Source organism: Tachysurus fulvidraco, chromosome 12 (assembly GCF_022655615.1).
Source record: "Tachysurus fulvidraco isolate hzauxx_2018 chromosome 12, HZAU_PFXX_2.0, whole genome shotgun sequence".
NCBI lineage: Eukaryota > Metazoa > Chordata > Actinopteri > Siluriformes > Bagridae > Tachysurus > Tachysurus fulvidraco.
Genome location: NC_062529.1, coordinates 11,319,861 through 11,563,258, shown reverse-complemented (window position 1 = coordinate 11,563,258; position 243,398 = coordinate 11,319,861). Strand labels below are relative to the sequence as shown.

General features: G+C 38.0%; 16 protein-coding genes and 3 long non-coding RNA genes across 44 annotated transcripts; 7 read left to right on the top strand and 12 right to left on the bottom strand.

Moving 5' to 3' along the window:
* Nucleotides 1–13,863: 13,863 nt before the first annotated feature.
* On the bottom strand, nt 13,864–33,653 carry peli2 (pellino E3 ubiquitin protein ligase family member 2). 2 transcript variants are annotated; one of them, XM_027172461.2, is made up of 7 exons: nt 33,269–33,653; nt 27,947–28,076; nt 22,494–22,595; nt 21,398–21,595; nt 20,945–21,133; nt 16,380–19,678; nt 13,864–14,723 (listed from the first exon to the last, which is right to left on the bottom strand). In XM_027172461.2, the coding sequence occupies exons 1-6, from the start codon at nt 33,385–33,387 to the stop codon at nt 19,088–19,090; spliced, it is 1,329 nt and encodes a 442-aa protein (XP_027028262.1). In that variant the 5' UTR covers nt 33,388–33,653; the 3' UTR covers nt 13,864–14,723; nt 16,380–19,087. The 2 variants fall into 2 exon arrangements, with proteins under 2 accessions (XP_027028262.1, XP_027028263.1); XM_027172462.2 differs by lacking the exons at nt 13,864–14,723; nt 33,269–33,653 and adding an exon at nt 25,515–25,689 and having other exon boundaries at nt 17,877–19,678; nt 27,947–28,077.
* A 6,329-nt stretch (nt 33,654–39,982) lies between these two features.
* ktn1 (kinectin 1) lies at nt 39,983–68,139 on the bottom strand. Of its 6 annotated transcripts, none has more exons than XM_047821315.1 (37): nt 67,830–68,137; nt 62,823–63,469; nt 59,760–59,945; nt 59,384–59,542; nt 59,035–59,165; nt 58,823–58,936; nt 58,575–58,715; nt 56,778–56,884; nt 56,508–56,652; nt 56,322–56,418; nt 56,061–56,248; nt 55,909–55,977; nt 55,791–55,828; nt 55,607–55,697; nt 55,084–55,152; nt 54,954–54,991; nt 54,562–54,652; nt 53,342–53,410; nt 53,191–53,228; nt 52,891–52,981; nt 52,273–52,382; nt 52,051–52,164; nt 51,858–51,951; nt 51,303–51,340; nt 51,115–51,205; nt 49,531–49,617; nt 47,144–47,233; nt 46,944–47,060; nt 46,336–46,425; nt 46,074–46,166; nt 44,306–44,374; nt 43,894–43,977; nt 43,027–43,110; nt 42,294–42,377; nt 42,118–42,210; nt 41,624–41,734; nt 39,983–40,840 (listed from the first exon to the last, which is right to left on the bottom strand). In XM_047821315.1, exons 2-37 carry the CDS (start codon nt 63,466–63,468, stop codon nt 40,823–40,825), a joined length of 3,975 nt encoding a protein of 1,324 aa, XP_047677271.1. In that variant the 5' UTR covers nt 63,469; nt 67,830–68,137; the 3' UTR covers nt 39,983–40,822. The 6 variants fall into 6 exon arrangements, with proteins under 6 accessions (XP_047677271.1, XP_047677272.1, XP_047677270.1 ...); XM_047821316.1 differs by having other exon boundaries at nt 51,303–51,343; nt 53,191–53,225; XM_047821314.1 differs by having other exon boundaries at nt 51,303–51,343; nt 67,830–68,135.
* Nucleotides 68,140–70,417: 2,278 nt separating this feature from the next.
* msh4 (mutS homolog 4) lies at nt 70,418–83,035 on the bottom strand. 4 transcript variants are annotated; one of them, XM_027172132.2, is made up of 21 exons: nt 82,496–83,035; nt 80,371–80,514; nt 79,456–79,619; nt 78,188–78,298; nt 77,859–77,974; nt 76,387–76,560; nt 76,095–76,224; nt 75,971–76,013; nt 75,791–75,858; nt 75,209–75,283; nt 74,983–75,047; nt 74,591–74,760; nt 74,361–74,497; nt 74,071–74,174; nt 73,670–73,794; nt 73,353–73,553; nt 72,325–72,443; nt 72,118–72,246; nt 71,786–71,960; nt 71,526–71,614; nt 70,418–70,831 (listed from the first exon to the last, which is right to left on the bottom strand). In XM_027172132.2, the coding sequence occupies exons 1-21, from the start codon at nt 82,731–82,733 to the stop codon at nt 70,643–70,645; spliced, it is 2,766 nt and encodes a 921-aa protein (XP_027027933.2). In that variant the 5' UTR covers nt 82,734–83,035; the 3' UTR covers nt 70,418–70,642. The 4 variants fall into 4 exon arrangements, with proteins under 4 accessions (XP_027027933.2, XP_047677689.1, XP_047677687.1 ...); XM_047821733.1 differs by lacking the exon at nt 82,496–83,035 and adding an exon at nt 82,381–82,480; XM_047821731.1 differs by lacking the exon at nt 82,496–83,035 and adding an exon at nt 81,472–81,525.
* On the top strand, nt 70,706–73,354 carry LOC125146053. The gene is made up of 3 exons (XR_007144559.1): nt 70,706–70,844; nt 71,297–71,622; nt 72,705–73,354. It is a non-coding gene; the product is annotated as an uncharacterized LOC125146053 (long non-coding RNA).
* A 332-nt stretch (nt 83,036–83,367) lies between the features above and the next one.
* Nucleotides 83,368–101,804, bottom strand: atg2b (autophagy related 2B). 8 transcript variants are annotated; one of them, XM_047821721.1, is made up of 43 exons: nt 101,650–101,804; nt 100,024–100,404; nt 99,684–99,846; nt 99,436–99,588; nt 98,994–99,096; nt 98,056–98,218; nt 97,710–97,889; nt 97,529–97,625; nt 97,240–97,413; nt 96,963–97,117; nt 96,747–96,858; nt 96,258–96,501; nt 95,766–95,928; nt 95,569–95,661; nt 95,093–95,281; nt 94,713–94,983; nt 94,403–94,511; nt 94,079–94,286; nt 93,829–93,971; nt 93,567–93,724; nt 93,211–93,383; nt 92,839–92,989; nt 92,475–92,674; nt 92,318–92,398; nt 92,087–92,193; nt 91,846–91,938; nt 91,681–91,751; nt 91,499–91,584; nt 90,439–90,609; nt 90,072–90,204; nt 89,658–89,860; nt 89,103–89,332; nt 88,828–88,945; nt 88,206–88,397; nt 87,526–87,627; nt 87,252–87,330; nt 86,929–87,109; nt 86,776–86,845; nt 86,085–86,167; nt 85,854–85,975; nt 85,504–85,658; nt 85,244–85,393; nt 83,368–85,134 (listed from the first exon to the last, which is right to left on the bottom strand). In XM_047821721.1, the coding sequence occupies exons 2-43, from the start codon at nt 100,183–100,185 to the stop codon at nt 84,904–84,906; spliced, it is 6,222 nt and encodes a 2,073-aa protein (XP_047677677.1). In that variant the 5' UTR covers nt 100,186–100,404; nt 101,650–101,804; the 3' UTR covers nt 83,368–84,903. The 8 variants fall into 8 exon arrangements, with proteins under 8 accessions (XP_047677677.1, XP_047677682.1, XP_047677681.1 ...); XM_047821726.1 differs by having other exon boundaries at nt 91,508–91,584; XM_047821725.1 differs by having other exon boundaries at nt 93,211–93,380.
* A 735-nt stretch (nt 101,805–102,539) lies between these two features.
* Nucleotides 102,540–104,801, top strand: LOC113659398 (gsk3b interacting protein). Its single transcript, XM_027172138.2, has 3 exons — nt 102,540–102,694; nt 103,125–103,367; nt 103,444–104,801. Exons 1-3 carry the CDS (start codon nt 102,656–102,658, stop codon nt 103,600–103,602), a joined length of 441 nt encoding a protein of 146 aa, XP_027027939.1. The 5' UTR covers nt 102,540–102,655; the 3' UTR covers nt 103,603–104,801.
* A 138-nt stretch (nt 104,802–104,939) lies between these two features.
* LOC113659397 (NPC intracellular cholesterol transporter 2) lies at nt 104,940–107,251 on the bottom strand. 2 transcript variants are annotated; one of them, XM_027172135.2, is made up of 5 exons: nt 107,152–107,251; nt 106,731–106,840; nt 105,855–105,962; nt 105,510–105,682; nt 104,940–105,372 (listed from the first exon to the last, which is right to left on the bottom strand). In XM_027172135.2, exons 2-5 carry the CDS (start codon nt 106,816–106,818, stop codon nt 105,286–105,288), a joined length of 456 nt encoding a protein of 151 aa, XP_027027936.1. In that variant the 5' UTR covers nt 106,819–106,840; nt 107,152–107,251; the 3' UTR covers nt 104,940–105,285. The 2 variants fall into 2 exon arrangements, with proteins under 2 accessions (XP_027027936.1, XP_027027938.1); XM_027172137.2 differs by having other exon boundaries at nt 107,050–107,197.
* A 144-nt stretch (nt 107,252–107,395) lies between these two features.
* On the top strand, nt 107,396–111,652 carry isca2 (iron-sulfur cluster assembly 2). The gene is made up of 4 exons (XM_027172134.2): nt 107,396–107,652; nt 107,965–108,127; nt 110,224–110,339; nt 111,083–111,652. The coding sequence occupies exons 1-4, from the start codon at nt 107,579–107,581 to the stop codon at nt 111,255–111,257; spliced, it is 528 nt and encodes a 175-aa protein (XP_027027935.1). The 5' UTR covers nt 107,396–107,578; the 3' UTR covers nt 111,258–111,652.
* Nucleotides 111,653–112,286: 634 nt separating this feature from the next.
* eml5 (EMAP like 5) lies at nt 112,287–154,711 on the bottom strand. Of its 5 annotated transcripts, none has more exons than XM_027172128.2 (45): nt 154,154–154,705; nt 141,822–141,981; nt 139,741–139,839; nt 139,248–139,316; nt 135,157–135,342; nt 134,627–134,762; nt 134,393–134,416; nt 133,941–134,142; nt 133,692–133,829; nt 133,169–133,425; nt 132,766–132,978; nt 132,497–132,664; nt 132,040–132,146; nt 131,762–131,880; nt 131,405–131,591; nt 131,124–131,229; nt 130,427–130,520; nt 129,066–129,166; nt 128,778–128,971; nt 128,535–128,646; nt 128,309–128,436; nt 125,360–125,501; nt 124,763–124,915; nt 124,261–124,392; nt 123,945–124,033; nt 123,539–123,715; nt 123,171–123,372; nt 122,754–122,880; nt 121,227–121,241; nt 120,623–120,631; nt 120,335–120,413; nt 119,763–119,892; nt 119,566–119,664; nt 119,190–119,210; nt 118,178–118,351; nt 117,894–118,102; nt 117,349–117,506; nt 116,968–117,082; nt 116,330–116,518; nt 116,008–116,180; nt 115,315–115,477; nt 115,017–115,120; nt 114,596–114,749; nt 113,971–114,071; nt 112,287–113,585 (listed from the first exon to the last, which is right to left on the bottom strand). In XM_027172128.2, exons 1-45 carry the CDS (start codon nt 154,348–154,350, stop codon nt 113,549–113,551), a joined length of 5,949 nt encoding a protein of 1,982 aa, XP_027027929.1. In that variant the 5' UTR covers nt 154,351–154,705; the 3' UTR covers nt 112,287–113,548. The 5 variants fall into 5 exon arrangements, 4 of the variants coding, with proteins under 4 accessions (XP_027027929.1, XP_027027930.1, XP_027027931.1 ...); XM_027172129.2 differs by having other exon boundaries at nt 132,040–132,134; XM_027172130.2 differs by lacking the exon at nt 134,393–134,416.
* Nucleotides 114,764–116,475, top strand: LOC125146054. Its single transcript, XR_007144560.1, has 3 exons — nt 114,764–115,148; nt 115,994–116,139; nt 116,338–116,475. It is a non-coding gene; the product is annotated as an uncharacterized LOC125146054 (long non-coding RNA).
* Nucleotides 154,712–155,696: 985 nt separating the features above from the next.
* On the bottom strand, nt 155,697–183,379 carry itpk1b (inositol-tetrakisphosphate 1-kinase b). Its single transcript, XM_027172261.2, has 10 exons — nt 183,247–183,379; nt 177,157–177,181; nt 171,927–172,052; nt 168,734–168,851; nt 160,528–160,626; nt 160,337–160,377; nt 159,878–160,043; nt 159,241–159,308; nt 158,946–159,108; nt 155,697–158,315 (listed from the first exon to the last, which is right to left on the bottom strand). Exons 1-10 carry the CDS (start codon nt 183,339–183,341, stop codon nt 157,975–157,977), a joined length of 1,242 nt encoding a protein of 413 aa, XP_027028062.2. The 5' UTR covers nt 183,342–183,379; the 3' UTR covers nt 155,697–157,974.
* Nucleotides 183,380–185,266: 1,887 nt separating this feature from the next.
* Nucleotides 185,267–193,521, bottom strand: plk4 (polo-like kinase 4 (Drosophila)). Of its 2 annotated transcripts, none has more exons than XM_047821340.1 (16): nt 193,273–193,521; nt 192,391–192,486; nt 192,195–192,290; nt 191,770–191,884; nt 190,702–191,644; nt 190,409–190,494; nt 189,947–190,302; nt 189,688–189,792; nt 189,470–189,572; nt 188,598–188,747; nt 186,786–186,922; nt 186,563–186,657; nt 186,329–186,413; nt 186,047–186,190; nt 185,796–185,902; nt 185,267–185,690 (listed from the first exon to the last, which is right to left on the bottom strand). In XM_047821340.1, exons 1-16 carry the CDS (start codon nt 193,300–193,302, stop codon nt 185,591–185,593), a joined length of 2,748 nt encoding a protein of 915 aa, XP_047677296.1. In that variant the 5' UTR covers nt 193,303–193,521; the 3' UTR covers nt 185,267–185,590. The 2 variants fall into 2 exon arrangements, with proteins under 2 accessions (XP_047677296.1, XP_027028060.1); XM_027172259.2 differs by having other exon boundaries at nt 186,287–186,413; nt 193,273–193,519.
* A 1,195-nt stretch (nt 193,522–194,716) lies between these two features.
* Nucleotides 194,717–203,565, bottom strand: hspa4l (heat shock protein 4 like). The gene is made up of 19 exons (XM_027171966.2): nt 203,216–203,565; nt 202,520–202,577; nt 202,286–202,426; nt 202,009–202,131; nt 201,813–201,912; nt 201,209–201,342; nt 200,804–201,048; nt 200,527–200,603; nt 200,293–200,444; nt 199,586–199,692; nt 198,471–198,604; nt 197,937–198,133; nt 197,605–197,682; nt 197,375–197,518; nt 196,860–196,985; nt 196,579–196,686; nt 196,298–196,417; nt 195,458–195,619; nt 194,717–195,363 (listed from the first exon to the last, which is right to left on the bottom strand). The coding sequence occupies exons 1-19, from the start codon at nt 203,320–203,322 to the stop codon at nt 195,208–195,210; spliced, it is 2,469 nt and encodes an 822-aa protein (XP_027027767.2). The 5' UTR covers nt 203,323–203,565; the 3' UTR covers nt 194,717–195,207.
* A 1,081-nt stretch (nt 203,566–204,646) lies between these two features.
* On the top strand, nt 204,647–208,842 carry chmp3 (charged multivesicular body protein 3). The gene is made up of 6 exons (XM_027172833.2): nt 204,647–204,807; nt 205,150–205,210; nt 205,366–205,545; nt 205,651–205,772; nt 206,347–206,461; nt 207,317–208,842. The coding sequence occupies exons 1-6, from the start codon at nt 204,763–204,765 to the stop codon at nt 207,451–207,453; spliced, it is 660 nt and encodes a 219-aa protein (XP_027028634.1). The 5' UTR covers nt 204,647–204,762; the 3' UTR covers nt 207,454–208,842.
* A 1,128-nt stretch (nt 208,843–209,970) lies between these two features.
* On the top strand, nt 209,971–220,990 carry reep1 (receptor accessory protein 1). 2 transcript variants are annotated; one of them, XM_027172754.2, is made up of 8 exons: nt 209,971–210,120; nt 213,314–213,386; nt 213,525–213,601; nt 213,736–213,856; nt 214,292–214,405; nt 214,794–214,962; nt 216,893–217,146; nt 217,918–220,990. In XM_027172754.2, exons 1-8 carry the CDS (start codon nt 210,002–210,004, stop codon nt 217,993–217,995), a joined length of 1,005 nt encoding a protein of 334 aa, XP_027028555.2. In that variant the 5' UTR covers nt 209,971–210,001; the 3' UTR covers nt 217,996–220,990. The 2 variants fall into 2 exon arrangements, with proteins under 2 accessions (XP_027028555.2, XP_047677174.1); XM_047821218.1 differs by lacking the exon at nt 216,893–217,146 and having other exon boundaries at nt 209,975–210,120.
* A 680-nt stretch (nt 220,991–221,670) lies between these two features.
* On the bottom strand, nt 221,671–224,115 carry mrpl35 (mitochondrial ribosomal protein L35). Its single transcript, XM_027172736.2, has 4 exons — nt 224,030–224,115; nt 223,623–223,788; nt 223,020–223,164; nt 221,671–222,085 (listed from the first exon to the last, which is right to left on the bottom strand). The coding sequence occupies exons 1-4, from the start codon at nt 224,058–224,060 to the stop codon at nt 221,903–221,905; spliced, it is 525 nt and encodes a 174-aa protein (XP_027028537.1). The 5' UTR covers nt 224,061–224,115; the 3' UTR covers nt 221,671–221,902.
* A 151-nt stretch (nt 224,116–224,266) lies between these two features.
* Nucleotides 224,267–227,891, top strand: LOC113659746. Its single transcript, XR_003444679.2, has 3 exons — nt 224,267–224,819; nt 225,254–225,757; nt 225,845–227,891. It is a non-coding gene; the product is annotated as an uncharacterized LOC113659746 (long non-coding RNA).
* On the bottom strand, nt 227,852–233,895 carry si:dkey-21a6.5 (sushi, von Willebrand factor type A, EGF and pentraxin domain-containing protein 1). Its single transcript, XM_047821219.1, has 10 exons — nt 233,820–233,895; nt 233,578–233,658; nt 232,153–232,347; nt 231,161–231,299; nt 230,983–231,071; nt 230,760–230,823; nt 230,226–230,314; nt 229,732–229,844; nt 229,126–229,282; nt 227,852–228,625 (listed from the first exon to the last, which is right to left on the bottom strand). The coding sequence occupies exons 2-10, from the start codon at nt 233,624–233,626 to the stop codon at nt 228,468–228,470; spliced, it is 1,053 nt and encodes a 350-aa protein (XP_047677175.1). The 5' UTR covers nt 233,627–233,658; nt 233,820–233,895; the 3' UTR covers nt 227,852–228,467.
* A 1,598-nt stretch (nt 233,896–235,493) lies between these two features.
* On the bottom strand, nt 235,494–242,948 carry nt5c1ab (5'-nucleotidase, cytosolic IAb). 3 transcript variants are annotated; one of them, XM_027172081.2, is made up of 8 exons: nt 242,732–242,948; nt 242,468–242,643; nt 237,938–238,105; nt 237,647–237,776; nt 237,232–237,354; nt 236,964–237,148; nt 236,611–236,734; nt 235,494–236,192 (listed from the first exon to the last, which is right to left on the bottom strand). In XM_027172081.2, exons 2-8 carry the CDS (start codon nt 242,564–242,566, stop codon nt 236,167–236,169), a joined length of 855 nt encoding a protein of 284 aa, XP_027027882.1. In that variant the 5' UTR covers nt 242,567–242,643; nt 242,732–242,948; the 3' UTR covers nt 235,494–236,166. The 3 variants fall into 3 exon arrangements, with proteins under 3 accessions (XP_027027882.1, XP_027027880.1, XP_027027879.1); XM_027172078.2 differs by having other exon boundaries at nt 235,496–236,734; XM_027172079.2 differs by lacking the exons at nt 242,468–242,643; nt 242,732–242,948 and adding an exon at nt 238,507–238,647 and having other exon boundaries at nt 235,494–236,734.
* Nucleotides 242,949–243,398: the final 450 nt, after the last annotated feature.

The following is a 243,398-nucleotide window of genomic DNA, read 5'->3' as shown; positions in this document are numbered from 1 at the left end:
AGGTGAGATTGTGGAATATAGTTTCATGTCAGAGATAATACACCACAGGGCTCTCAAGTGACACGCATTGAGAGTGACAGTCACTCATTTGGGTATTTTGTCCCGCTCTCCCACCACACAAAGTATTTCTCACGCAGAAAAACATACTATTTATAATATATTTAATATGCCGCAAAGCCCAAAATGTACTATCTATCTGCACCGCTGTCTCTATGGAACTGGGCAGGAAACAAGAGCATCTCCCCTGGAGATCTTAGTTAAGCCTGCCACTTATCAGCCAATCAAAAAAAGGAGCTACACAATAGCCTATCAGCATCATCCTCTTTCACCCACAGAGAAAACCACTGGAGCTGCGAGCATCACTTTGAGCACAGAGTAAGTCATGATCTCCTGTTTTAATGTGACAACGAGTTCACAACTTGTTTGACACAAACAATGACATTTTGACTGCTGTTAGAGAATGTTTCCCAGATAATCAGCATCAGTTTTTCATGAGTATCTGTAACTTATCAAACATTTTTACAGCCTGTCCACTGACAACAGCTACTCAGAACAAGTAGTCTAGGCCAGTGTTTCTCAAGCTGGGGGCCCTGAGATGGTGCCAGGGGGCTCCGTTCTTCTGACATTTTATATAAAATAATGAATTTATCATAAATTCTGTGTCATTAAATCTCAGAAAAATAAGGCTACTAACCACCAGCACTACCTATTATAATTGAATGTTTTATTTAATTCAAATATTAAGTTTTTGAATGTTTTATGTCATAAATCTTCTTTTTGGGGGTGGGGGGTTGGGGGCAAGTAGGGATGCACTGTATACAAGGGGGGGCCGCACGCCGAAAAAGTTTGAGAACCACTGGTCTAGGCCTAGTCATATTTTTGTTATTACGCAATGACTGACATTTTGTCACATTAAACATCTCTCTCCAAATAGGCTTAATAATTTTATTAGCACTATATAAAAAAAAAGTGTATTGTGTATTGAAAGTGTATTGTATCGTCGATGTTTAAGGTCATTGCATCTGTAAGGTTATTGCATCTGTCTTTCAAAAATGTCAACTAAAAGGCAACTAAGCGTTCTCTCATTTGCCATGAGAGGAAAGCCCCCTAAAAAGGCCAGGTTGCAGGATGCTGGCCCAGAGTTGTGTTTGGGTGGGGGGGTTGGAGATGTCACTCTTGCCTGTCATCACAACTTGAGAGCCCTGTACACCATGACAAGACTGAGCACAGCAACAAGACACAAGGTGGTCATACTGCATCATCAAGGTTTCTCCCAGGCAAATATTACAAAGCAGACTGGGGTTTCAAAATGTGCCATTTAAGTTATTTTGAAGAAACACATAGTAACGGAAAGTCTAGGAAGAATTGTGGCCAAAAATCCACATGGAAACAAAGCTAAGCAACTCAACTATGCAGGAAAATATATGATTGGCCCCAAACGTACTCTGCAGTGGGAGAATGACCCCAAACATACAGCCAATGTCATTAAAAACTTTCTTCAAGTGGAGAAGAACAAGGAGTCCTGGAAGTGATAGTTTTGTGACAACAGAACCCTAATATCGACATCTTCAGCTCTGTCTGGGATTATAGGAAGAGACAGATGAATTTGAGGCAGCCTGCATCCAGAGAAGATCTGTGGTTATTTCTCTAAGATGTTGGAAGCAACCTAGATGCTGAGTTCCTTAAAAACTGTGTGCTAGTGTACCTACAGTATGAGAATTAATGCTGTTTTATGAGAATTAAGGGTGGTCACACCAAATATTGATTTGAATTTTGTTCATTTACTTTAAATTTTGTCAACCAATAAAAATAAGCTATAAACACTTCTTTCTTACAGCATTTTTTCACTCATTTCATAAATGCACAGTACTATAGGTTGGGATAGATCTAAGGCAACTGGACAGAATGAGCTAGAATAACAGGAAGGATTGTCAGCCAGAGAGCCTTGTTCTGAATGCAAGGATACAGTAGAGCAAATAGAGATAGAGAGAGATCTTAGAAGTAAGACTTTGTGTCAGATAGAAGCTTAGTGTAAGAGACAGACAGAAAAACATTTGTCCCTACCAGCACAGCACCATCAGGTATGTACTGTTGATCAGCCCTGTTAGCCAGTGTACATGGTTGTGTGTAGAAAAGTATACCATCCATCATATCACAAATCTTAGAAAGAAAAGTTTCTTCTGGTTGGTCTCTAGTTGCCCTCATAGAAATGGTTATATCAAGAAGTTTTGGTAGAAACAACAGAAAAGCAGTTTTTGTTTAAATTCAAAAGAATTATCATTCGTGTTTGAAAAAATCACAAATCCCTGTTAAATTCCTTAGATCACCTGACTTACAAGATCATATTGTCCAACATGCAAAATGCAGCTAGAGTTCCACATGTTAAAGGGGTGGTCCAATAGCAGGTTGTTCCGGATGTTAGAAGTTTGCTATAGTAAAATTCTGCTGTTAAAACTAACCTTATTCAACATATTAAGTTGTTTAACTTTTTTGGAAGTACTCTTATGTAATCTTATGTTTTATTAATGTTTTATAAGTGTACTGATGTATTACTACAGTGTTATAAGCACTTTTTAATTTATATATGGTTATAAGCATGCCAACTTGTCATTGCTGTTTGCATAAAGCATGGCAATATGTTATTTATGTTGTTGAAAAATATCAATGTGTTATGGCTGTGTTATATGCATATCTTGATATTACTCTCTCTCTCTCACTCATTATCTACCACTTATCCGAACTACCTCGGGTCACGGGGAGCCTGTGTCTATCTCAGACGTCATTGGGCATCAAGGCAGGATACCCCCTGGATGGAGTGCCAACCCATCGCAGGGCACACACACACTCATTCACTCACGCAATCACACACTACGGACAATTTTCCAGAGAAAATCAATCTACCATGCATGTCTTTGGACCAGGGAGGAAACCGGAGTACCCAGAGGAAACCCCCGAGGCATGGGGAGAACATGCACACACAAGGCGGAGGCAGGAATCAAACCCCGACCCTGGAGGTGTGAGGCGAACGTGCTAACCACTAAGCCACCGTGCCCCCTGCTCTTGTTATTACTGTGTTATATTAATCTTACAAGTTATTATTGGCTTGTAAATATTCAGATATTATTGTTAAAAGAATTTATACATATTATACATCTGTATTATAAGTGGGCTGATGTGTTATAAGCATCCTTATATGTTTTTCCTATGTTCTAAGCATGTCAACATTTTATTACTTTGTTATAAAAATATAAAATTTATATTACTGTAATTATTATTAATGTGTTATAAGTACCCTTACTGGGTTAATAGTGCCGTATATGTTATTACTATGGTTTAAGTGTGCCTATATGTAATTACTATGTTTTAACAATATGTTATTACTGTGTTATAAACTGGCTGATATGTTATCACTGTGATATAAGCACCCTTATGTTTTTACTGTTATATGCACCACTACATGTTTTTACTGCGTTATAAGCATGTTTAGATATAATTACTTTGTTACAACAATGCAAAGTTGTTATTACTGTGTTTGAAGCAGGCTGAAGTGGTATTACTGGGTTAATAGCGCCTTTATATCTTATTACTATGGTTTAAGCATGCCAACATGTTATTACTTTGTTATAACAATATAATGTTGTTATTACTGTTATAAACTGGCTGATATGCTATTACTGTGTTATAAGCACCCTTATATGTAATTATTGTATTATAAGCATGATTACATGTAATTACTTTGTTATTAAAATATAATGTTATTACTGTGTTATAAACTGGCTGATATGCTATTACTGTGTTATAAGCACCTTCATATGTAATTACTGTATTATAAGCATGCCTACATGTAATTACTTGGTTATAACAATATAACATTGCTAATACTGTGTTATAAGCATGCCTACATGTAATTACTGTGTAGTAAGCATGCCTACATGTAATTACTGTGTTATAAGCATGTCTACATGTAATTACTTTATAACAATATAACTATTACTGTTATAAACTGGCTGATATGCTATTACTGTGTTATAAGCATCCTTATATGTAATTACTGTGTTATAAGCATGTCTACATGTAATTACTTTGTTATAACAATATAATGTTATTACTGTGTTATAAACTGGCTGATGTGCTATTACTGTGTTATATGCACCCTTATATGTAATTACTGTGTTATAAGCATGTCTACATGTAATTACTTTATAACATAACTATTACTGTTATAAACTGGCTGATATGCTATTACTGTGTTATAAGCATCCTTATATGTAATTACTGTGTTATAAGCATGTCTACATGTAATTACTTTGTTATAACAATATAATGTTATTACTGTGTTATAAACTGGCTGATGTGCTATTACTGTGTTATATGCACCCTTATATGTAATTACTGTGTTATAAGCATGCCTACATGTAATTACTTTGTTATAACAATATAATGTTGTTATTACTGTGTTATAAACTAGCTGGTATGCTTTTACTGTGTTATAAGCACCCTTATATGTAATTACTGTGTTATAAGCATGCATACATGTAATTACTTTGTTATAACAATATAAAGTTGTTATTACTGTTATAATCTGGCTGATATGCTATTACTGTGTTATAAGCACCCTTAGATGTAATTACTGTGTTATAAGCATGTCTACTTTGTAATTACTGTGTTATAAGCATATAATTACTTTGTTATAACAATATAACATTGTTATTACTGTGTTATAAACTGGCTGATATGCTATTACAGTGTTATAAGCACCTTTATATGTAATTACTGTGTTATAAGCATGACTACATGTAATTACTTTGTATTAACAGTATGATGTTGTTATTACTGTGTTATAAACAGTCTGATATGCTATTACTGTGTTAAAAGCACCCTTATATGTTTTTACTGTGTTATATGCACCCTTTCATGTTTTCACTGTGTTATAAGCATTTTTAGATATAATTACTTTGTTACAGGCTGAAGTGGTATTACTGGGTTTATAAGCATCTTTATATGTTATTACTATGTTTGAAGCATGCCATTACTTTGTTATATATTTTGTTATATACTGGCTGGTATGCTTTGTATGCTGTGTTATAAGCAATCTTATATTTAATTACTGTGTTATAAACATGTTTAGATAACACTATTCCTGTGTTATAAATAGACTGATGTGTTATTACTATGTTGTAAGCATGCCGACATGTAACAACATTGTAATACATGTAATATAATGTTGTTTTTACTGTGTTAGAAGCGGCTGACTTATCATTACGGTGTTTTAAGCCACTTTGTATGTTATTACTATGTTATAAGCATGCCTATATGTAATTACTTTGTTTAACAATGCAAAGTTAGAAGCAGGCTGAAGTGCTATTACTGAGTTAATAGCATGTTTGTATGTTATTAAGCATGCCTACATGTAATTACTTTGTTATAATATAGGGTTGTTATTTTTGTGTTATAAGCACCCTTATGTTTTTACTATGTTAAAAGCATATCAACATGTTATTACTTTTTTTATAACAATGCAATGTGGTTATTGCTGTGTTATAAGCATCCTTATGTGCTATTATTAAGTTCTAATGTAATTACTTTTTTATGTCAATTTCAAGTTGTTTTATAATCAGGCTGACATTTCCTTACTGTGTTATAAACATGCATATTATTTCTGTTTTGTTCAATTTGTTATTTCTGTTTCATAAGCAGGCTGATGCTTTATTAATGTGTTATAAACACCCTTCAATGTAATTCCGATTTTATAAGCATTTCTACATTATTAATTTTTTTATTACTGTTATAAACAGGCTGACATGTTATTAATGTGTTACAAGCACCTTAAAATGTTTTTACTATGTTAGAAGCAGGTTAATGTGTTATTACTGTGTTATAAGCAGACTGACATGTTATTACTGTGTTATCTATTAGAAGCTTTACATGCTATTTCTATGTTATAAGTATGGTTACATGTAATTACTTTTTTAAGTTACTGTTACAACCATAAGCATGCCAACATGTTTGTACTGTGTTATAAGCATGCTTTCCATTTTCGATGCATTCTAATGTGTTGTAATTGTGTTAAAAGCTGTTAAAAGTCATTGTGCTGTTCTTATGTTAAAGCACTCGTTTTATTACTCAGTTATAAGTAATGTTACTGTGTCATGAGTATTTGTATTGGTTGTATTTTTTCTATATTTACTGTGTTTTAAGCAGGATGATGTGTTATTACTGTGTTGAGCATGCCAACTTTTTTGACTGTTTTATCTTCTTTTTTTTTTTTACTTTTTTCTGTCTTAGAAGCATTACAATGTTGTATGTAATTTGTAATATGCTGTAATAAACATGCCAATTTTAATTTTTGTTATAAGCACCCTTATATGTTATTACTATGTTATAAGCATGCCTACATGTAATTATTTTGTTATAACATTTCAAAGTTGTTATTACTCTGTTATAAGCGGGCTGACATGTAATACATTTTTTGCGTTACTGTGACAATTATAAGCATGTAAACTTGATTTACCGTTATTTTTTCTATTTTTCTGTATTTGTTTAGCTTATAGCAAGAACACAAAACACGTGTGTTAACAGATGTGTTATTATTGTGTTTTTTAATCTTATTAATGTATTATAAGCACTCCCATGAAGTACAATTATGTTACAAGCACTCATGAGAGGTTTTTTTATAAGTACTGTATTATAAGCATGAATGCCTGCTTTTATAACAGTCTGCATTATAAAGATTACTTGAGTTATTGCTGTTTCAAAAGTACTCAAATGTTCTGTAAAGAACTTATGTCACTAGCATTATTACTGTATTATAAGCATGTTGACATATTGTTATAACATACAAGATAAAAACGTTTTACGTTTTCAAAATTCCTGTTACTAATCTAAATGCATCTAAAGTTAACTGAATTTGGAATATTCTCTTATCTGAAAGAAAATATATAATAAATCTGAGCATTTCTTAGATATAAATAATTCTCCTCACTGAAAACTGAATGGAAAAGCCATGGGCTGGCTTCAGTTACATCCATGAGTGGCAAACAGTTAATGCTAATTCAGCTATGCTAATATTCATTTTGCAGGGGGATGGTGCTTGGGGACTCGTCAGTGCCACACCTATGGGTTTTCTTCATAAAAATGTCACAGTGCATCGATTGTTAATCCAACTCTATTTTAAACAAGTCTGATCCTCACATTTACTGAGACCTGGAAATGGTAGCAATGTGTCAGCACCTCAGAGTTTCTAATCCTCCTCTCTCTTCTTCTTAATACCACACACACTGTCTAATCAGTGTTTAAGCCTCCGTTTATCCTCACATAAGACATACACTCTTCTCTACTTCACTAATTCCTCTTCCTATTACTCTCACACACATTGACTTAAAAAGCATTTATTTGATAAGTTGATTACTTAGATGTAATCAATCAGATTAAACCTGATTAATACAGATTAATAAATCAATTTCTGCAAGCTAATTTATTTGTTAATGTTTTATTGCTGACAGTGGCACAGGAGGTAGCATTGCCATCTAATGCATTTTCAGAGTAAACTGTAAGTGGTTGAGAGTAATATAGATAATATAGTGTCACACAGAATACAGTCTAGAAACTTGTTTTTTAGCTATTTTCGACCTACATTTGTTCACCTTTGATACAAAAGTTCTGAATCTCAACCATAACTGACACGAGCGTGGGAATAAAACGGACCCAAATGCAGGACAGACAATTAAACGGGGTTTAATAACAAAAGACACAAAACATGACACGGACTAAAGACGGGACAAGACAACAGTAGATTCTGTGATAAATAGACAGGGTAATCACAATGGGAAACAGGTGTGGAGGCAGGGAGGAGCAGACGAAGGTGGGGCAGACATATGACGAGGAACGTAAACACATGCACGTGGCCAAAGTCCAGGCTGAGTCCTGACAGTAAACAACAACATACCCCCCAGGGGGCACACGGTGAGGTAGATGGGGGGAGCAAGGACCATGGCGAAGGCACGTGGACGTCGCTCGGCCGATGGCGAAGGCAGGTGGGGGGGAGCAAGGACCATGGCGAAGGCAGGTGGGGCGGAGCAAGGCACACGGCGAGGCAGGTGGGGAGAGCAAGGCACACGGTGAGGCAGGTGGGGGGAGCAAGGCAGACGGCGAGGCAGGTGGGGGGAGCAAGGCACATGGCGAGGTAGGTGGAGGGAGCAAGGACCACAGCGAGGCAGGTGGGGGAGCAAAGCACACGGCGAGGCAGGTAGGGGAAACAAGGCACATGGCGAGGTAGGTGGGGGGAGCAAGGCACAGGTCGGCGCAGCCGGAGAGAGCCGAGCGACGTCTACAGCCGAGCTGAAGGGCCGAGCGGCGTCCACAGCCAAGCTGGGGAGCCGAGCGCTACCCCTGATGCACCGCGGCCAGTCCCACCTCTCAAAACCCAGGAACGGGGGGGGATCCTCCACCAAACAGAACAAATCTAAAGGGGCCAAACAGGGGCCAGCAACACCCCCATGGACAGGAAGTGATGCAGCGTCCTCCACGGAAACCAGATGTGAAGCGACGCCCCCCACCGGACAGGTGCGGGGTGATGTCACAGGACACTGAAAAAACTAAACAAAACTCAGGCTGGTGACATGGCCCGCAACCAGGAAGTGAGGCGGTGCCCCCCGCGGAGAAACCAGAAGCGGAGCGGCTTCCCTCATCGAAAAAATGCGGACCGATGTCACCAAAACCGCAAAGTCCAGGGGAAAAAATCCAATAAGGAAAAAAAAAAGGCTCCCAATCGGCTGGTCCAGGTTACAGCTATTCTGCTGGGTCTTGGTGCAGCGGAATCTTCTGTCACGAGCGCGGGAATAAAACGGACCCAAATGCAGGATAGCCAAATAAACGGGGTTTAATAACAAAAGACACAAAACATGACACGGACTAAAGACGGGACAAGACAACAGTAGATTCCGTGCTGCACAAGGTAACGCGGCACAGATAAATAGACAGGGTAATCACAATGGGAAACAGGTGTGGAGACAGGGAGGAGCACACAAAGGCGGGGCAGACACGTGACGAGGAACGTAAACACATGCACGTGGCCAAAGTCCAGGCTGAGTCCTGACAATAACGATGAACACAGATAAGCTAATTTTATTTAGAAGGTATGACAGATTTCAGTAAGCATTCAGTAGCATAATACCTGCCCCAATGGACCACTATTAGTGCTTTTCTTTTTGACCACTTCAATTACATCTCAATAACATAATTTCAAATCTCTATGCACTTGTGCTAAAGTGAGAAAAAAACATGGACACCTCCATGATTATATTCTGTTAGCAAACATTTTTGTAATTGTGTTATTTGTATTTTTGAAAACAATTGTGATGAATTTGTTATTTGTTTAAATGACAATAAAAGATATTTTCTATCTCATGATCAGTAAACAGTAATCAGTAGGCTAGACACGAAGATAGACACATGCACATGCTCATCATCTGCTTATAAACTGATTACAAACTTCATATTGCAAACATATAATTGTTTGTAGTCCCTAATGTGTGTCTCATTTAGACTATTCTTTTAATTCTTAGTGCCTGAATTATTATTATTAAACCACATTCAAGGTATTGAAAACGGGCTTATGTTGTTTCAAAACAAAGGCGTGTCACTCTTGCAAAATCTAGGCCTTTTTTCAAAAGCATCATCATCATCTGCCCTCCTCTTAAACTCAGATCATCACAGGCTAAGCTCATCATTGATTTGTGAACTATAAAGTCACCCTCATTTTTATCTGTTTGGTGCTAGAACAGAAGAATACAAACTGGGCTGGATGCCTAAATAACCCAGATAAGGAGATACATGTTGGTAAAAAGGCCTGTTTACCTCTTTGTTGTTTTAAAAGCAATCTGCAATTAAAACCATTAAAGATTAGAATGATTGTAATCAATATTTTGCAGCTTTGCTTTGGTGCAAGTGCAGCAATAAAAACAAGGCCCAGCTGGAATTGCCTTGAGCAGAAAACCTAATGGAGACCAATTAAAATAAGAGGATTCAATTTGGCTAACACAACAGGAATCTAACGATAACGTGTTCTCTAGATTGAACTCCATCATATTTGTTATGCCATTTTGAGAAGCAACATGAAACAGAGTAGATTGGCACAGAGTCCTTATTTCCTTTAAGTAATAATAATAATTTCTATTCATTGTACCTTCCTAGGTACTGCCATTAAGAGAACTTGATTGATTAGCAATACTCAGTAGAAATTCAATAATATTATCTGGATCTAAGCAAATATAGTATTTTTTAGGAGTAAATTAATAACAGCTGAGTGAAATGTAAAATCAGAGGCAAAAGGACAAATAACTATATATAAAAATAACTTAATTGTGCTTGTGCTCCCTTTTTTCGTTTCATGCACTGTTCTTTCCTCTCTGTGAACAGGTTTTGAGCCTTTTCATCATTCTAAACCACTGTGTTTTCACCACTGTGAAACAAAATTTGTATACTTGTCTCTATAGAGAACTGAAGCATCCTTTGCACAGGTGAGTGAGTTGTGGAACAGCAGGTTCACTGTGCTGCAGTTATCTGAACCTCAGAACTGAAGCCAGACATAATTAATGGCACATTTTCAGCAGCAAACAGTGACTAATTGTGCCAGACAGATATAGTGAGGAATTAATGACATGCATACAGCACTCTCCACACTCCCCCACTGCTCCAATTTACCGCAAGATTAAAGACGACTGCCAAGTTTACTAAATGAAGAGCACGGGGGGAACGCAAAGACTGTGTGTGTGTGTGTGTGTGTGTGTGTGTGTGTGTGTGTGTGTGTGTGTGTGTGTGTGTGTGTGTGTGTGTGTGTGTGCGCGTGTATTTGGTGTGATGGCAGAAGGGAGTTTCGCTATCTCTCATTCACAGGCGATCATCTGCGTTATCGTGTTTGTGCTCTCGTGCCGGGTGAAGGAGGTAAACAGCGCGAGCTCCATTTGGATCACAGCTTCCCGTCACCTGTAATGAAACAACTTCCGCTGGAGGACACAGAGAGACAAAGGGGCTCAAAGACAAACTTAATGCTCAAACTGCTGTATTAGCAGCATGTAGTAATAACAGGTACACCATTTTGACATTTACTGTTAAGTACGGAAGCATGGACTAGCATACTATTTTGGCATGAATGAGAACCTGCAGTAGCGGCACTTTACCGTAGATTTTAAGTGGCTAGTGATATTAATTACAACATAACTAAAATAAAAAGAAGCTCTCACACATTACTTAGCTTTGTATGGAATTTACAATTTAGTAACTCATATGGAGCAATTTATATGTACCTTTGTGTACTTTTCAGTAAAAGTTCCAACCTACATCTACATCTTTTCCCATATATACAAATACACCTGGAAAACCACACAAAAGAGCCATTTTGGACATTGTAAAATGATATTGCCTTCCGTGCTCTCATTTTTGTAATATATCTTAAAACAGAAATATTTCTTTAGAAAATAAGCTTAGAAACATGGTCTGAACGTATACTTTGCCATTTTGCAGAAAAAAAAATTATTTAATTGACATTAGTGAAAATTCATTCATTCATTCATTTTCTACCGCTTTATCCAAACTTCTCGGGTCACGGGGAGCCTGTGCCTATCTCAGGCGTCATCGGGCATCAAGGCAGGATAGACCCTGGACAGAATGCCAACCCATCGCAGGGCACACACACTCTCTCATTCACTCACGCAATCACACACTACGGACAATTTTTCCAGAGATGCCAATCAACCTACCATGCATGTCTTTGGACCAGGGGAGGAAACCGGAGTACCCGGAGGAAACCCCCGAGGCACGGGGAGAACATGCAAACTCCGCACACACAAGGCGGATGCGGGAAGCCCGACCCTGGCGGTGTGAGGCGAACGTGCTACCCACTAAGCCACTGTGCCCCCACATTAGTGAAAATTAATATTTGATTATTATTCTATAATGTAATGATATTAGCAGTCTCAGTATATTTTAAACTAGCACAACACTGTCACTATCTATCTTGTCCATTCCTCCTTCTCCACTCATATTGTTCACACAGCCTAGCCAAATGGGAAAATGCTACCCCATGTATGTCTAATAGCACTTGTTGATGCCCCTTTATTAACACTACATGCAATAATAAGGCAATGCAGCATCAGTTGAGCAGTCCATATGTTGCCCTGTGACTCCACAACATCTCAAACAAATCAACAAAAATAGGCTCATATTTGTAAAAAAAAAACAAAACAAAACAACAACAACAACAACAAAAAAAAACAGTTTAAATTCTTTGTCTCTCAAAAGGTAATTAACAGGATTCAAAATACATGGAATTATTAACTTGGATTAATGGTGATTTAAATTTTTTAGAAGGCTTCTCCAATAGATGAGTTGCCAATGGGTGTAAAATCATGCTGTTCATCTAAAAAATCTGACGCAAAAATTTTATTTGTTATAGGTCTACCCCTGTAAGTGATAGGTCTACAGCTATAAATTTCCTTTTAACCGTTATCTACTGTTCAGATCAAATATATTTGACAGGATAATAAAATTAGCTAGCTTCATAGGTAGATAGCTAACTGGTTAGTTTGATTGTAGACATAGATAGCAGCTCAAATTATGTATTATTTGATGGGTTTGTGCTTATTGTACTAAACAGTTTCTACTTACTACATTCAACAGTCAAATTCCATTAGCGCTAATAACTGCAAGAAAGAAGTCAAAATTTTAGTCAAGTTATCTACAAGATGTCAAAAACTGCAAGTTAAGTCAAAAAGGTGACACACTGCTGTTGCTGTTAGGATGGACAACATGTTATAAAACCAGCTCTATCCTTGATAAGCATATATGCCTCAACTGAGGCTTCCTTCAGATTCTTGTCTCTTTATAGCTCAGGGAGGTGCAGCTCACTCAACTAAAGAAAAGCTCATGGTCTTACTCATCTTAAACTATCACACGTCAACTTCCGAGTACGATGTGTATAAAGGGAAAGATGTGAGAGAATTGTGTCAGATCATTGACATATATATAGAGGGGATGTAACTCAATAGGATTTGTTTATTTATTTATTTTCAGATTGAAAAAGTTATGCTTCCTAAATAAACAGACACAAACACTGTGTGGAGTATTTGTTTTTCTTTAGAAAGCTTGCCAATAAAGCATCACAATAGATGTGGATCCTGCAGGACAAAACAAAAAGACTTCAGAAGCTAGTGGGGATGGTTGCCAGGTGTCAGCAAAATTCCCATTCCAGTTACAATTCAAAAGCTGCAGAAAAAGATTTGAAACTAGTCCAAAATGTTCAGGCATTTGAAAGGTAGCTGCCTGTTTCTTCTTTTTCCCCATTGTGGTTTCATGGGAAACAAGTAAATAGTGGTGCACTTTTCGAACTACAGATTTGTAGTATATTTGCAATATTTGGCCATTATGAACAGAAATTGTCAACACTGTTCACATATGTTAAAAGAACAAGTTAAATTAATATGATATTAATTGGGGGGCACGGTGGCTTAGTGGTTAGCACGTTTGCCTCACACCTCCAGGGTTGGGGGTTCGATTCCTGCCTCCGCCTTTTGTATGTGGAGTTTGCATGTTCTCCCCATGCCTCGGGGGTTTCCTCTGGGTACTTCGGTTTCCTCCCCGGTCCAAAAACATGCATGGTAGGTTGACTGGCATCTCTGGAAAATTGTCCATAGTGTGTGATTGCGTGAGTGAATGAGTGTGTGTGTCCTGCGATGGGTTGGCAGTCCGTCCAGGGTCTATCCTGCCTTGATACCCAATGACGCCTGAGATAGGCACAGGCTCCCCATGACCCGAGAAGTTCGGATAAGAGGTAGATAATGTATGAATAAATGAATGATATTAATTGGAGACTGTTCCTTTTTTTATTGGTTTCAGTAGCACTGCCGTATCATGATCCAGAATTTCTACATTTTATATTTCTGTACAAATATAGTAAAGAATGTGAATAAATATAGTAATTAAAAGAACAGAAAAGAATGATCCTAAAAATGCAAAGACAATCTCTTTTTTTAGCTATCTAAACTAGATTTCAAACTGAAATTAAATACAAAAAAAAAATTATACCAATTAGGTAATTCTGGTTCTCACCATATCAACTGTGCAATATTGCACAATATGTTTTGACACATATAATCAGCTGTGATTTACGTATGTTGACCACCCTTTAATAAACATACACAAATGTACCCTTTTTTAACACAAAAAAAAAATATATTATAAAAGGAACATCTGTAAAGCTGGGGCTACAGCGAAATTAGACTAAAAAAAAAACCTGCACATTTGACAACTGGAAAAACAGTCTGGTCTGATGAATTAGTCTAGTCTGGTCTCAATTTCTGTTGAGGCTCACAGATGGTAGAGTCAGAATTTGACACTGTGCATGAATCCATGGACCCAACCTGTCTTTTGTCAACCATCAAGGCTGTACACTTTGGGTCTGTTTTAATACTAATCACTGCTTGCCACAGGCTATTTGTGGCTATTGTTGGGGACAATGAGCATCCCTTTATTGCCGCAACTGACACATTTTAATGGCTACTCCTAGCATGATAATGCACCACGCAACAAAGCAAAAGTCATTACAAACTGGTTCTTTAACCATGACAATGAGTTGTGTTCTTCAGCAGCCTTCCCAGTCACCGTATCTGAATCCAACAGAACATCTTTGGGATGTGGTTGAACGGGAGGATGGCAGCATCAAAGCACATCTGAAAAAACATAAGTAATTATGTGATGTGGTCATGTCAATATGGAGCAGAATCTCACAAGAATGTTTGCACCATCTTATGGAATACATTCCATAAAGAACTGAGGCTGCTTTGAGATTAATGGGAGACCTTGCCCAGTAGTAGCACAGTGTTCCTAATAAAGTGAGTGTACATACTAGGTTGCAATTTTCATCCATAATTATCAGTCTGTTCTGAAGTACCATTTTTATGAAAGTAGTGTTTCAACATGCACTGTGTAATAGTTTGTCACTCTTTTTACATGCACTATATAGTATTGTACTGTAGTGTGTTCAAGATTACTAGTTTGACATACAGTATTTAGAAAAAAGTTGTGGGGCATTATATTATTTTGACGTATTGTATACTAGTACTGTACATGCCGGGATACTCTGTCATTAACTAATTAGTATACTACTATACTGTGGCCATCCATCACCACTGGTTTGGAGCAGCAACAAGGCAGGACAGGAAAAGACTGCAACACAGTTAAAACAGCAGAAAAAATAATTGGTGCCCCCCTGCCCTCTCCCCAGGACTTGTAACATACCAGAAACCGGGCAGGAAAAATCACTACTGACCCTTCACACCCTGGACACAACCTCTTTCAGCTCCTCCCTTCTGGCAGGCGCTACAGAACATTGTTTACCAAAACTGCCAGACACAGGAACGGTCCCCCCCCCCCCCCTCACCATAATTATATTCCCTGGTTTATATCTTTATATCTATATTAAGTATTGCATTATCAGAATTGTCAGTCATCACATCATCCGTATGTCACACACTATTGCTGCTGTATATTGTACAAGTTCTAAAGTAAATCTCTTATGGTTATTTGCACCATCCACTTTATGTAAATTACTGATCTGTCATATATTCTGTATTCATATTTAATACTCATACTGTATATATTGTCACACATTGTCTGTTTTTGTCTTGTATAGTCCAAGCTAAATGTATACTGTTATTTATGTCTGTTCTTTTGAGAGTCACCAACAACTGGAACCAAATTCCTTGTGTGTGTCAGCACACATGGCCAATAATCCTGATTCAGCCATATTATTGTGCTTAGTATTTAGTATGGTCCAGTTGTATTTAACACATGCACTATTTAATATGGTGGTACATTCAAAATGGTGATCTATACCCATATATTTGAAACATTACTATTTAGGTGTAGAAGTATAGAAATATCAAATGATATTTGATATCATGATGCAGTGTACCATTGTAATATTTGGACTGTATTTTAGCATGTAACATCCTACTATTTTGTTATATTCCCAGATGTCGCATACATATTACTTTAGACCACAATGGATATTTATTTGTGTATTCACTGAATTGTTTAATTGCTAAAGCCTTTCTAATCAATTCCTTATCAATCCTATTCATCCACAAGGGAAAAATAAGGAGTGAACATTTATACACAGACTGGATTAAGCTAGGACTGTAAATAATAAGACACTGTCTGACTGCCTTTCCTGACGTGTATGCAAAGACGCAGGATCAGACTAAAAAAAAAATTGTCGTGTTAGGATTTGACATCACAACTTGGCATATCAGTATGTCAGGTTTGCTGATGCAAGCTTGCAGATCATTCTCTTCTGCATGCTTTGATCCCTCAGATGTACTCACTTCTTGAGCTGGCAGGCATCATGCAGAGACAGCCAAGAGGGATTGAATACAAGACATTGTCTTCACTTCTGCCTTTCCACAGATGAGATGATGAGAGAGAAACAGTCAGAATGCTATAGAGCTCTTAATATTAAGCCAAATATTAAATAAAAATGTGAGGAAAAATCAGTTTCATCAGCTGTAAATAATGTAAATGCACCTACCCTGGCTTACACAGGGGTTGGACAATGAAAAACACCGACCAATATATTGTTGGAGGTTTCAAGGCTATACATGTATACTGTATACATTCACTGATTACATATTCTAAAACTATGAGCAGTTTGTGAGGTTTTAATTAGCAGAGCAGAAGTAAAGTTGTACAAAAAATATTGCAATCCACATAACATAATGGGAGATATATCAGAATATAAAAGAGGACAAATTGTTGCTGTGCATCTCACGGGTGCATCTGTGACCGGAGCAGCAAGTCTTTGTCATGTAACCAGAGCCACGTTATCCAGAGTAATGTTGCTATGCCACCACATAGGACTAACCACATGTAACAGGGATGTGCCAGTGCTACCCAGAGTACATAAAAAAATAATAATAATAATATAAAAAAAGTGCCCTACTCCCTGCTGAATTAAATGCATATCCCGACTCTCCCGATTCTTCCAAAACTGTGCGTTGAGAAGTTTCAGTGGTGCTAGCAGTGGAAATCTTGGGCTGGGGACAATGTGAAACTTGTTGCTGTTCTCCAAGGAGTCAACCTTCAATGTCTTTCCCACACCTGGAGATTAACAGCATAGAGAAGCCCCAAGCAAACTTACCACCCAGACTGTTCAGTGCTCAGAGTGAAGCACATGGGTGGATCAGTGATGATTTAGACTCAAATATCTGTCATTTACTAAGGCCACTATTTCTGCTAGGTGGACAAGGACTACCAAACCATTCTGGAGGACAACGTGCACCTAATGGTTCAGATATTATACCCTGAACGTGGTTTGATGAACATGAAAGTGAACTTGAACATCTCCCATGGACTGCACAGTCACCAGATCTGATTACCACAGGAAACATTTTTCTCAACCAGCACCATACTAGTACATTATTGTTACTTGTACTTTTATTGTTTGATCTGGCCCACTCACTGATATTTCTCTCCCAAATCATTTAGGAGCCTTTTTTTAAAAATATTATCCGATTGCTGTGGCAGCAGCGCCATACTGTGGCAATAAAATGTATTCATCAAGAAGGACCAGATGAACACTTGGGAAGAAATCTCATTCATAATCACCTGGGCAGTGAGTAGCTTTTTAGCTCTGCTGTCTGTTTTCAATAACACTGTGTAGTCCCTTGCTCACCACTGTCTTAAACTTTAGCCAGATGATGTTTTTATGCCACCAATAGCTTTTTTTCCCCCTACAGTATCAGGTTAACAAGATAAACAATCTTTTCTAGAAGTAAAATGCTATAATAAAATCTGTAGTAAAAAAAGAAAAACAAACACAGGACTGCTTTGAATTAAATCTTTTATGTTGTTTTTAAAATGCAATTACCCCATATCTGATTAAAATTCATTTAAACCACCATCAACCCCCTCCCTCCCCCCAGTTTACCAGAACAAAAATCTTTCTCTGTACAAAGGTTAAGAAAATAGAAGACAAGTTTCTTTCACTTTAAAACAACCTTATAAAACATGTTCACATCCTATTAGTTACTGCATTTTCACTGGTGAGAAAATAGGAATCAATAAGAAATGGGAAACTGGCTCATTAATAGCCAGCAGCCTGTTCGTTTCACAGCTGTCAAATTTCCAAAGTCACCAAGTATGAAGGTTTTGGTTTAAAGCAACTTCTAGAATATGTATGTAACTTACAGGGACGTAGATGTTCCTGATCAACCCTGCCTGCATACTCGTCCTTCAATAGCAACAAAAACGGTTCATGAGTCACAGTACAATAAAATTCCTGGGTTGGAAACACTACATCAGAGACAACCTTACTGGTCAGAGGCAGTAATTGCCCGAAAAAGAAAAAGGAAAAAAAACAAACCATTGACTAGAAACTACAAGTCCCTTAGACCTAATTTAATAATGCAGAACTGTGTTCGTGATCAAGCAGTGACTGGGAGTGTTCTATTTTTGTCCTTGATCTGGCAAGAGCTGATTTCAATAGTCCAGTTTTAGCAGCCATTTTATCTTTGGAAAACTAAATTTTGGTACTTTCAGTCCAAAGCAAATATTGTTGTCAATATTTTAATTCTGTTAATTGTAATACTGTATTAAACTATGGATTAGTGGAAAAACAATCACCAAAAAAGCAGAAGACTTAAATATATTACAACATGGTGTCTTCTACACTCACCTGCAGCTTTGTCCATTATGTAGTTAAAAAACAGTGTTTCAAGGAAATGCTCTAAAGAGCATCTGAAAGTGTTCTCACAGTGCTGATGGGATACAATACCTGTGGACCAACTCATCCGACAGCATATGATAAATAAGACTGCTTCATTGCTATGGCCAACAGTCTTTGCCACTCTCCAAGTTAACTGATATTACAGTGATGGAGAATAAAGATTCCACTGGAAGTAGTACATAAACATGGCTTCATGGTTTGTGGGGTGCAACAGTTCTTTGCAGTGTTTTTCTCTCTCTTTTTTGAGTTCTTATTCCTGTTCCATCGCAGTCCAACCAATCCTTATGTGCCCAATTGTGTCCTACACACTCAGTCTACAGGGCCCTGGAAGATAAGCTTAGCACATCCCTGTGTGACACTGAGCTGTGTGGCACAGAATGGGCATGCAGCATGGAAAGCATGGGTACCATGTGGTAAGGGAATTTCAGACCAGTAGCGGGTTGACTTCTCTGAGCAGACATGACCACAAGGAATAAAGGCATGCGTAGGTGCTCCGGAGTCCACATAAAAGGCTGGTTCACAGCCTAGCCACAGTGGCACATAGGGCCCCACAGTCCTGCACATGGGGCACTCACGTTTGCCGTTAGGTTCACGCTCTGAGCTGTGGCCCCACTCATGGTAACCATGCACATGCCCACATGCCAAGTACACCCACGGCTGCTTATCCTGCTGATGGGCTAGACTGGGTAGTGCCCGGCTGGATCGATGCATGCTGGGAAATGCCAAGGTGTTGAGGCCCACAGGGCACTGGGGCCGCGTCGCATTCAGCTCCTGGCGGAGTGCCTCCAGGTGCTTCTGGGTGGGTGCGTGAAAGAGACCTTCGGCGGTGCGCCACAGTAGAGTGGCACCACACAGGTCCACCAGAGAGCCATCCAGCAGCACGTTACTCTCACTATCCACCTGCACATCAAAATGAACATGCAGTTAAAATATAATCATATATGATGCTTTTACATTCTAAAGTCAAAAAGATCCCATTTCAAATTTCACTTAAAATGGATAAACAAGATTACACTAAGGTTATACAAATAAGGTTATCACATTACATTACTTTATTCATACACAATCACATACTCTTATACATATGATTCATTTGCCTCTGTCCTTACTGACATAAGATATTGTGACATGCAGGCAGTCAGTCAGCAGGCAAACTTCCAGCATTTGAAAATTGTATAAAATCACTTGACCTGCAGAGGGTGATGGAGAGCTTTAAAAAAACATTCTATCAGGAGTTAGTCTAGATGCAATGCAGCTTTTAAAAGGTTGGCCTTTAAATATAAACCAAAGTTTCTGATATTTCCTTTGGCTGGAGATTTGCTGAATGGTTTTTATGTGTCAATTTAGAAACAAAATCATTTTAATTCAGAGAGGGGTTAAGATGCAGTAATGCTGGCAGAGGTCCAGCTATTTTTTACATCAGGAATGTTCCTATATAATTATATTATTAATAAATATTAATAATTATCTTAATTTCATTCTGACTAAACCATGAAAAGAACCAAATCCACAAAGTGCATTTTGACCATTATATATAAAACCCAAAGTAATTACTCAATTTAAAACCATTAAGTTAAATTAACCCCTGAGGCAAACATGTCAGGGACAGGATTTTAAAAAAGCCAGAGTCTGTGCTGTAAACTGAAGCCAACACTGGAAGGTTTTTTCATATTTGTGACACAAGTCTGAAGATAGAAGGAAATTTTTTGCTGTTGATAAAATCCAAGATCAAACAATATATCAAATTTTCTCCCCAAATTGTGCAACTTAGTAATCATTACAAGGATGTCTAAGATTCAGCCTTCTGATGTGATAAGGAGGGAAAAAAGAAGCCTTTATAAAAAGCTGCGAGTTTCTGTCAAAATAGAAGAAGGTTTTTTTTGGTTAATTAAATAATGAAAAACATTTCATGAATAATAATTACTTTATTATTAAATTCTCAATTATTTTATTTATTTTTGGTACATTTGATAAGTCAACCACCAAAATAACCTCAGCCTTAAATGCTTCGCCGATGGTCTATATCTTTTGTGCCTGTGATAATCTGATTGGTTGTCCATATTTGTATACCAAATGGAAGTGCTGAAAATTGTATTAAAACATCTTAATAGTGGACTAAAACTTCTCAACCGTATGTATGGAACATTAAACATTTGTAGCACTGACCAATTTGCCTCGTGTCTGTGCGGAGCGAGTCTCTCTCAGTGTATATACATCTCCACACACAGATATCTCTCGCCACACACCAGGCTTGGACTCTTCTGTGAAACCACCACGCGGATGCATCACCAGCACGCCATTGGTTGTCAGTCCATCCATCTGGCCATCTGGATTCTTCCATTTGGCTGCTTTCTCCTGTGGATAGAGGAAGATGGTAAAGAGCTAGGCATGTGCACAAAAACATCCATGAAAGCCGTGACTAATTCTGTTTACATCTATATTTACCAGGTTATTCTGGAAGGCTCCACTGGGTCAGCAGAAAAAGATACTTCACAAGCCAGAACATTTATATATATAGATAGATGCTTTCTCAAATGCCAGTGATAAAAGTAGCCAGGAGGCTCATTCATGGACAATACATGCATGCAAATATACAGTCATGTGGAAGTTCACACTCACCCCTAGGAAGATGTTCTTGGAAGAGTCGAAGCCTGCAGCATAGATGCGTGCCGTGTACGGAGGGTTGCGTTCACACACCACCCGACAGGCAAAGCGCGAAATGGTGCTCTGTGTGATGGGAGAGTCCTCGCCGTCTACACCCCCTGACACTGTGTCAGTCACCACAAAGTCAATTGGGCTCTCCGTCGATCGACCAATCTAGAACCCAATCACAAAAAAGGCTGTGTTTAAATGTGTGGTAAACTGGAAAAAAAAAAAAAAAAGCAGGACCCAAATTTTTTTAAAAGGTTGTTCTTCCATTCTATTCTAATCAGCAATAGCAAACCTACAAAAATAACTAAATAAAAAGACACTTAAAATTGCACTTTTCATTTAGCACTAAATGGAAACCATCCAAATTATATTACAATGCACAACAGATACCAATATGAGGACATCTGTGTCCCTGTCTGCACTTCCCCATGCCTGAGGATGTGTGTAACAGTAAATGGCTGGTCGTGTAAAAGTTACAGCTGATCTGTGATGTAGATCAAGACCGCTAAAATAGACAGATTAAAAAAGCATCCATGTTTTACAAATAAAAACGTATATTTGTTGACATGGCAAAATTTTCTGTAAATAGTCATTTATTTATGTTGGTTGTTTGTTTGTTTACGTAAAAAGTCTCTGCTGTCAGTTTTGTAACTATAGTTTTTCTGTCACAAACCAATCTTATGGGTGGAGGACTGTGCACTTTCTGCTTTTTCTATAACATGACAAGCATCGACAGAAGATGTAACTGCTGTTTACAAATGTTATAAATGATTGTCTCACAGAAATGACAACATTAGATGGCCAAAAAGAACAAAGTGTTTGTCATTAATAAATTCTGAACTGTAATAATTGCCAACTTGCAGTCTTGCAAGAGGGAAAAAAAATCACTTGGGGTATGATGGTTATAAAAGGTAAACTGTAAGTCTTTCACACCAGGCTACAGAACGCCACCCCTTTGACATATTTCTAGTAGAGTACACCCTGTCATTTTTTATTCTTTACAGAACGCATTATTTATGACCTCTTATACAGCTATATGAATGGCATTTGTGTGTTACTTTACCTGGAACATGTCTGTGTCTTTGTCATGGCTGTACTCTACAACCACAGTCTGGTTTCTGGACAGAGTGTAGGAGATACTGTGCTGGCCCTTACAGTTTACAGCCTACAACAGAACAGCAACAAATGTTTGTTATTCTCTAGCCACAGCCACAAGCTAACAGAGGGAACAAGAGTCACATTATTTACATGTTACAACAGGAAAAATACAATCACTGGGAAGAGCATTGTTTAAGGACTCTGGATCTGAAAACATTGTATTTGCATTGAACAAAAATGTTAGACTTTATGTAAGTGTAATACGTATAGCCATCTTAATTCCCTGTAACTATTTTGAGCACAAACATCTATCCCATTTGCTTGACAGACAAAATAAGGTCACTTGATTATGTAAAAGTATTTAACACTTTCATAATATATTCAGAAGCCATCTGTGTCTGTCCCAAGCAGGAAGTGGACAAAACTATGTAGAGTATAGAAATGCTACAGAAATGCAGTGCATCGATTAGTATTTCATGTTTCGTACAGCCATCAGACGTTTGTGGGTTGTTGTTGTTTTTTGTTTTTCTTTAACCAAACACATCAGTGATTTCTCGGTTATTCATTTAATTAAAATGAGTGGCAAATACATGTTCATCAGCCACAGGAAAGAGACACGTAAGCTACAGCTCAGTGCACAAAAAAGCTTTTTGAATATACTCATCCAGGGAAAGGACATTTCTAAATAAATGTAGCCATTCCACTGTTCATTTTCAACAGGACATGAAGGGATTTTATTATGATGTAGCCACCTTTTCCTTCTCACCCTCTTTCTCTCATTAATCTGTGAGTTCCAAATCTCTACATCACAAGGGGAGTGAAAATGAGGTCATGTGCACTACACCAGAGAAAAGAACAGCTAGAGCGCAATCAAACGAGTTGGTGGGAGTCTGGCCACAGCAGTCTGAGTGAATAGTGAATATGGAGTCAGAATTTGGCAACTGGGAGTACATGTACAAATCACATTCATCTATTATATGTTTGAATACTCATACTTGAAAGAAAGAATGAATTTAAGAGTGATAACTTTGCTTTCACAAGAACATTTAAGCATCCGATATTGAACTGCCGATGGCCACAGGAAGAAAAAAAAACTACTTCACAAAATAGAGTAACAGTATTCTTATGTTAAAATCCGAATCATGTTTGGATATTTCCAGTTGCCTACCTCATAGAGCAAGCTATTACACAATACATAGTAAGCGTCTTAGCCATAATCCCACTCCTGCCCTCTCTTATAAAAGTTCTCACCAATCCTACCCACTCTCTCAGAGTTTCTGAATAATTCCACCTGTTCCCACAGTAATTCCGACCAGTCCCCCTACACTGAAAAAATAAAATCAGCTAATGGTCAGCTAAATTTAACAGAACCTATTCAATACAGATCCTCATAAAATCAGGATTTCATTGCTTATACTAAACTTAATTTAACCAATTATCTAATTGCTGATTTATGAAACAATTATGATCAAAACACATAATTACGTGTAATGTAAACCAATTACGTTATGAAGTCTCATGAGGATGTTGATGCTGACAGGAACTGTAACTACAGTATAACTACTACTGGATTTGATATTTGTCCGGAAGCAAACAGTGTTAAATGTTCAATTATGTTGGACCAGTGTATGCATACAAATTAAATCAATTCAATCGGCAGCATTTTCAGTGTATACTCCTGCAGAAAATCTGACCCATCCCACAAAACCTCTGTCTAATCTGTCCTACAGGAATACTGACCAGCCTCACCCACTTTTGCAGAAGCTCTGACAAATCCCACAGTAGTGACAATCATAGCTGGTGCTATTTCCCAAAATATATGCATTATTATTTTTAAACTGCTACACAACAGCTGCTGTACTGCAGAAATCAGACCATACAGACCACAAATATCAAGTACTCATTTTACGTGCAACTCAAAATGTTTATCACTTTGGCAATATGAAAAACAATAACCCAATGCTATTCAATGCATGGAAATTATTTGTTGCAGTGCTGTTTAAGTTTAGCACACTTGGCAAAATTTGTGGACATTTGTCTATCGATGTTCCAGCCAACAGGCTTCAGTTATTCATGTTGATACTGAAAAGGCTGGAGGAAAACAAATTGTGGTTATCAACTCACATTAAAAGATATTTAATCCTGGTCACTTTGAACCAAGGCTGTGCATGTTTAATTTTACGTAGACAGAGGACCAGGAGAGACTGGCAACAGCAATGCAGCTGGCCAAGATTAAATGTTAAAAATTGACTTGCTAAATAAAAGAATGAGAAGCCATTACAGGGTAGCAATATTGACAAACATCAATTCAAATACTGGCAACCTTGGTCATATACTACGAATTATCATTTCCCCGAAATGAAAGGTTTCAAGATGCCATTCATTTTCAAAACAAATTTTAGTAGTACTGTGGTATTTAAACAGGGTACTTTAGGGTTGTGTTCTGTATAGTTCTTATTCTACACTGCAATTAGACGTTTAAAGAATAGACATGGTACAGGATAAACCAGCAGTTTTATTTTAAGTTGTTTCCAAGGACGGCACAGTGGTGCAGCGTATAACTTTGTATCACAGCTTACAGGTCCCTGGTTCAGTACTGAGCTTGAGTTTCTGTCTGTGTGGAATTTCACATGTTCTGCTCATGTCAGGTTCTACAGTTTTCTTGCACTTCCCAAGATCATGACAGGCGGTGGACTGGATAAAATGCCTTCAAGTGTGAATGAGTGCGTATGCACTGTGCCTACAATGGTGCCATCCCAGGGTGTATTCTCACCTCCAGCACAGTGCTCCCAGAATAGGCTTTGTTTCCAGTGCAAGCCTATAAGGCTAGAGATCTATTCTATGCATGTTGAACTTAAAAGACTTTCATACTGAATATACAGGAAAGCCTTAGTGAACAGCAACTTTAAAGCAGTTTTAAATTACAAACATCATGTTTAAATGTATTTCATTTGGGATAAGATTCCTACCACCCACAAACACCTACAACAAACCAGCAACACGCATCCCTGCATTTCATAGTGGTTGCCAAAATATCCTTGTGAAAGCAGCCTAGCATGCAGCTTTAGTCCATTGTGGCTGGCAGGGAAACAGCACCTCCCTCTATCTCACTTCCAGCTTCACAGGGGGTCCACCATCTCCCATCCCATCCCTAATGTACACTGGGACATAAAAACACAAAAGCGCAGTGACAATAAACCCTGAGGCCCATGGGCAGTGGGGTATACTGTATATTTGAACAATTGTTTTGTGAGGAGAGTGTAAGAAGACGAGGTTGGGTCACAGTAAGCTGTAGTTTTACAGCTGCCTCGATGGCCATCAATTAATGCAGAGCTCACAATGCAACTCTGACAAAGAAACACAACTGAAAGAGCTCCAAATGGTCTCGCGCATTGTTCCGTCAGGAGCTCAGTGACGGTTTGTTCCGTCAAGAGCTCGGTTTGTTGCCTGCTGGCTGAATGCAAGGCCGGTTTAGAGCAACTTTAAACAAAAAGAATAGCTATCCTTTGTAAGACTTTAAAATTAGAATAGTACAGATGAAGATGTGACAGTGCTATAGTGCTGTTATAACTTCTTTATCCATTTAGAAGAAGGCTACTGAGCAAAAAGAGGCAGGATAGACAGTGCAGCAGACCATGATAGCTATAGATTTCACAATACATATAGATATTTTCACCAACCCTCTCTGAGCATCAAACAAGACTGTACAGTCACCAATAGAAAAAATCCATACCAGTAATTTGCTGGGAAAAGCAACAAAACACATACAGATTACAGTAAAATCTTTTTTCAGCTTTTAAGGAAGTTGGGGCCAAAGTGCAAAGTCACTCTGAGGTAAGCATATCTAGTATATTTATTAGCAAGGAACTGTGTAGCAGCCTCCAGTTTCTGAGCGTGATGTGTGATAAGGACTGCACTTTTGCAAAAATACCTCTCAATTTTAGAAAATGGCACTATGCAGCCGAATAACTGTGGCAGTATGCTTATGAGGTAATTCGCTCATTACCTCACAAGGATAGTGCACAATTTAAAAAGTATAAAATATGGCTTGTGCTAGCACATGCCAGCTGTAGGGAGCTTAGTGTCACCTTGTGTAACTCACATGCAATTTGCATATTCAAATATTATTCTAATAATGTGCTGGAATATTCCAAGACTAATTTTGCCTAAAATGCCCAACCTTAGACCAAAGGAAGCATTACAACAACTATGCATACAAGTAAAGGGGAGAGGTGAAAGAGATCCACAGATGCCTGCTAGAAAAAGAATTACTAAGCCTATAACCTCACATGACTGGGCAAAGGTTCTGGTCACGTGCTACACAGACAACAAACAGCCACTTCCAGGTTAATCTCAGACACCGAGACGTTGATGTACGTTTTGTTTTTTTAAGTACACAAAAAAAAAAGTCAGATCACCTAAAAAGTGATGTTGCACTATTGCGGGAAGTGAAAGGGATGTCAGCTACAGAGAACAATACTTTAGTGCCTTATTTTCTCGGGCCTTTAAAAAGGTTTCCATTCACTGTGCAAAGAGTTATTTTTCACTGATGAAGGATGGACACCGATAATCAACAGGTCACCTTTATTATTTTAGGGGGAACACCACACCACAGAAAAAAGAAGGTGCTATAAAAGAGGACCAGCAAAACAAGCCAACCATCACATCAAACAAACAAAGACGACAAAGGAGTCACTATGGTCTGATTCTAATATTTTTGTGGCTAGAGAATATGTCTAAGATTATAATTCTGACATAGTAAGCCAGTGCTATCTTATTAGCATATTGATGCTATTTAAAGCCTCTCCATATAGGCATTTAGCCACAAGCCACACAAGCAGGTTTTTTATTTGCTATCCCCTTTTGCCAAGAAATAGTGAATTTAAATCCCTAACATGTCACAGCAATAAGAGAGCAACATATTTCTCAGAGGAAGCAAGTGTTAGCCATCAGCCTCCACAATTAGTAGCTGATCTGTGATAATCGAGATCTAACTAGTGGGTTAGAATTGGTGAGAACAAAATTAGAGAAATTGGCAGACAACACAAACAAAATATTATGATTGGCTAAAATATGTGTAGATGGTACAGAAATTAAAACTTTCCACTTTATCACTGTATAAAAAGAAGGGGGTTCTTTCTGCATTAGCCAGTGCTACAGCTGGGAAGAAAAACAGGCAGTCTGACCACAAATATCTGCCCCAAAACAGTTCATAGGCCACTACAGTTTACTCCCACCTCCATACAACTGTTGTAAACATGCTTACACACTTCCACTGACTACTTAGAACAGATGCATCAGTCCTTTCATTTCATTTTTTTAGCTAGAGGAACTTTCTGTCAGTCTACTCATTCTGCATTTTTAGACCAAGATGTTAAGCCTATACTATGCTTTAAAGAATTATAAATTGCGAGGTACCTTGCTGTCTTGTGGGTTATTGAGGATGTGTACAGTGCTTGGCTTAACCCCGTTGGCTTTGACTCTCTTGTAGAGGGCAAAACGGCTCCTCCTCCTTCCACGGTCTCCACTGGGGAGGGATCCATTGTACCTGTGTATAAATGACAGGAAACTCATATCTTGGGTTCATGTAATAAGACCTTCCTAGTCAACTTAGCTCGTTTAAACTGAGAATCAAGTCTAATTAAATGCATGTTAAGTTATCTGGCACTACAAGTACTAAACTTTTGTGACTGGTGCATGTATTATGCTTTCCTGAGCATGTGACCATCCAACTGGTCAAAATCTCCCCATAGTGGTAGTAGTACTGTAGTATTAGCTGACTAATCGATGCAACTAGTGGCTTGTTACTAGGAAACAAAATAGTATATGTAACAGTACACTACTATAGAAGACTAAAACAATCTGCTGTAAACTAGCAACTACTTCAGACACTTGTCTCCTTTGTAGTTGACTCCTCAACATAGTTATGGTGCTACGGTTGAAAAAGATCAGCTGAGATTATATTTCTTGAGCACAGCAAAGAATTTAACAATGAAATATGCAAATCGTACCGATATCTGTGAAAAACATTTTACAGATCTGTCTTTTCAGCTCTGCTGATGTGATACAGAGAATCTGATATCTTTTATGCACTTTTATGGTCACACCCTTCAGAATCTTCTGCTGGTTTCCAGCAGAAAAACAGACAAATTTAGGGAATCTCTAAACGTTAGATAATCAACAGGCCATCAGCAGAGAGTAAACGATATAATATCTTAGCACTTTAACTATACAGTACAGACTTTAAAAAAAATGTATGTTTTGGATCACATCCCATCCAAATATATGGAAATTTATACATTTTCTATCTCTTTTCTATATGCTATCGTTAAAAATGATTACAAATGAAACTGTTATTTGGATTTTATATTTAAACAAAAAAAAAAAAAACAAGTTATATTTTTTAAGTCTTGATAATTTATTCCTGTAAAGGTTTTTATGACATGATTTATTGATGGTACTACTTTTGGTTCTATATAAACATACATTTTGGTTTATAACACCTGCATAAATAGATTGGATTCTTAATTTATAGAAAAACAATAAAACTAAAATCACAGTACTGTTAAAACAAAATTTCAGCCCAACCACTCTTTACTTAAAGGTGCATCTCTAGAAATTAGAATGTCGCCTTCTGGAAAGTATGTTCATTTACTGTGTATGTACTCAATACTGGGTAAGGGCTCCTTTTGCTTTAATTACTGCCTCAATTCAGCATGGCATAAAGGTGATCAGTCAGTGGCACTGCTGAGGTGGTATGGAAGCCCAGGTTTCTTTGACAGTGGCCTTTAGCTCATCTGAATATTCTCTTTTGTTTCTCATTTTCCTCTTGACAATACCCTATAGATTCTCTATGGGGTTCAGATATGGTGTGTGTGCTGGCCAGTCAAGCACACCAACACTATGGTCATTTAACCAACTTTTGGTGCTTTTGGCCATGTGGGCAGGTGCCAAACCCTGCTGGAAAATGAAATCAGCATTTTTAAAAACCAGGTCAGCAGAAGGAAGCATGAAGTGCTCTAAAATTTCTTGGTAAATGGGTGCTGTGACTTTCAAAAAAGACAACAGACCAACACCTGCAGACGACAGTGCACCCAAATCATCACAGACTGTGGAAACTTAACACTGGACTTCAATCAACTTGGGCTATGAGCTTCTCCACCCTTCCTCCAGACTCTAGGACCTTGGTTTACAAATAAAATAAAAAACATCCTCTCATCTGAAAAGAGGACCTTAGACCAATGGGCAACAGTACAGTTTTTCTCCTTGGCCCAGCCAAGACTCTGACACTGTCTGTGGTTCAGGAGTGGCTTAACAAGAGGAATACGGCAACTTTTGCCAAATTCTTTGACATGTGTGTGTGTGTGTGGTGGCTCTTGATGCCTTGACTCCAGCCTCAGTCCATTCCTTGTGAAGTTCACCAAAATTATTGTACTGATTTTGCTTGACAAGCCTCTCAAGGCTGCGGTTCTCTCGAATGGTTGTGCATCTTTTTCTTCCACACTTTTTCCTTCCACTCAACTTTCTGTTTACATGCTTGGATACAGCACTCTGAACACCTAGCTTCTTTGGCATTGAATGTCTGTGGCTTACCCTTCTTGTGAAGGGTGTCAATGATTGTCTGCTGGACAACTGTCAGATCAGTTATCCCCATTATTGTGTAGCCTAGTGAACCAAATTGAGAGACCATTTTATTGGCTCAGGAAACCTTTGCAGGTGTTTTGAGTTGATTAGAATATGGTGACATGCCAAACAGCTAATGTTTTGGGATCGTGAATTGGTTGTTTTTTGTTAAATGTGAGCCAAAATCATTGACACCAAAGACTAGAACTACTTCAGTCTGTGTGTACTGAATTTATAAAATACACGAGTTTCAGAATTTGAGTTGAATTACTGAAATAAATTAACGTAGCCATGCTCAACAACACTGCATTCAACTTAAGGAATATTGAGGTCCTTCAGCTAGGATTAGAATCGAGGGAAATAAACCCCTCAACTCACAATTCTTAATTGGGAACAAAATGGCGACCTCAAATGCAGGTTCAGCAAACCCTTACTTTTAAATTAGTTTTCTGTATGTACATAACCCTAGATACATTTCCATGATAAAATTAGCCAGCTCGATAATTTTATATTATTAGACGAACACGAAGCCCCCGCCACTTTAATAAAAAGGACAGAAATTAAATCACTCTGATACCAGACTTTCTACTTCTAAGATAAATGCAGTACAAGTCAAACTAGTATAATAAGCTACTGAACTTCACGATCAGGCATTTTATATGTATAATCTAATAAACTCTTCCTACCCAGTTATGTTTGCCCAGAAACTTAACTGTCTGACAATATATAAATAACTAGATACGGGCATTAATACAGACTACGAGAGATTAAAACAAACAGAATTCTTGACTTGACTTGACAATCACTGCCTTCAAATGTACCTAACCAAATAACAATAATGTCATCCTGGCTAGAATGCTTTTTCTTCTTTCAACATGTTTGACTACAAGGTAATTGTGTGTTGTGGTTCTGCTCAAATCTTTCAGTGTTTCCACATAGCTGCATGTTCCTGGTTCTGAGAAGGTCATCTGTAATGTGTTGCAGCGTATTAATCCACTCGATAAAACTGCTGTGAAATGGTAGAGATTGTGCCTCAGCTGACGTGTGTAGTTCTGCAGGCAGTGGGATTCGAAATGCACATGCTATAGTTACAGCATCAAGATGTGTTGTAACACTGTGGAGTGCAAATGGAGTGCATTTGTTCGACTATTGATTTTTGCACCTCTAACTGACCATTTACAAGCATGGTCATGTGCCAGGCTGGGGAGATCACAACATACATACATAAATACATACATCTGGGGAATCTAATCAACATGCTCTGACATCTCCAGCTAAAACGCTATCTAGAAACAAAAAGATTAAAGAGAACAAGTCAGATGCTAAGAAATGAATATGGTGAAAATCTCCATGGCATTTTCTCTCAGACAGGCACTCAGTCCTGTGTAGCTGATTGTAATCCTTTCCCTTTGCCCTGAGCCAGAATCCTCTGTGGAAGTGATCAGCTGCACCTGTCCTGCAGACTGGGGTCATTCCCACAGAGCCTGTCTCACTTGTCACCACAAATCACAAAGCAACAAACCTCACCAGAGGGGGGGATTCCACAGGTTTGTTAAAATAATCCAGACAGATTACTCTATCTGAACATTACAACAGCAATTTCTGTCTTACATACAGCAGTCTAAACACAACTGGGGTGAATTTTAGACTTTCACATGGACACAACGAAGTCTTTCGAAGTAGTTTTAAATGTTTCTTAAATGTGTCCAGTGAATTGTTTTTTTTTCCATTATGTTGCCAAATTAACATAGTGTGTTTCTATTATGAGTGAAATCCTCAAACTGTCTAAAATCATGTGGCAGAACTCAATCAGCCCTTCTCAGGTGACAGGGATTAAAGCCATTTTAGAAACAAGCATGCCACATGACACTGAATACCACACTGTGAATGAGTCAATGACTCAGAAAGATCCTTTTTCCTCAGTTCCACCCACAAAGATCAGTCAATGAAAATCAAAATGTCCTGCCAGAGGTGTTACTTCGAAGAGGCTTGTAAGGTCACACAAAACCCTATCAATAAGGCCAGTCAGGCCAGTGAGGACAATGAACAGAGACAGCAGGACTGAGGAGACACAGTTCCTGTGCCCAGATCAATAATACACTCTTTCAGCCTCAGTCTCTCTCCCCAAAGTGTGCCAGGGTCTTGTGCCAGGCAGCGCTAGCTAGAAAAAAAACCTGCAGGACAAGAACAAGACTGGTACTGATGGTACAGCCTGGAGCTGGATAATGAAACCTCACTCAGAATACCTGAATAATGAAACCTCACTTCAGTCATATATTATTATCCTTATCATCATCAATATTCTTATAATAATAATAATTATTATTAATATTATCATGTTTCTCATTATTATTATTAGCATTATTATTATCATCTGTATTATTATTAGCATTATTCACTCCTTTTCACATACTTTGAATATGTGGATCATACTTTAGAAAGCAGGAATATGTAAGTAATAGTGATCTCAAATACTATTAATATAATATACACTATTTAATATAATATATACTATATAATATATATATATATATTTTTTTTTTTAAACTTCAAGCAAGAATGTCAACTCAAATTATAGCGGGGCTTAAAAAAAATTCTAAAAATTGTTTTAAAAAAAAGGTCGACCACAGGGGAGGAAATGGGAAAGAAGTCTGTTGGATTAAAACGACTTCCGAATTCCTCCTGAATCTCTGTGGGACTTCCTGAGTGTCGACACTGCTGTGGCCAAATAATACAACACGTTACACAGAAATCCCCAGATTAGGGTCTGACTTGGTTAAAGCGGCGATCCTGTTTATTGTGATCAATCACAATAATAAATATCGGCAGACTAAAAACGCGTGTTATCCTGCTGAAGACTTGGAGAAAAGCACGTGTTCCGATGCGAGAGTAACGTGAGCGATGGGAGGTCGCTTACGCTTCTAAACTACCTCCTGTAGAAAAACAAACACATTCGGTGAACATAGTTAGTAACAACGTGGTTTACACAGCAGACAAAGGCTAAGTGTTGTTACTGTTGTAGTAAACGCTGAAGTCCGCACTGTGTCGGATCACATAATGACTGTTAGACCGTTTAAAGCGGGTTTTAGGGAAACAGATGACGGTTATTAAACTCACCCGAGAACAACCAGCTCCCCGTACTTTACAGGCTCTTTGGTGGGTGCACAGGTCTCCTCCTGACCCGGAGAAAACATCAGGCTGTTCAGCTCAATAAGCGGCCGCTCGTCGCTCTGCATTTAGTGGCTTTAATCCAGAGAAAAAGATCACAGAGGAAATACTTCAAAGGACGCGGCTAACGGCCATTTTCCGCCCTCTTTTCCGCCCCCACTCAAGTTTCTCTCTCTTACTAAATAAACTCAGTAATCTCATACAGTAAGATAAAGGCTGAATACTTAAAATGTCTCACAAAACATTTCTAATGATCGAATAATCGACTAACTTCGTGTTCCGACCGCTTTCTGCCAAGTGGAAAAACATTAGGCTACACGGTAGGGGGTGGACCGTACCATTCACTCTCGCCCACTTTAAACGGGATGAGCAGCGTAGAGAAATGTAAAGAAGTGATACAGTAACTTCCAACTCTTGATCCAGATTACGTCGTAATTATAACCGAGTGTGAACCTATCCTAAATTATATTTTCTGTGTAAAAATGTTTCCGTTCAACGAAGCAAAACCCAGCCATTGTCCACAATTCTCCCTCCGATGGAACAGTCCAAGCGCGCCACGGTCTGAGGCGGCACCTTCAATTATGTAAACAAAGAGTAAAATTTGGATATTTTTAAAGGGATATTCACACCATATGTGGATCTCTGGTGAATCCTTGCTCTTGTTTACTCAGTATGTAGGTTATTACCTAAATATGTTATAGAATTTAAAAATAAAAAAAAAACATTTCAGCGCACTCAGACAAGGTTCATTGTGAACTTCCAGAACCATCAGTTTATAGTCATCTAACATTACAGTGTCATCTTTTTGCTGCTCCAGCAGATGAGCCAGTGTCTCTGTGACTGCTGTTTGTCCAAACACACTTCCAGTCATCCTAACTTAGTAACACTAGGTAACACCAAAGCACAAAGTTGAAATAAGTCAATTTAATTCAAGTAACAATTAAAATAGAGCAATAAATATAACATAAATAAAGATGATTTTGATTAAATAAAAATAATGAGTATCCCGGCTATGCCTGACCTACAGAGAACCGACTGCTGTATAGAACTCTGGAAAACAATGAGAACAACAGCACCTACAAAACAACAGCAACTGTTAATTATTTATCAGTAGCTATAATATCAGAATCGTAATCAGAATCAGGTTTATTGGTCAAGTGTATTGACACACACAAGGAATTTGGTTCCAGCTGTTTGTGACTCTGAAAAATAACACTATACAATACAAAACAAGATAATACAGACTATACAAGACAATGCAGATGTGATACAATAGACGGTATGAGAATTAAATATTAATACAGAATATATGACTGATCAGTTATGTACATAAAGTGTGAGAGGTGCATGGTAGTGTAAATAACAATATTGTGAAATATTATGCTTTTGTACAATATACAGAAGCAGTAGTGTGTGTAACATACACAGATGATGTGATGACTGACAGAAAATCATATTTATAATGTTAATATAATTACCAACAATAATATTGACAACAACAGTGCTAAAAAATAACAATGGTATAAATAACAATTACTTCAGAAATCTTAATAATGACACTACTAACAGCAGTGGTCATAATACAAGAAGAATAGTGAGAATACTTACTGACAAAACAGCAGAGCCAACAATAAGATCAGAAGGGGGTGTTATGATTATTTGGTCAAAATAGTTAAGTAGGAGTTTGCATTGAATGTTGCTTTGCAACCACTTTGGAGTTAGTTTGGTAACTTTTACAAAGTTACTTAAGTTTGGGACTAGTTTATCTGTTGTCCCACTCCTACATGTCTGTTGTCGTCATTGTAGTCGTTCACACATCCCTGATGAATGTGTCACCTCCATCTTGACCTATTGCTGCTTTTTATAGGTTGTTTTTTCACCCTTTCTTCCTGAAGTCAGATGGGAATGTGTATTCATCACAAAAAGCATATTATTAAGAAATTTCATTAAAGCTGTATGGAAGTAAACTGCTTTTTTTATGATTGTAATTTTATAAATACAACTATTTTAGATCAACATATATAAAATATCCCATAGATGCCAGAGTATTTTATTTGCATAATATTTATACTCATAAAACCACTGGCGATCCCTTATGTGGATATTGTCATTCTTAAAGGGAGCACTTGTGAAGGAAATGTTTTATAAAAATTAATTAATTAATTAATTAGATTAGTGAGAATAAATTTGTATACGTATAGTCACTTAGAGGAGACCACTGGACTCAACCCATGCCAGCAAAATGCCCCTGAAAGTATAACAGAGCCAACTGACCTGTTGATCATTTGGACCCATACCGTTCTTATGTTTTATGCCACACAAGTAGTTGCCTACTTGTCTAGAATATAATGACCAGTTCATGTTTTTCCAACTCTTAAATGTGCATTTGTCTTTGTAATGAGAGGTTTATGCAATGCAACCCTACTATAATACCCCTCCCTACGTATCTTGATGACAGTTTGATCATATCTTGTCCTGCAGTAATTCTTAGTCACTTAAAAAACAGCTGCTCATCAGTTTTTCCTACATACTGTATTAATGCCCAAGCATCACAGTGAACAAATGTACTATTTTGAACAGTTTCCAACCCTATTTTTTATATTTATTGATGAGTTTCTCACATATTTAAAATGACTCTTTAAAGAACTGTGGCAGTTAATAAAATTTTATAAACATTAAAGAGCATAATAGTATGCTAACTGCTTAATTTTATCATGACATACACCTGTCTGAAAGCATCTATACTTTAATATTTCTTTCAATTAATTTAATCAGGTTTTCCACTTGTATTTGTTTATAAATAAGTTTACATCAAATCAAGTCTGAACATTTAAGTGCCCTGAGATAGAGTGGCATTCTGTCCAGGGTGTACTCTGCCCTGTTCCATTCAAACCAGTATGATAAAAGAGAATGGGTGGATGGATAGACGGACGGACGGATGACAAAACTACTATGACAAAATGACACTAGAATTTCTCCATTTTAATCTGTTGTTAATAAAACAGACTAGACTGAAAGACTCGTGTTGGAGCACAGCAACATCCAGAGAGTGTACTGGTGATATACATTAATGTATCTACCATTATTGTCTAAAATAGTAACAGGATACTTCCATACTTAAAAGCATACACACAAAATATCAAAGTCTGTTTCACATACCATCTTGATGGGAAACACATGCTTGGAGACATGTGCTTAAAGATATGTGGCTGGATTTAATTAGTGCTGTGTGTGTGCGTGTGTGTGTGTGTGCGTGTGTGTGTGTGTGCGTGTGTGTGTGTGTGCAAAATAGAAGACAACATTCAGGAAGAACGAATACATGAAACATCCGCAGAAAGCGGATTGCACAACAGTGACGCACATCGTATGTGGAGTACCCGATGACGTGTCTGAGGCACACAGTCAACTGCTTATTCTTGCACTTGTTTTCATATTATTATGATTATATGAGTGTGTTGTATGAGTATTATTAAAAGAACATTGGCTTAGTACTAAAATAACATGACAAATCTATGGGAAACAAACTTCCTAAATCTGAAGAGAAACAATTTTACTCAGACATGTAAATGTCTTTTATGCAAATCTATGTATACCACTAATGACTGTATGGTGAGTTTGGCTCTAATTGTGCCAAAAGACAGGAGCGCTTTCTGATCACATCATGCAGTAATTTCTGTGACTTCTACTGTTGTGCACAGTTGCTAATATTTACAGTGCAGAATTTTTTTTTTAGCCTTTCACTGTTCTATGGCATTTGTATCCTGGGAATACTGGGTACAAGGCACCAATACATCCTGGAATATATCACAAGCCACCCCGCACAGACACATTCACATACTTATTCAAATCTAGGGGCAATTTAACATAGCAAATCCTCCTACTGAAATATTTCAAGAGGTGGGAGGAGACCAGGAATCTCAGAGGAAAGTCACATGGATCCAACAGATAGCTTGGAATTGAAACCAAGGACCACTGAGCTGTGATGCTACCTGCTGCACCACCATCTCACAGTAACATATACAGTCCCAAATGACATCCTATAGTTCCCATTGTCCAATAGGCATGTGCTGTATCTACAGCATACACCAGTAGATATGCTTCTATTTATTTATCCTATTTATTGTTTAACTTTTCTCTTACTCTACTACTCATTTTTGTTAGTTAAATGTAACAATGATACAATGTACTTGTATTGTGATTGTACTGTATTTTTCGCATCCAGAAATTCTACAGTATAACCTTATCCCAATAATTATGTCCTTTGTATAATTTGTATAAACCTTTAGTAGTAAAAACTGCCCCCTTTGTGAACTGGATCATACTAAACATTGGGTGTGTCTTCGACTAGTCTTTGGCCTGGCTTATTATTATGCTAGACTGTGTGAGTGTGGTGAGGCCTGAATGTGGTTTCCATGCTGATGAGGTCACGGCCACAGGGCAAGTTTGGGATCAGCTGACTGCAATGTGACAAGCAAGGAGAATAGCTGGAATGTGCTGAAGTGTTACTAGCACACAGTGTGCTCACATAAATGTCACACAAAAGTGGCATTATTAACACAGCATGATAGGAAGCTTAGGTTTAAGAGCTGCTAAAGATAAAACCTTTTCTGAGATTTGGAACCATGTGATATACCCTTCATGTTATAATTAATAGCGTCAACACAAGCAGCTAAGTATTGTTTGGATGCCAGAAGCACGTCCATCTCGCACGATTAAGGATAGGTACAGATTGTTCCAGTTCATGTTTAGATTGTTCTGTTTGCACATCCTGTTTGATGAGTCAATATGGCCTCTAAGAAAAAAATGTTTCCTTATTATTAATCAAAGATCTACAGCTTTTTCACAAGGTTGTGATGGACAAATCCTCTTTTAAACTAACTCAGACGCATTGTCCTGAATGACTCCGATACATCTAACATTTAATTATCTGTTGATTTCAGTATTGATATAGAAATGAAGTAACCCTTCATATATTTTGATTTTATTTTGAATGTTCTAGGATCTTTTTGTAAAGATCTGCATAAGATCTAATTCTGACTTTTTGTATAATTGTTGGTTAGACACTTACCATAGAAAATGGTAGTTCAGAGTTTAAAGTATGGGACTACTGAACGGAAGGATTTGAAATCCTAAGCCCATCAAGCCCTTAAACAAGGCTTTTAACCCCTGGTTGTATTAAGGAGATAAATGTAAATTGCTCTGATTAAGAGGTTGACCAAGTGTGGTAGCTGTACTTACAGTTCTCCTGAATGAAACCGTATTAGTTCCCTTTGAGATAAATACAAACACAGAAAAAAACAAGGAACAGCCACCTTATAAATGACCTTCCAGAGAAAAGTGAACTATAAAGTGAACCATGTGATACATGCCAGTGAAACACTTCCAGTTCTGATAAACAAGTTATTGTAAACAATTTATCTAGATTACAAGTTTGTTAGCATCAATGATCCTAAATCCATAGATCTCTGATCAGATCCTAAGATTGTGTTCCTATAGAATTCTGCTCTAAGTCCCTTATATTTCTTGTCTCTATACACACTTAATAATCTAATTTGCAAATAAAATGTTGACTTTTACAGCTATGCTGAGGATATAATTATGCTTAGCTGTTTAGCCAGAAAGTGTTTTACTCTTGTGTTATCAAAATCAATAGTAAAATAAATAAATAAGGTCTATAAAAGTCAAAATTTTGCATTCTGTATTTTTTTCAGGATAAAATAGCAAAATAAAATATTAATATCAAAATATTAGATCAACTAAAAATTTCATTCAAGTCAATGCATTGTATTGATTTTCTGCTTTCCATGTTTGGGTGCGACGTAATCGAGTTAGTGTGCCTTTTCTGTCAGCTCTAACCAGTCATTCTTGTCTGACCTCATCAACGAGGAGTTTCCACCTGTGATACTGCTGATCACTGGTGTTTTTTTTTTCTTTTTCACACCCTTTGTTGTAAATTCTCACGTACATCGGTTCAGACGTTAAACCAGAAATACTTAAACCAGCCTATATGGCTGCCACAGTCACAGAGATTAGAATTTTCCCCATTCTGATGTGGATAGGAAGTGAAGCTCTTGACCTATATCTGCATGATTATGTGATTAAACTGCATCTCCAACAAGACAACATTATCCTAGGCAAATATGTCAAGACCTGTAAGGGCTGCAATTGCCTAGAGACAAAAAAAAAGAAAGAAAGGAAAATTGTGATTTTGATAACAGTATATTGGTCTGAATAAAAATAATTTTTTTCCAGTGAGGCAAGAGCTAGAGGATGGCTGCCCCAACTGTTCAGATTGACACAGTAATTGGCTAGTAATCCAATTATATTTGTATGTAGTATGCTGTTATACTAGTCTATATTTAGCCCGTCTTAATGCACATACTGTAGACTTCTAAATTGCACAGTTGACGCAATTTATGTAATTACACGTAACTACTTCTATTATTCTTTTATCACATTTTGAAGCCTTACTATAGAAACTACACTGTAACCCAAAATATTAAAAGTCTGGCATTATGGTATAAACATTTTACATAACTATTTACCATGTAACAACTTGTTGCCAGATTTTCAGTACATTTGTTTTTCTTGGGAATAGATCTGATTTTACCTTCACAACACTGTTTTCAGTAATTTCATAATAAAACAATATGAGACTCTATGTATCAAGCATCCCTTTTAATAACGCTCACCTTTTTAACAAAAGAAGGAGTATGACTTGTTAATGAAATACATTTCAGAGTGTACTGAATAGATTAGGTGCCTCTATCCCTCACCATTGTACTTGAGAGCATTACAGTACAAGTATCTGCTGCATGGTGCATCAGACTTTCAAGGCCGGACTGTTGCATTGGCATTAAAAGTGTAGCACAAAACAGACACTTAGCTTCCGTTTCCATTTACAGAGACACTTTTTAAAAATGGGTACCCTGGAAAAAATAGATAACATTCAGAAAACTCAAAATGTGTGTCATATTTTTTCATGTGCATTTTGTACACATTTAAGCAGGTTTTAGACTGCAGAACAAATGTAGTTAAGTGTCAGTACAGTCAACACAGAGTCTTTAAAACACGCATATCCTCAACTTTCATTTTTAGGAAAGGATAAAAACCCTTCTGTCAAAGAGCACTAACAAAGATGTAGTATTCAAAGTGATTCAACCGAGAAGCGATTAAAAATGAATCAAAACAAATAAATGTAACTGTTGTGTCTATTCAGATGGCTTAGCTCTGGCAACTCTACTGACAGTAAGGAATGCCACTGTAGAGAAACTGATAGTCAGAAAAAAGGATCCAGATAGATTGGTTCGTGGAGTATAAGTGGCCATGCATTGGCCAGTCCCTGCTTTTCGTAGATGGGGCTAGGTCAGGGCTGTGGGTTTAGAGAGCACTCATCAGATAAGGTGTGAAGGGAAAGATGAGAACCAGAGTTTAATGGGGTTTAATCTGCTGAGGGTGGAATAGAACCGGCATTCAGAAGACAGACTGCCACTACTTTTCCAGCTACTTGTCTCCTTCTCCCTGAAACAGGAAAGAGAAAAACAAAATTAGATGTCATGTATAGGATGATCAGACTTGTATTGGAATGTGTGAAATGTGTGGGAGTAATGATCCTAGTCTACATATTAGCCTAGGCACAATTTGGCTAATTGTAGAATGACTTTAATAAAAAATAAAAAAAAATAAAAATGATTTTTTCAATAACACGAAAATGCATTTATATGGAAACACTGATTATTATGATATATTATTACTTTATTTCACCTGGTTTCATCAATCACATACAGTAGCTTGCTTAAGAGTTGCAGTCACCTTATTACCTGCAGTTGGATTAATATACATCCACCAAACATTATAACTGAATTTTTAGTCTATAATATATGGCCAAAATGATGTGGACACCTGATAATCACAACCATATGTTGTTCTTTTACAACCAGTTGACACAGAGGTGAAAGCACACAACTGTATAAAATGCCTTTGCATGCTGTACCATTACAATTTCCCCTCATCAGAAGTAAGGTGCCCCAAAATATTCCAGCCTGACAATGACCATGGCTGTATAAGACCTTCAGTGGGTTTGAGGTCACTGTTCTGTGCAGCAAACTTAAGTCCACTGAAGGACTTCTCGTCTAGAGTTTGTGTCTGACCTCACTAATGCTTTTGTGGCTGAATGAGCAAACCCTCATAGTCACGCTCCAAATTATAAAATTATGATTACAGCAAAGGGGGACTAAACGTATGGGACTTTATGAGACCCAGAGCTGGTTAATTATTTGTTAACCCCTGGAATAAAGGCCTCACCCTCTCTTGTCCCTTGGTAAGTTGTCGGTTGACGGTCTGTAGTAATTCCTGTAGTTCCTGCACTGTCTGCTTCAACCCGGAAGCCAACTTCTCCTTGTGCTCTATCTCTTCCTGAGGAAGAAATGACAACAATCTACTAAATATTTTCAGAAACAATTTTGATATAAAATTTTTATTTATATATTCTCACTTTAATGCTTCACTCTCATGTGTAGGTATGTTTACACATCCTTTTTTTTTTTTTGCACAATGGTCCATTCAGTCTCAGATCAGTGCTATTTTATGGATCTGTCCTGTAGTTTATTGTATTGCCTGCCTGCACTGTTCTTTGTCTTGTACTGTTTGCAATAGGTTGTACACAACGTGGTTAAACACGCATAAATACCACTGTTCTTATTCATGTCACAAACAATGTCCAAATGAAACACAGGTTATGAAGTTTATCGTATAAAAGTAAACAGTAAAACAGTATATTTGGGCAGAAGTCTCCTCACCGCATCAGTGGTTAGGCTACTGTTCTGGATTAGGTTGCTTAGCCCTGCTTCCTTTAAAATCTCCTCCTGTATCAGCTCCAGAGACTGTTGTGCCTGTCAGGACATGAATAATTAGTCAGTATATCATGAGGCCAACATATATGACAGAGCAAATCTCACTGAACTCTATATTTTACCTTGTACAGATCTCCAGCCACTTTCAGTCGCTCGTTCTCCTCCATCTTCAGCTTCCCCAAAGTCTCCGTCAGCTGTGTCTTCAGCTAGAACAGAAAATATTCCAAATCAACCATATATTATCTTTTAAACACTTCACTTGTTGATGACAGATTTTTTTTTTGTAATAAATAAAGAATCTGAAGAATTATACACGAGAAGAAATTTAAGAAATCATTTAAAAGTAAGAAAAAAGTTCCAAGCTAGTCACAATAATCAACCTTTGTTTATCAATGGCTGCATTATGTTAAGCTTGAAATTAGAAATAATGTAAAACAAGTATTGGCCTGTGAAGCTGTGCAACACTTTCCATAAATGAATAATAAATTATAAATGTTAACACACTAATGAAGGGTACAATAGCACGTTTAATAAGGATAAAGGATTCACAAAAAAGAATACTTCAGAGGCCAAAGAAATGACAGCAAAGGACAAGCACAAACAACTGACACAAGGCTTAAAGATGTTAATACAACTAGACATAAGACAAATATGTTAATGCTGTGAGTGAGTCAGAAAGAAAAGCAGGACAAGACTTGTGTGTATCTTAAAATGTATTCTTAAGAAAGCAAGCTGTGTAGGTTGTGTTCCCATAGAACAAGAAAGTATTGTAGTAGTTGGTTAGCTCCCCTAACCCTGTGCTAGCTCAGGTAGAGAAGAGCAGAAAGACATTACTGCCTGGAGACAAGAGCTTACCAAATTCAGCTCCTCATTCTGCCTGACAGCCTCTGTATAGGAGCCATCAAGCTTACTTTGTAACTCGGTCAAGAGATCTTTAAGCTGAAATGAAGTTTGACAAGTAACTGGAATGAGTGTGTAAGGGGTTGGGGAGTATTTTTAAGCAGACTTCAAGCAAGGTCGGCTAACTGAATCTTTTTAGAATCTGATGCGCTTAAGTAAAGAGATCTAAATGGCATCTGAGCTGTATATAATGGTCTGCAAGATTCACCAATAATTCTACACACTGTGCAGCACTTTAACTGAAGCAGACACATCATTTAGCTCTATTACAGAGGCAGGATAGCTCTAGTTTTAGCTCAGGAAGTACAACACGATACATCTTTAAAGGTCTTGCTTCGTATGACTATTCTGATATTCATGTAAAGCAGAATAGAGATCTTTAAAGTCTTTTTTTCCTTTTGTGGTTCTTTAGAAAAACACGAGAACCACATTATTAGCATAAAAAAAAAGTTAGGTAAGAGGAATGTGTGCAATTCTTAGCATGGGCAAATTTCTACATTCTGCAGATGATGTCATGTGATTATACTTTCATGAACAGTATAAATAAACTAAGATGCTAGTAATATTGATTGACATTGCACTCACTATTAAGACCTAGTCAAAACAAATGTTGACATTTAAGAAGAAATATTGTGTAATGAACACACAAAGCTACATTACAGCAATATTTGGATTGTGTAAGCAATATGAACACACAACTGAAGACTCCAACTCTGTGAAACAGGTGCATTTAGAATAAATGATAAATGTTATACACAAATGACTGGAGACAGGCAACACAAAATAGATCATGCGTAGAAGTCAGGATTTTACTCTGCGTACCTCTCTGACCTCTGACACATATGTGGCACTCTCACGCTCCGCTCTCTCCAGTTCAGATTCCAGGTGCTGCTTTTCTCTTCTCAGCTACAAGGCAATTAATAAAAAAAAGTAAAGATTTAAATACACCGTTTCTTTCATATACATAGTCTATGCTTATATTCATATACATAGTCTATGCTTATATTCATATACATAGTCTATGCTTATATTCATATATATAGTAAGCTATGAAAATATAAAAACACAGGAAGTGATGAAAGGTGAAACATTTGTTGAGTAGCCTGGGCTCCACTATACACTGATGGCACAATATCAAAATTAAAGTTTAGGAAGGAAACTCTTCAGATGAAATTTTGGCAATACATCTGTAACTTCCCCTAACACTCCCTTTACATTCCCTTTTCAAACTCACACTCTCCAGTTCTCCATCTGAACCCAGTCTGTCCACTTCCTGTTCCAACACGGTCACCTTCAAAGTCATCTAGGGATTAAAACAAGATGAAAGTTCATTTATTGATTAAAACATTTATACATTGTCATTGAGAGTTATAGTTCTCATATTAAAACCTAAAAACACATCAAATAAACATTCTGTAATCAGTTTGCGTGACAAAATTTTTTCTAAAGGACTATTCAGTTGGTGTAAAATGTCCAGATACATGTGTGTGTGTGTAATGTTGCCAGGGGAAGTCTGATTTGTACAGAGATTTTATAGCATATGAATTTATTTAAATATAATTCCTACAGATGTGGGAATGTCTTCAGGACGGTTTTCACATACACAAAAATGTGTATAAATGTACAATTGTACCGCTGCAATGCAAACTAATTGTTTTGACATTAATTACAATCAATTGTGTCTTGTGTGGTTTTAGAAGTTGCACTTAAATCATTAATACAACATGACAACATCATATTCTTATTGTACACCATTTACTGTTCTACTGCTGATGGAATCTATATATGATAAAATCCATGACCTGTGTTTCATTTTGGTGTTGTGTGACATGAATAAGAACAGTGGTATTTGTGTGTGTGTTTGTGTGTAACCACATTGTATACAACCTAGTGCATGTTACCTTTACCTGTGCAAGAATCTTAATAAAACCTTTTACAACCTTGTTGTCTATGAATTACTGAGAGCGCTTCCTGGAGTGTACTGAAGTAACAGGGCAGAACCACTTTTACTACTATACAGGGTGGAATCTTTACAAATGTATAAATTCAGATAAAAATGTATATACTATCTAAGGGAATTTCTTCTAGTCACTTTATGAAGGTAAATTACAACTTGAAAAGAACCGACATGACAGTCCTTTTTTCTGACTGGAATAAAATATAATATACTCTATAAAATATAAAAATAAAATAAAATATATAAAATAAAATATATTCTGATTATATTTACATTACCCCACCTCCCTCTGTGAGTATGGTTTATTAAGTTATCAAGTACATGAGGTTGTGCTTATATGACCATGCATATGCAGGAAGCCTTAGTGGTAAAAAAACAAAATTTGGGGGTGATCAAAACACCTATTGGTAGTCACATCTAAAGATTTATTGCTGAGAGTAACGACTGGCTCATTAGTTGAATTAGATTGCCTAGTGTAGTTTTAGTTGATATCTATTCTAGGGGGTTTTAGCCAGAGACAGATTTCAGAGGCAAGTTTGGCATTTTCCAACAAACTCTGAGCCAAATAGCGAGTAGTCTTTCATCTATTCATTACAGGAAGACAGGGATATTCATGATAATATACAATATACAAAGACAGGGATATTCATATCACATCACAGGATTTTAACCATTTGTAAAAGTGCCAAATATATAATGCATGTAGTCCATACATTTTTTAAGGGAAATTATTTACAGTGCATTTTGTGTTATATTGATAACATATTAGTTGCTTGTCTTGAAGCATACGTGTAAGGCTACGTGCAAGCGAACTAATGTAAAATGTGTGGGATTTATAAACATCCATTGTGTACAACTGTAAATGTGATAAATTCCAATGTCCTGTAGTTTACTGCTGGTTCTTACACACAAATTAAGACACTGTTCTACGCACTTTTTTGATAAATGAGAGAATCCAAGCCTTCAGCATTTAATGTTTTTTATATAATTTCAATAAGTTTAATGCCAGTCATTAAACACATGATTGATTTAGTGTTAAACTCACCTCTCTGAGCTCGGTCTGAGCCAGCTCCAGTTTCTCCCTCCAGTGGCACTCCTCCTGCTCCACACTGCTCTGTAGCCGCTGTAGGATGCCCTCCTAACAACATAGCAATGTCAGAACAAATTTTGAGGCTAGAACACATAATGTATAGAAAAGACAAGCTCAGATGTTTAGATGACTGAATCAATAAAGTAAAGTAAAAAACGGCCACCGAATAATTTTTTATTCGACCATAAAATGCTGGTGTATATTATGAATCTCTCACCGTATCTGCTAAAACCTTCTTGTACGTCTCACAATCCTTCTGTAAAACTTTCTGGGTCTCTTCAGCCTCCTTTAACTTTTCTGTCAAATCCTATTAAAAATATATCAAATCAAATCAAATTTTATTTGTCACATACACGGTACGATATGCAGTGAAATGCTTTATGCAACTATCCGGTATAAGAATAAAAAAGATATATAAAAAGTATAAAAAAAGCAAGAAATAAAATAAGAATAAAATAATAACAAGTATAAACTGTATAAGAAAACTATATAAAATATAGATGAAGAAATAATGTATGAACAGAAATGGAATGAAGACAAAAATTTTAAATGTACATATTGAAAGATTTTGTGTGTAATACTTTCATGTATATTCAAGGTCTGATGTTACATTGTCCCAAATGTAATTACTATAAAAGGTGTTGACCAAATGGTCCATCATGCCTTTTGTTGTATCTCCAGTAGGAGGTCCTAACAGGTCTTAACCCCAACCCTACCTTTTGTTGAGACCAAGTATAAAGTCTTATAAAGAAACATTCTAATACATTGGTGATCCATCCAAAGACTGCTCTGACAAATTCAGCAAACTCTAACAATGTGTATTACCTGCACACAAGTATTGTCTGCACCTGGTGCAGAACCAGCTTGACCGGCTGCAGCCATTTCTCTAGCTGAGGCCTCCGTCATGGAGCTTTCAAAGTTCTGCAGCCACACTTTATGGCTCTGGAGAATCAAAATAAGAGCCATAAGATTAATGATTTTATTTTTTAGACTTTAAACAATGTGCGACTGTTTGTATTATGCACCTGTTCAGTGGGCAGAGGCACATGTGGGAGAAGTCTATGCAGAACTGCTCGACATTCTGCCTCAGCAGCCTCCAGAAATGACTGACTCTCCTGCAGAGAAAAACAGAAGAACACGGACAAAAGTGAGAAAACAATAAAGTTACTTTTCCCACACACGTGCTCACTGTCCCGAAACAACTGTAAAAATAAATGCTTTGTTGTAAATACCGACACACCAAACCTCATATCTCCAATCTTAGTTGTGTTTTGGTAAAATCTAGACACCCGAGACGTGACCCAAAAATGACTATCACAGGACTTCAAAGTGATTGTAAACACTCACCATCTAAGAAGTACATGAACTGTCCTGCCTAAATACATACCAACAGTGTAAAATGAAACCCCCATTTCACGGAGTGGTTGTACAGGCTGCTATAAAACAGTTGGCACAGCAAAACAGACACACAGATTATACTTCACTGTTTGATTAAATATGAGATAAATTTACCAGTCCCAAGTGTTATGGTTTACTTGGCAGTGGAAGCAATAACTGAATACCTTGGTTAAGCTTTACCAGCTTTTCCCGGATACTGATACAGGACCGTTGCCCTTTAGTAGTACTGTAATAACTGCCTGCCAAATTTTCTTTCACTTCATGTGTCATTGTTCTGGCTGCTATAACAATTTTATTAATTCCATTCATTTTCATTAATTTACAGATGCAGTGCAACTGAACATTTTTGACTCTTTTTTTGGCTGTTTTTGGGTGCAACGCCATTAAAAAAATGTTGGGTCTTGTTTAATGTTTCAACCTTTCGGCCCACATTCACAATAGCAACCAGCATGATGCACTGACGCATGAGAAATGCTGCTGTCAGTTACAGGAGAGCATTGGTAAGTGAATTAGCAGATGCTCCAGAGGCACCGATGCTATTTCTGTGCTGCTTTCTTCCCATCTCTAGCTTTCTTTTGATTGGCTCTATACGATTAAATTAGAGGTTGGACATGAAATCAAGGTTGTAGGTTTCCCAATTGTGTGCTTTATTCAGTAACTAGAAACTAAGTGTAGTTAGGAACTAATTTGTGAGTGGGGAACTGAAAAAATGGCAGATCACATGCACCATAAGCTTGGTTCAATGTTCTAGCCAACTGGATCAGCACATCATACCAATTTTACATATGACTGAGAAAATCTACAGGTCACAAATATACAATAAAAATGAACAGCATTGTCACTTCTAGTGTGATGGGAAAAGGGCAAATGCACCAATAAAACACTTTAGCACCGAACAAGCTGCATCTGAATATTTAGCAGTATTACTTATATCCATCACTAATTACTACACTAGTAACGTCTAGAGAAACGCATCCAATTTAAACAATTAACCTCACATGATGAATCCTCATTCAGGATACAGATAGTCCCCAGGTGTAGATTTGTAACTGAGCCATAGCACAGCCTGAAGGAAAAGCCATTTACATACCTAGTCCATGCAACAGGTGCTGTGCCTATCAAAATGAGCACATTCTCTCCCAATGCACTAGAGAGAAGGAGCTGGAGATGCAGCAGAATTAAACATGACATGTAAGCAGAGCTCCAGCATTGTGCCTGATTATAGCCTATGCAAATGCCATCCTGCATTTAGCACCTCTGCATTTCCCCATTACGGGAAGTGCACATTATTAGGGGAAGTTATGGATGCACTGTCAGACCTTACTGTGCAAAAAGGCAATGAGAAACATGTATGCGTATGAGCAAAATAGAGACAGGACCAAACATCAACTGAAATATTGACAAATACTAAGAATCTCTTAGTGTTGTAATGTTGATCATGTCAGATAAATGAAGATGATCAGAATTATTAAGGCTTCATAGTTTCCAAATAAAATGGCAGTAATGGTCTGTGCTGGATTCATCAACATGAAAGCAGGACAGAGGCATGGTGGGCAGAGAGATAAAGAAATGTCAGGATTGTTATATGAAATATGTACATGAAGTGGACTAACATGATAACAAAATGACTCCTAAACTAAATGACCACCTAAACCAGATTTGAGCTGCAGACTCATTTAAAAATCTCACTTAATATAAAATGTAGTAACACATTGTTTGTTTTTATTCTTTGAGCTACAAGGATGCTTGGATATGAGGGGAATAACCTGAATTGCATCGGAAAGCATCACGGCTTAATATGATGCTTCAAATTCCAGAAGAGTTTTTTCTTTTTACATAGTGTTAGTTACATGCATTGCAGCCGTGTAGCTGTTATTACAAATAAAAATGAGTATGCAGCTTTACATGCCAAAATGAATGAAAATGCAAACAATCTGACTGCTCAATTAATAGCAGTAGTCGAGGTGCTCTGATTTGGCTATAAAATGAAGCAGACTGGTATTGCGATGCGAACCTTGACGGTCTTGCTGAGTTTTCCCTGAAGCATGGTCTCGGTGGCGGACAGCGCCTCCATAGCGCACCAGTTTTTCTCCCGAAGCTCCTGGTCAGTTTTAAAGAAACACGTCTTTAAGTTCAGCCTATAAACTTGCTGAAAAACCCCTTATTTTTTAACACCAATAGCTCATGATAAATGTATCACCAGTTTTATATAACCATGACTCAGGTATGATTATACAACCCTAAGTTACCAGAGGAATTTTGCAGTTGGAATTGAAGAATAGAAGAAAAACTATAAGCATAAACGCTAAACTAATGCTAATTAACATATAATTGATGCTCTGAGTGAAATCCCAAATTTGCAAAGACTCCACAGAACATTTTTCACTCATATGCAGCTGTTTATAATAAAAGCACATGCTGCGAGTTCTCTGAATCAATGCTTAACTTTAAATTACAAATCAAATCTCAGAAAATCTCTGCTATGCTGCCTCATTCAATCAGTCAATCAAAATCAATTTCCCATTGTAGCTAGTGAACTACAGCGAGTGAACAAAGATTTAAATATACGATTGAACGCAAGAGTTTTGCATCCCGGGGTTTTTAAGTGGGAAAAAATGAAAATGTTTTGTGTATTTTACAATCTTTCTACTAAAAGAAATAATGCTAAAATATTTTAGAAATGAAAAGTGACTAACAAAACAATAAAATGAATAGAAAAAAGCTTGAAAAAAGAATAGTCATGATTCTCTTAGATTTCTGACCTGAAGGACACACTGTATGAGATCGAGTACAGTTATAACACAGATCAATAAAAGTAAACATTTGCCAAGAATTTAGTTAACTTGGTTAATAATTGTAGTATTCAGTTTTTTTGTTAATATATATTATTTTAGTTTATATATAGTTACTATTTAGGTTAGAACTGAAATACATAAAAAAAAAACATTAAAAAATGATATAAATTGTAAAATAGCATCATACTAACAAACACGAGACAATAAAGTAGCATCTGTGAAACCTAACAGACCAAAGGCCTTGCACCGATTTAAATCGGTTTTACTTGTCCTAAAAGAATGCATCCCACCCAACTGTATGATTATAAAACTGGACTACAGTGATGATGTAAAATGGTGGCGTGTACTGCCAAATTTAGCCATCCAGCATCTTCAGCCCAAAATGTAGCCGATGGAGGCAAAGCATGCAGCAAAAATTTCGGAGATGTTCAGGTTCATCACACTGAACATGCCCGATGTTTACACACATCAAGCCTGGCAAGTGTCAGGATGTTCAGCTTGTGGAATGGCTCATGGCACCCATGTACATACAGTGCTCCTTTACTTTAACTACCAAATATATAATATATCTATAAAATATATACTATATCTATATCTCATAGATATCCATTCTTATTTCTATCCTCAATCCTTTATATATATATATATATATATATATATATATATATATATATATATATATATATATATATATATATATATATATATAAATAACAAAAAATAAATAAAAAATCCTTCTGCCATTTTTTTAAATGGATGGAATGGTGAAGTTGAAGAAATACTGAAACACAGCTCATCCTCACATTATTCTTCCTCCTGTAAAGCTCCACATTCTCCTTTAGCTCATGCAGCTCAGACTGAACTTCAGACAGCTGCCTGTCCTTTTCTGCAATCCTGAAAAGATGGATGCACCATGTGTAAACACAATTAGCCATGTTATTACGATCAAACATTAACTATCGACTGCATGTGAAGAAAAAGATAAACTCACGCTGTCAGTAACTCCTTACTGGGAACTGCTGATGCCATCTGCTGTATTGGGGTGAGAAAAATAACAAGATCACAAAGCAGTAGTTGAAGTAATTTAAAAGAAATAAAAAATAAATATAAAATATCAAGAAAGCATCCATGAATTATACATCAATTTGAAACTTCCTCATTAGGCATCTGAAGCTATATGTAAATTCTGTGAAGCTGCTTTATGACAAAAATCTAGCAAAATTGCTAAAATCACAATAGGAACAAAACTGAATTGATTGTAAAAGTACATTTCAGTAGTTTTTAACTCCACAATAACTGTAGAAGGAAACTGCACGATCATATCATGATCAGATATTATCAAATATAATTTGATGATATATTATCAATTTATATGACAAACACAAAATATAATGTTCAATGAGCTCACTGAGCTGAATCTCACTTAAATTTTTAACCACTGGTGTCCATTTCCAATGCCCTAAATAATAAAACTGATAAAAGCTGAAGTATACTGATGATCTTCAGCACATAATTTGAAATCCTCTGACGGTTTTGGAGATGTTACCTGTTGTTTCTGTTCAATCTTCTCTTCTGCTTGTCTAGAGTTCTCCTCCTTCTCTTTCTGTAGAACCTGAATCTCCTGCTCCTTTGTAGCTAACCTAGAACACAACACATGAAGTGTGAGCGGTAAGCTGACAATGTAATTATTTAATGCTGTTTCAGTGCAATGTGTCTCGGGTACAACGACGGAAACATACAGAGACTGGAGCTCTAGAAGCTGAGTGCTGGCTGCCATCTTCTCTTCTACTTCTCTGGCCTTCTCTTCTAACTGTTTCTCTAGTCCCTGGATCGCTTGGCGTTTAGTAGTTAACCTACATCACAATATACGTAGCAATGGTGAGGATAGGAACAGTGCAAAGGTCAGTTGTGTTAAACAAGAGTTCAGTGTAATGTAAGTTAGTTCAGTGTTGAAAACATACTGAGACTGAAGCTCCAAAAGCTGGGCTCTCATATCAGTGTTCTCCTGAGTTCCTCTGCTCTGCACTTTGTCCAGTTCTGCTGCCACTTTCTCCAACTGTTTCTGCAGATCCTTTAGATTCACAACAAGTGTTATAATCAAATGAAAATAAATGTCAGTAAATGTGATGAACCGAGTGTGTATATTCGGGTTAGTGATGTCTTATCTAACTTGAGAACATGCTTCATTTAAACCGGTCTCTGAGATACTTAAGGTCATAATCATATGCAGAAATTAATATTTAATGAGAAAATCAAACTTCTGGCAGTTTTAATTATACATTAATTTAACATGCTCATTAGGCATCTAAGGCTGTATGTAAATTCTTTAAATCTGCTTGACAATATCTGTTTGCCAAAAATACATCAGAAATATGGCAGTGTTAAAATTTAAGAAAAAAGTATGGCTTATTGCAGAGGTGATCAAAACTATTTGCTGTGTCCTTTCGATGAGGCTGAAGATAGATTTTTGTTGTGGCCTGGAAAAACCCTTATAATGATCAAAATTACAGGTCTGGCATGTCAAAACACACACACACACACACACACACACACACACACACACACACACACACACACACCTCAATAACTTTCACTCTGATTAATTCCTTTTTCAATGATGACTGTAAACTCTCCTCAACTGCTCTGATCTTCTCATCCTTCTCCTGAATCCTAATGAAGGGATAGGGAAAGGAAACAGAACAAAAGAAAGAAAAACAGAGAAAGCCAGCTGTTAATATAAACACTCTTTATCAAACAACTACAAATTATTCAGGAAGAATTAAGACAGTGAATGTAATGGGAGAGATATATCAGTTTTAACTCAAGAATAAGGACTGAGGTGGTTTGGTGTCTCGTGTCTCTATACTGAAGAAACGTACTGTCTCTGCAGCTCCTCTAACAACGTGTTAGACTGCTTCTGGAAAAGTTGAGGAAAAAAACAAAACAAATTAAAAATTGATACCCAACATCTACACCGTGTTTATCATGAGAACAGCACAGCTCCAGTTAAGTGAAAGAGGACCACACTACCTGCTCTGCTGTCTGCTGCTGTAGGGCTTCGACGTGCCGCTTCAATCTGTCATTCTCTTCCCTTATAGCCTGCAAAAAAAGACACCGGTGTTTTCAAATGAATTTAGGACTCTAAACAAACCAATGAGGACGAAGGACACAACCAATTCATTCAGGATAACTTCAGTCATAATAATCATCTCAAAGAATAAAAACTGCTACACATTTTATTACAATAAAAATATTAATCCCCATCTATGAAGTATATTATGAGATTACAACATCAACTGATTAGTATATTCATTTTCTAAGCAGGACTTTTCTGATGCTTTTGTTTTTAATGTTTATACATCACTATTGTTCTGCTATGAAAGGCATCTCTGTTACTGTGTGTGCTTCATTAGTTTTTAACTGAAACTACCAGTGCCTGTTATTGTTTTTTCTACTGCTCTCTTGTTGCCACCATCATTTCGTCTCCATCATCAGCCTGTAATATGTGATTTATTCCATGGTATTGGTGTCCATGTAAGGAAGAAAGCACTGCTCGCCCTCATGTTTTCTGCCAGTCGTTCACAACTCGACAAACTAACATTGTTCCACCTTCGCTCTGACTGCTCCTTTTACCTGTGCAGGAAATCTACAGGGTTTCTCGAGAGTATCCATGCATAAGGGAAATGAATACTTTTGAAAAATCTTGTTTTATGAAATGTTTTCTTACAAATAGCCTGTAAGAATGACTTTGGCAATGTATACTTTAAGTTTAACCAAGCCCTGGAGCAAATATTAATGATTCACTACTTCACTACTCAGTGTATTTTCACTTTTCAACTCAAGCAATCTTAGAATGTAGAAGCTAAAAAAATAAATAAATAACAGATTGTATTCCACAGAACACATTTAAAAACAATGCTGTGGGAGAAAACAGTAATTAGTAAAAAGTGAACAGTAATTTATTACTTGAGTAATGATTATGGCAGGGACAAAACTACTAGATATCCAGTCACATTACACCGTCCATAAGTTCACACTGGGAACAATCTACAAACTAATGTACAATACAAGCAAATCCATGTTTTTCGATGTATTATCTTCGATAAGGAAGAAAAGAAAACAAACAAACAAAAAAAAGATCGTCTAAAACGATGTTGTGCTGCTACAGTGAGTTCATTTATTAACCTGAAAGTGACAACATGTACATTGTTTATCACGTGGACACTACTTTTTTTCCATGCGATTCTCACCTTAAGTTCCTCTTCCTTATTGGCTACCTGAATAAGCCCAGTCTCCATCACCGCCTCCACAGTCTTAATCTTCTCCTCCTTTTCTTGAAGGCTGTCAGGAAGAGTGAACACCCTGGTTATTTGTTTACTTCTACACAAACTAAACAATATCAGAACGAACCATGATGCTAATCAAACATGATCCCTAAGTTTGCTGATAAGACAGAACAAGAATATTTTGGCTAAACCCATTTTCTCCCAATATAGTGATTTGCTGTAGGGTCAGTTACAGAAGAATCGAATAAAAGCTTCCTCTAGGAAAATATTTATGAACTGTTGTGACATATTGTGAGGTGTGTTTTAACCATAGAACAAGAGCTATTCAAACATGCCTTTATACAAATCACACACACCTCTGCTTTAGCTGATCCATCACCAACAGGGAGGAGACCTGAAGAAAAAAATTAATCGAACGATAAGAGAACACAAAGAAACACAGGTACATATTTGTAGAAGAAATGTCACTGTCAGATCATGACTGACCTGCTCAGAAATCTGTGTGTTAACACGAAGGACCTCTGCCTTCAGGAGAACGTTTTCACTGTGAAACGCCTGTAGATGGAGGAAACGGGTCTCTAAGTACCTCATGATAACAAACTCTTGGTTATGCAGTAGCATGCATACACCTGGAGCCGAAAAATACGCTTGCTAACAAGACCGTTTTTCTAGTGCTGTTCATTTAAGGCCAAAGTGATTTTGTAGGAAATGTTACACTCATAATTAAAAGTTAGTTTTCACGAATTTGGGATGAACCATTTGTTCTGTATTGGTACAGTATTCACAGAGACTTAGCTATGGGTAACCACAGAATCTGCTGCTGCTCTACAAAAGATCACCCAGTGTGTCTGAAACTGTTAATTTACAACCCAAATATCCATGTAAAAGTTTAACTTGATGTGAAAGAATTCTGTAAAAGATTCCTCTTCCACTGGTAAGCTAAGAAAATCTAGATTTGGCTGTGAGCTAGAAGTTACACAGTCCTGGTATATAGTTTGGTGTGGCACACCTGCAGGTTAGTCTCCCTGCTGGCTCCACTGCTTCTTTCTGCATTAAGGGAATCCTCCAGACTCTTTCTCTGGAGCTCCTTCTCAGCCAGCCTAACCACAACACAAATACAAGGAGAATATATTTAGCTCAGAGTGCTTAAAAAAATAAAGGGTCTCTATAATTCTTAAATAACTTTAACTCACAGTTTTTGAAGCTCCTCAAAATGGGATACCGCATTGACCTGGGAAAGAGAGAGGCAAAACAATGAGTTTGCATTGATACACAAATTTGCACTAGTTGATACAGTAATTATACCGTTACCTGAGAGGTAACCTGATGCTGAAGACTCTCAATTTGAACCTTTAGGGATTTGTTCTCAGATATAAGGTCCTGCGAAAAGCCAAAAAAATGCTAAAAATCAGCCACCACATTTTTCATGTCATTAATTACTGAACAAAGAGCGTCTACGGTACCTGCACTTGGGCCTGTAGCGAGTTGTCTGGCTGCAAGTTGTGCTGTGAGACCTCCAGGAGCTGCATGACCTTTTGCTCCACCTGCTCCTTGGAGACCATTGTGTCAGTCAGACTGCTGTGGAGGGTCTGGATCTCCTTGTTTTTATTGTTCATCTCGGTCTCTACCGCCAGCAGCTGACTCTGCAGCTCTGAGAGGCAATGATACAGATAAGAATGTGTATGTGTAACTATGTGCAAAGCTTAACAGCGGACACCATCTACCTTGTTTAGCAGCCTGCAGTTTTTCTCTCTCTGTGTTCACACTGTGCAAATAGCTCTGCAGTTCTTCCCAACGCCGCTTAGCATCCTGTAACTGGGCCTGATGGACAACACACATGCAAAGTTTTCAACGCATGACAATTTGCAGTGAGAGCTAAAAACGCAGAATGTGTATACTATAACTAGTACCTCGAGCTGTGACACGTTCTGCTTGTAGTTGACCTCCAGGCTCTTTCTCTGGAGTTCCTCCTGCTGTAGCTTGTTCTTGATCTCAGCCAGATCCTTCATCAGACTTGAACATTCAGAACGCAGATTGTTCAGCTCAGTGTTTTGCCTGAAAATAATACATGCAAGCAAAAAATATGAAAAAGGTAGCAGAAAGCTGAGGTACAGTACTGTCAAACATATTAAACATCACTCCTTGTCTGCAATTAAAAAAATCTGGTTTCTAGGACTTACTTGTTGTCTATCTGGGTAGAGGCTGAGCTAACAGCATCACGAAAGATGGTATTCTCTTTCTGAAGCCTGTTGATCTGCCCCTCCATCTGCTCTCTCAGCGTCTGGAACTAAGGACAGATGCCAAGTGTTACAGGTAAATATTTACCCAATATGGTACACATTCATCGTATGTCAAATTTATTTTAATAAGGGACATTATCGCATCATCTTGCATTATTTCTTTTTTTAAGTTCTTAAATTCAAACTAGACTAGACTGATTTTCTGAGTATGACATTTAAAGTGTACGTTACAACCTACTACACTGTGCATCCACACACCACAGCAGATAAAGGCTTACTGTTGCAAAATTATTTGAATATCACAGAAAAATAACTCACACAGTAACTTTGACTAAAATAACTTATGCACATGGTTTTAAACTGTTACAGTTTGATGTCGGTATTACAAACAACACAGGCATATAAAGCAAATACCCAGTTTATCAGTGCTCCATTAGTAGGGATAAACTCAATATATCCATAACCAGTGTCTCTAGTGCACTAGACACCCTGGTGTATTTATTATTCTCGTCAATTCAGCTGATGAGTAAATATTTAAAAAAAAGAGCCACTTGGACCTGTTTCCCACAGAAAAAAAAAACACAGGGAGCCACAAAACCCTTTTGACATCTAAAATGAAGATAACACTGCAAGTGTAGAAAAAACTGTAGTGTGTCGCATTTATGAAATCAATGCTACAAACTGCTACCGAGTAAACGAAATTTTATTTCTGCAGGCAAACAAAAATATTTTGAACAGTTTGAACTAACCTTAAGAAAAAAGACGCTGGGTTGAAGGTTACTTTCAAATAAAATGTTCAATGTCTAATTGAGTCCTCTTCGTATTCATGGCCAGGGCTCTCAAGTTTTGAAGACAGGCAAGCGTGACATCTCCAAACCCCAAACCCCAATTTTTTTCATTGGTTGTTGCGTTAAATCTGTCCCAGATAGTGCTATTTTCTGATTGGCTATTGTGTAGCCTCTTTTTTTGATTGGCTGATAAGTGTCAGGCTCACTAAGAACTGAGACGTGCTTGATTCCTGCACGGTTCCATAGAGACAGCGGTGTGGACTGATACATTTTGTGCTCTGCAGCTTATTAACTATATGATAATTAGTCAAAAGGAAATACGATGTGTGGCGGGAGAGCGGGAGAAAAGACCAAACTCTCAACGTGTGACACTTGACAGCCCTGCATGACATCAAAATTTTAACTTGCCGGCTGCAGCAAACCAAAAATGTGTCTGCTTCTGTGTGTCAGATTTCGCAAGTCGGCAGTTATGACGCATAATTTGAGCGACAAAAAAAAATTAAACACGGTTTATTTTAATGTTACAAGAGCATCATAATCTTAGAATTTAGAATTAAATTTTTTTAAACTAACAAAATAAAAAATTTAAATTAAATATTTATTTTCCAAATCTAGAGCCGCAGCAGAGGGATGAAAGAGCCACTTGCGGCTCCGGAGCCGCGGGTTCCCGACCCCTGGGTTAGACAGACATTCAGATCATGTTTATACCTTCCACTAAACAAGATTCACTTCAGGCATGGGGATGTAGGTTGTTGTTTACAAGACAGCAGACCATGGCACTGGTAAACCCCCAACCCCCAACCCCAACAACAGCACATTTGTCTACTTGACAAATACTGCAGTCTATTCTATTACCCTCTCCATACCATAGAAACCACCACACAACTAGCAACAACATAGTTATATCATTGTCTACTCCACTGTCCTCTGTTGCATCACTACTTCATACCTTCATTTGCATACTCTGAAGCTCCTGGTAGCTGCCCTGAGCTTTGGCCTGCATGACGCTCATCTCCTTTTCCATGGCAACCCGCTGTTCCCGCAGCATGGCTTCTGCTCGGTTGTTCTTCTGCTTCTCTGCCTGCAACTCCTACACGCAACAAAGTACAACACAGCAAAATACTGTTCAAAAGCAGTAGACTCAAATCAAACTCTGTACCCAGTATAACTTGTTCAGCACATTTTGGTTTGTAGTACCTGGCTAAGCTGTTTGACTTTGTCCTTGGCGATAGATGCTTCCTCCTGTAGGGTTGTGAGAAGACGCTCTTTCTCTGCCAGCTGCTGAGCTGTGGGCTCAAACTTAGTTGCAGACTGAAAGCAGAACAGAACAGCATGAACATGAAACAAGAGGACTAAGCACTTTTCATATATATACAAAATATGCTGGTAGATTTTAACTGTTGTCTTACTTTATACCAACTGTCCAAGGCATTGGGACTCTTGTCACGGAGCAGAGACACCACAGAGACCACATCAGCATCAGACAACACCAGGCCACCCAGACTAGCCAGTAGCTCTTTTAGCTTCACTCTGGAGTTCTCTGTGCACAAGACTTGAGACTTAATCTATTGCAGATAAGTTTGATCCGTTCAGTAATCAGTCACTCTGGGTTCTGAATATACTGAAGTAATTACACATGTGTTCAGGACAATTCTTGTCTGATTGAAGAAACAAAGCACAACTGGAAAACCAATATGTAGAACTGGAGCCAATTCTAAGCGGCTGATACACAACATCATAATTTCAGTGCTCCAGTACCTTTGTCAGTTTCATTTTTCTGTTTCTTGCTTTGTTTAGTGGAAGCACGAGCTGGGGAAGGAGCAGCAACCTCATCATTCTTGGTGCTCTGGTGGTTTGCTGGAGGGGCAGAGTTGTTCTGGCTGGCAGGAGGAGAAGACTGGACCGGAGTCTCATTGCCTACACACAGACACACAATTTTGATTAAACAAGGCAAGTAAATAAAGCTTTAAATCCATGGCAGTATAATTTTTAAAGAAAAGTGAGACTTCTTGAAAATGTTTTGTCTGTCCAAGCCACCTGCCAAACGTTTACACTTAAAACAGGTGTATGTTTTCCCAAAATATAATTTTTTTAGACCAGCCCAAATCTTAAAAGTTGTCAAAAGGAGTCTTACCTGTGACCGCAGCCTCCATCTTCTGTTTCTTGCTCTTTCTCCTGCCACTGCCAGTGGAAGTGGTGGGTGCAGGAGGACCAGCAACAGGAGCAGCTCCATCCTGCAGTTTGTGCTCTGCCATCACAGGTTCCACCTTCTTCACCACAACAGGAGACTGGTCAGGCTTCACCTCAGCTGGAGGCTCTTCTGCAGTACACCATGAATAGAAAACATTATGATGCACTGGACTGTACTAATTAGGCTTTCCACACTGATGACCGTGACTGAGAGCAGCATGAGATGTGAGATACAGCCATCTCCTCATTGTTTCTTCCTTACTGCTGACACATGCACATAAATTATTATTTTATTGTTTCTGAAAAAAATATATATACATGTTCGATTTAAAGAGGTATGTTTCTTTCATGGTTATCATGGTTTCATGGTTTTCATGTTTTAAAGTTAAACTACATCTCAAGAAGCAACATATGTGATGTGATTACAGTGGTAGCTCCTTGAAGTATGTTGCAGCAAGAGTCCTTGACTTTCTGGGCTCTTATGAGGAGGTGTGGTTTGGATGCACATCCTCAAGATCAAAACAGCTCAAGATCAAAAGCTTGGCCCCTTTAGTTACACACACCCGAACACAGACACCCACATGTCTGAACAAGCCAGCCAACAAGGCAAAATCTATGATCTTACTAACAGTATGGCTTTCTAACAGCTGCCACTTGAACACATTACAAATGTAGTTAACCTGACCAGAAAAAGGACATTTTCTAATAAGGATATAAACAACGCAGCCGAATTGTTATGATAAGACAGGACGTTAATCCTTCTCTTCTTAGACATCACCCAGAATCACAGTTCTGTTCAAATCTATGTTTAACCAATAAAAAGGCATTTTAGACATCTGACACTGTCTTGATATAAAGTCAGGACAAGCCATACCTGACAAGGGTTTTGAAACTGATGGCTTTAGTCTTTTGGGTGGCCAAATGCTGTCTATACCCATATGACTGCTTCTCAAATGAAATGTTATGAGCAGTGCTGGGTCAATAGCTGACAATATTTAATATCAATGTACGTTCCTTCAGTATACGGGATGTGGTAGCCTAGTGGTAAAGGCCTTGGAATACTGACCATAAGGTCATGAGTTTGATGAGATTTATTTATTTATTTGACAGATGATTTTATAAAAATGATGATTAAGTGTCTTACCAAAAGACCAAACATTATCCTGATCTGAGGTTGTTCTGTATCCCAAAGCCTTACTACCTGTTCATAATTAGTTAGTCATTAGACATGTGAAATAACGATGCTTAATGGCAAGCGGGTCACGCACGTGTGTGTGTGTGTGAAAATGTCAATTTGTCATCATATATCATCTGAAACCAGACAGAATTAATGTGCTTGTCTTCCTTGAGAGGAAAGCATATGCAGAGAATGGCTGAGAGCTTAGACCTGTAAATAGACTAGTAAACTTGGTCACTGCCATACTTCTAATATTAGACTGTGATAAAAATCACAATCTAAATAAATGAGTGATGAGGCTAGGTCTGGCATCCCATAATATTAGACCAATTAAGTTGCTTTTATAGTATGATTACAGTCATTGAAATGTCAGCTCATCATCAATTAATAAAAGATCCTCTTAATTACGTTATATTAGGAGCTAGTCCAAAATCATAATCATCTACTAATATGAATACTTAGCCATGATACAGTGTTTTGATATAATACCATATTGTTTATAGACTTCAGCTCAGCATACAACACAATAATCCCACAACAGCTCATTCAAAAACTGCAATTGCTGGGCCTTAGCAACTCCCTCTGTAATTGGATCCTGGACTTTCTAACTGGAAGACCACAGTCAGCGCGTGTCAGCCAAAAAACATTGAGTACTACCATACTGAGCACAGGCACACCACAAGGTTGTGTGGTCAGCCCACTGCTCTTCACGCGGCTTGCTGATGACACAACTGTGATCGGTCTCAGCAGCAACAACGACGAAACGTACTACAAGGAGGAAGTGGCTCAGCTGGCTAAATTGTGTGCAACGAATAACCTGTTCCTCAATGTGGAGAAGACAAAGGAGGTTGTGATAGACTTCAGAAGAAACTCTGCTGAGCACCGACCACTGACCATCAACAACTCAATAGTAGAGAGGGTCAGCAGCACAAAATTCCTGGGGGTGCACATCACTGAGAATCTCACCTGGTCCACCAACACACGGTCACTCACCTAAAAAGAACGCACATCAGCGGCTGCACTTTCTCCGCCGCCTGAAGAGAGCATGTCTCCCTCCACCCATCCTCACCACCTTCTACAGAAGAACCATAGAGAGTGTGCTGACATACTGCATCACTGTCTGGCACAGGAACTGCAGTGCAGCAGACCACAAGACCCTTCAGCGGATAGTGAATACAACCGCAAAGATCATCGGCGCCCCTCTCGCCTATATCAACGACATCTTCATGAAGCGATGCCTCAGCAGGGCCAACAGCATGGCCAACATCCCACCCATCCCTCCAACAACATCTTTCAGCTCCTACCATCAGGAAGAAGGTACAAGAGCATCAGAGCACGCTCTGCTAGACTGCGGGACAGTTTCTTCTCCCGTGCTACGAGAGCCCTGAACTTAAAGCACCACTGCCACCCCTAAAAACACACAAGCCTCCTGTGACGTGACCCACCTGACCACCACCAGCCGCACTCACCACAGCATTAGCACCCTGGCACATCAAAAACTAAACGGTGTACAAAAACCTACAGTCAATACACACGTTTAAATGCTCGTGTTGCACACTGTATCTTGCACTAGCCTGCTACCAGCTGCTTGACTTTGAATGCCTCCTGTGGCACATGTACAATATCAAGGGAAGCATTGTATAATCCACATATTTATTTCCTGAAAGTCTTTACATAGAGTGTATTGTTTGTACAGATGACATAGTCCGTACCTGCCCCCCTGCTTCGTTGTTGTTTTATGTTTTATGTCTGTATGTATGTTGCACCGTTGTACATCTTCTCTAAACGTAGGCACATATTGCTACATCTTTTAGAGTAAAACCTGCTTACCAATCTCACTCTTCTGCTTCTTAGCTTTCTTCTTGCCAGTGGTTTCAGCTGCAGCTGGAGGTGGAGGTGGAGCTTGAGCCTGAGGTGGGCTGGGCTGCTTGGTAAGTAGGACAGGCTGCTCCTTACGGACAGCAGGCTTTGAGCCATTGACTTCTGCTTTCTCTGTGGTGACAGGAACAGAAGGAGGAGCAGCTGTTGCTACAGAAGCGGAAGCAGCAGCTTTGGCCTTCTTCTCTTTCTTCTTCCTCTCCCTCATTCCTGTTGGAGGCTCTGATTGGACAGGGACAGAGACAGGGACAGGGACAGGCAGTGGCACAGGCACCACCTCAGGGACCTCGTTATTTAAGGACGAGCTGATGGCATCAACCAGCTCAAACTCTTGTGGGTCTTCCTGTGATTCACCCCCTTTACCCCCACCTCCACCACCACTTCCATTGTTCTCCTTCTTCTTGTTCTTTTTTTTCTCGCTCTTTTTGCGGGCATCAATCTTCAGTGGTGGCAACTTCAGATCTCGTTTTTGACGAGCCAGGACTTCATCATATGAGGTCTCCTTCATGAAGAGCCAGAAGAAAAGGAACATGAGGATGATGACCAGTGATGGGGCCAGGATGAGGAGGTACTGTGAATCAGCCATTTCGATCGCCATTCTGCACAGGCACAGAAAAGAAGACAATAAGTACACAAAAAGGCAGCTGACTAATCAATCCAATCCATCTATCCATATAATAGCAGAGTATGTGTCAGATTCTCATAACATAATGTTACCTGTGGTAGTAGGAAGAGTCACAGTAGAGGTTAGAAAATGCTACACAGAAATCATCTTAAAATGAAACTGAGCATATCTCCCCAACCTAGCAAAGTACCAGTACTATAATCTTTGATAAAATACACAGTGCCAGAATGTAAACAGACAAAATTACAATGCAAGAAAAAACACAGAAGTCAATCTCCAAAAGGGTGTTCTATACTACATGTAAAAACACTACATAGAGTGTTCAAGGTGACCATGTAGGGCACACACATAAGAATGCATTTGGAATTCAACCTCAGCAGATTGTGCTTAGATCACGGACATGACACACCAGGCTAAAAAGCAAAAAAAAAAACAACAAATGAAAATAAAGAACTAGCAATTAAAGTATACAAAACAATGAAAGAAGAAAGGCAGTTCCTGCAAGATTTAGTATAAGTGTACAATCAGAAAGCTGCAGTATTTTCCACTGCTATGCCCTTGCTTGGCATACAGCACAACTACAGTACAGGTGGCCTGGAAATAGTGCCAAATGCAGAATCATGGTTAATTTACCAAGTCAAGCTATGCTGCACTGTCCAGGGGAACAGGGAAATAGTAATAGTGACCTCCATCTATTCTTCATTATTGAGCAATAATGCATAGAGCATAAAAGAAATCTTATCAGGCTTATGAGAAATCACTCAGCTGTGATAAATCATCAGAGGATATTGAAAGGAACTGAATAAATACATGACTTAGAAGGACAAAGTACAAACTAATGAGGATTGTATAGCATCACTACATTTGCAGTATAGAAACAGTGAAAATTTGTGAACGTTGTTTAGTAACAATTCTGATTAAACTTCAGAGAACCAGTTTAAGAATTAAATCCAGGCTAAATACTACCTGCAATTCAAACTGGACAGAGATTGAAAAGCACCGATCATATAATAAAAATAAAAGGAAAAGAAAAAAAGCAGTGTTTTGTTAGAGCAGTATGCTCCTTAAGCATTCTTTGGATGGATAACAATGCTTAGCTTCCTGATGGGTTTTACTTGGAATCCTCTCAGAGTGGAAAACACAATGTTCTGCCTAAAAGCTCCTCCTCCAGATGGACTAACTGATTTAGTCCAAACTTCTTCTTCTTTTTTTTTTTTTTTTTAAGTGTGGCTCTGCAATTTTTTTTAATCAGCTGTAAGCCAATACTTTGGGGAAAATGATAACAGGGCCAGTGAAATGTTTTGCTTTAATAATTGCGTAGTTAAGAGTTAGAATCCCACACGACATACCCTACATAATATATTCAGGGTGGCAAATCTGGATAATGCAATGAACCTAATAATAGGAATAAGACTAACTCAGTCTGGATATTGGTGGCTAAATTACCACATGTATGACTCTACTGCTGTTTTATCCCATTTAAACATCAGTCTCCAACAGTGTGGTGTTAAACCAATAACAATTTTCTTTCATGTAGCTAAATTCCACATGTAGCTGCCACCATTAACAACCAAAATAAATAACTAAACTGATACCAGACTGTGGAATAAAATAGGTTATGCCACAGTACTGCTAGATTTGTGAATCTGAAGGTGTTGATTAATTTTCTATAATAGCAGCTCAGTCTATAGTACTGACTGAAATTCAAATCACAGGTTTATATTAATGCACTCTTTCTAATACGTTATCTTATAAGTTAACAGCTCACACACAGGGACTGGAATTACAGATGAACATCATAATCAAGAATAATAATTAAAGAAAAATGATTGTAAGGAGAAGTTCATTTAACATTTATGGCAGAAGCCTGTCAGTAAGCCTTTCTCTATGAGAGTGTTGTCAGGACAGAGAATATTAGGGTCTGTAACATGACTATTTTTGTCTCGTTAACTTTATGAGAGAGAGAAATGTGAGGCAAGTAAAGGAATGACAGTGTATAACTGCTACAACATAAATGATGAAACGCATTTTTAGCAAAAGTTCCAAAAGTAAATTGGAATAATTAGACAAATATACACACACACACACACATACAAATCCTATATATAATATATATAGTGGCAAACTGCTGTAGGTTAAGAAAAATAAGACGGTTCGGGATTTCATATTCCACCATATATTCCAGCAGGTTGTACTGATCGGAAAATTATAGACCTACTTTTAGTGTATAATAATATTTAGCCTACACTAATATATAACCCTGATTAACCTACTTCACTGACATTTCTGTCTTGCAAGGTACTGTAGGCTAGAAAATAATCGTATACATATCATCAATTCCAAAGTGCAGTGATCACCATTGACATGGGTGTGGCGGTGGAGCACTCGCACACTTTGTTTTGAATCCCTGTCTCGGTAATGGTAGTCTTACAGGAGTGGCTTGAACTTTGTATTGTATGTGCATGGCAGAATCCTTATTTCCATGTGATACTTCAGAGAGTAGGATGCACCTATGCTGCAAGAGTGTCCTGTGGCATGGAAATAAGGTAGAACAACAACGTTCTCGGGTGAGTGGCCACTTGGAATCCCAAAGCTTTGCGTAGCCTGCCTAGACTGGTAAAACATGCAGACATGTTCAACGACATGGAAAAGCCCTATGGAACTGTTCTACTTCACTGTATAAGCAAAAACACAGGCTTCATTTTGCTAGCATATTAAACTGAGATTAAATATAAATAAATAATTTCATCACTAATTTCCACTTCAGTAACAGAAAGCAGTGCCAGACTGGGGATCAGGTTGTCATATTCAGATGTGTTGGTGTTTATGAAACTTTCCTTCTCATGTGAATAAATCATATCTCTTAAGGAATAAAAAACCTCGAGAGTATTGAATGTTTTATTACAAGGGGATTGCAGAGATGGGTGCACTTTTAATACATCTTTCCACTAAACAGAGAAGGAACAAGGATCATATTACAGAGAGGTAACAAAGATCTAAATATTTTAATGAAAATAATCACAAAAGAGGAGATACAGAGCAACTATAAAAAGTCAATAAACATCATTATCAGAAATCAAATCAGATATTCTGCAAATGAACCCCTATAGCTAATTATGTGCCGTCACATTTTAATGTGTTCTTAGCCTTTTTGTGTTTGTCACTTCCTGTTTAAAAATCTCCAAACACCAACTGCTGGCCATTAATATCAGTCTGTGCATAGTCTTGTACATGTTACACAATTAACTCTAAAAAGAACATAGGAAACAGGAACACACACTTGTGGCAGTCCTTAGCTCCACCTACATGCGCACACACACACAATCACACACACAATCACACACACCTCACTAATTTCCTTTATTAGGTCGAGAGTTTACAGGAAGAGTGCATGAAGTAATGCGTTCTTTATATCAAGGCCTGACTTTCAACCCCAAGACTTTTCCAAGAATGTAGACTGTGAGAAGTGCACGACATGCATATGCTATTAAAAGCTACACATCACCCAGTTAGTGAGCTAATCTGTGTTTATTTATAACACAGAAAACCTGACACAGTCTAAGACCATGTTGTGAACTAGGAATCAATGGCAGGGGGTCAGTGGAAAAAAATAAAGGCAAATCAAAACCATTATCAAAGTATATAATATTAGAGTTATATAGCATAACTGCACTGGTTTAACAAAAAAAAACAGTTAAAGGGCTCCCTGGATGTAAAAATTAAAAAACCTCTGGTCTAAGACAAACGTGATGAAAGTAGACTCCATTTCCAGACGAATAGGTTACACGCTTAACCCTGTGAAACGAAAGTAAGTGTCAGATGAAGGCTGATCACGTGACTATGACTTACATTAGAGTAAATCACAGACTCGTGTATAATAATATATATAAATTGAGATATATGAGAGAGAGAGAAAAGAAAGAGAGAGTGATAGAGAGAGGGATAGATAGATAGATAGATAGATAGAGAGAGAGAGAGAGACTGTTGTACTGAGTGAAACTGTTCTCCTGCAGCTAGCTAGAGCTGATTAGCTCCTACTAGCATAGTGAACATCTCTCATGACATGAGCTGTCGGCTAGTTCCAAATCTGACACTATTATTACTCTAAAATAAAATTGTCCTCCATGTAAAGCCTAATGTGAAGCCAGCATGAGTTTCAGTCTTCTGGTTGTGACCGCATGTGACACAGCATATGGACAGTGTGACATCGGCAGGCCCCGTGTGCAGCTCCACTAAAGCCGCTAACTGAGCTGAGCTTCTGCATGGAGAAATCCCCTAATCTCCCCAGCACACCCGCTGTACCTGATTCAACACCGTTACAAACGCACACATACCTGTCGTGATATGCCTGATAAAGTTAATTACGGCTGGAAATGGTGTTTCTTTTGTAGAGCACGATGGACAGCAGCTCCGAGCCGGTAGTTAGCAGCGATTCTGCGGGGGCGGGTCACCACTCCTGCTGCGCACAATGCAAGGAGCAAGATGAACGTTTCCCCACCCGTATTCGGGTCATTACCGCCTACTAAACTGCCATTGGCTATACTTATAACAAGGCCTACTATTGGACAGTATGACGTATAACCAACCAATCGTACCACAGAAAAACCTGTTCCTATTCACCAATCCTGGGACAGAAGGTGCGGTTTGTCGTGGTAGACGTGGGAAAGGAAAAATGATGCTTAGCTTCCTACGTTTTAAAGGGCGCAGCAATTCGTGATTAGGGCAGGGACATGACCCAGTCTCGCGATAAGTCAGTGCACGTCTATGTGTATGTGTCACTGCGTTTTTGGCGGAGTAGTTCTGACTTATCTCAAAACACTGACGTGTCAAAATAAATGTGTTTCTCTCTCTCATTCTCTCTCTCTGTCTCTCGCGCTCTCTGTCATTCTCTCTCTTTCTCTCTCTCCCTCATTCTCTCTCTCTCTTTCTGTCATTCTCTCTCTGTCATTCTCTCTCTCCCTCATTCTCTCTCTCTCTCTCTCTCTCTCTCTCTCTCTCTCTCTCTCTCTGTCATTCTCTCTCTCTCTTTCTGTCATTCTCTCTCTCTCTCCCTCTCTGTCATTCTCTCTCTCTGTCATTCTCTTATGCTCTCTCTCATTCTCTCTGTCATTCTCTCTCTTTCTCATTCTATTTCTCTCTCTGTCATTCTGTCATGCTCACTCTCATTCTCTCTGTCATTGTCATTCTCTTCTCTCATTCTCTGTCATTCTCTCTGTCATTCTCTCTCGCATTCTCTCTCTCTGTCATTCTGTCACTCTCTCATTCTCTGTCATTCTCTCACTAATTCTCTCTCTGTCATTCTCCTCTCTGACATTCTGTCATTCTCTCTCTCATTCTCTCTCTCTCTCTCCACACACATGTACACACACACACACACACACACACACACACACACACACACACACACACACACACACACACACACACAGTATCTCACAGAAGTGAGTACACCCCTCATATTTTTATAAATATTTATAATACTTATATTTTATTATACCTTTTTCATGTGACAACTCTGAAGAAATGACACTTTACTACAATATAAAGTAGTGAGTGCTCAGCTTGTATAACAGTGTACATTTGCTGTCCCAACAGCAATAACTCAACACATTAATGTCTAAACAGCTGGCCACAAAAGTGAGTACACCCCTAAGTGGGGTATAAAGTGTCCTAAAGGTGGCCTAAAGTGTCAACATTTTGTGTGGCCACCATTATTTTTCAGCACTGTTTTAACCCTCTTTGGCATCGAGTTCTACAGAGCGTCACAGGTTGCCATTAAAGTCCTCTTACACTTCTCCATGATGACATCACGGAGCTGGTGGATGTTAGAGACCTTGCGCTTCTCCACCTTACGTTTGAGGACGTCCCACAAATGCTTAGTAGGGTTTAGGTCTGGAGACATGCTTGGCCAGTCCATCATTTACATTTACAGCATTTGGCAGATGCCCTTATCCAGAGCTGTGTACAAAAGTGCTTTTAAGTCTCTTTCATTGAATACATTATCTTTGGTTCACTAGGTTATAGACTTAAGATACGATGAATGTTTCATGAATAAATAGGTCTTCAATTGTCCTTTGAAAATAGCCAGTGACTCAGCTGTCCGGACACCAAGGAGAAATTCATTCCACCACCTTGGTGCCAGAACAGAAAAGAGTCATGTAGTTTACTTACCTCTTACCCTGAGAGATGGTGGGTCCAGTCGAGCAGTGCTGGTAGCTCTGAGGGTGCGAGGTGCAGTGTGAGGAGTGCTGAAGGCTTTGAGATATGAGGGAGCTGGTCCATTTTTGGCTTTATAGGTAAGCATCAGTGTTTTTAATCCAATGCGAATCTAAGCCAGTGGAGGGAGAACAGCAGTGCGGTGGTATGCGAGAAATTAAAAACAAGTAATGCAGCTGCATTTTGGATTATTTGCAGAGGACATATTGCGTTCATAGGTAGACCTGCCAGCAATGGCAGGCTCACTGTATCATAGATGTCATCATATAGAGCTCGTTTCCTTAGCTGGAATATACAAAGAAAGAATTCCACTGTACTGTAGTTTGTGTGTGATAATAGTAAAGGCTTCTTCTGGTCTGATCCCACAGAAGAGCTACTGTAACACAAATTGCTAGAAATATATAGAAATATGTCTTATATGAAAGATCTGTTCTGCACTGTCTCTGCAGAAGTACCTCTGCAGCCCTGCAATTGGACAGTACTGATCAGGCCACCTTAGTTATTGTTATTCTATTGTATATGTATAAGTTTCTTATTGTACTGCTTTTCTCAAAAGATGCATTGTTTTTAATGATTTCTAGCTCACACATTTACAGCTGTTAATTATGCAGTTAGTTATAGCTGTACACTTAATACTGTTAGCAATAACTAAAATAGACAAAACAGTATATATATCATTTAGTAAAGAGTATTTAAAAGCCATATATAGTCTCCAATTATATTTAATATTTACTGCTCAACATGTTTTAAAGTATAAATAAACAGACCATTTTAACTGCACCATAGAACAATATCAGAACAATATCTGGGCAAATTCATTAACACCTCTATAAACACAACTAATTCAGTCACCATTTGCGATACTGAATTTACTCAGCATTTGCTTGCACAGATCTTAGCATCCAGTCCACCTGTCTAGGTGCAGCAGGTCTCACTCTTCTGTCTCAATGGATGCTAATCTATCCTTTATCTCAGCTTCATGCCTTCTTTTTAGGCCCTTTAGGTAAAGACGAAGGCTGTCTGGATCCAACTTGGAATTTCTGGCTGTCTGTATTAATCTGGTGGCAAGACGAAACACTGCCCCTTGTCTCAGGGTAGTTGGGTCACTATGATGCTTAGCCTATGAGAAACAGGTAAAGATGCACAGTTATTTGGTATGGTAAAATTTTCTGATTGCCTAAATAACCAAATTATGGACATCTGAGCCATTAATTCAGTCAATAGGTGTCATTTTTTTTTCAAGTTGGAGACAAATAGAACTTTTCTAAAATCATTTTTAGATTGTTTACACAATAAACTCGGCATTCAAGAAAAACCTGAAAATTTGCAAAATGTAAATATTCTACTCCTGCTTGTGTGTAAATTTACAAGTAAGAAGACTAAATAATAAATCTCAACTTGATTTACTTTAAATCCTATAATTTACATGGATTTTATTGAATATCCTAATGAGTTTAAATTGCTTATTTTTCTTAAGTTTACAGATACTGTTCAATTTCTGCCTTTACTCTTATCCATCAAGTTATATAGAATGTCCACTTCAGTTTTGCAGTCCTTAGCCTGATTGTTCATTTCATGTTCACAGCTGTCTATGCACTTGTCCTTTTATGGAGCTATTTTGGTTTCAATAAACACTGTGTCTGGAACATGATTTGCACTCAACTGGTGATCAACGTGCACACAGTAGAAGAAAATCAGCGTTTCTGAAATTTTTATTTGGTTTGGCTTACACAAACACTAGCATGCACAATAAAAGACTGATAAACGAATTCCAATGTAAGCATACACCCAATGGCATTAAAATATCACCTTACCCATAACTTTAGGCTAACTTTTGATGATATAGACTTGGCCTCCTGGATGATGGACAGTGGAAGTGAGGTGTTCTCTGCTGCTCTTATACCTCAAACAGTAAGTATAAGTAAAATACTCAACAAGAGAATTAACTAACCACTCGGTTCAATCTTATTGCTATTTCATATTTAACATACCTTCTTTTTGATTCTAATTTATCATGTATTCTTCAAATGTTATGACAGGTAAAAAGCCCTACCCTTTGTTTGATTAAGATTACCATAGTTGCTTTCCTCAGAGAAGCCTTGAGTCAGCAGGTAGGTGTAGACTACACTCTCTGAGCCGCTTTCTGTCCCACGCATGTGCTGGACCTGCATGTGCTGATTCTCTACATTGGGGTAAAGAGTCTCCAACTGACACAACTCCAGGAAGTGGGTGGCAAACAGAGTGAATGCCTGCAAAATGCAGAAAGAACACATTCTGGCTGAAGCTGCTTGTTTAGAATGCTTTTTATACTGTTCACAATATGAAAAACAATGATATCACTAGCATATTAAGAATTACTAGTATTTTACCCCTTATAGATTATAGATTATAGCCAGTTCCCTATACCTTCAGACCGATGAGGAACTCACAAACCGAGTGGCAAATTCCAATGCCCTCCTCAGCACTAGTGCCACGTCCCAGCTCATCAATAATAATGAGTGACCTGTTACTTGCATTGTGTATTATGTAGGACACCTGACAGCACAAGGAAAAGATAGTAAAGATATAGTAAAATGTGCTACAATATTGTGCATATGGTCGCTTTATATTGACCTCCTTCATCTCAACCATAAATGTTGAGGAGCTGGTCTCAAAATCGTCGTCTACTCCTATCCGAGTGAATATCTGATCAGCAACACGGAAGGAGGCAAATTCAGCAGGCACAAATGATCCTGAGGCAAAATTTATGAAAACAGAGAGGTCTACCAGTAAAATAAACAAATTTAAACATTAGTTACATAAACTCTGAATAAAGCCTGAACAGCTTATTATTGCTTATAAATGAATCCTGCAGTGTGTTTCATCTGTCCACAGAGAAGAGTGTTCCCTGTCATGACAAACAATTACTGCAAACTTAGCTGTAATTGAAATCAATGGGCAGTTATTAAATTCCAGCAAAGCTTATATTCAGTGCCTGTTTTGTCCTTTTTCAGGACTACGGAGGATCCGGAGCCTATCCCAGGAACACTAGGCATAAGGTGGGAGAATTTATCCTGGATGAGATGCCATCTACAGTATGTGAGCACTGACACATTCACACGCTCATTCCCACCATGTGTGAGCAGCCAATCCATCTACCTGCATGTTTTCGATAGTAGGAGGAAACCAGAGAACCCTGAAGAAATCCATGTGAATGCAAGTGCTGTTAAGTGGGAATGGCTAAATTCCACAACTAGTTTACGTAAAATCCATTACTGCAAATAATATTTCTTCAGTTAATTGCTCTTTCTTTTTTTAATTCATCTTTTCAGAGATATAACTCCTTTTTTTCCAGAGGAAGGAATTTAAGACATTTTCTTTAAGATCCTTTTTGCTGGAATTTGTTTATGTTGCATGTTTTGATCATAAGATTTCAATAACTGCTCTCAGATCCCAAATGTCAACTTCAGGTAAACAAGTTTTCTGTTATGATCTCTGTGGAAGATAACGAGTCAACAATTTATTTACTTTGTTAATCATACATGTGTTACAGATACACTAAACTGTAAAAACAAATGCTTTAACATTGGACACTATGTGAAAGTATAATCTAAATATCTTTATTATGAAATTATACTGACTGATCCAAAAGGTCTGGATACCTATCTGAGCCATGATTTGGCAGAGGGCCACTTGTTTGAGATAAGTAGACTTGCCACTCATGTTTGGGCCTGTGATTATAACAAAGTTGTTTCCTTCAGAGATATGGCTGTTGTTGGGGATGGGCTGCTGGCCAGCAATGCGCTCCAGGATTGGATGGCGGCCTTGTTTTATTGCTAGTGTATCAGTGAATTCAGGCCGCACTGTGGCACAAACACATGAAATATATAATTGTGTTAAACAGATACATGTCAGCAGCCTGAGGACATCAAACAATGGAGCATATTTTGAAATGTCTGTATCCGGAGCCTAATCTCACCGTAGTCTGAAATAGTGCAAACATTTGCAAGGGAGAGTAACATATCCAGCATGGATACAGCATCAGACAGCTTATACAAGCAGTGAATATGTTTATAGACCTCATTGAGTAACCTGCATATTACACTAAGGAGATGTAAAAAAAAAAAAAAAAAAGAAGAAAAAAAAAGAAAAAGAGTGAAACATTATATCTCCATTTCCATAATGCAGCTGAGTATTACAGAAACAAAAACACTGATGTGCGTTAATGCAAAACTATAAATTATACAATGAATCATATATGTATAAAGCAGTTAAAAGTTTTTTTTTAAAGATATCTGAAGTGTACTAATTAAACAGCTGAACTGAAACATGTATTATTAATGAAATGTCAAACACAAAGTATACATGGTGAATGCTCACATATAAGACATGTGAAATATCTCCTTCAAGGCTTCATCACAGCGATCATTCATCTTCATCAGGTCTAATGTAGTGAAGCTGTAGTTGTTTTTTTGTCTAGTTACCTGCAGTGAGTTAAATCCTATCACACACATCATGTCTTCATGTTCATGTTTCATCTAATGGCCATTGCATAAGCTTTAAAATGTTAATAAGTAATACAAAAATCATTGGTGAAATAAAAAGGTGCGTGTAATGTATTAACCATACACCATACAGAGCATTGATGTTTTTAGGTGATTTGGCCTCACTTTGATGAACTCTCCTGGAAGCTGTCCATCAGGCAAGCCAAATCCCTCCAGCCTCATCTGGATGAAGAAACCTCGGGTAGTGTTAAAACTAGTTCGAAGTGGAAGACCGTACTTCTGTCCTAGCTGATCTACTAATCCTGTACCAGTGAAGTACAATACGGATACTGCTAACAAATCTTTTGTCCTTAACATATAACTTTCATTTTTGATACTAAACATGAGCTACTCACCTGCTATATCATCCACTACCTCAGTGTATGCACGGCGTGCAATATCTAGCAATTCATTGACGTTAGGCCGCACAGCATAGCACTTCTGTGTGCGCATATTCAGACTTCCCTTCATATAGCTGGTGTCATTGTTTATCACTGTTTTGATTTGATCCAAGATGCTGTTAAATCTACCAACACAAGTGAAAAGCCACAAAAACTTTCATTTTGCTGCATGTTAAAAACAGAACATTACCCTTGAGTGTTAAACTTGTAGTATCTGTATAGACATGGGGTTTTTCTTCAAGGCAGGTATATTAACATATTACCAAAAGATACAGATAATATAGTTACAGACTCTAGACATGTGTAGCAGTACACAAACACTACAGTTCTTATTAAGTATTTATTACCTGCTATCATCTAGTGAAGTGTAATAAGCTTTCAGTAAGGCTGTCTTTGCATCCTTCAACACAATCTGTGAAAAAGTAAAAAATGCTTTCATTACACACACACACACACACACACACACACACACACACACACACACACACACACACACACACACACACACACACACACACACACACACACAAACATATATATACTGCAAAACCTTTTGATGTGACCTGTTCTAACCTTGATTGGTTCAATCAGCTCTAGTGTATGTTTCAGCTGAATGACATGCATTATCTTTGCTTCAGCCACTTCAACCTAGATCATAACAGGAAAAAGGAAAAGAAGAAATGTTGTCTACTAACTTGCTAGTTTCTTTTGACAAATCCCACATCTATTTTATTAAATAATTCTAAGATTTAAGCCAATATGGCCTAGAAACCATCAGCAATAATTGGGACTATTAATCATGGTCCTCCACCCAAATAACACCATATGGTGATCCTGTTTATTTGATGGGCAGGCAGAGTGGGGCTGTTGTGCATAACAACAGATGGGCTACTTTGAGTAATTGTATACCTGCAACATGAGCATCCTATATGGTATATGGCCAATAGGTGTAGCTAATAAACTGGCAACAGAATGGTAAAGGCAGAAAAAGTTTCTCAATTTCTCAACAGTATAAATGCTAGAAGTGAAAAAAATCAACACTTTGTAGAGTTTTACATTTTTATAAAAACATGAACAGATTCAACCTAAACAAGCAAAATACATACATGTAAATACACTTTTTAAAAAAAAACAAAAAAAAACAAAACACTGTACCGTCTCTTGCTTGGGAAGCTGCACAAGAGCAGAAAGCAGTTGATCTATATCCAAGAATTGTGTAATTGCTGTACATAAAACAGCAACACTCATTAAACGCAGTGAACGAGACATCATCAAAAAATAGACAGAAAAAGATGATCTGCAGTGTAAACTACGTGAAAAATGAAAGCAACATACCACCCTTGAGACCAAAGAAGAGTTCTTCACTCTGCAGCAGTTCCTAAAAACAAAAGAATGGATTGAAATCATTTTTACAAATAACCAATTCTTGTTGTCTAAACACTTGGTGTGGTTATTCTACCTGTATGGTGTCCAGTCTTGTGTTAATGGTGTCAACATCTAACAGAGGCTCCAGAATGTTTGAGCGAAGCCTCCTCTCACCCCCAGGTGTTTTGGTGTAGTTTAAAACCTCAAGCAGAGTGTGTTCACTCCTGATGTTAAAACATATCAACACTAAGGTACTAATACTATAACTAATGTGTTAGGTTTCATAATATTCTGAAATAAGAAATTTGCAATATGAAGAATGCGAGAACAAAGAAAGGGAAAAACTGAGGAGTCTAGGAAGAATGGTTTGAACTCTTATTTCTTACCTGTGGCCCCTGTTGTTAATTACAAGCTCCAAGTTCCTGGCTGAGACTGCATCAATCATGGCAGTCTGCTCACTGCCCGTGAAGCTCACTTTTAGAGATTTGGGAGCATAGACAGAGTTCTGAATGAACTCGTAGTACTTAAGGAGAGCTGCTACAGCCGCCAAACAATAATACCTGCAGAAAGGTAACACAATATCAACTCAAATGTACATCCACACCACTCAAGTGCATTATTGATTACTGACTAAATTCAAAGGTACAGTAAAGTCTACCATGACACTAATTTATCAATCAATATATTGACACAGAAATAAAGTATTTCTGATGTGCAACTTTGTAGAAATGCAAATGCAACACTATATATATATATATAAATAGTATATCTTAGTGCTGATCAGGGGCGGTTCTAGCCCTTTTTTAGGGTGGCTTCAGACCCCCGTCTGTGATCTCAGCCACCCTAAAACTAAAAGTATATATATGTTAAAATGCAGGACATGTCGTAGATGGGAAAGAAATTATTTACCAGTTTGATCCAAGAGCGATTTTTTTTTACTTTGCTTTTACACACGTGTGTTGTAGTCTTTCAAATGTGCGTCTTCAGCTGTCTGCTGTATTTGAGCGGAGAAGCACAGGTACGCGCAGCGTGCACGCGCAGTCAGAGCTGGAGGCGTTTATCTATAACGTTAATCGGCAGAAAGACGCAAAGACGGCAACCAAAAGCAGTGAAATTTCACTATTCTTATTACCAGAGTTGATAGCACAAACAAAATATTAATGCAAACAATCCATTTAATATTAAATAAAAATAACATTTATTGATTTGGTCTTTGTCTTGTGAATATTTTTTTAATAATGACTGCATTCATTAGACACACTGTTCGTAAAGAATGCACACATACATGAACTGATTTGATTCAAAACTGGCATCATTACATCATGCATAAAATATTGTCCACTATTGCCATTTTAAATACCATAACTTTTGGATTACTATGTACTGTAGTCATGTAATATATAATATAAAACCCTTGTTTTAAATTCTCACTGAGGGCTAAGCCCCCCTAAAGATGAAATCCTAGAGCCGCCCCTGGTGCTGATGCTGGCATGCTAACAGCACTCACTTTTCTGGAAACTTATCTGTTTGTGTGCAGATGAGGAGAGAAGAGAGTTGGACAGATAAAAGCTCTGCTGCACCACCTCATTTTAGTTAGAGATGAAGTGCAAGCATATTTCTTCCATTAAGCAAAGTAAAATCAGACTAATATGTTAATGAAAGAAGTTCCATTATTTAATAATTCCTGGTTGCCACTGAAGATGGCATTAATTATAAAGAATAATATGAAAGTTGTTTGTTTGTGGTGGATTTTTCCTGTAACACTTGTAACATTATTGAGTAAAAAACCTTTGAACATAGAACAAACCATCTTGTCTTATATTAAAATCAGCACTGAGTAAATAAAAAAAGTGCATACTTGGTTTGTACATCCATAAGAACAGTGTTGAACTCGGCTGCACAGAGCTGCTGAATGTACTCCAGTCCTTTCCTCTCATTAAAGTACTTCCTTTGAATGGCAGTGAAAGCTACAGACTGTAAGTAAAATAGTAGATTAGAATAAAACTCATGATACTAAAAACTACACAAAATACATCATGTATATCCACATTTGTTTTATTTTATTTAAAATAAACATTAGTTTTTATACTGAATGCTGTTTGTGGACGTTCATTAAAAATTTACAAATGAAATACTGACTCCTAACATAACAGATATCTATGTGACACGTTTATTACAAACGTTTACCGAAAAGTTCTCTGTGATGAGGTTGTAGAGCTTGGTTCCTTGTCCTTTCTCACTTGCAGTGTCTGGCATCAGAATCTCAAGAGGCACTAAGATATGCAGTTTGGTAATTACCTGCAATGAGTTTTGACATAAATCCACAGCTTCACAAAAGCACTAGATCTTCTTACTCAAAGGCTCAGTGTCTATATAAAGCCAAATGATAAACCTGCTTAACCTTGTTAAGTTTAACTGAACTTAAGATCAATCAGATAATTTATTGGCTAATTCATTTAGTAAAGAAATGATCCTTACAGAATTTATTAACTACTAATGATCTCCTAGATCAGGGTTGTTTCACACTTTTTGGGCAAATGACCGTAAAATTACAATTTTCTACAAACCCAAGATGTGTAACAGAAGTGACTAAAAACAAAGGAATATTTAATCTAACGACTAACCAGTCTAACAGGGTGATGTAATACAGCATATAATTGAAGTGTGTGTGTGTGTGTGTGTGTGTGTGTGTGTGTGTGTGTGTGTGTGTGTGTGTGTGTGTGTGTGTGTGTGTGTGTGTGTGTGTGTGCAGAAGTAGCAGTAATGTGATGAGTATTATTATTCACACACCTGCTCCACACCTAGGAAAATTTAAAAGCAGCATATCAGAGTCATAACATCACTGTCTGTCAGGTTTCCAAGTCAAAATGTAAAAAGTTTAGTGTTATTCACAGCAATGTTAAACACAATGACAAGCTCTGTCTCACTTAAAGCATCCCCCCTCCACTTTGACTGAACAAATCAAACTACAATACTATAAACAATAGTATTTGCTAATGTAGAATATCCAAAAAGCTTGTATGCAAAACAGAACTCTCAGTTTTTACAATTCAAACTAAACAGGAAATCTAGTCAGTGTTAGTACTCAATAAAGGTCTAGGGTAGTACAGGTGTATGTCATTTGAAACACAGATTGTTTAGTGGTGGTAGATGGAATGGGGACTATTTTTTGTGACCAAACTACACTATTACAGCAGGTCAGGGAACTGAAAATATACTCCCGGTCCCATTTAACAATTTTAGTGCAGAAAATATGTCTCCAGTTTTCTAATATAAATTTGTGAATTAAATGAATGATGCAGAAGAGGTTATTGTATGTTTATTGCCTGCTGTAAATCAAAGCCAGTTTAAGAAACCCTAAACTTGAATTTCAGCAAAATATATCACCTAATGAAACCTTTAGTTGTCATCTGTGAAAAAATAAGGACAGAAAACAGCATTCATTTAAGATTCACCTTGGCATAAGTCCCAGTATCTGCAAACTGTGAGAGTACCAACTCAGGAGACCTGGTGTTGATGCTGGCCATGCCGATCTCTCCCCTGGCTAAACCCCGGCCCTCCACCACAGCTACGATTACAGATGCAGCATGACACACGGATGCAGATGAGGAAGATGTCACTAGAATTAGAGAATACAGTATGTCAAAAATGATGTACTCTTCTCAAACCTTTTTTGTTTGTGTTTGTTGGGAGCAAGATGATCCTGACCTACGATGGCTGGACAAACCACAGCCAGTCCCACAATCACTCAATTTAGAGAAGTGTTCATAGAAAAGAAAGAGCTGTGCAGTCTTTTTTATACTATGCTGGTGCCACTGGGATTCATTTTACACACTAACCAAAAAACCTTGATTTTTTTTAAGCTTACATAGTAGCATAATAACATGTAGTGGATTTTCATCCACATGCATCTTTCTTCTATACATGAATTTTTTATACTCATTTGTTTAGTTCAATAAGCACTTTATCCTGTTTATGGTTGCCATGTATTTTATTGTGGGAACACTGGGAATACATACTGGATGGAATGACACATTCACATACTCCTTTGTACCAAGTGGCAAGTAATCAATCCCCCTACTGTCATGTTTTGGGAGGAGACCCTCACAGACACAGGAGAACATGCACAACTCTGAACAGACCGTAACTAGAGCTGAAGACAGAGAGACCCTGGAGCTGTGACGATCACCCGCTGTGCCAGTGTTCTGCCTTCAACTGTAGGTGCACCGTAATCATACGGTTCAAACTGTCATATGTAGTATAAAGCCTCCTGAGCTCAGTTCTCACAAAATTTGGAACCTTTTTACAAGACGTACGGCACATTTTCTTTTATAAATTTTGTTTCTTTTTATCAATATTTGTTCACTCACTGTTGAGCTCCCTCTGTGGAGCTGGACCCAGCAGGGTGCGTCTAGCTGAGCCTGGTGTTCTTCTCAGTTGAGGAGTGCATGAGCTTCTGCACAGAGAACTGTAGACCTCTCTACTAGTCCATGAAGAGCTGGACGCATTCACACCTGAACACAAGGTTAAACATGGAAGAAAGTAAAAGCATATGATATGTTAAATATGAATTGTGTATTCTATGGCACATGGGTGGCACCGAGTGGCAGCTCACCCCCTTGAAACGAGTCTCGTCAGTCCAACAATTCTGAACCTTAAACCTAATCTCTGATAGTTAAGTTTTTATCCATAACATGCAGACTTAATCAGGGCTCTCAAGTGTCACGCACTGAGTGACAGTCACACATTTGGGTCTTTTGTCATGCTCTCCAGCCACACATCGTATTTCTCACACAGACAAACTTACTATGTATCATATATTTAATATGCCGCAGTGCCCAATATGTACCTGCACAAAGTCATGATCTACTAATGTAATGTTACAACAAATTCAACTTGTTTGACACAAACAATGACATTTTGACTGCTGTTAGAGATGTTTCCCAGATAATCAGCATCAGTTTTTCATGAGTGTCTGCAACATAGCCAACAGTTTTACAGCCTGTTCACTGACAACACCTGCTCAGTAGTCTAGGCCAGTGGTTCTCAAACTGGGGGCCCTGAGATCAGAGCCGTTCCTGACCTCCCTGGGGCCCAAAGAAAAATTCTGCTAAGGGGCCCTCCTACCTGACCCGTGAGCCATGAGCAATTTGCCACACATTCACACTTGACACCCCACTGCTCCCACTACAAACCTTTTTAAAAAAGTTTGCTCCATCTCTCGGTCAAAGTAAAACAATACAGAATTAAATGAGGTATAAAGAAATCTTTATTGAATGGAATATTTTAGAATATATACTCTGTATTCGACCATTTTGGAATCTGTAATCTTGCTGTGTCTTCGTGTCTGGCAGCAGCTCTGCACAGCTAATTTAGCTAGTCAGATAGAGACTAGAGACAGAATCACATCAACTTAAATTTACTGTTATTTGCGCTTGCTGACATCAAACTTGAAGAGAACACAAGTTTACCTGATTGCTGTTCTCGCATTTCACTCTCATTTTGTTTCTTTTTTCTCTTTTCATGGCCAGGTGGACAGCTCCGCTTCATATTGTCATCTACACAGTAAACATTAACACACATTGTAAAACGAGGCAGGGGGAGGCGGGCCGATCGGCTCTGTTTGAGATGGTGCCAGGGGGCCCCGGTTCACTGACATTTTAATAACAGTGAATTTATCATAAATCTCAGAAAAATAAAGCTACTAACCACCAGCACTACATTGTATAATTTATTATGTTTTGTTTAATTCAAATATTAAGTTTTGAAATGTTTTATGTCATATATGTTTGTGTTGTTGTTGTTTTTTTTTTTTGGGGGGGGGGGGGGTGAATTTAAAATGTCACTCTTGTCTGTCTCCAAAACTTGAGAGCCCTGCTTAATGACTCATATATAACTCATATTGAACCATCTTTGTAGCATTGAACATGTTTTGACCAAATCACTTTTTTTTTAGTTAAAACAGATAAACTATGAAGCCAAAATTGAGCTAATATATAATTCATTTTAATCAAGGAACAAATTAGATTTTTTAACTTTTTCATCTTTGTTCAATAGAATAATCTACACCTCGTGTACATTGCTCTCTTTGTTCAAGTGACACAAACCGGTGTGTTGTGTATACAATATTTCTTGAGATATATATATATATATATACACACACACACATATATATATATACATATATATAACTTTTAATGCTAAAACCCAGTAAATACAGAATGTGTCCTTGATATCAGCGCTGGGTCTTTTTTTTGGGAACCATTTCATAACCTTCATGGAACTTCATGGGATTTTTTTTTTAACTTTAAAACGCAGCTTTTTCCATAAAATGTTGTAAGAACTGATGACTAAAGTTTCCAAAAGTTTGCTTTACGTACTTTTTCTCTTTCTTAACGGCCATCTAACGGTTTTAATTACATTCTGCTAGTTCAACACGGTGAGGCGGCGTTAGCTAAGCTAAGCTAATTTTGTTTACAACTGACGGTTAGAAACCTGCTGTTGCTGGAGTTTTGCTTAAGGTTTTTGTTTGGACATCAGCTAAAGTGGAGGTGGATGCAGGACGAGAGCAGGAGCTGGCGCTGTGTGGGGTGTGTGAGCCGGACAGAGGAGACGCGGACGGCGCTCCATCCTCCTGCCGCCTGCACGAAGCCTCACTCAAGCTGGATGTCCTGCTTGCGCCGGCGTCTGAACTGTATCCGGCTGTTACTTCTTCAGTGCTGCTACGGTGCATTTATACTTCGTCTGACTGACTCACTCGATGGAAAGCAAAGTCTAAAATGAGTGTAATTTAATGAGTAACGTTATCAGTTAGGAGCGACTAAAAAGCAAGAGGCTCCATTTAAAGCAGATCGTGAGGCGTTTGGTTCAGCGCCACATGTGGGCGCCACCTGGTGGCCACCTTTCGCACATTACACCTGCAAATGAATTGATCTTTCACTCAGATGAACTTCACACAATCTGCCATTCATACATATTTGTGTATTCTTCACATATATGAAAAACATGCAATGAATGTGGCTCAGTGGCTCATTTAACTTAATGTCTGGATCAATATAAATAAGAATTATTACATGACCAATCAAATTATTATAAACTATTTAGGTAAACATAGAGGTTTAGACTATTTAAACATACAGTACAGTGACATTATTATACACATATCATCGTGTAAGCTGTGAGATATAGACACGCTTCATACAAAATAATCACCTTCGCATACTTCGCATGCGTCCTCGAGCTCAATTGTTTTTAGCTCTGAGAAATGATCCTGTTATTTTGGCAAGAGTATTTAGGTAGCCCTGATATATGAGCTTATTAATACAGCTACTACAGCTAACATTCTAGACACATACAATGAAATAAACTGCTGGGCATTAAACAGTTTATTATAGAGAGCACATGCTTTCGTGTAAACCGCACAAATTCATTTTACATATATGTACAAACAAAGGGGAAACCAAAGGGATGTCGGAAGCCATTTTCTCTCGGCCGTAAAGCAAATCGGTTTCCCAAATATCATACCCAAAAATGCAAATATAATTCACAACTACACAATCTATACACACATATTCACATTTGATATGTATAAGGATGACAATGTAATATATGTTTCATTGCTACAGATGCCATGGAATGTCACAAAAGCAAACACACATTAAGCAGCTAACCAAAAACTCCAAATATTTTGGAGATGAATTTAAGCTTACTGCATTTACCAAATTAAAACATGGAAACCTCAAGAGCTTTTTCTTACAGCAGGGTGAAAATGGAGAGATTTCAAGCAACCTTTCTTATTACAAATATTTAACAATTTATCAAGTAGTCTTACAGCAGAAAGTACATGTGGCAATTACTCATCAAATGACCAATCAGGATATAATTAATAAAAACAAACAAACATTCCTTTCCTTTTATATTTTCCCTTAAAAACCTTCCATGCTATGGCATTTCTAATGGCTTTTAACAAATGTTCTTATTGTGTTTGGGCAAAAGCTGAAGTGAAAACCTATCGCACTTTATTCCTTTTTAATTTCAGGTTTAAAGAAATCTAACTAACTAACATTTCATTATAATCATATGAAGGCACTACACGTCTTTTGGGCAATATTCTGACTGCTCACATCATGCTCCTCAACAGATGCGTTTGCACAAAACATGATGTTGGATCACTGAGTCAATCTCTAGTTGCATTAATAATGGGTGAGTGTGTTACTTTTATGCAGCACATTATAGGCTAAGTATCTGCTAAAACCAGGTACTGTGCCCTGTTCTCTTCTACTCAACATTAATTCATATAGATCTTGCCAAATGTGACTGAACCAATTATCCTTAGCCAAGCTCATGATGAATATGGACGTGGACAGACAGAAAGCTACAGTACATGAATTCCAGACAAAGGTTGCATTATAACATCACATCTGTGTCAAATTCAGTAACACATATAAACGTAGGCCGAGTCAAAACTGAAACCGCAGCATGGGCATAACCTTAGTGGGGCAAGACATGCCAGTTTACAGACTGACACAAAACTGACAAGTTTTCAGATTAATCAAGTTAATCTACTTCAGTAAAGCAACAATGCATGTCTCCAGGGCTGCAGCCTTTGAGTCATTAAATATAAGGGACCAGGGCTGCTGAAAAAAAAAAGGTAAATCCACTTATCCTTTAACAGCTGATCTGAAGCTAGGGTTTTACTGTCATGATCTCTGTAGAGTATGTCTACCAGTAAGACATTACCATGGTCTTAAATAAAACAGTAAGCAGCAAAACGTGGACACAAGTTACAAACAGGCCAGTCAGCCGAGCTGAGTCTATCAAAAAAGACTGCAAAGGGTTGCTTTAGTTATAACACCATGTTTGGCAAAACCGTCAGCCTCAGACAAAAAAGAACACAAGATCGATTACTCTTCTCCCAGACGCCATTTCTGTGATTCCTCCTGGCGAGCATCTGGGTGAATCTGGTTCCTCATGCCTCCTAGTACATTAGAGGTGGCTTCTGTAGCAACAATTAAAGGTTTAACAACAGCAGGAGGCAGCTGGCGTAAGACTCCACCCACTGCACCGGTCATCCCCCTCTGCTCATGCTCACGGGTGGCTGTGTCGTAAATCGTTAAAGCCGTGTCAGTGATGCCCTACAGGAGTACACAAAGCACTGTTTGATTCAAGTACATTTAAACCTTGAAATAAATATTTTTGTCCAGGATCAGTTAAAGATCTGTAAAGGGCAGGGCAGCTACAAACCTCTTTCACTACACTGTATGCCTTGGCTACACCTTCTCGGAGGTCCACAGGCTGATGCGCCAATCGAAAATGTGAGTATCGTTTGATCTTTTTGCATTCTCGCTCATCTATCACTGGAGCCACCATGTCATATGCAGTTTCTGCAGCTGCCTACACCAAACAAAGAAAGTTTCATGGTCAAAATTGTGCCACTTTTTTCTTTTTGACTACCAAAAGAAAACAAGTGTGAGCAGTCTGTAATGCCGAGAAAGTCACTTTACCTGGATAGTTCGCACCATGCGATTGGTAAGCTCCAGGGCTGCCATTGCAGTGGAGGTCCCGAATGAGGCAGTACCTCGCTGAAAGCCTCGCACTATCCGTCCATCCTTCCGATATTGCTCTATAGGCAGCCACACTAGATCCCTAATGCCCTGGACTACACATCAGTCAGAAAGAACATTAAAGTTTAAAATCAAAGACCCATATTTCCTACAATTAGATCTCCTCCTGCTATATATCGCTAATCTTTATGATGAAAACAGATTTTATATCATATTTATTACCCTTTAACAATTATTACATTTTACAAAATGAGCTATAATGTGTGTGAGACAGAAATTTTTGCACTCACCAAGCTGCACCAAGGAGTGTATGGGTCCCACCCCACCAAGCAGTCCAGGCAACTGGTTCTTTTTAATATCACTGAGCCATTCATTAATGGCATAAGAAAAGAGCTTATCTACACCCAAAAGTCTGCAGAGAAAGCAAGTAGGTCTCATTCAGACGGTCTTATCAAATAGCATTTTAAATGAACATTACCCTGGATTCTACATTATGTGTACAGTAAAACAAAAAAGTGTACCCTTGTCTGTAGCAGAGTCTCCGCAGTTTGAGCTCAGAGCAGTTTAGCTGGGTTAGTCCAATTACTATGCCAGCAAAAGTACCCTGAAATATAAAATTGCAATGCTTCATTAACATATTCCTTAGAGCTAGACAGAGATGACAACAAAAAAACAAAACAAAAACAACAACAACAAAAAAAAACAACAATGTGGCTGTTATGCAATTGCTGGTACATTTTAAATCCGCTTGTCTCCTTAGAGGGAAAAATGTCTGCAAATCAATACAAAGCTATTCCAGCTAATCATTTTTATCCTATGATGACACATTCCTATCCTGAAGGTAGTGGTACTGTCACTGAACACTTTGATAATCATGCAAATGATGCAGATCTTTACTAAGGCATTTGCAGTCACTAGATTGTAACCGATTAACACCTATGGGATTGTCAAATGACCATTTGAAGGTATATAGTTTTTAAGAATGAAAAGGTTCACTGAGACTGTTCTGGTGACTTGTCATGGCAGAAGATACATACTAAGACATTTTAGTTTTTTTCATTTAATTATTTAATTTTTTCATAGTACTATAAATACCATGTCATAAAATAGCCTAAAACACGTGCTCTATACATGTAAAATCATGCCAGATAAACTCTCAACTAAAGGAAATTTATAATAAAGTAGTGTAAGTGGTTGACATAGAAAGCACACCTGCTCCATGGCCATGTGTTTCCCGTGATAATCCAGTCGGATTGGAACCTCAGAAGTGAACCTGAACTCCCTGAAATAGAAAAGCATGAATTAAAATTTGGATTATGACCAAGCTCTATGTATTAGTCTGATACATTTAGACTAGACACACACCTAAAGAAAATAGGCTGGTCAGTATAAGATGTGGCAGATGGCTCAAGGCCGTTTTGACTGGCAGAGGTTTGGGTGGGCACAGATATGATTGGTGCGGTGCCGTGACTTGCTGCTCCACTGGATTTAGCAAATGTGCATGCTACCTCTGGGCCAGAGGGTTTTTTCATGGATACACACAATACTACAGACAGAATAAAAAGACCATATGAAGAACATCACTATAGTTCATCTATACACAAAACGGTGTTTAATTAATAGTGTTTAACAATAATTACCTCTAACACAGAGATAAATAAAATCACATTATTCATATTGAGGCTTACCTTCCTGCTCCGGTGGGGAGAACATCTCGACCTCTGTAGCCAGACACGTGAAGAAATCCTTCAGAAAGAACAAAGCATCCTGCAGAAAAAATAAAATAAATACCAGCAATCCCCATCTGCTGTTAGCTCACAAAACAAACATGGTTTATAAGTTCAGTGTAACAGGTAAAAGTAATGGGTTTCAGATCCTGTAAGAACTCATAATGACGAGTGTCTGCGGGTAAAAAAAAAAAAAAAGGGTTATGTTTTTTGCGAGTTTTTTGCGTGTTTGTACCTGGTCAATGTTTAGACGGAGTGGCATCAGAGAAACACGAAGGCAGCACTCTTGTGGAGCCTGACCTGCTTCTGGACGCATGTGCAATACTCTGACTGTTAGCTGCAACACAACAACATGCTCATGAAAACTGTGTCTGTCAAATGCAAATGTAAATCTATTGCATGCACAAAATGTTTAGAAATACAGGTAATAAAGACTAAGCTGGAATTTGCGCATGTGTGAGAGAAATTCTCTCACAATGGTAATAAAATAAAATAAAAAATTTTCAGTTAAAATCGCTTGCTTGACTCCTTCATAACACTGCCATAAAGGTAACAGGAAAAAAAAGCAATACAAATCTGTTTATTTGCTTTATGAACAGTCTGCACTCGAGGGTGTACAGAATTGAACGAGTGACCGATCTACTTTATGATCTCATCCCTCTGGCAGGAGGTTTAAAAGTGCAAATGTAACCAAGTTACGATTAAGAAGTTGAAGCTTCTAAGAAATTTTTCAATAAAAAGTATCAAGTAAAATGGTCTAGACCACTGCAATGGGCCACAGCAATAAAACACAGGATCCTGCTGCTGGACCACCAGTAGGTTTAAATACTGTTGTACATGTTTGTTTTGTCTTTATAATTGTATGCTGAGGCCAAGCAAAAAAAATATATATCTTAATCTCTAAATGTCAATCACCATGTTGGAGTGAGCTTTCCTGGGCATCTCTTTGCTGGAGTACAGATAAAGAAACTTGTTCATCATGGAGGAGGCCAGTCTGTCTCGAATCTCCAGGTCTTGCACTGAGAATATCTGTCTGGACACAGGCTGTTCAGACAGTGAACTTGTCTCAGGGCCCATCAGAGGGTAGACTTCATGTTGGAACCGTACCTGTACATACAAATGTACTTAACTGTAGTAAGCTTATTAATGCTATCAAAGGTAGATCATTGTTACATGTGTCATTTACATCATGACAAAGCACTGAGATAATGAAAGGAAAGGCAGACGTGGCCTAATGGTTAGAGTCTGGTTCGTAACCCAAAGGTTGTGGGTTCGAGTCCCGGGCCGGCCACGACTGAGGTGCCCTTGAGCAAGGCACCAACCACCCCAACTGCTCCCCGGGCGCCGCAGCATAAATGGCTGTCCACTGCTCCCGGTGTGTGTTCACGGTGTGTGTGTTCACTGCTGTATGTGCACTTTGGATGGGTTAAATGCAGAGAAGAAATACTGAGTATGGGTCACCATACTTAGCCGTATGTCACGTCACTTTCACTTTTAAGTGTCCTGTCATGACATATTTAAATTAAGACCAACTCACCTTGCTGAGTTGGATCTCCATCAACACATCTGGATTCCTGCCCCAACCCCCCCCAGAGCGGGAGCCACTGTGAGCCTGTCTTACTGGTGTTTGGGAGGGGGAACTATGAGGAGTACACCTAAACATACACAGACATACCACGTAATCCTTTTTGAGCTACCCTTACAAATTTAGCATTTCAAGTGTTTTTGTGTCCACACAATTTACACTCAGACTTTATTGGAGAACACAACTTCATAATGCCATGATAGAAAGTGCAAGACCCACACCCTTACCCTTTACTGCGGGCCGGAGAAGAGGAGAGGGATCCGCTGCCAAAGTCCTTTCCTCCGTAAAGGTGCCAGATCATAGAAATCTCCTTAACCAGGTACCTGACTTCAGGCACAGGGAAGTTCATTGGGCCCCTGCTGGAAGTGCTTCCCACTAGAGGCTCATTAAAATGGTTGTCCAACACCAAAATGGGCTCGGTTGTCAGCTTCTTTACTACTGGCTCTTCATCCCTTCCCTGATACAGTATACAATGTAAACCACATACACTTAAATATACTGTAAATTCATACTGTAATCGACTTGATTGGTGCAACCATTAGCTCCATCACCAACTGCCATCAAGAATCCAAAAATGCAAAAGCTTTCTGAGAGGGGAGGATTGGCAATAATGTTTGGTAGATGCACCATGATTGGGAAGAACTAAGTATTAGGTGAGAAATAGCAAAGGACCCAGTTCTGTTCACCAAGCTACCCAAGCATATAATCCCCTGGAAAATACTGTATTCATCAAAGCAAACATTTACTTTGTTGTGTATGTGTTAGACAGCAGCTTTTCTCACCAATGCTCGAGAGCCTGGAGTGTCCAAGATGCAGAAGTCATCGGAGTCATGTTGTGTGCTAGGGCAAGGTGTTGAGATAAGGGGTGAATGCAGTACGGGGTAGGCTTGGCAAGCATCCTGTCCCGCACTGCCACTCTCATCAGGAAAGAGGAAGAGATCAGAAAGTGGTGGGTCTTGATCACTTGTCTGAGCCACATGCACACCTACAGAGAGGAGAACCTAATGGTCTTATGTTGTATAGATGTATTGAGCTTTTAATTCAAAATGAATGAACAGACTGTTGTCATTATAAGTAAATAACTAATATAAATATCTCAGCTCAAATTTGGGAACGTATAGAAATGAGACATTGATGAAACTCAACAAAATGTAGATAATGTTACATAGTGATGTAAATCAGAGGGAGCTCCTGACCATTGGGCTGTAAGGTGTGACTCTGCAACGAGTCGGTTTCCTCCATGGCATCACTCATCAGATCTTGCAGCATCTGCTGATCAGCGTCTGGAAGCAGGGGACCGTGGGACTGGGGCTTACTCAGTATCTCCATCTGCAGACAGAAAGACAACTGCTTATTTTTACACAATACCACTCTGCTCTTTATTGATAGGTTAGACTGTTAATTTCCTGCTGCCAAGATAAGCAAAGTTAAGCAAAGCTAACAACAGTGAAAAGGTCCCATACATGTTTAACCCAAACCACTCATACACAGGTATTACATAGGTATATTAAGGCAAACCTGAACTCATACTGTGCCTAATATAATACTGATTATGATTATGACCTTTGCTCTTTGTTTGGTGCTGCCAGCCTTGCTCTCCATCCTGGATGGAGGGAACAGGTCTCCATAGCTGGCGATATACTGGATGAGATTCATGAGTGCAGCACAAGAGTCTGAGCAGGTCCGAATGTGAATGACATCGCTTGAGCAGCGCAGCTCAAACCTCGGGTCTGTCTATCTCACAGAGAAAGAGAGAGCATTAGGAAATATGGAAACACAATAGTCTAATAATGAAATGCAATAGTGTACAATTTAACAGTACAAACAAAAATAAAATCCAATTTACGTCTTAATTGTTTAGTTTTGCTTCTGAATATTAGCTAATACCAATATTGATTTGAGAAAGACAACTTCATAATAGCCATCTGTCTGCAAATTATGCCAAGAAACTGACTAGAAGATTGTGGCAACGTGCCTGATTCTAAAATATCTGTGATGTCCAAGTCAACATCATTTAATATCTTAAAATATGTCATCAGATTAGACTGACTACTTAATCCAGATCCAGCCTATCAGGACCATTTGGCAAATGGACAATTAAGACATTTCACAAATAAACTCTAATTTCAGTCATTTTTGAAGAACTTAATCAGCTCACATTTGCATCTTTCTGATTTACCAACATGCCTCTGCAAGGTTCAGTAAAGCTAAGATTACATGCAATGTTCAGTTAAAGCCCTGTTACATTTACCCTCTGCTATTTGTTTAGGACAGTGAGAACACACCAGTTACAATTCGGTGCAAACCAAAATGATTAAACACCCCAAATGCAGGAAGGAAAACAAACATACCTGCGTTTTAAGTTACAAGCAAGATTATTATTATTTTTTTTTTTTTTAGAGGTGAGCTACTAAACTGACACATGAGGTGCAATGTGTGCAAAAGGACGGAGCTGAGCTACAGAAATGCAATTTCAGTTTTAGTACACAATTGGAGAAAAGTATCAATAAATCAATCAATCAATCAAACAAATCTGTATATGTTATTTGATAAGCTATTTATCTTTGATATTTTTTATTTCTGAAAGGTACATTTCACTTTGTTTCTGTAATGCAAGACATACAAGACTTACTCTCTCCCCATCTATGCCAGGTTTGACAGCTGTGATCCTGAGCTCTAAAGTTCCCATATCAACCACCTGCACATAGTCTGGATTCAAAGACAACATAAATCACTTTTTACATCATAACAGAGAGCATTTTCCTGTCCCTCACTTGGTTTAAATATGAAGTTACTACTCCTCACCTCGGGCTAGGTTGACAGACACCGCGTTACTTTTGTCGGACAGAAACAGCGCTGCTTCATCGAGAATGATTCTATGAGACCAAATAAAGATATTAGCAATCAATGATATCAGGTGTGTTTGGTAAATCAGCTCGGGTCTTTAAAGTGAATACACAGCTATCCTACCGGAGACAGGAGGAGGAATGGTCCAAAGACACACTGCTGGAGATACTGAAGGTCTCCACTGTGAGCAGAGATCTCACAGGCAGATACAATGGCCTGGTGAGATCCAAAGAGCACGGGTTATGTTTTACACAGAATACTACTAATGCTCATACTTACACATGGCAAATAAATATATATACATCTACACACATAACGCATAGCTTTACAACGAGCCTGAATCACTCTAAAATGAACATTTCACCTGTAATCCAGGGAGCAGCTCCATAGATGTAGGTGAAGGGTTGTAAGATAGGATGGAGGTGTATAGCCAAGCACAGGCTCATCTGTCACGTTCAGAAAGTCTACTATCTACAAAAAACAAAGTCAATATTTAGTAATCATGGCAGTTATCAACATCTTTATCCACTATTAACAATGAACTATATTACATTCATAACTTGGGTAATGTTGATTTGTAAATTGGAGCCATTACCTGATCGTACCAACCCAGACTAGTGGGCACAACTCGATGCTGAAATGTAGCTCCTCTGACTCCAACAGCAAGCAAAATCTCCTAAAAACACTCAAATATTAATACGCAATATGCAGAAAAATATAAAGAGAAAATACACCCAGACAAAAAAAAATACCTTTACATTGCGTTCAACACTTTGAGAAGAAATCTTGAGGGCAAGTGAGAGCATACTCTGAGGCTCCACATTCAGTCCTTCTGAGGGAGACGCTCTTTCTGCCGCAGACTCACATATATACAACACAGGCTCCAACCAGTGAGGACGTGTCCTGCAGGGCAACTTTACATCCCACACAGGGACATCTCCTTCTACTGTGCCTGACAAGTAAAACACAAAACACAAAAATACTTAACATATGGCCCTCATCTTTGAATGGATCTCGAAAGCCTTGCAACAGACGATGTTTACTCCATAAAATGTAATATAAAATCTGCCAAAAGAGCAAAGTGATATCTGCCTGCAGTCTTGGAGAGTTGGTTACCTTGGTGATAAAGAGAGATTGCAGAGGTATGGAAACAGACATAGTGCTGGTCTTTATAACCCTCGTACTGTGTCACACCAAAAACAACTCCATTCTTCACCTCCATCCAGAACTCCCCATGTTTATTCTTCAGCACACCTTTATCTGATTGCTTGTCAAGCACAAACAAGCAAAAGTTTATGAAAGATTCTTCATTACTTATAGAAAATAGAGCATTTTATTAACTTCACTGGTGTATAGAACAAGTAACTAAATGACTAACTGACTTATGATCGATCCATGTACTTAGAAGGTTTGTGCATCAAACAAAAAGCCCCTGACAATGCTTAATACTTAACTTACTAATCAAAATCAGTTAATCGGTCCATGTACCTTAGCCTCCGTTTGCAATGATATAAGGCCGTGATTGACAGATAGCAGAAAAGAGAACAGGCTCTGGGAGTTCTTAGACTGCATCTTATTCTTCCTTTTCTTCATGTTCCTATAGCCCAGCTCAGTTGGTGTGTAGTATGGTAGAGTCTCCTCTTCTGAACCACTTTCATCTTCTTAAAACACATAGAATATCATAGACTGAGAACTCACATAGAGCAAAAAAGTGACATTCAAAGTGAGAAACAGTAACGTTGACAAACTTTAACTGTAAACATAAACTGAGTAGCATCACATTTAATGGGATGAAAGAAGTCAGTGAGCCCTTCCTTGAACAAAATTGTAAAATAACATCTCACCTTCGGGGCCAAGAGATCTGAACTGACTGAAGCTCTCCTTGCTGTAGGTATTAATAAGCTGGCTGGCTACAGAGAGGCCACCCCCATACGGCATGTTCTCCACTGTCTCCACAGGTGATGGGGCTGTAGGCTCCCATAACAGCAGGTCATTATTTATCCTGCCAAATAAAATAGCTTTACTTTCACAAACACACCAGTTTAAACATCTGGTAATGTATGGGATATTCATTAAAAATGACACGTAGATTTTACATTTGAGTACCTGTTGTTTAGTTTCTCATAGAAGGTCTTATTAGGTAATGATATTTGCACATTGGGGAATGACAGTTCAAGAATGTAACGAGAATTGCTCATGGTTTTCTCCTGGAATTCGGTCATCTCCATTACATCTCCGGGGATGACCATCTGACAAGAACACAAAACCAGTGTTATTTAAGGAGCAAAAGACATGAACACAACTAAAATATAGATAAACATAGAAATGAATCTTGCAATATTCCTTTTTCACGTACTTCTTCATTCTCATACATAACACGTCTTGAGGAAAAGGGGGATGGCTCAGGTTTACCAAAATCACACACATCCTTCAAAGAGTGGGCAGCTCCTTCCTCCTCTTCGTCTTCCTCCTGCGAATGTCCTTCAGCACCTGCCTCCTCCTCTTCAGCCGTAACCCGCTCCAATATGGAGTGCACAACCGTGGGGTTGACCTTCAGGACCACTCTACAGATGTAATAACAGGGAGTGTTTCCTAATATACAAACGTTTATCCAAACGAACATGAAACTTGACCCAAAAAATTCTGTAAAAGGGTTTTGCTTAAGACATTTCTGAAGTACCTAGGCCAGTCAAATTTGCCACTGTCAGAAGAGGTCATGTTCTCCTCCATAGTATGTGACACACGTAGGAACCTGGTTGCAAATTGATCTTTGTCATGCTGGAATGTACCTGAGAATAATGGGACAGTTAAAATAGTTTATATATTAAACATTTGCCTTTGCAAACAGATACAGCAAATCTAGATCTGCTTTTGTGAGCATATATTAAAGTCATACAAATAAAATCTCTCTTCTCTTTGGATACATGGGAATGCTTAAATACCATCTTTGGAGTGAAGGGGTTAAATTGAAATACTGTCTGAGGTCTTACCACTGAGCTCCTTAAAGATAAGTTCTATCTTTGTCTGCTCAGGCGAACTATTTCCTAGTTCAGTTTTGAGCTCCAAGTCTTCCAGCTCTAAGCGTAACACCTCCTTTTGCAGAGATTTTTTGAACCAAGGGCCCCTCTCCTGATCTGAGCGCAGGTCTGGGATAGGGAACCGTACCACTAGCACAAGATGAGGAGCATTTACAGACACCGCTACCAAACAGTGTGCGGGACTGCGGCTATCCTCCAAAAAGACCTCTGCAAAAGCCTTGTGCTGCAGGGAACAGAAATATACTGTACATTGAACCTTACACAAAATGAAATACAAAAAAATACAAACAAACTAACTAAAGCAAGAAAAAAGTGATTAAAATTGCTCTTACAAGGCTAACATGCTTGTTGTAGGATGTATACATGTGAGAGGCCATGGTTTCTGTTGTAGCCAGTTTCTGTGGCTGAAGTAGGGAGTGTAGGCGGTCCACGATACTGATGTCACACTCTGAGCGAGCCTTACCAAGCTCCACCTGAAACTCTGCTTTACGGGGCATAGCACTCAGACGCACCTGCCCGCCCTTTTGAGGAGTGATACATACAGAGAAGAAGAGAGGAGAAGTGCAGATGTACAGTATATAAAGTGAGTTGATTGTTATGAATGTAAAGCTAGTTAAAAAATAAAAACAAACAATAAAAAACCCTTGCCTATTATATTACTACTGCATATGTTATATGCCTGTACATCATACTAGTATACATTAAAGTGGAACACCGTAATATATTGTTGCATAAAGTTGAAAAACTGAAACTGTCAGATCGTCTGTCAGGAGTTACATGTCATGTCAATTTAATAGTCACATGTTACCTGTGGACCTCTGCGTTCTGTTAACTTGTAGAACAAATGAAGACAACTTTGAGCAGGGGAATCACAGCTGGTAGCAACGTCAAATGTTAAGAGCTGGTGAAGAAGAAGAGGAGCACAAAAAGACAAGCATCTTAATCACTAACTGAAAAATAAATATGGAGTAGATTTTGAATTTATGTAGAGAAAACATAGGGCACCTCTGTGTACTGCACTCCACTCTGCACAGTGCTACCGTGACTCTCTGAGGGATAAAGGCATTCCAGCAACTCCATTCTCCTCAGTGAGAGATCCGTGCTGAGAGTGCGCAGACTCGAGCCTTGGCAGTGCTCATATGTTACCTTTAACTCCTGACCTATAAACCTGAAGAGAAAGACAAGTATTACAGGTGTATGTAATAGGAAAGTGTGAAAAAGAGTATAAAAAAGATCAGAGAATAGTGACATATCAGTGAATCTTATTTGCCATTTAAAAATAATCCCATTCCTTTAATTGCATTTGATTCTATTCACTTCAAAATCTGTGTACTTGAATATGCTGAATAGTCATCAGGAATAATAACTTCTTTTTTTTTAAATAAATAAAAAACAACAGCAATTAAATATTGATATTCGTTTTGACAATCCTGTAGCACAGTGTCAGCACCGACAATGCTGTATACTGTAAAGTTAAAAAGAATTAACAGCATGTACCTGAGATGGTCATGCGGGCACGCCTGGTCAAAAAGAGCTCGTGCTTGGAGGAACCCTCTTAGATGTAGCTGATCATTAGCCATCATGTGGAAAAACTCAGAGGCCATTGGTGCAAGAGAGCTGCGAGTTGAATCTGGGGGTGGGAGAGGATCGATGTGCAGCACAGACAGGCAGAGATTGCCCACTGTTAGCCTGAAAACCAGCTCAGGCCTGGACTCATCACAGTGGCCCTTTGACATATGAGCTAGAAATGAGGAAAGCAACTAATTTTATTCATGATAATTATAAACCCTTTCTTTAAAATATAAATTCCCAGTGTAAAATTCTGTGTAAGATTCGAAACTAAACAGCAGCAGATATAATGATATGATGTCCCAAAAGGAGTTTCACAATGTTGAATGTTTTTTTAAGAATGATCCTCTTAGGGAAAACATAAAGAGGCACAAAGCCGCACGATTATTTCAAACGTTTGCTGTGTAGAAGACTTACAGGTCTGTCTGTGCAGGTTAGGTGGGCACTGAGAGTCTCTAGAGAACAATGGTGTTTCGTGACTTTGTTTCTCCCTTTGTTTAGGCATATCCAGGTACTCATCCCACACAGTCTGAAAGACAGTTCATAACATCCAGCACAACAATTTATGTTATACTTATGCTCTGTTATTTTACTTAGAAATTCTCATTATTCTATTTAGAGTGAATGACTCACATCTGCATTGCCAGAGGGTGACTCCCCCAGAGAGGTGGAATAGTTGCTGTTTAGAGACAGATCCAGGTCTACAGTGGGTGGGTCTCCGAGAGGGGGCAGTGATGATAGGCTGTGTGACATGTCCATGTCAGCCATGGAGAAAAATACATCTTCTGCTAGTAAAAAAATATACCAGTAACAAAGTAAATAGCATGCAGAAATATTTCACTTGAATTTACAGTTGGAAATATTTTATCTTGAGGTGCAGAGCAAGAGAGAAGTTAAAGCTAGAACACACCTCTACTTGATACTGTCCTAGTGGTCTGGCTTTCAAATAAGTCCTGTTCAGCACCAGCCGTCATTGTCTCCTTTTTTAAGCAGCGGTTAAGCTCCATGTGGAGACGGTACTCATCTTCCTGCTGCATGGGACGACTCTTTCTGTCCTTAGTCAACCCAGACCATTTCTGCCCTGCTATACAAAAAGACACAAACAAGAGTCATTTAGCAAAACTATCTAAAATGTAGGGGAAAAATGTTGATCTAATGTGTTTTGTGTGTGCATTTTAAAAAATCCACAATCCTTGAACCTGTGCTAGAGAAGACTCCAAACATATCCAGTAGCATGTGGACTTGCCGTGGTGAAAGCAGCAAGATCAGTGAATCAATCTGCCCTTCAATGTCCAGCTGGGAAAATATAAGTCCAACATATAAGTCTAATAAGTTTTTACTACGTAAAATAAAGTTTGGTATTTCGAAAAGGTTCCAGACCTTGGCCCCAGGCATGGCTTCATTCTGCTTCAGAACCAGGGACAGCTCCAGTTTGCCCCTAAGGCAGCCCACCTGCACAGGTTCAAAAGGTGTGCTGGCACATACGGGCTCTGTGAACTGTGGGTGAGGCTCACAGATAATTTTTGGATTCCAGCTTGGGGATAATTTAGGTTCAGTTTCCTGTAAATTCAACAAAGACGACAGACATAAAAAGTCATGAACAAGCACCAAAGCTATGACGACTTTCAATAATCTGTTACGCTTTAAAAACGATAACACTTTTTTATTCTTTTCATTATATTTAATAACGTTAACAACATCTGCATCGGTGTCAGAATAAACTCACCGACTGAGTGGGGGAAGACTTGACACTTGTACGGGAGGTCTCACAAAACTCATCCCAGAAAACATTTGCACCTTCCAGTGTCAGGTTTTTGTGTGCAAATGTTGTGGGTTGGTGAATGTTTACACTTGAGCCCTCTTCAACAGCTTCATCACAGTAAACCATCCTAAGCAGACCACAGCACAAGCAATTATTCAGTAAGATATTTCAAATCAGCAAAACTAGGGTATTCAAGGTGCTCAGAGACTGACAATGTAGCACTAACAATGGAAGGTTACAACATTTCTTTTCAGTAATAAAGCAAAATTAAGATGATCTGACAAAGTCTGACCATTCCTCTCTTTTGTAAATATCCAGCTACCTGGTGCTTTTCCTGTGCTATCATCCTGGCTGTCAATCGTCTGTTAATGAATCTTTTGGGTCTGCTTAGCTATATCACAGTGTGCCTTACTGCGTGTTATACCATAACATGTTTGTGTGTTTGAATCTGATTTGTTCAGAATGTGTGCAATTTTTTCATATAACAGCATGACCGTAGTTCTGACTGTAACATGAGTGACCTCGTTCTAAGAATTTAACGCTGTTACTATAGTAACAGGTCATACACAGGTACATAATCTAAAACTAATAATAAATGTTTTTTTTTGTTTTTGTTTTTTTAAAACAGGTTGTTTAACAAATTAAATCAATCACTGATGCAGGGACATTTTATTTAATATTTAAAGAAGTCGCCTTGAGCATGTGCTTTGTAACATTCAAAGAATCTCCTCTTAATAAAGTGTTTTGAACATAGGGTCAGCAAATATCTCAGGAGTTCAGAAGTTTCTGAAACACTGAAACTAACTTTTCTGACACCAACATGAAAGCCACAGACAAAGTCCTTAATTAAATAAGTAATAATTAAATAATAATTAAGTTTTTAATGCTTTTCTAAAGTTTACCTTTTGATTCTCATTTCAAGGGCGACTCCTGTTTTGGAATTTTCTGGAACATGTTCAATCTTTAGAACTGTATCCAAAAATGTGACCTTGACTCGTCTCAATACTAAAGAACAGGAAATGGACATTTCAGTTCAATCAGCAGCAGGCAAATAAAAAAGCTGCACTACTACTGTCATCATGTTAATTATTTACTCAGACTCCCTCTGAAACTAGCTGGCCTATAACTAGAGCTCGGCAATTTTTTCAATATGCAATAACACAAAATGTGCAGGCACAATCCACATTGTTTTTTATCATGGTTCTATACATATGCTGAATATAACCACAAAAAGTGGAAATTCATAATAAAATAGTACAAAATAAAATAAAGCATATAACTGTGCTTTTTATTGAAAATGCATCTGCTGGCAATCAGGGACACATTTGGAGCAGAATTCAGTACCTGTCTCAATTGTTTCAGCAAATTTCTCTAAACCCTCCAGAGGTTGAAAACTTTCCCCCAGGTCATCGGTTAGTCTCTGACTCAGACATTCCTTTGCCAGCTGCATACTGCTAGTCATGAAGCTAGACCAGTACATCGGCTCCATACCGGATGCTAAACACAGACAGATCAGAATATAACCTTGTCATGCCTACGCCACAGGTTTTCTATAATTACTTTTTTAAAGATGAACCAAATTTGCAACTTACTCATGCGAGGTCTTGGCCTGAAAACCATTTCCAAGCCTTTGACTTCCAGAGAACAGTTGTCCTGAAGCAATGAGGCCCATGGTACAGTGAGGGAAATGGCTTGGATGAAGCCCTCAGTCACTTCAAATGGAGCATCCACTGACTCCAGTATCTCATTCAATGACTGCAGAAATGTGATTCAGGTTACTAAGTCACATTAGGTTATTTTGCATGTGCGTGTGTAAAATCCTAATAATCAAATGTGCTGCACTTATAACCTCCTAGTAGAGGCAATAGAATCATTTGTCATGCATAGTGGTGCCTGGCAGTAGAATTTCTCTTCTGTCACAGAGATACTTACCCATTTATCCAGGGGCACTTGTGCAAGTGAACCTTTGCCTTGGTAGAGGTCCACGCTAAGTTGGTCCAAGCTCAGTTTTTCTTGGAGGAAATTACCTAAGTACCGATGCAACAGGTACCTGCAGGCCCGCTTTTTAATGGACTCTGAGAAAGGCCACGGCATTGTGTCTGTTTTGTGAACTCAGCCTGTGGAGTGCCAAAAAGGAACTTAACCTAGGAGCAGATGTTCATGGAAAAGACGCACAGATAGTGATGTCTGAGCAATCATTCTGTAGACTGTAATGTCCAATAGCTTCTGTAATTTAATGTTTTCCTCCCATGTGAAGCTCAGTGGCATGACAGTCCCAAATCAGGTGGCAAAAGCTATGTGAAGAAACAGCACCTAAAACATGACAACAAAGAAATCTGTATTATAAAGGCATTTTGACACCTAACACTTTCATATTATCAAAAACAGCAAAGTTATCATTTTACTGAGAGATTATCTGGAGTTTTAGGGTTGTTTACTGTGAAAAAAAGATGTCTGAGAAATACCGAGCAGGGGTGAACATAACATACGCGGATAAGGGTAACGAAACATTACTCCATATTGACTTTCAAAAGAGGATTTTCATTTTGTAGAATAAACTGCAGAACAATGCTTCCATATAACTCTCCTCTTAACACACACCTCACACTCAGACATATGGACTAAATATAAAGACTAGAAAGACTCGAATATCTTTCTGCCAATACAACAAGATAACTCCATAAATCTTAGCTGACATGTTGCCCAATAACTTTTTTGTTAACGTTTCCAACACGATATGCTTAGACTGTTTAAAAAGTGGCTGAATAGGGACTTAGATTCTCTCAGTACATATTAATACTGCAGATGAATCAACCTGCTAATCATGTTTGACCATCATATCATATTTGCTACGTTTGCCACTAACTAAACCATTTGACTTCTTCCACTTCTGACTGAGGACTATTGCCTATTTTTGTTTTTAAGTGTATTATATATGACATCTTTGTGCAACAGGAGGTCAGTTGTAACGGTAAATATATCCTTTGTATCATTATATAATACCCGATATGTTGATAAGTGTTTATGGTGGTTACATTTGTCTGTGACATGTGGACAACAATTGTAACAACAAGCCTATGTCTGCGTTGTGTAAAGCTGCTTAGTGACCAGTCTGAACAGCAGCATTAGCATTAAGCTAACAGCTCTGACTGAAACCAAAACACAAGCCGAGAGCCACCGGCGTCTGCGCACTACTAAAGACATGACAGGTGGCTGTCCTGCTAGCCAGCTAAGCTAAACCAAGCCTTTCATTACTCATTGGAAATGACGTTTGTTTAATAATTAAATCATTTACACGGTACAAATCGGTGCCATCCTGCCCCCCCCCCTCAACTACTCTAGGTTGCTGCCGTACTTAACCAACTTTAGCTTCCTAGCTAACAGGTTTTACGGAGCTAATGTTACAAAAATACATAAAACTCCTCTAGAGCACTAAAATCGGGGCTCGATTGTTGTTGTGTGGATATAAAACGCTGCGTTAAACTGATCACTAAATACACAGAATATACCTGAATATGCCAAGGACTAGATGTAGACACCACAAGCAGCATCTCTCACCTTGTGTGTGCATGAAGCTAATGTTTACAAACACTTTCATGACTCTGCACTCTTCCACTACACGTTCACGGCTGAGGATCGAGTGTGTTCACACTGCACCGATCTGCGCAGCGGTCGGGGGATGCACTTATTTCAAGGGATTTCAGAACAGCGTAACAGATATTGCGTCATCGGGTAGGCGTGGCATATTTGATAATCTAACTCTAACTCTAACTCTAACTCTATCCGTAGTTTTTGGTTGTTTATTTGAGTTTTCCAAGACCTCCAGAAACACGCCTACTTCACGTCGTGGTAATGAAACCCCTGGAATTTAGTGAATGCCTCTGGGATATTCAAAAGAAATACATCGTTTAAGGAAAAACACAACATGTAACTCCCTCCAAGCACACACATACACGAGCGGTTCTCCAAAGACTGATTTATTTGAAGGCTTTTCTCCAAATCCACCGTGAAAACTAAACAATATCAACAACAAAATAATCGCATTAACTTAGCCTAGAAGTCTCACGTTAATTGAGCATTCGAGCACACTCTTGAAACGAGGTGTCAAAATAAAAGTCCCCAACATATAATAAATTGAATAATACATAAAAGTCTAAACAAAACACAGCTTAAATTCTCAATGAAAAATTGTTATCAAAAGGTAAACAAATAAAATAAATGACACATTATAGCAACAGTTACACAACATAATTATAAATATTTAGAAGTTTATCACTTTTATTGAATACTGTTAGTTTTATTATTATTATTATTATTATTATTATTATTATTATTATTTTGCTGTTCAACACCCGAGACAAGTTGGTTATTTTTCGCACTTATGGCAAAGCTGTTGTACAAGCATAATATTGACCTTCTGAGCGATCAAACTCTAGCATTCAATCACGCTGTTGTATAACAAGTAACAAACATTCCACGTCGTGCACGTTTTAATAATCAATTTCAGATATTTTGAGAACGATGCGCATGAATAGTTGGTAGTGAACACACCCCTTCAGCCGGCATGAGCCGGAAGTGCACCGGTGAAATGTCCCCGGAGGAGGTCTGTAACTAACATTATTAAATGTTTATACAAACTGTAATAACGCTTTATTTCACCTGCGTTGTGTATTATATCTCACAGTGTCACACATATGTCTTTTCACGGCACTTTATTCGCTTAAATAAGAACTAGCTCGCAGTTCTCCTATTAGCCAGTGTTAGCTAGCTAGCATGCTAATCTGTGTATATACACACAGCTGATGTTGGTTGAGTTTGTACCGTTAACTTGCCTTTTCTGTTTGTTATGCAAGCACGACCGTTGATTTTTATGTATTTTTGTCACTACGTTGCTTGAATATTCCAGGAGGCGGTATAAAGTATCTAGCCAGCCTTTTTTTGTTGTTGTTTTAGACTGCGTCAGTTTTCTCCCATTTGACTCAGCGACAGTGAATCGTTCAGACACGCAGTAAAGTGCTCTGTCCTGTGTTTAGGGCATGGAGGTGGATTACCAACCAGAGGATCTACCCATGTGCTCCTATGACGAGCGCTGTGTTGAGCACGGTGTTAAAGACATGAGGCTGGAGGCTGAAGCCATCGTCAGCGACGTCCTTTTCGCAGTAAACATGATGTTCGTGTCGAAATCTCTTAGCAACGGCTTGGATTTGGCTTTTATCAACGTGGAGACGAGAGAAGGAAAGCGCTACTGCTTGGAGCTCAGTGAAGCTGGGCTCAGGGTGAGTGTAGAAACGCGTAATGAGGTCTCAATACCGCTGTACAGCATGTGTTTGATCTCTGATTGCGTTATTGCAGGTGGTGGGACACACCTTTGACCAGACGGATGCAGGTCTGAGCGCTCAGTATCATGAGACTGTTTACTCGCTCCTGGATTCTCTGAGCCCAGCGTACAGGGAAGCATTCGGAAATGCTCTGCTCCAGCGACTAGAGAGGCTCAAACAAAATGGACAATGAAAAGTTTAGCCCAAACCCAGGACTTGCTTCCAAACATCTTTTTCTAGCTAGTGTTTATGCCTGACATCTGTGCAACAGCCAGCTTCAAGCATCATCGGCACCCTTTTCCTATCTAAAACACATTACTGGCTTATTTTAGTTGTGCTCTTAATTTTACAGACTGTTTGGTCAGATTCTAATTAGCTTTACAGTTAGGGACAATGTTTTTATTGGGTTTTATGGTATGAAATAAAAAGAGGGTGTCATGATTTTGAGAAGCGTAGGGCATCAAAATACTGAACATACTTTTGCACATGACCAATAACAAAATTTGTTAATCACTTGGTCAGCCAATATTGTGACTAGAAACAAAAGCCAGCTCTCTGCTGTTTTAGCATATAAAGCTTTACTATTTGGACTAAACTGGACCTGAAACGCTGCTTGTTTTTTTAAAAACTGGTTGGTTTCTACGATGCCTTATTGTGATGGTCTGGAATGTGGTGTCCAATGTGAAAATTCTTTACAATATACTTTTAGTTTGGAAATGTGACTCATCTCGTGTATGTTTTACTTTGCCGTCTTGCTCAAATGATTGATTTATTACTTTGCTTTCTTTAGCATCAGTTGTATTAGAAAGGTTATGCTTTCAGCAGATATGGTGTTATTTTACCTAACATTTATTTAAAGCAAACAGTATATAGCAATATATAGAGTTTGGGCTGCAAGACGAAAGAAAATATCATTTAAAATGTCTGTTTAAAATGTACATAATGCATTATTTCCCTGACATTCAGTGTCATCAGCCGACATTTTATTTCGAATTATATTAGTATGATTTTGGCACAGCAGCCTTAAACTCTGTTTCATAAAATCACAGTAGAAGAAACAGCAGTTATTTCACCATTTAACTGCATACCCTTAATTGTTCCCCACATAGTTTGAAAGAGCGACACTTTGAAAAAGCTGATGCTTTATTATATGTAGGCTTTTGGCCTGAAGCAGATTTTGCTGCTTTGTGAAAATGAGGCTAATCATCCAGACTGTACTTTTTTTTTAATTAGTGCACGTTTTCTGCAAAGCTCAATAAGTCTGAAACCATAAACACATTCACTAAGTGCTGGAAGTTTATTTTGAATCTCTAGGCAAAAAAATTGTGTGGGTGTGTGTAAGAGACTGAAAAGTGATAAACAATTTAATAAAAGCACACAAGTACTTTGGTAGTGATGTGTGTCAGTGCATTTGGTTTTCATTTTAAGCAGAAAATTTCCTCTGGCCATTCACCATAAAGCAGAAACACTTTCTAATTATTAGTAATGGAACACACCTGCATTAATGGCACAATGTTGGTCAAGCACTGCCAAGGTAAAAAGTTCTTTATTTCAAACAGATACATGTAAAATAATTATAACTTCAATATTTAAAAAATTAGATACTTTAGGAAATTTGTTCCATCACTGGGTAGACACAGCATCCAGAAAATTGCATTTAGATATTTTGATTAAACATTAATCCACACAATTACTAAGACCATACCACCAATACTACAAATAAATCAGTCAACATTTCCTCCAAAGTTAAAATGAGTGTTCATTACTTATTAGGAGAAACATTAAAACATTTCATTAAAAAAAAAAAAAATTAAAGTAAGTTCATAAAAACCCACATTATCCATCTTTTTTCCTTTTCTGTAGTTGGTATAGACTTTCAGTTGACAATCTGGACAGGAAACAGGATACAGAACAAATCCTTATTGGAGTCGTCTTTAAGTTCCCACTTCACAACCAGTCTTATCTTTAGGAAAGAAAAAGAAAAGTCCAGTCACAAGTTTACCATTGTGGGTTTGCCAGATAAAATTCTGTTCTGATTGTTAAGTGTGTAGAGCTACTGGTTCTGATCAACATGAGTAATACTGATAGTGTAAAACTTACACAGGGGTACTCTGATTTAACAGGAAGCTGGGTGAGATAACTATAAGTCTTTTGTTTCTGAAGAGGGCATTGGATTCCAGACTTGCAGCCATCATCATTAGGGATTGGAAAGGGAACAGGGACACCAGCAATCATGCCATGGACCACAGCTTTGCTTGTCTGACTGTCAACCTCTGAAAATTAGGCACATAATCAAAGGTTTTTTTGAGTGCTTTTTCATTTGTGGCAATAGTTTACGGAAGGCCCACATTTATTTTTTATTCATATTTAAATTTATTATTTATAGTTTTAAATGATCAGATTGTACATGATAATGACCATGGAAAAGCAGTACAAGTGTATTACCGCTAACGAAGGTCACATTTACACCATAGGACTGTCCCTTGTGAAGCTGACATGGCTGAGACGGGCAAGGTATAATATCAACCTCAATCACTTTTCCAACAGATGAGCCTAGATTGCAGAAATGGTTAAAGGAACAAAAAACAAAACAAAACAATGACTCAAACAGCTGTGAAATGATAAATGACTGACTCACACCATGACTAAATGTGTCAGACATGTTCAAAAGGTTATTGCACAGCCCGATTCATGCTGCACAGTGAAAACAGTATAATGTGATGAGGGAGCTCACTGTGGTGCTTCCTAAACGATTAATAGAAGAAATACTAACTCATCATTAAAAGTGATCATTAAAATCACGGAAACATTTTAAATCATTACATTTACAAACGTTTCTCTCAAAACACCGTTATAAGTACACAAGTGTACTTATAACAGTGAAAATGAATAATAAAATTAAATAATAAAGGCTGCAGCAGCTCAATGGTTGGCTACAAAAAAAAAGTTGTAATAACACTTAAAAACTAAAATTCTTAAATTCAAATCATTCTGCAAACTGCACAAAAAGACACTTTCAAAAATAAAAGTGAAAACAATTCTGTGTAACATCATATAAAAACATGCTTTGTTATATATTTCAGAATGATAAAGCATTCCTGTTTGCACTGCTGCTTGCTTTCGGATTTATATTTATTCTTGGCATATTAACCAGAGTGACTTACAGAAGTGATCGAAGCTTCAGTCAGTAAATAAAACGCAACCTATTACTTGTTCACTGGGTTCTAGACTAAGATGATGACTAATATTAGACTTAGGAGTTAGAATACCCATTCTCTCATTAAGGGAAAGGTTTTATAGATAATAGACATTATTACTCACCACAGTCAACAAACTTCACAGGCTCTGCACTTGAGAAGCCCAGCAGCAGTGAGAGAGACAAGGCAGACAGAACAAAACGCAAAGCCATCGCACAGGTGAGTCTTCACTACCTGTTACACAGAAAACACTGATCCTTTTAATACTTCCCCCTTTCACAAACATCCCCAAATGAACTCTGACCTAAATCTGGATCTACACACACCACGGTCCCATTCAGACACGTGAGAGACGCGACACAAAACTTTAACAAAACTAACTAAACTTTAAACTTTCACAATGCTACCAAACACCACCCAAATACACTGACCAAGCTAGTTACCTCTTATTAAACAACTGCGATTTATTTGCCTTGAATTATATTCATAATGTAAAAAAATCAAACAAACAGATAAGCAGTGATTTCAGAGCTGTTAATACACACCACGTCTGTCTAGACCTCCAGTCGCTCCCAGTTCCTTTAATCACAAGACTGTTCGGAGTTCTTTTATGTCATAACCACGCGGTAGTGACGCGCTTAACTCGTGATTAGTTTGACAGCGCTTTCAGCCAATCACAGACGCATTTCTCAAATCATCCGACCAATAGAATTGCTAACATTGACGAGGTGAGAGGCTGTCACCTGCCACCTCGTGGCCAAATATTCTAAAATCCAATATTTTAAATGTGCCGTTTAAATATAAGCTCTGTTTAGTCAGAAATTAAGGCTCAGAAATTTACTGATTTAATTATAATGTAATAAATAACGCCATTGTATATAATATACGTTACCTAAATGTTTCGATCATTTTAAAAGGCTTTAAAGGAAAGGGGTTTTATACAAATACCTGGCAACCCCTTTAGTCGTTGCTATGTTATGGAAGATGTCACTTGCTAGTGCGTTGGTGCTACGCGCGTTGAAAACAAGAGCATGGAGCGCTATAAAGTAGGTTTACTACTGTTACTTAATGGGAAGTTTGTAAAGTTGACCTGAGAGAAAATTAATTAAATAAATAAAATAAAAACGAGCCGCTGTAAGTGTGCGGTTTGCTAGCATGCTGCTGCTAATGGATGCTAATTACTTTAGCATCACCAGAGTCAAGGGCTGATAAAAACAAAAGCTTCTAATAAAGACATTGGTTCATATCATGCAACAGAAAAAAGCTGGTTTGACTGATAAATATCTTACACCGATCCTCAGGCATTACATTCACACTCATTAGTGTGTAGTTGACTAACAGCTGTTTTTGTTTTGCAGTGTGTCTTCAGTAGGACTGAGATCTCGGCAGACACGTTATGAGTCGCCTCTTGTCCCCTCACTGTGTTGCAGCAGCAGCAGCTCATCACAGGGACAGCAGGTCTTTTCCTCCTCCACCAGTTCCTCTGAGCATAAAGTACATCTTAGTGATGCATGTGTCAAGGTTTGTAAATCCTCACATTCGTTTATGATAGATTAGCATCAAAGTGTGTCAAGCTTGTATTTGTGAAATGTCTATTTAGGTGTGTTTTACAGACATTCAGGTTGTGCCACAGTTAATAAATAAATGTTAATAAATAAATGTTTGGAAATCCTTTCAGTGAGTCATGCAGATCAACTCTAATGAATGCATGAACTCTTTTGACTACCACATAGCTCATTGCAGGCTTTTTCATCCTCAAAACTAATGAAAGTTGTTTGTCTTTGCCTGTTTATTTGTCTTCGTTAACTGTTTCTTTTCTGGTCCGAATTGCAGTGGGTTCAAAGTCTATACTGAGATCTTTAATGGCATATGGGTTGGTAAAACACACTGGATGGGAGTTCATTGCAGGGCACAATATACACACACATTCACACCTAGAGGCAATGAGACAACAGATCCGGCAGGATTTATTTCACTAATTCCATTCAATAAGTGAAACTTGTATATTATATTCATTCATTACACACAGACTGATATATTTCAAATGTTTATTTCTTTTCATTTTGATGATTATAAAATTAGAATATTACTTAAGACCAATACAAAGAAAGGAGGAAGCATGAAGTGCTCTAAAAACTTTGTGGTATATGGCTGTGATTCCTTGAACCTCAGAAAACACAGTGGACCAACACCAGAAGATGACATGGCACCCCAAACCATCACCGACTGTGGAAACTTTACACTGGACCTCAATGTGGATTGTGTGCCTCTCCTCTCTTCCTCCAGACTCTGGGTCCCTGATTTCCAAAGGAAATCCAAAATTTACTTTCATCAGAGAACATAACTTTGCAGCAGTCCAGTCCTTTTTGTCTTTAGCCCAGGCGAGATGCTTCTGACGCTGTCTTTGCACTTCATGCTTCATGCTGCTGACCAACTTTATGGATATGCAGATTTTATTTTCCAACAGGACTTGGCACCTGCACACAGTGCCAAAGCTACCAGTACCTGATTTAAGGACCATGGGATCCCTGTTCTTAATTGGCCAGCAAACTCGCCTGACCTTAACCCCATAGAAAATCTATTTCATATTGTGAAGAGGAAGATGTGATATGCCAGACCCAACAATGCAGAAGAGCTGAAGGTCACTATCAGAGAAACCTGGGCTCTTATAAGACCTGAGCAGTGCCACAGACTGATCGACTCCATGCCACGCCGCATTGCTGCAGTAATTCAGGCAAAAAGGGCCCCAACTAAGTATTGAGTGCTGTACAGGCTCATACTTTTCATCTTCATACTTTTCAGTTGGCCCAGATTTCTAAAAATCCTTTCTTTGTATTGGTCTTAAGTAATATTCTAATTTTCTGAGATACTGAAATTGGGATTTTCCTTAGTTGTCAGTTATAATCATCAAAATTAAAAGAAATAAACATTTGAAATATATCAGTCTGTGTGTAATGAATGAATATAATATACAAGTTTCACTTTTTGAATGGAATTAGTGAAATAAATCAACTTTTTGATGATATTCTAATTATTGACCAGCACCTGTACATTTGGAAAAAACCCCAAAACAAAACATGATACGGGTTAATGGTTTAGTTAATGCAGTGAAACCATCATTTAGGGAAGTGCGACAGGAAGGTTGAACTTTATTTTACATGACTTTACTAGACTGAGACATAGACTATGTGCAGTTATCTTTAAATGTTTACTACCACTGGACTGGGAAACGAAAACAAAGCAGAAAAGCATAGTAAACCCGAACTTTTGCCCCTTAGGTGAGCTTTAAACTAACTTTTGTCATGAAAATAACATATTTACTTGTAACTCAAAATCTCGGCTAGCTTTTCAGAACCAGAATCAGACTCGGGTACTGTAGGGTCTACATGTACAGGAATTTGTCTTGGGATGGTGCATAGTAATTATAGAGTAGAAGCATAAATATAGGAAACAAAGGTTATAAATAAATAAATAAAAATGTATACCTCTGCATATGAATATTGTTGTTCTAAAGGTTTAACTCAGGCACACTGGTGTAATCATGGCTGTGCCAGCATGAGGTATGTATATAACAAAGCTATGCATAATGTTTACTATGGAGTGTGTTTTGTGTGCAGAAGCTGAGTGAAATCATGCAGAAGGGAGAATATCTGAGGATACTGGTAGAGGGTGGTGGTTGTTCTGGGTTCCAGTACAAGTTTTCTGTGGAGACTGTCAAAAATGAAGATGACAGGTAACACAATCATGCATTCAGGCAGACTTTCTTAGCTGATAACACAGTTGTCATGAATGTGTGCATTGATATAGTAAGAAGCGCTTAAATAAATATTCTAATTCATTGCGTGTGTGTGTGTGTGAGATAATACAGGCAGGCATGTCCCCAGGTTTCTTCTTACTACTGAGAAATAAAAAGGAAAAGCTTGTTTCTTTGAAACTCTCTTTTAATGAAAGTTTGTTTAGTTGTTTACTTTGGTCTATGAAAGTTTCTTTGCCAAACAAATGAGTCAGTGGACTTAGGTGTGAGCAAATCTCTGACCAAAAACACTTAAAGTTTTGTGATGTCAATGTAGAATCAGACAAACATCAACAGCACATCATAAATGAAAAGTTAATTTATTTTTTATTTAACTGAAGGATTCATGTTCTTTATTTACAGAGTTAAAGTTTGTTTGTTCAGTTTTTTGTTACCGCAGTGCAGTGCTTACAGATTAGATTAAGAAATGTGACTGTGTCTATAACTAAAGGAAGTTGTAATTGATATATACAGTAGGTTAGAAATGTTTTGTAGCTAATTTTGTCTGACTTTTCATCATCAGTTAGTCCGACATCCGTGAGGAATTATTGGGCAAATAATTAAAAATGCAGACTGTAGCGTATCTCTGTGTTTCTGTTAAATCTGTATTTTCACCTGCAGTAGGAATAAAATGCTAAGGCTTTGACATCTGTCTCTGTATCTGTGTGTCTGTACCCCTGCAGGGTTTTTGAGCAGAACGGCGTTGGTGTGATTGTAGATGAGGAGAGTCTGGAGTTTGTTAAAGGAGCAACGCTTGACTTTTGTCAGGAGCTCATCCGCTCCTCCTTTCAGGTTCTCAGGAACCCACAGGCAGAACATGGCTGCTCTTGTGGCAGCTCTTTCTCTGTCAAAGTCTGAAACGTTCCTGTATCACAAATATTTTAGCAGTAACACTCAATCCCAGTTCCCCATTTTTGTTTCTCCAGTGATGAAGGAAGTACAAAGAGTTAAATCAGGTGTGTTAGAGGACGCAGGCCACATGCACAGAAATAAGTCAGAATAGAGAACCAGTAACATCCTCATTGTATCTGTAAACAAGCCACACTTTAATGGGTCCGTTTAGTTGTTACAAACACACCCACATACAGTAAGTGAATAGAAACAAACAGTACAAAATATTGTCATTTTATGATGTGAGGCTACAGTCATAAAACACATGGATTCTGAATATGGGAAAGCACTAAAATATCTGCAAATTGTACATACAGACTGTAAATAAGATATAAGAATAAAATAAAGATTTGTGCAACATTTTTCAGAATATCTTTGCATTTTTAATATAATTTTTTAAAATGTATTCATGTTGTGTTTACAGCTGACTATTATTATGGACTTTCAGCTTTCTTTCCTTTTCTTTCCACATTTTCGTGTGTGTGTGTGTGCACATGTGCTCTACTATGAAGGCTGCTTTTGGTACTGGAGACTTATCAGTAGCCAGTGTAACTGTATTAATACTGGTTGAATATGACATTTCTTTGAAATATATTCATGCACGCATACCCAAAAACATGACTTGCTTGTAATTAACATTTACAATGATGATACTGTAGTTTCACTGATGACTAAAGTCATTTCATCCCCATCTTTAATTCCTTCACCCATGATAATGAGAGATCAGTGATTTCCTGAGCCGTCCTGCGCAGCAGCTCTAGACATCAGTGGTTTGAAGTCACAGTAGACTGAGAGGTTTGTTTTTAGCAGCTGATAACATCCCTGATTAGTTCTGAGTAAATTCTTTGGATTCCATCTCCCATCTTTGATTAGATCACAGCGACAGCAGCTCCATGTTGTTTTGCTTTGTTTACTGCATTGTAGGTGAGAATTTCAGCTGATTGGACTGATCTAATTTCCCCTAAAATGTTATGTACAAAAGCATCGATCACACAATTCATTATACACTCCTTTTTTTAATCAAATTTGACTTTTAAGAAAACATTTCACAAAAATATACAAAAAATGCCTTTACAATTGATATTTACATTAATATCAGAAAATCAAAATATGCACTGAACACATCTTGCACTATTAATCGGTATGACAACAAATAAAATATAAAACATTTTGCATGTTATAATCTCCATTTACTTTTATGTTTTTCTTGAGTTGGAACATTCCTATTCAGTAATAATCAATCTGTTCATGGAAGAAACAAATTCTTCGTTCCTTAACGTGATAAATGACCTTTAGCAGCACAATGAGTAATGATTTTTATATGATGCAACACGGCATCAACACCCATCCTCCATTCCCCTTTATTTCCTTTTTTTTTAAAGACTGAACAAGAATCATCTTTCCTTTAAAAATTTGTTCTCAGACACAAAATACAAAGCCTACATTTCTTACACACACACACACACACACACACACACACACACACACACACACACACACACCATGGTTAATTCTGAAGCTAAAGATGCTAAGGTTTGGAATGTCACCTACATGTGCAGGGAGGATCTGAGGTTCTGATGAGTGAATAACATGTTCAGGGATGACAGTAAAGACCACTGGAAAACCACAGTGAGCAGGTCAAGTGTACAGTGCATAGTATGCTTTGGCATGCTGACATCCAAGAATATAACATCTGTGTTACATTCAGGGAGAAGGCCACTAGAGTTCTGACTGTTAATGAAAAGATTCCAGACTCAAGAACAAATACATCAAGATATGGTAAGCACATAAAAACAAGTGTGATCAGATATAAAGGAAACTTTTAAACCAAGAGGTACAACATATCATAAAAAAGACAGCTTTAAGGCTAATCCTGTTTTGCTTGCTACACATTGGTTTGTCATTTGATTGAAAGAAACTCTTACACACTTCAAGGAACAAATGATGCAGACATACCACAAGTAAATAAAAAAACAACATTTTATCTTCATCCCAGGGATGGTGTGAAACACAAGGCAGGGCATACAGGTACACAGAGGAGATTTCAGACATCAAATTAAATTCTCTTTTTCACCATCAATCAGACTGAGCAGACAATACAGTGTGGTTCAGGCAGGTGTGAAGGTGGGAATGGAGGCTTGTTCAGATACATGCACCTGGTTTCTTTAAACATCGGAAACCGACGACCATCAAGAGCATCTGTCCTGGATGCTCATCCTCCTCCCTTTTCCTCTGGGTTTATAGTGGCATGGCATGTGTCAGTGAGGAACATGGACACACCTCCACACAAACAAACTGTTTAAGAAACAGAAAATTGGACAAGTTAGAAATGAAATGCTTACAAACCATAACATGAAGCAAAATCATCTGTTCAACACCATGTGTCAAATCAGACTTTTTTTTACTCAACCAAAATAGAACCAAAATGTAATGATATATTTAAAGTGATATTTTTTTTGTTCTGTGTAAGACACATTCCTGTGTTTACATACAGCATGTTAAAGAGATTCTGATTCTTCTTCTCATTTCTAATGTAATCTGACTAAGAAACAATGGGTGGTTTTACAGGTCAGTTTCCTTCCTGATCACAAGGCTCTCTTGACCAAAAGGCAGAAGTGAAATGTCTGGAGTCAACATGAACTAAAACCATAAACACATAAATATCAATGTCACTAAGCACCTCCTATCGTCACCTCCAGCGCTGACGACGAACCGATCCCCACTGGTAAAGCGGATGTTGGTCACATGGGCTGAGTGGCCTAGAAATCGCTTGTGTTTGGCCTGAGGAAACACAGGGGGTTCTGTTAAGAAGCGTCTTTTTCACATTGCTTAGTGTTTAGAATGGTGATGCAGCATGCTACAGAAACCTGAGCATCTAAAATGGCCTGCTATTCAAAATCAAGTATTCAGATAATCAGGACTACTTGGCAATAGATCAAAAATGTAAAGGTCTTGTGTGGAGCAGTAGTACGACATAAAAATCAGGGAAGTAGTTTCATATTTCACGATTCTTGCTCCACTGGAGACACAATTACTCTGAAATTATTCATAATTCATGAGCATGGTAAGAGGACTCTGACCATATTGTACAGTATGTTGTTTTCTTTAATGTAATTGTAAAATTGTAGTAGTCAAGTAGTATTTTTCATCTGAACTAGACAATAATTTACAAGAAAAAAAATTGCCGAACATTTAATTGTATTGTCAAAGTATTTGGTTACTGGCAGCACTCCATATTATCATAGCCATTTTTACATTTGTAACAACAAATTATTTTAATATATGTTTAAAAAAAATGTACTTACAAATTTCTCTGGAGCTGGAAAGTCGAACAGCTTTACCATTCCAAAGTCATCACCTGTGACTACATTGAGGCCGGAATGGGAAACACAGGCGCATGTTACATCAGCTTTATCTGTGTTGCGGGACCAGATTCCCACCACCTCATCCCCCAGAACACTGCACACACACACACACACACACACACACACACACACACACACACACACACACACACACACACACACACACACAGACAAAAAACCAAACAGCAGCAAGTGTTACTGTAGGAAAATCGTTCCAGTCATCATAATGTGAACTGAAAGTACAAGCCCAAAGGTGAAGCCTGAATTAATGTCTACTGTTCACATTTTATAATATAAAAGTATAAATAAGGCAGCAGTTATTTGATAACTGAAATGAGAGCACTGCAGTGTTTTGAGTTACCTTGTCCAGGTAGCCCAGGTGATTCTGTCTATGACTGTCTGCTCTGTGACCTGCTTTCCAGAAGGCACTTCATAAACCAGCCGTTTATAAGCACCAGTGGACAACTACGGCAAACAGGAAAAAGAATATATGGTAAAGAGGGGTGTGTAGGTTCTGTTTTTTCTATGGCAGAATTATTTACAAAGCAGATGAGACATCCAGTAATGTCTGTTGTGAGTAGGGAGTATAAAAAATATATGAATCCACCATTGCAATTATCATAGCAAAAACAAATGTGTACAAACACACAAGGGTGTACCTGTATGTAATAGCTATCAGCAGAAAAGTCCATCTGGATGACAAAGCTCGGGATATCTCTGCAGCAGTTAATGCGGTTCAGCTGAGGTCCCAAGGTCAGGTCGTAGAAATCTACAGCATTCTCATTTGAGCCAACAGCAAGGTAGCGTGAATCAGGACTGAACCTGTTTAGGGAACACAGCAAGCTGTAGTCACCTGATTTACATAGCTCAGCCACTTACACCAACTTTGCTTCAAAGATGCAATGAGAAAAAAAATTGTGTACAAGGCAAGCTACAAATCAACAAAAAAATGAATAGAAATTAGCTTTCATAAATAAATCTACTAAGATCACTCAGGATATAAATTTAGGCATAAACATGTAAAACACTAACCTGCCAAATAACATTAATGGCAGGAAAGATTTTTTTTTTTATTCAAGAACTTAATTTGTTTAATTTAATTTTTGTTGACTCTGATTTTCCACAGCAGCTCACGTGTTCTCCTCACAACAATCTTATGTGACAGCTTTGTTTCTGAGTATTAATGAAGCCTCATATTTATAACATGAAAGACAAGAGAGAATTAAACATTTTCTTTTCATGCATGTACAATTCACATAACATCATTAGAAACTGTAACGACAAGTACAATAATGGTCAGTGTATCCTGAAGTGCAAATGTCTCTACTGTTTTAAAAGAGCTCAAGTCTAACCTGATATCCTGGATGGCAGTGCGGCGATCTCTCTTTTTGCCCCAGATCTTCAGGGACGTCACAAGGAGGATAATGAACTCTCCATTCTTCATGCCGATTGCCACCATATCACCGTCAGGACTATAGCTGACAGTGCGTGCAGCATGACCTAGGTTCACCTTATTCAGCATCTTCTGTTTTGGCCCAAAGAGCACAACACTATTAGTGTTATCAGATATTTAACACACTGACAGTTTGCTGAATTCGACTCAGTATCTAAAGTAAACACTTTAATGGTGTGTGTGACTGTTTGACTGTATACATGACTATCTGAAGTTGTTACCCTCTCAGGAATGTCCCAGAGGCGTACTGTGCCGTCCTCAGCAGCAGAGAGAAAGACGTCTCGGGTAGGGTGAGCTCCCAGTCCCCAGATGGGGCCGTCCATGTGGCCATTCACCAGGATGTTACATGCTGCATTCTTCTCCCCTACTTCAATGATCTCTGCATTCCGTGTGCCCACGAGGATTTTACCCTAAACAAGACAACAGATCAACTAATTATTAATGAAGGGCAATGGTAGAACATATTTTTTGAATCTCTATTCAACATATGTTCATAATGGTTTGAGAGTAAATATTTATGTATTAATTGAAAAGCACCAACACGTACTCAAGGCCTGTAAAACACCATTTGACCAGAAATCTGAACACAAGACACTCTCCTCATCATGACTTTCACACTGGTAGCTCAGTCTCTACCACAATGATAGAATTGTATAAATATTGGCTAATACCAAGAAAAATCTGGTACAAATTTGGCACATTTTTCTGTGTTTGCAGTTATGTACTTTACACTAACAAGTTATAAGGTAAAATCTCTCACATTCCCCAGAGTTCCTGAAAACTTTTACAAAACTAATGCTGCTACAAATAAATCTTTTGCCTGTTTTTATCCTGTAGCAGATATCATGCTCTGTAGTACCTTGCCTCTGCAGACAGAGCGCACACAGTCAATAAGCTGACCAGTCTCCAGTCTGAAAGCTCTGCAGCGCTTTAGCTCCTGATCCCACAATTTCAGTGCACCACCTTCTTTAGACCTGTAGGTGGCAGTGCACACACACACACACACACACACACACACACACACACACACACACACACACACACACACACACACACACACACACACACACACACACACACAGTCTTGCTATACAGAAAATTACTAGGTTACAGGGTTTTCATAATTAAGAATAATCACAACACCTATAAGTCCTATGTATCTAATAACAATACAATCTCAACTGGCTCTTTACTTGCACACTGTAAGAGCATTGCAAATGTGCTGTGAAAGTTGACTCACGGTCGTTCCTTGCCACCTGTGACGATGAGGCCATCTCGCAGTGTGGTGTACATGGTGAAGACGGGACCAGTGTGTGCCTTGGCCACAATTCGTACTAGAATGTGTTCCTTCCATACACAAACATCTCCACTAATGGTACCTGTAAATGTCAAGTTATTCTGAAAAGAAAACAAATCTGCACTAATCTAGTGACCTCTAAGCAAGAGAGAACAGTAAAAGCAAGGCATTTCTCATTATGATTAATTTTCTGGCAATTTCAGCAATGTACACAATAATATTTATATAAAATAATCTTTCATTGTTTAACAGCTAATACATTACTACATTTTCTAGAATGTTCTAGTCGACTCCATTCATTTATTCTACTTCAGCCAACTAGAGACAGAATCCTTACCACAATAATACAGAAATAATCATGTTTAACAGAGTACAGAATCTGTTTAGTTTGAGGCTCCTGCTGAAGCCTCTTCTTTAATTAACAGCAAACAAACCCATTACAGCAGACGTTGAGTAAAACCTGTGTGTAAGAATAATGAGATACTTACAGCTCCGAATGCCACAGAGAGCATGGTCTGCATGCGGGCATCCTCGATTGTGCTGAGTACTCCTTTCTTGCTGAGCAGAGCCCGGCCGGCGAGCGACCAGAAGCGCACATGCTTTATGCCCACAGACACAAACTGAGTGTCAGAGTCTGGCCGAAACTCAGCTACAAAGATCCGCTGTGTGTGGCCAGAGTGACTGGCCACTTTGGCACCTTGGGAACAATAGAAGAATAGAGTGTAAAGGCAGACAGAGTGGAGCAGAACAGAGAGAATCAGAGTCGACTTACCTTCCTGCCATTTCCAGATGGTGATTGTGTGCTCGGGGTCCAGGCCGACAGAGAGGAGCAGCTTGCCAGTAGCACTGAAGCTGACTGAGCAGATGCCCCGGGAGTGATAGCTGCGCAGCACAGACAGAGTCTGCTTATTCATGGCATCCCACACATGGATGGAAGGTGATGTGGCTGAGGAGCAGGCATAAAATTTGAGTTTAGTGCTTCGGTCTATATTTTTTAACAATTAGAATAACTCAGTAAACCTTAATATATAGAATATACACAGAGGTGAATGTCACGTAAACTTGAAGCTCAGCAAGAGCTTATTGTACTATTGTACTAACTCCAACATTAAAATATTGTACTATTGTACTAAGTTGTTTCTATATTTTACATTATAATTACAAAAATACAGTATAATAACTTACTTAACTATATAGTCATTTCAAAATAAAGTACAGCATAAAATACACAGCTCCTAATGTTAGTAATGACATTGTGTTTACATACATACGTGTAATTTAGTTTGTGTGATTAACTTACATTCAGCAGAAATGGCAGATTTAGCCTCATAATACTGAGGTCATAATATGTGATACATTGATAAGACAGTGCATGTCTTAGCTTTAAATCTTTTAATGAATACATATTTTGGGCAATATTTGTAAATACTGGAAACCAGCAAGTTTATCTGGAGTAAATGGACATAGAGTCAGTAGAGGGCAGTGTTCTAGAGGAAATCAGCACAAGTCCAATCCTGCACTAGATACATAATCTTCTCTCATGCATTACACCAAAGAATCATGTATCCAACTTCATAGTCAAACACAGTGGTGCAATATAATGATGTTTCATCACCGATTTCTGTCAGCGTAAGAAATGTTTGCTGGCTACGAGTTGATGGCACTAAACGACAGCATGATGAAGGTGCATAATGACACTGTCACAGATTTACTCTTTACTAATATAGCAACTACAGCACTGCCTAACTGGAGCTCCAGAACAGGTTTAAAACAAAATGTCTTACCTGACATATCACCAGCATCACCTGCAAAAATGTCAAAGTGTTAATGAAAATACGTAACAGGCCAAACAGATATAAACCTTTTCTCAGAAACTTGTTTCTCTTACACAAAGTAATACATTAAAATTGCTTATTGCTGTAGTGTAATAGTCATTATAGTTAGAAACACTAAAGTTTCAAACAATACCTAAGATAATCATACAAGCAGGCAGGAAAAAAGCTAAATTATTGTTTTTACAATTTAGTCAGCACAGTTTAAGACCATTCTGGAATCAGCAAAACCTGGCAGAGAGAATGACATGTCATTGATGTGTAAAAGTTCCAGGGTAAAAGTCAGTGACATTATCCTGGATAATAAAGGACAGTCTCACAAACATACCTACTTGGCCAGTTGCCACCACGTTGGGGAACTTGGGGTGTTGATTAATGGTGAGGCACAAAATGTCATCACTGTGTTCCACATAGAAACTCTGGCATGCTAAAGGAAACACACACAGCACATCCTACATTGCACTCAAAAATCCCATCTGCAGATCCCTTAGCTCACTTTACCTAGGACCTCTTTTAAGAACATACCTGTTGTTAAGTTAAGGACGATTCCAACTGAAGCCGTGTGGTAGATGATATCCGCCCCCTCGTTTAGGTAATGCACGTTGTTCCGGCAGTCGTTGCCCCGGTAACCAAACACCAGTTCCAGCACCAGGTCCTGCGTTAAGAGTCAAATACGGGTTAGAGTCAGAGGTCATCTCCATGGAAATGGCAGAGAGGTTAAAAGAGTCCACTTGCAGGATGGGAGAGGACAGGCGGAGAATAAACGAACTGCAATTGAATTAAGGAAGGTTAACAAGATGAGTGAGGATAATGGCTCTTCCTCAGGGCTGTGTATCTGGATACCACATCTCACACATCAAACAGGCCACTCAGTGTTTGTGACAACCATGTCTGTGAACCTTTAGAATATTCTTAATAGAGGACATTCTATAAAAAGATCTAAAATATGACTATAAGATCAAAATGAATATTAAATTGTATAAGTATAATTATATGATAAAGACTGCTGCTTGATTTCTGCACTATTAATTTCTTCAAATCTACCCAGTTTCAATTTAGTATATTTTGAAAGATATGTTGCTTTGCATGACATTTACCTCAATGGGCCTTTTCTTCTTGCCCACATTGTTGGTTTGCAGTTTCTCTGGTACTGGTAAAGCCCTGCTTACTGGGGGTCTGTGCCCAAAATCAAGCACAAGTTCAAAAAGTTATATGTATTCCTAGCAGACAATGGTTCTAAAAAATTATCTGAAGGATGTTAAGAACATATGGATTTACCAGAGGATATTATCTGGCAATTATCATTTAGTTTAGATACGTCACAAATATCCTAAGAATTTAGAATGATCATGTGACTGGTGCTGAGTGAGATGGACGAGGCTTACCTTGAGCCCCTTCATGGAAGCATTGACAGAGAAAAGCAACGTGTTAGAACTACTGTCTCTTATTTAGCTGTCAGTCAATTGCACAAGAATAAAAAGAACCCAACATTTCTACACAGAACAAAATTCACAACACAGAGCCTAAGCACCTATAAACTTAAGCAATTTTTTTAGTGACAGCTGTGATTATATAAAGCCAGAAGCATGTGCTCTGAAACACAATAGCTCAGAGCTGGCAATACAAGACGCATAACATACCCTGAAAAATGAAATTATTTATACCTCAAATAAGATTATGCCGCATGTGGAGCCGTGATTAGGGCTGACGTTCACAAAAGTCTTTTTGGGATTATCAGAAGTCAAATTTGTTCAAAGTACCAGAAGAAAAACAGCCAACACTGAGTCTCGTCTATTCAACAGCGAAAGTAAAATCCCTTGCTGCTAATGCATATAAACCCAGGTAACTGCTTGCACTTATTTAGATGTAAAAGGAAAAGCAGGTCTAAATAAAAAAAATAAAAAATAAAATTCACAGACATCCACAATATTCACAGCGCACAACTGAAACATTTGTTTTTTTCTAACAGCAGCACTTAGTTCTTCTTACCTGACTACCCCCTGTCTTCATGTGGTGACAGGAAAGAGTGCAAAGTAGAGACAGACATAGAAGTGAGGACGAGAGGAAGAGAAAGATACCAGGATGCTAGATTACTCAAAGACAAGGAAATCCCAAAGAAACACTAGTCTTGGTCATAAAAATGTCTTTCTGTGACAAAACATCCTTTAATTAAAGTCATCAAAACAAGTGATCAATACTCTGATGTGTCATCAGCTTTCTCTTTTTCAAAGGATAAGGAGTGATATTGAAATATTATCTGTTCTCAGCCAAATGTCAAAAAACGACCACATTATTTAGTGCAATCACTGAAGAATTTTATACTGCTTCTGGTCACTGTTGTTTGGGGAATCTGACAGCAGAGGAAACTGATGTGCAGTAAAATCACCTCTGAACATGAACTCTTAATGAGAGAAATCGATGTTTATTGAATTCCTTGGGTTTAATCGTAGCACAGCTAGTGGTCTGTACGTGATTTAAAGTAATCTTGATAGAGTTCAGAGTCTTTCTATCATACACCAGCGGTGGTGTATGAGTGTGAGCTAAACATACAACACAAGAATCCAAAGAACACAGGACATTAATAATTAAATATAACTGCTATTATCTAAAAATAAATAACAATAAGGTCTTATGAATTTTTATAGAATAATATCAGGCAAAGTGTCAGGTTTGTTGGATGCACTGATTAAAGTGTAGAGTGTTTTTCTTAGTATTTTACGGTATTTTAATTAGATTAGATATGTATAGATATAGATATGATTAGATATGTATAATATTATTGTACACAGGTAATTTATGTTCTTGAGAAAAAGCTGCACTTGCTACAGAAATCTGGAGAGTAGAAAATTAAAACGGGTACATATCAGAGTTGTGTACACATCTTTATCCCTGCACTATGTAACTATGTAATACTTATAAATGATAATTTATTCATGTGGTAGCAGTACAATGCATAAAATCAGGTCTTCAAGTAAAGTTAATATCAAACATCAGAATGGGGAAAATATGCTCTTGATGAATGTGGCACATGTTGATGGAAGATTGGCTGGTTTACGTATTTCAGAAACTGCTGATCTCCTGGGATTTTCATGCAAAACATTATCTCTACAAATAAATAAAATAAATAAATACTGAGAAGCACTTCTGTGGCTGGAAAAGCCTTGTTGGTGAAAGAAGTTAGAGGAAAATAGAGGCAGAATGGTTCAAGCTGACAGGAAGTCTACAGTAATTTAAACATTCACACTTTGTAACCACAGTGAGCAGAAAAGCATTTCAGAATGCACTCGTCCTGACCACAATGGCTTCTACACCTGTCAGCTTAGAGACTGGAAACATTGCCTGGTCTTGGCATTGCACTTCTGCCACATGACTGATCAGGTAATTGAATGGAAAAAAAACAGGTGTTCCTGATAAAGTGGCTTGTGTGTGTATGAAGAAATATTAGTAAAGAGGAAAACTTGATTCAATAGTGTTGTTGTATAGTATATTATATACAACGTAACTCTCCTGGCATACCTTTCATCTGCTGAAGGCTCTTTTTGCTGTAAATGCGGCTTGACCCCTGCCATGGGTCTCATATTGGTAGATAAGGCCTTGATTACATAGTTGATCTCATTCTCTCGAGTCACATCACTATCGTAGCCTGCAAGGAGCCAAAAGGAAGCGAAAAGAAGATGAGATGACCGTTCGCCAAACATGCCAGAACACAGTCTTTTAACTGAAAGAATCAAATAGTGGTTTGAAATGTGCTCCAATCATTTTGAAGTTTAGAACGTTAATCGGCAATATGGCGTGATCTTTTGAGCACTCTGTATGGAACATGTTTTGAAAACAAAAATAAAGAGGATAATTTTCAAATTAGATCTATAATAACTATATGTTCTTTCTAGCTATAGAACATCTATATAATATAATTCAGTGTGTTTCTCTCACCCCCATCATCCTCACTCTCGATATCAGATTCTTCACTATCGCACTGGCGCACATCTCGACAACCCTCAGTGTTGTGGCTCCAAATCATTAGAGAGGTGTCAGCTCCACCCACCGTCACCAGCAGAGAATCATCATGTGTCCAGCGTACATTGGTTACATGGGTGCTGTGGGCCACATATCGCTTGAACTTCGCATGTTTTCCCTGATTAATATTAGAGAACATTTATCATAACTAAGTGATCATCAGGGAAGTACAAATAAAACACATCAAGAGGTTTTCAACAGAAACAAAACGGTTGCTAGATAATTTCAACCATGAACATTAACTGATCCATACAAAACTACATTTTAGCACGAATGATTCTTACCTTAACAGGATACCTGAAAAGCTTTACATATCCAAGGTCATCTCCTGTTGCCAGCACCTGTCTGTCGTTGCTAAGACATGCTGTGGTTACCTCGGTAACCTCGCTAACCACTGGCCAGATGCCCTCACATGAGCTCCCCAACACACATGTCCATGTGCTCCACTCAATCTTCTCCACCTGGATATAGACACAGCACACAGCATGTCGTTCAAAATCACAAGCAAGCATGGTAAGTTCCTGTGATAAAGCAACAGTGAACTTAAGTGCAGCCCAATTCCTTGTCTCCAAATTTAGACCCATATAAAATGTGGGCCATGTTCTTGCCCTTATGAGTGCCCTTACCCCATTTAGACCTAGGATAAGAGCAAGTTACAGTAACCACAACAATACTTCGAGCGTCCCTTACCTCTACGGCAGGAATGGTTTGCTTCTTCCCACGAGGGGCCTCAAAAAATAGCTGCTCCTTAGTTGCAGTGTTGACCTGCAAAAGCTTCCCTGGTGAAAGAAGGCACAGTTTTCATAAAGGCTTACAACACAAAGCCTACATAGGAGTTCTTTTGAGGAGCAAATTACAAAAAAGCAAGCAAACAAAAAAGTTATACAAAGAATAAACAGTGCAGTCTAAGCTTGCTGTGTTTATGATATTCAGCAACACCGGCCTAGACTATATTATTTGTTTTTTATGTGTATAACATTTATTTATGTCCAATAGTTCTTCTTACCTCTTTTGTCCCAGTCCAAGTGAGTGATGTAGTTCATGGAGCCTTTGCATACACCCACTCTCTTGCTGCTCATCACATTGTATATATCCACAAAGGTGTCACCTGAGGCTACAGCCAAATATTTCCCTGCACCTATTTCAAGTGAACGCATTTATCAGCTCTAATTCATTCCCAATACCAAGCTAACATTCACTAATCAATGTCTTAACAAATTATGTGATAGAGCAATTGTAACATGCATCATGTTATACAGTATATATCAAACAAATAACTGTCAAATTTCTCATCCTATATAATACAGACAAAGTGAAAACTTTTTTTCTTTGCAAACCTGAGCTAGTCTTATTTTGAACTTTTTCGCTTTTGTATGTCTTGCATTCTGACAGAATCTCTATTTTCAAATTTAAACCCTGACAGACACTATTTGTGGCTCAACTCAGAATAGACTCACTACTCAGTGTGATGTGTCTGGATTTATGCCGGCTCCAGCGTGCTGACTTACCAGGAGAAAAGCGGATATCAGAGATGATGTCCTTGCGATAGTGGAATGACACCAAGTCTTCCAGAGTGTCTGCATTAACAATGAGGAAGCTGCCATCATTTAGCCCTACTGCCAGAGCCTTGCCATCCGGGGAGAAACAGCAGCAGCGACCACCTGCAGTTAAACAAACACCGTCACTACATGCTAATCACCATTTTCCAGCTTTAAGTACTAACATCAGTAATGGATTTTTCAATTGTTTGAGGCTTTGGACTCTTTATCTACCCTTTAGATTATGGAAAAGCCAAATAAATTCAGGCTTATCTAATTCTACATAGACAGTCTGAGAATGCTCAATTTTTAAACTGCTTTGTTCATTTCTACTTCTATATAGTGTAGCATAAAATTCATGCCACTGATTACTGAGGAAATTTCTTTTGCCATAGAAAATTAAGCGTTTCCAGTAATCAATAGGCATTTTAAGATTTTTGATGTGTTTACGTCATAATTTTGGTTACATTCAAACATCAGGCTTACTAAAGTACTCATGATACATATGAATTTAAACTGTTGCAGTGCAGTTTAGATAATTGTAGATAAAGGAAAGCCCCAGCCTACCTTTCTTGAGTTTGCGTACAGCAAGCATGCAGTGGCTGGGTGATAGATCCCATATACGCAGGGTCTTGTCATCACTCACAGTGGCACACATCGGCAGGTGAGGGTGGGAGGCCAAACCCCAGACTTCTCCCTCCATATGACCCTGGCCAACCATAACAAGTAACACATTTCAGTGCAGTGAACACACACCATGATTAACGCCCTTATATAAGGCACTCTCTCACTGCAATAGTTAGTGCTGCGTTACTAAAAATCACTGCAGCATATCGATCACAGTTGCATGTTAGAGAGACAGTTCAGAGCGATGCGCTCTCTAGTATATAGCAGTGAGGTATTACAATACCTTACGCTATCCAGGCAAAAAGAAGTGGCTTAGTATGGACGAAATATAACACATCAAGTCTGAATACACTCACTCACTCATTTTCTACCGCTTATCTGAACTACCTCGGGTCACGGGGAGCCTGTGCCTATCTCAGGCGTCTTTGGGCATCAAGGCAGGATAAACCCTGGACGGAGTGCCAACCCATCACAGGGCACACACACTCTCATTCACTCACACACTACGGACAATTTTCCAGAGATGCCAATCAACCATGCATGTCTTTGGACTGGGGGAGGGAACCGGAGTACCCGGAGGAAACCCCCGAGGCACGGGGAGAACACACAAGGCGAAGGCGGGAATCGGACCACGAACCTGGAGGTGTGAGGCGAACGTGCTACCCACTAAGCCACCGTGCCCCCTAATCTGAATACATAACCAAGTTAAACTAGCATTGAAAGCCATTTTTTTCTCTTCTTGATGAATAAAATCAAATTCATCAAAGGATGATGCTAGGAGGCTGTGATTGATTTGCTGAGTAAAACAAAAGTGTTACACTGCAGTAATCATTTTAATAAAAAAAATACCTACCCAGGTGTATGCCATATTTTCTTGTTAAAAATGGAAGCCAAAATTAGCACTGTTCAGAAGGTACAAAATTTAGGACCTAACCACAGAAGCACCTGCCTGCCCCAGCTTAGTTTTTATGTCAAAACCTAAATAACACTAACAAAATCTAGCACAATGTTAAAAATTACTCTAGGCTTGTACTGTACAGAACATACTCCTTGTTCATTTTATTAATACAGTAACTCATTCAGAAATTCCTTCTATTAATATAGTCTGTATAAAGGAGATATATTCAGTCTATCAGGACAGTACATGACTTAGATAGTCGAAGCCCAGGTTTATTCACTCACTGAGCATTTTATTTGGAACACTCTAATAATACTGCTCTCAAAACAGCTTCAATTCTTTATGCTATGCATTTGACAAGATGCTGAAACTTTCCTTTGAGATTCTGGTCCATTCCTGCAGATTTTTCTGGGTCACATTCATGTTGTGAATCTCTTATTCTAACGCATCCCAAAGATCTTCTAGTGGATAAGAAAACAGTGACTGAAGAGAACAGTGAACTCTGAGTCATGTTCATGAAAACTTTTGTTTTGTGTCATGGTGCATTATCTGGCAGGAAGGAGCCATTTGAAGATGGTAAACTGTGTTCATGAAGAGATGCACACTGTTAACAACGATATTAAAATAAGCTGTATTGTTAACGCCTCAATGTTCACTGTGTTCAGTGATGCATTTCACTTCACAACAATTGCACAGAGTGGTTATCCAAGTTACTGTAGCCTTTCTGTTGGCTTTTGCTGTTGATCTCTGCCATTAACCAAGCTTTACCTTCTGCAGAATTGCTGCTCGTTGGATGTTTATTCTGTATTGCACAATTCAAAGTAAACTCTAGAGACTGTTGTGTATGAAAATCCCATCAGATCAACAGTTAAAGAAATACTTAACTCAGCCATTGTGGTATTGCTCCAACAACCATGCCATGGTCAAAGTTACAGAGATCACATTATTTCCCCATTCTGATAGTCGATATGAACATTACCCACATTTTAGGCATTGCACTGCTGCCACATGATTTACAGATTATATAATTACATAAATGAGTAGGTGTATAATCAAGTGCATAATATGTGTATTTGACATGGAGAGTAAAATCTCAGAAAGACCCTGTGAAGTTTAGCAAAGAGAAAGTCTTTTAAAGAAAGTGTAAAATGTGTAAGTGTTATGTTAGAGTGAAGTATGTTAATGTTTATGACTTGTATCCCATGCAGGAAAATTAACTAAAAAAGGCCCAAAGCTTTTCACTTACCTCCCTACTGCATCAACATGATACATATGCTTTCATTTAATTTCAAAATAACTTTAGCAAAAAAGTGTTTTTTCGGAAACTGTTCTCTGTTTTTGGCACTGTGAATTCTACAATACATCAGTAGTCCAAACTCTACAGTTCCCTGACACACATTTAACACCTAACAGTGCATGCAATTTATCACCCTGATTTAGTTCAATCATGCTATCTGATGTGTACTACTTTATGCTGTAGTGCTGTAAATGAATCTTGTACTAATTAATTCACTAATTAATCTTGCATTAGTTCTAGTAATAACTTTAGCTACTGGAATTATCTAATACACATGACAAAAATCTTAATGTATTTATATGTCCTAAAACTTATATGTCCTAACAAATCATAGATGAGCATCAGCAATGGTTATTGAGGCTGCATAATAAAGAAAATTACATTTACATGGCAGATCCAGAGCAACTTACATTTAATTCATTTATATAAACTGAGCAAATGAATGTTAACGGCCTTGTTCAGTGGCATCTTCGTAGACCTGGGTTTCAAAATCACAACCTTCTGAGCAGTAGTCCAACACTTTCACCACTGAGCTACAACTTGCTTTTAATATTGCAAAAATGATTATGCAAAACAAACAAAACTAAATAAATGCACAAACAAAAAAATCAATCAATAGACATCAAAATAATCATAAGCACAAATTAAAAGATGTGCTAGTTTGGAGAAATAGTGAGAGGCTATTGCTCTGTACCTGTACCAAGAGGGTAATAGGCCCTGTTTTGTCCACCTCCAGAATCTCTCCATTCTTTGTTCCTACAAGTATGTGTCCATGTCCCAGAGATATGGCACGAATGGAGGGATTGTCTTCCAATAATAATCCTACACAGAGAGGATTCTTCATATCAGGCCACATAAAAGATTTTTTTAGGCTATGTGGTTTACTGCATGAAAATGTATTATGAATCGGACATACTCACCTTTGGACCCTGGAGCAAGCAGAGATCTCTTGATAGCATACGTCTTCAGGCACCTCTCAAATGTGTCATCCCACAGAGCGACTATCCCATCTTTCCCACCAGTCGCAAACCCCTATGTGTAGAAAACATGTCATCTCCTGTACTGTATGTTGTTTTCAGTAAAGCTTTTGTGAAGATTATGCCATTTCAGCTGTGATTATCAAAATTCATTCAGTCAATTCTCTTACACATTTTCTCAAGTACCTTTTCTAGCGCATGCATGCTGAAGACTGGTCCGTCGTGAGCTTTGACCGTCTTCATTAGGAACATGTCCTTCCAGATGCAGATGTCTCCGGTGCATGTCCCAGAGAACACCATCTCCTCTGTCCAGCCATATACTGCGCACATCATGGTCTCAGTTTTCCCTATGTTGCCCTTCTTCCCAATTAGACCTCCACCTTTGAAAGTATAGCAGCATGCTCAAAATATTGTGTGTACAGATTATATATTACAAATTGTAATATAGTAAAGATCTTCATTGTTTAGTCTTACCTGCTTTATGCCAGAACTTCATGTGTTTCACCCCAGCAGTAATGAGCTTATCAGGCATATATGGGTTAATTTTAACAACAAATATCTTGTCCTTGCTTCCCCTGTAAAAAAAAAAAAAAAAAATAGAGAAAAGACATGTCACACGATCACTCGGACAAAAAAGATTGGGCACATATCTTCACATGCAATTGTCAGTTTCGAAATAAGTCTCAGAATAAAGCTGCTCTCTGTCATAACAGAGAAGTGTAAAAGTTCATGGGAGCCATAGCCTGGCTGTAATTGAGCTGTCTGCTGTGCCATTTTCACTGTCTAAATCCCAGCCACCAAGACAGCCATGTGGAGCTGAGATAATAGAGGCTGCTGTCTCACTCCCCACATTAGGCCCTGTTGCAGAGCGAGCTGAGCAATGAGCAGCGGCTACACTGTCAAAGCCTATTTACATCCACCTGCCTCTCAGCCTTCACCATAGCCCTGTGGTGTAGCCAAGTCTGAGAGCTGAGCTACTGGGATACAAAAAAATTGTTCCTCAAAGTTGTTGAGGAAGAGCAAAAAAATTCTGTACCTTGTATATGTCATTACATCATATTCATAATATACACAATTAGCATCAAAACATTTACTATTAATAGATTCATCACATGGAAACAATTCTTATTGAAACTGCAGCATAGATGCAATTTTCAGGAGCAAAGAAAAAGACAGCAGCATCTGATGGGTTAATTACACTTTTGACTGACCAATAATTAAAAGGCTGTGACTGTTGAGTGTGTTATGACAGGAGGATTTGAAGGGTTATTTCTTGGTTTACTGGCTCATGAATAAGCATCGAGTCTCAGCTCTCCACATTCATCATGCAAAATAGAGCAGCAACGTACACCATCATGTCTGGCTGAGACAGAATGGGCTATACAGGAATGGAGCAAAAAATAATATTTACTGGGAATGTAACTTTAACATACTGGAATGTGTGACAGTATGTTCATGGAAAATAATTTGGTTTCCCTAATGTAGATTCGATAAAAATCCACTTTTCATAAAAATAAGGTCATAAACCTCAGCATACACTACATGATGAAATCAAAATGGATTTTAAAAATGCAGAGCAGTTTTTTGCACTTAGACTCAGACTTTTTTAAAAACAGATTTTCAACAACAACAAAAAAAATCCCCCTCAAATATTCACACAGACTCTGTAAGTCTAAGCGCAATACCATAACCTCACAAACAAACAGCTGAATATACTGCAGCCTGAAGGACATGTGTGTTTGATCATATACACACAGGAAGCATACTAATTAAGTTAGCAACTCATGATTGTTATTCTCAGAGCTCTGTGCTCCTAATGAGAAAAGGTGGCTAACCGGAAAGCCGAGAGTTTCTCTCCTTTCCTCCAGTCCCAAAGCACGATGGTGTGATTGTCATCCAGTCCCACTGAGGCCAATCGCTTTCCGTCCGCTAAAGACAGACAAACGGACACATACAATGTCAGCAGTGATAGTAAGAGTAACACAACAGTGAATATACAGTTATATAATATATGTCTTGTAATGAATGTAACAAGATGTCACCACAAATAAATGATGACAGTGAGTAAAGCCGTGAATGAATTTGCATCGTTTGGTATTTAGTCACACACATATTTAAAATGTGCAGCATACAGTATTACACATGGAGCACATGACTTAAGAAAATGATGTACATGAAGCTTAAATTCTTTTTCAGCCCAGACTTTCTCTACCTCCCATGCTTGTCTCTCATGCAGAGTCTGCTGCTATTTACAGCTAGCAGAATGACAGGCAAGAGACAGAGAACTCACAGGCATACAGCATTACTGAGAGTCTCTGTAGCATATCTGCTGTTCATCAGTAAAAGTCTTATTATTTTACAGCTGAAATAACTCACTGAATCGGTTACATATTTAGAAGTCATACACTTATTAGATGGAATCAGAAACAGGTTTAAGTACTTACGTCCTTAAATTAGAATCTAAAAGACAAATCTAGTAATTAAAGATGATTTAGTGAATCCCTGCAATATGTAAGGTTATTGTCACAGTACCTGAGAAGTCAAGTGCACACACCCCAAACTGGTGGAATCCTCTGAGAACAGACAGAGGCTTCAAAAACTCTGATTCCCAGACGTGTATAGAAGAATCTCTGCCCACCTGTTCAAAAATGTATGCAAATGTATAAGTAAAAAAAATGGACATCGATTGGATGGACAATTCAACTCGGGTGTTTCAAATGACCAAACATTAGAAATAATTAGCTTATGCCTTACTGTGGTATTATTTTGTGATTTAATTAGACATTTGAACCAATCCAGCTACATGAGCATACCTGGCCTGTAGCTACATAATCTTTGATGGGGTGGATGGAGAGACAGAGGATGTCATCGTCATGGCCCAGGTAGAAACGTTGTGTGTTCTGCTGTCTGTTATACACCACCCCCACGGCAGCAACATGGTACACAATCTCCCCGGTCTGAGTGTAAAACAGGTTACTCCTGCAGTCATAGCCTCGGTAACTGAAATGCAGTCAGACAGGCGACACTGTGATATAACCGTGAGCCAAATAACGAGGGGCAAAACATTGCACAGTGATGGATCACCCTGACACTGCCTAATGGTGAATAGGGTCCACCATTTGTCTGCTACAAAGCATTAATGGTATGAGGATGAATAGGAGCAAGTGTACCCATGTATAAAGTGCAATCTTAGTCCGTTGGCTGGAGGTCTTTCCCTTTTTTTCATAGCTGCCACTCGATGCTTTTCTTTGTACTGCTTTTTAAGTTGAGGTAGATCTTCTTTGTAAACCTGGAATAAAATATTCAAGGCATTAAATCTCTCCATACTTGGGACACAGACAAAGAAAGCTCTGATATAAAAACATTGACTGAAGTACAGTGTTGGTGGTGTGCAATTTGCTGCGAGCAGCGCTTTTTCTATGCAACAGTTATTTTATATTTCACAGACCTGTCGGCGGTACGTAAGCTGTGTTTCTTGTTCAATCTCGGAATCCAACTCAGGCACGTCTGATTGGTCAGAATCCGACTCCTCACTGTTAGAATCTGCCAACATCTCTGTGAGTTTAGTAGGGATAAATGAGCTTGGAGACTTATTAATTAGAGTAGGTTTTACATCTATCTGTACTGAACTGCCCCACATTGCAGAAGCCCCACAAGTCAAGCTGACAGTGGGAAATGCTGATGGTTAAAAAACAACGCTGCCAGGATGAGTTGTGATGGGACCATTAGGAAAATGAACTACTCTGCACTAAATTGTAAAGGAAAATGAGCAATGCAGCAGTTCGGCATTTATCCAGCATTTATGTTTATAATAAGCAATTTGAATGCATTATAAATATTAGTGTCGAATCCTTAAAATATTCATTGATCAATAATTAAAAATATATTTAATTATTGAACTGTACCTTGTGTGGCTATATGGAGAGTATCTTTTGACTTCCTTTCAGGTATAAATTTCCACTGGAACACTGAATGGTCAGCTCCACCGATAGTTATCGCCCACTGATAGTCATGTGACCACCTTACATTGGTTATGTGTGCAGAGTGCCCTAAGTATTTCTTAAATTTTGCACCTAGAAAGAAGGAACAAAATGCGTGTTCAGATAGAAAGAGTCAGAACATGACTAACAAACAATGGTCCAGGTATAGAAAACAATCTTTAAAGGGCACAAACCTTTCTTTATGCATGGATATCGCAATAATTTAACTAATCCGTAATCATCGGCTGTTACTATAATTTGACTTGAAAAGTTGGCATCTACAGAGTTGACGTCACTGATGTCAGAGTATTTAGGCCATATCCCATTCACTTCTGGACCAAGAACACAGGTCCATGAGGACCACTGTACTAGCTTCAGCTCCTCTCGGTTTGTCACCTCCTTCCCAGCTGAACAAAAAAAACCCCGCAACAACTAAGCTTTGAGTTGCATTAAATGACATAATTTACTATTAGTATAATGTTACAAATCAAGATACCAGATTTCAGAGTAAACTCAACAACCCACAAAGACCTAACAGTTTGGAAGATCTAATAAATTGTATGGTGTTAAGTGGTGGGGAAAATGTGATTATCTTACTGGGCATTCTGTAGAATAGCCTCCTGCCACTGCCATCATTGGTCTGCAGGTATTTGCTATCAGTGGACCAGTCCATGTGTGTGATGAAGCTGGTGGAACCCAAACATTCGCCCACCTTCTTATAGCGCTGCACCACACCGTAGATATCCACTGAGTTATCATTGGAGCCCACGGCCAGGTGAGTCCCATCGGGAGAGTACTTTAGCTCATGAATGGCTTCCTTGCGGTCTTTGATGTGCACCACCTCTGTCATGTCCCTATGAAAATTAGTGTATTGTATTTTTCTAGTCTACCCTTTTACTATTGCACAGTACTATGATTAGACAGTGGCAAACGAACTGATGCTTCCATTATATTTAATGTCACATATCTTATTATACATGTTACTAAGAAAGACAGATGCTCTGAATATATTAAACTGAATATATTTTAGGGTGTTTCTCTTCTGTAGTTTAATTATAATTATCTGTCCTCCTGGTTAGTTTTCTACACCTGTTGCTTGGGTATACTGTATATAACCCACCTGATTCTCAGCACAGTGAAAGAGCCGTCCTTCATGCCCAGTGCCAGGTGGATGCCATCAGGACTCACTGCTGCACAGCGGATGGGCTCCTCCATGTTACAGCGTGCTATCAAAGCATGGTCTATCAGACTCCATATCCTACAGTATTAAAAAAGTCAAAACTCAACAACGTAAAATACGTACTGCTCTTTTTAAGTCTGAAGATTTTGATTATGCTTTTTAAATTTAAAGACAGCATCAACTTTGTACCGGACAGATCGGTCATCACTGCCAGTTATAGCCAAAGGTTTGGTCGGGTGCACCGCCAGGGCCCAGAGCTCGCCTTCACAGTGGCCCTGCATGATGAGGAAAGGCTTGGTGCGGTCATGCACCACCACCTCAAAAATCTCGCTGTCCTGCGTGCCAACTAAAATGTGGTCTCCTCTCCAGCACACACTGCGCACCGACAGTCCTAAAATCATATCATCAGTAATGGGGTATTAAATCATACAGTTAGACAGCTAAATCATTCTGAGAGACAGTGAACACTGACAAATGTTGAAATGACTCAAGGAAATTGGGAGAGCACACAAGAAGGGTGGCAGGACTTTGCTTATGAATGTAGACATCTAAAGAGCTGCAGAGACGCTGGCAATAGGCAAAACACGGTTGAATTCAAAGTGGGGTTGTTTAAATATGGTAACCTCGTCAAGTTAACCCACCTCTAGAATTTTCAGCTCTAGCTACTGATGAGTCAAAGCAAATTGAGTAAAAGAGCAAAAGAAGAAAGAGAGTCTGTTAGCACTGAAACACTTCAAACAATTATTCTAGTTCATGTTTTATAAAATAAAACAATATTAGAACATTTAAAGCTTTATGTAATGATCCCAGTTCCAAAAAGGTACAATAAATAGATGGCAGGTAGAAGGAGCAAAAAGACAAAGAGAGTTTATTACCTTTATATCCCTGGTCTGTTTCCCTGAGATCGATGACGGTGATAGGTTTGAAGCTCAGGTCCCACAGTCGGATGCAGCCATCCCTGCCACCAGTAGCAAAGCCCTCTTCACATGCATTCATGCTGAAAATCCCAGACTGCAAAGCCACACACACAGAAAAAGTATTCATTAAGGTCAAATTTATCTTTGCACTGTTTGAACTGCAAACCTTTTTAGAATCACACTCATCTTTTGTGTATTCATGCCAATACATAAGATGACATAGTGAGTACGATACCAGACAAAGGTTTGCAAAAACATACTAAAGTGTATTAAATGTAGTAAATTGTTTAAATGACCAAGAAACAGTGCTAGAAAGATATGTAGTATATTCTTAACAAATTCTCTTTGTTTTCTTTCTACTTGGTACATAGGCACTTGTTTAATAGCAAGAAATGAAAAAGTGATATCATTCTTTTCAATACAGATGATGTTTTTTAAGTAACTGCTCAGTACATCATACAGGTAGGAGATGCAGTGACACAACTCACCCCATGTGCTCCCTGTATGGTCCGAATCAAGTTGATTCCTTTCCACACGTAGATGTCCCCATTCAAGGCACCAGAGTATGTGACCTCATCCCTGGCACATGCCACACAGAGAATGGTCTGCAGCTCGCCTGTCCTCCCAAACATACCACGTTTAGGGGTCAGCGCGTTCCCACACAAACTCCAGAACTGAGGCAGTGAGAGAAAACAACTGTTGCAATATTCCTGACATATACTATATAGCTATTATATAGATATTCTGTGTAAATCCTTTGACACACATTATTTGAAAATATTCAAGTATCTTAGATGTCTCTGTCTAATGGATACTTCACTGAACATACACATGGGAATGTAGCAAAAAGTTAAGCTGTTTTAAGACGAGCAAGCTGATTATATGCAGGGATATGATTTGAGCATAACTGTTATCTCACACTATGTTCTTCTATTTCACCTGGTCACACACACACACACACACACACACACACACACACACACACACACACACACACACAGCTGAGAGAGAGAGAGAGAGAGAGAGAGAGAGAGAGAGAGAGAGAGAGAGAGAGAGAGAGAGAGAGAAAGAGAGAAAGAGAAACTGCAGAGCTCCATGTCATGCACACAAGGTCACCTGTGTGTGTGTGTGTGTGTGTGTGTGTGTGTGTGTGTGTGTGTGTGTGTGTGTGTGTGTGTGTGTGTGTGTGTGTGTGTGAGTGACCTTATCCTGAGAAATAAAGAACTGTTGTGACTGAACTGAGCAAGGACAACATATGTCCTCAAATATTCATCAGCCATTTAGCATTTGGTTCCATGACTCCAAAGTATTTATAGTTTCAACCTATGCATTTACTCTTTTATTTAATGTAAATGTGTGTGCTCATGAAGATACACACTAGGACACACATGCCATAGCTTTCAATGTCAAGATTCTTTGATATTCAGGTTAGTCTATACTGGAATACTAATATATTCCAACATGAAGGTCTTCTTTCCCCACACCGAGTAGCCTAATTCAGCCTGACTATGCTTAACTCATTGGGAATTCAGGATGCTGAGAGGCAAGGCCAACACATTCAAGGTCAAACAGCTACAATGTACAAAAGGTGAAGATAAGGAAAAACTAGAAAGGAAGAAAGCAAAAGCTTAGATCACTGATGAATGTGTCAGAAAATAAGTGTATTATGGCAGCACAGAAATAAACAACACTGAACCACAAAGCTAAGGTTTCAAGCCTTGTCTTTGGAAAGCTTTTAATGTAATCAACATGAGTCAGTGCTATTCATCTGCCAAACCTCTTGCCAAACACACAAACTACCCCACTGCCACCATCACATCTCCTGATCTTCCACACTGTACATACAGCATATCCATCTGCCTGTTCCAGTCTTTGTGCAGTCACATAGGTAAAAATCAGGGACTCTCAGGGAGATCTTTTTACAAATGCATACAGGAAACTCCCCTGTGTGTGTGTCTGTGTGTGTGTGTGTGTGTGTGTGTGTGTGTGTGTGTGTGTGTGTGTGTGTGTGTGTGTTATTCTGTACTCTCCATCAAAAACTGTTAACTCTTCTCTTGTGAAACAGAATCATGTTTTAAAAATAAAGTGTGGATGGCACACAGACAGCACTGCCACCTGATAGCTCCAGGGTCCCCAGATTAATCCTGCGCTCAGTTTACTGAATGTGTGAAGTTTCTCACTTGTGTGTGTTTCCTCCATGTATTCCAGGTTCCTTCCATGTCCCAAAAACATAGATATAGGCAGACTGGCTAAGATAACGTTGGTGATTGTTTATGTAACTTAAACCATTAGTATCCTATGATTATATTGAAACATGCAATGCAACAGAAATACATAAATCTAATAGTGACTGTATATACAATACAATAAATTATACAATAATTGAATTGTACTAGAGTAGGACAGGAAACACATGTGAAGATCTGAGTGAGCTTTAGGAGGCTGTGTTATAGGATTTGGTAGTGCGGGCTCTCCTCTAGCAGCTCAGTGAAGCTTAACAAACCACTAAGCTAAGAGTAGAGAGCAAATATGCATGCACACACACCACCTCCCTTCACAACATGAACACAAGCAAAACCAAGGATTTCTTCTAACGCTGAATAAATCAATCCCTAACTTCAGTTGCTCTGGTAGTAATTATAAGATGGCAGAAAATCCTGTATTCCAAAGCCACCATGTTTTCCTGTGACTGTCTTGCAGAGAGAAAGATAGAGAGAGAAGGGATTACTTCAGGCTAAATCTCCTTCATGCACTGAATGTTGTAATCGCTGACTGAGCACTGGGTCTGGAAGCAGATGTCACATGGTCCAGGAGGGAAAGACTCAGGAGCAACTGCCACACTGCACTGTCATGGGAGTGGTTGATATGTATGTGTGTGTGTGTGTGTGTGTGTGTGTGTGTGTGTGTGTGTGTGTGTGTGTGTGTGTGTGTGTGTGTGTGTGTGTGTGTGTGTGTGTGTGTGTGTGTGCGTGTGAGAGAGAGAGATAGAAAGTAAGAGGGCAGAGATTTAGAGCCATAGCTACTTCCAGCGGATTAGCTGGAACGAAAAGACAAGCCTTTGTTGCAAGTAATAGGTTTTGCTCTTTTACTTAACACTCATTAGCAGTGACAATCACACTGTTTGGCACAATATTGCTTTATACTTATAACTCTTCTGCAATACCAGCAGATGATTTATATCCTCAAATGCAATGTATTTCAGCATCTCTGCAATATGATGAATCACAATGTCAATGAATATAAATTATTTTCTTTCTTTTTTTTTTTAATAAAATGAATTACAAACTAACTGGAAGCAGCTGATTTGTAAAGGTTAAAACGTTCATGTTCAATATTTGTGTTATTTGTAATATATATATATTACTATTGCTTATACTATATACCTATATATTGTGATATATACTGCATAAGAACTGCAGTTCATAAAGCACGAGCTCTCATTGATCATGCATTACTTGACATTCGCAGCCATGAGATTAATGCACACAGTGCAGCACAACTACAGCAAGTCCCTTATAGTATTATTCTATACTGAATACAGAAATCACCCGATGGCTTTGAAGAAGCTAAAAAGGCAATCGGCTCTTCAGCATTCCGACATAAGCCGAATCAGCAAAATACTTAAAAGTTTGACCAATCTTCATGTTATTCATTAGCACTACTCTGGTGCTAAACAGACTTTGAGCTAAAGAGCTACATTCTAATAACTCTGTACACAACAACTCAAAAAATAAATCTGCTAATATATATCCTACTCTGTGCTTTAAACACCTGCTTCAACACACCAGCTAATTACTGTGCTGTGTTATACCAGGAAAATCACCATGCTGAGTTGGACTCCAGCCCTGTCTGTACACCCACAAGCACAACTCCAGCTTTCTGCTTTTATACAGTGGGTGCAGGGTTTCAAAATACATTCTAGCTAAATGACTTGTTACAACTGGGGAAAGAAATAGACTGTTTTCCCAAGTACATATATATCAAGGTTTTATAATCAAGTAAAACTACTGAAACACAGAACATCTCTGTCTGTGTATTAGCTTCTTACTGTTAGCTTATATCATTAAACTAACTTCAACTCTTAAGAGAACGTATTACTATTTTCTTCTGACTGGCTCGAACCACACGTTCACTGTCCATTTTTTAAGAAACTCCTGCACAACTAAATATTTATGCATCTAATCAGCTAATCATCCTGACAAATACAGATCACCAGCTTCAGAATGAAGGAAAAGTGTGATCTTTTTATTTTTGATTGTGTCAAGAACAGATAGCTCAGGCTCTTATGGGCACAGACTCACCTAAACTTGACAGTTAAAGTTTTTAAAAAATATCATCTGGTATGTTTCCAGTCTCCAAAAGTCCAGCATTTTATACCAACACAGATATCAAATATACCAAAGAAATCACATTTTTTATTTGTCCTGATGTTTGTTGTGAACATTACTGGAAGCTCTTTACTTATATCTGCAACATATTTTGCTTTGTGCTCCTAGCACATGGTTAGTTGATACGTTATCTGCGTGGATTATGATTGTATTTTAGGACACAAAGTAATGATGATATTAGTTATTGGTACCTTAATATGCTTGACTCCACAGCTCACCAATTTGCTCTGCTGATACAGGTCCCATGATATATCAAATATCTGTTTACACAGGAGAGTGCATCAATATTACAGAATGAAACATGCTATTTTTAGTGTACAATGTGGAAGCCTATGCATTCGTCACAAGAGAGAAACCATGCAGACTTATATGATCATGGAAACAGGAAACATTCTGTTCTTTAATGTATATACATATAGGAAACAGAATCAAGAAAAATTACACACTCATTTAGCTGTTTGTTTAAAATATGCCAATTTTCTAAAGCAATTTTCTAAGTGCATCTTTTTCCAAACACTTAATCATTGCTAACTTATTTATGGCTGTCTTCTTTGAGACTGACACAAGAAATCATTGATGGGAGTGAGAAAAGAAGATGAGACATTACTCAGTCCATTTTAACATCTTACGTACTGTGTGTGTGTGTCTGTGTGTGCGTGTGTGTATGCGTGTGTGTGTACTTACCCTGTCTGTATGGCCAGGAGCAGCTGCCAACACTTTTCCTCTCCTCCAGTCCCATATACAAATTGTGTTCTTAGAGTCAAGACCAACAGACACCAAACACTACAACAGACATCAATATAAATTAATTTAGTGTTGTACCTTTCACAAACTACAAATACAGCTGGAGAACTGCCCCTCGACCATTCAGTGATTTTCAGGTTGCTGAATACATGCAGGTTCTGTTGGGCCTGAGGGATTGATGCATCAAATTAAAAGTGGTATGTAAATCTTTATCACTCACTAATCAACTGAAGACCTACCCCAGATATTGAAGTCAATCACATATCAGCTGCAGGCTACTAAATCAAATCCCTCTGAATTGTTTCAGAGCAGATTCAGTATTGTTAAATATGTAACGGCTGACTCATGAATTAAATATGGTATCATGTGGAATGCACAGTATTTAATCAATCAATCAATCAATCAATCAATCTATCTATCTATCTATCTATCTATCTATCTAAACTGAGTTCAGATGACATCAGGAAATGTGTAGCTCTACCTGTCAAAGCATTCAGCTGACTTCAGTATGTTTGCTTTAAACCCGATAACCTTCTCCAATAAGGATCGTGAACAAATATAGGGGATCTTTATATTTTGGCATTTAAGAAGATGCTGAAAATGCAGACAGATCTTATATCCTCAAGAACAGACATTAATCTATCTATTAATCTTCACATAGAGCTCCCAAATAGGCTTAGCAGATTACTGTTTGCTTCCGCTAGTGTCTAAAATCACGTCTTGACTTTTACATTGTAGGATGTATTTAGTATTTCCAAACTAAATATTCAATAGAATGGACCACTTGAGAAAAAGTTCTTCAGTTGTACATTTCAGCGTTTGATATCCTTATTTCAAACTCAGACATAGGGCTGACATGACGTTCACCATTACGCCAAGATCATTGTTCACACAGAGCGTCCCTGTGTTGAATTGGTACAAAAGAAAAGTACAGTGTTTTCAATAAAGCTTTTCATGTTATCCTTTAATAGATTTATGAAGGGGAGATTGGGTAGAGGCACTGTGAGTTTCAAAGAAAGCATCTTGAGATATATTTACTTCCATCTGTCTAGACAAAAAAGGTGAGAATAATTTCCTTTTCCTGCTCTCCACACACGCCACCTCGCTCACATCGCTCTGCTGGCATCGATCAGCCTCCTGGGGGGTGGAGGGAGGATTCTCTTCCATAAAACTTCAGCCTGCCGTAAAATATTGATGTTATAAATGTGATTTTTCTCCTGTGAACCATAAGCCATCTACGGTTGGATACAATACAGTCTTTTATTGATCCCTGTAGTCAGCTGAGCACCGACACCACTCTGCTGCCTTTGTGAGGCAGAACATTTTAGCGCAATTGAATATCCAGCTCATAACTCTCTTTCCTTGTGCGATAGAGCAAGAGTTGATATCACAATGGCAATGTATTGTACTCACTTCTCTTAAATGGGGGTGCAGACAGTGATGTGCTGCAGTATTTAATGAGGAAAATTATGATTAATCTGAGATACTTGTATTTGTATTTTTTAACGGTGTGACTCTAAAACACACGTTAAGCAAAAAATTGTAAGAATAGAGTGAGACATTTATCTGTTCTTAAACACGAAATCAATTTTATTTATTTAATGCTTTTACTAATGGCGTTGGAATAGAAAGTGCATGAATGTTAAGGATTTTCTGTAGCTCTGCTGTCTGTATTCTCATAAATACCTTAACTTCATCACACTATCAAACTCTCTTCCTCTCTCACCCTGCATGCTCTTGCTGTCAGTCAACCTGTCAGAGTCACACCAGTCAAGTGCTTACAGATGTGACACTTTAAAGCTCTGTGATTAGCCAGACAGCAGTTTTCCTCTTATACTGAGCATATAACTTTGGAGTGTTCTCATTGTCTACATCCTAATTTCATGAATGTGAGTCATTACTTTATATGACTTATCTTGATTGAGTCATGAAAGACTATTTTTGAAATTTGACACTTATATAACGACACCTTTCTCTTAATTTGGTGCTCACATCACAATACCACAGCAGCTTGTGCTTACCTGTCCATCGAGGTCGAAGGCAAGACAGGCAATGCCGTGTGTGTGCATGTCCTTCAGGATGGACACGGTCTGGACGGTGTAGGAGTCCCACACACAGATATATGGCTCCTTTCCCACTTGTCCTGTGGCCACTAGCACAAGCTCTGGGTGCAGAGCTAAACTGTGCACAGACAGAAGACAAAAGGAAAACAATGTGACTGTCCACCATTTTCAGACACTATAGGCAATTTGCTCCTATTTAATCAGCACTTTGCATTAACTGATTCCATTTCAGTTGTAAGTTGTACTTTATGAACATAATATATGCAATAAATAGTCACTGGTTTTGTAGTACAAGGAAATCAGAAGTTGAGCTGTTTCTGAATATCACCATCTTATATGAAAAAAGAGATAAATCTTTATATGAAGGAAAGATAATCAGGTCCTATCTGCAGTTGCAAATAGCACAACAAGCCTAATCACTCGCCACTTCACCGTTCAAGTTTCACGGCCTCAGTGCATCGCTGATTTTTCAAAAATATTCATAGAAAAATAATATTAAAAACAGTTTCCCAGGATGCCAGACAAAGAGTGAAACTCTCTCAGGGCCTTTTTACACCTGGTCACTTTGTGTGTTTTCTCTGATCCGATAGCTATCTGATTTGTTAAAACTGTTCCATTTACATTAGGGCACATAAATGCGTCATGGCGAATCGGATTTCAATCCGATCTTTCTACTCCCGCCCAAAATGCAAATAAATTTTACCTCATTTCCGGGGTAATTGAAATGGAACACGCCTTGGTGTATGCGGTCGCTACAAAAAACAGCATGTACTGTTTGCTGCATTTTCGCTGGTGGCAGCAGTGCATTTTAAGACCAGACGAGACGCCTGGGTGAAAGATCGGCGCCAGCACTTTGGGGAAAACATGTTTGTTTCTGGCACGATGCACGACTCGCAAGTCACCTGCGAGTGACGTACTTCCGTTTGGGAGGAGTATAGTGCTGATGTATGTGGCTTGAACAACCACATGCATTTACACCTGTCCAGTTTCATCTGAAATGTGTCCCAGACCACCTCCTGAAGTGGTTTGTGCGATCGGATTTATATCTGTCTCGAAACCGTTTCGGAGGGCATTTAGACCTGGTCTTTTTACCATCGGATAGCTATCGGATCACAGAAAACGCATGAAGTGACCAGGTGTAAAAAGGCCCTCAGAGGCTTTGTACATACCCACGGGCACTCAGACAAGGCACATGATTGGTTCCCGGTGCGAGATCTGAGCTGATTGGCTGCGCATCATCGCATCCTCTCCCAGCTTCTTCCCTTGTTGTATCTCACCACTCTCGTTCACGCTGTCAACTGTGTCTCGCATATTGTGTTCGAAATTAACTTTTCGTTAAGCCCTTACAATGCCTCCTAAGCCCCGTGCCCCTGTGAAAGATCTAGTGAGCCCAAGAGGCAGAGGAAGATGATGACCATCAGTGAAAAGGTCAAACTTACTGTAGATCCAATCCTACTTTGCGGATTTTCACCTATCGCGAGGGGTTCCGGTCCCCATTAACCGCGATAGAGCAGCCGGTTACCATCAATTCTAGTAAACTTCTTATTTAGGGTTCAATCACCAATGATGAGTCTAGTTTCTGGTCTGTTTATTCATTCTGGAGGTGCATTTTATTGAGGTGCTTGCCAAAATGGAGACATGAAGGCCATCAGGTCCTGGACAATGCTTATTTATGAGCATCTAGTTTCATAATATGCAACAAATTTGGTAGATAAATGGGTCTCCTGAAGAGAGATGATTTTTCAAATCACACCCATTAATTCCACCAAACAGGAAGACTATTTTGTAGTTTGTGCATTTTTAAAAAAGGCCACTTTAGACGAGACCATTGCTTTGGATCATTTATCAAGTAACGGAACTGCAAACAATAAGGATCTTCCTTTACACAATTTAATAGTGTTAGTATAGTTGAATAGCACTCCATGTCGTTTAGTGTTAATCCGTAATAATAAGTGAATAATGTTTAAGCTAATGTCAGTCCAATTCCCAAATAAAATTCTTGACATATTATATTCTTCAGTCAGATTATAAAACTATCGCCTCGTTGCTAGGCTACTAGGGTCTTTATGCAACCAGGTTGGGCACATATCTCTTTTTGTTCACAAACATGGAAGGGGTCTACTATGTGGAGGCTTAGTGTTTATCCCAAAGCTGCTCGCTTTCTCAATCCAACATCCAGGTTTCTCTTTAATCGACAGGATGAGGGATTATTATAATTAGTAGTAGTAATAGTAGTAGTAGTAGTAGTAGTAGTAGTAGTAGTAGTAATATGAGCAGTAGTAACAAAACACATTTGAAATCATCTTACATATAAAAGACAGGACACAAGCTCCCACACAGCTGAAGCTTACTTAAAATGATGATGTTGCAGCCATACAGAAACACATTGCAAAAGTCCACCAGCTCTGTATGGATCTAATGCCCTTGTTATGCTCTGTTTCTATGCAGTGAGCAAGGCTTCTGCTTCTGCAGTTGTATTACTTTATTTAACAGTGAAGAGAAGCAGGACTGTAATCACTTAGTCAGACTATTCCAGAGCTTCACTAGGTATCTGTCTAGTCTTTCATCGCCTTTGCACCTTGGTCACCAAGCCACAAGCTTAACCACTGTGAAGAGTTTTGAAACCATTGCATGTCAAATTATCCTGCATATCACCTGACAATTACTAGTCTTTATCCTACACTCAGTAAAACACTTAATCTGGAACTAAAAATAGAGCAAAGGCATTGTGCTTTCTGGGGCACTGGCACAACTTCTCACATTTATTTCTCATGCCTCCTTTTGTAAAATATAAAGCCAAAAAAATGCATGGGTACAGTATAGTCGTATTGAATATAACATCTATATCCTCACTTTAGTAGATCAATGGAACTGATTGGATGCATTGACAGACATATGACACCAGCTTTCAATTTCAGATTTTTTCATTTATAGTACACTACATAGTTTGCTGAGTCTGCATTTCAGCACGTACTGTAAAGCTTGAGCTTACACACCATACACATCCCTGTATAGTGGAGATTAGCAATCAGTATGCCCTCAGGAGCCTAAAGGACTTTCAGAGGAACGCGGAAGATTAATCCCAAAGCCTTAATTCAATCCAGTCACAGAGATACACAGAGCAAATCAAAGAACCCGTCCCCTCTTAGTGTGTGTGCTTATATTTGCTGTATTCAGTACACTCTAATGGATGCAAATCTTGATCAAGTGTAATTCCATCAGCTCTAAACAAATGGGTTGAGGTTCATCCCAAGTCTCTAAACATTACAGTTAATCCACATTTTAAAAACAATTACTGTGCTGGAGCACTTTGTAGACTATGAGCCACTAAAAATGATAAACAGTAAGACTTCTCAAAAGCATGGTGAATATTTAATACTGCTCTTAATCTCCAAAGAACAAGTCTGACCTTCAGTTTTAAAGTGAAAGTCTGTATGCATTTTGTTGAGCAGTAGTAGCACTCATGCTATGGTTTATGGTTTTATTCTCTGTGTCTACCGAGCTCAAGCCCACGCAGTGTGTAGTCTCAGAGAAGCAGTCTCATTCTCTACTGATGTTGACAGCCTTAAAGCTTCAGTCGAATGTTTCCATATTAAAAACAGCCTTGAAATTTTGTGATATAAAAGAACATTTAAAAAAAACATCAAAAGATTGGTCACAAATTAAAAGTGCCAAATGCAAGCTGAATATAAAGCTAATATGAAATAGTTCTCTGGGAATAATGCAAAATAATACAGTACATTTTTTGCAAAGATTCTTTCCATTCCTATTAGCTAATGAATCGAGGTGAAGTAGCGGATTGAGCAACATGTCAGATGCTTGCAGTTGGCCTGCTGGTCTATTAGCTAATGGGATGGAGGCAAACCTGAGTGGGTGGAAGGGTTAGCGGTGCAGGGCTACACACACACACACACACACACACACACACACACACACACACACACACACACACACACACACACACACACACTGTTGTTTGAGTCACCAACAGTCAAAATATCAAAAGAGTTATAACATCTTACATGACCAGTTTCATCTATCTATCTATCTATCTATCTATCTATCTATCTATCTATCTATCTATCTATCTATCTATCTATCTATCTATCTATCTATCTATCTATCTATCTATCTATCTATTCACAACAATTGTGAAAAATTGTTGAAGCCAGGAAATCCATCTGGATGTGGTTTTTGTGAAAACTAGAAATCTTGCTGAAAATCTACTGTTTTAAAGTGTCCTTCTCAATAAAATGTGTCTTATTACTTATAATACAATGGTTAGTTGAAATTGGAGTTCCTGATTATTTACAGGTTATTGGCATCACCTCAGAGTGTTTCAATGAAATCAATATGTAGACTGCAGCCTCTCCTGATTTGAGAAAAAGATTTAGTTTAAATGTTGTTTTCACCTCATGTAATACAAGCACAACTCACTTTCAGTTTCTCATTTTTGCTATTTTATCAACTCACATGTTTGATCACCACTATATTTCTAATTCTATTGTTAAGACTTACAAGTCATTAGCCCTGTCTTTGTATTATGTAGCACCATGATCCTGTGTACTGCAACAGCTATATATGGTTGAAATGACAATAAAAGCTTCTTGACTTGACTTAATTTATGAACACACTATTGCTTAATCATTTTTTGTGGGATTCAACTAGCAGTCACTCACTTACGTTTATTTATTTCAAATAAATCCCAGCCTTTAGACTCTGTATCACTTCTATTCATCTGACTCAATATTATGAAGCCTAACATCTTTATTAATATAATATATATAATATATAATATAATATAGTGTTCTGTTAATGCTGTGGGATTCAAAGAGCAATAATTCACAATGCTTATTTCAATATACCTGTTCAAGCCTTTCTATTCATATGAGTGCTTGCAACAGTCCCAGAGGTAGAACTCAATATCATAAGGTCAAACATCTGTATCATTATTAAGTAAAGTGCTTTATTATTGCATCAGCAACAAACTCTATATTTCAACAAGAGAGAAAAATATTCAATTGTGTAAAACTGGGGTGCTGAACAGATTTGGTACCGAGCCCAAAGCCTAAAGCATTATAGTGTATTATTAATCGCTACTTAGTAATCCCACAGCATTAAAACACGGCACTAGATTATGTTTAGGGAACAAAACATATACCAGCATTTGTGAATACATTCCAGCTCAGAACATATGGCTTGTCTGAAGGCTTTACAGCTGGAACGCACTGTGGTGAAAGCACTGTAATACTCTGTAAATGCTTTAGGATTATACCTACACGCCTGTCTATTATACCATTTGCATATATTCCTTTTTTGCCTAAATGAATGTTCTGCAGAATCTGTACTAAGTATGCAGTTTGTTTCTTTGTAATACCACAGTATTCATAGAGCGCTAACCTTCCTATTGTTAAAGGTTTTTGACTCAAGACATCATGTTTTATTTAATCATATGTGAGTGTGCTCTTGAAAATTAAACAGCGCTAATAAACTGACCTTCCAAAAATAAATAATACAAAATAATACAAAAATATATTGACCCAGCAATGTTTTCACTGATATTTCAACTGGCTTTAATATGACAGATAAGGCAGTACAATGCATAATGTACAATAATTAGGCATTTCTTTTTCACAGTGGTCAACCAATCATGTATCATATACTTCCTGCTTAAAAACTGATTTTGCTTCCTGCAGATCCATCAACAGCACAAGACAGGCTCAATGCATAAGTCTCAAAATCTTCTATCATATAACATTTTTTAGTTAGATGTTTGGACAGGTGAACACAATACTATGTGCCTGTGTGATTGTTCTAGTTTAGATAAATTAGCAAATATGGAATAGTTTATTGTCGGTTTACTGGTTTATAATGGACAATGCTGGTAAAACTGGTCTTGCTTTTCATGTATTTTCCTGCCCAGTAAAGAGCCTATCAAGCTTTTACAATAATTGCACAGAGTACTACATCTGAAAACAAGCAGCAGTGAGGTTGTTTTTGAAACACAGCTATCCTACACAGTATTAGAGATTATTCTTCCCACGCAGGGATGCTCTTTAACTTACACTCCTGGCCTGCTGCTGCCTCTTCCAGGCATATCCGCTTGAAGAGTGCTTACAGAGTTTGTATATGTCACGTTTGGGTTTGTGAGTAGGGATAGCGGGTGTTGGGAGAAATGTACAGTGATCAGTTAAACAGCTTTGAGACAAATAATGAATGAATGATTGTTCAGTATGTACTTGTGCTAAGAGCAGAGCCAAGTTGGACAGGAAGAGAATGGAGAAAGGAGGGGTAGTGAGTAAGAAAATGAAAGAGAGGGAGAGAGAGAGCGAGAGAGAGAGAGAGAGAGAGAGAGAGAGAGAGAGAGGATTCCCTTCTGCAGGGATAGACCAGGATAGAGAGAGATCTGTCTCTTAGTATTAACCTCACAGTAATGGGTTCACACATGCATGCCTACGGCGTATCAACACACATGCACTCTGCTCCCTGGGACTAGTCACATGGTCTATACACACCCACACACACTTTCTGTCACCTATGTCTCCTTCACATAATCTGTATGTAAATCCACAGAAATACGCCTGCCAAAATTACATACATTGTCTACAGTGTCTGAAAACACATATTATTGTTACCTCAAGTGAAGAGTATATATGAATATGAATGTGTACAGCAATGAGTATGTACAATTGGGTGTAGTGTATAAACTTCCATTTTAGTCTACTGAGGATTTTGCCTCTGGGAATGCAGTCACGCACACTTGCACACTGCGAATTGCAGAAGGCTGCAACTCCATCACACAACACATGTCACGCTGTGTTTTCAAGGACATACAAACACCCTCTAAGTTCAATACAGCTCACTATAATTATATCTTATCTGTAAAATGCAGCGCATTCACTAGCACCTGGGCTGCAGATGCTCTCTAATGTGCATTTCCAACTGCCCCACCCACACACTTTCACACTCATCACACCTAGGTTAAAAGTGATATGATTTTCCCCTTGATTGCACGCCCCCACAAACACTGGCAAACACATCGACACCAGCTTATTGATACTATTAGAGCACTAGCAGCAGGAAGCGATGCGGATTAAGGATTATGTTGAAATGATTGCATGCATGGCTTACAGGGACACAGCAAAAGACACAATGAGAGTCAGGAAGCTTGAGCTTGTGATCACGTGATGAGATGTGCAATCAGCCCTCCCCCCACCTGAGTACACACACACACAAACACACACAGAGACACACAAACCATCATACAGATAACACTCAGCAACAACCAATGGATGGATCTGGTGAAGGTTTTGCTCATGTTACAACTAAGGGCATTATGGTTAGAATCCTTTAAGGTATGATAAGCTAGTCTAAAAATAACAAGTTATTATCTGAACATTTAAAAATACACAAGTGAATGCTTGTGCACATCTCTGTACATCCCTGTAGAAACCTAGTACTGTGGTGTGCTGTACTGCTTAGTGAAAATTAAGTTAGTTGTTTAGTTCTGGTGAGCAATGAAGTGTTCTTCTGTGCATTTGATAGCTCTATTAATTGATAATTGCTAATTGATTTCTGTATAAATTGCAGAGATGGTCGGGTTTTCAGGGCAGTGTGTTTTCACTGATGGTCGATCACAGCAACCCTGTGTTGTGTCTCGTATGTAACATGGTGCTATACCTCAGTGTTTGATAATGCAACATGGCACCAAAGAAGGAGAAGACAAAAGCACAGCTGAACGAGAGCTCAAAACGTTGCTGTTTGAACAAGAGCCATTCAGAGGGATAAATATAAATAAGATAGTTTGGTGACTGGAGTAAATGTTGAGAACCAGTCAGCTACTTTAAAAGGAAATACACAGAGTGCACAGGAAGTGTATCACTTCCAAAAGTTGCTTGGACTGTGTGCAGCGTCCGTACTTCGTGGAACTGGAAGCAATGTACCAGATGTATCAGATGTAATGGATATGACACATCTGATAACAATCAGACAAATAACTGAAGGTGGACATGGCAATAGACAGAACTGCATTTTAATTGGTATTTTGAAAAAGTCTTTGGTGAAGAAACTGTCTGCTCATTCACTGTGACTAACCAAACACCAAAAAATATTTGCACAGCTTTCCTGAAAATGCTAATTGTTCTCGACTGTAACACATTTCCCAGCATTTTCACACTAACTTGAAATGCTCTGGTACACAGTCAGTGACTTTTTCTATGCAGAATACATAGTTTAATGCAACACACCCTTTTTCATCATTCATTTATGCTCCATCTTCATTCACTTCTTCGTAAAGGCTTTTTTTTTTTAACAAACTGACATTTGATCCCGAGGGCAATTCAGCATCGGGAGCTTGTGCAGCATGGAGCAATTAATCAACATCCACTGAACGCAAACACACATCAAGAAGGGTTTCATCACCACAACCTGTGCTGGATAAAACAAACTAATTATTAATTCTTTTTCATTCTGCGTTACCTAAGAAAACATACTAATAGTTATGTTATTTCATTTAGTGACAGAACTCTATTTGCTTCAGTATTGCTGGACTAGCTGAGCAGACAGATTTTAAATTTGTTACAACAGCTTTGCAGGCAGTTAATCTTTTTGTCAACATACACATAAATTATATTAGGAAATGCCAAACACAGCATACATCATCGTTTCACAGGGGTATTCAGGGATTATAAAGTCATTCACTTAGTGATAATCTCTAGATGACACCTTTGTGAGAAAATAAATATACCCTTTTATATATATCGACACCAGACATTAAAGCGTAGAACATTTCCTACCAAGACTGATTTGTTTTTAATTATCCTGTATTTTCTTCACTTTAACGAGAAAGGACATACAATGAGGTCTATCAGGGAGTCTCCTGAAAAACTCACTCAAAAAAGTTTTTTACAGTCATGCAGCATGACGCACATGCGGCGAGACTAATACATCATGTGAAGATGACAAGAACAGCAGCCCCTCTGTCGTATAAGGAAAGGTTCATTTACTTCGCTTTCTCTGTTCTTTGTGAGTCGCTGTAAAATGAGCTGTACTCAACATCTGCTGATCCCAACGTCCACCACCCACGGAGCATTACACTCCAGGGCAACAACCATATAAACAAACACAACCTCAAAAGCACAACACACTGACACACCCACATGCAGCCAATGCGCTGGACCTGCATCCTGCATCATACCAGAAATGGATAATCTAAAATATTTACTCTGAACAATACTATTTAAACCCCTGTGTTACTGACATTTATACTGAAATGTGACACTTTGCACACACAGCACCGGAAGATCAGATTTATTTTTATTAAATTCTCATCTTTGACTGAGTTTTGAGTTGCATTGCAAATTACAATCTATTTCTTTTTTGTTTTGTTTGCTCCTCTGTACACACTGGTTGTCATAGCAACAACACCATCCGCATATATGGAGGAATGAGAAGCAGATGGCTAGTTAGCTTGCTACTAACACTGAAATCTCACAGTGGATTATGACTTATATAAGGCCAACCTCGGGTCATGTATATGAAAGTGTTTAGATCATTTCAACAGAATCTTACATTTCTGAAGCAAAAAAAAACCACCAGAAAAAAGAAAAAACAACCCAACCTCAATTCATGCTGTTTTTTTGTCATGAGACAAATCCCTAATTTTACAAAATCATATCTCACATTCAATCCAATTTGATTTTAATCAGACTTGATATAATAGACTTTAATCAGACTTTTTTTTTATTGTATTTGTGCTTCCTGTCTGAAAACAGCCTAAAGGTTGAAAGCATTTCTTGACTGTGCTGATCTCTGTACCTTTTAAACGTTTCCAGGTAAGGATATATTTACTTTTTGTTCTGATATAGCGGCCTGACTTTTCACACTTCTTATAATTCTGACTTTCTTTTTAAAGAAAGTTTTGACAGGTAAAAAATGTGCCTCTAAACCTCCACACACACTCTTTCAGGTGAGATCTGGGCCATAAAACTTGACCAAGAATCATTTTTCAAAAAAACTCTCTTAAAACCATTAATAACATTAGGACTATATCTTCTTAAGAACGTGTATTTGTCACAATATTAAAAAGCTTTTTTTTAAATAGTGTATTCAAGTACACATACACAGAATCCAACCTTCAAGATGTGAGTGGAACATCTGACCCTGAAACGAGGCTTCACTTAAATAGGATTTATAAATCAGCACCTTATTTTACCTACCGGAAAATTAAAGTTAAATAAGGTTCAGTTACATTCATAGTGTTTTACTGCAGACATTTTACATTGCACACAAGTGAAGCACAAAGTAGAAAAATATGACACTGGTGCCATATGGAGGCATTTGTTATGCATGAACAGTGAATGACAGCTATCTCAATGGGTCAAACACAAGGCCACATTCTGCTGCTGAAGTAACCGGAGAAGCACAGGCACTTATGGAACAACTGAAGTGACACGCATACACACTTCTGAAATGTGAGGCAAATCAGTAAGCGGCTGTCTGCTCTCTGCTCTCTGAAGTAAAGGGTGTGTGTATTACTTGATCCATCTTTTTCAATATTCTGCTTGCTGTGTATCTCTTATAGATTTTCTCTTGTTATTCCATTTAATACCAGTTCTCCATAAATTTAATGCCATGTTTCACCATAGCACCTAAATTAGTCCCTGTGGCCCGTACTATGTTTCGGGTCACCCACCTTTATTCTCTCTCTATATATACACAGTATTTGTCAAAATGCATGATATATATATATATATATATATATATATATATATATATATATATATATATATATATATATATATATATATATATATATAGGATCTATATATATATCATGCATTTTGACAAAATACTGTAACACATACTGACTTGTGAGTCAAAATCTTCACGGTTGTACTTTTGCTCAACTGTGCTGTATGGAGAAGCTAGCAAAAATAAAACAGAATAATCCAACTCCTGAAACTTGCAAGTATGTGAGCACGTAAATGAATTTTAATAATTCACAGACATTATTTGCTCAGATATACATATAGGCATAGGGGCATGGATAAAGGTGTGTTCATGTACGCACAGTTTAAAAGGTCAGTTTCTTTCTAACCTAATTAATAATGGAGAGCTGAGCCAGCTGACTAGCATGTACGCAAATATCAATCTGCTTTAGGACGCATACTGACAATCATGAATAAAGGTTAAGAGCATACAACTAGATGCTGTAATACACTCTGGTACAGAATGTAAGCAAATGTTTTGTTACAAAGATGTTCTTGTAGCTGGCAGTCTATTTAAAAAGTGCCAAGATCTAATTAACAGCTGGGAAAGTGTTGCATCAGAAGGCACAATGTTTAAGAACTGTGCTAACTAGTACCATAAAGACTTTCTTGACTTTCTCCTTTGTAAGATCCCATAAATGTTCTTTTTTAACTGTTATACTAAAGGATCTTGGAACCATTAGCCACCCAAATAGCCCTTGAGAAACTCTATATGTTTATGTAGAACTTGATATGTGAAAATGTTTATATAAGAACTCTTCCAGGTTTACATCAAACTTTACTTTTTTAAAAAAATGATGTTTCAGGTGTTCACACTGACCATTTACCAACTGCTGAGCTTTACATTCTTCTGGACCATAAAAAAATTGATCTTACCTAAATGCATTTCGTCAATGTGTTGTATTATTATCCACAAATCAGAAACTGATTCCTTTTTACCAGCTGAGAAAGACTACAGGGCTATAGTTTGACCAGTACTGTGTTTAGGCAGCTGGTATCAGACCAAACCAAGCAGGACATTTTTCCAGCAGGGTGACACTGATTAATCGTTATTAAGGTACATGGAGGGAGCTTGTCATCATTACGTCCTTGAACACAATTCACTGAGACATTAAACCTGAATGTAGCTGACTGGATTTGTGTACAATTTATCGTTTCATCATGTGTAAATATCGTCTAAAAACAGTTTAAACCTTCATTGTAGCAGGGACAATCGATCATTGACCTCGTGTGAGTGTGTGTGCGTGTTTGTGTGTGCGTGCGCGCGCTCTACACTGTCGCTGTCCAGCACCGACAACTCCTGAAGGTTAACGAGGCTAAACACGAACTGCAGAGCTCTCATTTCTGAGCTAAAAACATTTCACAGACACGTTGTGTTCAAATGACATTTCCGTATCTTATCAGAGCTTCTGTTGAGCTTAGTATATAACTGCAGTGAGCCGTTATTTACAAACGGCTATAGTCTGTAGGCTATCTTTAGCTCGTTATTTACTTATATTTATTTCACCAGTTGAATCTTACCTGATTATGTCGTCGTTGTGACCCAGGTAAAATTTTTGCTTGTGCTCCCGTGTGTTGTACACAACTCCTACACCTGCCACGAAGTACACGATCTCCTTGGCGGCCGTGTAGTACAGGTTGTTGCGGCACTGGTGGCCCCGGTAGCCGTAAACCCACTCCAGACGCAGATGGCAGTTTGGAGCAGTTCTGTCAGCCATGTTCGCACTTATTTCTCTCCGAGGCGAATTTTCTTCAGCTCTGTTCAGACCAGCCCTCCAGTCAGTCCGCTGTCAGAGCACCTTGTCCGTGTGAACAGAAGACTTCAGACGACATTTTCTTCACACAAAGTCCTCGCTTCTTCTCAACTTTGCTCTGTTTGCATCTTGTGTCGGTACACGGACTGGTCAATATATTGTGTTGAACGAGTCTTTAAAAGCCCTCGCACTTCTTTACAGGTGTAAAGTGTGTAGCCCACCTTCTTGTCTCTCCTGGCCGCACGGGCGGCTTTGCTCTTGTGCCTTGCGAAAATCCTCAATTTTTTAGCATCTCGTTTCACTCGGACCGCCCAATCGCACACAGCAGCACTGATGGATGTCCAATCCACCCAACCACGTCACGGAAAACATATAGCAACCACGAGTGACAACAAACAGACCAATGGCGCTAAGCTACCGGGAAGCGTCATCGACTAGACGTGGGTTTGTTCACAAGCATAATAATTATCCTGCAGTTGTAATGCTTAACTTTTGTTATTATTATTATTATTATTATTATTATTATTATTATTATTTAGACGGTGAAGTAAACTACAGACACATATACACTGTTTATAAATAAAGCCATAGAACTGTTTTAATACACTGTAATGAAGTTTAAAGAAAAAAGGTCTGTTAAATCTGTGTGGTAAAATATTTTTACAAATGAAACAAATGCATATTCATTCAATAATGGCGAAGCTAGTTAATGCTAATGACAAATTAAACCGTAAGCAAAACGGAAGTTTTGCATTTTTGTAAAATCACCACTTTTTCCTCGTGGGAACCAGTGAAATATCTCAAAGGTCAAAACTATCGGATATTCCTTTCCTATGGGCATTTCCTCCTCAGTAAAATGTCTACAGACACAAGTCCAAAATGTCAAGAGTATTAAAACACACAAAGTGATATACTGTTCAGTTTTAAAAATCTTTTATCTATAAGGAATCAAACAAGTGTAGATTTGATTTTGAACACAATGTTATGACGTTCTGTATGAATGGAGGTATGTATGCACGTGTAGGAGGATTTGGGCACTGCATACATACGTAGCCCACTCTCTCTCTCATCATATATATATATAAATAATGTATGTATATATAATATATATATATAAATAATGTAGTGTGTATGTATAACATTTATAAGTAAACATTCAAATGGATTTCATGAGAACGTGAGTTGCAATCTTAAGTGGTTTTTCCATGTCAAAGCACAATAAATGCAAGTGTACAATTAAGAGACACAAAGTGGAGCAGTGTACAAAGCTGTCATATTCTCTTCATTTCAAAGCACTAAGAAGTGGGCCATTTTCAGGGCATGTGACGACTTTAATCTCACCTCATATCAGCCATGTAAAGCATGTTCCAATCACACACACATTATATGTACACACACGTGTGTGTGTGTATATATATATATACACACACGTGTGTGTGTGTATATGTATATATATATATATATATATATATATATATATATATATATATATATATATATATATATATACACATACACATATATATATATATACATACACACACACACATTTATATATGTGTGTATGTATGTATGTACACACAAAACTATACTCATTTCAAGTCCATACATTTTCAAACAAGTATGTTGATTAGATTGGCAGATTGGCAGTTACAATGTTCAACCCAGCAGAAAGTCAATACAATCCAACAAAAGATGAAGGTTGATATTTCAAATCATTTTTGTGCAAATGTGCTTAGCATTTTGGTATCCACAATGAATTAAAAAAGATGGTTGACTTTGAACAATGGACCTCTAGAGGTGAAGGAATGCACTACAAATAGTATTCCCCCCCAAATTGCTCAAAGTTCTACAATACAAATGTACATGTGACCCAAACCAGAAGCCGAAACAGGATACAACAGCAAAGCCGTGACTATTTTCAAACTGTCTTTTCAAATATTCTTGAGTGCTCTAGTATAATAATAATAATAATAATAATAATAATAATAAAGAACTCAAATGCCCAGGTTAACTGCCTATTGTAAATGATTATATTTCCCTTTTAAATGTAATATTAGATGGTAAAATCTAAAATAAAATATAACTATTAATCTATAGATCTGAACAAAAACATGAATTCCAACTAATTTTCCAACTGATTTTCCCTTTGCTAAATAAAAACAATATAGTGACATGAACCTAGACAATCACTAATAAAAAGGTATAACAAACAAAATTTGTTTATAAATCATGGAATCCATGTGAATGCCATCAGCCAGAGAATTTTCCAAAACAAAGTCTTTTAAGACTGTAGTGCTTATATAAGAAACACAGTTAATTCAGGTAAACCATTTGTATTGGTTGCATTTCCTAAATGAAAATTTTTTAAGAGATCAGAAAGGTAACTGTCATTCATTTCAATTAGAGCTAAATAACTGTTTTTAATACAAGCTTTCCTCCATTAAAAAAAAAATTCTAGCAATTCTAACTTTTTTTTGATGTAACCAGATCTAAAGCATTTGGATTGTTAAGTCATTAGTCATAAAAAAAAACTAATATAAATTAAATATAATTCTTGATCACCTAAACAGACAGGAATGGTTATATTATTAGGCATTAATAATCACCTTCAAGTGAGATTTCTCAGAAACACACCTTGTGTTATTTAAAAATATTAAACACCTGCATATATACAGTCATCAGTTAACAAACCCTGCATTCCAATTACCCAAGAGTGGATCGTAAGGAGGTGTGATTACAGAACTGTATGATTCAAAAGCAACTGCACCAGACCACACCCAAAATATCGGAATGCAAGAATTTCTGGTCAGACACAAACACATGCATGAGTTCACACAGAAAATGCACTTTCACGTTTCACATTTGTTGTCTTGTAACACAATCTGAAACATTAACGACCTTTGACATTGCAATTCCCACGGTTTGGATCGTCACAAAATAAGGAAATGCTTACAAAGAAATGCAGGAGTCATCTAAAAAGAAACCACTAAGCTGAACAGCTAAAGCTGAATTACACAGCCACTAACGGAGCGAAAAAGTGTTACAAACATTCTTCCTCACAAGAAAAAATATTTCCACAGAATTGCTCTTCTTAGTGCAGAGGGAAGATAGGGCGACTTGTACAAGAACACATCAGAGACCATTACAGCGCAGGATTGACACTTAACATGAAGTTGACTTATAGGTACATGTCCACTGGCAAATGAATAAAGTATTATTAAAACCCCATCCTACAAAATCCAGTGGTATACACTGAGAATCCCTTCTAACGCCTAGCTTCAAACTAATCTCTCTCCTTGCTCTCCACAGTGCTTCAAAATAAAACACATTTTAAAACAAATATAAACACTACAACAAAGATGTTGATCAATACAGAATTCACTTTACAGTACTGAGTATTAGACTGGGAAAAAAATTACACAGGCATAAGGAATCCATCACCTCATTATAAACACTATCAACAAATATAGTAGAAAGTTTATTTCGGATTATAGATACTGCTTTAATATAATCTATTTTTGTTATTAATTTTTATTATTATTATTAACTCTGATCTTGTTTTGTTCAGCAGAGAAAAGAAGACGGTCACTGTGAGGAGGCTTTGGTGGCGATGGTGGCCACACAGTGCTGTTGGAAGTTGGGTGACACTGCTGAATTGCAGCCCAGTCTCTGGCATGGACTCTTTAGTCCTTCTTCCCCCTCCAGGATCCATGCACTGCTGCTGCCGCTGCTGCTGCTGCTGCTGTTGTTGTTGTGTGACTCTTCCCCTAAAAGGCTGCAGCACTGATCAGAGACTAAAGCTGGCAATGCTGCTGGTGGAGGTGAAGCCAGTTGTGGAGGAGGATGGTCACTGGAAGACTGGCCATGCAGCACGCTGGTGATGTGGTTGAGGAGGTCAGTGAAGAACTCTGGAACACCCTCATATCCTGTAAAAACATGGAGAGCAGAGTTAGGAAGTAGTCCATTTAAAAAAAAATGTAGCAACCATTCAACAGAAGTTTTGGTTCAGAACATTCGGTTCAACCATGGCTGCTTGCATCTCGGACTCTGAAATTTTCAACAACTCTTAGCAGAATTGCCAGACTGGATGAAGAATACGGCTAAGCCTTTAGAGAGACTCTCAATTAGACTGAGGTTTGGACTGAACCATTCTAAAAAAAAAATGTGATGCTCACAGTTGAAAGGTGAACCTCGCATCAAACCTCCTCACACAAAATCTCAAATCTCTATCTGACTAAAACAGAAGTTCTATTATGATTGCTTTATATTTGGTTCCATTCATCTTACCGTCAACCCTGACCAGTTCATCATCCCCATATCGTAACGCTGCCATCACTATACTTTATTACAGTGTTTTCATGGTGATGAGAAAAGTTTCAGCCAAATGAGCTAAGAAAAATACCACAACAGTGGAATTTTGTTTACTCGACTACTGCTGTGGTTCTGTTCAACAGGCTGTGACTAAACACCAGGGCTAATTGTTTTGCAAACCAAAGAAAAATCTGTATGTAGTGTATTTCAACAGAGATATCTGTAATACACCACATATCACTTACCAGGGAAAGCATTGATGTCAATGACCGCATGTTGGCCTGTCTGGTTGTTGATGATCACGTCAATGCCAAAGAGAGACACTCTCAAAGCCTGTCGCAGAGATGTGCACAGTTCCCTAATAACATCGTTGTTGGGTGGCTGGGACACACCTTCTACATTATCTCGCTACAGAGATGGGAACAGGAAGAGAAACATGTTAATTATGCAGAAACTCTACTTTATATTACATTGATATAAATTAAAATTTCCATTAAATTATATTTACAGTAAATTTTGTGTAATTTCAAAGGGACTTACAGATGTAAGGTCTGAGGATGACTCTGGTTTGGACACGTTATGGCTGTTGAAGAAAATAGCTTTGCGGTCTGAAAAATGGCAGAGAGATAACTTACTAAACTTTTTCCACAAAATGCATCTTTCCCAGAATGTATCTGATGTACTGTATATGGGAGTGCAAGTGTGTAGACAGGCCACTAGGTTGCAGCAGAGACCAGGAGCTGAGTAAAGCAGACTCTGATAAACCCGACTCAGAGCCAGACAGGAGACAGAGAGGAATTTGGATCTGCATGGAGGATTGTGACTTCCAGATGTTTGCATACTGCTAACAGGACTCTTTAAATGTAGCCATGTCTACTTTGCATGACAGCTTGAAATGCATGCAAATGGAGCAGCAGTCAAAACGGTGACTCAGGTAGATTATATTGTGAGCGAGGGAAAATCAAGGGCTTGACCATCAGGCAGAACCTTTACCAAATAAAACCACTTGTCTTCCAGGGCCAGACCAGCTAGTTGTATGTAAGAACAAACTCCTGTAAATTGGCTTTCAGGATTATATAAACATTGCAGGCTATCTAAAAAAATAAAAAAGCTGCTCACTACAGAATGACCAACCCATTAATACAATATAGAAACATAATCAGTGCTGAAGGCTCACCAGCAGGACCAGAAGGGAAGTTCTTCAGGGAAGGTCTTTCCACCACGGTATAGGACTCACCCACCACAAACACCTTATACAGCACTGCATTATGGTTGATGAAGCTCTGTATCACACAAGGGGGCTTCACATCCTTCAGATCCTCATCACTAAAGATGATAGCCATCTGCAGAGAGACAGTGTATGAAGTGTGACGCAGCAGGAAAGCTTGTAATCATGCACATATTGATTAGGCTAAAAGTCAAGCAAAAGCCATCCTGAAGTGTTTATATCTGCCTCACTGTTATTGTTTCGTTAACTAATTAAGAGTAATATTAAAAAAATACTATATTGGTACTGATGCAGAATCAAGTTGAGAATAATGAGGGATTGGGCATGTTCGGTGTGTAAATATTTGCTAACCTGTGGTTAGCTTCCACAGATTAGAGAGGTTAGCTATAAAAAAAAAAGGTGTCTTACCTCATGGGAGTTGGTTCCGTGTGCTACTCGTGTTTTGCAAACTTAGGGATAAAAAAAAATAAAGACAACATGTATAAAGTGTTAATGTACAATTAAAAAAAATGTTTTACATCTCAGCAGCTTGCTTTACAATAAGTAAAACAAGCAGCCACTTCCTGTGTTCTATTTTCACAGGAAGAGGAGGGACTTACTGAAGGGGAATGTAAGACCATGCTGCTTGATCTGTTCCAGCGTATCTGGACCACACTCACTGTTCAGCACCATGAATGGAGGAGAGCAGATCCTCTCATCTATAGAGAGAAATAAGAGTTAAACTAATTCTATACATGTCTCATTATGTTTAGCTGAATTGATTAATTCATTTTTGCATTACATCAAATATGAGGAAAATAAGATGCTCTGTTCTGCTCCAGCAGGAATGTGTTTTTTTTTTTTGGCAGGAGCGGATGTTACCCTGAGTCACCCTCATGAAACAACCATAAATTGCCTTTTCTGCAAGCTCCTCAGTCATCAGTTCACCCTCTTCCCTGTTTACACTGGTGGCAGAGGAACAATGACCACACAACACTGAGCCACGACTCCCTCTGCATAATACAGGAGCCAGCCAATAGGGCATGTACAAGACAAGCCATGAGTTCAAGGCTTTGTCTGAAAATACTGTACTCTCACTGTTCTGCATCCTACTAGCAAACACTGTGGTTGGAATGAAAGGAAAGAATCGATATCTCTGAATGTGGAGTCGTTTTGCTCAACACAACACTTTCGGGGGGGGGCCCAAATAAACTCCATTACGACTAATTTACTGACTAGTTACTGCATACTCTCAGAATAATTCAACATGCCTGTATTTAAAATGTGAGGATTTGATCAAGTCAATGGGACTAAGATTTAGCCAGCTACAGGACTAATGATATAAAGCCAGACCACTAACTATAGCAAGCAGGCTGTGTGTAGTCGATCAAATACCCACACTGACAGTGAAATAACCAAACACTTCAACACTAGTTATCCACCACTCAGTTATCATCATGTTTATAGTTAGAAGAAACTTTGCAACTGGGCAACAATACAGTTTCCACAATAGGGATAAATGAAATGTCACTAGCCTCCTGACAAATTTATAAATACTAATAAAGTGTCAGGATCCAGCCCGGACTTTGTCCATGTGCGTTTGTTTATGTACGGTGTTCACGTGTCTGCCCCGCCCTTGTCTCTTCCTCATGTGTTAATTGTCATGTCTATTTAGCCGTGAATCCTTGTCGTCTCTAGTCACGTCATGTGTCATGTCTGCTTTTGTCTGTGTCCCTGTTTTGTGTGTTTTATTTATTTATTAGATTATTTTTACGCTATCCTGCATTTGGGTCTGTTTTAATCCCCGCATTGCTGGTTATCTAGAAAAGAACAACAGCTAAAACTTTATGAACTCTGAATCCATGTTCCTGCTTGTCCACATTATATCGGCTCAGTCACTGTTTTTCTCCTCTGTCTGCCTGCGTGTCACCATGTAGTCTGGCCTCCTTCATGCCTGAAGTTGGAGGATGATTAAGTTTGAAGTATCTGAGCTGGTGTATGATCCATGTGTACACAATTCCCACCAGCTCCAAGCTGACACACCCGGCACTGAATTACTGTCAGGAACATCATTTTATTTTGTCTTTTGACTCAATAATCTTCTCATTTTTAACAAGAGTGCACACTGTAGCTTTAGTTAATCCTTTATTAACGCAATGACTTGGCGCTATTGTGGTGCAGTGTGCCAGAAGATGTTACCGGGTACTCGCATACCATCCAACAGCAGGGATTGTTATCATCACTGCTGATAAGGATGTTTCAGTGGGAAGTGCTGATACCACAATCATGACTACAGCTTTATCAGACGGCAGAACGATAAGATCACCATGCACACTAATGTGCCTGTATATAGTATTATTGGTTTTATACTGCAAAGTACAGGCTTTGTATTAGTCACTATGAATCAAACCAAAATGTGGAAGGTTATGTGAAAAGGTCTTTTTAATAATAATGTAATTTTCAACTAATGTCTTGCTCTAGCAATAGTACTATTCACACATCTTTGAATGACAACAGAAGTGAAACCCATATAAATATATCCAATCAACTAAAGTCATTAGTTGGATTATACTCAATTTTTCCCATTACATATAATTTGCAGAATTAATAAATGCTCTTTGTTTAAAAAGATGCCAACAGCAAGTGTTTAACACTGCACACTTTACAGGCGAGCAGGAGCGAGCGCTTCACTTCCTGTTTCGCTGAGCTAGGTGCGGTGCTGTTGAATGATTATCAATGTTCCCCCAAGAAGTCGAAAATAAAAATAAAAGTCCACTGTGGTTTTCTTATCAGAGCATGAACATGTATCCAGCAACAGAGCCTGAGCTTTTGTTCTGCTACTCTTGAGGAAGCTTACATAAGACTTTTCATGCTAGCAAGCAAAAACAGGCACAGACAACATCCTATTCTGATAAACAATGACAAAGTAGAAGTTTCAGTGTGAGTATGCAATAATTTTACAGATTTTTGTTTTATATATTTCCTCACATACTCTGAAGAATTCTGAAGAAGCAGTGTACCCTGTATGCAGCTATTTGTTAGTCAGTGTTTTAAATAATTCAGTTTAAATAATTTTATAACCCACTTACCAAAAATGTCGATATGAGTAAACAATCCGAATTCAATGAACTATTTGAATTAGAAAAATTCATCAACTCTGCCATGTTAGGACTGGGACTAAAATTGTTAATCCTTAGTATCAACCTCCATCTCTGTCTAAACACTAAACAGCTCTGCAGACCTGTAAGAACCGGCTGAGACGTTTACGTGACATTTGCGGAATGTTTACCGGACGTTTGAGAAGACGAGATTATGTCTGGAGTTCTGGCCAGATTCTGCTAAAACACTGGAATGGAAGACCCAGAGGCTGACTAATGGGATCTAGTAGACCTAAACTTTGTGTTTGAAATCAACATTGTATATTTTATGTTCCAATGGATGTCTTAAAATACACCAACACTTTCCATTCCTTGACTGGCCAACACACTCCTAGCTTCTCGAACATGCAAAACTCACTGTAAAATAAGTGGACAATGAGATTGTGAACTGGACTATTGAGATAGTGTCATAATTAAATTTTTCAGCATTCTACCTCAGATGCATCAAGGCTTAAATATTATCTCAGCAGGTGGTGTGCCAAAATCTTCATGTGTGAAAAGAGGAGTTTATTTGACAAAATTCTGATTCATTTGCTTTCACAATATATTCTTTTACAAGAGATTTATCATTTAATACATGATTAAAAATCAACTTAAAGCTCAATGTTTATATAATGTTTGTTAGTTGTTCACATTAAGCTTTAACATATATATATATATATATATATATATATATATATATATATATATATATATATATATATATATATATATATATATATATATATATATATATATAAGAAAGAAATCCAAACGACCATGCGTGTAATGTTAAACAGGAAATAAACATTCAGCAGGTGCGGCCAGAATCTCATCGCCTTCCAGTATATAGAAGGCAGTATTTATATAAATATAAATCAGTAAAAAAATAAACATAAATATAAATCAGATCCATTTTGTTTTAACCTCCCTCAAGATATGCAACCAAATTTTGACCAAATTTGGAAATTGTCATTCCTTTTTTGTTTAAAATGAAGGCTCAGGAAGATTTCAGCAAGTACTGAGAGAGTCTTTCTGCCTGAATCAGAATATCACAAGTGTCCAAAATGAGTTATATAAAAGTCTTCGGCAAAGCATATGAATGTTCTGCTTTCCGTGATATCCAAGTAAAATCGAAATGCCTTGAATGATGTGTGAGGATGTAAAACTGTAATACTCGACTTAAACCCCTCATTCACAGTGAAATTACAGCAGTATATGTATGTGTATACAAATATTACCCAATAAAATATTGGCTGTTTCTGTAACAGAGACTGTAAACATGTTCTCCATGTTAGATTATATAATCAAGATGCTCTAAAGATAAACTTGCAGTTAAAGAACATGAGATTCTGCTCAGCTCTGTGTTATGCCTGAAGAAAATAGGTCTCACAAGCTAAAGAAAAGGAGGCAGACTGTTAGAATGAATGTACTCTACATACTTCATTTGAATTTAATTCGAAATTCTAATTATATTTGTAGCTTTTCTATAAATGACATAACTGGTGGCTTTTAACTGGTGCCAGTGTTCATGCTCTGAGTTCCATCCATCCAGCCATCTATTTTTTGTACTGTATATAATACACAGGGGGAAACTGGAGTCTATCCCAGGGACTCGGTGAACAAAGGCCTAGGACACCCTCACACAAAATAGTGATTAAAATTTCCTTTCGGCAACTGTGTATAATCAAGTGGACTTGTGTAACAGGAAGTAATTTCTAAATTAAGTATAGATTTAATATAAATTCCTTCCTGACAAAGCCATCAAATGTTCAATGATTGACACGAGTGCAAAGCCAACTGAAGCAGTGGCACAATCAACAGCAGTCCCATATATCTCCAGGCTGTCAATGTGGGGCCGTCCTCAGCAGCACTTTCATGCATATTGTATACAAGTGTGGCTTTTTTTTTTTTTTTTAAATATGTTAATTGTTGTGTCTTGTGCTGCCTTCTTGGCCAGGTCACTGTTGTAAAAACCTTTTTGAATTTAACCTTAATGAGTTTTTAATCCTGATAATACAAAGAATTCTACTACTACTCATAATTGTCAGTGATACACAGCCCTGTTTCCTCCAGTTTTGTAATAAAACAAAGATTTTATAAAAAGATTCATGTCAATAGTTTTCAAACCTCTCTCAGTGCAGCACGACAGGTCTCCCCTAATGAGCTAAAGTATGCAGTATTGCAGGCTGGCCAGCTTTGAAGGAGACGATAAACAGCTGGATGAAAAGACAGCCAGAACATTCAGACAGGATTTCTTGACACTCGATCTTAATGAAGTTTTAAAAAAATCCTTGCAGGTCTTCCTGTTGTGAAGCAGATATTGAGAAATGGCTGTACATTGTTTAAACCACTGACTTGACATCCACAAGCACCTGATGACTGGCATGCTTGAATGTATAATACTATAATAACAATATACTATAAACAATGTGACCGATTGCTTTCATGATGTAAAAAAACTGTATAATGGTATTCAAAAATTAACATCTCCATTACCTCTAGTACAAGCAGTAACATGATCAATATCTTAGTGACCTTTCCAAGATGGTTCATAAGAGTTTGAGGTATTTCTTCTGATGCTTCCTCAAGCTCTTATGAACCATCCTGGAAAGGCTCACTCGTCATTTAAGATGTAATTTTCCAGTCTTTGGTCCCAGGTATTTTACAGCAATCATTCTGCTTTCATTATAGACATACACATTTTCTTTACAGCATTTGAATAACGACAGGGCTGATAAAACCAAGCTGAAAATTAGCACTGTTGTATCCTGTGTGTAACAGAATGGCACACAAAAGAAGCTTCACAAGCAGTGACTTTTATTTTACACCAGTTAGGTATTTTATTAGGTATTAAAACAGAATATTTCAAAAATAATTTAAAAAGAATAATAATGGGGCAGTCTTGGCCCAAGTGGTTAAGGCTCTGGGTGTTGATTGGAGGATTTGGCCTCAAGCCCCAGCACTGCCAAGCTGCCACTGTTGGGCCCTTGAGCAAGGCCCTTAACCCTCCCTGCTCCAGGGGTTCAGTATCATAGCTGCCCCTGCGCTCCGAAACCAACCTCCTCAATCGCGATATGCAAAGAAAATAATTCCACTGTGCTGTAATGTAATAAAGGCTTCCATGCCACCAAATTAAATTAAATTCAAATCCAGTGCTGTTACTTGCATCTATAGATTGTGTGGCTTTCTTGTACAGGGATATTGTTTCAGGTCATTTTCAAAGTTTTTTATAAATTTTATAAAGTACAGAATACTCATGGCTCTCATTGTTTGTTGCAGTTTGCTTGTGCTGGTTACTTCTGTAACAAATGTAGACCCGGATACGTTCCCATTCGTGGGAATTGTTGAACAGTTCTAGTGAACTGAACACATGCCACAACTTGAAGGAATTTGGTACCATGGTACACTTCCCAGTCTGCATGACAACTTTCACATTACCAATTTTTCATTCAAAATGGACTCCGACCCAGATTTTGTCCCAAACACAGTCAATACAGTATGGTTGGCCACCCAGACTGATTTTTAAGAGTTTACATAAGGAATTTCCAACATAAATGATTACTCTAAGGCACTCTGTTTAAAAAAATATTTGCCCTCATTTGCAATGCTTACAAACCCTTATTTTGAAGCCACTGACTTCCCTCACCTCCATGTAATTTATGCAGTCTATAATAATAACATTTGCAGGAAGAATACAAGAAAATAGAATTTGCTACTTCTCCATACACACAAAAAAAACTTTGTGTTTAGATCTGTAACACAAAAATACATCTTTAAAAAAAAAAAATCAGCAAATTGAGTATACAAAAAGGAGCAATCATATCCTTGAATTGCTATATTTACACATACTCACATACTCTGTGCACGTAAATTGAGGATTATGTTTAACATTGTCAAGTACAAGTCTGGCCTTTTAAAGTGCAAAGCTCTTTGCCATCAGCACAACAACAGGAGGTCAGCACAGGAATCACATAAACACAACCGGGGGAAATGATTTCAAAAGTATATGTTATGCTCTTGTCCTGTCGAGTCTCCAGAGACAGGACAAAAGACAGGAATGGGCAATGTTTAGGCAGAGCAACGGTGCACTCAGAATGAGTCATATGGAGGAAAGCCTGGTCAGACTCACTCACTTTTCTCTGCAGAGAGCCACTTATCTCACCACAAGACCTCTTACCAGAACATAGCTGGAGTAACCCAGAGCATGTGCACCAATACAAACAGCATTCATCATAATGGCTTGTACATCTGTATGGACTACAACAAGTGAGGTCTCAAAAACACCTCACATTTAAACATCTGCACACCATACACCACACACCCCTAAAGTAAAGCCGTGAATGGGTGACAGCAAAGACCTTCCACAAAAGCCGTATTGACATCAGTAGCACACGGTGTTGTTTCTCTGTACCATGAGTTTGAAAAGGGAATGAGAAGAAAGCTGATGATATCTCTGTTCTTTATTTAACTACTCTGAGCTACACAGTGATGGTGTGAGGTGTACCTGAGAGTAGTGCATTCATTCGCAAAGAATAATGTAACTCGCAAGATTAATATTAAATATTCAGCAGTCATAAACGATGATAAATCCCTGCACAGCGTGCACTTCAAACGGTTTCTTACCTTAATTACTTAACATGACTACTAGAAAATTATATGCATGACAATGATATGTGAGAGAGGAGCAGAAACAGAATTTAGTTACATAACCATCTGCCATGTGTGACTGGAGGGAAAGGACACACAGAATGCTCATAGACAAATTTAGACACAAACACCCATGTATGTGCAGGTTTGTGCCAGTTCAGGATTCCTTCTTCTGGAAAATATTTCTGTTGAAACCCACAACGTAGACAAACACACACATACACGCGCACAGATGAAAAACCAGAACAATGTGTGTCGAGTGTGCTTAGCACCTACACACGCTACCGACAACAGTTTCAGTCCACCTTGGAATGGATGCTACAGGTGTTTAGACAGTTTAAATCAAACTCCAGTGCATTTCTGCCCCCTCTGTAAGGTGTGAACACAGCCATGGACCAAAATAACTGGGTTGTTTCGGTCTGGTTGCAAGAAAACTATAGAACAACAATTGTAGGAAGTGAATCCAAGATGCCGTGTATTTTGGGTCACGGGCAGCAGAAGCTACTAAACTGATACACAATAAGTAAGTAAGCCAAAGGATGTAGCTGTAGAAATGTGATTTTGTTTAGGATTTTTGGCTTAACCAAGACAATAAAATGAGAAAAACAAAAGAAATGGTTTAGAATTTCTGATCAAGTAAACAAATGAAGTATAAAGCTTAAATACTGTGCTTTCCTTCGATTCCTTTTTCTGTTGTTGTTGTCCAGAATGAAGCATTAAGAGTTTTAGTAATACTTTTTCATCCCTACAATTAATTTGGTTTGTTTATGTGCACTGTAACAATCACTGTAACTGAATCAGAATAAGTGTGAAAACACACTGCAACTCTACCATACAAAAGATTATTTAGTTATTATTCCAAACAGATTTCTTTGCTTAGTGATTTGTCAGAAACCTCAGAACAAAATCTCCCAACAATGTTCAATTTTCATGGTCATGAAACTCGTCAGTGAGCCCGAAGGTACAAATGTGGATGCACAGAGTCATGAAAGTGATGATGTTTAAAAAAAAAAGACAGAAAAAAAGGAACTGACTATACCTTGCATGCAGGCCTCTATTCGGTGGACCAGCTGGTATGACTTGCAGCGGTCAAGCAGTGTTCTGATGGCAGGGAGTGGGTCCAGAACTATAGTCTCAGGGTGAGCATCTATGTAGTCCTGCAATCCAGAGGAAAAGGTCACATTCCTAAAATATTTACCAGCTAGGGTCCGCTAGCTAGTTTATTTTGTTATCATCTCCCTAGAAAATAGCACAAATGCACAATAAATAGACGATGGCCATCAGCAATGAACAGTGCAATTATTTAAAAATACTATACTGTAATACAAAACTGCACCGTCTGTGAATACAGACACATAGGCATGCACATAATTACATTCACATAAATACAGACATACACACGTGCGCACATGCACGCACACACTTACGCACGCACACAAAACTCTGTTACATCACTCTCACTTTGCACAAAGCTGTCATCTGTAGGAGTTTCTCTTTTCTACACATCCTAAAAGAACAAAGTCTCTGTTAGAGCTCACAAACACAATCCATGATCACACTGCTTCTTTAAGATATGAGTAAAGCGAGTAAATGAAGAAAGTGGGAGAAACAAAGAGAGCTGGGGAAACTGTCCTGATTAGGATGCCTCTATAATGTCTTCACACTTCCTATTTTCTACTATATTATGAAGTCGTATATAATTCCACCATCTCCCACACCCTTCAGGCATGTATCCACATGTGCTGTTCATGCATGTCTGCCATCAGCAGGAACATCAGCATGTACACACCAAGCCACACCACAAATCCTGCCAGCACAGATCCAGAGCAAGAAAAGCGTTATGTAAAAGCAATCATGCTGATGTTTAAAAAAACCTACTCTCTCTCTCTTTTTTTTAATGAGAATGACTTATTTTTATAGAGGATGTTCCATTACCAGTTGTAAATGAAATGAATTAGGATTGTGCTCCTGTGTTAAAGACTCTTCCTACTCTATTTTGTTACTTCTCTATTCACACAATATCTCTCTCTCTCACACACACACACACACACACACACACACAAAAAGTGGAAGTCATCATCTAAAAGGTGAAAAAAGTTTGACCACTTGGTGCACAGAACAAAACAGTATGTAATTAAGTCACCTTGCAGGTATTTTTTAAATCACAATGTATGTATATTGCAGGTTTTAACCTTTTTTTTATTATTATTATAAAAAAAATATAATGTATATAAATACTGTATATAAATGTCCCAAATACATTTTGAAGATGCACCAACTTAAGGCAACATCCATCCATTTTCTGTACCAATTATCTTACATAAGGTCATGGAAAGTCTGGAGTCTATCTCGGGGGACTCAGGACACAAACCTGACTACAACACACATCTTTGGACTGGTGGGAGGAATCCAGAAACCCCAGAGGAAACCCCGAAGCACAGAACAAACATACAAACACAGTGCAGAGGCAGAAATGAAACCCCCAACCCAGGAGTTCACTAAGGCAGTTTGCCACACAGTCTTGATTATTACTTGCGCATGTATTTACACAAAGAACAGTGCAGCACAAACCATGTTACCAAACGTTCTTGTGCAACTATCCTATGTACAAAAGAGGTTGTAGTTTCAAAATCGTACAACTAAAAAGTCCTCAAATGACTCGGCCTTCTATAGGTAACTTCTAGTGTGGGATTGTAAACCATATGTGAAGTACTCTTGTATATCTGCTACTGTACTTAAAAGCATAATGCATCTTCAACATGCACAATGTACACTTTCCCCTTTCCAATCCAAACTAGTGTTGTCCACTAACAGCTAGGATCAGTGCCACACAGTCAAGCTCCCTTTTAGTGCACTCTCCCTGCAAAGAGTTATACTTTGAGATAGGACTCCATGAAGCAGGGCAAACATCTACTTCCTTATATGTTCATAAATGTAGCACTATTCAGTTGTGATGCATGATAGATTGGTCCCAAGTGTTACCTAGAACTCACACTGGAGTCCAGACATAAGCGGCAGTATGTCTGGAGCTTGAGCTTTCTATCCACTCCTGCATGTTCCGGATGTATTACTGCCACAACATACACACAGAACTTCAGTTTTGTAAAGAACATGAACATATATCTCGCATATCTAAGAGGTTCCCCATGATCGTGGAATAAAAATCATTACTAAATTCTTTGCTTTGTACCCAGCTTAGTCAGAATGTAAGTGAAATAAATTAAAACAAATAAACATGAAAGGACATGAACAGGTCCTGAGTGGCACAACACAATGAGTACAAGCACCTTGGAATCATGAGCGATGTGTGCTATAGTTACTACTTCTGGAGATTGTATTAATGATTTAAAATTTATAAACATTGTGTTAATTTGTAAGGATTATCATAAACAAAACATTTAAGAACCATAAACTTTTGATGATCACAGAGATTTTTTTTTTTTTTTTACAATAATCCAAAAGCCGATGGGAAGCTCCTGTTGGAAATGTGCTAGCCTAGTGTTTAAGGTGTTGGACTACTGATTGGAAGGTTGTTTGTTTCGAATCCCAGGTCCACCAAACTGCCGCTGCTGGGCCCCGGAGCAAGGCCCTTAACACTCCATTGCTCAGTTGTATAAAAAGGAGATAAAATGTAAGCGTTCTGCCAAATTTTGTAAATGGAAATGTTTTGTTGAGTGAACCAGGGTGATGCTTACAACATCAACATTATAAATAATAATAATAATAATAATAATAATAATAATAATAATAAGGATACTAATAGAGGTAAAATAATGGTAATAACAGTATGGTAAAAATAAATGGTAATAATAATGGTAATAACATCAATAACAAACAATTCCAAAATATTTTTTACATTTTTATACGTTTACAGTCAGAGCCAAATATATGGGGCTGGCTTGAAGAAAACATGTCACGCCTACAGCACTCTTTGAGAAGGGAGAGCTGGCTGGTGAGTGGAACTTAGTAAGAGAGAAAATTGGAAGAGGGGGAAAAAACCAACCCATCTCTTACATCTAATAAAGACTGAACTACTGGTTTAAATGCAAACATCATTAATAAACATTTAGTGCAAGTGGTCCTTTAAGAAACATGTTAGATACTTCTCCAATTAATTGGCATATCAGTCCCTTTACCAGCATATTATTCTTAACGGACATAGTTAACATGCACAAATATTATCTGAAAGGCATAGACGCATAACAAACATGGGTATTGTGGCCAGTTCTCACCTGCACACGCTGAACCAGTAACAGGGACTGGGTGTCGTTCTGGTCCGCCTCTAGGATCAGATCTGTCAGCTTGTGGATGATGACGTCTAAAGGTCCCTGCTCCTCCAGAGGCTGGCTCAGGTCAAGCTGAAGACAGAGAAGATACATCAGCTTCACAAATACTGAACATCTGTAGCAAAATTACCTGGATTTCACATTATGCTAGAACAGCTGCATACGCCAATCCTTTGACATGTACTTCTTTGATTAAAAAGAATATATCAACAAAAGAACATCTATATTCATTTCACAATTTTAGAGGTGCTAGCATTCAGATTCTGTCTAGTGCATGTATAATAATAGTCCAGATGGCATTAGATAGCTGTAACGGAGATAAAGAGGGCTGTAAAACTGAAATGTACACTGGGTCGATTAGGCCACGCTGAGCTGCTCAAGAAAATGGGTCACACACGGCTAGAGATACAAGACGTGTCTGAAAGCGATACTGCATTTTTCTTCCCAAGAGCCTTCTGTAGTAAAGTTTAGTCACTTATTGACCCAGTGGCACAAAGTGAAAACAACAGATAGGTGTGACTCATACCGTGTAAACTGTCAAGAAACTGCCAAAACCAAGAGGTACTTCTTGTACAAAAGATAGCATTTTTTTTTAAATCCACCAATCCATATTCTTTACCATTTAATCTGCACAGGGTCACAGAGCTACTTTTACAAAATTAAAGTGGCCCAAAGCTACTCGTGTTTTTATTTTTAATTAACATTTATTCACATAACTTATTACCATAATCCAAACCAGCTGAATAAGCTATTTTTGTGTAAACTTAAAACTTACAATATGCCAGTAATGAACGGTCATATTTTGCAATAAATCATTTTAAATTCACATAATCAGCCATGTTAATTACTGAGTTGAGTTAACTGATTTAACAGAGCGGGTTTGTATTTTTCTCAGATTTCGTTCATTTACATGGATTCTCCCTTTGTACGTACCCAGAGGGCGGGAGGAAAAAAAAAGAAAAAACACCTTTGATACTGAAAGTAATATTAAATTTGAAAACACTGACCTGATTGTGTTAGATTTTTATGTGAGTAATAGTTGTATTTCTATGGCATTCATACGCATTTGTACTGAGAAATATTAAAGTACTATGAAACACCACCTGCACTTATAAGAAATATCTACAGCACACTCATCCTGCATCTTCGTGCGGCAGGATACATTCAACGGTTTTGCTTTGGCAGTTTGCTAGCTTTATTCCTAACCCTGGCGAATCCCCAGCAGCTTCCAAGCTGAATGGATCTGCCATGTGTTTTATTTTTTCTTTATGCAAATTACTTCAATGTATAGATGACAGATTTAAGTTTATATAACGCTTCCATATACGGTCTTGGTTCTAGCTGTGTGATGCGCATGCACGTATGATTTGTCCGGGGGGCAGATTTCACTGGAAAGGGGGTTGTGATGGGGCATGACAGACAGGTTTATATATATATATATATACAGGTTTATTGTGTTCATTTATTTTATTGAGTTTGGAGACCGCTGGCGCACACACACACACACACACACACACAAACACACACACACACCAATTCAGATATTCCAATCAGCCTACAACACATTTCATGGATTGGGGGTAAAACCGGAATATGCAAAAAACATGCAAATTCTGACATGGGACTGCAGCAAATCAAATGCTCAGCTCCATAGGTGTGAGGCCAGAATAATCACCTATAAGCTACTTTGCCCATTCTGTATGAACACTCAGAGCTCCTGTGAATGCATACTGGGGAAGGCGACTGTATAAACGAATAATTATTTAAAATAAATCCTTTTTTTTGTCTTGTTTTTTTTAAAGGTCTCATTTGCATACAAGTGTATGAACCATTGTGGCTGTAGATGTGAGAGTCTGTGGCTTGCTGTTTTAATGCTCATCTGCCGACAGGCTGTTATTCACTCTGCTCCGTGTTCTCCTAATCTCCTGCTTACATCAGTGAGAAGGGCCAGCTCCAATCCACACCGTATGTGGAGTGGAGAGAAACACACACACACACACACACACACACACACACACACACACACACACACACACACACACACACACACACACACACACAGCTCTACTTTGACACTTCTTTCCATGCAAGGACTGTATTATACACAACACGATCACTCCGAACACACAATTCACAATAATCCAAGCTCCTTTCCGATGTACAATAAATACAACGTCTCTTACTTCTTAACTGAATCGGTGGATTTGATCGGTGTGTGATATTTTGTCAAAGCAGTTTTTTGATCTGACGTCAGTAACGATGGTTAACATGAAGCCGTGCTCGCTCATGTATGCACGACTGATGATTTAATTATGATACAGATGATACGTAGGGCAAGCTGACACACCATGCAACACAAAACAGCAACATCTGTGACCTGTCCTTGACTGCAGAAACGTGTCGAGTCTCTCGATCTCTCCTTATTCTCTTACGTCTACATGTCTACATGCAAATTTCCACCGCATCAAAGCTAATTTATCTGTGTGACTCTTTTATCTTCTCTCCTTCTTCAGCTTCATCCCCACAAACACATTTATCAGTAATATTAATATTATGCACATGGAAAAATAAGCTGTGAATGTACAAGTCCATAACCAGATGGAGAGCAAGTGCATGTTATCTGATGAGTCATTCGCCTCCTCAGAAACAAGGTGCGGAAGAAGTGGCCAACGAGGGCTCTGAAATAAATTCATAGAATGTAAATTTAATTTACAAAATCTCGTCACACATTATTATTATAAATATGCTCCGTTTTAACACGAGCGGGTGATGTATGTGTGCTGAAGTCCAAAATAACACAGGGGCAGAATCCACGTAGGAGAAGAGGTTAAAAAACAGAAAATTCCCCATCTGTACTGATGCCATTGCTCTTTAATGTTTCCCTTCATAAAATATTCACACAGCGAGCATGTATTCATATTTCATAAGCCTATATTAGCAAATAAGCAGTCCAGTAATAAACAGACCAGCTTCACAAGATGATCACACAAAAACAGAACAGTGTGCTGACAAGGGCTCGGTGCTCCAAGTGAACTGATTGTTTCACCATGTTGTGTTCAAAAGTCGATCAGAGAAAAACTGTAGACTTCCTGTGGGTTTATAGAAAAGTCATGAGGTATAAAAATACAGTGAGGTCAAACACAAACAGGTCCAAAAGTCTGAGACCACACGGAAAATCCGATACTGGAACTAAACAGAAGGGTTCGGATGTTGAAATATTTAAAATGTAAATACTAGTATACTAGTATAAAAGTAAATACTCAACATTCTGCACCATTTCTGGCTCTCGATTTTTAAATGGAAGCAAATGTGTAATATTGATCATGGTAATTCGTATAAGGTCAGATTTTCCCCGTAGCTAAACTCTTTCATTGACGTGTATTCAGACAACTCTGATTAGATTTGATCTGAAGTCTGCTAACTTTTGGAGTCCGTGCAGCTCGAGTGTACACGGTCATTAAAGCAAAGAGGGAGCTGCTGAATAATACCTGTGAAATTCATGTAAATATTATAAAGATTATTTTAAAAGTCAGTCAAATGTCAAGAATGCACTCACCGGCCACTTTATTAGGTACAGCTACACTCCTAATCATTTATGCAGTAATCTAATCAGTCAGTCGTGCAGCGGCAGAACAACGCAATTAGACCCGACGGATAAAGGTCATGGGTTAATGGGCTGGTTTGTGAATTTCAGAAACTGCTGATCAACCGGAATTCTCTCACTCAACAGTCTTTAGATGTTACACTGAATGGTGATCAATTGACTTTAGAACTCCACTGTAAATAATGAATAAAGTGAGAATTGTGTTTTTGCGAAGCTCTGAATCGTGTTCTGAGATGACAGGAAGGAAATGACGAAGAGAAGAATGACAAGGGACCTCCTACACTGCAGCTTTACTGGTGAAAACAAAAAAGAAAAGGAAAAAAGAAGGATCTTAAACATAGATAATGAATTTCTTATGGAAAATACCTATTTTGTTCCCACATTAAAATAACCATCGGTTTCTATTTTCTTGTGGGAATGGTCAGTTTAAAGAAGTTCACAAGCAATGACATCATCAAAAATTGACCTCCCCGGTTCAGTAAATGTCAACTATGCACATCAGAAGCAGATGTGCTGACAGTCAGAAGGACAGGACATAAACGAGTCACACAGCTACAGTTCCAGTCCAGAAGACACTTCACAGATAACGCTAGCTACAGATATCCCTGCTGAATGATTTAAAAATAATTCATATCTCTCAGCTCTCCATGGCCAAGATGAACTGTTGTGTCTCCAAGTACACAGACAAATCCAAGGACAGATGATTGGTGCTGCTTGTGAAACTGTGCGAGAAGTCCAGGACAGGGTCTTTGCAGCGTCTTGGAGAAATCCTTCATGAAATCTGCACAACTTTTAACAGGAATTTGTCTGAGTAGTGTCTGGATTTCAGCCACTACAGGAGATTATATGTTAACAGAGTTTAAAAAATATTGTCAACTGCACAATTATTGGAGATTGTCAGGATTATTTCCGGTGCATTATGAGGAAGTATACAACCAAAAGATCAAAGTTTCAGTGCTGTGCAGTTTTAGATTTCGATTCATTTTCGAAGCCTTGAACCTAGATGCCATCATCATGAACACAAACTGTTCATGAAGTGCAGAAAAGAAACCAGATTTCAGGTTAATAACTTGGCAGTAAATCCTTCAACAAACTAAAAATATTTGGTCTACACTGATAGGGCAGTTCACATTAAACTAATCTAAGCTTTAGATTACAGTAGAAATGTTCACTATGGAAGTTTCTTCCCTCTTACAAACTTTTACAACCTGAAATCTTGCAAGAAATAGTTCTACTGGAGGTCTCATCAAAACTCTCAGGGCACTTTGATTGTAACCACTTTGATTGTCTTGTAACCAGGTCTGTATAAAAATCACGAGTACCTAAGCAATCTGTCCATTATTGCAAAATGGTGTTAAAATAAAACTCCAAAAATCTCACTCATTGCATGCGAGTGCTAATATTCGCTCGCGGTCAAAATAAAGGCACCAATAATTCCGGTGTTTTGAACTTTAGCAACAGCAAAGTTTCGGATGTTATCGGCGGCCTTAGAAAAAGTAATTACACAAAAGTATTGAGTGAGTCTCATTTATTTGAGATGACATTATTTTGGGGGAAAAGAACATTTCTTACCTGCACCACCTCTATGCCTCTTTTCCTAAAAGAGAAAAACACAAAGAAGAAATTACAATATAACCCTGGATACAATTACCCATATATTTTTACATTAAAAAGGAGGACTATTAAATGCCCTTTTTTATTATCACTATAATAATATACATAAGCACAAAACTCCAAAAGAACCTATAAACCAGCAATAGGACCTTTCAGATTGAGGAGCTTTAGAGCACGAGGACGGACACAATCTTTTAATCCGCAGTAAACGTACACAGCGGTTCATTCCACAAGCTGTGTTCTCTGTCCAAGTGTCATTTATCAAACAGCAGGACTCCAGTCCTACATTCAATTATACAATATTTCAGCTGCTTACTTTTTACATGAAGATAAATAATACCTAATGTCTGTCACCTAGCAACACAATAGCAAATAAAAAGAGAGAAATAGTTACTGGATACAGGGGGGAAAACAACATACATTAGAAGTCAAGCTGAGAAGTGTCAGATTTACTGTGAAGCATGAATCCGACATGTCTCCAGTTTCATGGAATGTAATGATCAGAACTTTCTATGAGATGAGGACAAACTGAAGTCAGGTTTACTGGATATTACTGCAGTGTTGAACTCATGTATCCCGAACAAAGTGGTGTGTGAGCCACGTTTCAGCATGTCAGACTTATGCTACATTCACACCTACAGCGACTTGCAATGACAAAGCAACTGGACAGCATTCGGTTTCAATGAGAGCTGGTAACCTACGTCCACATGAGAGACAGAGGCCGTTGGTGATCGAATAGGGCTGTGTCCAGGGATGAAACAACCTTGAGAAAAGTTGAACTTTATGTAGATATGGAGCAACGTTGTGCAGAAACTACCAATGGGAGCGAGACAGTACGTGATCCATGGCAAAGAGCAGACACTGCCTCTCCTTCATCTCCTATGTTATGATGCAGGTATCCACCTCTAAATTTATATACAAACACCAACTCTCCCTCCAAAATGTTCCACTTTAGCAGTAAGAAAACCGATTATGAAAGCCGGTTGCTCCACCAGCTGAGAAACACTATTACTTGGGCAATCAGGAGTAAGACTGATACTCATACTGACCACTGGACTGGAGTCCAGTGACTGGAGACTTGCAGCAATAAAATCACTGTTAGTATGAACACAACACTGACACTTTTTCACTGGGTTGTGTTTATCTGACTTTCTCTTAATTTGATCATTTGCCAATTCTCTCCTACTAGTTCTCACCATCACACAGTCAGTCCAACTGGAGATCACAGGGCAGCTGAACACACTCTGAAGAGAGCTCCATCAACCATCTCCATGTACTTGAGGTCACAGATGCTTCCCATTGCTAAAGTATTGCCATCACTATAAACCAGACAGCACAGCCAGTTATGTTGTATTAGAGGAGATTCAGTCTCCTGAAGAGACCTCTGTTGTTCTCCTCATGAATTTTATCACAATAACCAAATAAGCAGCAGAACAGTAAGATCATTAGATATAAGCTGTATCCCAAATGACATACTGTGCACCATGAACACTACAGTATAATGTAATTTTAGAATTAGTCCCTATTCCAGTATACATAAAGTTAGCATTGAGCTCATGAAGTGTCCAACATTCACTGGTATTTTCAGCTTGAACACACCTCACACTATACAAGAATATACTACATTACCACTTTATACTACAAAATGGCTTAGGACAGTGCACAAGTATGCAATATGAGACTTATCTCTAGTACACGGGCATATCCTCAGGCTTATCCTCATATCCTCAGGCTTCTTATATTTCATCTAGCAGGCATTTTTATCCAGAGAAGAAGTTGTCGTCTTTATTTTTGTCACATAGACATTAGAGCACAATGAAAGTGTTTTATTTGCATAACCCAGCTTAGTAAGTTGGAGTCAGTGTTAACTATGATAAAGTGCCCCTGTAGCAGAAAGGGTTAAGAACCTTGATCAATGCCCCAACAGTGGAAGTGGTGGGGCTTTAACCCCAACCTTTTGATCAGCAACCCACACAGTGGGATTTTTATCCAATCAGGCAGAAAACAAGTGCAAGAATGGAGAAAGAAATGGTTACTCAGTGTCCAACAGTGGCTCCCATGCAGAACCTTAAACACCGAGTTACTACTGCGTCAAAGAACCAGGCCAAGCCGAGATTTGTCTTATTTACTCAGCAGTTATAAGCAGCTAAACTATACTACTACTTTAACCTTGATTACTTATCATCTTTTTATTATGCTATTAAAGAGCATAACATAACAAATAAAATACATTCCTTAATAAATATTAATACTCCAGGTATTGCTTCCAAAGATTAACCTACATTTCCTCTATAGAAACGACTGACTGTCGTCAGTCACACAAACCACGACACGACACACAAACATCAGTTAGATGAGTATAAAAACAGATATACTTCGCTGCTTAACTGTTTTCATGTAAAACCAGGCTATAATGAACTATTCTTTATATAACAACATGTTAGTGTATATTAATACAGTAGCCACACCTAAATAAATCATGTGCATCAAACTGACACCACGAGACGGGAGCATTGAGAGCATGTTCATGATCCTCCTATAGCTGTTCTTTCCCAACAGGAAAACAAACTGCACATACCACCAAAGCTTCCTCACTGTTCAATGAGACATTTGGTTAATACCAAGCAAAATGTTTAATGACTCCAAACATTGATCTTTTCCAGCTCTGTGGCTAAGATATAAGAGCTGCATTTATACTGCAACTTGATACTACAGACTTATTCTGCTTACTGAGTCTGACTATTAAACACTATCAGCACTCATGAGGAACTCAAACAAGCTCTGAGTGGTTGTTTAAAATAATCTACTATTATATGCTGGGAAATAAAGAAATATGTTGATCATGTTCTTCACACTTAAACCAATAAAGCATACTGTAGTAGGAACTCACCTGTCTTGTGTTCATTTAATGATTGTGTGTATTGCAGAGTTTTATCATGGGGAGTAAAAATAGTATTACACACAGCTAATATGAGAATAACAGGGGATCTCTGGTGACCTTAATTCCTTTATAGCATACTTACATCTGTTTATACATCCTACTGCACACACACTTTTAGTGCTTAGCTTTAAACGGGTTCAGCAGGGATCCCTCATCATCAGCTGTCTAAGACAGGAGTGGAACTTGAATGAAGTGAGCATTCAGTATGTTCAGGGTTCAGTACGTTCCATGGTTTTCTAGTTGCCCTGGCTACAAAGCAACTGTCTAAAACAGCTACTGGGTTAAGCTTCAGAGTGTGTGCGTGCGTGCGAGAGAGACACTACATTCATGGTCAGTCCACCACAGTTTTCTCACTAACTTCATCACATATTCTTTTCCCACAAAATATCTTAAGTGTAAACAAACGGCAGATTTCAACAAAAATAAAGTAACCCTGAACTCAAATGCATGACTTAATTTCCATGTTTGCCAACACAGCACAAAAGATTGTCAGTTAAAACTTAAATAAGAAAGAGATAAACACGGAGCATTACACATCTCAGGATGAGTCTTTGCAGAAATCATGCCGAATATGCAGAATTACAGAATTGTGTGCTTATTTTAACACAACACTGTTTGCTTGATCACTTTTGTCAGTGTGGATTCAAAAATACGCAGATATTCAATTCAACACTGTCATCCAGGGACTGACAAACGCTCACTGCTCACAGAGTTCACATTGTTCTGATCCCTTCTCTTCTTTCCCACCCTGCGCTCTCTCTTTCCTGCACACTCTCCGTTTCTGAGTTAATCAGAGCCAATGCTTGTTCCACACATTACATAACCATTCATTGAGCTGGAGACTGATACAGTGGGATACAGCTTGCAGCGTGACACAGAGTTAGTCTCACTCATACAAGCATCCAAATGTGAGTTTCAGACACACCGCATCACACACACACCATACAAATGCACCCGCACCCGCTTTTGTTGAGCCAACAATTCTGTTTGCTCAGGTTTCAGTGGCCACAAAAAATAAAAAACACAGCACACAGCACCTCGGCACAAAATCCACCCTTCACCTGGCCTTGTTGCTGCTTACTCAGGTTTCCTTTGCTCTCATTCCCTGAATGCTGACTAACATGCTATAGTGAATAAGCCAATCAACATACATGACCATAAAATACACAACTCAAGCCATACTACATGATGATCCTACACAGACACACTGGGAGCTAACCTACAGCTTGAGGAGATTTCGAAAATGTTTTGAGGATGCAGGATAAACTTTAAAAGGATAAAGAAATTGCTGCTGCAACATTGATATTTTATGAACACAAACAAGATCTAGGATCATGATGATTTAGAGCTGTGGTTCTCAATATGGGACTAGAGCCAAATAAAGTAGTTATTACAGACTTTATTGACTGGTTCTATACACATGCTTTCTGTAGCCAGTAAGGAGTCTTGTTTAATGATTTTTAGCATACTCTTCCTTCAAGAACACTACTAGTTACTACTACTGTCAGCAATACAGAACGACCCCAATGCTTAACAGTTACAAGGTTTCTTTTCATGAAATGCTGCTCTTTTTTCCCTCAAAATATTCCTTTGGAAACATGTCTCTGGTTTATCTAGATATTGCTTTGTATACATCAGATATTGACTTTTTATGAGAAGGTTGCAAGTGAGATTCCTTCTGATGGCTCTTCCATGCAGATGATTGTGCAAGCAATGCTGCAGAGCAGAACGGTGCACTATGTCTCCTGTGTCAGCTAAACCTTCCTGTAAGTCCTTCCTGTCAATTGAGGGTTTTGCTTTGGTTTTCTACCCAGAATATCACAACTTTCTCTGAATGTTTTTTGGTATTGTTTTGACTTCATTGGTTTCTTAATGACATTTCAGACAAGTTCAGTCAAATTGTGAGCTGCGAGCAGTTTGATATCTTTTGATAGCCTTCTTTTGCTTTGTAGGCCTTAGTTAGATTCATTTTCAGATACCAAGTCTGTCCCTTAGAGAAGCCTAATATTGCAGTGTCTGACCTTAATATCAGGTCTGAAGATCCTGAAGATTATTTCTCTCGTTCGGGAGCTGTTAATCCTAATGACGATTCATTACCTGCCAAAAAAAGTCCTAATGACTCAATAAAGGCACAAAGAGCCAATTAATTTACCAACTTTAATAACTAAGGGTGTGTTTATTTTTATTTATTTTTTTACTGACGCATGTAGTAATAACTACATTTATGAAATATGAGAAAATGTTACCAGATGTAAAGCAACTACCATTAAATAAATGTGTTTTTCTAAATTCCTTTTCTGCAGTGGATCAGTATTCCAGTGAATCAAATAATATTTTATTGGGCCAGGGGTGCAATAATTTTGTATTCACCTGTGTATTTTCCTACTGTAATAATATATAAATGATTATTGTATTTATATTCAAAATAAATTCTCTCCAATCATAAAGGTTTTTACTCAATAATGGGTTACTGGCTGCAAAATATTTGATCACCTTTGAGCCAGGTAATAAAACACAACAACACTATTTCTGTTACAACATTGTGTAGGAACCAATGATGTGTAAAAAACAAAACAGTACTGCACATGATGATAAGAAATGCCACTAAATCTGATGACTAATCTAACAGCACACTTATGTGATTTGTCTTAAAAGGGAGGTAAAATTAAATTACAATCCAGCCTCTAAAGTTCACTGTGTCATTTGTTTGTCACTGATTACATTATATTCCTGTTACTTATGATCAAGCTTCTGTCCATTATGGTAATGACAAATGTTGACGTTTACTTGTCATGATGTGATGATGCTACATTCACGTGCTCCTTAGCTTTAGGTTTTAGGTAACATAATGTATCTGTCACTGGTAAAATGATGATCCATCTTCCTCCAACGCAATGTGTGAAAAGATAAAGGTAATTACCAAAGTTGCACAATTTGTATACGAGGATAGGAACAAAGATGTTCAGCGCAGTCACCCTTAATGGAGTGTAATTCCGGGAGCATGTGAACGCTGCATTACATTGTATCAACAAGTTAACTGTCTCTTATTGAACGTGCATCAGAGTAACAGGTTAATTATGACCAGGTTAATGTTGTACAAATCTTACCTGCACATGTCGGCGAAAGCCAGGAAATTGAGTTTCTTCACCTTCTTCTCGCTGAGCCAGTAGCCCACACGTTTTCCACGCAAAAACGTCTGCATGTCTCTCCGTTCAGACGTGACCAGTGACTCAGTGTTAGCGCTCTGGAGACTACAGGAAACTGTTCACTTACACACGACCCTGTCAGGACAACACAAAGGCTGTAGGATGACATGCAGGTATATAGAGAAAGCGTCCTAACTGACGTTTAAATAACTCTTTCGACGCTACAAAAGGTCCGAGTTCAACACGAATCCGAGTGACGTGATGATGCTTCAGTTTAAACGTTAATATCGCTAATTCAAATGACCACGAAATTGTCAGAATTAGATCATTACACTGGCACAATTAAAGCCCTAAATACGTAACGTGAAGCACCATCTATCATTTCGGTTGTTATAAAGTACATTTCTCTGATGTTTTCTGTTTAACTTGTTTTCTTTCCTCTTGCCGTTGTATCTGAGTGACACGTAGCTTAGCTTTAGCTAGCAGCAACAAAATAAAGCCTCGCTTAGTTTTGTCTCAGAGAGCGATTAATTTGTGATGTGACGTTAAATGGCTTTAGAAAATAATACATCGCTCTGTTTTACAGGTTGGTTTACATTCCGCTGGCCCACATTTGTAACATAAAGCAGCCAAACTTGCCCAGTTACCTAGCTAGTTAGCGAAGACATCACCCGTTGCATCGGATAAGGCTGCCGGTTAGCTAGCTGGAAGTGTGCGCGTGAGTGTGCGCGTGATTCTTCATGATCTTTCCACGCTGAAGGTCGTAAACAAATCAGGCGCGTGGAGACAATGTACAGAAAAATGAAGTATGAAGTCCAGTCGCGCTAAAATTGCGAAGTGAAGCACTGGGCTGATCACACCCTCGTGACGTAGGTACGGCCTCATTTAGACATACAGCCAGCGCGTTACACAAAAACACACACATAACACAAACACACACAGCGCCTCCTGCTGGCAATCACAGGAACTTCTAACACCTCGTTTTCATGATCAATTGTTCATATTCATCGGATTAATTTTGCACTTTCGTTTGCATTTTGTTGTTTTATGTTCAATCAAGCCACAGAAACCTCCACAAACCTTTTTAAATGTTTTTCCACATGCAGTCATTGCTAACGTTTAGGAACTTGAAGAGGGAATTCTGATGTGAAAAGATTGTTCTTAGCTCAAAATGACATTTTTTTACCTGCAAATTTAATGTTATGTCCATCGAAAATTTTACACGTTTGTATTGTAGGAATAGCTGATTCAGCAAATGGTTAATTCTATTGCTTTTGCTATACTATATTCATTGACTGATATTTACATCTGTGTATTAAACCATTTATAATATAGCACCTTTGGTTATATCATATTGTTAGGTGAGAAAATTATAGAAACAGTTCAAATAAATCTGTCTAAATTATACTTATTTTGTTTCATAGCACTTGTAATAATTGTATCAAATCATCACCTCAATTATATCACCAAATTGTTGCATTCCTCCTTTGAGATGCTTTGTGATTAACCTGCAGCTTCTTTCAGTTGTTCATTTCAGGGGTTTCTCCCTTTAGTCTCCTCTAAAGGAGGTAAAATGCTTAGTTGGGTTTAGGTGTAGTTAGTGTCTTGAACAAACTAAAACACCTTTTCCCTAAAGAAGTCCTTTGTTGGTGGTGTGTTTTGCCATTGTCTTGCTCCATGATGAAGTTCCTCCCAATTAGATAGGATGTTCATTCAGCTGCTAGCATCATGAGTTATGTCATCAATAAATATTAGTGAGCCTGTTAAAGATGCAGCCAAGCAATGACACGAAACCACCATGTTTTACAGATGATCTCATATGTTTGGGATCATGAGCGATCTTATGAGTCTTACTGCTGATGAGTGGTTTGCATCTTGTGCTATGACCTCTACATTTCTGCTCAAGTCCCATAGAACAGTGAGGCGGCATCAGGTTTATTAATTTTATTTTAAAATGTAAAAATAAAATACTGAGATGATGTCATATTAGCCACCAGACAGATGTTTATTTTTGATATGTTTGTACACTGAAGCCCAGGTGATACACTGTTACAAGGTAAAAAAAATGTAAATGCACAAGACAAGAAGTTCAAGAAATACACTGTACAACATAAAAATATATACTTTTCATAATTTTTGGAACAATCTGTACAACTTTTTAAAAATGTATTTACAGACACTTAATGCATTGTCAGGAAGATAATTTACAGTGGACGAAGTAAAAAATGGAAGTGCTTTTGACTGCTTTTCACCATGCACGGTCATCAGAGAATGGGCTCCACCTTTACTGTGCAAGAGCAGCTGCTCAGCAACGTGCAGCAGGACTTGCCAAAAGGCTCAGGATGGATGAAAGGCAATGCAGCTTTTGCTTAACCAATTCGGGTAACTTCTCATTCTCCTTGTACCTGAGATGGATTAATCAGGGTAAGAGATAAAAAAAAAAAAAAAGTCAGGTATAAGCAATGCTTTTTTATATTATTATTAATATGTTTTTTATAGATGTGCTTTACCGGGTCATGTGTCCTTCAGGAGAGGTAAATGTGATGCACGAGACTCCTGCCTGGACCATCAGTTGGGATCCATCATTAAACTGAACCCATACTTCTCCACTTGTTAGCTAAAAATCAAATAATTTGAAATGATAACTTTTTTTTATTTTAAATAACCACTTAAAGCTATGGAGTGATAATGATCTATTTTAGACAAATGGTGTTCTGTGCTTCTTTATGACTAATGAGACACATCAAGAGCAATATCTTACCTGAGAGGCCCAGCCGATGTCAGGGACAAAGATGGACTTGAGCACTTTTCCTGCACTGATGCTACATCCATCTTTTGCTGACAGCGGCGAGCCGCCTTTAGCCAAACTGGTTGTTGTAAAATCAGACCCACTGTAGGAAATCATCTAGTTATGTAAAAAAAAAAAAGATCAAGTATATTACTTGCCGTTTCGAACATACACACAAATGCATCATGAACATACGATGAACATGTGTCTTACAGAAGGGGTGATGTGGGGTTGGTGAGGTGGACTCAGGCACACCTGTGCAACCTCAACAGGAGCTGTAGGAGCCTGATCAGAGGCACGCTGGTCCACTGGGCAGGAGGCGGCAGAGTTAGTGGGCCTCCTGACAATCACACGTGAAACAAATATATCCAAGGGTGAGACTTAAACTACAGAAGGGACACTAAAATACAGTGGTCCTTCTTGACAGGAAATGCAAATGACATAGAAAAAAATACGCATCTTGGAGTATGACAAGGACTGAAGACTGACCTGCCAATAGTAATGGGGAAGAATGGAGTGGCTCCAGCACTACTCTGCTCCTCAGCACTAATGGCAGCCTCCAGAGACAGACACATCCTGTGCCCCTGTCACAAAGACCAGCATACCAGACTTACTCTACAGCTACTGTGGTGTTTAAATCCTATCTACTGTGGACCTTATAATATTTAATGACCTAAAATCAATAAGGATTAAGTATTTAGCAGAGCAGTACCTCATCTGTGAGCTCCATGTAGCGTCTGCACTCAGGGCTTACGCTGCCACTCAAACCGACATCACCTTTAACTGTGTATGACTTGCCACTTTTCTCAACCACTCGCACCTGATCATTTGTCTTATGGGTTTTTGCCCCTAAAAAGGAGAAGAAATAATGAGGACAGAGTAGACACAGAGACTCATAATCATAAATAAAATTGTCAAACTAGTCTTCTTTAATTGAGACAAAAGTTGACATAAGGTTAAATTGCACATGTATAATAAAGGTCTTATTAAAACTCTTTGTTTTATAATGTTTATAAATATATATGTACAGTTGTGCTCAAAATTGTGATCAAAAAAAGAAAATATGAGTGAGAAGGCAAAACAAATTAATTTTATTTCTTATAGGACTCATAAGACATAACAGGATAGAACAATCAAACAAAATATAACAAAAAAGAAAATAAGGAAATAATTCCTGTCCAAAAATTTTAATACCTTTAATTCTTAATATCATGTATTGCCCCCTTTAGCGTCAATCATGGCACGCAGTCTTTTGTAATAATTGTGCATGAGGTCCTAAATTCTCTTAGGTGGTTTAGCCTCAGTCTTCTTGGAAAAAAAAAATCCTCCAGTTCCTGTAATTTTTTTTAGTTGTTTTGCACAAATTGCACTTTTGAGATCTCCCTAAAATGGCTCAATAATATTGAGGTCAGGAGACTGTGATGGTCACTCCAGAACCTTCACCTTTTTCTGCTGTAGCCATTGGAGGGTCAACCTTGCCGTGTGCTTTGTATCATTGTCATGTTGGAACATCCAAAAGCATCCTGTACACAGCTTTCATGCTGTAGAATGCACATTGTCTGCCAGTATTTTCTGTCAAAAAACTTGTCATCAGTTTTTACAAAATTCCCTTTGCCACCCAAGCTCACACAGCCCCAAAACATGAGATCCACCATCATGCTTTACAGTAGGGATAGTGTAATTTTCATTGTAAGCCTTGTTGACTCCTCTCCAAAAATAGTGTTTATGGCTATAATGTTCAATTTTGGTCTCATCATTTTAAATGCTATAGAATCTGTGAGGCTTCTCTAGTTGCTGTCTGGCATACTGAAAATGGGCCTTTTTGTGGCATGGGCGCAGTAACGGCTTTCACCTGGCAAAAGGTCATTTGTGTTCAAGTACCTCCTTATTGTGCTTCTTGAAACAACACCACTTTTTTACAGAGCAGCCTGTATTCCTCTTGTTTGTGGGTTTTTACCTCTTATTTTCCACCTCTTTATCAGAGTTTGTACAGTACTGACTGGCATTTTCAAGTGTTAAGATATCTTTTTTAATCCATTTCCTGCTTTATAAGTTCAAATACATTATTACACAGGTCCATTGGCAGTTTTGCAGTTTTTTGTCTTCCCCATGGTGCAGTATCCAGCCAATCAGTGCATCACCTCATGAGCTGAGAAACTCACTGACTATTTATACACAGACACTAATTACAACTACAATGAGTCACAGGTTTGGAAACTTTCCATTAATAGCCATTTAAACCTCTAGGTGTCAACCTGTAAGTTTAAAATGTGGCCAAACATTAAAAACATTTGATCAGGGTTGTTTAGGTGATTTCAGTTATTATTAGGTTTTAAAAAAGGAGTCAAACAACTATGTGATAATTACTGATCACTATCCTTAAATAAGAAAAAAAAATATTTTGCATTATCAGTCAATATTTCAGGGTATGCAAACTTTTGAGCACAACTGTACATGCATGTCATTGATACAGTATTAAAATTAACTACATGTGTAATAAAAGAGTAAAATTTACAATACCCACCATCATAGAAGCACATTTCCAGGTCTGCAGTGGGAGAGTTTTCCATTAACATGCACTTGGCAAACTTGGTGTACAAGGTTACTTTTGGAGTCTTTGATTTCACCAACTGAACAAACTTGGTGGCATACTGATACTTCTTCCAGTACTTCTCTAAATTATAAAACAATTCATACATAAAATAAATTAATTCCTTGTTTATGTGGACATATACTCAGTAGGGGTGTAACGATATTAAAAATCGAACCAAAAAATATTCTCACGCCCCCTGCTGCCCATTGTTGAGGTTGACGCCACTTTACCTTATCTCACAAAACTAATTTTCCTTCCTTGACATTTGATTAAATAGTAACAACTACTAAAAGCTGTACTTTGTTCTAAATATTATGTTTTAAAGTTGCAATATTCTAAATCTGTTAAGACCTAAACAATCCTGTGACAACATAATGCTAAAAAATATCGTAAATGCAGTTGAAGCAGCTGTTTTTTTTTTTACCAATCCAATGTTTTGCACACACTGTTAATCTGGTGTGTGTTTTGGTAATGATGGTGCTTTTGAAGAAAAAATAAAGAAAAAAGACTAAAAACTTGATTGAACATTCCAAAGGTATGTTAAAGTGAGTGGACAAATGACTATTTATATCTGACTAGTCTGCATCGGAGGTATTTTTCATTTTAATTTTACTCACGCTGACTGCACTACAGAGAATTGCGAATCCAATTTATAAGTTAAGAAAGATAAAGTTTAATTATTTATTGGTTGATTGGTTGATTAATTAATTAATTATTAAGTTAAAAGTGAATCTAGTGGTTTTTTTAGCATTGCTAAAATTGCTATGTATCCTGCTCTCACGGTAAACATAAAAGAACCATACCTGGCAAATCTTCATAGCTGCATATGAAAATGTCTTCTGGTGGAGAGGGAGGATGATCGAGCACTGGGAAACCTTTCCCCTGATTGGGCTGGTACACAGTCACCTTTATAGGTAGACAAATCATACTCAAATCACTTTGTATTTTATATAAATGTCTTCTATTATTACTATTGAGAAAAATTTGAGCAAATAAACTAATGAATGAGTGGTTCCTTTACCATGGAGCCATCAGAAGATATCCTCAGTACTTCCTTGACCCTCTCTTGAGCACCTTGGCCTTTTAGAAGCTCCATACACACCTCTCCCGTATGTAAGATACTCACCTAAAGCGGAAACATCTTAGAACATTATGCACATTCAGCCCCAAAATAATTCAGCACAAAATTCCTCCATGCTGGTCCAATAATTCAAAACACTTCCACTAAACCCTTCCAGGAGGATATGTTAATAACCTTAAAGTAAAGTAATCTCACTCACCACAGCATTTTTGGTCTTCTGTCGAATGGGCTTCAGTCTGACTGCACAGAGAGGAGGAAACAGTGGACTCTTCCTTTCCTTTCCTTCATTAGCCTTGCTCTTGCCCAGAGGAGCATTTTGGACATCTACATAGCCCTGAGGTGCTGAGAAGTGGCTCAATCCAAACCCATCATTTCTACAGGGACCAGGGTCACTGTGAGAAGAGGACTGGTGGTATAACTGAGGAGGAAGGCCACTTGTTGTTCTCACTGTTTGTCGTTCACTGCAGGAAGGCAGAGCCCCAACCACCTCCCGCTCGGAATGAAAACTACCACTACTGCTGTAAGTGCTGACATCTGCTGGTCTCTTGAAAGAACCTTACAGTTAAAAAAACAAGTAAAAGAAAGTTTGATAGTCATTGTATTAATTTTATTTAAAAAAAAATTATATGTTGAATATTTTTTATTTTAAAAATAGAAATACCATCTGTGCTGAACCATGGCTGTGCACCAGATTCTGCTGTCTGTAATCTGATTGGATACACCGGAGCAGAAAAGGAGGACCCAGAGCTGAAAGAGGAAAAAAGCTAATTACTTTAATAGTATAATAAGACTTTAATAACCTACATAAATTGCATTATTTATTTTTATATCATTATTGCATATTTGATCATCTTCAACAAAACTTTTGATACTGAACAGATTCAATACGACACAGGATCAAAAATTACAAGATTTATAGCCAATACCAGTTAAACACTTGAACTAATCTCTTACCTTGCAGACTGTTTGACAGGTGGAGAGGGTAGACGTTTATGTTCAGCATAACCAGTGCCATTGTCCTGATAGCTGGAGGTTGGTGGGAAAATGCGACCAGGTCCTGGAAGCACCTCCTCTGAGTGGCACCGCTCTATTCCCGCCTCCTGCCGAGCATGACTATAGCCAGCACCAGAGCGATCAGAGGAATGTGCCCGTCTCAGGTATCGAGAATGAGGCCTTCCACTGACAGGATCTTCAGGACCCCTTAAACTGGATAGTGCACGTGGGCAGTCCTGCTCTCCTTTAAAGCTAGAGCTGGTGGAATGCAGTGACACCATGCGGTTGGGTAAGGCCTGCCCAATCACCTGCCTAGTTTTCCTATGCAGTCGACTGCTGCTGCTGTTGGTACCATTGGACGACGTTGATATTGTTGCTATGCCACTGTCCATGGAGCCTACATCACTACCCCCAGAGTCTTTGTTTGTGGTAGATCCACTCTGTGTCATGAAAGGGTGGTCTAGCACTGCTGACAGGCTGGGCCTCAGAGCAGGGTTTTTCTGCAGCAGCACCCGAATAAGATCCTGGGCTTCAGCTGACACATGAGTGGGCATTTTGTACTCCCCTAAAACCACTTTATTTAGTGTGCGTTTGACAGTGTCTGTGTCAAAGGGGGGCCTGCCCATTAGAAATGCATAGAACATACAGCCCAGAGACCAGACATCTGACTCCAGGCCGTGGGCACTCCGGGTGGCCACCTCGGGAGAGATGTAGTTGGGAGTGCCACACATGGTGAAGTGCTTCTCATTAGGCAGCTTGAGCTGCGTGGCCAAGCCAAAATCAGCAATTTTAATGTTCATGTTACTGGTGAGAAGCAGGTTTGACAGAGTAAGGTCTCTGTGCATAATACCATGAGTGTGCAGATACAGCATGCCCTTTACAATCTGGTGCATGAAGTGTCTCACTGTTGGAAGAGAGTCATTCAGAGGGTAGTAATTCCCAGCCCAGGTTAATGCTTAAAATAATTAAAAAGCAATATCAGACATTTAAACATTCTACCCACCCAGTTAAAAAAAAACAAATAACTACCTTCTTCTTCTGTGAAAGGCTTCTTCCTCTCTTTCAGATAACGGCTCATTTCTCCGTTATGACACATTTCCAGCACCAGATACACATAATTGCTGTCTTCAAAGTAATTGTACAGCTTCAAGAAAGAAATACAACCGGCAGAGTGGTCAACAGAGGTTTAAGAAAAATGAAAAACTAGCAAGCAAAATCTTAGGATTATATATATATTTAAAGGAATCTAATCATTCACAGTATATATATATATATATATATATATATATATATATATATATATATATATATATATATATATATATATATATATATATATTAGTGCACTGTGTTGTGGTGTCAATTGAGCTGTGATTTATCTGTAATTCACAGCTCAACTGACACCACCACAACACAGCACACTAACAAGTCCCTGAGGGGGAACTGTAACTCACCTCCAGTATTGAGGGGTGTTTTAACCGACACTGGATCTCCACCTCGTTAATGACACGTTGCACCATGCCAGCTTTGTGCATGGCTTTCTTATCAATCTGCGGTAACACACGGGTTCAGCGCACAATTACACAGGGCATATGTCGCACATCTGCTCAAAACAAAAACACAAACAAAAAGCAGCAGGGACAATCTTACCATTTTGATGGCTACTTCCAAGCCTGTGTTGACAGATTTGGCTCTGTAGACGCAGGCAAAGGATCCCTTACCGAGCAAGGTGAGAACTTTAAAGTCCTGAAAATCAAAGTTAGATGTGAATGACACTCAGTTCTGACCTGCAGTGTGTGTGAAGGGTTAATAACAAAGAATCCAGTGAAATCCTTCTCTCTACAGAACAAGTCCAACGCGTTTATTTGCCACTACCTCGATCTGAAGATCTTCGGACGACGTGAGGATTTTATCATTTACAGCACATCTTGCGTTGTTAGTTAAATCCAGCATTAAAGACCGAATCGCGTCAAACATCTTTTCTAAAATGTAACAGGTTTTAATATCCTGTCGTGAATGATTTCCGACGTGATCAGTGATCAGGTCCCTCCGTCTGTCTGTGTCTCTGGGTCTCTGTGTGTGTCCTGCTCTGTTAGCGTCCCTGGATACCTGCACCTGACAATGACATTTACTAAACCGACATCACAGTGATCCCGGCTTCATTCCCGCTAATTTACTTTCACAGGACGCCATCGCACGTCTCCTAGCAACAGAACACGTCCCAATTCTCCAAACACAAACCGTCTCCGTAAACACAGGTGATTAAAGCTCGACTTTTTCCACACGTTGCATCTCAGCATGAGCTTCATCTCACAACCTCTCCTCTCGGCACTCACTTCAAACTGCTAGCTCGCTAGCACATACTTATAGCTACTCGAACTAACTCGATTACTCAAAATTACACACAGTAAAAACCGCATTAAACACGGAATAGAGTAACATATTGTATTTTAGTCGGGACCGGATAGCCACACGAGTAAGTATTTTGATTATGTAGCTATATGAACTAGCTTAGCTAACTCCACAACTTACCTCAATTTTATCGCCGATAGAGACGCTCATTTTTACTCCTTTAGGCTCCTCACTCGACAATATTCTTTAGGTACGATAATAAAAATCCTTTTTCATTTCATGGAACTTGGGCCTCTGTCGTCTGAAGTGTTAAAAACACGTTTAAATGTCGTAGTTTTGCTCCGCTGCAAAGTATTTTTCTTTCCTCCATTTTGAAAAGTCCGCCCGTTAGAATTGCGATGACGTAGCGCGACGTCACTGGGTGGGCTAATAGGTCTGCACGCGCCTACTTTAACCTGCTATAAAAGTCTCATTAACATTTAGAGATGATTTCTCAGTAACCTTTTTCCCCTTAAACTTAAACCCTTGACAAATAATATCAAGGTTTCAGTATCATTTTTTTTGTTTTTGTTTTTGTATCCCTTCGTATGGCTTAAATTTAACTGTTTAGTATCTTTTTGTTTTATTGTACTACACATAAGAAACACATTTTCTGTGTGGTTTGGTTATTATTTCTTACATTAATTACTGAAAATCCTTTTTTTACTTGACTATTTATTTTATTCATACATCAGATGCTACAATCGATTTTTTTAATATAGTAAAATTCTGCATTTGATTTTTTTTAAAAACTTTTTCTTTAGACCCTTACAAGCATTTTATCACCACATATTATGCTTATGATGACCCAACATCAGACTAAATGTTTAATGTGATGGACAGGATTATTATTATTATTATTATTAATAATAATAATAATTCATTCATTTTCTACCGCTTATCCAAACTTCTCAGGTCACGGGGAGCCTGTGCCTATCTCAGGCGTCATTGGGCATCAAGGCAGGATACACCCTGGACGGAGTGCCAACCCATTGCAGGGCACACACACTCTCATTCACTCACGCAATCACACACTACGGATTTTCCAGAGATGCCAATCAACCTTTCATGCATGTCTTTGGACCAGGGGAGGAAACCAGAGTACCCGGAGGAAACCCCAGAGGCACGGGGAGAACATGCAAACTCCACACACACACAAGGCAGAGGTAGGAATCGAACCCCAATCCCTGGAGGTGTGAGGCGAATGTGCTATCCACTAAGCCACCGTGCCCCCTATTTTTATGATTCAGGTTCAGTTTAAATAAAGAACACATTTCTACAAAGGCCAACATAACTTGGTCATAAAGACAGTTTTATTAGATGCCACCATCAAATCCTAGGATTCGATATTGGGAAATAGATGAGGTAAAGGTAAATTGAATAAAGAGCACTCTATCTTCTACTTCTAAATAACAACTTGGAGCTGGAAGAATTGCATCTTCAACACTTGGACTCCTATATGCCCTTACATTTACTGATAAGTTTAACTGAATAATATATTATTTACAAGTCCTAGATAACACACCATTGAATTTTTCAATTTCATATAGAAATATATTCTCTCTCTCTATATTCTATATATATATGTATGTATGAATGTGTGTGTGTGTGTGTGTGTGTGTGTGTGTGTGTGTGTGTGTGTGTGTGTGCGCGATATTAAACCTTAAAGATAATCAAGAAGCAATTTATATTTCCCCAAATATGCTGCTGTGCAATTAAAGTGACCTCTTGACACTACCAAGACTTGGGATTGATTAGCTATCACATTGCCTTAACTTATTCTTGCTGAGTGGCAGCATTCTTTGATTGTTAAGCTAATTCTAATTTATTTGAGTCTATCAATGGATGTGTCAGCCTGGACTTGCTTATAAACGTAATTGTAACATTCAAAGGATGACCTGACTCCAAAATGAAATGAAAAGAACTTAAAACCCAACCATAAATAAGACTTTAACAAGCAAACTACAACCAGCAGAGGTGTGGACAGAGAGACTGGTACTGGCTACAAGTTGGAAGTCAGTTACATGGGTCTGACAGAGTCTTCTATGAGAATGGGATCAGGGCTGAAAATGCAGTTCAGTTAGTTTCCATCTCTCCATGGTTCTTTGTCTGCTGGTTGCCATCAGCTCCATGCCCTACTGTGGGACCGTTGTGAGCTCTGTTATCCTCTGCTGACTCTTCCACTTCGGGTTTAGGTCTGTTTACCACAGGACTGCAAATCTCTTCCATTTCCTGCAGGTAAAAAAAGACATGCAGGATACCGAGTCTATGACTACACAAGGCTTATGATGATTTTTTTTTTTGCACCTGATACAGTTTCACTCACCCGAATCTTCTGTATGATCTCTGCTACTTTTACTGCAGGATCCTGAGCAATGCTGAGTTTACTCTGAGCCAGCATCTTGCTGTTCATCCAGCTCATGACCTCATTCACACTCTTTTCCACAGTGCTCATCTCCTCAGTGCTCAGGTGTTGATAACGTTCATCCTAAATGTCAAATAATATTCCACTGTTATACTTAATACATAATGACACCCATATCTCTAATCACCCATGACAGTAATTAAAGCTAATGGTAAAAAAAAAACCTGACTGCAGAGATTTCTTTTTAAATATGTCATTACCTATTTACATACCAGAACTACAATACCTCACAGTACATACTTGTTGTATATAAATAAAAGATAATAATAATAAAGGGTGTAAATAGATCTACAGAGAGCATAACCTAAACAAGACCGACTTAGCAGGCTATGGATAATTAAAATGATTATCATTGTGAAAGTAATTAGGCCAGTCCCAGCAGTGCAGTGATCTTTAGAAAATTCATTATAAAATGCTTTAAAGGGAAGTGGTAAACTTCTCCCAGAAGAATAATACCATAACAGCTTGTTGGTAATACGTTAGATTCAGGAGCAAAAAAAACAGATTTTCACCTGTCATAAGTTTGAACACAATTGCTCATAAAAGAGTTTTCTGCTATTTTGTAATAATAAGGAAGCTATTACCAACATGAAATCACACATAAACACACGTATGCAGTGAACAAGACAAACTATACTTAATAGCATTCCTGATAATCTGTATGCATTAAGATTACAAACAATCACTTTAGCAATATCAGCTGCTCAGCAGCTTAGCATGGATCTAAGGATGCTTCTTTACCTTTTGCTTATATAATTCCAAGACCTTCAAGAAGAGCTGGATTTTCTTGCCTAGCTCATCGAAAGCTTGTGGTCTTTCTTCTTGCTCCCTGTACCGCTCTTCAATAGGCTCACCAAACCTCTATAACCATACAAAGAAATACAGACATATCTCGACCATCTTGTCAATCAAAACATATTCACTTAATGAAACCACAAGAGAAATATAACTAAATCCAAAACAGAACAGCTTTATTAAAATAATTAAATCTTTTTAAAAACCTATCGAGTTTGAAAACCTACTTTGAGTTCAGACAGTTTATCCAGGTAGACCTCTTTTGACTGGTCTTCTCCTTCTTCATATAGCCAGTTCTCAGTATCATCAAGCACAAGAGTGAGGCTGTTGCTCTCCTGCACATAGCCCAAAAACCAGGGACACAAAAAAGAGAACTTTGCTTTAGCCTCATTTTCATGACGGTGTATTTACTACTATATTACTTTGTAAATATGTTGATCAATTACTCAATAACTGTTTTCTAAGACCTAGAGCCACTGATTATGGATTAAAGAGCTGGTTTCCTCACATCCTCTGTTATGTACTTTTCAAAGATGCCACACTGCTTGTCTCGCAGGTCATACACATACTCCTCCACAGCATTCTTGGCATCATTCCTCTCCTTCTCCAGCTTATCCTGATCTATCATATTCCTCTGAAAATGAGAGTATTAATTACAGTCACAACAATGTAATATGTCCTTGAAAACACAGCACCCATCACTGTAGACACAACTATAATATATAGTACTATCATACTGTAGTATACAATATAATAAGATTTAAATAATACACAAATAATCAAGTACAACCGCTTTATTAATCCTAATAATTTCTAACAATTGTTTATTAGTTCTTATAATTTTGGTTATAAACATTTTGAAAAATTCATTACAACATTATCCATGCTGTGCTTTTTTGACATGGGTCATTAATTATTCCACTAATTCAATAATATTTATTCTCTGAGCTCTAAACGGTACCCGACTATGCAAACCAAACTGTGATTCCAGTGTTGTGTTTTACTCGGGTGAATCAAACTCACTTCCTCTTCCACAAATCTGTTTAGTATCTCCCTGTCCAGCTGCCTGACAGTGCAGGAAAGGATGGGTAACTCAACACTCTTCGCCTTTGATTTAGGTTTGCTTGACCCTGCACTCTGCTCTTGTTTTTCAGGAGACGCACCATCCTTTAAACAAGTCAGATACACATGAACACATCAGCAACCACATAGAACTCTGGGCCATTATAAAACAGCATTTTGTTTATAAGTACCTTAGAATTAGAACCTGGTGCATTCCCCTCTTCATTGGGCTGCTCACCTTGACTGTCTTGATCCACTTGCATTTTAGGCTAAACACACACACACACACACACACACACACACACACACACACACACATCAGTGGCATCTGAACCTGCTCATATACACCTACACACTCGTACACACACATGAATAGCCGAAGGTCTTTAACTATCTACACATGTACAATAAGCTTGAAAGTCAGGTCAAATTCACAATGTCCATCTGTTAAATAGATTTATAACTACAGTATGTTCTGGTATTTTTGCTATATATGTAAAGAAAGATGCTTTATTTTTCCCACCTGCTCTTCTTGCCGGCTTTCATTCTGAACTGTGGGTTCCATCTCCATTTGCATGTCCTCCGCTTCGCCCTTCTGCTTCTCGATCAGAGAGGCACTGGATACACTGAAGATACCATGCACATTTACACGCACTTTCACCTTGATCTTTGAACTGTCTCCATCAGTCTGGGGCAAAACATTCTGGATGGTAAAACGACCTAGAAGATGAAAAAGAAAGAGATTGTTTCAGGTGTCCTGTGCTATCCTACTTTGTGATTATGTGGTGAAGATAGGAAGTTATGAATAGAGATTAAAAAAACAGGTATTCAGTCCCACTGAATAATAAGAAGGAAATCGAGAGAGGACATCATGTGGGAGTGCACGGGCTCTGACACTGGGACTCCACCTCTCTGACCATAGGCAGATTATTTCAGACACATCATCAGTGGTACAGTCGAAAGTGTCTATCTATCATCCAAGAACAGATATTTTTAAAAATCAAAATCAAGATTTCAACCCACTGCAATCCTGCATAAACCTCATAACATATCCCACCTATTGCAGTGTCTGGGTATGGCAAATCTTGTGTAGTGCTGTAAAAGGCTTGCAGATCAAAGGGCTCTTTCTTGTGGAAAGTGATGACTTTGGAGAAAGGTGCTGCATGGTTCTTGCTGTATACTTCACAATCACTATGAAAAGAGAATAGTAACAAAAAGATAAGTAGGACAGTTGCAGAGCCTATATTTGACCACAGGGAAATTTTCACAGTTGTGCCTATTAATGTTACTGTTCATCCATGTCACACAGCTCATAGCACATCATCAGCAGTGACTCATGTGAAACAGTGATGGGTGTAAATGCCTCTGGAGGAAAAACTAAAAGCAGACACTTACATTCACTGTGTCTAATCAAAGTACAAACTATAGAAAAGTACAGCAGGTTTAATAGAATTTTATGTGTAAGGTTTTAACCTTTTCTGTTTATTCTGTTTTGTATTTGAAGGAAAAAGGACATCAGTCCAGTAGGATCTTTCATTTTATACTTGAGAGACCCGAACAAAAATTGTGTGTGTGTGTGTGTGTAATAATTCAACCCCACAACACTCCGACAACACTCCTATGTCAATGGTATAAAAATGCATTGCCCAACCACAAGTTCCTGATATTGATGAATAATTTCCTGATATTGATAGTTTTAGAATAGAGCACTCATTTACCTCCAAAAACTGATCATCCTTATTTTGTTACATTTCACTGACAATACGAAAGAGTCAATTAACTATGATCAAAGTTTTTATTTTAGCATTTAATAACATTTCATCCATATTAATTGCATCACTTCTAGAAATTTCATGTCTGCCCAGCCAACTGTTTCTGTACTAGTTATCTTACAAAGGTTGGAAACCTAGGAGTCTTTCCCAGGAGTCATGGGGCACAGGGGGACACCCTGGGGATGGTGCAGGGCACAGTCACACACACAAAACAGATAATTTAGAGATGCATCACAAGTTATTGAACTAGGAATAAAAACTGGAGTACCCTGAGAAAATCCCTGAAGCACTGAAAGAACAAATAAATTCTACACCCAGTAGGGGCAAACATGCTAACAAGTAAGACACCATGCTCTCAAATCTCATGCCTAGTAATCAATTATTTTTCCAAATTCCTTACCTAACACCCTCATCTGTAGTAGACTTCCAGCGAAGTGTGATTGGGAAGGGAACCACGTCAGTGATAGAAAACTCACGGACCTTAAAGGCTGGAGACAAGATTGCACACTACACATACACACAAACACATACACATACACATACACACACACACACACACATACACACACAAATAATAAACATGTATACATGAGAACTCAATCAGCATATTGTTTTATGTGCCATGATATCTGGAGGAATATTCAAGAGAAGGCAAAAATTTCTACATCATCTGTGTATATAAAAAATTAATCTGACTAATGACACTGTACATGTATGTCCTGCACATTGTCACACTTAGAGACTACAACTTCCATGATCATCTATCTCATTACTTATACTGCAGTCAAGCACCTATCCCTGTTCAAAGTTGCCTTATTATTTATGTTATTTACCTGTGTGTAATCAGTCCCTTTAAATAGCCCAGACTCTATTGATGCTTTGAAAAGTCTCGCTCAGCATTGTACCAGTCATGAGGCAAATTCTTTATCTGTTTGTCTTAATTGGTCTTTGATTGCTAATTATTTCTAGTTAATGCATATTTATTGATCTCCTTTACCAGCTGTGTTTGTTTGCTATACTCTTTAATAAAACCCAAAAAAAACCCACACTTGTGTCCATCTGTCAAATATTTCAGTTTTTCAATTTCAGTTTTGACTGACTCTGTACCTGAAGCGCACATCCTCGTGCCACTGCTTCATCCGCGTTCAGGGTGGTACTGATGTCTTTATAGAAGAACTTAGAGATCCTCTCTTTAATGGCTGGAATCCTAGTAGCACCACCAACTACCTCAATTGCATAGATCTCATCTCTGCTTAGTTCTGCCACAAAGAAGAACCCAGTCACATGTCATGCATATCTATACTGAGAAGCAAAGTTATTTTATTTGTTATTTTTACTTACTTGATTGTTCTACGACAGATCTAAGTGGTGCATCCACTTTCATCAAAAGCTGGACACACAGCTCCTCAAACTGGCCCCTGTCAAATCAGAGCATTTTCATCTGAATATAGAAATACACTCCTAAAACTACACAACACATATTGAAAAGATACTTAACACTGAGTAGAATCGACTCAAAAATACAAATATGTATAAAGACCAAAAAAGACACCTGTTATATATGATCAATTGCTTCTTAATTATGTTGTATGAATCCACTCATTTTGTTGGACATTACCTATTCATCTTCCCTGAAACATCAATGTCATTCATGAAGCACTCAATGTTAAGTGGTAGCTCTGAAGAGTTGGCGCTCATGAGCTTTTTCAGCTTTTCACACTCTTGGAAGAGCCTCAGCAGGGCTCGAGGGTTGTCCTTCACATTTAACTTATAACGGCCCTTAAACTCTTCACAGAAATACTCTACGAGTACTTCATCAAAGTTACGCCCACCCAAATATGGGTCAAATGCTGTGGCTAGCACCTTTGAAAGGGGAAAGGCAGAGCTTATGAGAGATTGTGCAAACAGTTAGATGGGGTATGAAATTTATAATATTCTAAAGCACTTGAAATATATATCAAATACAATTACAAATAACAAACACCATACACAATAAACTCAACAAGCCTGAATGTGCACTGACCTTCAGTTTCCCTTTGTTGAAGGACACAACCGACACTTGATAAGATGAGTGACCAATGTCCACAAACACAACATTACGAGGCCTTTCTTCTGGGTTTGGTAAGTCTTGTTTGTAGATTCCATAAGCTAACGCCACTGCAACAAAAATTAAGTGAGCCATTTCTCAGAGAAATATTACAGGAAAGCAATCTAGAATCCAATATTTAGCCCAAAGTGCAGTTACTTCAGTTTTAATAAATCTTAACCAAGTTCATCAGTTAATATAGGCATCAGTATATTAATATTACACATAACACATAATTCAATCACTGTCTTATCAAACTGCACTTATCAAGTGTATCACTGCTGCTGCTAATACAGCAGGATCTGACAGTGTGCTGTCCTTGGTGCTGAAAATCATGATCGATTACCTTATGGATCATGTTATGTTCAAAATGCTACAACATTCATAATGACCTGCATGACTGAAAAATATTTACAGATATGATTGTATGAGTATCATATCATGTGCAGGGATGTCTATTTTGTACATTGGCCCTGCATGCATTCAACTAATGTACTGTATTTTTCTGATGGAATTGAAAATGCATGTCTTCCTCAAAGACCTGCTGTTGTGTCATTGATCAGTTTCAAGCAGTTCAACCCAGCTATCTGAGAGGCATCAATCACTGATCTTCGTTCTGCATCAGTAAAGAAACTAGGTACCTGTACAAAAAAATGTAAAAAGAGTAAAAACATTCATAAGACTTGTAAATAAATTCTGGATATTATTCTTTGAGGAAAAACGTTGATGTCACTTACAGAAATCACACAGTCCACCACTGGTTTTTTCAGTGCACCCTCAGAGGTCTCTTTCAGCTTAGTGAGCAACATGGCTGTCAACTGTTCAATGGTGAACACCTTATCCTCCTCCAAGTAACGAACCTTAAAAAAAGGCGTTTTTCATGATTGATACAGTAGTGAGTCCATTAAGACATTAAAACAACATGAGAGCACTCTCTGCTCATCTGTTTCAGCAGTGATTTGCATATTCATGGTGTATAGTAATGACAGAACATAGGTGTTGTAGAAACCTTACCCTTATTCCAGTGCTGCCATTGGCAAGCTTGTGAAGACTGTAAGGCAACTTAGATTTTTCACTTTTAACAAAGGGATCATCAAATGCTCGACCATGGAACTTCTTAAAGCCATGGACTGTGTTCTTAAAGTTTGTTATCATCTATAAGAGAAACGCTTTATATATGATATGCTTTATGGTCACAATTCACAAAACCTAGTTGACAAATCAGCTAACAGCTGACAGCCTATTTACCTGACTCTTTGCGGCATTTCCAACGGTTCTGTTTTTAGATGCCAAAGAAATACAAGCCCTGTGGGAAAATAAGACAATTTTTAGATATCACTGAGGTTGCAATCAGCATAGTGGAGCACACAACAGATTCTGTATACCAGGGCCAACAAATCTAACAAGACAACAGTTCAGGACCTGATAGAGAACCTTCAACCTACATTCTTAAACATAGAGTTTTCAGGGTGCTGTAATAGCAACCAGACTATTAATATTTTATCAGGAGCTTGTTGAATACCTGAGAATTAATTCTGTTAAAAGACCACAACTTTCCCCATGGAGGCATGGAGACTGCACATGCTCTCTCAAGGACTGCTTGTCATAAGATAACACAGCAAGCAAAAGAGCGATCAATCAAATGAGTCATGATTCATGAGTATTGATGGACTACAGTGAAGAAGCCAAAGTAATAACAATCTTATCTGACAGAGAGTCACACCAAAGGTAACACAGGTTTAACCTCAAGTCAGGGCGTAGCGTTGGCCCATAAGTCATTGCACTTGCTACAATTCAATTAGAGTTTCAACTATTCTACCTTTCTCATACAAGACAGGACATTGTATCCTGTACCAAACGAGAATGCCCAAACAAATGGGCGGATTTCCAGGTCAACAAAAAACACTGCGTAACAAACTACAGCATCATTTCACAAGTACTTACGGAGTGCATCTGTCACTGTATTCATTTGCAATGGTTTCAATACCGCCGCTCCTGGCAACGGCGATGTAACAGTTCTGAAAACCCACATCAAATCCTACTACAGACATATTCAAGCTTTATTTTCTCTTATCAATTCCAAATCCTCTCTTTTATACTTTGAATGAGAATAACGTACCACCGTTATTCTAATATAAGAGACTATATCTACCGTGCGTTTACTATCAAGCTAGGAGTCACTAGCTATTATGTAAGCTAAGCTTTAGCCAACCTTCTCTAGACTAATCCTAAAGCAGGACGGTTCTACTGCATTCTCGCAGCCTGCTCTGATGCGCTCCACCGGTAAAACTGCGCACTGGAATAAGATGTTGCCCCGCCCCCTGCGCTTTGTGATTGGCTACCTGACATAGAATAGCATCTCGATTGGTGCAGCCGGAGCCATAAGGAGGAAAAATCTAGAAGCTCGCAAGGCAGGCAAGCAACCTGTATCACCTGACAGGGCAACTGAAAAACCAATGAAAGACGCCAAAACTGCCAAAGGGCAAACCACCACCAATAATAATAATAATAATAATAATAATAATAATAATAATAATAATAATAATAGAGAATTGTTAAATAATAACAATAATAATGGTAACAAGAAAAATATATTATTATTATTATAATTGATAAACAATAATAATTTTGCACATTCTCTAAAAAAGTATCATAGTGAGTAACTTTTTTATAATTGTTCCTTAGCATTAATTTAGGAACCTATGGTTTTAGAAAGTATACTAACATCCAATAGTCCCTTGGTATTAATAATAAAAAAAACCTTCTCTAATGCTTTATATATCCTGATCAGTGTCGCAGTGACTAGGGGGAAAGAACCCCAGTCCATCACAGTACAGCATCCATACACTCATTTATAGATCTGCATATTTTTGGATTGAATGTTGGAGGAAACCAGAGAACAACATCTTATCTGACTGACATTCCATCCAAAAATGTGTAGATCTATAAATCTATAAATGAGTGTATGAATGTTGTACTGTGATGGACTGGGGTTCTTTCCCCCTAGTCACTGCGACACTGATCAGGATATATAAAGCATTAAAGAAGGTTTTTTATTATTAATATCATGGGATTATTAGATGTATAGTATTTATAGTATTTTATAAATCCTGACAAAAAATACTGTTAATAATTATGATCACTACTCCATAAATGTAGATAAAGTGTTTTTTTGCTAATTGTGTTAACATTACGTTTAATAAACATTAAGCAGCATAGCAGTAAATCCGTGTCAGTCCTATTTCCTTGGTATTTCTATCTAAACGGACCAGCTACAGTTTGCCAATATACAGTATTACCCATCCAGCCCAAACTTGATATTCCCATAGGATTGAAAGCACGCTTTTATTCTGCACGTCTACTTTGCTGCCGCATCCCGGAAGTGACGTCATGTGGGTGACGTATCACGTTTAGAACGGGGAAGAACACTTGTAATGTGTTGTTTTGGTAGCTTAAGTAGTTCTCCGAGTAGCTAAACTGAAGGTTTCAGGATGGGGCTATTCGGGAAAACACAAGAAAAACCGCCTAAGGACCTGGTAGGCGGATTCAGGAGTAACTCTGATATCTATAAAGCTGATTGTTAAAGTCCACAGGGCTCAAGAACATCGTTAGTTGTCGTAGTTCGGCTCTATAGTTCGCTTGCTAACGTCACTAGCTAACTTTGGGTAGTTGGTTGATCCAAAGACTGGAAGATTAATAAGGAAACTTTCAACTTGCTCGTTTAACATATAGTTAATTCACCAGCACGTATTTGAAATGTATATTACATTAATTTTGGAAGTCTATGTGGTAATGTGATGAGGTCACACCCAGAGTAAACTGAGCTCTTCCTGATACATCTTTGTTTGGAAAATAACCACCTCTGCTTTTCCCCCTAGATTAATGAATGGTCACTTAAAATACGGAAGGAAATAAGGGTCATTGACAGACAAATCCGAGGTGAGTCTTGTCACATGTGTCATAATACAGCAGTGATTTAAAATCCTGAAAATCTATATCTGTGTCTGCTGTTACTATATCACTAAACATTAGGAATGCTGACTTTGACATTGCTGCTTGATGTAAGTTTATATATGTGAGATGTCATTTCAAAGATATTCAGAGGGAGGAGGAGAAGGTGAAGAGATCGATCAAAGATGCAGCTAAGAAGGGACAAAAGGACGTGTGCATCATTCTTGCCAAAGAGATGATTCAGTCAAAGAAAGCAGTCAACAAACTCTACGCCTCCAAAGCCCAAATGAACTCTGTGCTTCTTAGTATGAAGAATCAGCTTTGTAAGTATGGCTTATATTTTTACTTTGACCACAAACTCTTCAATCACAATACCAAACTCTTTGACTGAGCATTGTTTATTTTATTTTGTGTGTTTTTTCTGACAGCGGTTTTAAGAATGGCTGGTGCATTGCAGAAGAGCACAGAGGTCATGAAGGCCATGCAGAGCCTGGTAAAAATCCCAGAGATCCAGGCTACCATGAGGGATCTGTCAAAGGAGATGATGAAGGTCTGAAACAGGTTTAGAGTTAGGGTTACATTAAAAGATTACTTAAAAAAATTGTGTGAACATTTTGATGTTTTTGGCATAACCGCACAAATTGCCACCTATATTAGTTTCAGAAAAATGTACTTACATTCTTATATTCTGAGTTAATGGTATGCTAAATATGATTATGATTTAAATATTTATGTTTGGTAATGCAGAAATTAAATATTCAGATTCACCTGAACCAGAATCTGTGATGCTTAAACAAAAAAAACATTAAGCAATATGATGTAAATTGATTTTTAGATATTTAAAGATATCTTTGAGTCACTGCAAAGTGCAGATTTAGGCCATATATAAAAAAAATTCTAATGCAAAAAATAAATATGGAAATCGTTTTTGTAGATTATTTATAAAAAACATATTAATGTTATTTTTAATGAGCTAATTCTTAATTTTTCATCATACATTTCAGAAAGTCGAATATTTAAATAATGTCTATGTTTTACAATGAAAATGTTCAGGAACATAATATTACACAGTTTATATAATGACGAGTTTGATGTGGTTTCATCAATGTGTGTATGTTGTATAGGCGGGTATTATAGAAGAGATGTTGGAGGACACATTTGAGGGCATGGATGATGAGGAAGAAATGGAGGAAGCAGCAGAGGCTGAGGTTGATAGGATCCTCTTTGAAATCACTGCTGGTAAGAAAACTAAATTCTTGCACAGAGATGTCTGTGTGTCGTTTGTGATCCTAGAAGTTAGTCTTCACTTGGTGGTGGGAAGGTGTCAGTCAGGGTTATTAGGCCATTTGTTCAAAACTAAAGCTCAATATAATATAAAGAAAAGCTAAACATGACAAAACAAGCTCTTAACCTATGAATAATTTTAAATCATCCAGCAACAATTCCTATTCCTATACTTACACCTATGGATTTAAACAGTATCAGATAAACATGTGGAACCTTGTAGTAAATGCGCTTTTGATACAGAGAGCATGAGGTTTTGTGAATTAAGTGCACACAGTTATTTGCTCAAGTACATCCATTCTGTGTTCACTCAGTGATAAACACATGCTTGCCTTGCTACTTTGAAATTTCTTCCTGTCCTTTATTTTGAGACTTTGAGGGTGAAAATAACACATTTCTACAGCTGTGATTGATCACTTTCAAACAATCCCCTTTCTTTCAGAAACAGACTTGATTTATTTCAATGTAAAATTCCCAGATCAGCCATTAGCTTTGGCGGCCATTTAAAATAATTTAGCATCTACTCTGCTCCAGTTACCTAATGTTTGGGTTAGCCTTGTTTTTATGATGTTTTTAAATAGATTGTTTTAATAGTGATGCTGCTGTCTAATCTGCAGATATTAGCATTATATTAAAAAAGTCTACATTTATTTATACAATAAAATATTTAACCCAGGTTAGTGTCCTTGCTTCTATATGTAATGTTTATAAACCACCTAGAGCTACATTTAAGCATTTTTAATATACACATCCATTGATATCTGATGCAAATGCTTTTTTTTGTGTTTTTTAAACCTTCATTAATAATAGGTGCTCTTGGAAAAGCTCCCAGCAAAGTCACAGATGCGCTTCCTGAGCCTGAGCCAGTCGGGGCTACTGCAGCATCAGAGGATGAAGAGGAAGACATTGAGGAGATGCAGTCCAGGCTAGCGGCACTGAGGAGCTAAACTCTTATACCCGCTTCTTCTAAATTATGTAGTCATAGACAGAAATCTCTTGAATTTATTCTTCTAATGGCTTGGTTCTTCTCTATGTCCTTATAAGGACCGAATTGTTATAATAGTTTTACACAGAAAATAAGATCAAGAGAAGTGGTAATAAAACAAAAACACTTATAGGTTTCATTAAACGGCAATTTGAAGCATTTTCTTCAAGTGCAGTTTCATGGCTGCTTGGTAATTTAATTCAGTTCATATTCAAAAGTTATTTGAGCAAGATATCTGTAATTTCTGATTTAATATGCCTATAGCTGTGTAACATGACCGAGGATCTGTTGTACAGTGCAGTCAGTCACATTGTTGGACTTGTTGGACATTCTTCACTGTTTCTCTAGCCTTATTTGGTGTCTAAGTGAATGCTAGCTTCTTCTCTGTGTCACCATTCAGTGGAATTATGGTTTTGCTGAATTTGTTAAACTAACAGCCACTGTATGTAAGATTTGTATAAATATATAGACATTGAGTGTGTTGATCTTAATTTTGTATTAAGTAAAGCCCTCCTAATTATGTAAATGGTTCAGTGATTTGGCTGCCAATCGGAGCTGACGAAACCCATGCATTTCTCTGTCTTGTTATGGAAACTCTGTCACACACAGCTGCTGCAGCACATCAAACATTGTAGAATAAAAACTAAGTTGTAACGGTTTAAAAATAAATTTTTTTCCAAATGTTTGGAGGGGAAAAAGCAAAGACTTCTTATAAGAAGATTCTCCAAAATTTGCTTTTAACAAGACATAGTTTTGGCTAGTTTCAGGTACTATAAACAAACATGACCTGAGCTACTGCTTACATAAATCATCTCTAACAGTTTGTGTTTTCTAAATTGCAAGCCAGGGTTTTAATACACTATCACTAAAAGGTTTCTGTGATGTGACCTTGTGTGGAAGAGATTGTTAGTTCTTCCTTTTAAAGGCAGTATCAAAGGCATGGGGCTTTTTCTGCGCAGATAAAAATACTGTGTGATCCTGTGGGGCTCTCTTATAAATCTCTATATAAAATTGTCAGCTTATAGCATGACACTTCTGTCTCTTACGTTTGTGATTGAGTATTCTGATGTTAAAAGACTCTGTTGACCGAAATGAGGTTTTGTCAAACATTCATGCAGATACTGTACGTATATAAGAACACCATAGCTGGCTTCAAATTTTTTATCCAAATTCAGTATCCTTCACCAATCCATTATGCTTCATGATGAGTCTCTGAAATTATTACAAAATCCTCATTTAAACCAATGAGCTTCTTTTAAGGTTTATTAAAAATGTAAATACTTGCAGAATGAACATACTGAAATGTGTTTTGTAAACATAGGGTTGTTTAAGAATAAACTTTTATAAACAAGTTGGGATTTTCCTGTTTTATTGACAATGTGAGAAGTGATTGTAAGCCGTCTATGCTGTTAATATTGGCATTTTCATATAATCCTGTGTCCGGCCAACTGAACTGCGTTGTGTAATTAATGTCTTTGTAAAATCGGGCATTGATTTATTTATTTATTTTTGCTGTGATGTAATGCAGGACTGAATTACTTTATGGTTCAGTGTTTAAGTTAACCATAGCCTTGCTTTCCACTGTGTTTTCCCATTCCTGTTTCCTGTTTTCCTTTTCAGTGTCCTTGTTTGTGTGTAAAAGAACATACTTTCAATGGATCAAAAAGTTTACACACTACTGATAAAATGACCGGTTATTAGGGTGTAAAAAAAATTAAACCAAGATAAAATCCTTTTCCGAACTTGTTCCAGCTCGATCTAGAATGTGTATGTATTGCTAGGTTTTTTTTTCCCAAAAAAAGCTTCTGATTTATTAAATTTTTATCTCTTGTGAGAGTGGAAAATGTTCGAAAAGATGTATTTAGTAGATTTATCTATCTCCATTGTATGTTTTTGCACTGCTGTTTATACAAAGAAAGATTTTTTTTTTACTGAATTCCTTTGGCTCTTTTCACTCAGACGTTTCATGTACGAAAACAAGGGTGTTGGCTTCAACCATGACTTGGCTTTTTTTTTTTTAGGCCTCCTTTACAGCTAGTTGACAAACAGTGTGTTTCTGTCTCATACAGGTGGATATGATATCTGCATTGTATGATACAGTATCTCACGTGAACCACTGGTACCAAATTACAGGAATAAGCAGAAAACTAATGTCTAGCTCAGTTTGTCACGTGGTGTTCACTAACAAAGGTTTTGACCTTTTTCGCCTTCCATACAACGCGCGCGTCTAGGATCAGTCTAGGTTCCAAACCACATACTACCGTACTAAATAGTGAATTAAAACAGTACTCCATCTCTGTCAGCTATAAAATATAATTAATATAAAAATATATATAAATGTATACAATACAATATATTTTATTTTTCTGTAATTGGCTAATCTGATATGGATATTTTTAATGCAGCTATTTAAATTTGTATTAAATTGGCACCTTTTTCTGAACGGTATTGTAAAATATCTATTTAGTACGGTACTTTCTGGACATGTCAATACCCATCGACGCGTGCGCATGCGCAGATGTAACCGCTGTCAAACGGTCACCGCCAGCAGTCACGAAGGAAACTCCTCCCTGCTGGCAACAAGCTCTCTTAGCGCAATGGTCTCGTGGATTATTTCCAGGCTTGTGGTGTAAGTATATTTTCTTTAATTTTTTGCGATGTGTCTTTATTTATTTCCTTCTTGCATCTGTTGGTCTTCATCTTCCTATTATAAGGTGTGTGATTTATAGCACTGTGGTGTGTTTATTCTAAGCTGAGAATAAAATCATAATCATATGCAAGTCGTGACGCTGTGTTTTGGCCACCGATGACTTTCACCTATAAAGATCTTTGCACTATAATCGAATATATATGTGAGAACGTTTCCTACATTCTTGTTCTTTATTCTAAAGTGATTTGTTCAGTGTCATAATCAGAGCTGTGAAAAGGCCAAACAAAGGCTGGATGACGACAATCTGTACAATTACGCGTGTCCCTTTGGACAGTTTGGGTTTATATCAATAGGCTTATGTGTCATCTGGAAATGTTTTTGAAGGCAGCGCCCGTCCGTTCACTAACAAATCACCAGAATGGAAAATAAAGCATTTTCTTGGATATGATTAAAAAAAATACCCTAAATAAATAAATAAAGGGGCTGACATTCGAACTGTCACTGGATCACTGGAGAAACCGATGGGATGACAGGTGAATGATCTCAAATACTGTAATGATCTCAAATACTACAATTATCTTAAATACTGTAATTATCTCAAATACTACAATGATCTCAAATACTGCAATTATCTCAAATGCTACAATTATCTCAAATACTGCAAAAAAATTGCAAATGATTAAAAAAAATTACACCATAAAACCGTATGCATGTCAACCACTCTACAGTATATTAACCATTAGGGTAAAAAAAAAAATTCAATTAAAAAATGGACAGTCTTCGAAACTTAAGCTCAGCACAAAATGGCGAGTCAATTAAATTTAGATTACAATATCCGGTTACAACGCATGGGCGACACTAAAGAGCTGCATCCCAGCGTCCTGATGATCTAAATATAGTGTTTGTACTGTGGGCATTCTGGCTTGCAGACCACAATATGGTGGTGTAGAGCAGCAAGGTGTTATGACACTCCCGTGCATGATTGTTTTTTATTGATTTTTATGGGTTGGTCCGTATGTATGTTGTGTATCTGTGTATCTCGGGTCAGATGTGCAGCTGTCGCTGAGCTGTGACAGCAGACAGACAGCACTTGTGGACAGATATGTACTTGAACACAGGTGCAGCTTTGGCCTGAATGTTTTTCTGGTAGCTTCTGGTTTCTAGTTCTTCTTTTCTACAACACAGCAGCTCATTCACTTGCATTGGCTCAGCTCTCTTCCCTGTGAGCATAAGTTCAGGTGTCTGAGCTATATTTGTTAAGTAGGCAAAATAAACTTGGAAAATAATCAGGGTCTTAAAACCGTATTTGACCTGCAAACTACACACCCTACATCTCCTAGAGAAATGTACAGACATCCCGGTAACACTTTCCTAAAATAATAAAATGACTTCTATGATTAAACTATTAGTATAATAATATATGTTACTGTACAATATGTTACTATACTATATGTTAGTATACTATATGTTACTATAATATATATTACTATAATATGTTACTGTACTATATGTTGCTTTGATGTACCTGCTAGACAAATGTCCTTACCATATGTGTATTCTGGCCTGGACACATAATTCTCCACTGTTTATCACTACATGAAAATACCTGAAAATATATACGTGTCTTGGCTATATATGTAAAACGAACATATGCCGATTTTTTCAACAGTAAATATCCTTTAATGATGAGTCAGGACAACAGGATGTGTAAATGTCTATACGAGTCCTATGTGTCCATGCTGAGCATAAGGACCAAGAGGACATAAGGCGCTGCAGTCAGCTAAACCGATACCATAATAGCTTATTTAGGTATATGTTTTGACTCATTCCATTTAATGGATCATTCATTTTCAGATTATATGGTAAATTAAATTACCTACAGCTACAGCTTTAGCATTGAACTGTTTTCAGTTTCCTATTACACTCTTAGAGATAAACAAACCATGGAAGACAGATAATACCTATTAATAAAAAATGATACAAAAGTAGTTTCATTTGCAATGAACAGAATCTTTTTATTCAGTTAAACATGGTATAACTGTAGTAATACTGTAATATAACCACAATTTATATTGTTGTAAATTATACAAGTAATGTAATAAAGGTTAACTTTTTTTTAGTTTACTTTAGGATATGACTTTTAATTTGTAATGAACTTGACTTGCAAGCAAAGTGTAGAAAGGATATGTGTGTATCTCAATGCTCAAAGAGTTGAAGCGAATGAATGTCTTAAAAACCACTTTAGTTAGCATCAGTGGGACTGTTGGTCAGTCTTCAGTAGGTACGGCCTACTGTGAGCCAATATGAACTCCACTCCAAGTACGGGAAAATTAATAGAATTTTTTACACAATCACAAACAATAGGACACTGCAGAGGATAAGCTTTATGGCATTGCATCTAAATATAGAGGAAATAAATTCTGAGCAGTCCAGAAAAATGTAAACAGTAGTCTGAAAGAAACTATCCAGATGTATTGAAATATCAGCTTTGAGAGAGAGCTGTAAACTGGGAGCACAAAGCAGTATCTCTTGTCAGTGTACATCTTGCATTGCTATTATTAGATCTTGAAAGTGGTATCCAAGTGCTATTTTATAAGACATCAATCAAATTAATGTAGCTGGATTGCACATTATGGCAAAATGATAACAAATTTACAGAAATTGCCACTTTGCAGCATTTAGGCTGCTATTATACAGTATATGACTTCTTATTTATGTAATCCTAATTTTCGAACAATACATACATAATAAATAAAAAAATAAATTTGGTCATCTTGTTTTGTTTCTATTTGGGCATAAAATAATTTTTTTGTATGATTTGTAGGAGTTGTCTTGATGTTGTTGATAATATGGCAACCTATAGGGTGTTTAATTTAAATAGACGAATCAGAATACAGAATAACTTTCTTGCATAATTATGGTGGCTTTCTCTTAATACAGCCCTATATGATTATTATAGGTTTATAAACACTTTCATTTATTACCCTGCAAGGTCAAAATTAACTTCTACAGATCTTCTGCAGATATTCTCATATGCATTCATGTCATGTAATATTTTGGTTGAAAAAGTGTGGAAATTAGTGCAAACAATGTGCATTCATTATTTAGGAAATTTTAGGTTATAACCCTCAGGTTGAACAGAATCCTGATCTGCTGATTTTGTGTCTGACAGGCTCATATTTGGGACCCTTTACCCTGCATACTCGTCATATAAAGCTGTCAAATCAAAAGATGTGAGAGAATATGTGAGTATGCACTGTTTTACCTAATATATAACATGCACTTTATGCCTCATTGCATTCACATCTTAAGCCTGCTTGTAGTTACTGATGTTCCGATCTTATCACTTTCTCCAAAACCTTTTTAATATGTTTTTTTATCAGGTAAAATGGATGATGTATTGGATAATATTTGCACTGTTCACAACAGCTGAAGTGATCACAGATTTATTCCTGTGCTGGTAAGTAAAATAATGTCTTCCTGCTCATTTCCCACTGAAGCTGTGACCTGATTCAATGCTGTTGATTCTTCCTGATGATAAAGAGCATGAAATCATGGGGCCTGGATATGACTCATCTCTTGTTTCTTTTGAAGGCTCCCATTTTACTATGAGCTCAAAATTGCTTTTATGGTGTGGTTACTCTCACCATACACAAAGGGATCCAGTGTCCTTTATAGGAAGTTTGTCCACCCGACTTTGTCCTCTAAAGAAAAGGTACGCTTCATGAACATCTGTTCAACTTTACCTAGTTTTTAAGTGAAGATCCATCTTGCTATGTTCCTGAAGTTTGTGCTCGACCATGTTTCCTGTGGTGTGTTAGGTGAAATGTTCCCAGTTGATGAAGTCTGGTAGGAAATGATGCTACACTTTCTCTAAAGGTTTTCGTCTGCCCTTTATTTGTGAGGCAGGATATCCGTTATGGTTTCAATGCAGGAAGAGTGCAGGGTAACTGATATAGGAAAAAAAAGGAAAGTCAAAAACAAAAGTTTTTTTTTTAAATGAAGAAGCCCAAGGAAAAAGCAGCAGTGAATGACAAATGATATTTATGAATTATCAGTTACATGTCTGAATCTACATGTCTGAATCTACATGCCTTCCTCACCCCTGATAATCACCCCTGATTGTGTCATTATTACTTGCATTTTCCAGGACATTGATGAATACCTGTGCCAAGCAAAGGACAAGAGTTATGACACCCTGATGCACTTTGGAAAGAAAAGCCTGAATGTGGCTGCTACAGCTGCAGTGATGGCTGCCACTAAGGTGACATTAATTTTCTTCTTTTTCTTCTTCTTCTTCTTCTTCTTCTTCTTCTTATTATTATTATTATTATTATTATTATTATTATTATTATTATTATTATTATTATTATTACAGTGTCATAACAATGGGGAATATCCATTTTAAAGTGGATTTTATTTCAATAAAGTGTCAAGTTACAGTATATTATATTCATATGAGATATATTCTGCTCAAGCTAAACATTAGGAGCATGCTCTTATGACAGTCAGTCCCTAAAAATGTAAAAAGTGACACTTTTTCAGCTCTATATTTTATTAATGACACCTTTGTGGTTAATGTATAGAATGCTATTATTTTAAGAAAAAGTAGATTTTATATAATAAAGATTACACTGCCATGTCTACCACAGGGCCAGGGTGTGTTATCAGATCGTCTTCGGAGTTTCAGCATGCATGACCTGACCACCATAGACTCAGATGGTCAGGCAAGTTCTGCTTCAGTCACCACTCAGCCTGCATCAGGACAGCACAGAGCACGAGCCATGATGCGCAGCAAATCAGAGGCAGCCTACAGCAAGAGTAAGTGCCCCTGCAGAACTAATCATCTCTCTGTAATTCTCGTACTCACACAAAATTGACTCGGAGCCAATCACATACTCATTGGCACTGATTTGTTCACAGTCATGAACCTTGATTTTATTTGCGTATATTAACTATACCAATTTAGATTAAATACTCTCTCACCGCCACACAGCAGTGCTGGTGGTTTGGTACAACCTCACAGCTTCTGGTTTTATCCTAAACTTAGATTAGACTAGTGTAGTTCCTGTGCACGTTCTCCCTGTGCCTGCATGGTTTTCTACAGTTCCTAAAACATGCTAGTAGGTTGATTAATATAGATAAATTGCCCCAAGATGCTAGTTAAGGTGTGAATGTGTGTGCGCATCGTGCCTTTGTGATGGATTGGTGTGTTTTCATGCCCAGTTTAGGCTCTACGTAGATCCACTGTGACCCTGACTAGGATAAAGTGGTTTGATGAATTAATGCATTAATGCATTTATTCACTTGAGTTGTGTTCAAATTACGTACTACACATGCACTATGTTCTTTTCTGCGTATGAATTTACTTAGAGTGTATCCTCTTACATGAAGCACTAAAATCTTTTATTAACTAGAAGCAGAAACTGTTTCCCAGTTGATAGCAAATGATGTCAAATGACTCATGTAATGTGTTGCTTCTAATCTTAGCAGAATACCGTGACATTTTGAAATGAAGAAATATAAATCACTCACAATGGGCTAATTTAAAAGACATTTATTCAAAGTTTTGCTGAACGTCATCAGCCATCTTGAAAACTTACTCGTCCAGCATGAGCGTAGAATAGTGCATAAGTATATGATTTGGGACTGAACTTCTGAAATTCGTATTATCAGTGACCCATTACAAATCACTAAGTGTGGTCTGGTACATTTACAGTCTCTAAGATAGCTTGTATAAAGAGCGAGACCATTCGGAAAGAACATTAGAAGTAATATATATATAAATAGGAAGTGTTGATACTCAGTGAGAAATATAAGAAACACTCATAACCAAGAGTGTTGTGCCAAACATGAACACAAGCCACTGTGCAGCACAACGGTTTCTTGGCTGTTAGCCTGCTGTAGAACATTTCCTAATGAATTGGTTCTTGATCTAGTCTGTAGATTGACTCTAGAAATAATGGTATTAAACTGTACTTTTCCTTGTTGTTGGGGTGCTATTACCAGGGATACCTTTAATACAGTAGGTATCTTTTTCCTGGGAATTTGCACATAACACACTTAATTTTAGTAAGACAATGTAAATCAGAGGTAATTAAAGTCCAATTATGTACTGTAAATTTACAGCTACACTCATGTTCCCAGGTAAAAAACATTTCATAAACAAAATGTGATTTTTGGCAATAGAATTAAGCATATTTCAGACTTCAACATATTTTAGTATTTAATTATATTTATGTGATATGTAATGTAAGCTAATTAAAGTTAATACATTTGATAATTTTATATGTCCAACGTACTTGGGTATGAAATTTGTGAAAAGCGGCATTTATTTCAACACATATTCCTATATTTATAGATAAAATATTTCGTTATATATAAGATAAAAAAAGCTCTTTTTTTCATCAAAGTTAGATAGCTAGGGTGTTAATAAAATTGTCAGCATAATGACATTTAGCCAGCCATGCTTTTGGTAAAACTATATTACAATCAGAATCAGGTTTAGGCACTTGGCACTCGAGGTTATAAAGGATTTCTTATGCAACACAATACCACCAGAGTATACCATATGCAGTAGCCTGAGAGGCTCCATATGTAGGCCTTGAGTTTTCCCATATTTTTCTCTTGACTTTAAATCTTCACTATTTTAGTTTAATTTCACTACAGTGAATATCATATGCAACTTATTGCCCTGTAAAATTCTACATAAGCACATACGAAGGCATGTTTTGATATTGTCATGGTGCAGGCCCCGAGTTTGACATAACAGAGTTTGAGATGTTGAATGTGGAGCAGTTTGATTCTCTGGAGCCTTCTTCCCCACTGACCCTCAAACCCACTCCAATGCCAAGATCCAACAGCAATCCGAGCCAGCCTCTTTCACCCCCTGAGCCTTCACAGGACAAAACTGAGGCCCCAGAGGTGCCCAAGGACAGTGAAAAAGAGGGGTGTCTCCCTGCCAACTCGGCTCAACTCAGACTGCTTAAGAGACGTGCCCCAGAGGTAGCCTCCCTTTTAGATGGTTGGTTGGTGGTGTGTCTGCTGGGGTGCTGATGGCCTGGTCATCACTAACTCGCTGAATCACTAATTAGCATGGCTACCACCACAGGCTAATCCACCAAAGACTAGCAGGAGTTTTTTCTCTGGGATGCTGTATAAAGTGTTTTTTGAAAGTCAGAGCAATTGCACAGTGTTTGAAAAGGATTATAGCATATAGCATATAGATTATATCTTATCTTAAAAAAAAGAAAAAAAGAGAAATTTTCCGATTGTGGGACAAATAAAGGAATATCTTAATGTGACTTTTGCTATTCAAAATCTGATCTTTAAGTACAATCCTTTTGATAGAATTTTGTTTGAGGCATGATTTGCATGCCCTGATACCTGCTGCTTACATGACATGAAAAAAGTTCCTCTGTGCAGGTCTCAGATTCTTTAGGATGCAGGAAAATATGATCGCTAATCATTAATCGCTATTTAGATTGTTTAGGAAAATAATAAAAAGGAGAAATCTATTTGCATATACAGCCATTATTTTCTCTGAAACATCCATTTCAAGTATTAATTATAGTATCCCAAGTTGTGTTACTTGAGATACAGCACATGTAACATGCACAGGTGTGTGTGGTCTGGAGTTGGCTTGTGTGCTAAATAAATATGGTCACAAGTGAGATGGCGATATTCATGATACTGTTTTGGCTCAGGCACTTGTCTGAATTTCATTGTCCTTTTCCTGTTTTTCTTTGTCCCTCATCCCTTCTTCCCCACCCTCAGCCTCCTCCTAGAGCTTTAAGACCTGTCACCAGATCCAGATCCAAGAACACCCTATCAGCAAACCCTGAGGCCATGTGACTGTGCATATGCTGTGAGACTGCTTTAGCTGCCTTAGCTGCAACATGAGGACACAGAAAAAGAGGAGACTTTGAGATGTGTGTGCGTATGTGTGGGGTTTGGGAGGGGGGAGGGATGGAGGGTGCAGACAAAAGATCAAATATTTAAAGCAGCCTCGTTCTCTAATGAGGTAACCAAAGCGACGTGTGACCTTATAGCATCTGATCTTTGACACCTGAGGGGGGAGGTTACAATCGAGGTAGCACGTATGTGGCGCCATTTGAAGACTCTTAACCACTTAAAAGTTTGTGTTGTACATAGTTACTGTATGTGAAGAGTATATGTTTGCTTCCTTTTGTTTCTATGACTTTGGGAGAGACAGAAGCATGCATGTCCCTCTGGTGGTCTAACACAAGAGCAACATTTGTCTCTGAGCACCTGTAGGCATTGTACAGTAGCCATGACCCTCACTGATGAAGGCACTACGACGACACTTCAGTGGACTACTGTAAGGCTTTGTGCCGTTCAATGCACTCATATGGAGCGCGAGTGGGCATGACAGCATCGTCCTTTCTGGATACATAGCCCATTGATAATGTCTCTCCACTAAATCTGACAAAACTCTTGTCGGGTTGAAACGTCTCAGAGTTAAGCAGATTTATGTACAGAGAGAGAGAGTGACTTTTACATGCAGGCTTGTAATTCCACTAAACATTGTATGGAAAATTGTAATGAAGATATTAATCATGTTTATTTAAATTTATTTACAGGACAAATGTGCAATGATGTTAGAATTCAGTAGAGTCTGTGAAAGAATAGACTGAAACCGAGCCACACTGAAGACATTTTACCCCTGCTCTTTTTATTCATGCTATGGACAGATAATGTGATTATCCATCACAAAAAAAGAAAGACAAATGAAAACATGTCAGAATGGTGATATAAGGCGATTTATCCAAGCAAATATTTCATATTCTTGAAGATTTTGAGTAGCATTCTTTAGATATTTTATAGTAGCAACTCTGAATTACACAACAAGCAGAATCATTTTAACCTTCTGGTTTATAGTGAATATTGTTTATGTTGTTAGTTAATTTTTTTTTATAATATATTTGTTTCTTCTCTGTTTCTTTTTTAAATTCTGTAAATTTGAATGTTATTTCAGTTTAAAGAATCTGAATTCATGTTTCACTTTTCTTAACTTTACCATTTGCATGAAATCAGAAGAAATGTTGACAATCTGAATGTTTTTTTTTTGTTTTTTTTACTTCATACCAGTCTGGAGTCTGCAGTATTACTTTGTGTCTGTACGCTACAGTGTGTCCCAAATGTCTCCATATACAGGGGACATCGGTCGAGCCTTTGTCAGCAGATGTCCATGGATGTCCGGTCAGGCTACAACACTTCCGGGCTTTGTGTGTTTATGTGACGTGCTCCTCATGATTACTGTCAAAGTCCATCGCAATCATGCAACAGCTTCATGATCACGATACGTCACAATATTGTTGCCATTAGAAATACACCAGACACCACAAGTGTGACTTATATTTATTGCAGTTGTACAGCTGAGCAATTGAGGGTTAAGGGCCTTGCTCAAGGGCCAAGCGATGGTCCTAAGGGTTGAGATTTCACAACCTTCCGATCAGCAAGTCAACATCTTAAGCACTCAGCTCAGACATTTTGTAGAAGGTTTTACTGGAGACTTTTGGGACACCCTGCAGTACACAATTAAGCACTGTTTATAAATCTGTGTGCTCTATAACACACACTAGATGGAGAAGAGTATAGCTTTTTCGTCTTCAGTCATACAGTGGGTGTTATTTGCCCCTTAAATTCAAAGCACTGTGGAGCCAGACAGCTAAATTGACTGAGCAATTCAAACTGGCCACAGCACATCATGTCACTGCTTAATAAAGAACTCTTGGATTATACATTGCAAAAAACACTGACGTACTCAACTGTGTGGCTGTAACTGTTTCCGTGTTAATGAAACTTTCTCAGAGTCAATCCGACTGGAAATATGATGACAATCTTATCTCGCTTCTCCTCTTTCCTCATTCAGATATCAGGTAGCAAAAGCCCATATAGTCTCACAGAAACACAGTTGATTTTTTTTTATAGTAGATATCTTTCTCAGGTACAGTTTTGTTACATCTTATCACATATAATCAAACTTTCAGTATTTTAATGATCAAATGTTAAAGGACAAACGTAATGGCGAAGAACCAACGTAGACTGAATACTGAGAACCGTGAATCACGACTGATTTGATTGTTTAGAGCAGATCATTCAGTAAGCATGATATTCGCTCACTTAACATTTCGACTTTGAAATGAAAAAAGTATAAACCGTGCATGAAATATATCATTCTATCATTCTGTACATGTAACCGTTCAAGTGCTCTGTGTGAATCATTGTCACGATGATCTGATGCTACATTCATTAACACTAGTGCTAGTTTTTTTATTGTTGTTTCAGGATTTAGTTATTAAAGGCACATATCCTTAAAAAAAAAAAAAACAGGCTAAATGAAACTCCAGTGTCTTGATTAACCTTCAGTTTGAATTCTTTCATGTTCTCAAAATTATTTTTGAGCTGAATTCATTTTTAAACTGTTCATTGTAAGAACAATTCTGCTTTGCTTTTTTTTTTTTTTACACAAATGACAAAGAAAAATATCCATGATTCAAGTAGAGTATGTGCCTTTAAAGACTAATAGTTATTATTATTATTTAATTGTTTGTTTGTTCAAACTCCTTGGAAGAGGGAGAAATAAAGACAACGTAGCTAAGGATGGACTTCGTAAGGGTCACTAAACCTTGCTTTCCTGTTAATGAACACCACTGCACAGCTTGTAGCCCTCCTCAGTTACAAATGTATTTCAAAAAACACAGCTCTTATGTCTGGCAGGCCAGAAAACTCTCTCTTCCGCTGGTGAATAATGTGGGAAACGTAACAATCCCTTCATATCGATCTGAAGGTGTGTCACCATCAGTTAATAAAAAGGGAGACAGAACATCAACGCCTCTTTGCTTTCATTTTCTCCTGACACACAGACAGACAGACAGACAGACAGACAGACAGACAGACACACACACACACAGACAGACAGACAGACACACACACACAGAGACAGACACACACACACAGACACACACTCACAGACAGACACACACACAGACAGACACACACACAGACAGACACACACACAGACAGACACACACAGACACACACACACACACAGACAGACAGAGAGACACACACAGAGAGACACACACACACAGACAGACACACACACACAGACAGACACACACACACAGACACACACACAGACAGACACACGCACACACACACACAGACAGACACACACAGACAGACACACACAGACAGACACACACAGACACACAGACACACACTCAGACAGACACACAGACACACACTCAGACAGACTCACAGACACACACTCAGACAGAGAGACACACACACTCACAGACAGACACACGCGCACACACACACACACACACACAGACAGACAGACACACAGACAGACAGACACACGCACACACACGCACAGACACACACACAGACAGACAGACAGACACACGCACAGACACACACACAGACAGACTCACAGACACGCACACACACAGACAGACACACACAGACACACACACACAGACACACAGACACACACACTTCTGAAACAGGTTTATTTCAATAATCATTGCTTTATACACTGACCAAAAAGATCCAGAAACACTGGTTTTATTACATGAATATTTTAGGTTATGTTAAATTTGCAGAAAGTATGTTCTGTATTTTCTGCTGTGGTTCTGCACTGTGAGATTAACAATGATGTTTACACTATACAGACAAATGATTTCTTCACATAACAGTACGATGCTAATAAAGGAGGACTGAAGACATTTTACAGATTAACCCTGTCATGGTATTTCTGATAAGGATCGTTGAGGTACCAGTTTCTTCGTTTCCAAAAAGATGTCGTCATTTTGTCTAATTTTTTGCACTGAGTCTTATTGCAGAATACATGCTCTCTTAAACGCTTCTTTCTGGCTGCTGATTTTTTCCAAAGCTTCTTCTTGTATCCAGCCTGAAAAACAAACATCATTCAGTTTAACTGACAAGCTGCTTGACTTAGAGGTGACAATACTAATCGGTGGATTGTATGCAACTCAATTACTGCTTATAAGGACTTTTCAGACTGTGCTTAATCGCAGATTATCATGGTTTTAAACCTCAAATTTAGTCTCGGGTAGAGGAACGTTTCACACTTGTAATTTAAAAATGGGGTTAGCACCACTTTTCATTCAGGGTTCTAACTCTACTCAGAAGCAGCGATTAGCATCTTTGTAGCATCATTTAGAGGTATTAATAGGTATGTTTTACAGTGTGAGGCGATGTGGTGTTTGAACGTCACGGTTAGATGCTTAGCAACAGACAACCAATGAGAAATTGACCCACACATCCCATGTGCAAACCAAGACGTTGTACCACAAAACAGTTGAGTATCATCAGGTGGCAAAACACTAAGCATCACAGAAGTGCACGCCGTAGCGAGAGGAAAAAAGTGATGCTAAAATCCTAGCACACGTTGGATATCAACGGACCTCTGCTCAACTACATGACAAATTTTAAAAGATAAAAAAAAGTGCTTACAAATCTCTGAAAATTAACAGAACGTGCTTGGGTGAAAAACGACTTGAAAGCGTAAGACCTGGCGTTATTTGAAAGGGTCATGCGCTGAATTTATCCAATCATGGTTGTGGACACTGTAAATTAGTATATTAAGACACAATTTTGAAATGTACTGTGTGAAAAGTACAATCTATAAATGTAATTTACATTTAAATTAACCTAAAATCTTATTCTTATTTTTAATAAGAAGGTAAATCAATGAAAGAAGGTCTCACTAACACAGTTGTCCATTGAATGTCAAATCTTTTGTTAACCACCTCCAATTTAGGAGTATAAATTCACTGGTTGTAATTATTTACAAAAATGTTCAAATCAGTGGCCTGGCTTACCTTCCTCCTCACCCACAGCCCACAGTGCAGCCTCAGAAATCTATACACCACAGCTTTCACGGTCTTCCTCTTGCCCTTCTTCACACTGTAATATGTTATGGTTCTGCAGGGCTGCTGCGTCAGTGATGGGATTAGAGGAGACACTCTGCACAATAAGAGATTATTACAACATAGGACATAAAATTCCTCAAAAAGAGTTTGATGAGTTGCAAAAACAATTATTGCATCTCATCATACAGTAAATCTAGAAATGCACTGTTCCAGCAATGGGAATCTTGAGCTAGAGATAAAATAGATAACTTTCATGCCATGGACTAGCCATGCATGATGTTGAGCAATGTGACAGATAGGACACAAATGTAGGACATCACACTTTTAATGCTTTTTATAACTTTGCAACAGGAGCTCTAATTGAGTCACTCCATTAGAAAGCAGCATCGGCAGATTCATTTATTTAATACAGACAGCAAATTAAGCTATAATTTAAATCAAAGCTTTAATGTACATACAGTAAGTGTTACAGTATGGGTTATGTAGCAATCCTGAGTGTTTGGAAAAGCTTTGACATCTTTTTGAATAATGAATTTTCTCTCTGAACTTTACCGTTGAAGTAGCGTCTGATGATGAAGACCACAAGCATCAAGAGAAGGCGGCGCTTTAAAATGAAGCTGTCGCTGAACAAGTGAAGAGAAGCGAGAGAGAAACACAGGAGCTTTGACTGCGTGATTAAAACACGACTGTCCCACAACTGCAAGAGGTCTCACTATACCTGAAAATGACAATGAGACGTGTTGAGACACTGAGCTCGCGGTGTTAGTGCTAGTTCTGGTGTCTAAGAGTCTATAATACACACACACACATGCTAACGACATTAGCATAACGTTAGCATAGCATTAGCTAGCCATGCTCGTTTATAGATAACAGATGTCTAAAACAACTACGTGCCATACAAATCACTTAGACGAGCACAAACTGAATAAGCAAAATGTTAAATGCGAAAACATTGCTACCTAACAGTCCTCTAGTCAAGGTGGCCGCCATCTTGAATCTGTGTGACCCTTGACCTAGAGCGTGCAGCTAGGACAAAAAAAAGTAAGCCGTCGGGAAAAGCGCAGTGCAGTTAAACTAAAAAAAAAAAGTAAACATTGAAGCGTTTGTCTTTATGGGAAAAAACAACAATAACATGTTTTTGTGTTTAGTCTTTAATTAACACGGACAATAGTTACGCTCCAGTTGTGATGGATATATAGGTTGTATAATATAAAATCTTGTACTATTGTATATTGACATATACAGTATGGGCACTTTTCATATTTTAAAAAATACATATCATTTTTGACAAATTCTTTTTTTTTGTCAAACTACCAATAAAAACACCTTTAAAAAAATTTACTACCTTTCTATTATGATTTTTTCATACTTTCCAACCTCCTTATATGTGCCATAATCACTTTTCTCCTTGTCGCACACCCAGACTTTAAAACTTCAACAATGAAAATACAGTTTAAAAATATGACTTATCTGGTAACTATTAATGTACCCGAATTAAACACTAGTAAATTCATTAAAATTCATTATAGTAATTAATGTGAGACTACTATCAATATTACTTTTTATACAAAATATAGCTGTCACACAGTATTGGTGTCATTTCCACCTAATGCTGTAATGTCCCTTTAAAAAGTTTGGGTGAAAGATTGTTTAGGTGGTTTCTATGGAAACGTTCAGGGACATCAGAGCACATGATGGACTTGGAGGGAATGTAAAATTTTCATCAACAACAAATGAAGAAAAATCAAGGTAAATATTGCTAGATCAGTTAATATATTTATTGTACGTCATTTCCAAACATGCGTCATTTCCACCTTCAAGGGTGTTTTTAAAAAGCTAAAAAAATTTAAGTTAAATAAGAGTATTTTGCATATATCACATGCTAAGTATTAACTCAAAGCTAATCAGTGAAGCTATCTTCCATTTTTTCACAAAAAACTACAGAAATGTCATTTCCACCACAGTCATTTCCACCACACTGCCCTCTGTGGTGGAAAAGACAGCATGTGGTGGAAATGACATTTATGGTTAAAAAGTACAATTGATATGGATTGTGAGAGAAGATTTGTGTAATATTTTTATATTATAATATATATTACAATACTTTTTATATTTATATCATTTTTTATTTCTAAATTATATTACTTTTATATTAATTGATTTTGTTTTTATCTATTTTTAAGATGCGGTCACAGGTCTATAGGGACAAAATGAAAGCTGACCCTATAAAATATGAAGAGAGACTTAAAAGAGACAGGGAAAGATTACCTGAGGAAAAATGAAAAAGGAGTAGTAAAAGCAATTGCAGATCTGTCAAAGTGGGAGCAAGCAAAGGAGATCAAAGAAAATCAAAGAAATAGACGAGAGGAGATTAAAAAACCCTCACAATGTAGGCCTACCTTTCCATATCAGATGGGCTGGAAGAAACTCACTTGGAACTTTCTGGAGGCTGGCCATGGAAAAGGCCCTGCTGATGGGATAGGAGCAGCAGTGAAAAGAAGAGCTGATGACATCATAGCTAGAGGGAAGGACATACTAAATGCTCGGGTGCTCTTTGAGGAGCTTCAACAGCAAAAGTCTGCCATAGAGCTCTTCTATGTTGAGCCAGAAGAAATTGAGTGTATGGACATTCATGTGCCATCCGAGCTACATTACAAACAATCCGTGGCACAATGAAGATTCATCAGGTAATGGTTGACAATGCACAGTCGTCTCAAACAAATAATTTTACATGAATTAAGTTCATGCCTTAACAGTTTTTACTCTCCTTTCAGATAACCTCTGCTAGCCCAAGCCAATTGTCATGGAGAATCCCTAGTTGCTTTTGCTCTCACCTCATGACTGCAAATGCTTCAATCCAGAAACAGTCATGTTCCAGCATTGGGACGAAGCTTCTCCCTCAACCAGTACATCACATCCTGATACACCTCAAATAGGTCTGCGGCACATTGTGGACTTGAACGAGGGACACGTTGGTCAGTAGTGTGCTGTGAAGTATGATGGAGATATTTATCCTGTCATCATACAGGATATGATGTCTACAGTGGTGCTCTGGTTAAAACCATGAGCCGTGTTGGTCTCAATCGTTTTTTGCCTCTAAGGGATGACATAATCTGGTACCAAACCAAGAACATCATAGGCCTAATCCCTGAGAATGTACCAGTGACCAAACATCACAAGGAAATGATTGTGTCTGTCTGGGAAGAAATATGTGAAACACTTAATTAGATGTGGCCTCGAATCACATCACACACATACGAATTACATACACACACATGCGCACATGAGCAAACGCTCTCTCTCTCACACACATGCAAACGTACATACATTCACACATTCAAGATGCTCAAAATTTTCCACATTCCACATCTCTGTTTAAATGTTACAGTTTCAGGTGTTCTTTACAGTTACTCTTTACAGAAGATGAGTGTTCATTTAAGAGACCAATAAGAACATTTCAGAACATTAACCTCATAATTATCTCACATTGTTGAATTTTTTTATGCATCTTTTATTGCTTGTATTTTCCCTGGCCATCAGTTGTGTCAGTTCTTTACAGCATGCACTGTAACCGTTCATCTGTGAGACAAATCAGTTTTATACATCAGCCACACCTGTTTTAGTGCTGAGTTTGTTTAATGACTCTGTGAATTGAGTTTACTGAGTTTACATATTTTTCTAACAAATATATCTACTGTTTCTCTACATTCACGTTACATTCATTGTAATTTCCACCACACCCTGTCATTTCCATCACCACACACATTTTTTTTAAATATTTAAAAAGTTCTCATCACACTAAATATTTATCCACAATTTATGATATTGTGCTCTACTTAGTATAAATATTCATGTTATTTATTTTCAAATAAACTCTTACCAAACCTAATATTAAATTTCAGAGCATTGGTCCTTAGTGCAGTTAATTTATCTCATTAACAAATATCATAATATCTCATATCAAATATATAATTAATGTACATTGTGGAAAAACTGGTAAAACTAGTTACAAAAATGATCTTAGACAATTCTTGAGTGGCATAAATTATTCTATTTTTTAATAACAGCTGTATATTGAGATGTGGTGGAAATGACATTTGTTCATTGCAGGTCAGAAAAAATGTAAAATATTAACAGTTTCTCTTGTAATCTAAGTTTGTCCTCTAACAGACCTTAAAACTAGAGAAATTATTTAAACTTATGAGAATGTGTTACCTAACTTTTGATCAAGTTTTTTTTGTTCAACTTCACAAAGCTAAAAGTGCCCCTAGTTGAAGAAACACCCATATAGACCTTAGCACATGTGTAGGTGCAGTGTGTGTGTGCAGTGTGTGCGTGCAGCTTTTCATTCCACTCAAGCAGCCTGATTAATCAGAGACACACTTGATTAATCAGTATATCTTGGCTTTCAGTAAACTCAGCCATGGCGGCTTCTTGGTTGGACTGAAAACCTGCACCTACACCACCCTGGACTATAGATTAAAAACATTTAGACAGAATAGGAGATGAAAGTAATTAGGCCAATTTGAGACTATCCTGTCTCAGTTTCCTGAATGAATCCACCTCGAATACCTTCCTTTGTCCCTGCAGCCGGCTGCACAAGCTTATATTATCCACTTACCTGTAGATTTCCCCAACATCATGCTAGTCTGACCTAATGATGTAGTCCAAGTCAAGAGCATACATCACCTTCAGATGACTTCTTGTTGTTACTGTAATAATAAAATCAAATCAAAATAATAAAATGTTTTCACTGACTCTGGAAAAATACTTCATGAGAATTCATTTGAAACTTGTGCAAAGTTTATTTTCTAGCCAAGGCCATTTGTGTTTCTTTTAAAAGTTTCAAAATGACATTAATCTTTTAAATAATGAAAAGATTACAGATTCCATAAACAGTTCCTTATACAGTTCTTTCCATAAACAGTTCCTTATGTACCATATGTAATAAAATATAAAGAGGCTCAAGTAAATAAATACAATCTTACAGGCAACTGGAAGAGTCCAGAATTATCCAAATCCTCACTATACAACATATTAAAGACCAGTGCTATAACTAAACAATACATGTTTCTCATTGTATTCTCACTGTCAGATGTGTCCCAACTGACCTTGTTAAAAAGAAGATAAACACAAACATCTACAATGATACTCCTTTGCATTCATTCAGCCAGTGTGCAGTGTACAGAAGTGAACAACATCATTTGTTGACAGTTGACAGAAGACAGTTTGATTTGTCAGAGTGCACATATAAAAAACCCAGGCAACTGAAAACATCTAGGAACTATGAACATCAGAAAGGTGCAAATATTTTGTCAGGTATTCAGTAGAATTTCTGAGTTTGCAATAGCTTGAAAGGATTTTGAGTTTGTTTTTGGTCTGTGCATTGCCATTGTGTCACCACCCTGCATACACAGGATCTGCATCACACGGGACTCCATACACCTGGCGAGAAGGACGGTCCTTCCGCAGAAGTGGGGCACGAGAGAGAGACAGTTCACCGTCTGTATCCCTCCTCCGACGAAAAACCAGTAGGGAAATAAACAGAAGAAACACTGAAGGGATCAGAGAAAGAAGATGGGTTAAATTGTTTGAAGTGTCTAAAAAAAAATAACAATACATAGCAGTAATTAACTTTTTTTTTTTTTTTTTTTTACAAATTGTCCTCCAGAATTTTTCATACTTAGTTTATTATATGTATATTTTCAGAAAGCCTTTAAGAATGACTTTGAATTGTAATAACTATATCAGGTAACTATTGCAAATTCACTATAGACTTTAGCTAGTACATGGCAAGTATGCACACACACAAACACACACACGCGCACCCACGCGTATGTACATACATGCTCACACACCCACGCACACACACACGCTCACATCCACGCACACACAAAATGTTTACACAAAATTGCACTCATGTAGAGAATGTTTTTTAAATAAAGTGACATTTTGCCTCTATGGATGGAAATATTTGGGAAACCCTGTAGATAACATCTTAAAATTGTTGTATCTGTTTACATTTATTATGATAAAGGGTTAAAAAAATTCATACATCCTCCTCCAATGACAATTAGAGCTATGGTGAGAGGAGAAAGTTCGCACGTGTCTCCAGCCTTCCTGAAGAAAGTCTCCATGCAATAACCTGGAGCAGTGCTGCCCTCGGGGCAAAACGCATCACTAGGGCACTGAATTGGATTAACATCAGGACTCTGTAAGGGAAATAGGTCAGAAAAAGGTCTTAGATTAAAGCAAAAAAGGTATTAAATATACTACCCCAACAGTATATTAGGAATGAAGAGTTTGAATATGAATGCCTGTTTTTGACTGAACAAGTAACACATAGAAACACAGAAAATGAGGCACAATATAATTTTGGTTCATTTGTCAAATTTGCTTGATGGTTGTCTGATTAATTGTTTGATAACTCCGAGTTAACAACAGCCTAGGGTTAGGGATAGGGCTCACTCAGTCTCGCACTCATTTTCTACCGCTTATCCGAACAGTGGCAGTGGCATTGCATCACATGTATTATACAGTTTACAAGAGCAGAAGGACCAAAGAGTTTGAATCCTGTTTTGTGTGTGTGTGTGTGTGTGTGTGTGTGTGTGTGTGTGTGTGTGTGTGTGTGTGTGTGTGTTCGGAGGTTATAATCACTCACTGGGCAGTAGTGATCTTCAGGGCAGACGTCACAGTTCTCCTGGCCCCATTGGACCTGATAGAATCCGCTGCTGCAGATCTGGCACATTTTCTGGTGGGAGGTCTTGTACATGCCTGCAAAACATACAGAAGTTACTAGATAAACACAGTACAACATGTAAGTTCTTGTTATCCTTTGCACTTAGCATGTATTCAGTTTCTGAAAGAGGAGCAAACAAAAATGAAACAAAAAACCTGATTTAGAGCTGTATGAATGCATTGTCCTTATTTCAATAGGGTTGGTATTGACTCTTAAAATAAACTCTTCATGCCTAAAATGTACTCCTAGGATTAACCTCTACTCCTTGCTTCAACACATTCTTTGTATTACAGCTGACACTACTGTCAGAGCTGCTGTTAAACAAAATAAAAATAACACCTTCTGACCAATGAGAATTGAGAATGCCTTAGTCCTGAGGTATAATATGTGGTATAATATTGGATGACATGGGGCACCTGGGCGACAGGGGGAACACTGCATGCTGCCAGTCTGTAGGGCTTCAGAGCCGGAAGGACACATTTGGCATTGAGCACAACTGGAGGAGCTGTTCAACAAGAAGACACAATTACAGCTAAATCCACTTTATTCAACATACTCAAAGCCAGCGTTATACCGGGGATCCAGCTATAATGTCAGTCTTGTGATACTGATATGAGCTTTACAGGCTGTAGTACAGGACCTTACAGAGGAAAATAACTGACTTGAAGTCTTTACTGTGGCTTTGATTAAAATCCCAGGATAAAGACATGTGACTCTGCCCTTCAGCCAATGTAAGCTTGAAAACACAGTACTGAGTTGTGCTGGAATTCAGAGTCATTGTAAAACGGTTGCCTGCTATCATGCTGAAACGTCTATATGTAACTAGGTCAGATATATAGCCTACACATACACCAAAAGTTGATTATAGGCCACTACATGTGCTTAAATTTACAGATAAGCCTTTGCCAAAATGTCAATGGATACAATAGTAAATACAATACACATCTTACTTGCAGTATGTACCCTCCGGACATTGGTTACAGTTGGTGGCATTCTGTGTGGATGCATAAAAACCTATATATATAAAAAAAAAAGAGCACATTTATGTTTTTAAGCTTAATGAATACTGGCTAAACAATTATTTTAACTCCATAGCTAATATAATATATAGACAAAAGATCAATAAAGCAAGTGAAAGTGAAATGTATACTGAGTTTGTGTTTAAATGGTTACCTGGAGCACAGGCCTGACATGACACTGCACTACTTTCATTAGTATAAGAACCAGCAGGACAGGCCTGACACACAGGGCTCCCTGTGAGACTGAGGAGCACGAAAGGAACAAATACAGATCAGCTTTTTCATATGGCATGGAGATGTGTACCATTAATTTGTGATACATTATTACTCACTTAGAGTAGAAGCCTGGTGTGCAGGGAAGACATGTCTTCTGGCCTGCTAGCGGTTGATAAAAGCCCAATGAGCAGGAACGACAGCCTCTGGGGAAAATACACAGCCCAGGCTCCGGACAACATGAACACAGTAACGTCTCTAGCAGAATTAACAAACAAATAAAGCTTTATTAATGTACATCTCTATTAGAACCATAGACAGTTATTACCTTAACAGTTATTGTTAGAGTTACAGTATATCAAAAGTATTTAAAACCATTACCCCCATATGTGAGCTTTTCCCAAACTGTTGCCAAAAGTTTGAAACACATAACTGTCTAATATTTCTTGTCTAATATGTATACTGGATGATTAAGATTTCGTCTTTACTAGAACACAGGTGCACAAACCTAGTCCAGCATGACAATGCTCCTGTACACATAAACACATGGTTCTCTAAGACTGATGTTAAAGAATCTGACCTCAACCCCACTGGCAAACATGAATAATAACTGTGCACCAGACCTTCTCACATGACCTCGCTAATGCCCTCACCCGACACCAATCCGTGATTAATGCTCTTGTGGCTGAATGGCAAATCCTCACAAAATGCTCCAAAATCGAGAGAAAAGCCACAAAATAAAAGTGGTGGTTATTAGAACAGCCACTAGAGCATTAACGAGATCAGGGACTGATGTCAGGTGAGGAGGCCTGGCATGCACTCAACATTCCAATTCATTCCAGAGGTGTTCAGTGGGATGAAGTCAGGACTCTGTGCAGGTTACTCAAGTGTGCTTCAAACGTTTTGGCAATACTTTGGGGAAGACCTTCCTATGGATATGATAGTCAAATGTCCACAAACTTTAGACAAGTATTGTATGTAGGACCATGTAACCTGAATAAGTGTATTATTGACTATAACATACTGTATAACCAGGCACCTCAATAGCTTAAAAAATACTGAAACCACCGATATAACCCTACATGCTTAGACAGACCATTAGTATACCCACCATTGTCATAGTAGGTGCCTGGTGCACAGGCCTCACAACTAGAGATGTTCAAGTTCGAGCAGCCAGGTGTAGTGGTGCTGAGCATGATAGGGGTGGTTGAGGACATACTCCAATTAACCGTGATGGTGGTCACGTTCTCAGTGATGGTGGTTGTGGTCACAGCTGGGGTGAGAGTAGTCTGACTTCTCACTACTCCTATAATAAACACACACAAATGACAGGATACTTTATATCAGAATTATTATTTAACTGACTTCAACAATATTAACACCCAACACAGAATACTGCTGATTTACTTTACCAGGGCTACATGATGGCCATAAAGTCAGGTGATTCTACAGATGTAAACTGTTCTTTCAGTGCTTCTTAAATCAGACTGACAGACCTGTTTGTTCTAAAAGAAACTCATCCAGCTGAGTATGATCTCCAGAGCTTACTGTGTTAGTCTGTTTTACTGATTTAATGATTGAGAAGGTCCTAGCAAATGACCAAGTTTTAGAACAATTCCCAGTACATTAGCCTGGTCAGATTAAGGGATTTGATGCATTTGCTGACCCAGAGAAGAAATTAAACTGTGCATCATGCAGTGAGCTAAACGATTGATTAAAAAAAGAAAGAATTCGCTTTTTTTATGGTAAGCTGAAGAAAAGAGGAAGTGATAAAGATACTAAATCGCTGAATTTAATTCTGATAGTTTTTATTTCCATACAAATTCACCAGATTTGATTTGCGAATCTATCTTTTAAAACAGTTTTCAAAGTCGATAAATTCAGAAATAACTAAATGAATGTGTGCCGAGTGAACTGAGACACAAACAGTGTTCCTTATTGTGCAAGTAATCACATTAAACATGTGGTACATATGCAATTATTCCTGGTCTTGTGACTTCAACACAGTCCAAACACGCAGAGTAAAGTTAGTAAAGTTGGCAAATTCTGTTTCCCTCAATACTGGGAATTTTAAATACATTGTGTGAAATTTCCACTTAGAAATATGCATTGGCTGGATCTGACCTGGGGGGGAAGCTACTCCTTATGACCCTACTGAGTCTAATAAATGAATATTAACACTTGATTTTAATATAGAAGATTAAATCTGTTCAAAAAGAAGAACATTAAATGTGTTTCAGTTTTTGTAATCTGTCAATCTTGATGTGTCAATTGATAAATGACATTTATGTGGGATTCAGAGATATTTATGACCTGGTGATCAAACCTGAGAACTTTGATACTGTCGCTCTTAAAGATAGACTAACAGACAAGACCATGTGCGTGTAAACAACACTAAAAACAAGCAAACGCTCGTGCTGTTCCTGACTGTTTCTGACTGTTCCTGGCTGTCCTGGCTAACCCTGTCATTGCTGTCATTCAGAGAACATTTTCCATCAACAACATAAAATAGAATGATTACAGAGTCTGGACTCACCGAACAAACAGAGTCCCACGACAACAGACTGGATTCCCAAATGTGCCATGTTTTCAGTGATTCCTTAAGCAGTCACAACATCTGATTTATTATAGTGAGATGGGAAATAAATCCGGTTTCGTCACTCCGCTCATTTCTTAACAATGTCTTATGACAAATGAATAATCATGTGAGTGTAAGCGCTTTGGAAATTACTGTGGATTAAACAGGGATTTTTTTTAAAGAGAAGTAAAACCACCCACTTTACACTGTACTCGATAGAGATGTTTCATAAAGCAGAGCCGAAGCGCTCAAATCAGCAGTGCGGAACAAGCCGAGTTTCACAAGCACATATAAACCCCGCCCACATTCCAAACACCGCTCATCTAAGTGGCCCACTCATCTAAGGCCACGCCCATGTAGTCTGTACAAAACATACACGTTTTTCAGCTGAGAAAATCAATCAATGGTATGTGGTCAAGTGAGTGGTGCACTGCGTTTATAGTTAATGATGTTTTAGACCGGAACACTTTCTAATAGAGAAGCACATTACAGTAAGAGACATTAACGTTTTGTTCCAGTTTGGTGGAAACTACTTTTTATTGTAAGGATTAAACTCAAAAACAGCAAAACTTGAAACTAGCACTTGAAAGAGTTTGAGTTGCATTATGACTCTGGGGAAAAACAAAAACATTGCCAAAATATTAATTCATCCATATTCAGCAACTGCTTTATACTGGTTAGGGTCATGGTGGACTGGACACAGAGCCTGTCTCAGTAAAATTAGACAGGAGAATTCACTCCTGATCAGATAAAGATCCACTGCAGTGAGGTGAAGCTAGAAAACTTAAGTTACACGATAATAAACACATGGAGGACAATGTGTAAGTCTACACAGGCCTAATCTGAGCTCAGGATTGAACCCAGGATCACAGATACACAAATGCGTAATTAATTCAACATATAAATTATCCATTCATATAGCATTCATTCACACATTCATTCACTCATTAATCCCAAACTATAAACAATAATGATATTTAAATTATGATATTTACGTTTAACTAATAAATGATAATTACACACTTACAGTTGCTGTCCACTAGGGGCCAGAACCACAGGGGCTAAGAAAATACCACACGATATCTGTGTTGTGCCTGATAATGACAAATACACTGCTCTACGATCATATAAATGAATAAATAATAAAACAAACAAGAACAAATTATACATAGATACATACATTCACTTATATAATCAGAGGTATATGAACACCTGAGCATCACACCCATATGTGCATGCTGAACATTCTCCTTTGTAAGTATAACACCCTCCACTCTAGTAGGAAGGTGTTCAAGTGTGGCTGAAGAGATTTGTCCATTCAGCTGCAGAAACATTGGTGAACTCAGGTAAGGGGGCCTAGTGCACCGTGAGTGTTCTATTTCATCCCCAAAGGTGATCAGTGGGGCTGAGATGAGATCAGGGCTCTGTGCAGGACATTTGATTTCTTTTGACCATTGCCTCTGTGGAGCTCACTGTGTGCACAGGAGCCATGTCATACTGAAAACAAATTTGGCCCAATATGCTCCAGTAAAGAGAAATGATAATGTTACAGCATACAATGAAATTCTAAACAATTGTGTGCATTTTCTGTAACTTTTGTTTAATATATATTAATTTGTTGAAGTTATAGAACGTAACAAGTCAATGCCAAATATACAAAATACAGCCATACAAAAAATAGAAAACTATTTAGAAAAAATGCAAATATGGTTCACCACATATAACCGGAAAATAAACAGAGAAGGATGCTAAGGTGAATTAGAGCATTTATTTATTATTTAAAAAATGTACATTTTACATTTGTATTATACAGATATATATTATATTATATTATATTATACTACATTATGCACATAGTGATGTATATAATACTGTGATATAATAATATAATACTGTAAACCAATCACAACATAAAAATGTATGATTTAACTACTAATTATTCTTTAACATAAACACCAGCATAAGCCCTTTTTGGTTAACCTAGTTTTTATATAAATTTATAGTTAATTTATAGTTTCTAAGATAAAAAACTGTTTATCATAGAAACTAAATTTGACATATATGATATTTAATGATAAAACATACATACACTGACAGTTTTTACAAAATATATACTCAGACACTTAGGAAAATGCCCCAAATAGTATCACATAATAATGTAACAAACATAAAAGTCGAACAATTTACATGTCACACAGGCAATACTTTATCTATGACTGAGAAAACTGAGAACTTCCAGCATTATGATGATCTACTAGGATGATCAGATGATCTATCTGTTCCATAATTTGATACTCTATCAACAACCAACACTTTAAATGCAGGGAGTCTTATTTTTAAAAAAGAAATTAAATATTTAAATATCCTTTAATAGTTAAATATTTTCATTTGTAAAATAAGAGGCACAGAGTGTTTTCAGTTCTGCAGTACTTAAAAGGCACATACAGTACATCCATTACAATCCCTTGCTGTATTAAATTCAGTCTACTTAATCAGCCAGCATAACACATTTGGCTTGATCCTCTTGATCTTTAGCTTCATCTGATTTCACAGATTTCGGTTTGCTAACAGATCTGAAATATAATATAGGTCAAATTCTAGATAATCTTAGTAGAGCACATCTGTCACTCTGATGAACGTTCAATGCAGGCACCAAACACTAAAAATACAATTTGTCAACACAATACATATTTCATGCCAGTTTTAACACTGCCAGTAATGCAGTTTATTTAATTCAGTTTCATTTGAATTTATTTTATTAAAACACTTGTCATTTGTTTTCTTTTAATAACACTTTCTGTGCGACTCCATAGGGAACATGAGCTGCTATAGTTCCCAGCTCTGCAGCCCCCTCTATATGGAATATTTGATCATCAAAGAAAATGTGGGGCTTGATTTTTGCCAGCATAGGGCCCTTAGGTGCTCCAGCCAAGAAAAGCGCTTCATCTGGCTCTAGGCCCCAAGAACGCAAGGTCTTCAAGGCACGCGTACCTGAACTAGCTGCACTGCGAGCAGTCACAAGGTAGGTGCGGATGGGACAGTCCATACGCTGGCCTTTGGCAAAGAATTTCTTTTGCAGTTTCCCCAAAGCCTCAAAGAATCCCTTCAGTGGACCCTATAAAACAAATACACAGTACACAAATACACTTGTTACTATTGAAACGGTAACAAAAAGCACATTAATATAAACCTGTGTTTTGTTTTGCAGTCAGAACTAGTATCAGCTGCATGCCATTGAAAATTCAATCACCTCCTGATCAATCAGATACAAGAATCCAACAGTGCCGTGGTATAATTAAATATAATTCATATTGTCATATTTCTATGTGCTACAACTGTCTTACATGATCAAGTAGCTTGTTTTCATGGGCCTTTTCATGTTCAAAAAATTTGTCCAGGCCTTGCGTTTTAAAGATTCTCTCAGACTCGTCCGAGAACAGCACTGCATCTCCATCGAAGGCCACTCTCAGCTGTGTCTCTGACACCTCAGTCACCTTCTCCGATTTGAACATGGTGGCTGCTGCGATCCCTTAGGGAACAGAAGAGCCGAAGTCCCAGTTAAAACAATTCAGTTGGAAAATTAACATTTTTCTCTGAATTTTCTCTTCTCACCTTCCTCTAAGGCCTCTTTCACTTTATTTGAATCGGCAGACAGATACAGGTTGGTGTGGTAGGCTTTCAGATACCCAATTGGACTATTGCCTCCAGTCATACAGAAGCGCTCAATGAACAGCTCTAACAGAGACAGAAATAAATTTATTTTGATTGACAATTAAACATAAAGTATACAATCTTGTGTTCTAGTGTCAAGCTAGTTAAAAGGCTTATATTATTTAATTAATAATAGAGCATGTGTAGTGCCTCCTCTCCCTCAACATCCATCTTAGCCAACACAAATGATGCTTCTAGCCCTACTGTCTGAGATCATCTAAATGCTTAGCTATTATAAACAGCATCAGGCCACTTAAGAGGACAGCAGTAAATTTTTGGACATCCTGTTCACCACTGCTTTGGCCTCTCTACTTACTGTGGTGATTGATTGAGTTGATGAGTCTGAGCCCAACATTGGCATGATGGTTAGTCATCAGCACCACATCAAAGAGCTCTTCGCTGTCTGGATAAAGTTTTCTCAGCTGCACATTGACAGCTTCCAGAGCCTGCAGGTGACACACAAAAGGGACACGTTATGGCAACTGTGCCATCTCACCTCTTTTCATTGGGAAAATTAACTTAAAAAATACTTTGTGGGATATTAGGGTGATGTTTTGTGAAATGAACATGGACAGCATGGTGAGTGATTGTAGACATTGATCTGGACCTTAATAAAGGGGAAAGCAGGTCCTGGAGCAAAGGGTTCAGTCTCATGTTGAATCTGGTACTTCAGGTACTCCTCCATGCCTTTTTGTTCAAAGACCTGCTGCTCCAGATCCATGTTAAAGAGGACGCGTGATGATACAGCAATTGTGATGGCATTTTCAGGCTTGGGCTGAACACAGAAAATGATAAACATCACGGTAATTGTTTAACAATATAACAATAATTTCTGGCATGATATACAATATAACATCATTTCTGGCATTTCAAAATAATGGGTTCCCTTTTGAGTTCCTTTTAATGCCATCCTAGCATTGCAATAGAAATCTACAGTATCTCCAACTATCCATAAAGCTGCTTTTATGACAATCGATGGTATAAAAACATTACATGTTAAATAAAACTGATTTCAATTCAGTTTGTTCTGTAACTATAACACAACAGACTAGATTTCCGTAATAGACTGAATGTGTGTAATGAATAATTCATACAGTGACATTAAACCTAATGCTACACCACTTTAATAACCTAATACCAGATAGATTCCACAAAAATACACAAAGATATACTTACATTCATTGGAATATCGATAAATGATGACATATAAAACCGTTATGCATTACAATAAGGTTGACTTCAATACAGTATTTGAAGAATCCACTGGGGCAGTGAAATGAGGGAGAAGACAGAGATGTGTAACATACAGGCATGGGCATAAATCCCCCCCCCCCCCGCCCGGCGGGGGCGCGGACGGAGGGGACATGCGCCCCCCCCCCCCAAAAAATATCGCACTCTCTATTGTGAAAAATATGTGTATGTATATCTAAATAATTGTGTAAGTAGAAAAAAAACACAAACGCAAAAACTGCATTTAGAAACTGCATTCCCCCTCCCCTTCCTCACAGTGGTTTGACCCATATGGAATAAAAACACTGTCAATAATAATCGTACGTAATTCAAAGCATTTGTGTGTAAATTTTAATTTTGCGGAGTTGGATCCCAAAAATTACTGCCACGACAGTTTACAGATACGAGATTTTGTGTGTTTGTTCAAATACAACTCCAAAATGTACGACTCTGACAGTTTACGAACGAAACTGACACGAAAACGTCTGCGAAACAACTGTCAAAAATACGTCATCACGTTTACAGGCATTACTATCCGAGGGAAGATGAATCGATTCCACGAAATGCGCATGCGCCCCGCCCTCTTTTCAACCACTGGCGCCGAACTGGCGGATCAGCAGCCAAGCGCTCACTCGTCGTCTCGGGTAAGTTGTTTTTTGCTTCCAAATTCGGACATGTTTATGGGTTTGTTATCACTAATAACAGAGAAGAGTAATATTACAGATATAGGTTAACTATAGTAAGTAAGATTAGCCCTCAGAGTAAGGTTACATTAGGTGCTTAAAGAATACAGCTGTTTAGGAGGTCATCACTGCAGTCTGTAGCGTGATGAGATAGGCCTACATAAAAGACACACACACACACACACACCTCACACCTAGCATTTTCCTGCTGCACTGACTGCCCATTTGACTTGGACCTTCTTACTTGTGCTGACTGTCCACTGATATTGGACTGGTTCGCCATTTTCTGTTGTCCAACACTTAAGGTGTCGGTCAACATCGACACCAGATTCAGGGCTGAGTGCAAGATGTCACCTAATGGAACCTGATAAACAATAAAATATGACTTTAACACTTAAGCAGTGAACACATATTGTATGACCTGTGTATTCCAGTGCATGTACATAGCTGTTAGTAAGTTAACACTTAAAATTGCTAATTCTTTTATGTAGGCCTATCTCATCACACTACAGACTGCAGTGATGACCTCCTAAACAGCTGTATTCTTTAAGCACCTAATGTAACCTTACTCTGAGAGCTAATCTTACTTACTATAGTTAACCTATCTCTGTAATATTACTCCTCTCTGTTATTAGTGATAACTAACCCTTAAACATGTCCGAATTTGGAAGGAAAAACCAACTTACCTGAGACGATGAGCAGTGTTGTAATGTAACGGAGTAAAAACACTTCGTTACTGTACTTAAGTAGAAATGTCACGTATCTGTACTTTACTTCGCTATTAAAATTTATGTCAACTTTCCTAGATAAAATGTATACTTTTACTCCGTTATAATTCCACTAAGCATCTTCGTTACTACAAAATAGAATCAGAAGAAATGTGTGTGACTGCAATAAGAGAGGTTTGGTGAATCACTACTCCTAGATTGCATTGCACGCTGTACGGAGAAGCACAGGTACGCGCAGCGTGCACGCGCAGTCAGAGCTGGAGGCGTTAATGTATAACGTTAATCGGAAAGCTGCAAATACAGCAACCAAAAGCAGTGAAATTTCACTTTTCTTATTACCAGAGTTGTAGCACAAACAAAATATTAATACAAACTATCCATACAATACTAAATAAAAATAACATTTATTGATTTGGTCTTTGTGAATATTAGTTTATTAATGACTGCATTCATTGGACACACTGTTTGTAGAGAATGCACACATACATGAACTGATTAGATTCAAGACTGGCATCATTAAATCACGCATAAAACTTTGGTGTCCACTTTTGCCATTTAATAATACCATAACTTTTGGCTTACTATGTAGTCATATAATATATAATATAAAACTCTTCTTGTTCACTGAGGGCTAAAACCCCTAAAGATGAAACCCTAGAACCGTCCCTGCTCTTATACCTACCGAAAATCACTGAAATTTTACTTTTACTTCAAATACTTAAGTACATTGAATATCAGAAAATGACTTTTGATACTTAAGTAAAGTAAATATCAGATACTTTAAGACTTTTACTTGAGTAGTATTCTAAAAGGTGACTTTCACTTCTACCAAAGGTTTTTTTCTAGTATGATACTTGTACTTTTACTCAAGTATTGCTTTCTAATACTTTATACAACACTGACGACGAGTGAGCGCTTGGCTGCTGATCCGCTATTTCGCTAGTGGTTTAAAAGAGGGCGGGGCGCTTGCGCACTTCGTGGAATCGATTCATCTTCCCTCGGATAGTAATGCCTGTAAACGTGATGACGTATTTTTGACAGTTGTTTCGCAGACCGTTTTCGTGTGTGAAAAAGAGGTGTTGTGAAAACAAGCGTTGTGTGTGTAAACTGTCATAGTCGTACATTTTGGAGTTGTATTTGAACAAAATCTCGTATCTGTAAACTGTGTGGCAGTAATTTTTGGGATCCAACTCCGCAAAATTAAAATTTACACACAAATTCTTTGAATTACGTACGATTATTATTGACAGTGTTTTTATTCCATAGACCCACCGCTTGCTTTCCCAGTTCATCTCACCTACTCTGCACACACCAGTCAAGTGTGTGGCTGGGGTTCAATTAATGTTCAACTCTATTAAGTAGGGTATTTTATTCACTTTAAATAACGCGATTCTCTTTAATGTAGTTGATGCAGATTCATTCATAAATTAGTTGCGGCAAAAATGTAGATTATCGATGTAATTTTCCATGAATCTGCTATATTAGCGAGTAAAATATTACTTCTCTAGTTAACCTTAGCTTGTTTACAATAGCTTATTGCATAGTGCACTGCAACTAACACTCCAAAGCCGTTTCCCTGCATTGTTTTATTTGGGACGACTTGGCATAATGTTAACTTAACATTAACGGCCACAATTAGCATATTGTTTAGCTGTGCATTTACTAAATGAGCACTGTGCTACGTCCGAACTGACCCCACTGTATTTTTTAAAATAAATTGTGTCTTAATTAATTTTAAATAAAATGATAAACCTTTTTAAAATTCCTTGTTTTTATTGTGATTATTTTTTATGATAGTTTTACTTTCTTTGAAGAAAAACTTTGAAAATACCCATAATGACGCAGTCTCCATGCTACAATAATGATAAAAGCAATTTTTTTTCACTGTGGAGACATATTTTTATAAGTACAATTAGACTATTATCTGTGCCCCCACCCTTCAAAACTTGCTCATGAGAAATGTAATATTTATTGCCCCCTCCCCTACTGTTAAACGAAATTTACGCCCATGCATACAGGCGAATGATTTTTAACAACAACAAATACATTCGGCCGCGTTATATGCCGCAAAGTGCGATGCGTCTTCTTCGTTTTTTAAATTCATCTATACGTATCTAAATATACAATTTATCTTGGTTATTAGTAGCTTATCATTATTCAGGTACTCTGGTTCTGTGCCTGTTGCTGTTTAGTATGTGTTTGTTCCCTCTGCAATGCTGCATCTGCTCTGTATCCCGCAGTAAGTAGAGCCAAATTTGTAAGACATTATCATCAGTGACTGGACACCACATAGACCGAAATCACCCTGAGATATCACTGTACACACACACACACACACACACACACACACACACACACACACACACACACACACACACACACACACACACACGTGTCGTGTTTTATAATCCATAAATAATGACCCTGCAAATGATCCTACAAAAACATGAATATGAATAAATGATTCATTCCTATTGCAAAAAGCTTTTGACTCACAGATTGAGGTTTCTTAGATGGGGTTGAGGGATCCTGCACCTTCATGCCTCTCAAATATTCCTCACCATTACTGGCCATTTGTCCATCATGGAGACTCATTTTTGCAGTAGCTGCTGCTTCATGGCACAAAGACTATATCTCTGTGATCTCATCCGCACCACAGCGAGTCCCAGCCTCTACAGGCAGAGTGGATGGAGGGATGATGACCAATAATGAGGAAACACACTCACAACAATTACCATTAATCTTTTAGAGGAGACTTACTGGTGCTGACTGCGTTTTCACTCCTTCCTCGAGGCATTCCAGCTCTGTATCTGAAATAGTGGTCGGTCATCACCTCACTAGCACCTCCTTCAATCTGCACACCACTGAAGCAAATATCTCTAGCATGTCTGTGACAGGCATCGTTCTGCAGTGGTTCTGTGCTTGTAATGAAACACTGTTTATTTTTAGATGCTAAAGCCAGTGCAGATACAATAAATGGATAAATGGTACCATGACAACCACAGATGGCAGGCGGTACCATGAAGTCATGCTGTCAAGTCAGTTATGTGCAGCAGTCATCACTGTTCATGTCCTCATGCCAATAGCATTTTCTCAACACCAGAGATTTATCATTTCTATTGAGGTAATTTTATCATTAAAAGGTAAGTCAGTAGACACTGAATCGTTTTTATCAAGGACATTTGAAAGCAGCAAAAAACAGCCAGAGTGTAATATCCATTTGTGTAAAATAGAAATTTTATTTGTAAAATGTAATTTATAGTCAGAACTTTTTGACAGAAGACATAAGCAACATTTCACACATTTTCAACCAAGCCTAACATCACATCGTCAAATGAGTAGCAGTGGCGTCTGAAGACTCTGGGTTGAGGATCGGGTTTTAAGTCACAGCACTGCTATCACTGTTGGGCCCTTGAGCAAGGCCCTT

Excerpts from the sequence above, each read along its gene's own strand:
- chmp3 (XM_027172833.2), top strand. The coding sequence starts at position 204,763 with ATGGGGCTATTCGGGAAAACACAAGAAAAACCGCCTAAGGACCTG. Across the intron at positions 204,808-205,149 it reads AAAAACCGCCTAAGGACCTG|ATTAATGAATGGTCACTTAA; the intron begins GTAGGCGGATTC and ends TTTTCCCCCTAG. Across the intron at positions 205,773-206,346 it reads TGTCAAAGGAGATGATGAAG|GCGGGTATTATAGAAGAGAT; the intron begins GTCTGAAACAGG and ends TATGTTGTATAG.
- plk4 (XM_027172259.2), bottom strand. The coding sequence starts at position 193,302 with ATGAGCGTCTCTATCGGCGATAAAATTGAG. Across the intron at positions 190,495-190,701 it reads CCTGTCAAACAGTCTGCAAG|CTCTGGGTCCTCCTTTTCTG; the intron begins GTAAGAGATTAG and ends TTCCTCTTTCAG. Across the intron at positions 185,691-185,795 it reads CCTGAAGGACACATGACCCG|GTACAAGGAGAATGAGAAGT; the intron begins GTAAAGCACATC and ends AATCCATCTCAG.
- mrpl35 (XM_027172736.2), bottom strand. The coding sequence starts at position 224,060 with ATGGCGGCCACCTTGACTAGAGGACTGTTAG. Across the intron at positions 223,165-223,622 it reads CATCAGACGCTACTTCAACG|AGTGTCTCCTCTAATCCCAT; the intron begins GTAAAGTTCAGA and ends CTTATTGTGCAG. Across the intron at positions 222,086-223,019 it reads GGCTGTGGGTGAGGAGGAAG|GCTGGATACAAGAAGAAGCT; the intron begins GTAAGCCAGGCC and ends TTTGTTTTTCAG.
- atg2b (XM_047821721.1), bottom strand. The coding sequence starts at position 100,185 with ATGCCGTGGCCTTTCTCAGAGTCCATTAAAAAGCGGGCCTGCAGGTAC. Across the intron at positions 97,118-97,239 it reads TAGGACAGTATCAAGTAGAG|CAGAAGATGTATTTTTCTCC; the intron begins GTGTGTTCTAGC and ends TTTTTTTACTAG. Across the intron at positions 88,398-88,827 it reads TGGAGATCCAACTCAGCAAG|GTACGGTTCCAACATGAAGT; the intron begins GTGAGTTGGTCT and ends TTGTATGTACAG.
- LOC113659397 (XM_027172135.2), bottom strand. The coding sequence starts at position 106,818 with ATGGCTTTGCGTTTTGTTCTGTCTGCCTTGTCTCTCTCACTGCTGCTG. Across the intron at positions 105,963-106,730 it reads TGTGAAGTTTGTTGACTGTG|GCTCATCTGTTGGAAAAGTG; the intron begins GTGAGTAATAAT and ends TCTGCAATCTAG. Across the intron at positions 105,373-105,509 it reads TTAAATCAGAGTACCCCTGT|ATAAGACTGGTTGTGAAGTG; the intron begins GTAAGTTTTACA and ends TCTTTCCTAAAG.
- nt5c1ab (XM_027172078.2), bottom strand. The coding sequence starts at position 242,566 with ATGAGTCTCCATGATGGACAAATGGCCAGTAATGGTGAGGAATATTTG. Across the intron at positions 238,106-242,467 it reads CATCTAAGAAACCTCAATCT|CCCAAGCCTGAAAATGCCAT; the intron begins GTGAGTCAAAAG and ends TTCTGTGTTCAG. Across the intron at positions 237,355-237,646 it reads CAACTCAATCAATCACCACA|AGCTGTTCATTGAGCGCTTC; the intron begins GTAAGTAGAGAG and ends TGTCTCTGTTAG.
- msh4 (XM_027172132.2), bottom strand. The coding sequence starts at position 82,733 with ATGCACCGTAGCAGCACTGAAGAAGTAACAGCCGGATACAGTTCAGAC. Across the intron at positions 75,284-75,790 it reads AGCTTCCCAAGCAAGAGACG|GTTGAAGTGGCTGAAGCAAA; the intron begins GTACAGTGTTTT and ends GTTATGATCTAG. Across the intron at positions 74,175-74,360 it reads TTCCAGGAGAGTTCATCAAA|GTAACTAGACAAAAAAACAA; the intron begins GTGAGGCCAAAT and ends AACTCACTGCAG.
- si:dkey-21a6.5 (XM_047821219.1), bottom strand. The coding sequence starts at position 233,626 with ATGGCACATTTGGGAATCCAGTCTGTTGTCGTGGGACTCTGTTTGTTC. Across the intron at positions 231,072-231,160 it reads ACACCAGGCTTCTACTCTAA|TCTCACAGGGAGCCCTGTGT; the intron begins GTGAGTAATAAT and ends CGTGCTCCTCAG. Across the intron at positions 230,824-230,982 it reads ATGTCAGGCCTGTGCTCCAG|GTTTTTATGCATCCACACAG; the intron begins GTAACCATTTAA and ends TTATATATATAG.
- reep1 (XM_027172754.2), top strand. The coding sequence starts at position 210,002 with ATGCGCAGATGTAACCGCTGTCAAACGGTCACCGCCAGCAGTCACGAA. Across the intron at positions 213,602-213,735 it reads ACAGATTTATTCCTGTGCTG|GCTCCCATTTTACTATGAGC; the intron begins GTAAGTAAAATA and ends TTTCTTTTGAAG. Across the intron at positions 214,406-214,793 it reads CAGTGATGGCTGCCACTAAG|GGCCAGGGTGTGTTATCAGA; the intron begins GTGACATTAATT and ends TGTCTACCACAG.
- eml5 (XM_027172128.2), bottom strand. The coding sequence starts at position 154,350 with ATGGCTGACAGAACTGCTCCAAACTGCCATCTGCGTCTGGAGTGGGTT. Across the intron at positions 123,716-123,944 it reads AAACCATTCCTGCCGTAGAG|GTGGAGAAGATTGAGTGGAG; the intron begins GTAAGGGACGCT and ends GTCTATATCCAG. Across the intron at positions 118,352-119,189 it reads TGATGCTGGTGATATGTCAG|CCACATCACCTTCCATCCAT; the intron begins GTAAGACATTTT and ends CCTGCTCCTCAG.
- ktn1 (XM_047821314.1), bottom strand. The coding sequence starts at position 63,468 with ATGGCGATCGAAATGGCTGATTCACAGTACCTCCTCATCCTGGCCCCA. Across the intron at positions 52,165-52,272 it reads CTTTTGGAGCTTCAGTCTCA|GTTAACTACTAAACGCCAAG; the intron begins GTATGTTTTCAA and ends ATTGTGATGTAG. Across the intron at positions 46,167-46,335 it reads AGAAGGTTTTAGCAGATACG|GAGGGCATCCTACAGCGGCT; the intron begins GTGAGAGATTCA and ends CTATGTTGTTAG.
- itpk1b (XM_027172261.2), bottom strand. The coding sequence starts at position 183,341 with ATGCAGACGTTTTTGCGTGGAAAACGTGTGGGCTACTGGCTCAGCGAG. Across the intron at positions 160,378-160,527 it reads TGGTCTTACATTCCCCTTCA|TTTGCAAAACACGAGTAGCA; the intron begins GTAAGTCCCTCC and ends TTTATCCCTAAG. Across the intron at positions 159,109-159,240 it reads CATCCTCAGACCTTACATCT|CGAGATAATGTAGAAGGTGT; the intron begins GTAAGTCCCTTT and ends CCATCTCTGTAG.
- hspa4l (XM_027171966.2), bottom strand. The coding sequence starts at position 203,322 with ATGTCTGTAGTAGGATTTGATGTGGGTTTTCAGAACTGTTACATCGCC. Across the intron at positions 198,134-198,470 it reads ATACCCAGACACTGCAATAG|GTCGTTTTACCATCCAGAAT; the intron begins GTGGGATATGTT and ends TTCATCTTCTAG. Across the intron at positions 196,986-197,374 it reads ACAGATTTGTGGAAGAGGAA|AGGAATATGATAGATCAGGA; the intron begins GTGAGTTTGATT and ends TCTCATTTTCAG.
- LOC113659398 (XM_027172138.2), top strand. The coding sequence starts at position 102,656 with ATGAGCCGGAAGTGCACCGGTGAAATGTCCCCGGAGGAG. Across the intron at positions 102,695-103,124 it reads GTGAAATGTCCCCGGAGGAG|GGCATGGAGGTGGATTACCA; the intron begins GTCTGTAACTAA and ends TCCTGTGTTTAG. Across the intron at positions 103,368-103,443 it reads TCAGTGAAGCTGGGCTCAGG|GTGGTGGGACACACCTTTGA; the intron begins GTGAGTGTAGAA and ends GCGTTATTGCAG.
- peli2 (XM_027172461.2), bottom strand. The coding sequence starts at position 33,387 with ATGCAGAGCGACGAGCGGCCGCTTATTGAGCTGAACAGCCTGATGTTT. Across the intron at positions 21,596-22,493 it reads AAGACACAGACATGTTCCAG|ATTGGTCGATCGACGGAGAG; the intron begins GTAAAGTAACAC and ends ATTGGGTTCTAG. Across the intron at positions 19,679-20,944 it reads CACAGACACGAGGCAAATTG|GTGGATAGTGAGAGTAACGT; the intron begins GTCAGTGCTACA and ends TTTGATGTGCAG.
- isca2 (XM_027172134.2), top strand. The coding sequence starts at position 107,579 with ATGTTATGGAAGATGTCACTTGCTAGTGCGTTGGTGCTACGCGCGTTG. Across the intron at positions 107,653-107,964 it reads AGAGCATGGAGCGCTATAAA|TGTGTCTTCAGTAGGACTGA; the intron begins GTAGGTTTACTA and ends TTTGTTTTGCAG. Across the intron at positions 110,340-111,082 it reads GTCAAAAATGAAGATGACAG|GGTTTTTGAGCAGAACGGCG; the intron begins GTAACACAATCA and ends GTACCCCTGCAG.